The following is a 257,367-nucleotide window of genomic DNA, read 5'->3' as shown; positions in this document are numbered from 1 at the left end:
TGGACCCTAATCCCGGACTCTCTTTCACCCTCTAGACTGGGAGCCCGCTGTGGGCAGGGGTCGTCTCTCTTTATTTGCAGTACTGCCCTTTCCGAGCGCTTAGTACAGTGCTCTGCACTCAGTCAACGCGATTGAATCCCCCTCTCCATCCTCCCCATCATACCTCCTTCCCTTCCCCACAGCACCTGTATATATGTTTGTACATATTTATTACTCTATTTATTTTATTTGCGCATATCTATTCTATTGATTTTATTTTTTTAGTATGTTTGGTTTTGTTCTCTGTCTCCCCCTTTTAGACTGTGAGCCCACTGTTGGGTAGGGACTGTCTCTATATGTTGCCAACTTGTACTCCCAAGCGCTTAGTGCAGTGCTCTGCACACAGTAAGCACTCAATAAATACGATTGATTGATTGATTGATGAATAGATGAATGAACGAACCTAAGCACATTCGAGCCCCCCCCCCAAACTTTCTCACCCTTTTCCTCATTCCACCCCCCTCCTTCCCCCTCCCCTATTTCTGCCTCTTGGTCCATTTCCAGACCCGCACGGGTGGCAGAGGTGATAAGGGCTATATTTGCTCTGCTATTAAAAAAAAAACTGTTCACAACTGCTCAAAAATAATGCAAGTTAAAAATAAAACTTGCCCACCCATTTTGTGGCCCAGCCTTTTGTTGGTTTTTATTGTTATTATTATTATTATTATCTTTTGGCACAATGCTTCCCCCCCCCCCCCACACACACACACACCCAAAGACAGATGTGCACTGCTTAGACAGTAATCAAGCAGAGGAAGAATTGTTTCTGGAGAGAAGCTTCTTTGCTGCAAGATGGGGCTGTTGTTGTGCCTCATGTTCATTCATTCATTCAATGTTATTTATTGAGCGCTTACTGTGTGCACAGCACTGTACTAAGCGCTTGGAAAGTACAAGTTGGCAACAGATGGAGACGGTCCCTACCCAACAATGGGCTCACAGTCTAGAAGGGGAGACGGACAACAAAACAAAACAAGTAGACAGGCATCACTAGCGTCAATATAAATAAATGGAATTATAGATAAATACACATCATCTTTGCCTAGGCCTAGGCTACAAGAAACTGCCCAAAGCCCTCAAAGATGGAGTTCCAACTGGTTTCGAGGCCTACCCCGGCCACAGGTACTGTCAGGAGATTGCCAAAGTTAGGGGTGGTAGCCCAGCCAAGTTCCCACCCAGCGCAGCCCCAGGCACTGGAGAGGGCTCGAGAAAGTGCTTTGGATCTCACCAGGATGACTGATGATGAAGAAGAAAAAAGAGGGAAGTTTAGGAATAGTCAAAACCAGAATCCAAAGAAAGAAATTGGCCCTTCCACAAACCCAAGCCCCTGCTCTAATATACTGAAGGAATGATATTTAACTACAGGGAGGTCAGACCACACTCAAAGCAAGCAGCTTGGAGATCCTGCTGATAAAAGTGGTATTTATGGAGCCCTGTTTCTCAATTATCCTGGCTAATGAAAGGTAGCATTAGTGTTCATAACCGGAGCGATGGATAACCAGAATCAGGCAGCCACATGTTCTGATGGGCTCTCCTCTTCCAGCCAAGTGCACCAGCCGTCCCAGATTCGACTTGGTAGAGCGGCAATCCAGGCCAGGGAAATCGGGGCGAGAAAAAATTAGAACCAGAATGACAGAGCAGCCACCCAAGAAATAGTGCCCCTAGCCAGAGCTAGAGAGGGGTAAAATGACCCAGAAGGATGGAAGAGTTGTGTACCTGTGTGGAATCAGACAATCCACAATGATGAGGATCATATACAGGGTTTCAAATTGGTGGCAGGTGGGCTTGGATTACCACAACTAGGTTATCACTGTCAGTTCTCACAAAATCCCATCAGGGAGAGGGAAATGATGACATCGCAAGTTCCACTTTGAGAACTATGGCTGAACTTGCCCAATCCAAGAGCATTTCCCCAGGGTGATGGGGGCGGGAGGACGCAGGCCAACTCACTTCTTCCAGAGCCTTTGCGTTCTCATCCCATGTTCCCCTGGGTCATTCCTAGCTCTATGCAAAGGAAGAGGGCAGAAAAGCTGCTATACCTTTATAAAAAGGCTTACGGATCCAATAGCTGGGATTGAGAACTGTTGGGAGCCAGAGAGATGTTCCTCACTCTTCCCCAGCACTCAAACCCAGCTAGCAGGAGCTGTAGACAGAGAGCAAAGAGGAAATGAAGTTTGGAGGAAAAGTGTGGGCAAGATAGTAAAACTCCCCTTTTCTCTTTCTTTCCTTTCCCACCTCTTCACCTTCTACACTGCCAATCCCTCTTTTCCTCTTCAATCCCTCTTCCTTCCCCAACCCTTTTCCCTAACTCCTCAGCCCTCTGATAGGTATCTGACAAACTGGAAAAGAGCAACCTGACATCCACAGTTCCTGAACAGCAGGATACTCAGAGGGAGAGGATGGAGTGGGAAAAACTTTGGCTTTCTCTGTGTGTGTGTGTTTTCTAAATGTAAAGCTGATTCTTGGGGATTTTTTCCATGGAAACAAACACCCAAGAATTAAGTTTCAATTTAGAAAAAAAAGAAGAAAAAACTCCCCTCTTCCCTGCCTTCTCCCCTTAGTTCATTGCCCTTTGGATAATGAAATGGAGATTACTGCTCCCCTGGAGACAATCTGTTGCATTGTGTGAAAGCACCTTCTTTTTCCTGATCATTTCTGCTATCTTCCTCTATACCTTTTCTAGCACTTAGGTCCTTCCTTAGATGTTGGCAACCCGAACTGTGCCCCAAATTCCAAGTGTAGATAAACCATGGAATTGTTGATAGCCAAATCTCACAACACCAGGACAAGGGGAGGCCCAGTGGAGGTTGACCAACAAAAGAACACATTTGTTTCACATGAGCAAGTGATAAGCATTTGTGTGGGCACAGTTTCAATAAATTCATGAAAGGCTTGAATAAATTCATGATCAAAAGGTCCACAATAGTATTAACGGTATTTACTGCTACTGACTGCAATGTCCTGTAATAAAGCCCTTGGGAAAAACAACAATGACAAAAGGAGCTTACATTGCAACAGGGGAGATGACAGATATAAAAAGGACATACAGAGTAATCAGAATAAAGTATACACCTGAATAAACAAAAGTGCAGAAGTACAGAGGATGGGCATAAATAAATACATGGCTAGAGATGACTGGTGTCTTCATATGATTTGGGATGTTGAGAGTTAATTGGGGAAAGCTTTGCAGAGAAGGTGGGATTTTAGGAGGATTTGAACATGGAGAGAACTGTGATCTGTCAAATCTGGGAATGGGGAGAGGGAGTGACAAGCCAGAGGAATGGCATTATCGAAGGAAAGAGCCAGGAGAATTCAGAGTGAAGTACATTTAGAAGGTTGCCTGAAGAGAAACAAAGACAGATAGCTGGAGAGTAGCAGGTGAAAGGAGCAGATATGTAAGATGGGGAGAGCAAGTGGAGAACCAACAAGGCAACTGTGAGGAATTTTTGCTTGATGTGGGGGGTACAGGAAGCCAGTGGGGGGTTTTGAGGAGTGGGAGAACACTTTATGATGACGATCCATGCGGCAGCTTGTAGTGTAGATTGGAGAAGAGGCTGGAGGCAAGACTGGAGAGGAAGATGCTAAAATTGTCTAGTCCTGATATGACCAGAGCTTGGACCAGGGTGATTGCTGTTCCAGGGGAAAGGGAGGAGCTGATCTAGGAATATGTTATGTAAGAAGAACCGGCAAAATTTAATAAGAACATCACTAATTAAGCACTTGTGCTAAGCACTGGAGTAAATACAATAATACACTACAGCAGACAAATCAGAGGGGAAGCTAAATGCTCAGGAAAGACTACTATAATAGAGTTAGTAGACATGATCCCTGCCCAGAAGGAGCTTAGGGTCAACAGGAGAGAAAGACACTAAAATGAATTACGGATGGGAAAAACAGTAGCATATAGGGATATTTACGTAAGTGCTGTGGATTCCTTTCATTCATTCAGTCATATTTACTGAGCGCTTACTTTGCCCATTTTCTGGGCAAAGCTTGGGATAGTACAATACAACAACAAATGGGCAAATTCCTTGCCCACAATGAGCTTACAGTCTAGAGATCTAGTGGATCTAGTAGCAGTAGTAATCTTATTTATTAACTACACACTATAGCACTATAACTACAGCACTGTGCTATGTGCTGAGAAAACGTACATGGGAGAGAATCAAATATGACTCCTGGTCCCCAAGAGATTCACAGTATCAAAATAAGGGTTGAGAGGGGGGTGGTAAGGGGCAGACATACTAGGAAAGATGAAACAATCAAACTAGACAAAACACATAAGGAAGAGTAAAAATAAGTACACAAAATAAAAATGAAAAGAGCAGTTGGGTACCATGGCTAGAGGAGGAGAGTTTGGGACTCTTTCAAGCTCAAAGTCCAATAGTCACAACTGCAGCCAGAGTAACTGCCACAGCAAACTGACACAGCTTTCCCAAATGTCTAAATCTTGTGCGTGGCTCAGTGGAAAGAGCAAAGGCTTGGGAGTCAGAGGTCATGGGTTCAAATCCCGGCTCTGCCAATTGTCAGCTGTGTGACTTTGGGCAAGTCACTTAATTTCTCTGTGCCTCAGTGACTTCATCTGTAAAATGGAGGTTAAGACTGTGAGCCCCCTGTGGGAAAACCCAATCACCTTGTAACCTCCCCAGCGCTTAGAACAGTACTTTGTACATAGTAAGCACTACATATTAAGCGCTTAATAAATGTCATCATTATTATTGTGGAGGTCACCCGCTGCTGCCACTTGAGCCCTTGCCACAGGAGCAGGGAAGTCTGGGGCCTTGTTGTCACTGGGGAGGAGGTGGGGAAGTAGGGATTCCTAACAATGAAGCTCCGTGGTCCCGTGGGGCAGGAACTTGAGGTCACTAGTTGTGGCCTTTCCTCTGGAACAGGGAAAATTGGGAGCAAGGTGTACCTGTGATATGTATGACAAGAGTTTGAGTCAGGGTGAAAGCTGGAGAGAAAACAGGGGATCTGATAATGTTATGAAAGAAGAATTGAGCAGATTTAGGAGTTGACTGGATGTGAGGCCTGAAAACCATTGAGGAGTCACAGATCACACAGAGGTTGTGGGCTTGGGGAATAGGGAGGATAGTGGTATTATCGACAGAGATAGGAAAATAGGAGGACAGGGTTTGGGGAGGAAAGATAAGTCATTCTGTTTTGGACATGTTGAATTTGAGGTGTCAGAGGGACATCTAAGCAGATATATCCTGGAGGCAGGAGGAAATGTGGGATTGGAGATTAGGTGAGAGGCTGGGGCTGGAGAGGTAGATTTGGAAGTCATCCATAGAGAGGTGGCAGTTGAAGCCCATGCGAGTGGATAAGCTCCCCGAGAAAGTGAGCGGAGAGGGAGATGAAAGGGGATGAGAGGGGATGAAAGATGGAAGAGAAGTCAGCGAATGAAACTGAAGGAGCAGACAGGCAGGAAGAGAACCAGGCGAGCACCCCGTCAGCAAAGTGGTGATCTGGTAGCGTCTCAAGGAGAGGGGAGTAGCCAACAATGCGGAAGGAGGCTGAGAAGTCAAATTGGAACAGGGCATGGGATTTGGCTAGGAGGAGGGTCATCGGTGACTTGGTAGAGGGCAGCCTCGGTAGAGTGAAGGGGGACAAAACCCAACCGTAGTGGGTCAAGAAGGGAGTTGGTCTGGAGGAAATGAAGGCAGTGGGTTGATGCCATCCAATGATTTTTGAAGGGAGAATGAGCGATAGCTGGAGGGGTCGGTGAGATCCAGGGAAAGCCTTTTCAGTATAGGAGAAACCCAAGCATGCTCCAAGGCTGGGAGAGAGGAGCCATTTGAGGTTGAAGCAGTTGGAGAAAGGAATAAGGAAGGGGAGGGCAGGAGGGGCAAGTGTGTTATAAGAAGAAGACAGAAGCACAGAATGGAGGTGATAGATTTAGAGGTTAGGTGGGAGACCTCCACTTGAGAGGCAGCTGGGAAGGAGGAGGAAGGGGTTTTGTAGTGAGTCTGCTGTCGCCATACCTTCTACACCAACCCGCCAGCCCCCCACCCCCCAAGAAAAAGAATCAGAAATCAGATCCAATTAGGACGGATTTCATGGGGAAGAGTGGAAGCAATAATGCCTGATCTGCCTATTCCCAAATAAGGGCACACTTTCTGGGCAATTACTGGGGGTGATGAGGAGCAGAGCCACACCTGTTTTCCCAGGCTGAGCCCAAATTGCTGGGGTTCGCAAACAAACCAAACTGAAAGGATCGGGTCTGAGCTCCTGTGGGATTTCACTTGCAGAGGTGAGCCTTTCATCTTTTTCCAGTCACATTTAATTGGCTCTTGCAGGTTTCCCCTTGCTTTCTAAATGTTAAAATGTTTCACCCAGAAGCAGAACATACTTAACTCCCCAGCCACATCCACGTTTGTCTTCCACAAACTGAGAACGCCCAAGATGATTCAGGTAATTGAATTTACCCAGAGCGTCTTGGAAACTGTGCAGTCTCCATCCCTGAAGTGTGTAAATTGGGGTGGTAATTGAAAACCATCAGCAAGCAGCATGAAGCATTTTATCTTTTTTTCCAAGACGTGTTTGCCCTCTTTGTCTTTTCAGGAAGCAGAATAAATGTCATTATGTGCAAATCACATTTTTTTCCCCGGCAAGATTACTTGGCATACAGTTTCTGACATTTAGCATCACATAAAATATTAAACAGAACTTTGGGTCATTTCCAGCACATATATTTTAAAAGGCACTGCAAACATTGTCCTCGGCCCATCAAGATACATGAAATTCACCTCTGAGAAAGGCTCACTCACCCATTATTAATGTGACTCACATTTTATATAGTGCTTAGTGGAGGATAGCAATGCAGAAACATGTCAGAACACATTCTGTTCAGTGGCTCACATAGACTAAATACTAGCCTCCAGCCAATTTTAAATCAGTTTAATTAACAAGTGCTTTCTGGTTCTTCCAAAGCAGTAATGTTTCCTAGAGCAGAAGTAACAGCTAAGAAATGGTTGCTCCTCTTCAGTTGATTTCAAAAATGTCTCACTAATTATTTTGCTGTGACAAATGCTCTACTTGTCATCATTTACGCCACAAGGCAAATACCGCCACTTGAACTGTTTGCAGTGTTTTGGTTCCAGGTTCAAAAGATGCACTTCCACCCACTATCAAAGCAGCGTGGCCTAGGGGAAAGAGCGCTAGTCTGGGAGTCAGAGGACCTGGGTTCTAATCCTGACTCTGCCACACATCTGCTGTGTGAGACCTTGGGAAAGTCACTTAGCTTCTCTATGCCTTACTTTCCTCATCTGTAAAATGGGGATTCGATATCTGTTCTCCCTCCTACTTAGACCGTGAGCCCCATGTGGGACAGGGACTGTGTCCAACCTAATTATCTAAACAGCAAGTTCATCATGGGCAAGGAACGTTCTGACAACTCTGTTACCAACTCAGGAGTCTACCACCTCTGGTATAACTCTGTTATACCAACAGATACTCATGTATCTCTTATATCAAGTGCTTAGTAACAGTGCTCTGCACACAGTAATACATGCTGCTTAATAAACATGATTGATCTACACCAGCTCTTAATACAGTGCTTGGCACATAGTAAGTGCTTAAGAAATGCTATAATTTTTATTATTACCATGGAAAAATACATTAGCTAAGTACTAAACTTCCAGATAATGGAATAGGACCTTAATGGGGATACAAGATGGAAATCAGTGAAGAAAAACAGAGAACTGTCCAATCACAGTAATGGTCAGTTTTGTTTAGCTACTAAGTCCATCTAATTACCATCTGTTCTATTTATGTGTGTGAAATATGATTTTTGACATTTTTTTTCTATCACATTACTTCCTGAGTTCCACAATGTTCCCCTATGTCTTGGTTTTTGGAGTTCTTCTACAAACTCTCTTCTTGCATGTGTGACTTTGGGCCAGCCACTTAACTTCTCTGTGCCTCAGTTACCTCATCTGTAAAATGGGGATTAAAACTGTGAGCCCCCCGTGGGACAACCTGATCACCTTGTAACCTCCCCAGCGTTTAGAACAGTGCTTTGCACATAGTAAGCACTTAACAAATACCATCATTATTACCATCATTATTATGTAAATTTGTCCTGTGTTTCAAAGACAGCACATCTGATTACAAAATTACACCCAGGGGCTAAAGTGTCACAGACAGAACTGCTTGCACACTTCCGCATTTAATCCATGAAACTATACCTTTCCCGGTCCCCTCTAGAACTGTAAACTCCCTGTGGGCAGGAATCACCTCTCCCAACTCTCCCATGACGGCTCAGTCCAAAGAAAGCACTCAGTAAATACTGTTGATTGATTGCCCCCTTGCTTTGATTTACCATGCTTTAAGACACATGACATTTAGGTCAATTTCACATTGTAACCCCTGTTTGACTTTTTGCTCTCAGAGTGATATGTAGAACACTTACATTTAACTGTATTTTAGATTGCGTTTGCCCTTAGCAATAATTGATTCTTCATTCATTCAATCGTATTTATTGAGTGCTTACTGTGTGCAGAGCACTGTACTAAGCACTTGGGAAGTACAAGTTGGCAACATATAGAGATGGTCCCTACCCAACAATGGGCTCACAGTCTAGAAGGGGGAGACAGAGAACAAAACAAAACATATTAACAACATAAAATAGAGTAATAAATACATACAAACATATATACATATATACAGGAGCTGTGGGGAGGGGAAGGAGGTAAGGCGGGAGGGATGGAGAGGGGGAGAGGAAGGAGAGGGGTCAGTTTGGGAAGGCCTCCTGGAGGAGGTGAGCTCTCAGTAGGGCCTTGAAGGGAGGAAGAGAGCTAGCTTGGCGGATGTGCGGAGGGAGGGCATTTCAGGCCAGGGGGAGGACGTGGGCCGGGGGTCGACGGCGGGACAGGCGAGAACGAGGCACGTTGAGGAAATTAGCAGCAGAGGAGCGGAGGGTGTGGGCTGGGCTGTAGAAGGAGAGAAGCGAGGTGAGGTAGTAGGGGGCGAGGTGATGGAGAGCCTTGAAGCCGAGGATGAGGAGTTTCTGCCTGATGCGTAGGTTGATTGGTAGCCACTGGAGATTTTTGAGGAGGGGAGTAACATGCCCAGAGCGTTTCTGGACAAAGACAATCTGGGCAGCGGCGTGAAGTATGGATTGAAGAGGGGAGAGACAGGAGGATGGGAGATCGGAGAGGAGGCTGATACAGTAATCCAGACAGGATAGGATGAGAGCTTGAATGAGCAGGGTAGCGGTTTGGATGGAGAGGGAAGGGCGGATCTTGGCAATGTTCATGTACATACAGTAATAGGTTGATGGGTCAGGAATGTTACCTTAATTGATCACAATTGTTCTTATGGGAAAATGTGCTTCAACTGACTGAGGCTCGATTTAATTATGGCATTTAATCATTTATAGCATTTATTAAGTAGCTCTAAGGTTATGAGGCTGGACACAGACCCTGTCCCATATGGGAATCACAATTTTTATTAATCCCCATTTTAACAGATGAGGAAACTGAGGTTGAGAGCTTACCTGATTTGCCCAAGATCATACAGCAAGAGTGGTGGTTGTGGGAGTCAAACCCAGGTCTCCTCTGAATCATTTTGTAGACAGTAAGCACTCGATAACTACCACTGAGGATGATGAATAAATAAAGGACTATTGAATAAATTCAATAGTATTTATTGAGCACTCACTGTATACAAAGCACTGTACTATGAGAGTACACTATAACAGCAAACAGACACATTCCTGCCCGTGATGAGCTCACAGTCTAGAGGGGATAGGCATGCAGACTGCATATATTCTTATTTTTACTGAAGGAGATTTCGGTTTGGTTTCAGTACTGTCAGTCTGTTTCATTGGCGGAGCAAAGCAGAGGACCAAAGTAAAATCTAAACAATTCAGGCAAAAACCACATGTCTGCTTGAATTACCCATAGAAATGCACATTATAGCCCAGCCTTCATAGGTTTGTCTTAATAAAGCCCAACAGTATGTTACACATTAGCTAGGGAAGGCTAGGAATATTTGATTTTTTTTAATTGTAATTCAGCCCAGGAGAGGCCAAAACAAAGGAAACTGGAGCAGATTCAGAGAGGGTAATTTTGCTGTGAAATTGAGTCCATCCAATTTGTAGCTACTCCAGCTTGGGGTGCTTGTTGGCTTGGTAATAATAATAGTGGCATTTATTAAGCACTTACTATGTGCAAAGCACTGTTCTAAGCGCTGGAGTACCCACCCCCAACCCCTACCTCTCTCCCCCAAACCTCCATACTACCAGTGCCCGCCTAGACTCTGGCAACTGCCCTGAGGATTATTCAGATTAACAGCAGAGTGGGAGGCCAGGAATGGGGCTAGAAGAGTCGGAAATGCTTCCTTCCAGTGAGGCAGTACTACCGACATCAGAATGCCTGGGGCAAGCCCTCAAAGCAGATTTGGATCAGAAAATGTCTTTGAAAACAAACACCTGCCCTGACCAAACCTATCATTACCGTGGGTGATTATTATCGTGGATTGCCAGCGGAGGTAGCATTGAGAACTAAGAATCCCATGAAGTCTACAGTCTTTTCCTTTAATGGTGACCCCTGTCAGTTAGGGTGACCCTGCCGTTGAGTCTGGCCTGCCGGGTTTTTTCCGGGTTTTTTCCCCACCCAAGCAGACCACTGCCATTATTCCTTCTTTGCTCTTTTTCCCAGTTGACGGTGGAGGAGTCTGAGATCTGTGGGGACTGCAAGCCAGATGGAGGCTGAGTGTCAGTTCAAGTTCTTTTCCATGACCGATGGGAGGAAGTCACATTTTTGCCCCTCTAGGGATGCCAGGGCTGTCGTCAACCTGACGAGGGAAAGGGGAGAATTCAGGGTAACTTCCACTTTGGCTCCAACTGTCCAAGTAATATTGTCCTCCTTTCCACTTCCAGGTCTGGTGGCCTGACCTTCCTCCCTCAGGCAGACGTGGTTTGTAAAGCTCGAGAGGGGGCAGGGAGGAATCCTTGAATTGAAGGGAGAAGAGGTTTCCTTACTAAAGCCCCCAGAGAAAGGCAAGTATGACAGGAAATGTGGCAGGGGTTTGATTGGGGCAGAAGGGAAACATCTGTTTAACCCAGCACGTCGAGGGACAAAGTATACAGTTTAGAGTAAGAATGATTAACCTCCTATGTGCCACTTCCCCCGTTTGAAATTTTCAGATGTGTGGGTAGCTAGGAAAGAACTCTAAATGGTGAGGAAAGAACTGCAGCCCTGAATAGGGATATTTGGCAACCAGCAGCAGAGAAGAGGGGGGAGCCACTTGCAGTAAACTCTCAAATTTCCAACTAACATCCGGCACAGCCGACCCAGATAACCGAAAAAGGCAGATTATCATGAAACACAGATTCAGGCTATATTTGGGCCCCACCCAACTCAGTAGAGACTATTCATTTTAAAACTGGTGCTCTGTCATTTTCTGACACAAATGTGTTGATGTAGTCTCTCGAAGAGTAAAAAAAAATGCAATTTGATGGGCTAAAGTACAGCAATTTGAAACAATCAAAGATTGAAAAAAAAATACGCACGACTCGCTGTTTTTGCTGTCTTAGATTTTTGCCGAAACCTAGCTTCAGGGCTTTTAGATAAATGACACCACTCAACCTCGGTGGCTTAATAATAATAATCGTGGTATTTGTTAAGCACGTACTATGTAATAATAATTGTGGTATTTGTTAAGCGCTTACTACGTGCCAGGCACTGTACAAAGTGCCGGATGGTTACAAGCAAATCGGGTTGGACACAGTCCCTGTCCCATGTGGGGCTCACAGTTTCAATCCCCATCTGTAAAAGATGAGGTAACCGAGGTCCAGAGAAGTGAAGTGACTTGCCCAAGGTCACATAGCAGGCAGGTGGCAGAGCTGGGATTAGATCCCACTACCTTCTGATTCCCAGGTCCGTGCTCTATCCACTACACCACGCTACTACATGCCAGGCAGTGTTCTAAGCGCTGGGGTGGATACGAGCAGATCGGGGTGGACATGATCCCTGTCCCACATGGGGGTCACAGTCTTAATTGTCTCTGTCCCATAGTTTAGGTGAGCTCTCCACGTTGGCTCATTGCAAACCTTCCGCTTCACCTGAAAGGAGTTGGGTTCTCAAGCTGCAATTTCCCTTGTTGTCGACACCTTGCAACCATGACTGCCGTCATCCCCCTGCAGCCATTCAGGCATATTTCTCCGGCTGACAGCCTCGCCACCTTCAAACTGTTGAGATGTATCAGTGAAACCTTTGGCCCACTTCCTCCCCACTTCCTTGAGCAACGCTGGTTTCTTCCACAGACCTTGCATCACCATCTTCTTCAAGTGATCGGTTTGACTTTGTCCCACACCCTTCCGTGCACCAAGTTAGAAAAGTTTGGCAAGAAGGTCCTGAGGTCGGTATCGTCTTGGACGTTGCATTGCGACAGGGTCCTCCGATATAGCTCTTTGGGGGAATTAATCACATCTTGATTCATCGGCTGGCTCAAGGATGCGATACTGTACGGAATGTACTTCCATGACAATGCTTCCCCCCCACCCCCCGACAGATGTTAGCTCTTTGGGTTTGGGATGGAGCTTTGTCAAGACATAGTACAGCATGTTCCACACTATAACCTGTGGCCCAGATTTACGATGGAACCGATCTTTGAGAACTGCACGAGTCTTCCCTGCTCCTTTCTGATTGACCCAACTGACAGGTAAATCAGAGTTTCAAGCGCCCTCGGATGAGTCAGACTTGGTATCCTGGCCCACAACTTCCAGCTTCATCCTGTAAGACCTTGTTGCATTGCTGCAACAAAGGCATGTAATGTGGTCCTGTGATGCTTTTTAGCCAGGGGTTTGCTGTTCATTAACAAATACCAATGTTCTGCTTGGAAGATCCTTTCAATAAAGCCCAGTTTCATTTCCCCTTTACATTTGGTGTAATAACAATAATAGCAATAATAATAACAGTGTGCTTCAATCGCTGTATTAAGCACGGGGGTAGATATAGTATATGCAGATCAGACACAGTCCTTGTCCTCTAGACTAGGAGCTCCTTGTGGGTAGGGAATTTGTCTACCAACTCTATTGTACTGTACTCTCTGAAGTGTTCTGCATGCAGTAAGCACTCAATAAATACCACTGATTGATTGATGCAGAACAGATATTTAATCCCCCTTTTAAAAATAAAAGGCATAGAGAAGTTAAATGACTCACCCAAGGTCACCCAGCAGGTAAGTGGAAGAGCCAGGATTAGCACCAGGTCCTCTGACTCCCAGGACCACACTTTTCCCAGTAGGCCATGCTGCAGTTGAGAGTTTTTCTGTAATGAAAATTTTGAAAGCTTTTATTAAGGATCGCTGATGTTTCTTACTCAGCGCTCAGCTTCTCTTCCGTGATGTTCAGTTCTTAAATTACCTGTCTCAGCCCTAATTTCCCTCTCCCTTCTGAATTGCCTATGCACTTGGACCCGTTCCCTTAAATACTTGATACTCACCCTACCCTCAGCCCCACAACACTTATGTACTTATCCTTACACTCCTTGGTATCCTTGCCAAGGTAAGGTAAGGTAAGTTATCCTTGCCATTGCCCTATTTGTAATTTATCTTAATGTTTGTCTCCCCCTCTAGACTGTAAGTTCCTTGTCAGCAGGGATAATGCGTACCAACTCTATAGGTTTTTACTTTCCCAAGAGCTTAGTACAGTGCTCAGCACTCAATAAAAATCATTGATAGATTGATTGACGATGCTGTTTCCATCCAGAACTGTATCAAACTCTCGTTCTAACTCTAGGATGCAGAAACAATATTGGGCCTGTTTTATACTCTGGGCTCGATACAGAATCCATTCATTCATTCATTCAGTTGTATTTATTGAGCACTTACTGTGTGCAGAGCACTGTACTAAGCGCTTGGAAAGTACAATTCAGCAACAAATCCCTGTTTACTCAGATCTGGCAATATCACTCAACTATAGCCTAGCCAACTTCCAACTGTGTTGGTCTTTTCGTGACTTCATTTTATATAGTCCATGACAACTGTCTACACTGGGCAGATAGCGAGTGATTTCTCTAGACCCTAAACTCGTTGTAGGCAGGGAACAAGTCTACTGACTCTTTTGTATTGTACTCTCCCAAGCACTTAGTACAGTGCTCTGCACACCATAAGTGTTCAATAAATACCACTGATTGATGGATTGGCTTTGGCTTTGGAATGTAATGAACTTTCTGATACTCAAATCCTCCTCTATGGAAGTCACTGAGGCTCCTCTCTCAAAGTTATTTTTGACTTCTAGCTTTTGCTTCGTGCAATGGCAATGCATGCATTTTCATTTCTGCTTTTCATTCTCCTTGACATTTACAACACAAATAGGTTAGTTAAGTGACTAAATGATGCAGTTTGCCCACAGCTTTTATGCCACTCTGAACTGGCAACACGCACTAGTCAAGAGTAAAGATCCCTGCCTCCTGAGACCCTGAGTTGAAAAATTTGTCATTTTTCCATGAGAGTTTATGTGTGAAAACTGTAATACAGGGAACTTGAATCCCAAACCCTTCTTTCCGGTAATAATAACAGCAGTGGTATTTGTTAAGCGTTTATTATGCACCAAGCACTGGGGTAGACACAGGTTCATCAGATTGGATAGTCCCTGCCCCACAAGGGGCTAAGGGTGAGGGAGAAAAGGGCTTTAACCTCCATTTTACAGATGAGGAAACTGAGGCACAGAGAAGTTGACTTGCCCAAGGTCACACAGCAGGCAAGTGGCAGAACTGGGATCAGAGAAGCAGTATGGCCTAGTGGATAGAACAAGGGCCTGGGTGTCAGAAGGACCTGGGTTCTAAGTGCTAGGGAGATAAAAGCTTATCAGGTTGGACACCGTCCCTATCCCACATGAGGCTCACAGTCTTAATCCCCATTTTACAGATGAGGTAACTAAGGAACAGAGAAGTGAGGTGACTTGCCCAAGGTCACACGACAGACAAGTGGTGGAGCCGGGATTAGAACCCAGGTCCTTCTGACTCAGAGGCCCGTGCTCTACCCCCCTAGAATATCTCTGCTGCCTGGGGAGACCGATGCACTGCTAGGATGGGGGAGAGGGGTTGCTGAGAGCTGTGCAGATATGGCTCCTGTTGGGTAGGGACTGTCTCTATACGTTGCCAACTTGTACTTCCCAAGCACTTAGTACAGTGCTGTGCACACAGTAAGCGCTCAATAAATACGATTGATTGATTGATTGACTTGCCACCAATCCCCCTCCCTGCTTCAAGGATGCCTCGCCCTCACTCTAGAGCAATGTGTGGGAGCAGGGAGAAGTGGTGAGAAAAGGACAGTTCCCCTGGATCCACACTGGTGCATGGAGTTGGCATGTTTTGTGCACTCAAAAACACTCTCCGGTGGTTGCCCATCCATTTCTGCATCAAACTCTATCAGCATTAAAGCACTCAATCCTTTCTCCCCCTCCTACTTTACCTCTCTGATTTCCTACTACAGCCCAGCCTACACACGTCGCTCCTCAGCACCAGCCCTTATTGACATGGGCTGCTCCTACCCCCATTGAGTTGCTTCTGGTTGGAATCCTTACAGAAGTGAACCTCCTGTGGCCCTCGGCCCAAAGTAGAGCAGCAGCAGCCAAAGGAAACAGACGAGAAATTTCACTCTGCCGCTTCGGCAGCCACCACTGGCTCTCCAGAGCTAATGCTACTGCGATTCAGAAAAACAAAGATGTTTCAATGGAATACTTCATTTAGGGGTGTCTCGGAAATCAAAGCCCCACTCGGTGTCAGCTGTGCGATGGACACGTCTGCAGAATCCAAACTACCATAATGATCCAAGTGCCTGTCATATCCCGACTCACCTCCTGCATCAGCCTCCTCGCTGACCTCCTATCTCTCCCTACTCCAGTCCATACTTCATTTGGCCACCCGGATCATTTTTCTAAAAAAGTGTTCTGCGCACATCTTCCCACACCCCAAAATCTCCAATGGTTACCCATTCTTCTCCTAACAACTTGCTTTAATCAACCAATAGTATTTATTGAGCACTTACTGTGTGCAGAGCACTGTGATATGCACTTGGGAGAGCAATAATAATAAAATAATAACCGTGGTATTTTGTTAAGCTCTTACTAGGTGGCAGGCACCGTACTAAGTGCTGGAAGGATACAAGCAAATTGGGTTGGACACAGTCCCTGTTCCACATAGGGCTCGCAGTCTTAATCCCCATTTTAAAGATGAGGTAAGAGGCACAGAGCAATGAAGTGATTTGCCCAAGGCCACACAGCAGATAAGTGGCAGAGCCAGAATAACAGAGTTGGCAAACATGTTCCCTGTCCACAAGGAGCTTCAAGACATTCAATTAGCTCTCTCAGTCCGTACCTCGCTGATTTTCCACTATAATCCAATCCACACACTTTGCTCCTCTAAAGCCAACCTATTCACTGGGCCTAATTGTCCTCTCTCTCATCAATGCCCTCAGGCTAATGCCCCGCTCTCCTGTCTGGAACTTCCTCCCCCTTCACATCTGGCAGACTGTCCATTTTCAAAGCCCATTTAAAATCATATCACTTCCAGGAGGTTTCTCCTGATTATTCTCTCATCTCCCTACCCCATTTCCCCCCTACTGCCAGTTCAGCATTTCCAGTGTCACCTAAGTAGTTGGGTCCCCATTCCCCCCGCCTCTCCCCTCCCTAATAGTACCCTTCTTGCTTCCCCTCCCAGTGATTTTAGAATGGTCTCCCCATTAGATTGTAAACTCTTGAGGGAAGGAGTCATGTCTGTGCTATTCTGATGCTATTGATGCCTGTCTACTTGTTTTGTTGTCCGTCTCCCCCTTTCTAGACTGTGAACCCGTTGTTGGGTAGGGATTGTCTCTCTCTATTGCCAAATTGTACTTTCCAAGTGCTTAGTACAGAGCTCTGCAAACAGTAAGTGCTCAATAAGATTGAGTGAATGAAGTCTATTAACTATCTTTTTATGGTAGATACTTTTACTGTTCTGCACAGAGTAAGCACTAATTAAATACTATTAGTTGCTGGATTGCTCAATTGATTGACACTTACATGTGATGTTCATGCTATTTGATCACACCGGGAGAAAGTGAAATAATAAAATTTGTCCAGACCACCATTTTGCTTTAGGCTGGACCTACCACCACCTCTCAACACCTAGAGAAGCAGCGTGGCTCAGCGGAAAGAGCCTGGGCTTGGGAGTCAGAGGTCATGGATTCAAATCCCGGCTCCGCCAATTGTCAGCTGTGTGACTTTGGGCAAATCACTTCCCTTCTCTGTGCCTCAGTTACCTCATCTGTATAATGGGGATTAAGGGTGTGAACCCCCTCGTGGGATAACCTGATCACCTTGTATCCTCCCCAGCGCTTAGAACAGTGCTTTGCACATAGTAAGTGCTTAACAAATACCAAGATTAGTATTATTTTTATTTTCAGTGCTTAGAACAGTGCTTTGCACATAGTAAGCGCTTAATAAATGCCATTATTATTATTAGTGCCTTTCCTTACATATTCAGCTTCTACGTTAGATGGTGAGTGTGAGTGGGTTGAAAAGGTGATCCAGAGAAAAGAAAACTGATAATAGTAATCATTAGTTAAGCTCTTACTATGTGTCAAGCACCGTTCTAAGTGTTGGGATAGATACAAGTTAATTAGATCCGTCCCAGTTATTGTCCTACATGGGGCTCACCATCTAAGTAGGAGTGAGAACAGGTACTGAATCCCTGTTTTGCCAGTGAGGGCACAGAGAGGTTAAGTGACTTGTCCACGGTCATCCAGCAGACAAGCGGCAGAGCTGGAATTAGAACCCAAGTCCTCTGTCTCCCAGGGCTGAGCTTTTTCCACTAGGCCACATTGCATAATGAGACAAGTGGATTGTTCATCTCTTGCAAAAAGCATCACTCACCAAAGAGCTTGTATTTCCAAGAAGCTGCCTTTGGATGGGTTCTTGGAAAAGGAAGAATCACCTCATTTTACAATCGATTTCAGGCATTTGGTTGCTTGTAGCTTTATTATTTTTACAGGCGCCAGCAGTCAGAAAAACAGTAAATTGTGGGTGAGGACATTCAGACGGAGTCTTAGATTAAAACAGTTGCACGACAATGACATTTGGAGAGCGAGAAAAGGTCACTGGGATCCGAACGCTCTCAACTGCAATGCTGTGATCGAGTCAGAGAGACTCTGTGTTTCTGTCAGTACAATGGTGTGTACCGCTTAGCGGCACAGACGGATGGCCGGTAGCGTGAGGAGGCTCCAAGAGTCTCTCCTAGTAATCGTTTCTCTTTTAGAAGAGCACATAGAGTGGCTCTACAAACTTCTTCTGACCAATAACTATCCAGTCAGGGTTCATTCATTCATTCAGTCGTATTTATTGAGCACTCAGTGTGTGCCAAGTACTGTACTAAACGCTTGGAAGAGTACAATATAACAACAGACACATCCCCTGCTCACAACAAGCTCACAGTCTAGATGGGGAGACAGACATTAATAAACATACATAAATAATTACAGATATATACATACGTGCTGTGGGGAGGAGAGGGAGGATGAATGACGAGTGACTTCCATGCAGCGGGGAATTTAGAGTCGCCCACTTGTCTCTGTTGACCTCAAAAGTCAACCTAGAGATGGAGCCTTAATAATTATAGTATTCATTAAGTGCTTACTATGTGCCAAGCACTGGGGTAGATGCAAGGTAATCAGGTCCCATATGGAGATCACGGTCTTAATCCCCATGTTACAGCTGAGGTAAGTGAGGCCCAGAGAAGTTAAGCGACTTGCTCAAGGTCACACAGCAAACAAGTAGCAGAGCTGGGATTAGAACCCATGTCCTCTGATTCCCAAGCCCGTGCTCATGCCACTAGTCCATGCTGCTTCAGTGGACGGCTGAGCAACTGATACTCTGGTCCAACTATATTCCCCCTGAAGAGGATGCTCATGGGCTCTCAGACCTGAACCCCAAGTTTTCACTTTAACCCTGGGGGAAAGGCAGGCTCAGATTCGGGAGAGAGTGTACGCTTCATCAGCACTATGCCCCTGTCCCCTACCCCCAGTATCCAGGATGTTGTTTGACCCTCAGGTTACAGGGACAACAAGAATCATTCAACTAATAGTAATTGTAGTATTTGTTAAAGGTTTACTACGTGTCAAGCCCTGTTCAAAGCGCTGGGGTAGATACAATCAGGTCAGATGCAATCCTTGTTCCACATGGGGCTCACAGTCTAAGTAGGAGGGAGAACAGATATTGAATCTCCATTTTACAACTGAAGAAACCGAGGCACAGAGAACTTAAGTGACTTACCCAAGGTCACACGGCAGATACGTGGCAGAGCCGGGATTAGAACCCACGTTCTCTGACTCCCATCGGGTGTAGCCAACTCCCTCGAGAAGTTTGGGAAGGAATGGAAGGAGGGAGCTATGGGGTCAAGGGAGGGTACTTTGTTAGGACAGGGGATACGTACGCATATTTGAAAGCAGTAGGGAAGAAGCCATTGGAAAGTGAAGGGTGAAGATAGCAGTCAAGAAGGGAGGAAGCAAGTGTTTTGAGAAGGTACGAGGGATGGGGTCAGGTGGAAGAGGTAGATTTTGAGTGGAGGCAAGAGATTTCCTCTTGAGATACTGCTGGGAAGGATGGGAGAGTTGAAGGGGCCAGAGGAGGGTGGAGAACTGAAGAGGAGCAGGAGAGGTTTTAGGGAGATCACACCTGCTGGATCCAATTTCACTAGTAAAGCACGTGGCCTGGTCATTAGGGGAAACACATGATAGGGGTGGGAGGACAAGAGATTAGAGGAGGGAGTTATATGTCTGGAACAGCTGGTGGAGCAATGGGTGTGGGAGTGAATTAGGAAGGAGAAGTATTTTGTCAGGCAGAGAGGCCAGCAGATAACCATGACTTATAACTGGAATGGGTGGTAGAGGCAGATGACATAGGCTTCAAAAGAAGTGAAAGAGAGGGAGAGGGGAAGTGGTATGGTGTGAAAGTGGCATTGGGGAGTGAGAAGGAAGCTAATTCCTCCCTCTTTCCTAGTGGGCCTTGGGGACTGGATGAAGATGAACCCCACACCCCAGCAAGAGAGGCAGAGGAGACGATATCATCTGGGGAGAGCCAGGTTTCAGTAACCGTGGGCAGTACCTGGGTCAGGAATAGGCCAAAGATAAAGGGAAGCTTTCCCCTGATGGAGTGGGGTTCCACAGGTTTCACTTGTGGTAGGAAGGGGTTGGATGGGACTGAGCTGACGGTGCTGGATCAGGATAACAGGAATAGAGTCAGGGAGAGGAATTGGGTAGGGGTGGTCTGAGGAGGGTTGGCCTGTGGAGAGGGAAATGAGGATGGATTCTGTGCAGGGGGGGGTAGGGGCATATGGGGGGACTAAGACATAAGAGAAAATCCAAAGCTGTGGCATCTGATCTGGAATGCCCAGGGACCAATGCTTGTTCCTCTAATAATAATAATAATGATAGTATTTGTTAATGAGTGGGGACTCTGCACCTAGCTAGAGGGGTCCCCAAAGCGAATGGGTGAGCAAGTTGTTCTGATGACTTGAAACCTGTCCACATTCATTCATTCATTCAATTGTATTTATTGAGCGCTTACTGTGTGCAGAGCACTGTACTAAGCGCTCGGGAAGTTACAAGTTGGCAACACATAGAGACGGTCCCTACCCAACAGCAAGCTCACAGTCTAGAAGAGGGAGACAGACAACAAAACAAAACATATTAACAAAATAAAATAGAATAAATGTGCACAAGTAAAATAGAGTAATAAATATGTACAAACATATATACATATATACAGGTGCTGTGGGGAGGGGAAGGAGGTAAGGCAGGGGGATGGGGAGGGGAAGGCAGGGGGAGGGGGAGGCGGGGGAGAGGAAGGAGGGGCTCAGTCTGGGAAGGCCTCCTGGAGGAGGAAACATGTTTTGTTTTGTTGTTTGTCTCCCCCTTCTAGACTGTGAGCCCGTTGTTGGGTAGGGACCGTCTCTATATGTTGCCAACTTGTACTTTCCAAGTGCTTAGTACAGTGCTCTGCACACAGTAGGCACTCAATAAATACGATTGAATGAATGAACGAATGGGCAAATGTTAACAAGTCATTAGGTGCTAACGGGTGAATGTTAGCAATAATAACACTAATAACAATGGTAGCATTTATTAAGTGCTTACTATGTGCAAAGCACTGTTCTAGCGGGCTCACAGTCTTAATCTCCCTTTTACAGATGAGGTAACTGAGGCACAGGGAAGTTAAGTGACCTGCCTAAAGTCATACAGCTGGCAATTGGCAAAGCCCATGCTCTTTCCACTGAGCCACGCTGCTTCTCTAGCACCTGCTGTCTGTCCTTCTACTTCCCTTTCTGTTACATTGAGTTTTAAAATTGGGGCTCAATGGGAAAGGGGGAGAAGGATAGAAGATGCCAGGAGAGCAAGCTCTCTCTTCACTTTTGTAGTGTGGGAACCTGGGGGCTCAATTTGATGTCAAGCCAGGAGACCTCTCCAATTCCAGCGGTAGGCCAGCCGGCTACTTGATATGGTAGGGTCCAGTCTTCTCCTAGCCTAACTGTGAAGCCTGAGGTAAGAGGTGGGCAGGTACCACCAGAGATTAGACCCAGGACTTTAGAGCCTCAGACCTAATAAATTCAAAAGTTTGACTCACCATTTAGCCAGATATGATTGGAGTTCAGATGAGGAGGGAGATGGGAAAGTTCTTCAGCCTAGCAGGGCAAAGGACTCGTTCTGGGATGGAGCTGGTGGGGCAGCTTCAGCCAGGAACAAATACTAGTAATAACGGTGGTATTTGTTAAGCGTTTATTGTGTGCCAGGCACTGTACTAAGCGCTGGGGTGTGGATACAAGCAAATCGGGTTGGACACAGTCCCTGTCCCAGATGGAGCTCTGTCACCCGTCGTCCGGGGACGGGTTTGTTCAGTGATGAGAGAGAGAGAGACTGGGGACGGAAAGCTTGAGTTTTATATAAAACTTATTCCGCGAGGCGAATTGCATTTATGTAATTGCTTAGGCGCAATGGATTGAACTTCCCTTTTGGGAGGAATATATATTAATCAATCAATCATATTTATTGAGCGCTTACTGTGTGCAGAGCACCATACTAAGCGCTTGGGAAGTACAAGTTGGCAACATATAGAGACAGTCCTACCCAACAGTGGGCTCACAGTCTAGAAAAAGCACAATTAGCAATATTAGAGCTTCCCTACATGGGAGGAGTCCGCTTGAGTGCCCCCGCCACGTGGTTTCCCACCTGGGAAGAATTCACTTATATGCATTGCCCGTGCTCGAGGTGAGGCGGCTAGCTCTCACTACGTGTGCTCCCTGTATGGGAGGAACCCACTTCTGTACCCCGTCCACAGCGGGACATCTGGCTCCCACCCACGGATGTTCAGCAAGACACTCACCCGTCCTGCGGCCCTTCCCTCAGTGTGTTGGCCTGGTTGCAGAGCGGGCATCTGGCTTTCTGGGCAGAGAAAGACACGCGGGGGAGACACAACGATGGCTGCTGCTGCTGTTCTGACCCCAAAACGTCAGAGGCTACAGGTATTTATCACCTGTGCCCCTAGGCCATCCCACCTTCCGGCCTCAGTCTATCCAATCACTGCCCTCCCCCCTCCTCCATCCCTAATTGGATTGGCACGGGGGGGGGGGGGGTGAGGGACACCTTCTGTATTCAATCAAGCAATCAATCGTATTTATTGAGTGCTTACTGTGTGCAGAGCACTGTACTAAGCGCTTGGGGAGTACAAGTTGGCAACACATAGAGACAGTCCCTACCCAACAGTGGGCTCACAGTCTAAAAGGGGGAGACAGAACAAAACCAAACATACTAACAAAATAAAATAAATAGAATAGATATGTACAGGTAAAATAAATAGAGTAATAAATATGTACAAACATATATACATATATACAGGTGCTGTGGGGAAGGGAAGGAGGTAAGATGGGGGGACGGAGAGGGGGACGAGGGGGAGAGGAAGGAAGGGGCTGTCAATCTAGCAATCAATCAATCAATCAATCGTATTTATTGAGCGCTTACTGTGTGCAGAGCACTGTACTAAGCGCTTGGGAAGTACAAGTTGGCAACATATAGAGACAGTCCCTACCCAACAGTGGGCTCACAGCCTAAAAGGGGGAGACAGAGAACAGAACCAAACATATTAATAAAATAAATAGAATAGATATGTTGGTCGTGGGGGTAGTATCACACCCCCACTTCACGAGATAGCTTTGGACCTTGAGATGGCCGGTACCCCAGGGTCACCTCCCAGTCTCAATCCCCCTTTTACAGGTGAGGTAACTGAGACACAGTGAAGTGACTTGCCCAAGGTCACACAGCAGACAAGAGGAGGAGCTGGGATTAGAACCCACGACCTTCTGACTCCCAGGGCCATGCTTTGGAAGCATGCTACACTATGCTACACTACACTATGATCTGTGAGCCCACTCTTTTAGACTGTGAGCCCACTGTTGGGTAGGGACTGTCTCTATATGTTGCCAACTTGTACTTCCCAAGCGCTTAATACAGTGCTCTGCACACAGTAAGCGCTCAATAAATACGATTGATGATGATCTGCTACACTATGCTGCAGCGTACATGTGCAAAAAGTAGCCTTTTGCCAACACCACCATACTGACAAGCCTGCAGGGTTTATATGATTAAGGTCTCTACTGTGATGACACCAGTCACTACAGTCACCATGGCTGCAGTTTGTGACTGTTGGAGTCTCAGCTGCGAGATTTTAGACTGTGAGCCCACTGTTGGGTAGGGACTGTCTCTATATGTTGCCAATTTGTACTTCCCAAGCGCTTAGTACAGTGCTCTGCACATAGTAAGCGCTCAATAAATACGACTGATGATGATGATGATGATGAGATGGCTGAGATACTGCTCCCCTAGCCATGGCGTTTTACTGATTTGGAGGTTTTGTCTTTGCATTGTTTTAGTGTTTTGTTCCTTCCCTCCTTACGTGACTGTTGCCAGCCCCCTTTCCCATTTTTATTCTACGATTGCAAGCCCCCTCTGGGACAGGAACTGTGTCAGATAATCACATGTGTATCCTCTTCTGGTGCTTATTACAGTGTTCTCCAGACAGTAAATTCTTAATAAATACTACTAATCTACTAATTCTACTGCTGGAGAATCAGCAGGGCCTAATGGATAGAGCACAGGCCCGGGAGTCAGGAGGATCTGAGTTCTAATTCTGGCTCTGCCACATGTCTGCTGTGTGACCTTGGGCAAGTCACTTCACTTCTCTGTGCCTCAGTGACTTCACCTGTAAAACGAGGATTAAGAATATGAGCCCCATGTGGGACAGGGACTGTGTCCAACCCGATTTGCTTGTATCCACCCCGGTGCTTAGTACAGTGTCTGGCACATAGTAAACACTTAACAAATACCACAATTATGATTATTAATGAATTATTATTACAACTATTACTAGTAGAGTATGTTTGAAGTGAGGACATTTTCATAGTCCCAAACTCTGAAATATTGGCTGGCCCTAGGGAAATAGTATGCAGAGCACTGTCCTATCCCATATAAAGGGAGGATAGTCAAGATTTGGGGGGTTCCAACATCCCCCCCGAAAGGCTTCCATTGGACCCATTCAGATCTCACTCTGGGCAGGGGTGGTGGGGAAAGACGTAACACCAGTAGTAGGGAAATAGAGGAGTGAATAAGAGGTTGCCCTGCCTCCTTCTTCTCCCCCCTCCCCTCCTCTGCAGCAGCGGTTGCTACCACAACTTCCTGGGCATATCCTGGAGGTTTCCAGCGTAGCTACTATAATGTTTCCATATTTGCCAGCACCACCCAGCTTTCAGCCTATGCTGCCACGTAAACAGCTGTAGTAGGGGCCATGTTGATACCAGGGACTGGGTGAGTGTTGGGTGCTGGGTGGGTGTGTGTATTCAGGCGTGACTTGAGTGTTCCCCCCACTTTAAAATGCAAAATTGACTTTAAAATTGCAGGAAGCAAAAGGGAGGGGTTAGAATGCTCCAGGAAACTCAGCTTCCTTGGACACATTTCACGGATCTGCTCCGTCCCCTGTTCCCCCTGACATTCTCCCCTCCAACCCAAGCTTTAGCTGTGGGAGTGACAGCGGATCCTCAGAGCATTCAACCCAATCCCCAAGGATTGGCAGCCTTTCAACCAATTCTACAGACAGCCCAGTGGCCCCAAGAAGAGATCAACAGTTAAAACAAATCAAGTCAATGAAAACAACAGAGCAGAAGAGCCCACCCTAAAATCCCTGTTAAATTGATTTCTAGATCCTATTGTTCTTGCAAACGCTAATCAATCATCCAGGCCTCCGAGACAGAGACAGATTCATGATCGGAGCCCAGCAGTTCTAATTCCTAAATGGGCTCTATACCTGCCCGTGTCGTTTTTATCCATGAGAGATGCTATAGTAACTAGCTGCTTTTCATGGCCTGTGTCTAGGGGATTTAGTTGGTAGGGGCAGACACGATGGGTACCTCAACACGGATACTGATATTAGGCATCCACAAGCAATTGAGACAGTGTGACGTGGTGGAAAGAGCAAAGGACTAGCCGCCCGAGGACCTGGGTTCTAATCCCAGCTCTTTCAGTGATCTGCTGTGTGACCTTGGACAAGTCATGTATCCTCTCTGGGTCTCGGTTTCCTGTGGGGCTATGTTTCCCATCTCTTAGATTGTGAGCCCAATGTGGGACAAGAACTGGGTCTGATCTGATTAACAATAATAATAATAATAATAATAATAATAATAATAATAATGGTATTAAGCGCTTACTAGGTGCCAAGCACCGTTCTAAGCGCTGGAGTAGATACAGAGTAATCAGGTTGTCCCACGTGGAGCTCACACTTTTAATCCCCATTTTACAGATGAGGTAACTGAGGCCCAGAGAAGTGAAGTGACTTGCCCAAGGTCACACAGCAGACAAGTGGCAGAGCGGAGATTAGAGCCCATGACCTCTGACTCCCAAGCCCGGGCTCTTCCCACTGAGCCACGCTGTATCCAACCCAGCACTCGGTGTAGAGTAAGCACTTAAAATAAACAACAGAATGGAAATTCACCCTCACTCACTTTTACATGTTTTCCTTTTTGTCTTGAGATTTTTCTCATTGAGGAGCTCCGTATGGATTTGCCTGAGACACACAAACACAGTACTCCAACCACATTGTATGCTCTCCTTTCAGCTCTGCGAACACATTGTGTGCTGACTCTGTAGAGCACATGCTTTTAAAGGATAAATACTGCAAGTTGAATACACAGTTCCTGAAGTAGGTTTGAATATAACAATGAACCAGCTGCGAACACGGTGCCATTAACATGGGCCTGAAACTAATTGCCTACAACTGCTCTTGTGTCTGGAATTTGTGCCTTGTGTCCTTTCATGGGTAGGATACACGACGATTTCCACCTCCAGAATAATAACTGTAGCATCTGGAGGCCCCACACTTGAACTTTTCATTCGTCTACTCAATAGTATTGAGCACTTTTGTGTGCAGATACTGTATTAGGAGAGTAGATTAAAATAGAAGATCTGGCTCCTGCCCTTGAGGAGCTTATGAGCTGAATGGGTTTGGGGGGGATAGGCAGATGTGGATTTTGTGTGGTATGTGTATGTATTGTGTACATACTTAGTGGGAGCAAGAGGAAAATATCAATATAGCTGGTGTAAATGAACCAATAAATGGAGTGTGTGTGTCCCAACATATACATAGTAGTGGTAGAAGTAATGGTATTTATGAAGCTTTTACTGTGTGCAGAGCCCTGGGAAAGAGTATACAGATAGAAATTAGACACTGTCCTTGGCCTTCAAGGGGTTCAGAATCTGAGAATATGAAGGGGAAGAGGGAACCAGGTGGGAAACGTCTTCTGGAGGAGGTGGGTTTTCAGGAGGGCTTTGACAATGGTGTGGCAGGTGGCCTGGCTGATTTTCCTGGCTCGCCTCCTCCGCACTGCGTACGACTCAGCTGCTCAGCAAGAGACATAGACGTCGGTGTAAAATAACAAAATTTCAAAAGTCATACGTAGTCTAGAGAAAGCAGTTACATTTCAGGCTGGTATAAAAACAAACTGTTCACTGTTTTTTTTCTTACAAAAACAATAAGCATTTGAGCCTTCCCCATATGTGTGCTGTGAATGAATAATCTATGTCTATTGTATTTATTGAGCACTTACTCTGTGCAGAGCACTGTACTAGCACTTGGGAGAGTTAAGTGTAGCAGAATCGGTAGACATGTTCCCCAAGTGCCTAAGTGCTGTGGGGCTGATGGAGGGGTGTAAAAGGGTGCAAACTCAAATTCAAGGGTGACGCCGAAGGGAGTGGGAAAAGAAGAAATGCGGGTTGAGTTGGGATGGCCACTTGGAGGAGACGTGTTTTAAAAAATAAGGCAGCCTTCTCTAGCAGAAATGAACAAACTCTTCTGGAGAAAAAGCACTTTTGGAGAGATTTTGAGATTCAGTAGGCTGTTCTGTTAGGAATGTCCTGTCTTTTTGCCTCTCATGATAAAAAAAGGGAGTTTCCGTGTCTAGCTGGGGGTGAGGGGAGCGTGGAAGGCAGAACTGACCATTTGAATAAGGATGTTCTATTTCATTTCCTAAGATTTTAATTTTCTTTTTCATCCTCTACGTATTGCTTAAGTGGCCAATTTGTTAAACAGATCTGATTTACTAGGGAAAAGGGGAAGCTGAGAGGGCAGTTTCGTGTTGTTGGGAAGCTTGTTGAAGGTCATGTCATTCTTCACGTGAGGCAGCGTGGCCTCTTGGAAAGAGTCTGGGAGTCAGGTAGACCTGGGTCCCAATCCCAGCTCTGCCACTGGCCTGCTGTGTGACTTCGGACAAGTCACTGAACCTCACAGGGCCTCCATTTCCTCCATCTGTACATTGGAGATAAGATAGAGTGGTTCTCCTCCTCCTCAGACTGTGAGCATCCGCACAGAGCAGCAATGTCATGGACATTTTGCTGGTCTTGTCATTTTACAGTGATATAATCAGTGAGGGCCCAGGGAGAAGATCACATGAGGAAAGAGTCGACTGAAGAGCCGAAGAGTTACTTTGTTGAATGGGATGAAAAAATTGCAGTCCTAGTAGCATTTAGAGCTAGGAGATAAGATAGCTTTGGATGAAGTAGCTCTTTCTAAGAATAATGGTGGCATTTGTTAAGCGCTTACTACACTCCAAGCACCGCACTAAACTCTGGGGTTGATATAAGATAATCAGGTCAGACACAGTCCTCTCAAACGAGCGTCACGGTTTAAGTAGGAGGTATTTTACAGATGAGGAAACTGAGGCCCAGAGAAGTGAAGTAATTTGGCCAACAGCCCACAGCACATAAGTGGCAGAGCCGGTATTCTGAAGCAGATTGTTCACAATACGAGTAGAGTGTAGGGTAGTCTGCTCTTAGTCTTGGCAGATTCGTTGACTGAGGAAAGAAGCCATTATGGTAAATGCTCCTAAACTAATGATTCCTTTGTCACTGTGTAATGTGACAGTATCATTAAACAAAAGACATTTCTAGGTAATGAACCGATAACAATCGTGAACCAAAGTGGCACAACAGCAGGCTGACTAAAAATTCAAACTATTACTTATCCTAAAGAGTGGTCTTTAGGTTCAGTGATGATACTGTAGGCTTTGAGACTGCATCCGTGAGCGTGAATGTCTCTAGTGCGTTCTCACTTCTGGGGCCCCTTCTGGTATGGATGCCGGTGACTGCCACAATTACCTGTCCCACCCTGAAACTAAAATCGTTACTTTTTTCAAAGAATCTGTCAAAGTCTGGATGGTATTTGCTTATCTAATAGGGAATGCCTTTCCCTAGGTGGCATCTGGGCTTCTGCTGTTGCCATATTGGACTTGTATGAGCATATCTGAAGCAACTTGGCCTAGCAGAGACAGCACAGACTTGGGAGTCAGAAGACTTGGGTTCTAATCCCGGCTCTGCCACTTATCTGCTGCGTGACCTTCAGCAAGTCATTTAATTTCCCTGGGCCTCAGTTTCCCCATCTGTAAAATGGGGATTAAATACTTGTGTCCCCTCCTACTTACACTGTGAGCCCCATGTAAGACAGGGACTGTCTCCATCAGTGCTTAGAACAGTACTTGACACATAGTAGACAGTGCCACCATCCTTCCTGCCTCTCAAGTCCATAATCTTGGCGTTATCCTTAACTCCTGTCTCTCATTCAACCCACATATTCAATCCATCACTAAATCCTATTGGTTCCACCTTCCCAGTGCCGCTAAAATCTGCCCTTTCCTCTCCATCCAAACTGCTACCACGTTAATACAAGCATTTATCCTACCCCGCCCTGATTACTCTATCAGCCTCCTTGCTGACCTCCCAGCCTCCTGTCTCTCCCCACTCCACTCCATACTTCACTCTGCTGCCTGGATCGTTTTTCTACAAAAACGTTCAGAATGTTTCCTCATTCCTCAAGAAACTCCAGTGGTTGCCCATCCACCTCCGCATCAAACAAACACGCCTCACCGTTGACTTTAAAGCACTCAATCACCTTTCTCCCTCCTACCTCACTACCCTCCTACTACAACCCAGCTCGCACACTTCGCTCCTCTGGTGCTAACCTCCTCCTCCATCTTGTCTATCTCACCGCCGACCCCTCGCCCACATCCTCCGTCTGGCCTGGAACACCCTTCCTCCTCAAATCCGACAGACGATTACTCTCCCCGCAGCTTTAAGCCTTATTAAAGGCTCATCTCCTCCAAGAGGCCTTCCCTGACTAATCCCCGTTTCCTCTTCTCCCACTTCCTTCTGCGTCACCCTAACTTCCTGACTTGTTCCCTGTAATCAGCCCCCCATCCCAGCCCCACAGCACTTATGTACATCTCTGTAATTCATTTATATTAGTGTTTGTCTCCCCTTCTAGACTGTAAGCTCATTGTGGGCAGGGAATGTATCTGCTTATTGTTTTATCATACTCTCCCAAGCATTTAGTACAGTGCTCTGCACACACTAAGCGCTCGATAAATATGACTGAAAGAACATAGTAAGTGCTTAACAAATAGCATAATTACAATTACTATTATTACATTTAATACTGTAGCTAAATGAGTCAATAAGAATTTCTGCCAAGAACAGGGACTTTTATAATAGAGAGATAGAGGGAGAGAGAAAGAGAGAGGAGGACAATTGCATGATATTCACCTTCCTCCCTGGGAACATTCTTTAGAATCAATCAATCGTATTTATTGAGCGCTTACTGTGTGCAGAGCACTTTAGAACTACAGCTTTTCAGGTATGAACACTCTTTGAAAAGGCAATAGGCAAGGCTCAGCCAAACTGAAAAGGAACAGAATGTGTTTAGCAGAATTGCTTCATGTTTATAGAACATATTCATTGCTAAACATTTTCTGCTGATGCTACAAGTCATTGCAGTGGTCTGTGGCCATTCTTGCACCATATTGGCAATATAGTCGGATGGCTTTTCATACAGACGATTTGCTCTCAGGATAGAGGGACCTCATCTTCTATTTTCAGTTGGATTTATTGACTGCTTACTCATTCAATCATTCAATTATATTTATTGAGCGCTTACTATGTGCAGAGCACTATACTACTACTACTAATGTTCATATTTAAGCACTTGCTATGTGCCAAGCACTGTTCTAAGCGCTGGGGTAGATACAAGGTAATCAGGTGGTCCCACATAGGGCTCACAGTCTTCATCCCCATTTTACAGATCCGAGGTTCCTGAGGCCCAGAGAAGTTAAGTGATTTGCCCAAGGTCACACAGCTGACAAGCAGCGGAGCCGGGATTAGAACCCATGACCTCAGACTCCCCAGCCCGTGATCTTTCCACTAAGCCACGCTGCTTCCTAAGGACTTGGGAGAGTACAAAAGAACAATATAACATACACATTCCATAATGCACTTACAGTCTAGAGGGGGAGACCGATATTAATATAAATACGTAACTTACAGGTATCTACATAAGTGCTATGGAGCTGGGGTGGAGGTGGCGAATAAAAGGAGCAAGTCAGGGTGCTGCAAATAGAGTGGGAAAAGAGGAAATGAGGGCTTAGTCAGGGAAGGCCTCTTGGAGGAGATGTGCCTTCAATAAGTCTTGGAAGGTGGGGAGAGTCATTGTCAGGGCGTTCCAGGCCAGAGGCAGGACGTAGGTGAGATGTCAGCAGTGAGATCGATGAAACTGAGGTACAGGGAGTGGGTTGGTACTAAAGGAACTAAGTGTGCGGGTGTACTGTAGTAGGAAATCAGGGAGGCAAGGTAGGAGGGGGCAAGGTGAATAAGTGCTTTAAAGCTGACGGTAAGGAGTTTCTGTTTGATGTTGAGGTGGATGGGCAACGGCTGGAGGTTCTTGAAGAGTGAGAAAACATGGACTGAACGTTTTTGTAGAAAAATGATCCGGGTAGCAGAGTGAAATATGGACTGGAGTGGGGAGAGACAGGAGGCAGGGAGGTCAGCAAGGAGGCTGATACAGTAATCAAGGAGGGCTAGGAGAAATGCTTGGATTAACGTGGTAGCCGTTTGGAAGGAGAGGAAAGGGTGGATTTTTGCAATGTTGTCAAGGTGCAACCGACAGGATTTAGTGAGAGATCGAACATGTGGGTTGAATGAGAGAGAGGAGACGCGGATAAGGACAGAGTTGTGAACTTCCGAAACAGGAAGGATGGTGGTGCCATCTCTAGTGATGGGAAAGTCGGGGAGGAGAGGGTATGGGTGGGAAGATAAGGAGTTCTGTATTGGGCATGTCAAGTTTGAGGTGATGGGAGGACATAAGAGTAGTGATGTATTGAGGGCAGGAGGAAATGCAAGACTGCAGAGAGGGAGAGAGATCAGGGCTGGAGATGGAGATTTGGTTTGTCCTGATAACTGTTAAAAGGTGGGCAGTGTGGGGAGGGGTGTGGGTGGGAAAACAAGGCCAAAAGAGGCTTCTCTAGCAGTAATCTTTTCTTCATCTTAGATTATGAACTCCTCAAAGTCAGGGCCCACATCTCATCACACCCAGCTACCTTCTCAAACACAGCCGAGTCTGAGAATAGTTCTGTAACTGTTCTGAAGAGGACCCAAGTACAAAGGAGCAGTAAGGGTGTTTATTAGAGCTCACACACTCCTTGACCACATCCTGCCTCTGGCCTGGAATTCCTTCCCCCTTAACATGCAACAAACGATCCCTCTCCCCTCCTTCAAAACCTTATTAAAATCATCTGTTCCATGAGACCTTCCCCGACTAAGTCCTCATTTCCTCTACTCCCTCTCCCTTCTGTGTTGACCTTGCACTTGGATTTGCATCCTTTAATCACCACACTCCAATCCACCCCATAGGTACCATTATTATTATTATTATTATTATTGTTATTACACTCACTGTGGGCAGGGAACGTGTCTACCAACTCTGTTATACTGTCATATTGTTCTTTCCCAAGCACTAAGTACAGTGCTCTGCACTCAGTAAGTGCTCAATAATAAGGATGATATTTGTTAAGCGCTTTCTATGCGCCAAGCACTGTTCTAAGTGCTAGGGGGGGATACAAGGTCATCAGGTTGTCCCACATGGGGCTCACAGTCTTAATCCCCATTTTACAGATGAGTTAACTGAGGCCCAGAGAAGTGAAGTGACTTGCCCAAAGTCACATAGCTGAGAAGTGGATGAGCCGGGATTAGAACTCATGACCTCTTGACTCCCAAGCCCGTGTTCTTTCCACTAAGCCACGCTGCTTCATCAGGTTGCCCACATGGGATTCACAGTCTAAGATGGAGTAGAATAAATATGATTGATTGATTGATTGAAAGACTAGAGTGGGCATAATGAGGAGGGGGTATGGAAGTGGAGGTGAAGGACAACATAAATGGCTTAAAATAGTAGTTTTAAAATTAGTGAGCAAAAAATTGGGGCAGAAATTCCGAGCTTAAAACAAAAATATCAAAGGAGTGCTCTCCCTATCCCAGGTCTCCGTGTGATCTGTCAGAGAGGAACAGGGAAGCAGAGCATGAAGAATCCAGGAGAGCTGTCTTTCTCGCTCTGCTGCACAATGACATCATAAGCCATGTGACATCATGACATCAGACACTACGTGGTACATGTGTGGGAGTGGAGGGGGAGAGGGTCTTGCAAAATTGATCCAAAATTGGTTCTGGCGGGAGCTGATAAGATAATAATGATAGCATTTATTAAGCGCTTACTATGTGCAAAGCACTGTTCTAAGCGCCGGGGAGGTTACAAGGTGATCAGGTTGTCCCACGGGGGGCTCACAGTCTTCATCCCCATTTTACAGATGAGGGAACTGAGGCCCAGAGAAGTTAAGTGACTGCCCAAAGTCACACAGCTGACAAGTGGCGGAGCCAGGATTTGAATCAATCGATCGTATTTATTGAGCGCTTACTGTGTGCAGAGCACTGTACTAAGCGCTTGGGAAGTACAAGTTGGAACCCACGACCTCTGACTCCAAAGCCCGGGCTCTTTCCACTGAGCCATGCTGCTTCTCTGATCCGGCCCAGCCTATCTTTACAAACACTAATTCACTGCCAGCGCTACTGAGTATTATAAAAGGCGATCCAGAGGTAATCCTGGGAATGAAAGACTCTCCCTTCTATGCCTGGCAAGCTAGTCAAATCGATAATTAAGTCCAGGATCAGCGAGCACTTAGAAAAACACAACCTGCAGGGGCAAAGACAGCAGCGTGATCTGTGAAAGGGGAAATCGTGCCTCACTAACACGCTGGAGCTCTTGACAGCTCTATCAAGCATGTGGGTAGAGGGGGGCCAATATACATAACGACGGGCTTAGAGCTATCAGTCATGACTCAGGAAAGCGATCTCAGGGTCATCGTGGGCTGTTCTTTGCTCATCATCATCATCAATCGTATTTATTGAGCGCTTACTGTGTGCAGAGCACTGTACTAAGCGCTTGGGAAGTACAAGTTGCTCAGTGTGTGGCACAGCTGGGCATCATCAGGAAAGGGAGGAAAAGGCTCAGTCCTGCCCCTCGGCACACCTCTGGAATAATCTAGGCCGTTCTGGTAACTGCCTCTTGGGAAGAGCGGAATAAAGGTGGAGAAGGTTAGGATACAGTTTGCAGGGGGGGACGGACATTAGAACTATATGAAAATCAATTCATTACATTTGAGACATGAAAATATATGAATGACCAAGGCAGGCTGTTCAGCTTCTGGGGTTACCCTTTAGGCCACTCTTCACCCTTTGAAGTCTGATCCCCTTATAGACTAGCAGCTCACTGTGGGAAGGGGATGTGTCTAACAACTCTATTGTACTTTCCCAAGCATTTAGTACAGTATTTTGCACACAGGAAGTGCTTCATAAATAATAATAATTATGGTATTTAAGTGCTTACTATGTGCTAGGCACTGTACTAAGCCCTTGGGTGGATACAAGCAAATCGGGTTGGACACAGTCCCTGTCCCACACAGGACTCACAGTCTTCACCCCCACTGTACAGATGAGGTAACTGAGGCACAGAGAGGTGAAGTGGCTTGCCCAAGGTCACACAGCAGACAAGTGGTAGAGCTGGGATTAGAACCCATGAACTTCTATCTACTACGCCGTGCGTTCACTGATGAGTTTTAAAGGTCAGTCGGCAATAATTCATTCAATCGTATTTATTGAGCGCTTACTGTGTGCAGAGCACTGTAATGGCACTTTGAGAGGTGTGAATCCTAATTGAGGGTTCCAGAGGACTTGGATCGTAACGGCATTCCAATTTGGGCCTGTGACACCCCCATTACTTGAGGTTTGTCCAGCCACCATTCTTTTCTGGTAGAGGGAAGGTTGCAGTGCCCAACTTGTGGTTGGGAATCTCAATACACTTTATCGCAAGGAATACTGAGTTTGTTATTGCCACGTCACACCCATCCGTAATGGACCACAACCAGAAATCAAGACCAAAGGCCTCTAGTCTCCTGCTCTAATCATCAACAGGGCTATCCCTAGTAATACATAATTGCGGTATTTATTAAGCGCTTACTATGAGCCAAGTGCTGCACTGAGTGGGCTAGATACCAGTTAACCAGATCAGACATGGTCCCTATGCCACATGGGGCTCCCAGCCCAAATAAGAGGGAGAACAAGTATTGAACCCTCATTTTAGAGATGAATTAACTGAGGCACGGGGAAGTTAAGTGACTTGCCCAAGGTCCCACAGCAGGCAAGTGGTATGATTAGAATCCAAATCCTCTGACCCCTAGACCTGTTCTCTTTCCACTACGACATGCTGCTTCTCAGAGGAAGAGAGGCCAATGCACAGACCTTGTTCAGGTCTAACTCTGGTAAGTTTTTCTGCCCTTTTCCCCACTCCTTTTTCTTCTTCCCTTTCCCTACCTGCCCCAAGGTTTTGGGTCTGCCCCCTCATAAATCTCACACCCAAGCCACTTTGAGCTCACCACGAAACCTTAGTCCCAGGTAAAGCGTCCGCTCAACTGCGTGGGTCTTCCCGACCTCCAAGCTCACAGGTCAGCTGCACACCCCCAGTGCAGAGGACTGATTATAATAATTATAATAATGGTATTTGTTAAGCGCTTGCTATGTGCCAAGCACTGTTCTAAGCACTGGGGTACATAAAAGGCAATCGGGTTGTCCCACATAGGGCTCACAGTCTTAATTCCCATATTAAGGCACGGAGAAGTTAAGTGGCTTGCACAAAGTCGCACAGCTGATAAGTGAACAACTAGTGATCATCATCATCATCACCAATCGTATTTATTGAGCGCTTACTGGGTGCAGAGCACTTTACTAAGCCCTGCTTCCTTAATTAGCACTTTGTTCCCTGACTGCCCCCTTCTTCCCCTTCATGTAGCCCCAACCTTTGATAGAGACCATAGCTGGGGGAGGGGGCGGGAGAGAGGGGAGGGGGAGAGGGAAACTAGACCATTTCGGAAAGGAGCGAGAAAGGGAAAGTTATTTTCAACAGCAAGGAACTCTGCCCATATTTCTTATTTTAGCTGAAGTAAGAAGCAGGGTGGAATGAAAACTGTGAGAGCTGCCGCTCTGGCCATATTTTAATGTCCCAAATCCCTTACTTTGCCTCAGGGTAAATTCCCATTGCAATATTCCAGCTCAGCCATGGTGGCAAGGAAATCTATCAGATGGGTGCTTCCAATGCCTGCTGTACAGAGCTGGTTTCCCCACTTGGTCTTCCCTGTGGAGGAAAGAAAATCTCTGTCGAAATCCTGGAACTAACAGCTATTTAACGAACATGTAATGATGATAATGATGATGGCATTTGTTAAGCACTTACTATGTGCAAAGCACTGTTCTAAGCGCTGGGGGGATACAAGGTGATCAGGTTGTCCCATGTGGGGCTCAGTCATAATCCCCATTTTACAGATGAGGTAACTGAGGCTCAGAGAAGTTAAGTGACTTGCCCAAGGTCACACAGCAGACATGTGGCAGAGCTGGGATTAGAACCCATGACCTCTGGCTCCCGAGCCCGGGATCTTCCCACTGAGCCACGCTGCTTCTCTTGTAATGCCACGTAGGCTCCCCTTCTCCCTTCATGGATTGACTTTACAGTGACCCTAGGGATTTGAGTCACGCCGGCTAGAGAGAGCTAGCTCTCAACTACTCTATATTGTACTCTCCCAAGCTCTTAGTACCGTGCTCTGCATCCAGTAAACACTCAATAAATAGGACTGAATGAATCAATTAGGCTACTTGCTTGGGGAAACACTGAAATGGGGCAGATTCATTCAATTGTATTCATTAAGTGCTTACTGCGTACAGAGCACTGTACTAACCGCTTGGGAACGTACAACAATAACCAATGACATTCCCTGCCCACAATGAGCTCACAGCCTAGAGGCAGGGAGACAGACATCAGGAAGATTACAGTTATGCACGTAAGTGCTTTGGGGCTGGGAAAGGGGAAGAGCAAAGGTGTTGAGGTTCTATCCGACCCCCGAGATAGAGGGTTAAATCGTAATCCCCTCTCCTCAATGGGTCCTCCAGATCCAGACTGGCATGAGATCCAATTCGTGAGCCAAATCCAGCCCGGTCACTGCTGTCCAGCATGGGGCCCTGAACATGGCACCAAATTGACGTACCTCTCCCGAAACCCCCGTATGTATTGGATGAGAAGTGGAGATTCATCAATGGCATTTACTGAGCCTTAACTGTGTGCAACTGTACTAAAACAGGTAAGGTCCCCACCCACAGATTGAGTACCTATCTGTAATTTATTTATTTATATTAATGTCTGCTTCTCCATCCCTCCCGGCAGAGAATGTGTCTATTTATTGTTCTTCCCAAGCGCTTAGTACAGTGCTCTGCACATAGTAAGCGCTCAATAAATACGATTGATGATGATGATTTATTGTTGCACTGTACTCCCCCAAGCGTTTAGTACAATGCTCTGCACACAGTAAGCGTTCAATAAATAAGACTTGAGTGAATGATTGAGTTTGCTTTTACCTTAAAGGCTGCTGCACCTGGGGAGAAAAGGGTGGGAAGGATAAGGGCAGGAATTGCGTGACTCAAAGGAAAGAGTTGGGAGGGGCCTACTGGGGATGAGGGGATTGTGGCATCAAGTCCCTCCCGACTCCAGTCCACACTTCACTCTGCTGCCCAGATGATTATTTCAGTCCACATCTTCACCTCAAAAAACCTCCAGTGGTTGCCCATCCACCTCCACATCAGACAAGACACCCCTTACTGTCGACAATAAGGCCCTCAATCAGCTCTTCCCCTCCTCCCTTACCTCTCTGATCTCCTACTATATAGCACAGCCCACACACTTTGCTCCTCCGGCAAAATCTTACTCACTGTACCTCTATCTCACCGCCGACCCCTTTCCAACACCCTTCCCCTGGCCTGGAACTCCCTCCTCCTCCATATATACCAGACATGCATGGTGTTTGTGAAAATTTTCCTTGAGTGAGCCCCCCGTGGGACCACCTGATCACCCTGTAACCTCCCCAGCGCTTGGAACAGTGCTTTGCACATAGTAAGCGCTTAATAAAATGCCATTATTATTATTATTAATGAGGGTCCTCTCCTTTCTATATGTTCTAAAAATACTACGTTTAGATACCTCCAGGGGAAAAGTAGAAAATAAGACATCACTAGAGTTAATAAAGAGAAGGGGGCACCCAAAGCAACAGACAAGACCGCAAGAAAATTTAAGAGAGTACAGATGCAATGACATTTATTAAAAGGCATGCTACAACACTAGAGTTGTTAGGAAAAGAGTTAAGTATAGATATTCAAGTAATAATCAGCAGATACACAAATTTAAAAAGAAATGGAATATACTGCAGTGTACAGAAGCTTGAATTAACCATGCACTACACGGTTAGAAAATATTTTTCTTTAATAGTTCATCTTCTCTTTGCATCTATAACATAACACATCTGAACAGACAAGGAGACCTTTTTCCTCCAATGCCACAAACTGCTTTACAAATGAAAGCTGGTACTGTTGCTTATCAAAATATACAAGACAATTGAGGATTTTATATAAAACCACTTATACTTTAACTTGTTCCCAAAAACCTTTTTTTTTTTTGCCAGGTAAAAAAAGTTGTTACAAATATTTACAGCATGGTTGTGTGTGTTGGTCTCATCAACTGAAAAGGGGGATTTAATGAACAAACCACATAAAACAAAGGATGTCAGAAGACTCCTAGCCATCTTATTTTTTTTTAATACAGTACAAAAAATTGTCCATTACTCCCTTGGCCCATTCGAAGCCATTTCATTCCCATTACATGCCCATTTCTTCACAAAGCGGTCCATTGATCAACTGAAATACAAACAGGAAAAAAGGGCCACTTTGCATTGGGTCTTCTTTCAGTCAGGAGCATGACAAACAAAAAGAACAGAATGTCTCGGTGAAACCATGATAGACAGTCTTTGGTCAGAGCAATGAGGTGACATTCTGGTGCAAGGATTTGTTTGGTCAGCAGCCTCGGTGACTTGCGCTGCTATAGATTTGGGAGGAACCTTTGAAGGATCTGAGTACCAAGGTTAAAAAATATTGGCAAGAGATGTAAAGAAAATGGCAGTAAGCAGGAGGCTATTTAAATAATCCACTAATATCCCAAGTACTGCAGAGATCCGAGACCTGGCAACTATTTACAGTGTCGATCTTCTCTACCCAGTAGTAAACTTTCAATCATGACTAGGCTTACCGAGGTCACTGGACTGCTCTATTTTCTGGGCTTTTCATCTCAAATTCCAAGTTACCATGACCTCCCCAAAGACTGGAGGTCTGTTCTTGGTTTCCCACACGCTGCTAGACAATGAATTCTGCATGGGTAAAGGCGAGACAACAGAGACCCCATTTAAACGGTCCTAATTCTGTGCATGTATAGATAGCCAGTGGGACAACATTCTTTTCAAACTGCGTTTCGTTCATACTTACTGAAAAAGAGAATATTGACTCTAGGTACTACTGAAATAGGAACGTAAAAGGACAACTATCGCTGTTGAAGGCACATAAACTTTGGTCCTGTTTTGGTTTCTTCCTTCATAAAACCCTGATATTCAGTATTTTAGAAGTTGTCAATTTTTTCTTAAAGCAACTGAAAATTCCCAGATTTTAGGATTTGAAAAAAAAAAAAAGATTGAGAACAGTCTTGTATATGACAGATCATTTAAAAGACATTTAAATGTTACATGTTGTTCTTAGGAAAAAACCCTGTACAATCTGAATTGTATTTCTTTCAGCGCAACAGTAGAACATTTTTAGTCTGGCAGTTTCATTCTCATTAAACTAAGACAAAGAAGATGTGAACAAAAATGGTTGCTTCGAATATGCTCTCACACACTCATTCTAGTTTTAAAAATAGCAGTACACCGGAAGATAGGAGACTGGCTGAAATTTTGATAAATGAGGAGATCTGGACTTCTGAAGAAAAAGAAAGAGCTCCCGGACTTGTGTTTTTGCAATCTGTTGTCAAAGATGGGTGTGTGTATGTGAGTTGGGGGGGCTTCATAGGAAACGATAAGGAGACAAACTTAATTTGCAAACACAACACCAACACTCACTGTATGGTAGACAGTATTTTATGCACACACACACACACACACGGATACACCCAGTTCTAAAATTCAAGGGCTGTGTTCTCACGAAAACCGGCTCGTACTTCCGTGTCCATGGTGTTTCATGCTGCATACACGCACACGATGTTTCTCCCTTCACTAAAGTGCCCCGCATTCAAACAGGTTCGCACGGTCAAACATTCCAGTAATAATGTGTAGTGAAAACAGCGTTCTGGCAAAATTGGTTGTACTTTGATTTCTGCTTTGGAAACAGTCAAAACAATGAACAATGTATTGCTATACATTGCCTGCCTCTGAGAAATGTGGCCTTAGGGAATACAGATTCAGAAAGGGTCGCTATCGCTTTTCATTGCATGTAAATAATAGGTACAATATGGGCTTAATTTTACTAGTCATGGGAAAGTGTTATTTGTGGAAAAACTGTCAAATTGAAGCAACTCTCTTTGGCGTCCAGTTCTTAATTTCAGTTTTTACACGATTAAAGACACACAGAGAGATTCCCCAAGAGTCGTATTATAACTGTTCAGGGGATGGAGACTGTGATCCCTACGTGGGACGGGGACTGTGTTCAACCCAATTATCTGGTGTCTACCCCAGCACTACGTACAATGTCTGGCGCATAGTAAATGCTTAAGAAATATCAAAATGCACACTGAAAACAGACGTATGGCAGGACTGGGGGTTAAATTAGGGTTGCTTTTTTAGATTTCCGGAGGAAATTTCAGTCACTTTATTATGCTCCATATATTTTTTAAAATGGGAAACGGTAAGCTGAACCACAGTATTAATAAAAGCTGTAGCCGTTTAACTAATGCAACCTTTTATTAAACTCCAAATGCTATTTTTTTTTATAGAAAATAAGCACCAACAAAGGCATATTCATCCTAAATTAACTCTAAAGCCACTGGAGAAGAGGAGCTTAGTGAAACCTAGTCTTTATCCCGTCCCCCTCCCCCGAAATTAGGGCTGTTCAATCAAAGTCATGGGAAAATTATCTTCCGAAGGGGGAAACTTTTCATTTTGGATTGAAAAAGGCCACCATGTTGCAATAATCTCTCTCCATGTTAGTAAAGTCAAAGTGGAACTGAAACATTTGCTGGATGAAGACTTGAATGATTACAATCTGTTAGCATTCTTAGACCATTCTGCTCTTCTCCAGCAAGCTGCCAATCAAAGAATAATGAAAGCACGACTGTTCCGTTTTCTGTTTTTCATTTTCTCTTTTGAGTTTAAAAGATAATTACTTTACAAAGAGATGAGTTTATTTGAATTTTACTGTAATATAGATAGAATTGACTTAGAGGTGAAATTTGAAAGTACTGCTATTTTTGAAATTTCAGGTCTCTACATTTTAGGTAAAAGTAGGAGTCCTGGGAAAATGAGAGACCGTGTTCTTAAAATTTTAGTACACACAACTAAAATACCAATAGTGTAACACTACACAGATCACCAGGAAAAATGTATGAAAATACAGAATAAATTCCTGTCCAAACAATACTACATAAATCAAGAATTTCTACAACCCATTATTTTTCTTTAACAGAAACCTGTGTCAACATACTTAGAGACTGAAGACCTCTGTAAACCAAACAACAAAGAGTCTCAGAAGGACAACATCCACACGCTAGAGCTAGTTTTAGGTCATACTGAAATTTCCAAACACTCTACTGTTACACAAGAACACCCTACTTTTCCAAATCTTAATTTAGACTCACTTATCTTTTCTTTTCCAGAGTCAAAAACTTAAAATGTATGTCATGTGCATACATATGTACATCAGACTAGCGTATGAATATACACTATGTACGCACATACAGATATATATGGATTATATATATATACACACACACATACACACACACACAGCACACACACAAAATCCCTGATAAAAAGGATTTCAATGTTCTATCAGATTTAAAGGCTTCCATTCCTTCCTTCAGAATTACATTCAACTCCATGTTACTCTCCCTTTGCTAACAGTAAACTACCGCTACATTTACATACGTTAGGAGAACAATGTTTCCATAAATTACACAAGAAGTTACTAACCCGAGGAGTATGTCTTCCTGAAACATTGGTTCCTAAAACATTTGGATTTAAGACATAAAGTCGTATGTATTTATATTGATTCAGAGTTTCCACAATAGGGTAGTTGACTTTTATTTCACTGGAATTGAATGAAAGCCTCCCTGGTGATTCCAGTATCATTTGGATGGAACTATGATGCCATGTGGAACCAGAAAGGCTAGGCAAATTTGGGGGAATTTGATGGTTTATCTTTTCCACATCTTAGCAGTTGTTCCGAGAAAAGAATCTTCACGTATGGATGAAAGTAATCACTTAATTTAAACCTGCCATCTCCACAAAATGCTAAAATAATACATTTTCAATTTTTTTTGGTGTCAAGTGTGCTCTTTCCTAATCTTCCAGCTCTGTTTCAGAAATAGATTCTTTCTATCTTGCTCGTACTCAACCTCTGAATTTTTGCTCCAGGAACTACTGGGAGCATTTGATGAGATTCTCTGTGATTTCAAATCAGTGGTTGAGTTTATGGAAACAGAAATGTTTAGTGAAAAGTCCAGATGATCCTCATCCTGAGACTTGAAAACACTGTACCTTACTTTCAAAATCTAAAACAATGAAGAGGGTAGGGAAATGTGATACTTAAGTTTGAGAGAAATGCTACTTCTGAAATTCCAACAGCTATCAAAGGAAATACTTTAAAATAAGCTTCTTGATTAAAAGAAACAAATGTCATATTAAACAACCACAGAAGCAACATTAAAACACAGTCCTACATTCAATAGGAGGAGAGCAAAGGCTACACCTCCCCTTACGCTCTACACTTAGGTGGGCATTTGGGAATAAAGTTATAATAACCAAAAAAGCAAGGAATTCTGAGACAAACTCACACGGGGGACTTTTTAAAGGCCAGATGATCCAGAAATGAGGATCATGCCTTATACCAAGAAAAAAACAAACAAACCAAATAAAAAACCCAACAACACCCACAACCGAAAAAACAAAACCACCTAAACCAAACGCACCCCATTATTGGGCAACTGGCACTGAATGCTACCAGATAAAATATAAAGAGGCTGACAGGGTGTGTGCTGAGTTATTCCCAATCCCACTACCCGCTTTCCCCATTCCTGTCTCTGCACCAAAGCACCAAAAATTGGAATTCAGACTCTAATAGAAAATCATTTAAAAAAACAATGAAAACATTTTCAATCCTAAAGAAAAAAAACCCTCTCACCAAGCCAATACAGTTTTCAAGACACTTTAGATAAAACTCTAAGCTACTGTATCATTATAAGCACATAATAAGGCACATAATAAGAAATTAAGTAAATACACAGTAATTCTGATTTAAGTATTACAGATTATAGTGGTACAAAAAACCCTTGAGGTTTTAATTTGTTTTAAAGAAGACTTTACCAAAAATAACTTTTTAAAAATCTGTTAAACCAGGATAGACCTGAATATTTTTCTTAAGACTGTAAACTTTTTTTTTCTGAAAGCAAATGTAAAAAAGTAGTTTTTAAGCAGAACCATTTTTTCTTTCTCTATTTTTCCAAAGTCACATTACACATCATTTCACATGAAAATGCCAATATGAAAATCAGGTAAACTATGATTCCCCCAATTAATTACCTCAAACTTCAAAAAGATTTTGGTTCCCTCTCAATTCAGTTGAATTACTTTACCTGGGGACTAAAGAGGCACGGCATTTTCCTTAGACTTTTATTTTTATGAACCATTACACAAGATTAAAAAGACATAAGATTACTTTCAAAGGGTTGACAAAAAAAATGAGCATTACTTGATGGAAACTATTTTTCCTCAGACATGCATGCTGAAAAATTTGATTTGCCTAGAGCTAATTCTTTATTCCACTTTAGACTAGCAGTTGCTTCAGAGGTGGCAGCATCTGAAACTAAGATAAACTAAGATCTTGCACAGAAGCAAACTGAATTTTCTAATGATTTGGATATCCTAATGACTTTGACAGAGTAAAGACGTGTGAACTGTTTTTTATTATGTTGAGACATCTAAAAGTGGCTAAGGTTTTCAACTTAAATATATTTACCACCCCCCAAAATATTACGAAAACACCATCAGTTTTTGAACTACAATCTAACGAGGCTTAGAAATGTGTGTAAGGTTGATTTAGACCAAAAACTCAAACAAAATTCTTCCTAGGGAATTTGAAAAATATTTCTATTTTAAGGTCTAATTCCACCAAAACCATAGCGTGGAAAAATAATGAACCTTTGACTGCATGCTGACAGGGAAATAAAATGGAAAAAAATTATCCCTTTAATTCTTTACTGTGTGAATACACTTGAACATCAAACTCAGCATGAGTTGAGTTATTTTTTGTGAGAGAGGCAGAATTGGTCTTAAACTGCTTCAGTCTCTGTCTGAAGGTTTTACTGAAACTGTGGTCCAGTCTTAAAAGCAAAGTTCACAGAGAATTCAGATTGTAGATTTTGAAAAGGAGACTCTAAGGTGGTGATTTTCTCCAAGGTCATGATTGTGAAGCTCGATAAGGGCCTGGATTGCTTCTTCCACAGATCCCAGCTGGATGAGTGCCATTTTGCGATCTTTCCTGAAGTTGAATTCAATACAAAGGATTGTTACAAACAAGTCCACCTGGCAAATAACTTTAATTTAAAAAAGCAAAAGCTGACTAGCACGTATATTAAATCTGAAGGTTATGCACAGAACATTTTATTCTCAAGGTTTAAATGAAGCTACAGATACCATTCACTGACAATTTATTACTGAATTGTTAATAGAGTGCTAGGAAAGAAAGACTCACTGGAAAAATTTGAAGGCTTTCACTGTACATCCAGCATCTGCAAAAAGGTTCTTCAGATCATCGACAGTAACTGACGGTCTACGAAAACATGCATCAAGGTTATTATAATTATTTCATTTACCAGAGCCTAAACGTGGGATCAAGTAGAATATGAATTTACTTTAACATGTCTAATTTCAAAATGATTTAACAGTATTGACAAAGCGCAATACAAATCCATGCAAATGATTCTCCATATTTAAAAATGGACAAGCGCTTAGAAAATATTTTCTCCAAATCCAGTTTTGAAACAAATTAAACAGTAAAACAAATTATTCCTAAATTAGTTTAGGATTATAAAAGGACACCTTTACATTTGAAATCAGTTAGTCCTAATGCTGGTTTGAGACAAAGTCAAAAACGTATAAAAGGCTTTGCCAAATATTTTACTACCATAATGGGTCTGTCCAGATTCTTATAGAATCATTCTTTTTCTCCATCAGTAGTCAATACATTCATTCAATCATTCAATTCATTCAATTGTATTTATTGAGTGCTTACTGTGTGCAAAGCACTGTACTATGCTCTTGGGAGGTACAATTCAGCAACAAATAGAAACAATCCCTGCCCACAACGGGCTCACAGTCCAGAAGGGGGGAGACAGACATCAAAACAAGTAAAAAAGCATCAATAGCATCAATATAAATAAACTGAATTAGAGGTGTATATACAAATCCGAGCAATGCACTTACCTCTCCCTCTAGAGATCTTTCAGGTACTTTGCTCATAGCTCTGCAAGTTCGACCAGGGTTCCGGGAATCCTGAAACCTGGATTTTAAGTCTTAATTTTGTCTGTAACTGGCTAGTGTGGGTGACGACTGCCTGTGTTCTTTGCAATTGGCTTTACTCCTACTTGCTCACTGTACTTTGTGTCCCAGCAGGGACATGACTGTTCTGAACGCTGGGGTAGGTACAAGCTAATCAGGTTGGACACAGCCCCTGTCCCACATGGGGTTCCTACTCTCAATCCCCATTTTACAGATGAGGTAACTGAGGCGGAGGGAAGTTAAGTGACTTGCCTAAAATCACACAGCAGACATGTGGTGGAGCCGGGATTAGAACTCAGATCCTTCTGACCCCAAGGCCCATGCTCTGTCCACCACGCCAGGCTGCTTTCTCAACACAAGTTTTCCTTAGCATGGGACTTTGCAAGAACACAATTCCCACCTCTCCAACCTGATTAACTTGTATCTACCCCAGTGCTTAGAAGAGTGCTTGGCACATGGAAAGCGCTTTATCATTCGGACTGGCAAGGGACGAGAGAGTGAAAGGGGGACTGGGCAATTCCTCTGGGTGACAGCTCAGTCCCGAAGTCTCATTTGTCATTCCTGTCGGAAGGCTCTATCATTATCATCATCATCATTCAATTTCACTTAAACATCCTTGTCTCTTTTCTTCAGAAAATGATCAGTTTTGTGGTTAAATACAGTAATTTTGTTTTACTAGGTCAGGAATATTTTCAACTCATTAAAAAAATTAATACCCACAGTTACCATCTTCAGTGTGGAGAAGATGCAACATTTTGATTTTATTACAAGTACATATTTCAAACCATTCGGAATAAATACGGTTTGGAAATCTGAAAGGGTCTTTTGTTTTGGAGGAGGCGTCTAAGGGTATGATAGCACTGTAACATCGCACACAGAAAAACTTGGGGAAAACAAAATCAATTCTACCGGCCTGAGGTGCCTGTATCTGCCCAGTGTTGGTATGAGCAATTTTAAACTGATAAACAAATTGCATGCTGGTGTCAGGCAGAGAGAATTACATTTAACAGCATCTTTCACCTATCAGAGACTTGTGCTTGCTAAATTCTTCTGTTTGTACAATAATGGATATTGGGTGAATATGCAGATATTGAGCAAATAAATCGGTAACTTAATGCCCTTCAAAAGCAGCAAGATAACTAATTACCTGCCTCAGGTTCCAATAATTAAATCCCATGAAACGAAAATTACCATTAGCATCCTCAACAACTGGGGCTATTTTGGACATTAGGGCCTGTAAAGAAATCACTCACTAAACCATAAAAATCTCCCCAAAGTAAATTCAGAGCTCACCACCTATCTCCAAAGAAGACTTTTTTTCCATAAAAGTTTGGTCAAGATGATTTCCCAACAGAATAACAAATAATAACAGGTACTTACGGGATGTTGGAAAGATGCAGAGTAGCAGATGGAGGGAAGATATTCTGAAAGTTCTTAGAACCGGGCTTCTTAAAGCGATGCAAAGGACTATTGCTGTAATCCTTAGTCAGACCTTGGTCTTCTTGTCCCTCCCGAGGAAGCTGAACTGACTGATGCCTGGACAGAGTAGCACGAAGCACTTTTCCATAAAGCCTCTGCCCGCTTAGATGGTTCATGGCTAGGATGACAAAAATCAATCAATACAAATTCTGGGATGTGAGGTCAGAAAAAAGGCATTGCTCATTGCTTTTCTGAATGAACTTCTATAATATCAATGGAAAGCAATCAATCAATGGTGTTTACTGAGCGCTCACTGTGTGCAGAGCACTGTACTAAGCACTTGGAAGGGTACACAGAGTTGGTAGATAGGTTCCCTGTCCACAAGGAGCTTATAGTGTAGAGGGGGAAAGTCAAATCCCTTAGCAGCCAAATGTTCTACCAGCAATTATCCAATATTCTGTTCAACTGCTGTCAAAAAAGATCTTCTAGACTGTGAGCCCGTTGTTGGGTAGGGACCGTCTCTATATGTTGCCGATTTGTACTTCCCGAGCGCTTAGTACAGTGCTCTGCACACAGTAAGCGCTCAATAAATACGATTGAATGAATGAATCAGCACCCATGTCAATCCTCAATTCTGACTTTAAATCTTTCACCCAAGTCCTAACCTTTAAGGAACATGGGTGCTTTGACATGACTAGGTAAATACTACTACGCATTTGAGATAAACTATTGGTTTAGGTGGCACCACGCTTAATAAAGGTGAAACATATACATTGGCCCTAACATATTACTGTTCTGACAGCATTCAAAAATAACATTCAAATTCTGCTTTAAAACTCCTCATTCCTCAAGCCAACACTTTTTATTTTTATACCGAGCTTTGGCAATACTGCAGCTTTCTAGCACAAGCAGTCAGTTCTCTACAGCATGTTTTCTCACGATGTATTCTGAAGAGACTGCTGTTCCGGAATTAGGGGGCATTCTTCTGACAACTCATTTCTGTCTGGATAGAACACCATGGGCTGTCAGAAGAAACAGATGTGTGCGACAATGTTGACATTCTCTTCCATTAAAAATGTCAATAGCGATTAGTAATGTTTACTGCTATGTAACTGCTACATTAAGTTATGTTACATGTAACTATGTAACACAAGGAACTACACAATGATCTCTGTCTCTCTCGCCAATAACAGACATCAGTTATTAGTACCTAGTTGAGCTTGATTTGCATCCGCCATTTGAACCAAGGCGTTTTCTTTCTTGTTGAACATGATCTTCACCCGGTGTACGTCACCGTATACCCCTGCAAAAAGTCAAAATCCATCAGTTTTCGTTGGTACCTGTGTCCAATTCCATTGCCTTTTTTGGGTTCTACAGCAAATCTGAAAGGTCAAACCGGTAATTTGTAGCTTCCTAGCTTCTGATTTAAAGCAGAACAGTCAAATGTATTCTATGCACCGGGACTGTTTTCTAAAAATAATGATTTTGAATGCTCATTCTTCTTTCCGGAATGAATTTACTGAAACTTACTGTCACAAAGAGCGCTTTGGCCACGTCATGAAATGAAAATTCAGAAACTAAAAACAACTCACCAATCTAACTAGTCCCCTGCATCTATTTCAGCTTTGAAAAGAAACACAATTTTGCCATGTCAACTTCCTGCCTCCTCTATAGCATTCTACCCCAGAAATGCCTGCTCTGGGGGTGGAAGAGGGTGGAAATGGCCCTCACTGAAATGAGACCGTGAGGGTAAAGCCATTCAATTTGTATCCACATCTTTTAGGGGCACCTCTCCCACCCCACCCACTGAAAAGTGGGTCTGAGATAAGTAGGAGTTTTATCAGTCCTCCTGGGACATGCACTGTTCTTTCCCAACCCCGGCTTCAGGCAGAACAGGTGAACTCAGCCCAGCTCCTGGCCTTCCTAGCTTCAGCAGGGTATTATGTTCAATGGTGGTAAACCTGTTACTATCTAAGTTTTGGGTTCTCTAATCCCGTGTCTCGAGGAAGACGCAGACCAGCAGCTAGAAGGACAGAGACCATAACAACGATAACGGAAGAACCGTTAGAAGGGTTGCGGATTACGGCAGAGGACAGGACGTTCTGGAGAAAGTATATCCAAGGAGTCGATATGAATTGGAAACGAGTCGACGGCACTTAATAATAATACTACCAATAATAATCCCGTGCCGGATTCCCTTCCCCACCCAATTTGCTTGTATCCAGCCCAACGCTTAGTAGAGTGCCTGGTGCAAAGTAAGCGCTTAACAAATACCTGACGGTTATCCTGTGCCTGTGTGTCCATTACTTTGCCCCTACGTGTATGAGGCTGCGTGTATCCACCTCCCTAGTCTCGAATATCCACGCCACTGAAAAGATCTGTCTGGCCACCTCCCTGACCCTATGTATGTGCACGTGTGTGTCTATCCTTCTGATCATGTGGGTACACTTTTGTGACCACCACGACAGTCCCATGTTTGTTTCTGCAAGTGATCTGAATTCAGTACCATTTACAGAATGAAGCTAGATGACTTTAAAATTGGCACCAGACCCTCAATGTGGAGACAGCTCTTCTCTTTCCTCTGTCTTGGAACAAGGGAAGTAGAAACAAATGCCTGCATACAGACTGAGGGTTTATGGGCTGGACCATGCTGCCCTAAAGCCAAGATTCTTCAACAATCCCTGCCAATCTGAAGTGCCTATTCAGATAGGGTGGAGGAGCAACTAAGGGAATAGGTGAGGATTTAAAGAATACTTTGAGGGAAAGAGAACAGGGGCTGAAAGACATTTTGGAGTAAGAGAAAGTGTTTGAAAAAGCAGGAGTCTATTAATATTGTGACAGTAAAGAGAGAATGGCTGTGGGATATGAAGGGAGGAGGATACTATCAAAATTTAGCCAAACATCAAAGGACTCCGTGGCAATAAGAACGGTAACCTTTCATTTAGGCTATCCTACTTACACAAGCCACATTTATTTGTTTCCTTTCCCTCCAGATTAAAACAGTTAGAAAAAAATATTGTATAAGATACATTAAAAATGAAATGTCACAAAATGGCTAAATAACAACTCCATTAATGTAATTAGTTATAAAATCCACCAGACCAGACTACAGCTGGTAAGGTTCCTGGGAGCATTTAAATAAAGTCCAATGGTGGTAAGCCTGTTATTATCTAAGTTATCTTCTTTACATCAGCAAATTATTTTAGGATTTGTCCATCCCCAAAACTAGAGAAGCACCTTTTTCCTAAAAGATTATGCTTTCTGGAATCTGAACCAAAAATCTCATGGTTATTAAGTCAGTTGACTATGAATGGGTTAATGACAAAAGTCTTGCAAATTTCTTCCTGTTGGAAGCAAGGTAAAAAGCGTTGTTTCAAGAAATGACAACTAACTTACCAAACAGGATAAAAAGTCCTTGTGGGGTGATAGCCTGTGTAAAAAGGAACACACATTTTAATTTTCACTCAAACAAAAATCGTTCCAAAAGATGTTAAAACTATATCTTGAATTTTATTTTAGCTATACTTCAGGTCCCCTAATTAAATGATAGCTCCTCAATGGGTCTTGAAGTTTCTTAGGGAAAAGTTCTACTCTCTTTACAACAAGAAAATGATCTTGATGCTACAGTTGCTACTCTTTTGTTACCCAAAATTAACATTTTCACTTCAGCTATCTGAGCATCCAAATCATTCTAACCTGCCCGTGTGGATTTTACGATTCTTGTAAATTGGTAACTTTTACACAGCCTCGGGCAACTTTCGACAGCAAAATTGTAACCAATCAGTTATAAATGAAAACCTATAAATGACTCTTCTCTTTCGTTCATCACCCCTTACATCCAATCCGCCACCAAAAACAGTCGCTCTCACCTCTGCAACATCACCAAGATCTGCCCTTTCCTCTCCATCCAAACCGCTACCCTGCTGGTTCAATCTCTCATCCTATCCCGACTGGATTACTGCATCAGCCTCCTCTCTGATCTCCCATCCTCCTGTCTCTCCCCACTTCAATCTATACTTCATGCTGCTGCCCGGATCATCTTTGTGCAGAAACGCTCTGGGCATGTTACTCCCCTCCTCAAAAATCTCCAGTGGCTACCAGTCAACCTACGCATCAGGCAAAAACTCCTCTCGGCTTCAAGGCTCTCCATCACCTCGCCCCCTCCTACCTCACCTCCCTTCTTTCCTTCTCCAGCCCAGCCCGCACCCTCCGCTCCTCTGCCGCTAACCTCCTCACTGTGCCTCGTTCTCGCTTGTCCCGCCGGTGACCCCCGGCCCACGTCCTCCCCATGGCCTGGAATGCCCTCCCTCTGCACATCCGCCAAGCTAGCTCTCTTCCTCCCTTTCAAAGCCCTACTGAGAGCTCACCTCCTCCAGGAGGCCTTCCCAGACTGAGCCCCCTCTTTCCTCTCCCCCTCCCCATCCCCCCGCCCTACCTCCTTCCCCTCCCCACAGCACCTGTATATATGTTTGTACAGATTTATTACTCTATTTATTTTACTTGTACATATTTACTATTCTATTCATTTTATTTTGTTAGTATGTTTTGTTTTGTTGTGTGTCTCCCCCTTCTAGACTGTGAGCCCATTGTTGGGTAGGGACCGTCTCTATATGTTGCCACCTTGTACTTCCCAAGCGCTTAGTACAGTGTTCTGCACACAGTAAGCGCTCAATAAATACAATTGAATGAATGAATGAATTCTTCTTGGAGTTACCATTCTCCCCCAGGTACAGAATGGTACCCTCAGCTCTCCCTGTCTTCAAAGCCCTTCTGAAATTACATCTTCTCTACGAGTCCTTCCCTGAATAATTTCTTATCTCCCATCTTATATCCCCCAACTGCCACTGAGGCACCACCTGAGCATTTCGCTACTGATCCTCCCCTTCAAAACACTTATGTATGTATCTTTAAACTCTACTAGTTTAAACTCCCAGACAGAGCCCCTTCCTTCCTCTCCCCCTTGCCCCCCTCTCCATCCCCCCTTCTTACCTCCTTCCCTTCCCCACAGCACCTGTATATATGTTGGTACATATTTATTACTCTATTTATTTATTTTACTTGTACATATCTATTCTATTTATTTTATTTTGTTAGTATGTTTGGTTTTGTTCTCTGTCTTCCCCTTTTAGACTGTGAGCCCACTGTTGGGTAGGGACTGTCTCTATATGTTGCCAATTTGTACTTCCCAAGCGCTCAGTACAGTGCTCTGCACATAGTAAGCGCTCAATAAATACGATTGATGATGATGATGATAGTACTTCCTCCAGTTTGTAATTTATTTTATGCCTCTCTCTCCCTTTAGATTGTAAGCTCCTTGAGGGCAAGGATCATGTATACTGACTCTATTGTACTCTCCCAAATGCTTAGTACAGTGTTCTGCATACAGAAGGCAATCAATCAATCAATTGTATTTATTGAGCGCTTACTGTGTGCAGAGCACCGTACTAAGCGCTTGGGAAGTACAAGTTGGCAACACATAGAGACGGTCCCTACCCAACAGTGGGCTCACAGTCTAGATGGGTTGAACCCAATATTTGCTTAAAGGTTCATCATTTAAAAAACAGCCTTATTCTTCCTTTTCTGATTTTACTTTACCAAAAACTTGTCTCTTCTCTGCTTTTAACACCTATGCGATCATGAACAAAACAGCACATCTGTAATTTGGATCCACTTGCTAAATACTATCCAAAAACATATACAGATTAAGGAGAAGTAGCATGGCTTAGTGGATAGAGGACAGGCCCGGGAGTCAGAAGGACCTAGGTTTTCATTCCGGCTCTGCCACATGGATGCTGTATGACCTTAGGCAAGTCACTTCACTTCCCTGTGCCTCAGTTACTTCACCTGTAAAAGGGGGTTAAGAGTGTGAACCCCATGTGGGACTGAGCGAAAACAACTGACATGATAATGGAAACTTTCTTAACTCTCTTCATCATCTGGCTTCCAATCATTCTTGAAATTAGAAATTAGAAGCAGCGTGGCTTGGTGGAAAGAGCACAGGCTTAGGAGTCAGAGGACGCGGGTTCTAATCCCGGCTCCGCCACTTGTGAGCTGTGTGACCTTGGGCAAGCCACTTAACTTCTCTGTGCCTCAGTTACCACATCTGTAAAAGGGGGATTAAGAGTGTGAGCCCCACGTGGGGCCACCTGATGACCTTGTATTTATCCCAGCGCTTAGAACAGTGCTTGACACATGGTAAGCACTTAAGAAATATTATTGTTATTATTGTTATTATTATTAAATTCATGAACTGAAACTGGGCATTCGGTAAGGTAATGTCTGACATTCAAGTTTTTAAAAAGTACATGTTCTTGTTTGCTTTTTCTATAAAAAATAGTTTCATCTGGGCTCCAGGAAAACCTTAAATGGGCATTTTACTTTACCACCCCTCCCCACTGAACTCACTTCAGGATTGAGGTTGCTAACCAGCAGGACGGAATTTCCTGGTACTCCAGCAACTCCAGGAATGGCCATTCGTCCAGTGACAGCAGAAGTGGTGATTGTAAGAGGACCGAGGGCTCCAGGAACAGCAGGTACAGTAAGACCTTAAATTGTAAAATGAAAAAAAAAAAAAGATTTTTTTTTTCATTTCTTGAGACAATAGAGGAAATACAGTTTTGGAACATGTATTTTTTTGAGGAAAAAAACTAAACTTGAAAGCAAAGTAAGATAGTACACGTCAAAACGATGTAAAAATGGAACAGTTTGGCCTAGTGGATAGAGCACAGGCCTGGGAGTTAGAAGGACCTGGGTTCTAATCCTGGCTCAGCTGCTTTTCTGCTGGGTGACCCAGGCCAAGTCACTTAGTTTCTCTGTGTCTCTGTTACCTCACCTATAAAATGGGGATTAAGGCTTTGAGCCCCATGTGGGATGTGGGCTGTGTCCAACTTGATTATCTTATATCTACCCGAGTGCTCAGTCCAATGTCTGGCATATAGTAAGTGCTTAACAAATGCCCTAAAAAAAGAGAAATTAACGTCACTTGCTATTTTTTAAGCTACAGGAAATGCCTGCCAGCAAAGCTTTACACTTGTTCATGGATGTTCAGAGACATGACGCTTCTACAGTAATGAAAACTTTTATAACACAGGTTTTGGGGAACACAGTTGCCCCCTCCCCACCACTGCGTGAAAGCTTAAAAATATAATACTCTTCACTTCAGCTTATATTAGATTCTGCTGCCCAGTCCATGGCTTTATTCTCCCAGAATCTGACATTCAGCTGCCCTGGGTAATTTGGTTGTCACTCTGAGATCAGTCAGCCAAGAGCATTTTTTGAGTACCTGTCTGCAGGGTACTGTAGTAAGTACGATATACTGGCTTCATTGTTAGTGTAAGTTCGAAACACATCAGGTGATAAACTGTTTGGCAGTACCGATGTCTGATATGTTTCAAACTTGCACTAAATACTAATACTACATCTAAAATACCAGGAGAACCCCATCAGATGAGGAAATCGAAGCAAAGAAATGAAGTGACTTGCCCTAGGTGATGCAGGAGCCAAGTGACAGAGCCGCGATTAGAACCCAGGTCCTCTGACTTCCAGGCAGGTGCTCTTTCCACTAGGCCATGCTGCTTTAGAGGTCCTGCTGTTTTATCCATTCATTCAATGTATTTATTGAGCGCTTACTCTGTGCAGAGCACTGTACTAAGCGCTTGGAAAGAACAATTCGGCAACATATTGAGACAGTCCCGACCCAACAACGGGCTCACGGTCTAGAAGACTGAACGTATATAAACCTGAACGTATGGTCAATTTGTTGCAAAGGGCAGGGCAGATTAGGCAGGGAAACAGGGCAGATTAGGAATACATGAAATAAGTGACTCTTTGATTACGAAGCCCGGACCATACTGGCATTGGCTTGTTGTGGTCGGGGAATGCATCTACCAACTCTGTTGGTCCAGTGCTCTGCCTACAGTAAGCGCTCAATAAATACCATTAATTGATTGGTTGATTGAGGGAGGGGGAGAGTGGAGCAGGTGGCCTGGAACAATGAATGTCTGCCCAATTTGCTCCACGGAGGTAGTCTGATTCTGTCCTAGATGGCCACTAACATGTTAATAGAAGACAATCCTATATCCCTCTCTTCCTCTCCTCTCCTCAACCTACTCAAATCAGGAATCTTCCCTAGATTCTGATGCTTTCTCTTCAGAACCAAAAGAGGTTACTTAAATCACTTGACTGTGGTGGGCCTTATTTCTTTTTATTTGACAACCCGTAGAAAGTGCAGTGCTCTGTCTCAAAACAAACTTCATACTCAATTTGAGAACAAGACTTACCTGCAGCTTGAGGAAAGCCAATGGCTGGGGCGAATCCAGCAGCTCCTGCATAGGGCGAAGAAATTATACCTGGTGCACCTAACGGAGAAAATATAAGATGACTACTTGTGACAGTATCAGTAAACAAGGAAATTACTGTGCAGTGGGGTTTATGAGCTTCTACTTCATTACTACATATTTATTACACAAAACCTGGCACTTGAGGCTCCTATCTTCTCCTGTGAAATAATAGCATAATTTACTTTGCAAACTTAGGATGCCTCTATAAGAAATTTTTTACCAAAATGTATATGCAAAGGCCCTTAGCTGTTGTTCTAGGAAACAATCCAAACTAAGTTAATTGAGCAACATTGTTCTTTAGGATGTAAACAGACAGCATTTTTCTCAAGAATTTCCCAAATGGCAAATCCTCAGAAAACATGCAGTTTTTCTTTACCAGCAACTTTCTTTTCAGTTAGATCCCTAGATCTAGAGAAGTGAGAAATATTTGCAAAACACCCACAATTAAGAGTCAAGGGGTTATGATTAGCCAGAATGAAAATTGAAGTTTAGCAAATATTTTCTCTCTTCTCAATTATCCTCCAAATCAAAAAGATGCAGCAGTGACAAATTTTAGCTGCACAGCTCACAGAAATACAGTAGTTAGAAGAAATAGCCTTTGATCAAATTTGGAAATCACATCATCTCACAGATGCAAAAAAAAATGCTTGGGACAGGCTTAAAATGAGCAAAATCATCTCTGAAATTATTATGTGAGTCACTGAGTAGGAAGGTAACCAATACTTCAAAGATAAAATGATTTGGCTACACGAATGCCATGAAATTACTGGTATATAACTACCTGGATTAAGTGTACCTCAGATACTTCTCCATGATTTAATTTTTGTTGAAAACTAGGAAGTTTATTATATGGAAGCTGGACTAAATGTACCTTTCCTACCTCATGTACTTGGGTACGCAAAAAGGGTCCACTTTAAATAATTTGCATTTTAGATGAAAACCTCTATAAATAAATGTTCACCATATTTTGAACATCCTATTAAGAGGATGAATTCTAAATAGCTACTTGGTGACTTATCTGTCTCTATATAGAGCATTTAGGATGGCATAAACAATTACTTGGAAGGCAACCAGCTGTACACCTGAAATGCAAGACTAATTGAATTTACTGTTCACAGAGGCCCTGGCGATACAGTCATTGCCCCGGTTTATGCAGGACTGAGAATCTGCATGAATAATAATAGTAATAATAATAACGGTATTTGTTAAGCACTTGCTACGTGCCAGGCACTGTACTAAGTGCTGGGGTGGATACAAGCAAATTAGGTTGGATAGAGTCCCTGTCGTAGGTGGGGCTCACAGTCTCAATCCCCATTTAATTGATGAGGTAACTGAGGCCCAGAGAAGTGAAGTGACTTGCCTACGGTCACAGAGCAGACAGGTGATGGAGCCAGGATTAGAACCCATGACCTTCTGACTCCCAAACCTGTGCTCCATCCACAAAACCATGCTACTTCTCTATGAAGGAACTGATTATAGTGTCAGTGCCACTAGCAACCTCTTGTTTCTATCAACAGGGCCTGGGGCTAATCAATATTGTGAAGCCCCTATGTGATGCAGGACTGTCTCTCTTTATTGCTGCATCGTCCTTTCCCAAGCGCTTAGTACTGTGTTCTGCACACAGTAAGTGCTCAATAAATACGACTGATTGAATGAATGAATCATCACGCCATGCAGCACATGATGTCACTGGGCAATCCAGCCTTCTGTAGGGCCCCACTCATCATCATCAATCGTATTTATTGAGCGCTTACTATGTGCAGAGCACTGTACTAAGCGCTTGGGAAGTACAAATTGGCAACATATAGAGACAATCCCTACCCAAAAGTGGGCTCACAGGCTCCATGCCTGGCCAGGAAGACCTCGCTGGTGGCAGCTGCTTCCCACAGAACTGCTCTGAATCTGGACTTGAGGAAAAAGGAAAATTTCTTTCCCAGGTTTCTCTGGTTCACTTTCTCCCCTGAGTTACGAGTTTTGAGATGCTCGCTGGGAAGAAGGGAGAGAGGAGGAAGAGGAGATGAGCAGGCAGAGAGGAGAGGGAATGGGGAGAGGGAGAGAGAGATAAGGAGAAAGAGAAAAAATTCTGGCTGGGCTCAGGACCAGGGGGCAGAACTGGGTGTCCCACTCGTTATTTTTTTTAAATGGTATCTGTTACGTGCTTATTATATGCCAGGCGCTGGGGTAGATACAAAATAATCGGGTTGGAAATAGTCCATGTCCCACATGGGGCTCACAGCCTTAACTCCCATTTTCCAGATGAGGTAACTAAGGCCCAGAGAAGTGAAATGACTTGCCTAAGGTCGCACAACAGACGAGCGGCGGAACTGGGATTAGAACCAGGTTCCTCCGATTCTCAGGCCCACACTCTATCCACTAGACCTCGTTGTTTCCCTTGGGCTGCATCTGAGCAGCCAATCCATGGAATCCACTGTCTTCATCCCTAAAGATTCCAACGCCTGCTCTGGCCACCGTCCCAAGCCTTCTGGTGCAGTCTTCCCACTGCTCCATCCTGCCCCTGTCCCTCATCCCTTGGTCCCAAAACAGGCCACCCCGACTGCCAATAACATGCCAGAAATGTCTCAGGCATCAGGTCAGAGCTGCAGAAAGGGGAGGAAATTCCGCCCTCCAACTTCCTTTTAGTACGGCATAGTGGCTAGAGCATGGGCCCGGGACTCAGAAGGTCATGAGTTCTAATCCCGGCTCTGTCACTTGTCTGTTGTGTGACCCTGGGCAAGCCGCTTAATTTCTCTATGCCTCAGTTACCTCATCTGCAAAATGGGGATCAAGACCGTGAGCTCCACGTGGGATGACCTGATTACCTTGTATCTATCCCAGAGCTTAGCATAATGCTTAAGCATTATGTTATACTATGTTAAGCACATAGTAAGCGCTTAACAAATACCATAAATGTTATTATTATTAACTGATCTCCTACTCCAGTTCAGTCCACACACTTTTCTCCTCTGTTGCCAACCTACTCACTGTACCTCAATTTCATCTATTTTGCTATTGGCCCCCTTGCCCATGTCCTCCTTCTGGCCTAGAATTCCCTACCCCTCTTTGACACTCCACCATTCCCTCCATCTTCAAAACTCTCTTCAAAATCCCATCTTTTCCAAGAGGCTTTCCCCGCCTAAGCCCTCACTTCCCCTCTACCTTGCCTTTGCGCTCACAGCCGTACCCCTTAAGCACTTAATATTCCCCTCACCAACAGCACCTATGTACATATCCTTACACTCTGCCATCCCTGATGAACTTGTATCTACCCCAGCACTTAGAACAGTGCTTGGCACACAGTAAGCACTTAACAAATACCATTATTATTATATTATCCCTCTAGACTGTAAGCTCGTTATGGGCAAGGAACACGTCTCCAAATTCAGCCTGTTTCTAGACTGTGACCCCATTGTTGGGTAGGGACTGTCTCTATATGTTGCCGACTTGTACTTCCCAATAATAATAATAATGACAGTATTTGTTAAGCGCTTACTATGTGCAATGCACTGTTCTAAGCGCTGGGGGGATACAAGGTGATCAGGTTGTCCCACGAGGGGCTCACAGTCTTAATCCCCATTTTACAGATGAGGGAACTGAGGCACAGAGAAGTGACTTGCCCAACGTCACAGCACTTAGTATAGTGTTCTGCATACAGTAAGCGCTCAATACATACGACTGAATGAATGTTGTAGTCTCCCAAGCACTCAACACAGTGTTCTGCACATAGGAAGCACTCAATAAATACCACTGATTGGCTGATTTCACCTACTTGCAATTTATTTTAACGTCTGCCTCCGCCTCTAGACCGCATGCTCCTGGAGGACAGGGATCATGTCGTCTAACTCTACTGTACGCTCCCAAGAGCTCAGTACAGTGTTTTGCACACAGCAAACACTCAATAAATACCACTGAATGATGGATTGTGAGTGTTTAATGTGCTACAGGGAGGCTTTTGGAGGAGGGTTAGGATGGTAGCTGAGGTCCCATGGTGCGGATATTCAGTGGGGTACCTCGACTACATGAGCCCCTACTTTAATCCAGCCCTTCCTGCCAACCGGATTCCTGTTGGGTCAAGTGCAACAAGCGCATAAACAGGCAGGGGTGCAGCCTACTGCAAAGCAGACGAATGCTCTTCACCCAAGTTAGCCAGCTTCAGGCGGCCTCAGAACTAGAACCCAGATCCCCTGATTCTCAGTGCAATGTTCTTTTCACTGGACCAATAGCAGGGTGATAAGAAAAGAACCACAAAAATCTCCATCGGGAGTGAGCCAAATCCACAGATGAAACGGTTGTGAGCAGTCACCGCCTCTCCCTAGTAATTCCCTTACACAACGGTCTAGCGTTTTACCTGGGGAATGAGGACAGCAAATTGAACCCAGTTCAAATTCTCCTTAAACAAATTTTTTTATTCCGGCTAACCAAAGTCTTTTTGGTGATAGACGAGCGCGCATGGCCTGTAAATTTTGCTCTGGTGTATCTGTTACACTAAGGGATTAAAAAATTAGGGAGATTCTGGTGTGGGACCTTATTGTTTACATGTGCAATTTGTATTTCCCAAGCACTTAGTACAGTGCTCTGCACATAGTAAGTGCTCAATAAATACGATTGATGATGATGATGATGTGTAAATTTTGAGCCATTCATGTCAGCCGAGCTATTATAAACTCATTCTTTATGATGACGATACTCTCTACATCCTCTTAAAAATATTATCATCAGTTAAGAGAAATAATTTCATATCTTTAAGGAAAAACAAGTTTAACCAGTTTTTTGTAAACACACATATATGCTTCTCAAGAATTCTTTCAAATAAATAAACAAACCATATTAAAACCTCAAGCAGTAAAGTGTATTTCCGGTTACACTCTAAGCTATGAGGTCCTTTTGTGAGAGAATAAAGATTATTGTACTATGGTCACAGGCAGCCAAACAGGAAAATAAAAAAGTGACATAGGATATGATTATCATGTGAATTCACATTAATATGAAATTGCATTACTGCCAAAACAACAGTCCTTTGTTTTGAGAGGCTTAATATAATTTGTGGTATTTGTTAGGCATTTATTAATTGCCAAACACTATTCAAGGACGGGGTAGATCCAAGATAATCAGGACCCTTGAACAACATGGGGTGGACAGCCTAAGGGGGAGGGAGAACAGGTAATTCATCCCCATTATACAGATGAGGAAATTGAGGAACAGAGAAGTGACTTGCCCAAGGTCACATGGCAGGCGAGTGGTGGAGCCGGGCCTAGAACCCTGGCCCTACGCTCTTTCCGGTAGGCTACGTGGCTGCTCAATATCTCTAAGAATACGTGATAAAGAATACTGCAACTAGACCCCTAAAAACAAAACACATTTGACAACTTCCAACAAAACAATGAGGACAAGGAAAACAACAGAGTTCAAGTCTCCCAGTGCCTAAATTTACTTCCTGGTAAACAAGGGGATTGGTTGGTACATTTCTGCAGTGGAAGCAGTCATTATCTGGTTTCCTAGTTGTCTGTAAGAATGAATGTTCCTTCCCAGGTGGCTAATTCGCTACAAAGGATTAAATTTAGGCATTGAGAGAATTGGGTTCATTGTGCTGTCACCCTGAAAACATATACACGTATACTGTTGTAATTAAAAGCAAAGTCAGATATCTCCCCCTTCCCACCATTCCCCACCTCATTTTTCAATACCATATTCTAGTTATTTACTGTAGGACAAATGCAGATTATGGCATTAGGGATTCTACTAACCAATTTTAGGGTTGGAGCAATCAATCCAAAAAAGAATTTACTGACCACTTACTGTGCGGAGCACTGGACTAAGTGTACAAGAGTACAATGTAACAGAGTTGGAAGACATGTTTCCTGCCCACAGCAAGCTCATAGTCTAGAGGGGGAGGCAGATATTAAAATCAATTATGGCTCTGTGCTGTGGGGCTGAGGGTGGGGTGAATAAATGGTACAAATCCAAGTGCAAGGGTGATATAAAAGGGAGAGGGAGTAAGGGAAATGACGGCTTAATCGGAGGAGGCCTCTCGGAGGAGGTGTGATTTTACTAAGCCTTTGAAAGTGGAATGAGTGAAGCTCTGTTGGCCATGAAAGGGGAGGGAGTTCTGGGCTAGAGGCAGGGCAAGCGTGAGGGGTCGGTGGTGAAATAGACGAGATCGAGGTACAGTGATAGGATTAGGTGCAAGAGGAGCCAAGTGAGCCTGCTGGTTTGTACTAGGAAGCCAGTGATGTAAGATAGGAGGCGATTGAGTGCTTTAACGCCGATGATAAGGAATTTCTATTTGATGCAAAGGTGGACGGGCAACAACTGGAGGTTCTTGACGGGGGCACCAGACTGAAGTACAGATTAGGATGGGGAGAGACAGGAGGCAGGAAAGATAGCAAAGGAGGCTGATGCAGTAGTCAAGGCGGGATAGGATAAGTGCTCGGATCAACAGGGTACCAGTTTGGATGGAGACGAAAGGGAGGATTTTAGCGAGGTCGGATCATGGGCAGGCAAAGATGATGGGCTACAATAGTGAAGTATAGTGACTGCAGAAAGAACGGGGATGGGAAGGAATTCGTCAGACAGGAAAAGGCTGGAGTTGGGTGGAAACGGTGGAAGAAACAGTTGGGTGAATGGTGTGCTATTCCACCGGGACCATCTGGCTAGTTATACTACATACAACTAGTACGTAGTATAAGTACAAACATATGCATATGGCCCAGTGGAACTAGTTGTATGTAGTATAAGTCCAAACACTAAGTAAATAAGAGCGGGACAAAATTAATGTGGGAAACTAGTTGAGGATATTCTATGGTAAAGGGTATTTACGTTTTAACTCTAAAACTGTTAACACAAATATAAGGTTCCCCTTCTTCCTTACAGAGCAAATAATTAAGGACAAGTACCTTATGATTTCGGCTGGTCTGTGAAGCCACCTTCATTCTATAGCTTCCTATGTGCTGTTATAGATAAGTAATTATGCAAATCACACATTTCAAGCCTTCATTCATTCATTCGACTGTATTTACTGAGCGCTTACTGTGTGCAGAGTACTGTACTAAGTACTTGGGAAGTACAATTCAGCAACAGAGACAATCCCTACCCAACAATGGGCTCACAGTCTAGAAATGCCCAACAAGAAGCAACTACCCTATTTGCTCTCACAAGAGGTCTGGATTTCTTGATCTCATAAAATGACAGTATTTATCATGCACTTAGAATATAGATTATATTATATTACATTATATATTATATTTATATAGAATATAAATCAATGCCTTATCATGGCAGGAGAGCTTGCAAACACCAATGAAGACACCAATGAAGCTTAGAGGTATGCCACTGAGAGATATTCTCTCACCAGGGTTACCCATAATGGAAAGGTCTAAGCCAGAGCATCAAAGTTGATTCACCGGTGCTGGGCAGCAGCGGCATGGGAAAGAGTCAAAGGCGGATGATGATGATGATGATGATGTTGGTATTGGTATTTGCTAGGCACTTACTATGTGCCAAACACTGTTCTAAGTGCTGGGGGTGATACCAGGCTATCTGGTTGTCCCTTGTGGGGCTCACAGTCTTAATCCCCATTTTACAGATAACTGAGGCACAGAGAAGTTAAGGTACTTGCCCAAAGTCACACAGCTGACAAGCTGTTGATAAAAGACAACGGCAGAAACTTCAGTTTTTACTGTGCAGAAGGCGGCAATGGTACACCACTTCCGAATATTTTACCAAGAAAGCTCTACGGATACAGTGCATAAAGTCGCTATGGATCGGAAACGACTCGACGGCATTTGGTGACGATGAGAATGTGAAATGCCCGAACAAGCCTCAGTTTCTTATGGTGTCCTGTCTCTAATCCCTTGTTCATGCTCTTTCCCACTGCCTGGAACTCCCTCCCCAACTTCAACTCCACCTGAACGCAGCTATCCCATCTTCAAAGCCCTTCCAAAACCCCATCTTCTCCAGGAGACTTTCTCCAACTAACTGCCACCATTTTAGGATGTATCAATCCAACAGCTACCGTGAGAACGCATGTTAACACAGGCTGCTTTAGCCCTTATGTACACAGGGATTTACATAAATTCCTTGTGTTTTTCCACTTTTGTATCATCTCTTAATAATAATAATAATGGCATTTATTAAGCACTTACTATGTGCAAAGCACTGTTCTAAGTGCTGGAGAGGTTACAAGGTGATCAGGTTGTCCCACATGGGGCTCACAGTCTTAATCCCCATTATACAGATGAGGTAACTGAGGCACAGAGAAGTTAAGTGACTTGCCCAAAGTCACACAGCTGACAATTGGCAGAACCAGAATTTGAACCCATGACCTCTGACTCCAAAGCCCGTGCTCTTTCCACCGAGCCACGCTGCTTCATATGCTTAATATTTCCATTTGCCTGCTGCTGCCATTTCTAACATTTCTCAGGAGCCTGCCATCATTATTGGTAAATCATTTGTGCTTGCCTGCCTCCCCATTAGACTGGAAGCCCTGCTCGGCACACAGGTGATGAATAAATACCGCTGAGGATGAGGATAAAAAACAAATAGCTACTCTCTCAAAGCTCATCTCTACACAACTTGAATGGGATTGTGTGCCACAGGTATGGATGGGGAGGGACTAGGGATGATGAATGTGAGAGGCTCCCCTCAAGAATGAGAGGATGAAAGATGAAACCTGGATCGGGACCTGCTGATCAACTATGTCTCCTGATGAGGAAATCCCCTTCTCCGGGAGGCCAGGAGTTCAATCATTTTTTTTTTTTTCCAAGGCTTAAAGGGATCCTGTTATTGACTGGCTCAGACTTTAATGCAGCCATTTACTTCTGTAACATGGGGCATAAAGAGGGCTTGATTCTCAGAGAACCCATTATGAGGGAAGAAATTTTGGAAGCAGTGGCACAACCATGGGTCTGTGACAAAATATGTGTAGCGATTCCGGCTCGGTCCGAAATTCCAGACAGGCCAACTGAACCATTAGTGGGTTTAGTCTCAACCTCCAGTTGAATCGAAACCAAGCCAAGTATGTGGACATCCTTATCTTCCAGTTTTGACATGGTTTGACACATGGAAGTCCAATTTGAGGCTGACAAGGCACTGCTACAGTTCAGCGTCGGATCTCAACTCCCGAAGGGGTATGTTAAATCAACAGTGAAACGCCAAGCATTTTAGCACATCCATTACACTTTAGAAAACAGATTATTTTAAATTATTCCAAAAGGCAAGAACGTGAGAGGTCAAGGAGGATCTGCCCACAAACACCTCACCCAGACAGCATATGTACTGAGAGGAAAGAGCATTCCTCTATGCAGGGGTGGGCGGGGGAGAGAACACACACACACAGAATTTTAGTGATTCGGTTACAGGGTTTTAAAATACTGTAATGTCTCCCCCCCCCCACACACACATCATCCGTAAAATCTGCACAATTAAGAATAGTGTTCTGCAAAGTGATTTTCTAAATATAAAATAATCAAAATATTACAGAGGATACATGCTACGGAGGGGCCTCCTTCACCTCATAAAAGCTCTCCTGCTCCCATGTTCCCACTGTCCTACTTCCCAGCTGACTCTCCAAAGAAAGTTTCCCCACCTACTTTTAAAATCTAGTCTCTCCTTCTACCTGTGCTTTGGACATCAACCCCTCTCACCTCTTTAGAACATTTGCTCCCACAATCTTCCCCTCTCACATTACTATCTGTAGCTCCTCATTCTCCTGAGCTCCTTCCCTTCTGCCTTCAGAAAAGTCCAAGTCTACCCCCAAACTGAAAAATCCGGCTTTCAACCCACCGCATCTGGCTGTTGTCCCCAGAAACTGCACCCATTCCTGTCTGAACTCCTTGACTTGGCTCAGTACAGCTGCTGCCTCCACTTCCTCTCTACCAATGCTCTTCTAGACTACTGCAATCTGGATTTTACCCTCTTCACTCTAGTGATGTTTTTCTCACAAAGGCCTCCAATGCCATCCCATCCTGACTCTATTCTGCCCCCAAATAATAATAATAATAATGATGGTTTTTGTTAAGCACTTACTATGTGTGAAGCACTGTTCTAAGCGCTGCGATACATACAAGGTGATCAGGTTGTCCCACGTGGGGACAGTCTTAATCCCCATTTTACAGATGAGGTAACTGAAGCACAGAGAAGTTAAGTGACTTGCCCGAAGTCACACAGCTGACAAGTGGCAGAGCAGGGATTAGAACCCATGACCTCTGACTCCCAAGCCCGGGCTCTTTCCACTGAGCCACGCTGCTTCTCTCTTTCTCTACCTCTTGTTTGCCTTCGATTCTGGTGACCACCCCTTCCTCAGCCTTGATTTTACCATCCCAATTTTCTTCCTACCTCGGTTTCCTTTGCTGGCTCCATCTTCTTCTCACCCTTAAGTTGTGGGCACTCCGTAAGACTCAGTTCTGCATCCTCTACTTTTTCCATTCTATGCTTTCTCTTGGGGAAGTCTGCTGAAGTATTTTCAACTGCCACCTCTATATGGATGACTCCCCAAACTCCCAGCCCTGAACTCTCTCTTGATTTCTAAACTCCCATATCCACAACACCCCTACCTGGGAGAGTCACTGGCAGAAACTGAACTTCCTATCTTTGTTTTTGAACCGCTTTCTCACTTTCCTAACACTACTGTGATAACACCACCCTCCTCCCTATGGCAAAAGCTTGCAATCCCTCTGCCAATGACTGCCAACATCCACTCTGTTTCTGTATCCTGCTGGCTTTTGCTTTCCATTTTGTGGATGTTATTTCAAAAAGCATTTAAATCACAAGGGACCCTTAAATATCAGCACAGTTGTTTTGACTTTCTAAATGATGGGCTTTGGTAATAAAGTTTGAGAGCCTGAGTTCCAAAAAGCAATACGGAGCCGAAGCCGCATACTGACAAATGTCAATAAGATCCATATTTCTTCTTTTAATAACACAAGAGGAGCAAGATCCTAAGCTCAAATATACACTACTTTATATATTTGATGAAAATGTGACTGTTGGAAAGAGAGATATGATTTGGAGTAAGAGCTCCTTGTAGGCAAGGAATGAGTTGCTTTTTTCTGTGGTACTTTACCAAGAGCTCAGTACAGTGCATGGCACCCAGTGGGCACTAGATAAAAACCATAAGTACTAGTCAAGGTATACAACAAGGTAATCTCTCTAGATTTTGCAAAGGCTTTTGAATCTATCCGTGATCTTGGAACATGTGGTTTTGGCTTAAAGAAAAAGTAGTTATCTATGACAGTGCCATGCTGGGTGGGTAAAATATCCCTAAAGAATCCATCAAGAGCTGGACTTAATCAACTTCATTATCAGAAACCTGGACAAAGGAATTTGAAAAAATGCCGTCAAATGGGGTGGGGCGTCCAACATAGAAGACAGGACTACAGAGCTGCCTTCACACTTGAAGATGACCCTAAAGATGAGATTTTATCAGTGTGGCTGGTAAGACCAATCAATCAATCGTATTTATTGAGCGCTTACCAATGCACGATGACAATCACTCGCACAGTTGCAGGGTGTATCTGCAAACATCGCCCCTTGCCATCCTGCTGTATTTGCAGCCTGCAGTTCTTGGTGCCGTTTTTATTTCTCCCTCTGTGGTGCAATATCATCAAGCAATGGTATTTACTGAGTGCCTAGAGTGTGTGGAGCACTTAGAACAGTTCCAGGGTTGCTGCCTTCTCCCAATCCACCACAGTTATGCCACACTGAGGCTTCACTTTGTATTTTTATATGGTTTATTCTGCTTTTTTTGTTTAAAGTTTCCACGCTCAACTCTTCATGTCTCACCCCAAAAAGGTGAGGTATTTTGATGCTGGTGGATTGGCTGTTACAAGACCTCATTTGTTTGTGATCCTATCCTGCCACTTGATGTTTAAGTATAATAATAACTGTGGTATTTGTTAAGCGCTTACCCACGTGCTAGACACTGTACTAAGCGCTGGGGTGGACACAAGCAAATCGGATTGGACACAGTCCCTGCCCTACCTGGGGCTCACAGTCTTAATCCCCATTTGACAGATGAGGTAACTGAGGCACAGAGAAGTGAAGTGTCTTGCCCAAGGTCACACAGCGAACAAGTGGCAGAGCCAGGATTAGAAACCAGGTCCTTCTTACTCCAAGGCCCGTGCTCTAGCCACTAGGCCAGGCTGTCTCTCTGTATGATCCACAGGTGGCTGCAGAATCTAAATGTGGTGGCCCCCAGTATAGCCAAGTCTCACAGGAGGACAACCAACAGGGTAAGCTCTCTTTACCCATCACGTTTTCTCCAATCTCCATGTCTGTCCACTATCTTGGACTGTCTTGGAAAGAGTGACTACTGGGGAAATGTGGTTACCTTGTCCTGAGCCCCCTGGATACAGCACCCTGCCCCCAATTATTAATATTATTATTTGTAATTTTTCTTTCCCATTCCTACACCTTTAATAATTGGTATTTCCAAAATGAAACTCTTTCTCAGCTCCAATATTTCATACAGTGGAAGCGAGCGCCTTACTCGACAATGGTGAACAAACTGGATGAGGGCACAGCAAGGTCTAATGCTGACGTGACAGCACGTAGAGAGTCTGTCCCCAGCCACAGACTGCACTTGGTTTCTCACTGGATGTGAGTGTCCAGTGGATTTGAGTGTCCACTGAACGAAGCTGTACATATCAATCTATCAAATGTATTTTTTAAGTGCCCATTATGCGCAGAAGACTGTTAAGAGTGTAACTCTTTGAGGGCAGGAAATGTGTCATCATGCCTTTATCTCGCACCTCCCAAGTGCTTACCACAGTGCATGTTTTTGAGGAGGGGAGACATTACTATTGAATGATGTTTTAGAAATAAGATACTGGAAGCTAAGTGTCAGACACACTGAAAAGAAGAGACACTAGAGGCAAGGAGGCCTATGAGGTGGCTGAGGATTAGAACCCACGACCTCTGACTCCCAAGCCCCTGCTCTTTCCACTAAGCCACGCTGCTTCTCCATATCCCTTCTCTTCTATCCCACTTCAAATACTGCATCAGCCTTCTCGCTGACCTCCCTCCCTCTAGCCTCTCCCCGCCCCCCCAGTCCATAATCACCCTGCTGCCTAGATCACTTTTCTTAAAAATCATTCGTCACTTGGCCCCACTCCTCACAAACCTCCAAGGGTTGCCCATCCAACTTTGCATTAAACAAAAACTCACCCTCTACCTACTCTTGCTCATCACCCACTACCGCCCAGCCCACACACTCTCTTCTCTAAAATCAACCTACTTCTTCACATCCTCTATCCTTCCTGCCTGCTTCATATCCAACAGACCGTCACTCTTCCCCTCTTCAGAACCCTACTAAAATCATCTCTCCTCCAGGAAGTCATCCTAACCACTGTTCTTTGCAGTTTTCTCCCTGCATTCTGCCTCATCCATGCACTTAGGTCTATACCCCCTCTGATGCCCCACCTCCAGAGCATATAATCTGATGCTTCCCTGAACCGTAATTTAATTTAATCCCTGTCTCCCACAGATTGTAAACTCCTTGAGGGCAGGGAACAGGTCTACAAACTCTATTGTAATTGCACACTCCTAAAAGTATAGCACAGTACTCTACTTGCAGTCAAGGCTCAATAAATACTACTATTTAATCAACCGGATCCAGAACAGAACCTCATGGGGCACCCATATTTAGAGGATAAGAAGAGCTAGAAAAGGCAGCAATATAACTGAGAAGGATGCCCAGAGAGGTAAGAGAATTAGGTGAATACCATGTTGGTGAAAAACAAAGAGAAGGGAATGGTCAACAATGTCAAAAGTAGCTGACAGGTCACGGAAGGTTAGGATCATACAGCCCATTAGACTCAACTAAGAGATTATGAGAGACCTTGGTAAGCATAGTCTCAATAGAGTGCAGGGAAAGAAAACCAGATTGCAGTGGGGCAAGAAGGTACTTGACAGAGAAGAAGTGAAGGCAGAAGTGGTATATAACCTATTCAAGGAGTTTGGACAGGAAGGGGAGAGAAAGGGTCAGAGTTAAAGGGTGCAGTGGAATCCAGAAAAGGCTATTTAAGTACAGGAGAGACATGGGCATGTTCGAAGGCAGAGAGAAAGGAGTCATTGGAGAGTGAGAAGTTGAAGGTGGCAATAAGGAAAGGTGCAAGTATTTTTAAGAGGTGAGATGAAATGAGGTCCTAGTCAGAGAGAATGGAGGTGAACTCTAAGGGCAGGTGGGAGATTCCCTTTTGAGAGACAGCTGGGAAGAAGACAACCTGAAGGTAAAAGAGCAATGATAGGGAGGGGATGAGCTTGGGGAAGATCACATCAGATGATTTCTATCTCTCCAATGAAGGGACTCAAGAAGGGCACTGGGAACTTCAGGAGAAATTTAAAGGTCTGAAATAGTTGATGAGGGCTGCAGGGGTGGGAGTCGATGAAGAAGGTATATTAATGCTGTTGAGCATAGAAGAAGGTACATTTAACAGGTGAGGGTAAATTTGAAGTGGCAGAATTAGGCCTGAATTGTAAATTTCCAACATCAACACACTCATCTGCACATGTGGGGAATGGCAGCGCGAGATCTGAGGCGGCACAGAGTTGAGTTCAAAAGGAGTAGCAGCATTTATTGTACTAAATGCTAGGGAAGAGAAGAATAAAGTAGCACGTCCTCTGCCCACAAGGAGCTTATGCTATCATGGAGAGGAAAGCATGACAATATTTGCAAGTAGAGAGGTCAAAAATGTATAAAGCCTATACAAATGCATGTTAAGAAGGACATATAGAGATGGCTGAAAGGATATGGTTCAGAGGGCTGAGAAACTAATCAGAGAATTTTAGGAGGGGTTTGAATGTGGAGAGGAAGGGAGTTCCTAGCTAGGAGACAGAGTGAGAAAGGGAAAAGAGGCGGGAGAATGGAGAGCAAGAGAAGGTTGTCTTGGGTGGAATAAAGACAGTGGGTTGGGAGATAGCGGGTGCAGTACAGCAGGCCAAAGAGGGAGGGAAGCTACATAATGCATCAGCTGCCTAGCAATAACCAGGAGTATTTTTATTATAGAGATTGTGCCTGGGCAATCTTTGCAGTTTTTGCATTTTGTACAGCAATGGAGGTTCAGTGTAATTAAGGTTGGATTGTTTACTTGGGAGAAGTTTCTATGAAAACTGGGAGAGAACGAGAGGAGCCCAAAAAGGGAAAATATGAGTTGCACTGAATGTTTTCTCTTGCAAATGCAAGAGAGCCCTGTGACATGGACTTTAATCAGAATTATTGGCAGCCCCATGTCTCCCTTATTTCAGCATTGCAAGGTATCACTACAATGAGTGGTGCCTTCTTGGGGTGCAGAAGGCAATATAAGGTCATATATATGTATACATATATTTATATATACATATATACAAACAGGAGAATTTATACTTTCTCTATAGACCTTAAGTTTGGTCAGAATCTTGTTACCATATTGGTCTACACAGTCTCCCAAAGGACATACTCACCTCTTGATTTGGTTTTCTATCTCTGTCTATTCTTGAATCATTGGAGAGTGTACTGCCTAGGTAGCAAAATTCAGAGTCAGCATTCAACTCTGTTGCGGATGGAGATCCTTGGCTGGGTATAGAGTTGGTCAACTGTGGGCTGGCGGTCAGGTTGTCAGTTCATAGCACGTTGCTGATTCTGAAAAGGAGTTCATAATATCTACATTTTCGTGTGTGAGTATATGTGTGTGCATGTGCATGTGTGTGTATATACATATACATCATTATCAAAGAAAATGCTACTAATGAGGATTTCATCATGTGCTCAAGTATACTCTTTTCCTCCTTGGATGCAATGTAATTAGTTCCACGCTGTGCTAACGTGATTGTGTCATACATAGCCTTTTGACACCTCCAGGTATCGCAATCTTCCAGATGACTTTGCTCGAGAACAGCAACACCTCTCGCAATCTCCCATTTGCCTCCAGCCCCGTTGGTCCGTATGGTGCAGTGGTCTCCCACTCAGCTCAAAACCATCACGCACTGTCTTCCTGGCTTGTATGTGCCCTTTGTCAGTTCAAGCAGTGGCTGACTGGGTATCCTGATATCAACTATTCTCATATTCCATCGTCAGGAAAGCTGCGTCCTTGTGCACGTCGCTCCAGTGCTGGAGGCCGGACTGCATTCCACGATCTCATTGTTGGCAATCTTGTCCCGTCATTTGATGTCGGGTATGGACTTTGGTGATACTGATGACAGTACTCAAGAAGCAGGATCTATCTTTGATTGTAGGTCCAGATTCCACAGGCTTATAGAAGACTAGATACTATAATAAATAGAAGTTCAACTTGGTATACACCTCGATGCCCCATGGTCGCCCCTCTTGGTCAGTTTGCCGCAAGATGTGTTGACCTTCTGTTTTGTTTTCTACTTCTTTGTTAATCTTTGCATCTATGGATAGTATTCTGCCTAGGCAGCAGAATTTGGTGACCGCGTCAAATTCTGGGCTGCCAATGAAAATGGGTTCCTCGAAGGATTTCTCGGGTGTAGGCTCGTAAATAACTTAGATGTTTTTTAGATTTATTGACAGCCCGCAGAGCTGTGCCAAATATACAACGAGATTCACAACCATTTACGGGTCTTCTTGTGGATTTGCTTCAGGAGGGCAGTTGATTATACTGGCATCTTTGAAATCTCATAGTACCGAACAAAGCCCTGCTTTACTTTTACTACGTTAGGGAATGGGGAAAGGGTGAGATACAGCCTCTCCCATTTTCACATAGCAAGTAATCTTAGGGTCCAATTAAACTTCTCATTTCAGTAGCTGACAGAGTTCAGATCTGCAGATGGTATACAACTGTTTGTAAGGTCTTCAGACACAATAGAAAGGTCTTGATCTTGTCCCCTGCACTGTAATTCTCGGGGGGGGGGGGGGGGGGTTAACGTTGCTCTTCTGTACTCGGTCTAAGAGAACTCTGGCTAGCTTCTACCCCCAGAGCAGAGCAGCAAGATCTCACGTTTCCAGTCGGCATTCTTGCTTTTCTTCACATCAACAATGATGATGACGGTGGTGATGACGACCGCCAATTGCCATACGCTGGGGAAGAGCCTGTGAAGTTGTAGGAGCAGAATTATCCCCTTCTCTGCTTGTACACCTCAGATGATGTAGAAGTTCTTGTGTCCTCCGTGGGTCTAACTGCAATGGTGATTTCATCAAGTGTTGGGGTGAAAGCCATGTTTGTGTACACTGGCAGGTAAATTCTTTTTCCCAGAGTGTCTTCCTCAGTGGTGGAAGCTGTGTTAAGGTGATCACTGAAGTACTGTCGCTGTCTCTTTGATCAGTATCAAAGAGTATTTATTCAGTACCTATTGTGGGCAGACCACTGTACCTGGAGCTTGGGGAACATACAAAAGAAGTAAAAGACACAGTCCCTGCCATTGAGGAGCTTAAAATATAATGGGGGAGACAGTACACATAAAATGATGAATATACAATAGTCAAGAGGGACAAAATAGTTATCAATAATTAACAAATAAATACATGAGTGATGAGGGGCATGATTGGGTGCCATGACCTGGAAATTGGGAGATTAATTTGGGAATGCCTCCTGGAGGAGGTGACCTTTTAGGAAGACTTTGAAAGGGGAAGGATGTGATTTGGAAAAGAGGTGGAAGGGCTCTCCAAATAAGGAAAAAAGATGATCAACGGGTTGGAGGCAGAAGAGTCGAGAACGCGGAATAAAAGATTCATTTTGGAGGAGCAAAAAGCAGGAGCTGGTTGTAGTAGAAGAGGAGAGCAGACAGGTAAAAGGGAGCCAGCTAACGGAGAACCCTGAAGACAATAATTTAGAGTTTTCATTTTTTATGATAAGTAATGGGAAGTCACTGGCAATTTTTTGGAAGGACATCCAATTCTTTTTGAGCAGAAGCTTCGTGAGAACTGTGAGGCAGAGAGGCAAAAAAGGAAGTAGCACCAGGTGCTGCAAACATATTAGCACGAGGACCACTTTTTTGGGTATATTATATATATATATTACACAGTGTGGTCTGGACTCTCAGACATGCATTAGCTTGCATGCCAGTCCCACTGTTAGGTAAAATTCACTGTCAGTGGTGTCATCTTTGAATACAAAGGTCAGCAAGGCCAAGGGGTTTATGCATTAAAGGACATTAAGGATTGCTGGGCTTCTATCACACTGGGTGAAAATTAAGGTTTGTGAAAAACCAACCAACCAAAAAAAAAAAAAAAAAGCCATTTTAAGCCAAGTCCAAGCTGACTACACTGAATCTGTGTTTCTCCTTACCGGTACCAATAGTTTGTTAGCATTCTATTAGTACAGTGCTAAGCGCTTAGTACAGTGCTCTGCACATAGTAAGCGCTCAATAAATACGATTGATTGATTGATTGATTCTATAGTGAACTTAATTAAAACTAATTGGAGTAATCAGATGTGGTACCAAGGAACTTGAAACTACAACTGAGTTATCCGTGTAATGCTAATGAACAATGGATTCCATGTTAGCAGGAGGTTGTAAAAATGACAGCTATCATCCCTGGTCATGGAAATCTTTAGCTACTGAAAAATGTATACCCTGGTAGCAAGGATGACACACAGAAAATTGAGTGTGTGGTTTTTTTTTTCAAAATTAGAGTTGAAAAACCTAGATGGCAAGGAAAACGTGTAGTATTGTCCAGTGTGTCTACAGGAAGAATTCTGGGTGGTTTTGTAGTTTTCCCATGCCTAGTAAAGATTTTCAGGTCTGAGAGTCTTTGGCCGTTCTCTTATGTTCACAGAAGTTGGTCGTTCCTTAGTATTTATCAGATTATTCTTCCTGAGTTGTTTTTTATCAATGTTATGGTTGTATCCCTTTGAGGTCGATCTAGTGTCCCATTTCATCTATTGAGATATATTGTTTTTACCAACATAGTTCTTTCCTGGTTCTCCTCATCTCTCTGACCATTCCTCAGTCTCTTTCTCTGGTTCTTCCGCCTCTCACCACCTTAATGTGTCTCCTCCTCTTATCACTTTGAACTCATTCCCTTGGGCAGTTCATCCAGTCCCATGGCTTCAGCTATCAGTTTGATGTGGATGACTCCTAAATTTGTCTTTCTAGCCCCAGTCTCTCACCTCCTCTGCAATCACACACTTCCTCTGGCTTCCAGGACATCTCCACATGAATATCCTACTGGCATCTTAGGCTCAATATGTTTAAAACTGAATTCCTCATCTTCTCCCCCAAGTCCTCTAACCTAACTTTCCCATGACACTGGACAACACCACCATCCTCCCTATCTCTGAGGTGCGTGATGCAATAACCAAGGTATTGCCCTTGACTCTTCCCTCTCTTTCAATTTCCACATTCAGTCACTGAATCCTGTCAGTTTTTCCTCCACAACTCTTCCTAGATTCGCTCCTTCCTCTCCATCCGAACAGCCACCACCTTGATCCAAGTCCTCAATATATCTGAACTAGACTGCTTTATCGGCCTCCTCACTCCAGTACATAATCTCCTCTGCTACCCAGATCGTTTTTCTAAAATGCTGTTCTATACGCATCTCCTTACTCCTCAAAAACCATCAATGGTTACTCACTTTTCTCTACATCAAGTAGCAAACTCCTGGCCACTGCCTTTAAAGCACCCCATCAGCTCTTTCTTCCTTATCCACTCTCCTTTCCCACTATATCCCAGCTTACACTCTTAATTCCTCAAGTTCACCTACCACTGTGTCTGGCTCTCATTTCTCCTGTCTCTGAGCTTTTGCTGATGCCTTTCCTCTTGCCCAGAACTCCTTCCTCCTTCAAATCTCCCAGACCTCAGCCTTCCTCCATCTTCAAAGCTTTACTGAAGGTATATCTCCCCCTAGAATCAATCAATCGTATTTATTGAGCGCTTACTATGTGCAGAGCACTGTACTAAGCGCTTGGCACTGTACTAAGCCCTAGAAGCTTTCCACAATTAAATTTTTCTTCTCTCTAGACTTTACCATCGACTACCACCTCAGGACTTCCAGCTCCTCACTTATGCACTCAAAACCACTGGTAGCCTTTCTTTTCATATCAATTTACATATCTCTATTTAAGCATTTACTCATCCACATATCCATCTTTCTACTTCTTCTTCCCTCCTATCTGTAGTTTCTTGTGTCTGTCTCCCCTGCTATAATTGTAAGTGTCTTGAGAGCAGGGATCCTGTCTTATTATACTCTCCCAGGTGACAAGAACAAAGCTCTGACCACAGTAGGTACTCAATAAATACTATTGATTGATTGATATTGGGTGACCCAGAGCTGATGCTAATACGCTGATTGCCTTTTCCACTGTAGAAATGTAGTCCAGCCTTTGGAAGGGAATATCTCAACATATCTGTCTCACATATGCTTGGATACCTATTACCACATAGTATGTCAGAGAGCTTCTAAGTAAAGGGTGAGTAAGGTCCAACCTATGGGATGAATCTAGTCCTCAAAGTGATTTATTCTGACCTCAGTGACTGCCTTGATTGGAGGAAGCATCGTCACAGCCCCAAGAACAGCACTTTGTGAAGGTTTCTGGAAGTATTAGTGGCAGGTTTGATGGTAGTTAGGAGCTGCTTGGGTAGCAACTATGTTGGCCACTGACTGAATCTGGCCAGTTAGATTTTGAGATTTAGCATTTAGTTTTCTGGTAAATTTTCTGCAGACCTTGTGGCTCAGGGAGATGTTCTGATTCCTATTTATCAGGACTGCCTGGAGAATGTCTTGTCAAGTCTGAATAAATTAGCTATCACAGCAGCTCAACAAAGAAAGACCTATACATATCCACCAAGCTAGCTCTCTTCCTCCCTTCAAAGCCCTACTGAGAGCTCACCTCCTCCAAGAGGCCTTCCCAGACTGAGTCCCCTTTTTCCTCTCCTCTTCCCCATCCCCTGCGCCCTACCTCCTTCCCCTCCCCACACTTGTATATATATTTGTAGATTTATTACTCTATTTTACTTGTACATATTTACTATTCTATTTATTTTGTTAATGATGTGCATATAGCTTTAATTCTATTTGTTCTGACGACTTTGACACCTGTCTACATGTTTTGTTTTGTTGTCTGTCTCCCCCTTCTAGACTGTGAGCCCATTGCTGGATAGGGACCGTCTTTATATGTTGCCAACTTGTACTTCCCAAGCGCTTAGTACAGTACTCTGCACACAGTAAGCGCTCAATAAATACGATTAAGTGAATATATATGGCACACATTGAAAAGAGAAAGCTTCTATCTATATAGGTAGATATACGCATACATCTACACACACACACACACACACACACTTGATAACGTTAAAAAACTTCTCCTGACTTCCTAGAATCTTTCCTAATAGTCTCCTGGGAATAACTTTACTGTCCCAGACATCTGTGCTGTGAAGTACATAAATGTATAAATGGAATGGCTGCAAGTGTTCTTCTAAAACAGGCACTTAAATAACTCATTCCTATGGATATACTGCTTATTATGTTCATACACTCGAAGTGGGCCAGGCATAAGAAAAAGGCACAGATTACTAATAAAATATCTGTAAAACGGTTTGCAACCAAATATGCTATTTTCAAAAACAGCGAGGGAAAGAAACTGGAGAATACATAGCTATCCTTCGTACCAAAAAGACGACACCACTGATGGTGAAAGATCTATCTGTGGGTGTGTATGCAGGCGAAAAGGCACATGCGGAACCCGCAGCCCTGAACACAAAAACAAACCTTTGATGGGCTACTCTGTGTGTTTGCAGCATCTGACCTGGTTTTCACCTTTTAGCCTCTATCTCCCAATTCTCTCAAAAGTATCTACTCAAAAAAGCCACTCCTTTCTGGATCACGGTGCACAGCAGTCTCAGCTTTAGGCCGTGATTCCACACTGCTGGAGGCTTTTTATTTTTCCTGCCTTCTTAAAACATTTCTTCGGCCTTCTGGTTTTCAGTTATCCAATTTCATCTCATACAGGAGGTCTCTGGGGTAGTCTACGGTCTTCAATCCTCCTCGCTTTCCACTCAAAGAACCTGTATCCAAGTAAGCATAGCTTCAATTCTAGGAGTCTGAATTGAGGAGCAGCGTGGGTTAATGGAAAGAGCACGGGGCTTGGGAGTTAGAGGTCGTGGGTTCTAATCCCAGCTACGTCACTTGTTTGCTGAGGGGTGACCTTGGGCAAACTGCTTAAGTTCTCTGGGCCTCAGTTACCTCATTTGTAAAATGGGGATTAAAACTGTAAGCCCCCCCCGGGACAACCTGATTATCTTGTATCTACCTCAGCGCTTAGAACAGTGCTCAGCACATAGGAAGCGCTTAACAAATACCATAATTATTAATTATTGTTACTCTAGAAGCTTGATGTGGCATCTGCGGAAGAAAATCCCAGTCTCACTGCAGTACAGAAAGTTGGCCAGGATTACACCTCTGAGGCCCTCAAAGATCTGCTCACTTTCTTGATTCTATTTTTGCCTTGTCTCTCATTTTTTCTTTGGCTAATGTCCAGGAAAAGCAATTTGTCTATAGCATTTTTCTCCATGTTGCCAATGAAGATTTTTGGCTGCGTGCAGGGTTTCCCTGGTGCAGGCTGAAACACTGCTTCAGGTTTCCTCAATACTATCTTCGGTCCCCAGTTGACTGAAACACTGATTCGGTCCAAGTGTTTTACAATCGCTTCCGTGTCTTTGTGGGCATGTTCCTGTTCTCCTTCCTGCTTAGACTGAGCCCCACGCGGGACAGGGGCTGTGACTGACCTGATTAACTCACCTCTACCCCACTGTCAGAACAGCGCCTGACACGTTGTAAATGCTTAACAAAGGCAATGACAATGGTAATGATATACGTCTCTAAGGAGCAGTCATCTACAGAGACAAATTTTGGAATGATCACCCGAGGGCTTTGGATGATGCTTAGAGCTTACATCCAGGTCCCTTTCTGTATTTTCCAGCGTAACTGTTTTGAAAAAACTGAAAAGGCCAGGGCCTACTCTGCCTCCCCGCTAGACCCTACCAGTGATGGGGAAGAGATTATAAAAGGCATCCCCAACTCTGACCTAATCCGCCAGGCTCAGAATCTTAAAGAACTTCTCAGGTGGGTCAAATGTACTAAACAATGCACAGACTCCAGATCTACTGATGGTGTCAAGTGCTTTTGTAAGATCTACGAAAACTGTATAAGAATCATATCGTCAGTTTTGTACAGCGTTTTACTTCCTCAAAAGTCCTCTCATGTCAACTGTGTCAGTTTATCCTCAAAATAGCCCTGTGAGGAAGGGATCATCGCCTCTCGTTTGCATCCGCAAAAGTGGGATGCCTTGATAGTTTGAGCAATCTGAGCTTTCGCCTTTGTTCTTGAAAATGGTGATGAGACTGATTGACTATTTCACCTTTAAGGTCCTGTAGCATTGCCTCAGTGTTCCACATGTTGAAAAAAAGATGGTCTAAGTGTTTAAGCAGTGTCTCCCCTTCTTGCTTGGAGACCTCTGCGAGAGACTGTAAGCTCGTTGTGGGCGAGGAATGTGCCTGCTTATTGTTGTGCTGTACTCTCTCAGGCTTTGCACACTGTAAGGTCTCAATAAATACAACTGCATGAATGAATGCTTTGTGGTCCAGATGCTCTGCCATTTTCATAGCTCTGTTGGCCAGGGCGTCTTCCTAGATAGTTGGGACAGGTACCACATATTCACACATTGGTATATTTTCTACGTTTTGCAGGATCTCATCGTCAGTAACAGACGGTGACTTTAGGAAAACACTGAAGCGCTGCTGTCGTCTCTTCAGGGTGCCGGCCTTGCCCGTGATGAGGATGAAGACATTTTAGCTCTTCAGATGTGCTGGGATAATATGCTAGGGGGCAATTAAACATTTAGTACAGTGCTCTGCACACAGTAAGTGCTCAATGAATACGAATGAATGAATGTAACTTCTTTAATGATGTTTAGAAGTTCTTGTTTAGTGATGGGCCGCAGAGCCGTAGATGTCTTCCGCTCTGGCATCCCCTCACGCATCAAGCATGTATGCTCCTTAACTTGATTTGCAAATCTCAACATGATTTCTGTAAACCTCTCTTTTCTCTAAATCCTGAGATTTAGATGTATGGTAAAGTATCTACTTGGCTGCAGTAAGTCTTTTCATCTGAGTCATTTGATCAACCAATCTTTTCCATCAAACTAATCTTGATGAATTTGCCTGGTAGACAATGTCAAGGAGAAATGCCCAATTTTTGTTTGCAATGGATATTGTGGTAGTGATTCCCCATTCCAGCAGGGCTGCTGTAACTTGCTGGGGTGCTCCTCATTTTCCTTTTTTTGCAAGAGTATACCGTTCAGCTGCTTTGGTAGTCTCTAGGGTGTTTTTTGATCCAATGGTTGTAAAGTTGGTGTAAGCTCAGAGGGTATCACACAGTGCTTTGGACACACGGCTGCTTTGAGCCATACTTCCTTGAGATATCACCGTAGCATTATGATGTGGTCGATGAGATGCCACTGTTAAGATAGTGGGTACATCCAGGATGTTTTCTGTTTGGCAGACGGAAGATGTTATAGGTCATCACTGGATGGTGTCTGGCACGTTCCCAGAGTAAAAATAGACCACTGCTGGTTGGTTTGAAAATCCCCAGTATGATACTGACTTTCTTCCAGTTGAGATATTTGTCCTCCTGCGATGAGTCTGTCTAAACCTTAACGGATTCACATTTCTTCAGTGCGGTTCGTGAGCGGGGAAGGAGGGATCTGTGATGATGATGGCGACAAAATCATCTTGTTTCAGGGGTAGGTGTAGCATCGTCAGAAGGCCACTTATACCTCTGGGCAGATGTGGAAGGCCCGATATCAGTGATTATCTGACTGCAAAACCAACCCCTGACAGCTGCTGTTCTGAAGAGAGAAGACTTCTCCAAAATTAGGCGCATCCAGCACCTGTGGCAGTGAGCTGTTCTTCGTCCGGGAGTCGAGTTTCGCTTAGTGCTGTGATGTCGACTCCGTATCTGGACAGTTCACGTGCTACAACTGCTGTCCTTCTTTCTTGGCAACGCTTGTTTTCCTCATGTACCATCCTGATACTCCACAACGCAATGGTCACTTTCTTAAGGTTATTTCGGTTGCAGGCTTTGGAACCGTGAGTGTGAGTCCAGACTCCAGATTAGGATCCATTGCCTAGTCTCCTTCCCCATTTGGGGGTAGCGGTGCATTCCTAAACAAGGCTGCCGAATGGCTTCTTCAGCAACCAATATCCCAAAGTAGTAATCACAGCACATTCTCTGAGAAGGTTGGTTGGGGTAAGGGTGCATTGGAGTCTTCACTGGGGAACCTGGCACAGTCTGTGGCCCTGGAAAAGGATACCTCTGTATCCTCTCTGACAGACCCTGGATGGGTCCTTATCCCGTCCTTATACCGTGAGTGAATGAAGCACTTCCACTTATAGAATACTGGAGATTAAAAGGGCTTCAACACAGAAGTGTAAGGTGTAGAGAGTGAAGGAATGGGAAAGAAAGAAAAAAAAGCAAAATATGTGAGCTGTAGACTCCTTGTTAGGCAAGAGGTTAGCCAAGGGCAGGGCAACCACGCTTCCCTAGAAGCCCTCCTTTTCTACGGTAAGCCACTGGAAGTTCATGGCATTCCAAAAAAAAACCACCCCACAAAATAAACACAAAGACAGAGGTGGCTTACCTTGCTTGCTGCCCTCCAGCGACCTGGAACTGGATCTGGATCTGGGTCTGGGTCTGGGTCCAAAGTGGGCTCCTTGTCCCTTTTGGATCCAAACCCACCCCTCAATCCCACATTCCCCTCTCTGGTGAGAACTGGAGAATAGAGATAGCTCTATTAATTTCTTGTAGTAGGTGGGGCTTCCATGGGAGTGGTGGCAGAGACTCAAGATTAGGAGGGAGAAATAGGCAAGAGAAGAACAGAGATAGAAAGAGACAGACTCATATACACCCATGCTCTCACTTGCCTACGCAAAGCCCCTCAACCTCCTCCCACCCGCAACCTCACTCCACCCGACGTATACAACCACACTCCCTCATATATACACACCCACTCCACCCGCCCGTCGCAACCGTAAGGTCTCTCCCGTAATCACTTACAAGCTGCCTCCCCACAGTCATTTGCACCCTCCCATATACAGTCCTTGCCGCACCTTAGGAGCATCATTTTGACCGCTGGAGCGAATGTGGGGACAAAGCCTTGAGAAACAAGAAAGGAAGAAGTTGGGGAGAGGAGGGAAGGAGGAAGGAAACGGAGGAAAACTGAGGGGAAGGAAGAGGAAGTGAAAAGTACAAAAAGAATGCCACCTCCTCCCCTGAGACCCCTGTGGTCCTCACAGGGCTACGGCACTGGGTGCGAGAGGCTCCCCTCACCCCGGCTCTGGAGCCCACTTGCCGTTCCCCTGCCCGGTTTGCTGCTAGGCTGCATATTCCCTGGTGTGCCATCATTCTGGGGCCAGGATCTACCGGCTTTGTTTCCCTTAAAACACTAAATCACGTTGCCCCCTCCCACCTCACCTCGCTCCTCTCCCACTCCAACCCAGCCCACACACCCCGCTCCTCTAATGCCAACTTACTGCACCTCGATCTCGTCTATCTCGCCACCGACCTCTCGCCCACATCCTGGAACGCCCTCCCTCTTCATATCCGACAGACAATTACTCTCTCCAACTTCAAAGCCTTATCGAAGAAACATTTCCTCTAAGAGGCCTTCCCTGACTAAACCCTCATTTCCCACTCCTTTTACTCACACCTCCCTCAGCCCCACTGCACTTATGCTCATATCAGTAATTTACTTATTTATATTAATGTCTTTCTCCCCCTCTAGACTGTTGAGCTCGTTGTGGGCAGGGGATGTGCCTACCAACTCGGTTGTATTGTACTCTCCCAAGCACTCAGTACAGTGCTCTGCACGCACTAAGCGCTCAGTAAATATGATTGATTGATTGTCCGCAGCGTGGCTGTTGCCACTGCTGCGGAACTTGATCTAACAGTGGTAGTAGCTGCACAATCCCGCAGCGTGTGTGCAGTTGCTACGGCTCCATTATTCTGACCCCCGTCTTGTTTCCAAAAGACCTCCATCCACGCCTGGACCCCTGCACATGCACCAGGCCCCTGGTCCTCTGTGAGAAGTAGATATGCAGTCAAGCCATTCTTCTCATCTTCCTCCTCCTGCTGACAGGTGACAAGAGGCAGAGCCGCTCTATTACCTCCACCTCTACTACTGTGCCAACTCCAAAGAATGAGATTGGCTAGCTACAGCTGTCTTCACTCCCCCACATCCCACCCTCGGCCCAGCGAGCTGTGGGGCGAAGCAAATAGTGTCACCCCGTGATGCCGGATTCATGGAGGCCATCGTCCCCAATGAAATGGGGGTCTACACTCCCTCCCACATTCACAAACACTCCTTCCAAATGTACACTCCCTCCCAAGCACTTGGACAGCCATGTGAATGGCCACTTCATGGCTAATTTAGGAATCTGATACTAAAAAATGTGTTTCTAGCCACATGGCCCACATTTGTTTGAAATGATTATGTTGATGGATTTAGTCTCCTCAAAGGTTTCCTGGGGTGTAGACAAGGGTTTTGCTTAGCCGAAAAAATGTACTGACAATTGGCCTGTATAGTAGCACCTCACCCCGGCGACATTTCCTGTGATCAACACCTCTCATTTTAAAAGGGGGGCGGGGAGGAAATCGATGTAATTGTATTCATCTAAGGCAAGTACTATATAAACTCAACATGGAAAAAAACAAAAGAAAATCACATACCTGGATGGTTGGGAAATAAAACAAGAACAGTTGTGCCCAAATCTCTAAAAATACCCAACCAATTGCCATGCTTGGCAAACAAAAAAAAAAATTAATGAGGAGTTGAAACAAAGGAAACGAACATAGCTATGATAGGGATTATTTCCAAAATGGCCTGTATTAAATTTAGAAAGAATAAATGTGATAAGGAAGATAATCACAAATACAAAATGGAATAGAAACAGTAGAATGGGAGGGAAAAACAGACTGAGTCTGGAGTTTGGCTGGCATTTGCAAACTCAACATGAGTCACAGAAGCAGGGAGGCTGAAGAAAACGACAATAAATTTTAGGATGGAACATCCTATGAAGTTATCCTGCTCTGTTCCTCACTGGTGAGACCCTCAACTCACTAAACAGATTGTTAGGAAATACAGACTGGAAATCACCATTTGCTTTATCATGACTACTGATTTATTCACGAAAGGAATCTGGGTTAAAATTAGTGAAGAGATAATACTTTAGTTAAAACCTTCAAAAGTTTCTCTAAGGTGGTTTCAGAACCTCCTTTAATTAAAGGTTTAAAGGATGGGTTGATAAATCATTTGAAGTGATTATATGAGGCCACACTTTTTAAAAACGATCTCTTCTCCTACTATAGCTGAGCTTTCATTCTCCGCTTCTCCCAAGATCCTGACTCTCCTGCCTCCGATCTCTGGCTCAGGCGTTTCCTCCAGCCTGGAACTCCCTTCTGCTTCACATCCACCAGACCTCAGCTCTTCCTATCCAAAAAGCCTTTCTGAAACTCCATCTCCATCAAGAGGCTTTGTCTGATTAATTTGTCTTTGTCTCGGTTTCCATCTCCACAACTACCTCTATCTCTCAGCGCTTGTGCCCATAACCTCCTATCGTCCTTTTGTACTTGTTAATTTACAGACTCTGCTACTTTGGCATTTCTTCCTCTCACCTGTAAATCACAGGTCTTCGTTTCCCCAGCTAAATTGTATACTCCTTGTTCCCGTGTGCTAAGTACAGTGCTCTGCACACAGTAGGTAGTCAATAAACACTACTGATTAATTCTTAAATTGAATATAAGGCATTGACATTGATGACTACAGTATCACTACTGTTTTCTGGCAGAGAGAATATTAGTGGATGGAGCCTTAGAGTGGTCAAAGAATACTGGGGAGAAGGTGACAGGAAAGGGACAGGTGATGATGAGAACACAAGCCCTCTATTCAACTTTGGTATTTTCTGCTGCTACTCTTTCCAATGTATATAAGTGATTAAATTGCAACTTTGGCCATTATCCTATATGGGATAATGGGATATCCTATATGGGAACCCTGATTTATTTATAATTACCGGGGCCTTCACAGAGCTATCATCTGGAACACGGCTGGAATTTCTAATTCCGCATTTTCTTTGGATTTTTCAAAATTTGGGAAGGCGCTAAATGGCCCTAGTCTCAGTGTTCTGAAGCCAACGCAACAGAGTCTGACAATTCAGGGTCCCTGGGTGTCCCCGATTGCTGTGGTCTCAAGGAAAATACACCAGATGTAGAGAATTTTAAGAAATATCTGAAGATTGAGTTTCACAACATGGAAAGACTGCAAGAATCTGCTTCAAGAGCAGAGGCTTGCTTAGTTCTGAAGGTAACCAGTTGCCAGGTGGGGAAATTTCGATATCTTCTTATTACTGTTTTACCTTTTCCTCAGGGGTCTAACGCCAAACCCAACTCTAGTATTCTTAGACTGTGAGCCCCTGAGGGCTAGAGACCAAGTCTAATTCTCATCTGGGTACTTTTGCCCAGTGTCTAGTAGAGTGCTTTGTGTGCAACAAGCATTTAGTAAATACTATTAATACCATGTCCCGCCCACATTCCAAGCCCTTAAATTCCCACCTTTTCTGGTCATAACACCCCATCAGCCAATTTACCACTCACAGGAATATACATTTATCATTCTTTTAATTGCTTACTTTTGTTGCTATTTATCTATGCTCTTACTCTTTATATCCACTTCCCTGCCCACTAGATTTCAACCTCCTAGGGGAGGAACTGTGCCTTTTACTTCTACTGCATATAATCAAACACTTGGTACAGTGCTCAGCACACAGTAGATGCTCATGCTGAAGATGACGCTACACTGAAGAGGGGAAAGGAATACTCTTTGTTTGGTCTTACATTCCCCTAGATAACAGGTTTAATTGGGAAAATTTTTTCAACCGTGAAGATCTGAATTCCTTAGCTGTTATGAATTTCTGGCAGACTTTTAATTAAGTTGTTAGCAATTTAACTTCCTAAACTTTACTTTCTTAATATAGCAGATTGGAAATGAATCAATCCTTCAAAACATCTTTTCCAATAGGCTCACAATTCCAAGCTACTTGCAGACAGACTTGTCCTTCAAATATATAATCTCTGTTGAATACTCACTTTATTGTTCAACTGTGAAAAGGCAAATGTTCTTGCTACAGAGTACATACCATCACAAAGCAATATGTTATTACCACTGTCGGGAAATGAATAGGTAATGGAATTTCAATTGCAGTAGAAAATTGATTATCAGATAGTCAACAGTTATCCAACTGAGCTTACTGTGGATAACCCACAGGATTGAATTGAATGAACAACCCAAAATATTTGGATAACCAAAGAGTATTTGAGACAAATCTGTCTGAAAAAGCTCAACCCAGTTTGTTTGAGACTCCATCTTTTGGTGACTTGACCTAGCTTTAGTCCCAATTACCTCTGATGATTGAGGTTTCACTATAAAAATCTCTAGTCATCAACTCTTTAATAAGTACCTATATTTTTGGTCCGGAACGCTTGTTCTGCTTTAAGAATCTTGGAAAAATCTAGAGTGTAAAGTCTGTAAACCTCCCAACATCGATATCCAAGGACAGCTAATTTATTTGACCCAAAGGCAGAGCTTACTTACCAAAAGCAGCAGCCATGGCAGGGTCAAGGGTTGGCTGGCCATCACCAGAAGGAAGGTCAAGGCGAGTGAAGTCTCTGCTTTTGTCATTGTTATACTTCACATTAAGGCTAGTTAACTTGGAAAAGTCAATTCTCAGAGTGCAACATGCATTGTAAATATTCTGCCCATCCAGAGCCTATTAAAAAAAAACAAACAAACAAGAATAAGTTTTCCAAAATGTATATTAACGTACTGAATTAGCTTTAGTATTCACCATAAAACTAATGTTTAGGACGACCGTTCAAATTTAAGTATGTTCTCCCCTTCCTGTGCAATATACTCTCTCAATCTTAAGGTGGCTATACATTTCTTATTTATATATTTTGCCAGCTCAGGAAACAACAGCATTGTATAAACCGAACCGTCGAATGAAACCGCCAGGATCACCTGCTGTCTTCCCGTCATGCCACCCGGCTAGGGCCCTCAATCCTAACATACCATGTACATGTGGTATAGAGAAGCAGCATGGCATAGTGGTTAGAGCTTGAGCCTGGGAGTCGGAAGGCCTTGGGTTCTAATCCCATCCCTGCCACGTCTGCTGTGTGACCTTGGGCAAATCACTTCACTTCACTGTGCCTCAGTTACCTCATCTGTAAAATTGGGAATACGACTGAGAGCCCCACATGGGACAGGGACTGTGTCCAACTCAATTTGCTTGTATCCACCCCAGCACCTAGTACAGTGCCTGGCACATAGTAAGCGCTTAAATACCATTATTATTATCATTATTATTATTATTATTATTAACAGTTGGGGATTTAAGCTGCGTCGGCTCAAGGCCAGTCCCCTTTCTCGTCAGACAGAGGAACCTCTGAACTCTGTCTTTTTTATGTTGCTTATAGTTATGTTATTTCATCTTTCCTTTTGTGTCTGTCACAAATGCTTCCCCAAATGCTTCCTCTTAGATTGCAGGTCCAGGGACCGTGTCTAATTCTCACCTATGGTCCATCCGCATACCCCGCCCCCGCTCCGTGGTGCTTAGTACAGTCCTCTGCACACATCAGGTGCTTAATAAATATTAATATTACACACTCAACAGCGACCTATGATCTACAGTGTAAAATCACCCCCAATTCCCAGGGGAAGTAAAATTACATTCCTATTTCCCATCTGAATTTGAGAAATTTTGATTTCTGAAGAACATTTCATAGGATAAAATCCTAATGAGAACTGAGAGAAAACTCAATACAACGGTCAACTGGTCACCAAACTTCCAGCTATAAGTTCAGATTAATTTTTTATACCACACCAGCAGAAAAACCCAAACCTCATACAGATTCAGATGAATACCATACTTGTCTTTCCCTGTTCTCTTTCAAATTCCTTTCCTCTTGCAGTAATTCTCTCCTTATCAATCGATTTATCACCCTCATGTCCTTCAACTCTTCTGTTATTCTATTCACTTATTTCCCTATCATCCATTAGGGAGCAATGGATAGTGGGAAGAGCATGGGACTGGAAGTCAGGAGATGCAGCTTTGCCCCTGGCCTACTGTGTGACCTTGGGCAAGTCACATAAGTCCTTTGGGCCTCGGTTTCCTCACTTGTAAATGGGGACTAAAGTAGACTGTGGGCCCCATGAAGGACAGGGACTGTGTGCTATCTCATAAGCAAGTGTCTAGCCCAGTGCTTAGGACATCCCCGGCTATCTTAGACAAATAAGACAAATCAAAGCAAGCTTCTTTTCAGAAGCCAAGAGCATTGTACTTTGTCTAAATTCTTTCAGAAGAGACATTTTTCCACCACGAGCTCAATACCTCATTCTATCTGCATTCCCTACCACAAAGTGAGGCATACAAATCTAGTATTAGGAAACACTGCTTCTCTTATTTCTAAGCAGAAAAATCGATGACTGAAATTGAGATTTTTCTAAGAAGTCTAGCATGAGAGAACACAGAGCTGGAAAATGAGGCATTAGATGGACTCACTCTCTCATGTTGCAGTGCCCTTTGGAAACCAGTGCACTATCTTAATAATAATAATTATGGTATTTGTTAAGCACTTACTATGTGCAGGGCACTGTACTAAGTGATGGGGTGAATATAAGCAAATGAGGTTGGACACAGTCCCTGACCTGTGTGGGGCTCACAGTCTTAATCCCCATTTTACAGATGAGGTCACTGAGGCCCAGAGAAATAAAGTGACTTGCCCAACAAGGTCACACAGCAGACAAGTGGCAGAACTGGGATTAGAACCCAGGACCTTCTGATTCCCAGGCCTGTGTTTTATCCACTAAGCCATGCTGTTTCCCTTGACGAAGAGGCTAGAATTTTTTTTTTTTTTTTGGTCTTACCACTGGTGCTGGAAAAAAGGAGAATGAAAAGGGGGGAGGAAAAGAGTAACTAGTGTGAAAGAAGAGGGATAGAAATGCAGAGAGGGAAGATTAAATCCTCAGGAACATAGCCACTGTTTCTGTAGCATCCAAAAGACTGTGTGGTGACTTGCTGGCCAGACACAAAGGTAGAACTCTGCCCTTCTTTCTGCACAGCAACACGACTTCTCTCTCATTTATTCCTCTGCCCAGCGTGGCCTAGTTGATAGAGCGTGAGTCCAGGAGGCAGAAGGACCTGGGTTCTAACCCCAACTCTGCCACATGCTGCTGTGTCACATAACTTCTTTGGGACTCAGTTACCTCATTTGTGAAACGGGGATTCAGAGTGTGACCCCCATGAGGGACAAGGACTGTGTCCAATCTGATTATCTTGTACCTACCCAGTGCTTAACGCATAGTAAGCACTTGACAAGTACCATAATTATTATTATTATCACCTATTATTCCAGTATGTTACCTTCCTTCTCAAGTCCCCAGTCCCCCCTGCTCTGTCTTTGTACCTATCCACTCTCTTCCCCTACCACACCCAAGCTCCCATACCCACAAGTTCATCTTCACAAAATGCAAAAGTTCAGAAAGGGGGAAAAGGGGGAATAAATGGGCCCAAGATTTACTGTTTCTGAGGGACAATCTAAGAGTCTGCTAAGCAGGAGAGACATAGAAAAGGCTGATTAAGGCTCTCCAAGATTTTTTTATTTTCCATACCAGTTCTTCCTTCCATTGTGACAGCTTCCAGAGCCAAGAGAATACAGAAAACTATTGACATAAACCACTTTTAGACTGTAGTGTCCTACAGGGCAGGTGTTGTATTTGTTTACAGTTTATGAAATGGCACAATACCATGCATGTGTACATGCTGAAATAAGTGCATTTGAGCATTATGGTAATTATTTATTGTATCAATTTGAATGCGAGGAAAGATTCCTTTATTACGTGCTTAAACTCACCTGGCAATCAAAACTCAACCTAAGCCTGTAGTCACAGAAACACCTAGCTTTCTATTGTTAGAACAGAGAATAAAAGAGCCAAGTGAATCTTAAATCCTGTACCAGCTGGATTGTTCTTGAAAATTTAGCAAACATACTTTAGAAATTACGATGACTGTAAACATGATACTTGACAAGCAGCGTGGCCTAGTGGAAATTGCTTACATAACATACACTGGACATTCAGAAGACAAAATAAAAAGAAACAAACTACAGCAAAGATCATTTCTATCCTTAATCGTAGGTTATGTAAGAAGGAGCTGATAGATAGCAAGACAGATGAGAAAAGTGTTAGCTACAAAATAATAAAACTAAATAGTTGCTCTTCTATGCCTTTCATCTAACTGAGGGAATACACTCAAAAAAGTGTCACATTCCTTCGCAGGAAGTTTGAAATAACAAATCAGTCATCTTTACGTCATCATACTGGGAACTTTACAGAAGGTCTAAACCTTCTATATTAGCAGGTTGACTTGTCCTTTATTCATGTTTTTAGGGACACCTATCTTAGTCCACTTATTCAAGCTGACCAGTACATTCCTAAAGCAGCGCTGCTGAAATTTCCAGGATCTTGACAAATCATGTTGTTGCTTATTCAACAACCAATCGATCCACCAATCAATTCCATTGATTGATTGCAGTGGTTAGGAGGAGTGGACTCAAGTGCATAGGTAATGCAGAAGGAAGAGAAAATTGCATGGGGAGATGAGATATTCGTCAGGGCAGGCTTCCTGGCGGAGATGTGTCTTCAGTAGTGCTTTGAAGATGGAGAGAGTGGTAGTTTTGTCAAGTATGAAGGTGCGGGGACGGGGAGCGCAGTGGGAGATCCATGCAGGAGGGATACAGTGAGCAAGAGAAATGAGTGAGATGAGAGTGAAGTACAATGAAGAGATCGGTATTAGAGGAGCCAGACGTAGTGTACCTTAAAGCCGATGGTAAGAAGTTTCTGTTTGATGAAGAGAAGGATGGGCAAGCATTGGAGGTTTTTGAGGAGTGGTGAGGTGTGCACAGAACATTGTTTTTTTTTAGAAAAACCATCAGAGAAGCAGAGTGGAGTGTGGACTGGGGAGAGGGAGGCTGGAGGCAGGGAGGTCAGAGAGGAGGCTGATGCTTTAATCAACATGAGATATGCCTGGACCAGCCTGGGCGCAATCTGGCAGGACAGAAGGGGCAGATTCAGCAGGATTTGGCGACTGAGTGAATACGCGGGTTGAGAGAGAGATATATATATATATATCAAGGATAATGCCAAGGTTGCGGGCTCGTGAATCAGGGAGGATGATGATGTTGTCAAAGGTGATGGGAAAGTTAGGGACAGGAGAGAGTTTGGGTAGGAAAGTGAAGAATTTTGTTTTCGACAGGTTAGATTTGAGGTGTCGCCAAGACAGCCAAATAGAGAGGATGGTGATAATGATTATTATTGTGATTACTATGTGACAAGCACTAAGTACCGGTTTAGAGACAAAATAATCAGGTTAGACACAGGCCCTGTACCACATGGGGCTCATGGTGTAAGTAAGAGGGAGTAGGATTCAATCCCCATTTCACAGATGAGGAAACTGAGGCACAGAGCAGTCACGTGACTTGCCCAAGATGGCACAGCAGGCAAGTGGCAAAACTGTGAAGAAAAAAAATGAAGGCAGGAGGCAATGCAAGACTACAGAGAAGGAGAGAGGATGGGGCTGGAGAGGTAGATTTGGAAACCATCCCTGTAGAGGTGGTACTGGAGCCGAGGGCGAGGACGAGCTCCCCAAGGGGGTGAGTGTAAATGGAGACTAGAACTGAACTTTGAGGGATCCCAATGGTTAGAGGCTGGTACATTCTTGGCCTTGTAATCCTCTTCCTGGTGTAAACATAGGAATTATGTTCGCCATCCCCCCTGTCCATGTCCTGAGTTGAGGGGGGAAAAAAAGCTTCACCTTCTGGATGCAGATTTCCTGCAACCCATTCTCTGGCTACCTTGGCCTCAGTCTGATCATCATCATCATCAATCGTATTTATTGAGCGCTTACTATGTGCAGAGCACTGCACTAAGCGCTTGGGAAGTACAAATTGGCAACACAGTCTGATGGTCAGCCCTTCTCTAAACTGCAAGCTCCTTGCGGGCAGGGAACATGCCTACCAACTCTCTTGCATTGGACTCTCCCAAGTGCTTAGTACAGTGCTTTGCACACTGTAACTGCTCAATAAATACGAATGATTGATTTAAGGAAGGAAATTTACCTTCCCTAACAAACATTCACAGTGCATCTGGTCTCCTTGTTGGCAAAGCAAGTACAAGATTGGAGATTACTAAAACAGGAATTATGAATGACCTTTATACTTTTAGATCACATTGCCAATTGTAGAGGGTTCGAAGTTTTGGCACGAGAAATGAAAAGTCAAGATTTGGGTTTCTAAGCACATGTTGTTGGAATGCAAAAGTATTTTTTTATTGTTTGTCCAAATAGCACTTTAATGTGGTCATTAAAGTACAACTTTTGAAAAGTAGGCCACCTATTGATTTATCCCAAATCTAAAGCATGCTTGCACTATTGCTACCTTAACTTTATCTAGCTTATAAAACATGCATCTACTGAACGTTTTCAGAAAGTTTCACAGCATTGGGAGCTAATTTAAGAGAAAGAAAACATGAAACAGAATTTCATCAATTCCAATGGCTCATCTTGAAAGAAAAGGAACGATTTCTTTTTTAAAAGAGTAGATACAACTACTTTTATCAATTAACAGTAGGAATTTGCAATACACCCTAATTTACAGCTTTGAATAAAAATCTGCCATCAAAAGCAATATCTCTGACAAAATGAAAATGCAATTAACTCGATTAACCTACATTTCTTGCACTGTATAAGTATGTGGGAATTAGAAACAATTTCAAAGTTACCCCATGTACCTTATTCACACTGAAAATTTCCCATTTAGGATGCTTAAATCCAAGCCTCCCTGCCCTCCCTCCCAAAATAAAACCACTTAAAAAACTCTTATAGCTTCCACCATGACTTCAAAAACCAAACCAGTTGAGTCGAAAATGTCCACCTGGGACACCTCCGCCTGGATTTCCCGCTGGCATTTTAAATCCACCTAGGCAAAAATTGAATTCATCATCAATCGTATTTATTGAGCGCTTACTAAGTGCAGAGCACTGTACTAAGCACTTGGGAAGTACAAGTTGGCAACATTCCCCATCTTATCTCTCAAACTCACCCCTCCTCTGAACTTTTCCATCACAGTTGATAAAAATCACCTTCCTCCCTGTCTCGGAAGTTCACAAATCTTGGTGTCATGTTTGATCCCACTTGGTCCGTGGCTAAACTCCGCCCGTTTTCCTCCAAAATGTTGCCAAGATTTGCACCTTTCCCTTCATCCAAACGGCTCCCAACCTGGTCCAAGCTCTCTTCATCATCAGATCAGACTGGTGTATCAGCCTCCTCATTGGTCTCCCTGCCTCAAATTTCTCCACTCTTCAGTCTGCTCTGTGGCCCGGATAACTCCACTAAATCGAAAACCTTCGAAGACAATCCACAGTCCCCCAGATCATTAACTCCAAGGTTCCCTCCTTCTTCCACATTGTCTCTGTTCAATCGTTATACCCAGTTTGCATTCCTCATTTGTTCCAAGCTAACTCTCATACTTCATTTTGCTCTTAATGCACCGCACAAAACACTTTGCTCCTCCTCCTGTACGCAGTCCCCAACTAATTTCCACCACCCTGATCAGCCCATCCCAACAGTCACCCTTAGCACTTAAACTGCAGCATGGCCTCGTGGCTAGGGCACAAGCTTGGAAGTCAGAAGGACCTGGGTTCTAATCCCGGCTCCACCACGTGTCGGCTGTGTGACCCTGGGCAAGTCACTTCGCTTCTCTGGGCCCCAGTTACCTCATCAGCAAAACGGGGATTAAGACTGTTAGCCCCATGTGGGACATGGACTGTGTCCAAACTGATTAGTTTGTAACTACCCCAGTGCTTAGAGCCCCGCCACATGTCTGCTGTGTGACCTTGGGCAAGTCACTTCACTTCTCTGTGCCTCCGTTCCCTCATCTTTAAAATGGAGATGAAATGGAATTGGAATTAAGACTGTGAGCCCCACGTGGGACAACCTGATTACCTTGTAACTACCCCAGTGCTTAGAACAGTGCTTGGTGCATAGTAAGTGCTTAGCAAATACTATTATTATTACTAATAATAATAGTGCCTGGCACATAAGTGCTTTAAAAATACCATAAAACAGTTACTTTATTATTCATGCATTCATTTTTCCATACTCTTGCTATTTCCAGTTGTATCTATGGTTTTCCTCCATTTTCCCCCATTATAACATGAGGGATATAACATTATAGCTTTTCAAGGGCAGGGATCATGTCTTTAACTCTACTGTATTTTGTTAAGCATCTGCTACAGTACTGTACATATGGTTCACATAATAAATATTGCTGAATGCCAACATAAGCCTGTTTCTATGAAGATGTACAGTAACCCACAGAAAGACTACATTACCTAAAGCAGCTTTACGCACTGACAATTGCAACATCATGAAGTAGTTCTAATACGCATTATAGAAGTACAAACGTGCTTTAAAAGTGAATACATTTTATTTTTAAGACAATCATGAGTATAATTACCATTTTGGCATAATGTGCATTCATCGGATCAGCGAACTGAAGCAGAGCCTGAAACTGATTGTTCTTTGTGAAGGTGATAATCTTCAAGACAGTTCCAAACTTGGAGAATATCTGCAAGAAATAGTTGACATGGTAAATCAGGAATGACTGTTTACTTCAGAACGAGGTGGCAATTTTTCTTTTAATTACCCGCAAGGGCCCCTTGCGTCAGTCTTCCTTCATTTATACTGTCGAACTCATGCTGCTCAGACTGCTCACCCTGCTCCATTTGGACCAAAGGATCCTTGCCCCAGTCCACCCAGGAAAGGAGCAGGTCTTAGGTAGCCACCACCCAGCCCCAGGAAGCCCTCCCCTAGCCACCGTGCCAGAGCAGCATGGCCAAAACTTGACACAGGTCATGGGACAGGGAGGAGAGAGGAAATGGAAGAGGGAAGAGACAAAAGATTAAATTCTACCACTGCCTTCCACTCAGGCAGCTCTCAGATTTCCCTTCCCCTCCCTTACTTCCCTCCCCCGGGGAAGCAGCAGCTGTTGCTATGAAGCAGACACACGATGCAATGATACCATCACATATATCGTGCGCAAACATGACAATGTCACATGTCACAAGGAGGGGGGCATAAAACTGAGTAGCCCAAGACCTCCCACCCCGAAGGCAGAGTTGGGGCCAAGTGGGCTTTACGCAGAGAGGGATGAAGTATTTCAAGCCATTAGATTCACAGTGAAGGAAACTGCATTGGTGTGTGTTCAAAATTGATTTATCGGCTCTTTGTGCACTCACTGCTCAAAGGTTTCATTGTGTTTGGTCCCTCTGCACAAAAAAGTTGCCGATCCCTGGTCTCTACAGACCTTGTTTCTTGGAATCCACCTCATTTCTTCAACAGATTTACAAAAAGGAAAGCAAACTTTAGACAGGCTTTTGAAGAAAAACACCTAGATGTTGGCTGGCACCTTGAACATTCAACTATACAATCTGCTTTTGAACCAAGCAACTTCCCCACAAGAATATTTTTCCTATGCCATTTAAAAGACGGAACTTCCCCGAAGAACTCACAAGAAGAATTTTACATTCAGACATTCAAGCTGGGAGTAAAAGTGGTGATGAAAGTAGGGTGGCATGAGGCAGAGGACCATCCCGTTTCATTTCAGGAGGCCCTGACTTCCACCCACAAGCTTTTAGGGGGTCCAATATGTTACTGAGCATAAACACCACCACGTAATTTCACAGAGTGCTCTGATTCGCACACTGTCCCACTTTCTTCTCTTTTCCCCTTTCCATTCACACACTGGTACAACCATCACCTCTCCCAGTGAGCCTCCAATTTCATATTTTTCATTCACCGTGCAGTCACCATTTATTTAGGGGAAATGAAGAAAAATAATTTGATTTTAATTTTGCATTGCAAGTAGTGAGTTTACCACTTCTTTCCCAGGGGCATAGCATGCTTCCCCAGAGTGATTTTTTAAAGTTCAGGTTTCTGACTTTAAAAATAATTTTATTAGCTCTACAGATTTCTACTCGGATTGCACCATCATATACATTTTGATGGGTCGCTGGAAGCTTATCGAGAGTTTTCAAAAATAAACAAGAAAATTCTCCATCTGCCTGCTCACAGGGGAATTTTAAAACCCCAAAAGTCTTTTGAGTATTCTAACCTTGTTTTTTCGAACAGTAAAAAGGATTAACTGTGCATTAAAATCAAACTCATGGTAAAAGTAATCACTGAAAGCTAATTTTTTTTTTAGTTAGAACTTGGCAAAAATAGATGTAAAGATTATAACTACTGGCATTCACTCAACAAAAGGCTTACCAGATTAAAAGTTTTTGTAATAAACAGAAAGAATCCTGGCAACAGCTAACGTTTTAGCTGAGATTACGAAGACCTAAATCCCAAGAGTTCTAATATTAACGCTATTGATCCCTTTATTTACTGCTACTCTATTAACTATATCCTCATACTCAAAAGTCGATCAGGTCTAACCAGAACCTCATATACGGCAAGATTTGGGAATCATACACAGCTGTTACCCAGATGTTGCAGGATTTGTTTATTTGTTATATTCGTTACTTTGGTGCAAAACATTAAAGAGATTTCAATATCAGACAAAAAGTTGTAATGCATAAATTGTAGTTTTTTGATCTCTCAACGTACTCTCTTAGGGAATTTAAATCACGTGGTCAATGACTAAATTTCCAAGTCGTCACGATTTTCTGCAGTCCTAAAAGTTTTATCTTTACTCCAAACTGCCAACTGGAATCAGCCATCCCCATTCCAAAGCTAATTCTCCTGTGATTATCTGAAATGACACAGTAAATTCTCCAAATACGACAAATGACATTTTTCTAGACTATCCTATTATCCTCTCTCTGGAAAGTCTCTTTCTTTGAAAGTTAAGCCTATGTATTCACCTCATGGTTGCCTAGGATATCGAAGTCTTTTTACGCTTTCTGAGCAGCCTTATCTTTAAGGGTTATCTTCGTGTTGATAACCCTGCTCAATTTGCAAATGTGATGAGCATGTTAGATATCTTCATCCATATTATGACTATGTTAAACTGATCCTCTCAGACACCCTCTCAAAATGTTCCCCGAGGCTGACATCAAGCCATTAGTTCTCTGTACACCAACCTGACAAACTCTATGGTTAAGACCATATTTTCCCAGGCTATCAATGAGAATGCCATGTGGAAATGAATCAAAAGCCATAATGAGTTTCAGGAATAGATTATATCTTTCATGGACTCTTTCAATTGTTAAAATTCTTTCCATTGAGTCTTTCCTTCATGTGTCCCAGAATTGATACATTTTGTCTTTCCCAAGTACAGCTTCTGTATCTTGCTGACTTCTCTCCTTTTACTTAGAATAATGAATATAATCATTGTAATTGCCTCCCCCAAGCCCTCCATCCATATTTTCATTCTCACCTCTTTCCTTTAAGTAAGAATCTAGTCTGCCTTGGTTGAGTCTTTTAGTTTCTGACATTCTGTCCTGCCCTTAACACAATCCAAAAAGCTTTCATGACCATCTGTGGGCCTGTTGAATTGCTCTTCTAAATGAATAATAATGATGACAAGCATAATGATACTATTTGTTAAGTGCTTACTATATGCGAAGCGCTGTACTAAGCACTGGGATAGATACAAGATAATCAGATCGAGACACATGGGGCTCACAGTCTAAGAGGAAGGGAGAACAGGTATTTTATCCCCATTTTACAGATGAGGAAACTGAAGCACAGAGAAGTGAAGTGACTTGTCCAAGGTCACACAGCAGGCAACCGGCAGAGCCGGAATTAGAACGCTTTTCCTCTAACTCCCCAGCCTGTGCTCTTTTCACTATAGCTTCTCTTGTTCTGGAGGTCTATGATGTACTTAATTCTACCACAGTTTTCCCTTTATTCTTTTCAACTTCCACTTAAATCTAAATACTCGCCACCTGTTGGTCTCCTGTTTCCTGGGCCTCTGAAAAGGAGTAGTTACCCTTGATGAGCAAAGATGTACCCTTTTCCTTTTCCCTACCGCCTAATTACCTAATTACCTTGTCATCTAACTAGAATTTTCCAAGACTCCTATGTTTCCCCCGATCCCAGATCGCTGCAACTTTCACCTACTTTTGGCTTTAGTGGATACATTTTTGCCAATTCTAGTTTTAAGCCCTCCTCACTAAAATATTCAGCCTGCTCCTGAAGATGCTCTTTTTTTTCTCTATGTAAGACATCCTGTCCTAGCTCAGGATGGCCTCGTCCCTGAAAAAAAAAAAAAAATCACAGGCCTCATGTATTCTATTCAATGCTAATGGAATAACCAGGCATCCGTTTCCAGGATGTGTTCGTCCCTGTGGGAGTCTTTCCCCACCAACTGGAAGGGTTCCCTGGAACACCCCTGGAGACCCTCACCTCCTCCACCCTTATTCCCAGAACCCTGTAAAAATAATAATAATGATGGTATTTGTTAAGGGCTCACTACATGCCAGGCACTGTACTAAGCGCTGGGGTGGATACAAGCAAACAGGGCTGGACACAGTCCCCGTTCTATGTGGGGCTCACAATCTCAATCCTCATTTTCCAGATGAGGTAACCGAAACACACAGAAGTAAAGTGACTTGTCCAAGGTCACACAGCAGACAAGTGGCGAGGCTGGGATTAGAACCCATGACCTTCTGACTCCCAAGCCCGTGCTCTTGCAGTCACTCTTGCTCTACCACTCCATCCTTCGGGGATAAGGAGCCTGGAACAGTAGTTCTCAGATCCAGGAACAGCGTGGCTCCGTGGAAAGAGCACGGGCTTGGGAGTCCGAGGTCATGGGTTCTAATCCAGGCTCCGCCACTTGTCAGCTGTGTGACTTTGGGCAAGTCATTTAGCTTCTCTGAGTCTCGGTTATCTCATCTGTAAAATGGGGATTGAGACTGTGAGCCCCACGCGGGACAACCTGATCACCTTGTATCCCCCACAGCGCTTCACACATAGTAAGCGCTTAACAAATGCCATTATCATTATTATTATTATCCAGGGAATCTAGCCAATAGCTTGAATGGCTCAGAGCAGCAATCTCTTATTTCTCTGAGCTTGAATGCCTTTGTCTCCTAAAAGTGGAGGCACTCCACTTCTTCCACGAGGCCGTGACTCATGCGTGAATTCACTGTTTATGAAATAAATTACATAAAATTGCATCCGGTGCTACTCAGAGGAGGGCTTTGTTTCAAGGCATCTGAAGCATTTCTGATGGTGATCGCAGATAGATCTTTCGCTACAAGAGAGGCCCTGTACATACTGCCTTATATTTCGGGTTGGACGCCAACAACTATGTACATGTCAAGACCTGGATACCCTTCCCTTCCCTTCCGCGTTGCTTTTTCACAGTTTGGAGGTTTCAGCAAAATCCAGCGACAAGAGACAGAATCCACGGAGGCGAGTTAACAGTCTGTATTGGTGTTTCCCCACCACCTCACTAGCAATTACTTCCTTGGCACAAGTCATTTCCCGGGATTTACAGTTTTTCAGCTTCATCTCCTCTTTATTAATCCCCTGAAAGTACATTTCTCAGTATTTATTGTCATTATTTAGTTACCAAAACTTTAATCTCATAGACCTCATAATAGGATTAAAAACTGTACTAACAAAAGACGAGAGGGGCAGTATACAAAGCGTTGACTTGTTGGCGATGTTGATTAATGACACCGCTAAACCAAAGAGCAAATCTGAAAAATCTTAAATCCTCAGAAGTTTACCAAAGCCAGCTTTTTCATCCTCCAACGTTTCAGAATGAGAAATACAGGAACGTGTCGCTTACTGACATTGCAATTTCTATCATTCTATTTATTTATATTGATGCTATTGATGCCTGTCTACTTGTTTGGTTTTGTTGTCTGTCTCCCCACTTGTAGACCATGAGCCCGTTGTTGGGTAGGGAACATCTCGATTTGTTGCCAAATTGTACTTTCCAAGCGCTTAGTACAGTGCTCTGCACACAGTAAGCACTCAATAAATACGACTGAATGAATGAATGAATTGTAACCTCCTGCCTTACCTGATACAGCACTTCCAAAGTGACAGGATAGAAGAGGTTTTCAACAATTATTCGGAGAACAGAGCTCTGCCCCGGAAGTAATCCACTATCTCCAGCAGGAGTTGCATTGAGGGTGGCGAGACTTCCAGATTGCACAGCATTCACCGCTTGCAGAGCAGCCTGGGCCCGCTAAGGAACAATAACCAAAAATCAGACTTACTCGACAACCCGTACTGCACCAATTTAGTGAACAGATAATAAAACATTACCTTCACCTTGATTTTTTTTTTATGGTGTTAATCTTAGCGGTATCCTCGAATCATCTCGCTCATTCAACTCACATATTTGATCTGTCGCCAAATCCTGTTGGCTCTATCTTCACAACGCTGCTAAAATCCACCCTTTCCTCTCCACCCAAACTACTGCCATAGCACTTATGCTATGCCGCCTTCCTATCCTATCCTACCTTCACTACTGCCTCAGTTTCCTTGCTGACCTCCCTGCCTCCTGTCTCTCGCCACCCCAGGTTGTAACTTCACTCCGTCGCCTGGATCAGTTCACTCCACTCCTCAAGAACCTCCAGTGGTTGCCCATCCACCTCTGCGTCAAACAGAAACTCCTTACCATTGGCTTCAGAGCACTCAATCACCTTGCCCCCTCCGATCTTACCTCACTGATTTCGTACCACAAGCCAGCACGTTCACTTTGCTCCTCTAACGCCAACCTATTCACTGTATCTTGATGTCGTCTATCTCGCCACCGCCGCTTTGCCCAAATCCTGCCTCTCTGGCCTGGATTTCCCTCCCTCTTCATATCCGAAAGATATCCGTTCATATTCATATCCGTTCTCCCAACCTTCAAAGACTTATTGAATCAATTCTCCTCCAGGAAGCCTTCCTCGGCTAAGCCCTCATTTCCTCTACTCCTTCTCCCTTCTGAGTCGCCACTGCACTTGGATTTGCACCTTTTATTCACCCCACCCTCAGCCCTCATGCAGATATCGTTAACTTATTTGAACATCTGTCCGTCCCCCCTGCCCCAGACTGTGAGCTCCTGGTGGGCAGGGAGCGGTGCCTACCAACTCTGTTATAATGTACTTTCCCAGGTGCTTAGTACAGTAATCTGCCATGGTGAACACTCAATAAATGACTGATCAATTGATTGTTCCACAGCACTGGCATTTTATTCATTCATTCATTCAATCATATTTATTGAGTGCTTACTGTGTGCAAAGCACCGTACTACGTGCTTGGGAGAGTACAATATAATAACAGACAGACACATTCCTGCCCCAAACAAGCCCACAGTCTAGAAGGGAAGGCAGATATTAATATAAATAAATAAAATACAGATGTATACATATATACATACATTATGGGCACCTGATCTTAAATGGCAAAAATACTTTAGGTATGGCTCTGCCTACAATCAACAAACAGGCGAAAGGAATTTTCGTGACCTAAAACAATACAAATGATAATGATAATACGTTGACTGGTATGAGCAAATGTGGCGATATTAGAGGATATTCAGTTTTTAAAGGCTACTTGTTATAAATATGTCTAAGTATTTATACAATGAAAATGTGTCTGCGTGTGTATACGTGTCACCCAAGAAGCAGCAGCTATAATGACTAACCCCTGTAGGCTATTTGGAAATACTTAGAGAACTTGTAACCTTGGGTGAAAACATACGGTGTAGCAGAACGAGCCTGGGATTAGTTCTTGGGCAAACTGAGTCCAGATCCTACACTGTGTAACTTTGGGTGAGTTTCTGAGTGGAGATCTAAATTTCAGTTTCAACATCTTTAAAACAGTGACTTTTAAAGGGGGTTAAGACCACCTCCTCATTGTCCTCATCACAAAAATATCGTGAGGAAAGGTGAAAAGAATAGATGTGAAGTGTTTCCTATCAATGGAGCACACTAAGCACTTTCTGTGTGCAGAGCATTCGCTATACCATGCACTTTGGGAGAGTCCAAAAAACGTAAGAGACACGCTCCCTGCCTTGGGAGGGATTTATTGAGTGCTTATTACATGCAGAGCACTGAATGAAGTGCTTGGGTGGGCCTAACAAGCAGTGTGGCCTAGTGGACAGAGCACGTGCCTGGGAGTCAGAGGATCTGGGCTGTAATCCAGCTTTGCCACTTGTCCGCTGTGTGACCTTGGGTACGTCACTTAACCTCTCTGAGCCTCAGTTTCCTCATCTGTAAATTGGGGATTAAGACTGTGAGCCCTATGTGGGACAGGGACTATGTCCAATACGAATATCTTGTATCTACCCCAGCGCTTTGTACAGTACCACAATTATTATTACAAGTATATCCTGATAGACAAATCAATCAATCTAACGCATTTGAGTGTCCACTGTGGATAGAGCACTATACTAAGCACTCAGGGGAGTACAAAAGAATTAGAAATCCTCCCTCAAGGAGTTTACAATCTGGTGGAGGAGACAGACACTAAGTTATAGACAAGAGGAAATCATGAAGACTATAAGATATGCATATACTCTGGGGGATTGTGAATCCTTAAGTGTTTAGAAGCAGCAGCAGTAGTGGAGTGTAAAATGGGCCTCCCTGAGGAGATACAATTTCAGAAGGGCTTTGAAGATAAGGAGAGCAGTGGACCATCTGAAATGAAAGGGAAGGGAGTTCTAAACAGTGGGGAGGATGTGAGCAAGAGGTTGGTGGTGGGAGAGATGAGAAGAAGGCACAGTGAGTAGGCTAGCTTAATAGGAACAAAGAGCACAAGTAAGGGGAATAGTGGCAGAAGACAGTGGATAACAAGAGGGGTGGGAGAGACACTAGACTGTGTAAGCTCCTTTTGGGTAGGGTATGCGCCTACCAACTCTGTTACACTGTACTCTCCCAAGCAGTTAATACAGTGCTCTGCACACATAGTAAGAGCTCCATAAATGTGACCGATTGATTTTTTTTTAAAGGCATTCTTCTGAAATCTGTTGGAGAAGGTTTTTGGGAATACGCTGGAGACAAACAAATGGATTTTAGAGCAAATTAAACCAAAGTGGTATTTTTAGACTGTGAGCCCACTGTTGGGAAGGGACTGTCTCTATATGTTGCCAATTTGTACTTCCCAAGCGCTTAGTACAGTGCTCTGCACATAGTAAGCGCTCAATAAATACGATTGATGATTTGGAAGGCCAAATGGCTCGACTTAGATTAGCATATTCTGGGCACATAATCAGGAGGACTAATTATCCGGAGAAGACGCTAGCGCTAGGAAATGTCCAGGTAAAACATGGAAGAGGCAGACCGGCAGCTAGATGGAAAGAGACCATAACAATGATAATGGAAGAACCATTAGAAAGTGCGTGGATTATGGCAGAGGACAGGTCATTCTGGAGACAGTATACCCATGGAGTCGCTATGAATCGAAAACGACTCGAAGGCACTTAATATTGATAATTTGTTAAGCACTTACTGTGTGTGGAGCACTGTTCTAAGCATTGGAGTAGATACAAGTTTTATCAGGTCGGACACAGTCCGTTCCACAAAGGGCTCACAGTCTAGGGAGGAGGGATTGATTGACTGATTGACAAGAGATGATTTAATATCAGAGAAGAGAAACGGACTCAGAAAAGCATTCCGAGGGACACCCAAGGTTAGGGGATGGGGAAGAGAGGAAGAGCTGCCAAAAGAGGCAGAGAAGGATTAGGCAGAGAGGTAAGAGGAGCATCAGAAGAAGACTGTGTCAGAAAAACCGAGGTTAGATCGTGTTTTCAGGAGAAGGGGGTGATCTATAGTGTCGAAGACAGTTGTGAGGTTAAGGACGAACAGGACAGAGTCTGCTAGATTTGGCAAGAAGGAGGTCATTGAAAGCCTTAGAGAGTCATTAAGGAGGAGAGGAGGTGGAAGCAGAGAGTGTACAAATCCTGTTTGAAGAGTTTAGACAGACTTGTACTTCCCGAGTGCTTAGTCCAGTGCTCTGCACACAGTAAGCGCTCAATAAGTATGACTGAATGAATGAAACAGGAAGTGGAAGCTCTCAACTGCACAATCATTCAATCGATAGGATTTATTGATGGCTTACTACATACAGAGCACAAGGGAAAGTAAAATATAATAGATTTAACAGCACAAGTTCATGAGTGGAGGAATCATTCTCTGGAGGTGATTCAGGGCTGGGTGTTCTTTTGATGTTGTTGTTTTTAATGGTATTTGTTAAACACTCACTATGTGTCAAATGTTGTTCTAAGCACTGGGGTAACTACAAGTTGAATAGGACGGACACAGTTCTTGTCCTGCACAGAGCTCACAGTCTACGTAGGAGGGAGAACAGGTACTGAATTCCCATTTTACAACTGAGGAAACTGAGGCACAGATAAGTTGAGACTTGCCCAAGGTCACACAGTAAGCAACTGACAGAGCCGGGATTAGGCTTGTGCTCTTTCCACTAGACCACATGCAAGATGGACAGAGAGAAGGGGGAGTGGGGGATGAGGGAATGGATTTTTGTGTCAAGAGGGGAAGTTGGGTACGGAGTCCAAACGGGGCAGGATGGCCTGGGGAAAGTGGAGGGAGTGGGGAGAGAACAGTGTGGGGAGAAAACAGCCTTGAGGGGGTTATAGGGATGCGGGAAAGAAGGCAGGTTGGGAGAATGTGGCCGGAGAGTGGTCTTCGGAGCTGTTGAGGTTGAAAATGGTACAAGAGCTTGGGATGATAAGATCCAACATGTGTGAGTAGCCGAGGTGGAGCAAGAGGCCAGGGGAGATTAAGAGTGAGAGAAAGCCGGCAGCGGGGGGAACAATCAGAAACATTCACATGGATAACGACATTCCCGAAAAGCCACGAAGGGGAGAAGGAAAGAAGGAAGCTGCGAACGGCATCAAAATCACTCAGAAAATTGGAGGTGAACTCAAGGGGCAGTAAATGACTGCAACTAATTGTAGTGAGTGGCATAGGTGGACAGTGGTCCCTGTAGACTGTAAGCTCACTGTGGGCAGGCACTGAGTTGGTTTACTGCTATACTGTACTCTCCCAAGCGCTTAATACACACAGCGCTCTGCACACAGTTAGCACTCAATAAATGCCACTGAATGAATGATGTGAGCTTCCTAAAGAAGGCAACTGATTGATGATGGAGTTTGTTAAGCGCCTACTATGTGTCAAGCACTGTTCTAAGCGCTGGGGTAGATAAAAGACTAATCAGGTTGGACACAGTCCCTGTCGCACGCGGAGCTCACAGTCTTAATCCCCATTTTACAGATGAGAAGTCTGAGGCACAGAATAATGAAGTGACCTGCCAAGGTCACAAAGCAGACAAGTGGCAGAGCCAGGATTGGAACCCAAGTCCTTCTGACTCCCGGGCCATGCTGTTTCTCTAGGCGAAGGAGGGAGGGGGTTTGGCTATTTGAAAGTTGCATTTGGTGGGGGGGTGGGGGGAAGTAGCAGACCAAGTCCTCACCTTTGAGTGTGAGTTGAGGGGAGGTGGAGGTGGTGAGGCCCCCTTGGGAAAAAAGTGGCAGGGGAGATGGTATTCCAGGATTATCAGCTTGCTGCCGGGTATTTTCTAATTCCCTACTAGTGTTCTATCCAAAAGGGGTACTGAACTGAGGGTAACCACAGATAGATAAATCTAATTTAGGTCTGAGATAAAGTTTAAGCATTTTCGTCAGCAAAATGTGAAACTGAAAAATTAACATCTGAGAAGGGAGAAGTGGTAATAATGAAATCTACTTTTCCAATTATCTTCTGAATTTCCGTAAGTAATCAAATTATCGTTTGACAACAGCATTCACTACCTGCAAATATAAGACGAAAAATAACGAGATTTCTCATTGGTTTGTCTCTTCAGGAAATTGCACTATATACAATAACTGGATTCAGTTCTTAGATCCAGGGTCCGTAAGATATTGCTTTCCAAATTGCCTTGGGTTTAAATTACCTCAATATAAATCCACCTGAATGATGTTTTAGTACATTAAAATACTGGTAAAGAACCTAATGAAGAAACTGTTTTGTTCAGGGCTCCAGGTTTTAGAAACTGCATGAAAGAACTGGGTGGGGGGAAGCGGGTTACCTCATCTGTAAAATGGTGATTAAGACTGTGAGTCCCATGTGGGACAAGAACTGTATCTTGTATCTGCCCCAGTGACTGGCCCATAGTAAGTGCTTAACAAATACAATTTAAAAAAATGATAAGAATGACAAAAGGGCTGGAATTTAGAACCGATGAAGAAAGGCTGAAATGCTAAGGGTCGCTTAGTTAAAAGAAAGGAAGACACAGTGCTGACTTCACATACATGAAGATGGTGAACCAGTGAGGGTAATCAATTGTATTTATTGAGAGCTTACTATGTGCAGAGCACTGTACTAAGCACTTGGGAGAGTACAATACAATGGAATTAGCAGACACATTCCCTGCCCATAGCGAGCTTACAGTCTAGAGGGGGAAATAGACTTTAATATGAATAAATAAGTTATAATATATAATTTAGAGATATGTACATAATTGCTGTGGTGTTGGGGACAGGGGTGAATATCAAGTGCCCAAAGGTCACAGATTGAAGTGTGTAGACGGTTAGGCTTTAGAACATAATAACGTACCCAATTCCATTAATTGAAGTGCAGAGATGATAATGCTTCAGAACATAAGAATGTAAGCAATGCCATTACAAGGACAGGCCCATGGACGTGGGTGCTGATAAGTCACAGCACACTTCCCTGGAGGACACCACTATTTCTATTTCTCCATCCTGAAAAGTGGCCCTCTGTTTCTTTTCTTTCAGTCTTTTTCCACCCATGACAGAACATTCCCTCTAATTCCAGGGGTTATTCAGGTTATTTTAAAACCTTCTGGAGTGGAATTCAGTGAAAATAAATTTGAAAATCTAAATACATTGTGTAAACTGGCTACCCTTGATGCACATGTTCGATGACCCCTTCAAAGCACCAGTGTGGCACAATTTCCCTTAACACAAATCATGCTGTCTTTTCCCCCAAAGGTTGTATTCTGCTAAGTGCTCGCTGATCCTAGACTTAATTATGGATTCGGCCAGTTTGCCAGGCAGAGAAGGGAGAGATTTGCCAGTCTGTAATTCCCAGGATTACCTCTGGAATGCTTTTCATAGGTGGGAGTTGCACTGGCAATAAGCCAGTGCTCCGGCACAGTGCTGTAAAGATCGGACGCACACTCTACCCAAAAGTTCTGTAGCTTTCCCTCCAGCTTCCTTCATTCAGTCGTATTTACTGAGCGCTTACTGTGTGCAGAGCACTGTACTAAGGGCTTGGGAAGTACAATTCAGCAATAGAGACAATTCCTGCCCACAATGGGCTCAGAGTCTAGAATAATGTGATGAAGATGAAGAGTTCTTCAGAACTCTTGAGTGGACGCCATCTGGTCTCACTGCCTTGTAGGTTAACATCTAGTTTGTCAATCTGGCCTAAGACATCCTCTGGCTTGTTTAAGACAAAAAAAAAAAAAAAATTAGGGGTGGGAAACTCTCCAACATTTTTCTTTCCCGATAAAGACCGAACTAAAGAATTCACTGAGCCTCTCAGCTATCTTCTTTCCATCTCTGAGGGTACTTTTACCTCATGATCACCCAGTGGCCTCAGAGATTTCTTAACTGGCTTCCTGCTTTTGATATATTTAAAGAACCTCTTGTTATTGTCTTTGGCACTGCTTTTAAGGTGCTCTTCAAACTCCATTTGGGCCTGCCTAATTTCCTGTTTGTACCTGATCTGTCATTCTTTTATGGACTTTCCAGCACTCCTCATTCATTGGGCAAGCGGCTCATTTTTGAAAAGATAACTTCCCTTAAGTGCATCACTGGATGGCATACTGCTTAGACAGCAGATTGTTTGATGCCCTTCAACTCCACGTTGCCAATGAAGCTCTTCAGAAATGTCCAGTATAGGGTTTCCCTGGTGAACGCCAGCATGTAAACTTAGCTTCATTTGGATTTAAAGTCAGTCTGTTGCATTGACCAAACTCCATATACCATTTCACAGTCACCTACATGTCTTCTTGTGTTTGCCTCAAATAATTACCCACGTATAGCAATTCCTGAAGGGCTGGCTGTCTCTAGGATTTCCTATGATGCTTGCGGTCTGCTGGGTTGGAAGAGTTTCCTAGAGGATCAGAAATGGATTCTAACAAATGACCCCCTCGCTTGTTGCACCGTTCAGCATGGCTGCCTAGAATGAGTTGAATAAGACCAGGCTACGACATAATCCTGAGATGAACAATGTAGCCTCCTGAAGTAACCTCAGGATTGTGATTAATTTCTTGGGTCAGGCAAATTTACTTACTTCAGAGCGTCAACTTACATTATTATGATTGTTATTAATAATAATATATGTTAAGCACTTACTACATTCCAGGCACTGTATTAAGTGCCGGAGTGAACAGAAGCAAATCGGGTTGGAGGCAGTCCCTGTCCCAGGTGGGGCTCGCAGTCTCTTTCCCCCTTTTACAGGTGAAGTGAATGAGGCACTGAGACGTTAAGTGACTTGCCCAAGGTCACACAGCAGACAAGTGGCAGAGCCGGGATTAGAACCCATGAAGTCCTGACTCTCGAGCCCGGGCTCTGTCCACTACACCATGCTGCTCCTTGATGGTGTCAAGCCTTCTTGTATGGTCTCAGAAAACAACAGAAAGGTCATGTGGGTGCTTTCTGCCCCTCTTTCATAACTGTAGCACAGATAATGTCTGCTAGGGCTGGCTATGATCTAAAGCCACACCACAGTTCTGGGAGCACACCTGTAATGAAGTTCTTCAGTAGCCAGTCCAGAAGGACTCCTGCTTAGATCTTGCCAACAATAGCTAAGAGTGAGATGCAGTGACAATTACAAATCTGCTCTCTCTTCATACTTCTTGGGATGATGGGGAGGGCACTGCCTGAGAACTGGGAGTCAGGAGACCTGGGTTAAATAAGGATAATTGTGGTATTTCATCATCATCATCATCAATCGTATTTATTGAGCGCTTACTGTGTGCAGAGCACTGTACTAAGTGCTTGGGAAGTACAAGTTGGCAACATATAGAGACAGTCCCTACCCAACAGTGGGCTCACAGTCTAAAAGGGGGAGACAGAGAACAAAACCAAACATACTAACAAAATAAAATAAATAGAATAGATATGTACAAGTAAAATAGAGTAACAAATCTGTACAAACATATATACATATATACAGGTGCTGTGGGGAAGGGAAGGAGGTAAGATGTGGGGGATGGAGAGGGGGACGAGGGGGAGAGGAAGGAAGGGGCTCAGTCTGGGAAGGCTTCCTGGAGGAGGTGAGCTCTCAGTAGGGCCTTGTCGGGGGGTCGCGTAACTAGTTAAGAGCTTATTTGTTAAGAGCTTACTATGTGCCAGGCACTGTACAAAGCATACAAGCAAATCGGGTTGGACACGGTCACTGTCCCATGTGGGCCTCACAGTCTCAATCCCCATTTGACAGAAGAGGGAACTGAGGGACAGAGAAGTGAAATGACTTGCCCACGGTCACACAGCAGGCAGGTGGTGAAGCAGGGATTAGGACCCATGACCTCCTTACTCCCAGGTCCGTGCTCTGTGCACTAGGCCACACTGGGTTCTAATACCAGCTCTGCCACTGACCTGCCGAGTGGCCGTGACTAGGTCCCTTATCTTCTCTGAGCACCAGTTTCTGGACCTGGAAAATAATGGAGACAAAACACTCTTCTCCCTCCACCCCCTTACACTGTGTGAGTTCCATGAGGGAAGGAGACTGTGTCTGATCTGACTGCACTGTGCTTAGCATAGTGCTTGGCAAATAGTGAGTGCTTAACAAATACCCCCAGTGCACTTTTCACTAAGCCACGCTGTTTCTCCAAGTTAATCGGGGTGGACACAGTCCCTGTCTCACTTGGGGCTCACGGTCTAAATAAGAAGGAGTAAGATTTAACCCCCATTTTACCAATGAGGTAACTGAGGCACAGAGAAGATAAGTGACTTGCCCAAGGTCACAAAGCAGACACATGGCAGATCCGGCACTAGAGCCCTTGTCCTCTGATTCCCAGGCCCATTTCCACTAAGCCATGCTGCTTCTCCTAGATAATTCTTAAATAAATGACTATTCCAAGTACACGGATATCATCTTCAGATGACCTAAAACCCAACACGACGCAACGGCATTGTCACTAAAGGAAAACAGGAAAAGGAGGTAACTGAATCTGCTCTGTGACCTCCAACCCCCACGAAACATGAATCGACAGCAGAATTTAATATTCAGTTCTGCACAAGCTACTAGTAGGAAGGCAGAGATAATACCATAACTGATCTCCAAAATGCTTAAATGTGTGTTTACAGGTTTTGAATATCACTCCCTCTAACTTGGAACACAACCACTCCAATGCAAGAGCCCTCATGTGCAAATGTACACATATTCATATCCAAACGTAGGAACCATTAATGACCTTGTAACCTATTTAACCAAGAAGACCGAGGCCCGACATGGGCTCCCACCAGTTCCTATTTGTCGACTTTGATGTCTAGACCTTGGTGTCTGGATGCCCTCTGACATCTACCAGATTCTCCTCTTTCCCAGCTGTCAGTTAGGAGATGTTCCTCCTGTTAGGGAGAGCAAACCCTTTCATCTGTATTTTAGATCCCATTTCCTCAGCTCATTAAAACCTCACCCACATTCTTCTTTCTCTCTCTCTCTTACTATCATCAATCTCTCCCTCTTCTCTGGCTCCTTCCCCTCTTCCCAATAAATAGGATCTTATCTCCCTTCTTCTGAAAAAGTCATCTTAGGACCCTACGATTTCCCCAGATATCATCCCGGGCCCCTTTCAAGTCCAAGAACTCCTCTGGAATTACTTTCTACACCACCTGCATCCATTTCCTCTTGACCACCCCTCTCTTCTAAGCCCTCTTGCATTTCAATTTCACCCTCTTCAATCACCTGAAAGCACTATGACAAAGGCCTTCATACTTATTTTGGGCTAAACCTCTTCTCGGCTGCAGTCTTTCCTTGACTTCGATGCTGTCTCTGGTGACCAAGAGGAAAACCGACAGAATCAAAGTCCGCCCAATCTTAGTTTCAAGGACATGATTCTATCTTTGTTTTGCTCCTTCCCGTACTGACTAATCTTCCCTGATTTCCTTGGTTGGCTCCACTTCCTCTTTTCGTCTGTTAACTGAAGCCACCCCACAAGTCTCAGTTCTAGATCTTTCCCATGTTACATGCCCATGACCTCTCACATACTTTTCTAGTCTCATATACCATTTTCATATCCTATTTCCTCCGTCCCCCGCCATATTTAACAGGGTCAAAAACTGAACTCTCCTGAATCCTCTACTCCTCCTCAATTATCGACACCCCCACTATCCGACCTTGGGACACCTCTGAACCCTCTCTTGCTACCCCTTCCAACATCAATTCTGTCCCCAAAAACAGCTTCTTCCTCCATAGCATTTCACGTATCTACCCATTCCCTTCGATATTTACGAGCACAACGTCAGTACACAAGCATTCCCCTTCAAAGTTCCACTCACACCTAACCACGCTGCAGAAGCAAAATGGCCAGAAGTAGGGGAATGCCTACTGGAGCTATACTATCGGTGGTAAAGGTTGCTGGCCAAAGAACCACGAGTGGTGGACGGACTCAGCAGGAATCCAATCCATCGATCAATGGCTGAGCGCTTACTATATGCAGAGCACTGTATTAAGCACTTCGGAGCATACGATGCAATAGAGTTCCTGAAAGTAGCCAACTGACATGGACGACAAAGAACACACCTGCTGTTCTAAGGTGTTACGGCACAGAATCGCCACCATGCTGGGATCCCTGGTGCATAAATGGCCTTTGTATATACATTTCATGTGTACACTTCATATTGTGTCGCACCCCGGCTCTTGCTTCACCCGATGCCCCAGCAGGAATGTGCAAGTGGCACTGGGAACACACCATCAACTCCTTCTCTCGGGTCCTTGATCCCGAAGTCTTCATGCCTGGACTAAGGCTTGCTCATCATTTACAATGGGAGACTCCATCACACTCCTCATCTTAGAACTCAATTACTGGAACGACTTTTTGGTTTTGCTCCTTGCCTTTAGCCTATTCTCATTCCTGGGCATTCCACAAACAGCAGTGAGAATCATTTTGTTAGGTGTTGATCTGATTATGGGCTCCCTTCCTCAAAAACTTTCAGTGGTTCTGGTCTTGTAAGTTTCCAAATGAAGCGCCCCACCATAGGCTTCAACTGACACCTCTCCAACTGCTCACTGTACTTTCCAAATGCTTAGTATAGTGCTCTGCACACAGTAAGCGCTCAATAAATACGACTGAATGAACGATTGAATGACTGCTCTTCTCACCCGCTAAGACCCATCTTGAGTTCTCTACTCTCTCACAGAAAACCTGTCCTCTCCCTCCTACATTACTTGGCTGAACTCCTACTGCAACCCAACCCTCACACGTCACTCCTCCCAAGCCAATCTGCTCACTGTACCTCAATCTCGCCTATCCCATCACCAAGCCCTTGTCCACATTCTCCCTCGGGCCTGAAACTCCCTCTCGCTTCATATCCGACAGACCACCATTCTCCCCACCTTCAAAACGCTCCTAAGATCACATCAGCCAGAAGAGGCCTACCCAGACTAAACTCATTTCCCCAATGGCCCTTCCCTCACTGTCAACTATGCTTATGGTAATCTACCCCTTAAGCACTGTGATGCCCCCCCCACCCCCGCCACGGTACATTTTATACTTTTAAATATTTTTACACTCTATTTCTTCTATCCCGAATCTATTTCAAAGTCTGTCTCCCCCTGTAGACAGTAAGCTCCTTGTAGACAGGAAATGTAAGTCAGTCTCTGAATTGTATTTATTGAGCGCTTACTGTGTACACAGCACTGCACTAAGTGCTTGGGGGAGTACAATATAACAATGAACAGACACATTCCCTACCCACAGTGAGCTCACAGTCTGGGGCAGGTGGCGGGTGAACATGTCTACCAAGCACTCAGTACAGTGCTCCGTGCACAGAAAGCACTCAGTAAATATCACTGATTGATTGACTCCCCCAATCTCTGTCTACTCCGTAGACTGTAAACTTCTATTCATTCACTCAATCGTATTTATTGAGCACTTACTGTGTGCAGAACGCTGTACTAAGCACTTGGGAAGTACAAATCGGCAACATATAGAGACGGTCCCTACCCAACAAAAGGCTCACAGTCTAGAAACTGCGGGCAGGGTTCATGTCTACCCACTCTGTTGTATTGTGCATTCCAAAACATCTAGGACAGTGCTCTGCACACAGTAAGCGCTCAATGCATATCACTGACTGATTAAAGTATGACTCCCGTGCTTCTGAGATTATCCCACTTGCCACTCCAGCGTGGCTTAGTGAAAAGAGCACGGGCTTGGGAGTCAGAAGACATGGGTTCTAATCCTGGCTCTGACATTTGTCTGCTATGTGCCCTTGGGCAAATCACTTTGTGCTTCAGTTACCTCATCTGTAAAATCAGGATTAAGACTGTGAGCCCCACATGGGACAACCTGATTACCTTATATCTACCCCGGCACTTAGAACAGTGCTTGGAACATAGTGCTTAACAAATGTTATTATTATTATTCCACCTGGAATGTCTGCTACTTCTCACCTTGGACAAATCCCACTCCTTCCCACCTTCCGAGTTCTACTGAAGACTTACAACATCCTGTATGAAGCCTTGTCATTTTACCCCTCCCCAACCTGTATTTATCAAGTGCCCTCTGGGTACAGTGCACTGTATGCAACTCTCGGGAAAGCCCACCAGAAGGCTGCCAACTTGTACTTCCTAAGCGCTTAGTACAGTAAGTGCTCAATAAATACAATTGAATGAATGAATGAATGAATGAGATATGCTCTCCGCCCACAAAGAACTACTTGCATCCTAGCGGGGGAGAGACAGACATAAAAATATTCACAAACAGAGTACTCACAATAAAAAGTTGAGTGAACGATTGAATTCCAGGCCTGGGGAACAGCGCGAGTGAGAGGGTGGAGGTGAGAGTCAAGGGCGAATACAGTTAGGAGATGAGTTTGGGAAGATAAAACAGAGCGAGCTGGGGAGTACTAAGGTGAAAGAGCCGATTCATGGGTCAGGGAGAGAGGTGATTGATAAATGCTGCTTGATGATGACAGATGAAGCTTACACTGGATCTTGAAAATCTGAATTTTAGATTAGCATTCATTACATAATGCATTCTTATGAACAATTTTTAGATACTTACAGCTTGATTAGGTAGATTGTCAGTCTTAAGTTCTCTGTGATTGGAATACTGAATAAAAACAGGTTGACTGCGGAGGTGAGGAGTCACAGGAGTGTAGTAGTTCACCATAGTAACAGCAGCTTCCTCAGAAGCCATTTCCAAGAAAGCCTGTAATGAACACACGGTGACTTGAAACTCATTTGTGCATAAGAAATTAAAATGATATTTCCCCTATCGGCCTTCCCCTCACCATCAACTATGCACTTAGTTGTGTATCCGCTAAGCGCTCTGATACGCTCCTCAGTCCTACAGTATTTATGCAAATATTTTTTTATACTGCATATCCCCTATCCCCAATTTGTAGACTGCAGGCTTACTGTGGGCAGGGAATGTGTTTAATTCCCTCATTCTCCTTTGAGTAAACTCATCTGGACTCAACAGTTCTTAGCCATAACTCTGCTTCAGGGTTTCACTGAAAATTGCAAGGGGGCCAGGGTGTGTGTGTGTGTGTGTGTGTGTGTGTGTGTGTGTGTCTGTCTGTCTGTCTGTCTGTCTGTCTCTCTGGCAAAGTGGGATCAGGAATGCCTAATATTAGGACTATCACACTGGAATGGAGGATTGTTTTAAACCAGACTGCACACTGCACCACTTGGTACACAGTTACACATTCATTTGGAAAGAGAGGTGATAAAGTGCTCTGAATGCTGGACTGGGAATCTGAAACTCTTCTGTGACCGTGGGTAATATCTCTAATTCAGTTTCTTCATTTGGAAATTATGATAACATTTTTATTAGGCTACAAGATGAACCATTCCATAAGAAGAAATGGGTCCCCAAATCTTCCTGTTACTTTCATCTTGGAGTCAGCAATTGAGACCCACTGGAAAGGATGGATATGAAAAGGGAAGGGGCAATAGGGAGGGGCAGGGGAAGGAGATGTAAACAGTAACGGGGATGTAAAACAGACACAAGTGGCTCTGATTCTGAGGCAGAAGTAGAAGAAAACCACCTGCATATCCAGGACATTTCATAATCCAATACATACAAAATCTCTCTTACCTCTCTCTGAGACATACTCAGCTCTCTGACTGTGAAAACTGCATTATATGCATGCAACTAAATGATAGTAAATTATACAAAACCACAATATCTTTACACATCAAATGAATGCATCCTCTGAGCCCGTTGTTGGGTAGGGATTGTCTCTGTTGCCAAATTGTGCTTGGAGCACTTACTACAGTACTCTGCACACAGTAAGTGCTCAATAAATACGACTGAATGAATGATGAGGTGGAGGGGAAATGCCAGTACCCCAAACAAACTAGAACTTGAAAATACTTCAACAAAAACAAAATCATTTTCTTCAACAAAGAAGCTCCCGGAATGTTTAACGCTTACATACCTGGCTTTTTCCTTTCAGCATCAAAAGATTAGTGACTTTGCCAAACGGTAAACCTAGTGAAATGACCTCGGTTTCAGTGACATCATTTGGAATTTTGCGAAGATGAAGAACACGAGAAGGTGAGCAGGGAGTTCTATCTCCTTTAAATTTCTTGTTGTCATTCCCATTAGCTAAAAAAGAGAAGTTTTACTTTGAATTTCCAATTTTAGCAAGAGTTTATTTTACTAGCATTGAATTTACAGCAACATGGAAATCAACCATCAACTTTAAAGTATGAGCCCTCTCACAAACACACCTGACAGTATCGATCTTCATAATGCATTTTTGGCATATTTTGGGTGTCTTTTTCATTTTTTTACTTCAAGATAAAAGGAATGAATGGAGAAATGATTTACTACAGGCAGCTTGCTCCCACTGTCCTCAGGCTAGCATAAAACTGATTAGCAACTTGTCTCTCCTCCAGACTCAGGTGACAGCGACGAAGGAGGGGAGACACAGAGAGCAGGGAGTGCTGATGGGGAATCTGCATCCCCATATTTTCAGTGAAAAATTGGGAGCTAAGATGAGAAAGGCAAACTCCTTAACACTGGTATCACAGGGAGCCTGTGACTATATCCGTCTTTTTTCCATATGGCTACCACAAACCAAAGGGATCTTCCTGAGCAAAGTAGAAAGGTCCTTGCTTCTCAAAATCAGCTAATCTGCAAAGGTTACAGTCTTTACTAAACAAAGAAATGAAAAAGAAATGGGCTTTACGGTCAAGCTGTGGTTACACTTGGCTACCGCTGTGTACTTTTAATGTTGAATAAAGATATCCATTCTGTAGCTCGGTATGGACTTAAGTTTCATGTGAATCCTACAATTAAAATTCAGTAGTTTCCCTCGGTTATACAATAGTAGTTCAGAATAAATCGGCCGGGGGGGGCACGTTTATAGGATAATCTGTGGAGCAAGACATACCCAACCTTTACACAGGTGTTCTAACTGTAGAGTCTAATAGCTACTTAAAGAGAATTCTAATGTGAAGCGCTTGCTTCCCCTCAATTCTGAATCAAATAAGAGATTCGGATGAGAAGTAATTTACAATGAATCACCTCTGCATTATGGATTTGCCAGCTTGAACACACACAGCAGATGGTCTCCTCTCTCTCTCTCTCTCAGCTCAGTACTCCTATAGAATATCCAGCAGCATTACTGCTGCCAGACCCCGACTGAGCCCCAGAGATAGCCTTCTGAAGCACACACAGAGAAAGAGGCTCCAAATCAGTACACGGGAGTGTCTCAAAGTTGCATTTCATTTGTAAAAAAAAAAAAAAAAAAAAAAAAAAGGGCTGAGGTATGACCATTCCTGCAAGATACATACAAGTCCAGACTGAGTTTCGAAATACACATCATTTGGAAATCTGAATCTGAAAATTTAGCAACACCACCTTTAGGTGGGCAACTGACTTTTCAACACCTTTGTAAATGGCAATTCACTGCTTAGCAGTGATAATGATAACTATGATATTTATTAAGTATTTACTCTGTGCAGGGCACTGTAATAATCATAATAATAATTGTGGTATTTGTTAAGCGCTTACTATGTGCCAGGCACTGTATTAAGAGCTGGGGTGGATACAAGCAAATCAGGTTGGATGGACATAGTCCCTGTCCCATATGGAGCTCACAGTCTCAATCCCCATTTTACAGACGAGGTAACTGAGGCACAGAGAAGTGAAGTGGCTTGCCCAAGGTCACACAGCAGACAAGTGGCGGAGCTGAGATTAGAACCCATTACCTTCTCACTCCTGTGCCCGTGCTCCATCCACTGATGGTATGAGTAGTCTGACATGCATGCAGAACTCCAGAAGATTTCAGGTCAGGTCTAGTAAACCTAACAAATCCCAAATCCAACCCACTGCTTCAGGAATGTGGCTTCTGGAAAGAGTATACCACTTGTATTAAAAAAAAAAAAGGAGGGGGGCAGGGGAGATTGACAGAGAGCAACATCCAGCTCTGGAAAAAGAGAACTGGGTTCATGGAATATTACAGTGAATAGATGAGGTTTGAAGAACTGTTTTGGTTTTTTTTTTTTGAAATGGTATTTTTTAAGTGCTATGTGTCAGGCACTGTTCTAAGCACTGGGGTAGACATAAGGTAATCAGGTTGGACACAGTCCTTGTCCCATGTGGGGCTCACTGTCTTAATCCCCATTTTCCGATGAGATTTCTAGACTGTGAGCCCACTGTTGGGTAGGGACCGTCTCTATATGTTGCCAACTTGTACTTCCCAAGCGCTTAGTACAGTGCTCTGCACACAGTAAGCGCTCAATAAATATGACTGAATGAATGAATAACTGAGGCACAGAGAAGTTAAGTGACTTGCCCAAGGTCACACAGCAGACAGGTGGCAGAGCTGGGATTAGAACCCGGGTCCTTCTGACGCCCAGGCCTGTGCTCTCTTCACTAGGCCACTCTTGGAGTAGAACACAGTGGTGACACTGGCCAATATGAAGAAAAATGGTTAAGTCGGGCTTGGACTTGACTGCTCCAAGATTTCACTTTTGGAGACTCTCATGAATCCTCAACCAACCAGATTTTTCATTTGTTAAAATGTGAATACTGCTTGCAAATAATTCATAGCTTTTGTAAGGACACTTTCAACATTCTACACTATAAAACCTAATCCAGATTTTACGACCAAATGCCTTTTTTGTTTTCAAACCTACCCTTAGAACAAAACAAAAACACACCACCCACAAACACACAACATGAGGCTCACAATTAGGATCAGCTCTTACTGAGACTAGTCTTCAAGTACCAGGATGCTTTTATTTTTGTGAGGTGGTTTTTAGCCAGGAAATATCTTGCCAGTTTTGCCACCTCCTACCCCAAACATCCTTTTTTAAAATGACTTTTTCTTTTCCGTCATGTTGACTTTCAACTGTCAAGGGGATTTATCCAAATGGCAACAGAATTCATGACTGAAATGATGATGAAACCTCATCAGCACTTCAACAACCTTCCTTTAATCCCCCTAAAAGAGACACCAAATATATTTTGCAGGGTGAAGGATACGATTTTTTGGCTCCAACACAATCATCACTTGAAGCCAGCCTTTCACACAATTACAAAATACCCACTAGCCTCAATACCTTTTTTTGAACCAACCTGCCTCAAAGCCTATTTCTGGTCTCTTAGGTCCAAAGATGACATTATGGATGGTGAGATGACCAGTATGCCTAGGTGTGGCTGTGGAGACCCAGGCGCAATTGACAATTTCTTCCACACACTTGCGTGTGAAAATCACCCTCTGCTGCACTGCTGGTTCCATTCCTCCCTCTTGGTGCCACCATTTTCCGTTAGCTCTAAGATGGTTCACCCCCCTCCCTGCCTCCAGCCTCTCCCTCCTCCTATACCTATTTTACCCTGTTTCCAATACCATTTTTCTTAACGTCTCTCCATTCCTCCAAAACTGTCGATGGTTACTCATTCCTCTCGGCAACAAGCAGGTACTCCTGATCACCGGCTTGAAGACACTCCATCACCTCTCCCTCTTACACCCTCACTTGATTCCTCACAAGCTAACCTTCTGGCTGTACCTCGTTCTCATCTCTACCACCCCCGACCCTTTGCTAAGACCCATCCTCCTGCCTGGAACCCTTTCCCCCTTCAAAATGTTTATTGTTGCATGGTACTCTCCCAAGCGCTTAGTACAGTGCTCGGCACACAGTAAGCGCTCAATAAATACGCTTGAATGAACCTGCTAAACCTCTCTCCTCTCCCCATCTTCAAAGCACTTTTGAAATTCCACCTCTTCCATGAGGCATTCCCCGATGAATCTTTCTTCTCCCAAAGTCATTTCCTCCCAACAACCACATCAGCACTCCCAACTACCCACCCCACAGAAGTTTTGACCGATCAATTTCCACACTCACCTATGGGCACACTCTAGGATATGTAAGTAACGCGTTCCTCGAAAATGGGAGGGTATTGTGAGCCATCACAGAGTAGGATACGTTTTCCCAAAGACTTCACAGTAATTTGTTCATTTCCTCTTTTGGAACCAGCCCCGTATTGACAACTGAGCCCTTTCATGCCATTTACACCCTACCTACCTAGAGATCCGTGCTGCCGCCGCCAAAGGAAAAAGTTCTTGGGTCCCAACCTGAGTCTAGGCCCCTTCCCCTGGCCCCACACAGCAGGAAGCCAGTTCGGTTTGAACGGGCCAAGTTCCCTCTGGCCATTAAACTGCCATCCGGCTTCGGTCGCCATGGAGACCAGACTTTGCTTTAGCCCAGTTGCACTTCTAGCTGCGATCACAGATAGTGATTCCCCACTAAACCCTTGCTTCCCCCACCTCCCTTGCCCCACTGATGGCCGCACAGAACCAGGGCGCAAGAGAAGGCCTCGAGAGCCCGGCTGCAGTTAACGGACACGAAGCCCGCGGGAGGAAGGCAGCTGAGAAGTGCGTTTTTCCTGCTTCCGTCCAAGGCAGAGTAGAACCGGGGCTGGAAGGATCTCTGCCCCTTCCATTTCCACCCTATCCCTACTGCCTCCTTAATGAGCCACTGACCAGGCCTGACATTGGGAAGCAACACGCTAGGAGGTGGGAGAAAGGGATGGAGGAAACGGTCTTTTCTGGAATGTGCCCGCAATGCCAGGAGGAGGTGCAAATCCTGAGCAACAGCAACAATTAGGGCATGAAGTATCTCCCCATTTTATATATCATGGTCGCTCAGAACTGGAGGCATGCCTACGTTTGAGCACTTGCTTTTCCTCACATCCATCTATTCAGCCTCTAGCCCGTAAGTTCCTTGTGGGCAGGGGACATGTCTATCAACTCTGTTGTCTGAGTACAGTGCTCTCCACACAGTAAGAGCTTAATAAATACCACTGACTGCTTGATCGATTCTTCCTATCTGTGGATTATTTCCCCCCGTTAAACTGTGAGCTCCTTGACGGTCAGGATCTGACTACCTCTCTTCTACTCTCCCGAGCACTTTGACCAGTGCACAACCAACATTACTGATCAATTTCTGATTGCTGGAGATCAAGCGAACTTGTTTCTGTGGCTGTGTTCCAACTGTCTACTGCAAACCCAAATGGAGGTTTTGCCTGAGTTAAAAGGTGTATATCCAAAATTACGAAAGCCCAGAGGGGGTTCTTTGAACTCCCGATGAGGGATGCCAAAGCCAGTATGAAAAAGATCCCTCAAATACATCAAAAGCAGGCAGCAGGTTAGAGAATCAGTGGAGCATTTGAAGATCGTGGTGCAAAACGTGCACTCGGGGATGGAAAGAAGATAGCCAAGAGGATCGATGAAGTCTTTAACCTGGTCAAAACTGAGTAAGATGTTAGGAGACATCTTATTCAGACAACCAAATTGCTCTTTGGAACAGATAGGTCAGAGGTACTTCATCTACCTGCAATAAAGACACAGGAAATTTTAGACCACATTGATGAAATAGTCTATTAACTGATCATCATGATCAGCTGGCATCTATTCAAAAAAAATTCTGAAGAAACTTGGAAGGAAAGTTGCACGAATCCTTGCAAGAATGTGTACTCTATTGCTATAATCAATTAATGGTATTCATTGAGCGCTTACTGTGTGCACAATACTGTAATAAGCCCTTGAGAGAGTACAACAGCGTTGGAAGACACGTTCCCTGGCCATAAGGAGCTCAGTCTAGAATGACTTGCCCAAGGTCAAACAGCACAGGATTAGAACTCAGGTCTCTTGGCTTTCCACCAGGTGACTACTGCCTTCTATCTAAGTCTTCGAGAAATGATTTGGGTAGAAAGTATTATCAAGTTAGGTCCAATCACCTCAAAGATTAACAAAACCTGTTAAGAAAAATAAATCATCTTAAAAGACAATATGGCTTCTGTTTGAGGAATTCATGCCTCTCTCACCTGCTGGGGGTTTTTTATTTTACCGTTTTTTAAAAAACAGGGAGCCAAACTTTAGCTTTCCCATTTCCAGATAGTCCAATAACTTTTCTGTGTTTCATTTCTGCTAGCAGCCCATGGGTTAAGGATAATAATAATAATAATAATAATAATAATAATAATAATAATAATAATAACATTTGTTAAGTGCTTACTATGTGCAAAGCACTGTTCTAAGCGCTGGGGGGGATACAAGGTGATCAGGTTGTCCCACATGGGGCTCTTTCCACTGAGCCACACTGCTTCTCTAAGCAGTGTGGATGTGGAAAGGTCATGGCTGGAGGTTATAATTGGGGAGGAAAGTAGGTGGCAGATTTTGGCATCACTTCAATGTCTAGATTTTTATGAAATTCTTTTTTCCTCTTTGCTCTCATTATCGACTCTGCAAAATACTAATGAGACGCTTTTTAGGTTTTTAGAGGCAAGTGTAGGGTTAGGGTTAGGGTCATCAGTCGGTCACTTGTGCCTCTGGATAGACTTGGGAGGTCTGAGATAAAGTACTGTACTTCAGATACGAGAGGACGGAGAAAGTATTTCCAAGATGTCTTCAATTCTGATTTTGAACATGCAAAACAAATAGAGCACCTTGGGAGACTTCGGCTCCAGATCACTCCACGAGGAGGAGGGACTGAAAAGCAGGGAGCACTGCCCTCTCTTTGAAGCCTTAGGTCGAGGGAGACAGAAGAAAGTGGCAGAAGTGACGGACTCGGAAAACCTGACCCGCCTACTGATGCCTGCCCAAGGTGAGCATATCTTACCAGTCGTCAAACCAGGCTTATCACCCCTCCACAAACATGCACAAACGAGGGAGGTGAGCCTCCCTCTGAGACTTCAGGCCTGAGAACCTGCACAGCAGAAGCGACGGAAGTGATAGTGGCGTGCGTGACACCCTTCACGCTCTCTCATTCCTGCCAGTCATGTTCCCGCTGAAGCTGGGAGAAGAGAACATGTGAGTAGGCAGACAAGGGCGCAGCACGTTGCAAAATACACGAGGAGGTTGTTGTGTATGCTGGACCTGTTTATAGTCAAATTGCCTGCAGCTGCTGCAGTCTGTCACTCACATTCACCAGAGATTTTTCAGGATTCCCACTGGGCCTGTCTACTCCACGGGGATGCTCTAATAGTAGCAGTAGCGGTGGGAAGCGACGTGGCCTAGTGGAAAAAGCCCGGGCCTGGGTTCTAATCCCGGCTCCACCACTTGTCTGCTGTGTGACCTTGGGCAAGTCACTTCACTTCTCTGGACCTCAGTTTCCTCACCTGTAAAATGGGGATTAAATCCTACTCCCTTATTCTTAGACCGTGAGTCCTACGTAGGACCTGATTATCGGCGATCTACCCCAGTGCTTCGTTACCGGTAGTAATAAAATGTACTAAGAACTTATTGTGTTGTGTGTAGAGCAGTGTCCTAAGCAGGTGGAAAAGAGTACTCAGGTAGGAATCAGACATGGTCCTTGTCCCTCAGGGATGTTCCCAATCTAAGAAAGGCTTTAGGTGGTTCCTTGGTCAAAAACTTCCCCATTAATGGCATAATCCCAGCAGGCAATCTCTTACTTGTTCAGCCAGGACTTGGAACCCAGGTCTTCTGATTCCTGGAGCAAGGCTTTTTCCACAGTGCACGCGCGCGCGCGCACACACACACTCATCCCCCGCCACCCTCTACATGGAAAGAAAAGTCATTTCTGTTCACAAGAGAATGCTGCAGCTGCTGACGTTGGGATGAAATGGCCCCAAATTTAATATTAGGAAAATGGGCTTGAAAACCCACAACTACAAAAAAACGGCCAAACACAATTAAAGAACATTTGGAATACCACATAATATTAAAATCCCCACAACATTATAAAGGAGAAACTATTCCGATTCCTCTTTCTTAGACAGAACAAAGAGGACTCCAGCCCAAATACAATCAATTCTTACTGCCTCCAATGGACGAAAATAAATCTGGGTCCCAGGCATTCCTAACTTGCGGCCGGGCAAGGAAACCTACATTAGAAAAGAACTTAAGGACAAGGTAGAAGTTAAAGGCTTTACAACTTCCAGAACACTACAAAGGCTATGACAGTCTGTGGCAGAGCTGCTTCGGTGCCAGGGAAGACCCAGGAATGGACTTTACTCACTGTATCTCCTATTTGCATCCCATTCCCGGAAACATTCCCAGCCTGCCACCTACTTTCCTCCCCAATTATAACCTCCAGCCATGACCTTTCCACATCCACACTGCTTAGAGAAGCAGCGTGGCTCAGTGGAAAGAGCCCCATGTGGGACAACCTGATCACCTTGTATCCCCCCAGCACTTAGAACAGTGCTTTGCACATAGTAAGCACTTAACAAATGCTAGTATTATTATTATTATTATTATTATTATTATTATTATCATTATTATTATCCACCAAGTCCAGGAGTAGCCTGGGACTCCTGGATCTTGGACTCCACCTCTCCCATCCTCCCCCCCGGCCCCCACTCAGTATTCCCCAACAATAAAAGTCATGGTGGTATTTGTTAAGTGCTTGCTCTGTGCTAAGCACTGAACTGAGCACTGGGTAGATACAAGTTGATCACAGTCTAAGCAGGGGGAAGAACGGGGACTGAATCCCCATTTTACGGAGGAGGAAACCGAGGCACGGAAAAGTGACGTGACTTGCCCAAGGTCACACAGCAGGCATTTGTACTTCCCAAGCGCTTAGTACAGTGCTCTGCACACAGTAAGCGCTCAATAAATACGATTGATGATGATGATGATGAAGCTTCATTTCATTTGTACATATTTATTACTCTATTTATTTTACTTGTACATATCTATTCTATTTATTTTATTACTATGTTTGGTTTTGTTCTCTGTCTTCCCCTTTTAGACTGTGAGCCCACTGTTGGGTAGGGACTGTCTCTATGTGTTGCCGATTTGTAGTTCCCAAGCGCTTAGTACAGTGCTCTGCACACAGTAAGCGCTCAATAAATACGATTGATGATGATGATTTGGCAGAGCCAGGCTTCGCGTCCTCTGTCTCCCAGGCCCGGGGTCTTTCCACTAGGCCAGGCTGCTTCTCAACCTCTCACTCCCCAAAATGCCCATGTTGGCTGGGTTGTAGGGCTAAGAACCCCCAGAAATACCACACCCCTCTTAGTTCCACCTATGCATTTATGAGTCATTTTGATGCCTTTCTTTCCTTCCTCCATCCATTCCATGGGCTGATCCTTGGGGACATCAACACCCACCTTGATCCCCTGGCCGCGTGCTCTACAAATTCCTCAACTACTGCTGACCTATTGCTCCCCCCTACACCAGGGAAACCCGGATTTGACATACACTAGACCTCATCACTAAACACTACCCATTTTTAACTTTTTAACTCTAAGGTTCTCTGACCATAATTTCCTAACCTGCTATCTCCTCCATGCATCCTCCCACTGTGAGACTTCCAAAGCGTGGCCCATCTCCACCTGTCCCGAGCTATCGTGTTCTTTCTGGACTCCCTTACCAACACAGCCCTCCTTTGGTGTAAAATCCATACCCTTCGCTACTGAATTCAACTCTCTGGCTCTCCTGTCATTCTGTCACTCATACATCACCCTGGCTCACCCCCAAAGTCTGCTTCCTCCACCCCTGTAGTCACACAACAGAGTTTGGCTGGTGGCCATCCAGAAAACTGACTGCTATAACTCCACACGCTTTTATTCAGCAACGATACTCTACCCCCATCTCTGACTACCTCACCCAAATAGGATGGGCCATTAACTCCTTCTGAAGACTCCAGTGGCTCAACCTCCTCCATCTCTATCCCCTGACAACCTCCTCCCTGTTGGAAAAACTGAAACCACCAGTCAGGAACTCACCCCATCCGCTACACTGTAAATTCCTTGAGGGCAGGGATCATGTCTACTAGATGCACCCAAACACTCAGTACAGGCTCTGCACACAATGGTCGCGCAATACATACTACGCATTGATTCTCCTCTTTTATCTCACCTGTTCTTCAAATCCAACCCCTCAGCTGGGTCTCCTATCCCCATCCCCTCTCACCTTTTGAAAACACTTGCTCCCATTCTCTTTCACTCCCTTACTGCCATCCTCAACATCTCCCTCTCTCCCCGCTGACTCGTCTGTTTTCAAAACTGTTCAAGTCTCTCCTATTTTAAAAAAAGCAAACCCACACCCTATTCTGGATCTCACTGTACCTTCCAGTTATCACCCCATCCATCTGTTTCAATTCCTGCTCCAACTCCTTGAAGATAGCAGGGGGATACAGCTTGTTCACCATTTCTCCACCAACTCACCTTGATCCGGTCACTCACTGTTCTCACCGAGGTCTCTGATGATCTCCTCTTTGCCAAGCCTAGTGGGCTAATCTTCGTTCTCTGACATTCAGCTGCCTTTGAGGCTGTTGTCAAACACTGTTGCCTCAAGACTGTGAGCTCCTTGTGGGCGGGGAACGTCCCTGTTTATTGTTGTATTGTACTTTCCCAAGCGCTTAGTACAGTGCTCTGCACACAGTAAGCGCTCAATAAATATGAGTGAATAAATGAATCGATCGAGACTGTGAGCTCCTCATGGGCAGGGGATATCACTGTTTATTGTTGTATTGTACTTTCCCAGGTGCTTAGTACAGTGCTCTGCACATAGTAAGCACTTAATAAATATGACTGAATGAATGAATCGATCGAGACTGTGAGATCCTTGCAGGCAGGGAACATGTCTACCATCTCCGTTGTACTGTACTCTTCCAAACGCTTATAACAGTGCTCTGCACACAGTAAGCACTCAATAAACAGCACTGACTGACTGATCCTTTGCTCAACGTATGCACCCAACCATATCTTCCAAGGCCATATTGTGCTGTATCAGAAACCATTCTGAGCTGACAGAAGAACAATTCCTCCCTCTCGCCAAAACACTCGAGCCGAAACGCAGAAGGTAAACACGTGTTTTGGCAGATATGCGTACACGTCATGCACTCTGCTCCCCGGATCATCTTTTGAAAATGCCATTCGGCCCAAGTTCCTCCTCTTCTCAAAAACCTCCGGTATAACGCTACCCATTTAGCTCTACTTCAAGCAGAAGCTCCTGGGGACATCACGGGGATGTTAAGGGGGGCGTCCCTAGCTCTCTCTCTTTCTTAAAGATCTGCTCTCTTCACCTGTTATTCCCCATCTAGGCTCTTTGTTCCTCACAAGCTCATCTTTTTACTGTCTCCCACATCCGACCCCTTCCTTGTGCCTTACTTCCAGTCTGGAACACCCTTTCCTTTCAAACCTGCTGGTCCACAGCCCTCTCCATCTGCAAAACCTCCTGAATATCCTGCCCTTCCAGGAGGCGCTGCCCTACTAATTTCCCCAATAATAATAATAACAATAATAATAATAATAGCGGCATTTGTTGAGCACTTACTCTGTTCCAGGCACCGTACTAAGCGCTGGGGTGGATACAAGCAAATCAACTTGGACACAGTCCCTGTCCCATGTGGGGCTCACAATCTCAATCCCCATTTTACAGATGAGGTAACTGAGGCCCAGGGAAGTGAAGTGACTTGCCTAAAGTCATGCAGCAGAGTGGTGGAGCCGGGATTAGAACCCATGACCATCTGACTCCCAGGCACGTGTTCTAACCACTACACCACACTGCTTCTCAGACACCATAATGCTTCTCGGGTTGTGACATCCCAATAATTTTTCTTGGCATTTAAGTATATTTCATTTCACATATTCCACTTATTTATTCACTTATTCATTTACACTACATTATATCACATTTTTACATTATTACATTATGGAAGAAGTCCACTTTGCAATACAAGTGCCTTGACTAACAGTGCTCCAACCTTTTCTTACGCTAGTCCACCATCTTTCTATGCATATAGACATGTCAATAAAAATAATAATTATAATAGCAATTGTGGTATATAGACATGTCAATAAAAATAATAATTATAATAGTAAGTACTAAGCACTGGAATAGATCCAAGATAATCAGGTCCCACTTGGGGCTCACAGTCTAAGTAGGAGGGAGCATGGCACTGTGGCTTAGTGGATATGGCTTGGGCCTGGGACTCAAAAGGACCTGGGTTCTAATCGCAGCCCCGTCCCAAGTCTGTTGTGTGACCTTGGGCCAATCACTTCACTTCTCTGGGCCTCAGTTGCCTCATCTGCAAAATGGGGATTAAGAGTTTGAGCCCCAAGTGGGACAGGGACTGGGTCCAACCTGATTAACTTGCATCTCCCCCAGCACTTAGCAGAGTGCTTGGCACATAATAAGCGCTTAGCAAGTACCACAATTAAGTACTGGATCCCGACTTTGTGGACGAGGGAACTGAGGCACAGACAAGTTGAGTGACTTGCTCAAGGTCACGCAGCAGGAAAGCGGCAGAGCTGGGATCGGAACCCAGGTCCTCTGCTTCCCAGGCCCACGCTCTTTCCGCTAGGCCACGTTGCTTCACACTTCAAATGTTCCCCCACTCCCTAACAGCATTCCACCCGAAATGTGTAGCGAAGATATGCCCCGTGGAAAGACTGAGGGCTCGTTTTTACATTATCTTGTTATCACCAGTTGTACCATACGATTTTCCTCCTGCTCTCGCTACCAGTAAACGATTTACGTGTGCCTGTTTTCCCGGCTGGAAAATAAATCCCCCAAGGGCTGGTGCTGTACCTGTAATTCTAGTGTAGTCTACCAACTATCTGGTTCTGTGCTCTGCACACAGTAGATTCTCAAATACCTGTCTTGTCTTATGCTGCCGAGTCGATTCCGACTCGTAGCGACTCGGTGGACACATCTCTTCCAGAATGCCCCACCTCCATTTGCAATCCCTCTGGTAGTGTATCCATAATCCAGAAGTGCTTTACCATCGCCTTCTTCCGCACTGTAAACTCGAGTCTCCACCCTTGACTCTGCTGCCCAGCACAGGGGAGTTTTGACTTGTAGCAGACTGTCTTCCCCTCGCTTAGAACAGTGCTTTGCACACAGTAAGCGCTTAATAAATGCCATCATTATTATTAGTCACTGCCCAAGCTAGGAATGGAACAGGTATCAATCGATTGTATTTACTGAGCGCTTACTGTGTGCAGAGCACTGTACTAAGCGCTCTGCTTGACTCTCCCTCCCATAGTTTAGACTGGTAGAGTACTGGAAACTCTCCAGGTGCGATTCTGAAAGGGGTCCTCAAGTATTGCTGATTGATTAATAGTGCTTCTTCCTGAAATCACATTCCCCAGTAATGTCCTCAGCTGCCAAGTGTCTGTGGGTGGCCATGCACAAATTCTCATTCCCTCACTTGCAAATCACTTTAGCTAGCAGCTGCCCTGTGGGCAAATGATCGTCTGACAATTGTCTCTGCCACCTGTCTGCTGTGTGACCTTGGGTAAGTCACTTAAATTCTCTGGGCCTCATTTACCTCATCTGTAAAATGGGGATTAAGACTGTGAGCCTCACATGGGACACACTGATTACCTTGTACCTACCAGCACTTAGAACAGTGCTTGGCACATAGCAAATGCTTAACGAATACCATAATTATTATCATCATCATATTTTACATCCCCTCTCATAGGGAAAGGCCCATCAGCAATTGAAAAGAGGGTCTTTCCATAAATTGGGAAAGAAAGAGTCATGGGGGGGGGGGCCTTAAAATTTCACCCAACACATAGTCTATTTTGTTCAGCAAACTTTTCTTTCCTATTAAAGAAGGAAGCTAAAAGAAACCAAACAACTTGTTAATATTATGCTACATAAGCCAGGAGTTAAGAAATTTTACCACCGACACCAAGAAGTGCAAATTACATGTTATGCTTAATTTCCCAGGAAATGGATGGCTTATTAAATCAATAAGTGAAATCTTGATACAGTAGAAGCAGTGTTATCTGGCAGCCTAGCAACAGGAAAGCTCTAACAACCAGGACTTCAGATTAGATAATAAATAATAGACACAAGTGAATAGACATTAATAAACATATAAATACATGAACATTGAAGAGGCTAATGGGGTGGCATAACCAGGAAGGTAGGGGATTTTTTTTAATAGTATTTATTTATTATGTGTTTACTGTGTGCTTACCGGACTAAGCACTGGGGTAAATACAAGCTAATCAGGTTGGACACAGTCCAATTTCCACCTGGGGCTCAGTGCTCGGTCTTAATCCCCATTTTACAGATGAGGTAACTGAGGACCAGAGAAGTAAAGTGACTTGCCCAGCGTCACACAGCAGACTCTATCCACTAATGCCAAATTGCTTCTGCAGAGACCATCTCTCCTACTGCAGGGAGCATTGTCTGGGGTCGCGTAGAAGCTGAGGTATAGTTGAGACCCCACCTCAACATACTATGGCTTTAATAGCACTCCTTGAACCCCCACACATCTGGATCGTTCCCGGAGGGCCCCGTCTTCACCTTCAGAGTGCCTGTCTGGCTCTCTGTGTATACATATCTGTGTACATATATAGTGTATATCAAAACCCAAGTAGCCTGCCCCTTTCTATCTCAGCGGATATGTGCCAACGTGGTTCCCTGAGTTATCTGTGTACGTACGTGTGTGGATTCCCTTGTATGTGTGAAACGTGCCTTGGAAATGGAGATCTGTCCCCTCTATCCATCATTTATTTTAATGTCTGTCTCCCCGTGTAGACTCTAAGCTCCCTGTAGGCAGAGACTAGGTCTGCCAACTCTGTTGTAGGGTTCGATATGGTGCACCGCACACAGTAAGCACTCGATAAATACCACTGATTGACTGCTCTCAAGGTTTGAGAGCAAGCCTGTTTCTTTGGATCCGTGAGTATGGAAGGTAACACGGCTCATCGGTCTTGCGGGGGGCAGTCTTTAAAACCGGCAGAGCCGGTGGCAGGGCGGAAGAAGTCCGAAGTCTCGGATCTCCCCCGGTCACAAACAGCAATCGCCGTGTCAGAGGGGGTCTGCTCCTTCTATCTTTCCCAACCAGTAGCAGGATGTCGCTGAGGGGTCCTAGCATTCAGAATCCCTCCACCCCCTCAGCACAGCCGCGCCAAGGAGCGCTCCTTTCACTCATTCCTTCCCCAACCAAGTGAGAATCAGAAACCTTAGCACATCCATTTTCACTTCTCTGCTTCTTCTCCGATCTCTCCCATCCACTCCATTTCATTCAGGGCCTCACCTTCTTTTCTCTTCTCCTATTCCCATTTTTCCTACCCTTGTCCCCCAACTGATTTCTATTCCCCTCCCAGTTTGCCTACTTCGTTTTTAATCCCTTGCGTCTCCACTGTACATCTCACCTCAAATGTATGTTGTTAGATTACAGAAGACGGAGTGAATGGGATTTCTGCAGTTGCCATCCCAACCGATAGGTTTTGTTGACTGATTCCATCATGTAAGGTTCTCTTTGGTGGAAAAAAAAATTGACAACTATCATGTTCAGTTTCTAGATGATAAAATTTCTATACAAATGAAAAGTAAGAGACCTATAATAATTCTTACTTTTTCAAATATTTTAACCATTATAAGACAAGAAAATATAGTCAAATTGATAAAAAAAGAGAATATCCTGAAAATCATTAAACTACCCGCTGTTATGACATCTCTGCAGGGAGAAGATGAGAGAATAAATATTCCCATTCTATAGCAGAAATTGGAAAATACCTCTGGCCCTAACCCAACTGATCAAGAAACTGAACAAGAGCCTGAATTCCTTCAGAAACCAAAGAACGAGGTCACCATCCATCCTTCAGTAAAATATCAGCAATGATTTCCAAAATTGTTATAAAGCCTATTTTCCACCATCGGACTGTAATTTCTGGTTAAGCTCTGAAAGGAGGAATAACAAAGCATTACTATGAAGGCATTTCTAGACTGTGAGCCCACTGTTGGGTAGGGACTGCCTCTATATGTTGCTAGCTTGTACTTCCCAAGCGCTTAGTACAGTGCTCTGCACACAGTAAGTGCTCAATAAATATGATTGATTGATTGATTGACTGATTAAGCAGTAATACCTACGCGCTAAGTGCTGAAGTAGTCGCAAGTAATAACAAAATAACCTAAACTTAAAACTTTACCCTTTAAATTGTTCATAATTTCGACTTTTTCAAAACTACAGATTCAGTAACACGTCACCGATCAAATTTCAACAGGTACTCTCGGTTTTCATTTTGACATTTCCTGATTAGATTTCTACACATCGTGATGATAAGTTACTGAGTAACATCTATGTCAATTTTGATTGGCGTCATCTATACCCCCTGGTAAGGGCAGTTCAGTAAAAGAATGCAATTGGTAAAAGGGAATGCCATAATCTCATAATATTTTTTTAATAAGTAAATATTACTCTTTACTGAGCCCTCAATGGGCGCAAGGCACTGCTAAACTTGGGAAAGTGCAACACAAAGAAATGACATGTTCCCTGTACTATGCTTTTCTGTGGGAGACAGACAGAAAATAACCATCTCTCTACCTCTGGGTGAGCCATTAAGTACAGAAAACACCATTCGAACAATCTTCATGATTTGGTCAGAATACAATGATGAGCCACGGGAGATTATTTACCAGCCTGCTCTGGGATCAACGGACAAAGCTCGATCCTGAGACTGAGACCTTGGGAGTAGGACACAGTCATATTCCCCATTTTACAGATGAGGTAACTGAGGCACAGAGAAGTGAAGTGCCTTGCCCAAGGTCACACAGCATACAAGTGGCGGAGCTGGGATTAGAACCCACGACCTTCTGATTTCCAGGCCCGGGCTTTAGACACTAAGCCATCCTCTCATACTCTACTACTCTAAAGCACTTTTCTATACAAAAACCACCAGGAGCCATCCCACCATGATCTCCTTCTGAAATGTACTATGCGTCCCAGGGCTTGAAGGCTTTCATGAGAAAACTGTTTTCCTGGGCCGTTGGCCACGTTTAATCTTCACGGTCTGATGTTCAAAGAGATTCTGCTTCCGTCATTCCTGAAAGCTTGGCGATTCAAAGAGGCCGAAACAAGGGAAGTCGCTTCCACCCTAAATCCAGGCCTAGGTCGTCTGTCTGGGTCAACCTATGGCTCAGTGATTTTTGCTGGAATATAATGTTTGAGTTGTGCTTCACCAGCCTGAACACAGTTGGTTGTGAATAAGGCAAGGAAAGCAGTTGGGCAGTAAATCAGTAGGATGTCGGGGTGGGGGCTGTGAGCCCACTGTTGGGTAGGGACCGTCTCTATATGTTGCCAACTTGTACTTCCCAAGCGCTTAGTACAGTGCTCTGCACACAGTAAGCGCTCGATAAATACGATTGATTGATTGGGGGCTTTGCTGTTGATCAGAGACGCTTAAGACTGTGATGGAAACACGGAAGCATTTGAGGCCCTCTAGAATTTCTCGCTCCTTTCGAGGGCAGTTCCCCCACTTTTGCTGACTGAGCTGTGGCAAGCCCTTTCGGGAGCCCCAGGATGTCCCAGAGCCAGGCTTGCACTGGTGTGTGCCCCGTGGCTCAGGGTTTCATCAATGTATAATAATGTTGGCATTTGTTAAGCGCTTACTACGTGCAAAGCACTGTTCTAAGCGCTGGGACGGATACAAGGTGATCAGGTTGTCCCACATGAGGCTCACAGAATTAATCCCCATTTTACAGATGAGGTAACTGAGGCACAGAGAAGTTAAGTGACTTGTCCAAGGTCACACAGCTGACAATTGGCAGAGCTGGGATAACACAACGGACACATGCTGAGGCATTCTTTTAGACTGTGAGCCCACTGTTGGGTAGGGACTGTCTCTATATGTTGCCAATTTGTACTTCCCAAGCGCTTAGTACAGTGCTCTGCACATAGTAAGCGCTCAATAAATACGATTGATGATGATGATGATGATGATGATTCTGGTACACCCGGTAGCGATGTTGATACACTAAAGGAAGGCAGCGTGGCCTAGTGGATAAAGCACCGGCCCGGGAATCAGAATTACCTGGGCTCTAAGCCTCGCTCTGCCACTTGTCTGCTGTGTGACCTTGGGCAAGTCATTTCACTTCTCCGGGCCTCAATTGCCTCATCTGTAAAATGGGGATTAAGACTCTGAGCCCTATGTGGGAGAGAGACCGTGTCCAACCCAATTACCTTGTATCTGTCCCAGCGCTTAATACAGTTCTTGGCACATAGTAAGCGCTTAACAAATACCACAATTATAATTGCTATTATTATTGTCATTATTATTATTAATGACAAAGCTAGGGTTCTCGCTAAGATAAAATGTTTCCTTGCAAGTACTACGTAGACTGTAATAGGCACTTTTACAACCCCCAATGAATTCAGTCTCTTTCAATTTTAAAAGTGATCATTCAGAAATCTGCTAGAGACTTGTCCAAAAAATAAAAAAAAAAGAAAGCCTAATGGGTTAGGTAATTTTGTGTTAAAGGCTTTATTCTATTCAAAAATCATGAACATTAACTTGGAACTTTTAAAGATTAGGGGCTAGGGCTAAAGATTACACGGAATGTCTGATGAATGAGTTCAGACTGAGTGACCTCTTTTCCTTGGTTAATTATTTACTAGGAGGCACTTTGGTGTTCCGGATCACAAACTACTAAAGCATTATATTATGTCTACTTGTCTACAGTTGAAAACTTCAAAACGAACATGCCTTCATAATGTACATGAAGTTCTTCTTAAAAGCAGGGTTTTACTTCCCGTTTTGGATAGAATGCTGCTAGGGAACTAGGAAACAATCTCCTAACTTCCATCCTCATTCTCTACCTGGATATCCCACCGTCGCCTCCAACTCAACATGCCCAAAACTGAACTTTTCATCATCTGCACACAACAAGCTTACAGTCTAGTATCGATTCTATCTCCGCATCTCCAGAACTCCATCCAAACTGCTACCACACTGGTTCAAACACTTGTCTCATCCCGTCTAGACTACCGCATCAGCCTCCTCGCCGGCCTCCCTGCCTCCAGCCTCTCTCCTCTCTACTCCATACTTCACTCTGCTGCCCAGATCATCTTCCCAAAAAAATCATTCTGCACACATCTCTCCCCTCAAGTACCTCAACACCTCACTCACCATTCACCCCTTGCTCTCGACCTCCCTCCTCCTACTGCCCTCTAGAAGGAATTAGTGTGGCCTAGTGGAAAGAGCATGGGCCTGGTTCTAATCCCGGCTCCGCCGTCTGCTTGCTGTGTGACCTTGGGTGAGTCGTTTAACTCCACGGCCCCGTTTCCTTTATTTATAAGTTGGGGATTCAATTCCTTTCTCCATCCTACTTGGACCGTGAGCCCCGTCTGGGACACAGACTGAGTCTGGCCTTATGGACCCAAGTTAAAGCGCTCGGCACATCATCGCCATGGCCAACAGACCAGGGATCTCTCAGTTGCTAAGTGAATTCAGTTGTCCTGTCAAATTCAAAACTACACTTAGGCTACTTCATGATTGTACGGTCAGGCGACTCAAAGTTGAGGCTGCAACAAGGAATCTGGAAGCAGAGCCCAGAATTTGGAGAATTTTGACTTCAGAGTCACCGAGAAACTCTTCCAGTTCAACAGCAACAAACATCAGTCACCTAAGAACTACTGCAGGAAGATGACTATGCTCTTGAGATACAGGTACAGGGAAACCCGCGGCCTAAATACCAACCGAAGATATTCATTGGCAACACAGAACTAAATGCCGTCACTGTATTCCGACAGAGAGAAAGGAGTACCAAACAGCATTAAAAAGGTTGGCAGACTGACAGAGAATGTGGTGATCACAAGGCATCAGGCTTCCATACCAAGTTTAAACCCTAAAGAGCAAACCTACGTGGCCGTGAAACCGGGACCAACTACGGTAGACACATCCAGCTTCTTGAGCGATTTCACTAGCTTCACCTACAAACTATCCTCAATCAGTCACAGGTATTTATTGGGTGCTTACTATGTGCGGAGCACTGTACTAAGCACCTGGGAGAGTACAATACATGGTATCAAACGGCCGAACGAGATTACCAATGAGGTCCTAGAATACGATTAGCTCACCAGTACCCAGGCAATGCTCATGGCAACACCGCCTCAGCTCATTGTGGGCAGGAAATATGTCTGTTTATGGTTATTATTATTTTTATTATTATTAATCACATTTATTGAGCGCTTACTATGTGCAAAGCACTCGACTAAGCGCTTGGGACAGTACACTATAATATCAACCATATTCCCTCTCCACAACGAGCTCACAGTCTAGAGGGGGAGATAGTGTACTCTCCAAAGCGCTTAGTACAATGCTCTGCACATAGGAGGTGCTCAATAAATATATCTGAATGAGTGGGACGTGCGAAGAGAACAGATGACGACAGGACTCCTAAGCAGCTGCTCTACGATGAAATGAAAAATGATGCATCCAAGCAAGGAGGGTATAGAGGATAGAGCCCGGGCCTGGGATGCGGAGGGTCAAGGGTTCTAATCCCGGCTCCCCCAATTGTCAGCTGTGTGACTTTGGGCAAGTCACTTCACTTCTCTGGGCCTCAGTTACCTCATCTGGAAAATGGGGATGAAGACTGAGAGCCCCCAGTGGGGCAACCTGATCACCTTGTAACCACCCCCCCCAGCGCTTAGAACAGCGCTTTGCACATAGTAAGCGCTTAGTAAATGCCGTCATTATTATTATTATTAAGACAATGCTCTGCACACAGTAACCGCTAAGCAGCGCGGCTCAGTGGAAAGAGCCCGGGCTTCGGAGTCCGAAGTCATGGGTTCAAATCAATCAATCAGTCGTATTTATTGAGCACTTACTGTGTGCAGAGCACTGTACTAAGCGGTTGGCAACATATAGAGACGGTCCCTACCCAACAGTGGGCTCACAGTCTTCCCAGCTCCGCCACTTGTCTGCTGTGTGACTTTGGGCAAGTCACTTCACTCCTCTTGCCCTCAGTGACCTCATCTGTCAAATGGGGATGAAGACCGTGAGCCCCCCTTCCCCACAGCACCTGTATATATGTAGATATGTTTGTACAGATTTATTACTCTATTTATTGATTGATTTTACTTGTCCATATCTATTCTATTTATTTTATTTTGTTAGTATGTTTGGTTTTGTTCCCTGTCTCCCCCTCCTAGACTGTGAGCCCACTGTTGGGTAGGGACTGTCTCTCTATGTTGCCACCTTGTACTTCCCAAGCGCTTAGTACAGTGCTCTGCACACAGTACGCGCTCAATAAATATGATTGATTGATTGATTGATAGAATCAGTGAAGCTTAAGTAGGCCTCAAAAAATATGATGCAACAGCGGATGATTGAGAAACCGCTAGAACTAGGAGATCAGCCTGGCAGACAGCAATAAGGAGAGCCCAAAGGCGCTCCTCGGCCAAAGGTCTCGCGAAGATCGGAATACCAAGAGGTGAGGAGGCGTTGTATGGGACAAATGCATTGGGGAAGCAAGAAACACTTAGATGCACACGCTGCCGAAGGGAGCGTGGGTCCCAAATCAAGTTTTTTCCACCGCACTGGCAAGAGGGACAGGCCTCGCCACTGTGAGCACTGTCTGTGAAGATGAAAAACTGCTCTCGACTGTAGATGCACTACACAGACTTATTCCACCGTGTCAGTGGCACGTCAGTACTCTCCAAATTAGGAAAATGACGAAGTTAAATTCACTTCCCTAAATTATCAATGAGCCTTCCCCACCTGATTCCCTCCACCTCGTCTACCTTGCCACCGACCTATCGCCCACATCCTACCTCTGGCCTGGAACGCCCTCCCCCCTCATATAATAATAATAGTAATAATGGTATTTGTTAGGTGCTTACTATGTGCCAGGCACTGTTCTAAGCGCTGGGGTAGATGCAAGGTCATCAGGTTGTCCCACATGGGGCTCACAGTCTTCATCCCCATTTTACAGATGAGGGAACTGAGGCCCAGAGAAGTGAAGTGACTTGCCCAAGGTCACACAGCAGGCAAGTGGCGGAGCCGGGATTAGAACCCACGGCCTCTGACTCCCAAGCCCGTGATCTTACCACTAAGCTACGCTGCGTCTCTCATATCAGACAGATAATTGTTCACCCCCGCTGCAAAGCCTTATTGAAGGCCCATCTCCTCCAAGAAGCCTTCCCTGATTAAGTCCTCCTCTCCTTTTCTCCCACTCCCTTCTGCGCCGCTCTTACTTGCTCCTTCATTCATCCTCCCTCCCATCCCCACAGCACATATGTATATATCTGTGATTCATTTCTTTTTCTATTCCTTTATTTCTATGAATGTCTGTCTTCCCCTCTAGACTCTGATCTCATTGTGGGCAGGAATGTGTCTGTTTGTTGTTATAGTGTACTCTCCCAAGCTCTTAGTACATTGCTTTGCACACAGTAAGTACTCAATAAATACGACTGAATGAATGAATTCTTAACTACTCTTGAGCCCCCTCTTGCCCTGATTTTTTACATCCATCCTCTGTCTGCATTTGGGTACAAATACACACATATTCAGTATTCTATGTCTGTTTCCCCAGTTAGCGTGTAAGCTCCTCGTATTCTGGAAATAGGTGTTGTGCTTCTGTTGTACCGCCACAGTGCTCAGTACAGTACGGAGCACTCAGCAAAGTCAATAAATACCATTACTACTACTACACCACACTGTTTTACAGTACAACTATGTCATAGCACGTGTTTTCATTATATGGACAGAATGTGATGGAAGAATTAGAGAATGCTATTCAGTAAGAGTAATAATGGTGGTAGTTGTTAAGCACTATGTGCCAGGGACTGCACTATGCAAATCGGGTTCAACACAGTCCCTGTCCCACCAGGGGTTCAGTCTCAATCCCCAGTTTACAGATGAGGTAACAGGCTCAGAGAAGTGACGTGACTTACCCAAGGTCACACAGCAGTCAAGTGGCGGAACTGGGATTAGAACCCATGACGTTCTGATTTTCAGGCCCAGGCTCTATCCACTACACCATGCTGCTTCTCATTCCCACAATAACTTTCTGTTCTGGTAAAACACAGTCCACAAGGAGATGTGGACTAGAAAGAAAAAGACGGGCGCATGCAGATGGTATCACTTAAGGTGAGATGCTGTCCTGCTTCCTTGCCTCTGCCTCACCGTATAGTACTATTATTTTCATTCTTGCAATTGTTAAGCATTTACTATGCATCAAGCACTGTCCTAAGCGCTAGGGTAGAAACAAGGTAATCAAGTTGGGCACCGTTCCCATCTCACATGGGGCTCACAGTCCAAGTAGACCATAATTTGTGTTTCTTTGTCATCACATTTCATAATGTAAAATCACAATGCGTGCAAGGCATTCTGAAGGTGGTGGACATAACTAAACAGACATACGTCTCGTTGGTATCTTTGATCTATCCCCTAACCCATTAATTCTCACTGAATCACCGATGACGATAATGTGATTTTCCTAAAACGCAGGGTTCTTCAGCAACACACTCCTACTTGCAGAAGGACACACTGCACAAAGAAAATGTGCTAGATTTAGAAAAGAAACCTCTCGCCATACCTGTAGCTGGAGTAGAATTGCTCATGGTAAAGGGCCCGTTAGTGATACCAGAAGAAAGAAGCTCCTCAGATCGCCTCTGAAAGACAAAAGGGAAGTAGCATTAATAAAAACAAGATTTGGAAAAGGGCCCATACATAATTCCAAAATTACTGAAGCTTGTATTGTGCGAGTCTGATATATTGCTATTTTGCATTCATTAACTGCCAAGAAAATTTATGTCACACATTTCTGAGCAAGACTTTGCCCTAACATTTTACTAGGCAAGAAATCAAACAAAAATCCTGTACTGGTAGTCATTTCACATTCCTGAATGTCCATTATATTTCCAGGTGCATAGGCAGTATTTCCTGAATAGGAGTTTTGTTATTCCAAACAATTAATCAATTTGCTTATTTTAACAGATAGTTGTTTCAACAAGATTTCAGTACCTAGAAACCCAACAACATGATTGCAATTAAAATGAGTAGAAAACCATGATCTTTTATTTAAGAAGTCTGGAAAAGTAACACTGAAATGTTATAAGAACAGTAATAAGGAGATCCTTAAAAATGTTCCAGAATCAATATATTAGATCTGATTAAGTCTAAAGTTTTACAGGTCACAATTCAATCATATTAAAGGAAGGCTAAGGAGGCATATTCTGAACTGCTTTAATACACATGTTTCAAAACATTACATTTTCACTACTACCTCTTCAAAATTTGCTTCATTATATTAAAATACCTTTGAAAAGGTATGAGTAGAGTGGCTAAATAGCCTGCAAATTTTTTTTTTAAGTTTAGACTTGGGAGAAGTGATTAGATTGAGGTAAGCATTCATGAGAGAATAAAAGTCTGGTGAAACCTTCCAAAAATTCTTCCCCTCAAATATCTTTACTTGTCTAAAAAAAAATGTAATTCAAAAATTAAAGAAAATTATTTTGAGTCACAACCAGAAACAGTTATTCTATGAACATAAGCCAGGTTTCATTCTAAAATATATTTCACTTTCTTATTTACTATACTTGCTAAAGAAGTCATTATGTGGGAAGTGTGAGGTAACAAAGAAAGCTATGCACTTCGCATTTTAGGAAAGGTGTGCCAAAAATACAAAAAGTCAACAAAAGTCTGTCTGTTCCCAAGAAACAAAGGCAAGATGTTCTATAGAAACAACTATAAGCACTAAATGAAATGGCCAAAAGAAAACTCGAATAATCTTACAAGCACTGCTTTACTACCACATTTGTTTACTAGTTTTCCTAAGAAAAGTTGCTCCAGCCTAAACCTATAGGATGAATTCTAATTAATTCTCACTATGCCTCTAAGACTGTAAATTCGTTGTGGGCAGGGAATGTGTCTGTTATATTGTCGTGCTGTACTCTCCCAAGGGCTAAGTACACTGCCCTGCACCCAGAAAATGCTAAAAAAAATGTGATTGATTGATTGATTAGACCTTTTGGCCGGAACACTGTTTAGGGAATTAGGAAATATTGCATGAGCCTGATTTGGATACAGGTTGTTGAGGTGACAGAAAAAAGTGAATGACATCAGACACGGGTGAGTACTTACAGTACAAGTCTTCGAGAACGTGGGGCTTTCAAAAACACAAACCCTGCATTTCAGGAGGCCTAGGTGTACTTCCCCTCCCAGGGTCACACCTGGAGAGTTCCCAGCACTCTTCCAGTCTCGGCTATTTATTTTATTTTATTTTATTATTTTTTATTTTATTATTCTATTTATTTTATTTTGTTAGTATGTTTGGTTTTGTTCTCTGTCTCCCCCTTTTAGAGTGTGAGCCCACTGTTGGGTAGGGACTGTCTCTGTATGTTGCCAATTTGTACTTCCCAAGCGCTTAGTACAGTGCTCTGCACATAGTAAGCGCTCAATAAATACGATTGATGATGATGATGACTACAGGAGGGCAAATCAGGCAGAGGCATACCCAACTTGTACTTCCCAAGTGCTTAGTACAGTGCTCTGCACACAGTAAGCGCTCAATAAATATGATTGATTGATTGATTGATTGATTGATTGATACCCATTCCATTCCTAGCTTGGCTCGCAAGTGGAAGGCAATCTGCTACAAGTTAAAACTCATCTGTGCCGGGCAGCAGCAGTTTGGGAGAGAATCAAGGGCGAAGACTCCAGTTTACTGTGCAGAAGGAGGCAATGGCAAACTAATTCCGTATTTTTACCAAGAAAACTCTACAGATCCACTACCAGAACGACTACAGATGGAAGTGGGGCGCTCTGGGGGAGATGTGTCCGTGGTGTCGCTATGGGTCGAAGATGACTCGACGGCATAAGACAAGGTGTACTTCCTAATTCTCTGCCCAGTGAAACGGGAAATTTGCTTTGCCAAAATTTTTTAGGACCCAAGACAGTTTTCTAAAATGTATCATTCCTATATCCAGGGAACTTTGGGTCACTCTTTAGTTTTTAATTTTCCTCTTCTATTAATGTCAGCAAATCGGCTTTATCATTTTTCATTATACTCTCTAGGGAAAGGTGTTTGCTTATAAAGATGATCAATCAAGGATATTTATTGATTGAGAAGCAGCATGGTCTAATGGAAAGAGGACAGGCCTGGGAGTCGGAGGACAAGGGTTCTAATCCTGGCTCCGTCATTTGTCTGCTGTGTGACCTGAGGCAAGTCACTTCACTTATCTGTGCTGCAGTTCCCTCATCTGTAAAATCAGCATTCAATACTTGTTCACCCTCCTACTCAAACTGAGCCCCGTGTGGGAACTGATAGCGTGGCTCAGTGGAGAGAGTCCGGGCTTTGGAGTCAGAGGTCATGGGTTCAAATCCCACCTGCAAAAACAGAAACAGTGTGGCGCAGTGGAAAGAGCACGGGCTTTGGAGTCAGAGGTCATGGGTTCAAATCCCGGCTCCACCAATTGTCAGCTGTGTGACTTTGGGCAAGTCACTTCACTTCTCTGGGCCTCAGTTACCTCATCTGTAAAATGGGGATTAAGACTGTGAGCTCCCCCATGGGACAACCTGATCACTTTGTAACCTCCCCAGTGCTTAGTACAGTGATTTGCACATAGTAAGCGCTTAATAAATGCTATTATTATTATTATATTATTACTGTATAATAACTATATATTACTATATATGTTATTACTGTTAATATTATCTTTTAGACTGTGAGCCCACTGTTGGGTAGGGACTGTCTCTATATGTTGCCAATTTGTACTTCCCAAGCACTTAGTACAGTGCTCTGCACACAGTAAGTGCTCAATAAATACGATTGATTATGATTATTACTATTAAAATGGGGATGGAGACTGTGAGCCCCCCATGGGACAACCTGATCACCCTGTAACCTCCCCAGTGCTTAGAACAGTGCTTTGCACATAGCAAGTGCTTAATAAATGCTATTATTATTATTATTATTATGATTATTATGATTTACCTACCCCAGTGCTTATTAGTGCTTGGCACATAGCACTTAACAAAAACCACAATCCTCATTATTATTATTATTATTATCCAGTATGCAGAGACCACAAGAAGCAGCTGAAGAGCTCTAGATACCTAGACCATCTTCGGTGCAAATTAATTCATATATGAGGTTGTATTGTACAAGTGCAGAGATAAAGGAAAACACACTCAGCAGAAAGGTCACTGAATGATACACAGAACCCACAAGCCTGAGGAATACAATTTGCTAAATAAGTTTGTAGTATGACCAAAGGCAACTATCAATGGTCAGGTTGTAGAACTAAATCAACAATAGAGCAAGTGGCTTTAACAATCTTTAGTCTTTAGAGAAAAGATTAAAGTCTTTCACAGTTGTCCGGAGGTACAATGTATCACCCTTGAACTTGGATCCCTTTAAATACTTAATAGTCACCCCACCCTCAACCCTCCCAGCACTTATGCACATAGGGAAGCAGCGTGGACTAGTGGAAAAAGCACGGGCAGATGAAAAGTCAGATGAACTGGGTTCTAATCCCAGCTCTGCCACCTGTCTGCTGTGTGACCTTGGGCAAGTCACTTCACTCCTCTGGCCTCAGTTACCTCACTGTAAAATGGGGATTAAGACTGGGAGACATGGGACATGGACTGTGTCCAACCTGATTTCCTTGTATCTACCCTAGCGCTGAGTACAGTGCCTCGCACTGTAAATACATTTGACTGGCTGTGACTGGCACATTGTAAGCACTTAATACCATAAAAACATCATCATAATAATGACACTATCCATAATTTATTTAAATGCCTGTCTCCCCCTCTAGACTGTAAGCTCCTTGTAAGGCAGGAAACGTGTCTACCATTGAACAATGCTCTACACCAACTAAGCACTCAAATACCATTGACTGATTGATTACAATGGAGTCTTCAGTTTAAAAGACAAAAAAGCAACACTCCTTAGGGTTAGAAGTACAAATCAGCAACAAGGCATACAAGAACATAAAAACCAAAATAAAATAGATGTCCTTAAAATTCCTACAATGGTCACAAAGATTACAATTTAATCTTGCTTTCAATGAAAACACTTTCCATACAAAAGCCCATTTCTGGGTACACTCTGTCCACTATCAACTCAGCTCAGCTGTCGCTTGCTCAATCTTTGAAGAACGCACACTTGCTTAGCTGACATGTACAAAGTACACGTTTTGTTTTGTTGTCTGTCTCCCCCTTCTAGACTGTGAGCCCATTGTCGGGTAGGGACCGTCTCTATATGTTGCCGACTTGTACTTCCCAAGCGCTTAGTACAGTGCTCTGCACACAGTAAGCGCTCAATAAATACGATTGAATGAATGAATTCTGAATCACTTGCATTTTATAGCCTAATACAAGAATCAATGGTATTTATTGAGTGCTTACTATGTGCAGAGCACTGTACTAAACCCTTTGAGAGAGTACAAGATAACAGATTTGGTAGACATGTTCCCTGCCCACAAGGAGCTTACAGTCTAGAGAGGAAGAATATAAATAAGAAGCACCTGAGAAGCACTATGATTTAGTGGAAAGAGCACAGGCCTGGGAATCAAAGGACCTGGGTTCTAAGACTGACTCTTCTACCTGTCTGCTGTTTTACTTGGGCATGTCGCTTAACTTCTCTGTGCCCCAACTGTAAAATGGGATTAAGACTGTGAGCCCCACTTGAGAGATGAACTGTGAATCCCATTTGGGACATGAACTGTGTCCAATCTGATTACCTTGTATCTACCCCGGCACTTAGTACAGTCCCTGGCACATAGCAAGTGCTAAACGTAAGAACAGGGTGCTTGGAGGAATGGTAAGGTGGCTGATTGCCCTTCTCACCATTCATGCGCCATCCTTAATTCGTCCCTCTATATTCTTCTTCCTCTAGGAACTCATTATAGCCCCTTCTTGAACCTACTGAATTCTATTTGGCCTTCTAAGGTAAATTCTATACCCTGACCACGGAGTAAAAAAGTGAGCCTGGGAGTCGGAGGACCTGGGTTCTAATCCCGGCTCCTCCACTTGTCTGCTATGTAACCTTGGGCAAGTCACTTCACTTCTCTGTGCCTCAGTTACCTCATCTGAGTATGACCAAAATGGGGATTCAATATCTGTTCTCCCTCATGTGGGACCTGATTATCTTGTGGGCCCTACGTGAGACAAGGACTGTATCCAACCTGGTTATCTTCTATCTGCACAAACGCTTCATACAATGTCTGGTGTACAGTAAGCACTTAACGAATGCCATTTTTAAAAAAGTCATTCCTTCCTTTAAAACCTGTCACCTTCAAACGGTGATGGGGACCCCCCCCCCCCCCCAATCTGTTTTATGGAATTTGGGAAACATCATATTAAGTGCATTCCTTGTCCACACCCATCATGATTTTAAAAATATCTCGGCCTTCATCGTTCCAGACGGAGGAGTGCTAATGCCCAGAATGGCAGAGATTTTATAGCCCTGGTTTGGCTGTGGGAAAATCCATGCCATATTTAGAGGTGCCAGTGTTCCAAAAATGGCTTCTGAGTGGCAAGGGGAAAGTTTCATCAGAGCTGTTTATTTCTTCGACAAAGTTCCTGCCCGTTTGGGAATTATCCTCTACGATGGGGACTGCTACATGGTACGGTGGCTCGTTCAACAGGAATCCCTGCTGAGAAAAGCATCCTTGGAACAGCTGTCTTACCTTCCAGGTTTTCACTACCGCCTTCCCAACAAGGGTCCCTGTTCCCAACGTGTTCTGCTCCTGTACGCTACTGGATTGATGCGGAGAAAAGCGACATGGTAACTACTGCCTTCCTTGTGTCACCGAGGGTCCCAGCATATCCTGTGCCCGCCAGGCCAGGAATAAAAGCTGTTCCCATGCATACTGACAGCACGAGGCCGTCACAAAACTCTCAGAAGATCGACAGATGTGGAACCACCACTATTTCTACTACTACAATCCTTTTGGAACACCAGGGAGGTCTTCTGGTAGCAAGGAGAAGTTAGGTTTTCGCAGGGTGGGATGGCTTCTCAGAGGCATGGTGATATTGAGATGGAAAATGCTCCTGGATCAGGAGGAACCGCACAGTGGCTATGGAGGTCTGAGAAAATCAGAGAGGTTTAACTATGTCCCACAGTATTTTCCTTTTATAGTTACAGAGTCTGGTACTTTCAACAGAGCAGTAAGGAGTAAATATATTGCTACTTTTGGCTCTACTCTGAGTTCAAAAGATGAGTTCTGCCCGAGGAATTGCCTTGCTCCATTTTCTTACCATGCTACCTCTTTCAGCTCCTGTTTGATTCAAATGTACCCAACGCTCTAAAACGCGTTGGGTAGAGCAGGTACTATAATCGGCACCAGAGTAAAATACAAAACCAAATGAAGTAACCTCCTTTGGATTGACTTAACTTTCTTGGTAGGGTCCTGATTCCATAGTTCAGGTGTAGGGAATAGCAAGTGCTACGGCATGGTCCCACTGTATTTCAATTATTCACACAATGGCTTCCTCATTAGCAGAGATAATTGAAAATCATAATACCTGAAAGCAAATAATAAGGCTCCAAGAGACTAAATATCAGAAAGGGGGCGGGGGTGTGTGTGTGTGCTAATGATTTCTAGCAAGTGTTTCCCAATCTGAAAATCACAAAAAAATAGTAATTTCTCATATATTTAAGTAGTTTTTAGCCAAAACCATCATTAGACAAAAACATCGCAACAGTAAATGCTTCAATTTGTACTTCCCAAGCGCTTAGTACAGTGCTCTGCGCATAGTAAGCGCTCAATAAATACGATTGATGATGATGATGATGCTTCTTCCCTCCAAAATGAAATTCTTTGCCATAGTACATGAGACTGTCTATCTTGTGACTTTTTCAGTGGATTTTAATTGTTTTATTTCCTTCAAGGAAAGCGAATCTGACTTTTATATTTCATTAACCTTCAGTGTGCTTTACCTCATTTCTCAAAACTGCTTTAGGTTAACTAGCTTCTTCAATATTCGATTGATTAATGGACTCTGGCAAAATTCCCGTTAAAGTCACAGAGCATGTCCACACTGCAAGTGCTTTAGCGATGTCCAGGTTACTTTGTTGTGGTAATTTTTTTTTTAACGCTACCTTAACCTTCTCCGAAAAGGCAGTAAATAATTTTCTACTGGCTTCCAAGCATTCCGCAGAGGATTGCTTGACTCAGTCTGCGGACACAGTTTAATGCTTGACTGACCGCTTGACTACATGGAAAATTTCACGCGGTTTAGACCATGAGGCAATTTCATAGGGGAAAGGGAATGAGGGCCCCCATGAGAGTGACAGTGAGGCACCACAACCAACAGCACCTGCCACCATTTCCACAGGAGTGGAAATTCCAAGCACCATTTCCACAACCGGCTGGAAGCCGCACGGAGGTGCAACCCTACAGGTTTGGGGGGAGCGTGGCGGGGGTTAGGGGGGGCTCCCAGATGCCTGGATGGACTGGACAGGGGCGGGATGGGCAGATGAGTCACCTTCACGGGACTGGAGAGCCTGGTTGAGATGAGGAAAACCACAGTAGCCAGGGTGAGAACCTTGCTCTTCATTTCCCTTCTCCCACACTTTGAATCTCCACCCCACGCCCAACCACTGCCATTGGCTTTGATGTAACCCTCCTACCTGACCTCACTACTCTCCTAATACAACCCAGCCTGCAAACTTCGCTCCTCTAATGCCAACCATCATCATCATCATCAATCGTATTTATTGAGCGCTTACTGTGTGCAGAGCACTGTACTGAGCGCTTGGGAAGTACAAGTTGGCAACATATAGAGACAGTCCCTACCCAACAGTGGGCTCACAGTCTAAAAGGGGGAGACAGAGAACAAAACCAAACCTACTCACTGTACCTCTATCTCGTCTAGCTCACCGCCGACCCCTCGTTCACGTCCTGCCTCTGGCCTGGAACTCGCTCCCTCTTCATATCCAACAGACGATCACTTCCCCTGCCTTCAAAGCCTTATTGAAGGAACATCACCAAGAGGCCTTCCCTGACTAAGCCCTCATTTCTTCTCCCATTCACTTGTTTCCCTTGAACTTGGATTTGCACGCTTCATTCACTTCTCTCTCAGCCCCACGGCACGTATGCACATATCCATAATGTATTTATTTATATTAATGTCTGTCTCCCCCTCTAGACGGTAATTCACCGTGGGCAGGGAATGTGTCCACCAACACTGTAACGTTGTACTTTCCCAGGCTCTTCATATAGTGTTCTGCACTCAGTAAGCACTCAATAAGTATTGCTGATTGAATGCCTGTCTCCCTCATTGTTCTGCCTCTGGCACCCCACCAAATGTTTGTCCCCACACTCAGAACTGAAAAGTGGCCAACACTGGTTTACTCCCACTTTACAAATCTAGGCTCCAATATGAGGGGAAAATGTTTTCAGGATTACCTAAAAAGTGGCATTATAGGACTGATTTTTTCCTCCTCTACTCCCGCTGTCTAGAACAAAGTATCAGCAGCAACTTTTTTAAAATATGAAACAACATTCTTTATTAATCCAAGTCATTTAGAGTATACCTATTGTGAGGACTATTATCGAAAATCAAAAAAATGGCAAATTCCTGTAGTCATGGATAATCAAGCAAATACATCTTCAATCAAATGCATGTGCATGCATAGGATGAATGCAAAAATTAAGATTTCGGGAAAAATCCAACAACAAAGTCATTGTACAAGTCCTATCGTACCATCAAGCAACACACAGTGAGACAAGGCAAGAGGAAAAGCAATTCCATTGGAATTGCAGAGAGAATATAGTATATCTACTTTGAATCACGGCTATAGAGCATTTCAATAACCTGATTGATCATCATTCTCCAGGCAAAAAAATTTAGCAAGATACCACTCAACGTAGAAGCCCAAATTTGACTCAACACCCAGTTCTCCAGAAAGGGCTTGGGCCTGGGAATCAGAGGACCTGGGTTCTAATCCCAGCTCTACATTTGCCTGCTGTGTGATCTTGGGCAAGTCGCTTAATGTCTCAGTGCCTTAGTTTCCTCATCAAAAATGGGGATTCAATACTTGGTCTTCCTCCTACTTAATCTGAGTGCCCCAAGTGGAGCGGGGTCTGTGTCTGACCTGATTATCTTGTATCTATCTATCCCAGCACTTAGGACAGTGCTTGGCACTTTGTAAGCACATAACAAATACCACAATGATTATTAATTATTATTATAATGCAGTACTTGAATTCTTGCAAAACCACATGTTAAGGAAACACGTTAAGGAGAAAGTAAAATAATGATATTTTACTTTTCTCTGATAATACTTTTTAGCTAAATTACTATTATTATTATTATTATTATTATTATGGTATTTGTTAAGTGCTTACTGTGTGCCAAGCACTGGAGTAGATACAAGGTAATCAGGTTGTCCCACATGGGGCTCACAGTCTTAATCCCCATTTTACAGATGAGGTAACTGAGGCACAGAGAAGTTAAGTGACTTGCCCAAAGTCACACAGCTGACAAGTGGCAGAGCCGGGATTAGAACCCACGACCTCTGACTCCTAATCCCGTACTCTTTCCACTGGGCCCCGCTGCTTCTCAGCTAAATGACTGCTCTTCTGAACTGATCATTCAAAATTTTAAAAATTTTAAAGAATCTGTGACCTATTCATAATAGCTGGTAACCTTGGTTGATAAGTATCCTTTAAGGCTGACTTCAGCATTTTCCATTAGGGTCCAATTTTTCCTCAAATTAAAAAAAAAATCCAATCTCATTCAAATACTTCATATAAGTGGCCAGACTTTAGGCAGGTGCATACTTCAGCCTTAAAGAACATTATGATCAATCGATCAATCGTACCTATTGAGCGCTCATTGTGTGCTGAGCACTGTAATAAACTCTTAGGAGACTACAATATAAGAGTTGGTATGATGTTTTTGTTCTCCACCCAAGAGCTCAGGAAGGGATCCAGACTGAGATCCCACGAGAACACGATAATTACTTCCCACACTAGAGTAAATTCAGGAAAACTGTGCAAAAATTTATCAATTATAAATTGTCTTGCAGTAGGCCCTTGAAGATAACTGAAATGTGTGATTTATTGCATAGTATATTTGAAGCAAGCACTGAATCACCAAATCAAAAAAAAATATGAAACGTCCACTACCATTTTAAGAACTCATATGTGTTTACCTTTAATAAAATCAAATTCTAAGGCAATGTGCCAGAGAAAATTGTCCCTTCCCAAAGAAGCAATTTAACTACCCACTTTGAGAGACCCTCCTGTTAATGTAGCATGGATCAAGTATATATGAATATGCTTTCAAATGAGCATTTCAATTTTTAAAAAGTGGAGCTTTCCTGTCTCTACTGAGGCTTGTGATATTGTATAATGAAATTACCTTCATTAAAAAAACTCGGAATTAGAGTTAATAGGCAGTCAGCTACATTTTGTTCCATTTTACTCCAACTACATTTCACTACAAAGAAAAAAAATCAAGGGCTACTTCCCCTTTAGATGTACACAATAGATTTTATTTGAATGTCTGTAACATTTAAACCACAATGTTCACTGTCTGCCTTTATAAAGGTTAAAAAAGGCACACAGAGAATTTCCCAGAATAAATGATTAACCTTCACAATTCCATCACTCTTCAATATTATGATTGAAAGAATAAAGCATTCCCAAGAAAATGCAATGATTAAGCACATTACACAAGTAGCAATGTTAGACTACCTAACTGCTTTCCATTTTTTTTCTTTAATTTGTTTCAAGTCAAAAATTATAACTAAATTTGAGAATGGCTTCTTAATTTCTTATCAGGAAAGGGGCTTATTTCTCCTTGTCAAAGAATATGTAGCACCAATGAATTATTACCCAGGTACAAAATAAGGCTATTCAGGTTTTTGGTGGGTTTTTAAAGAATTACACAAACGAAAAATGCTTACTATGATATGAGCTGGAAAGAGCAGAAAAAAGTACAATTGCAAATGTGATTATGGTACAAATTTTAAGAACACAAGTCCCTAACCAATATTGTCTTGGGGAAAGTAAGCATGATTCTCACAGAGTAAGTTATAATCCAAAGCATCAGAATTGTTTTAGTTTATAGACAGTGACTGCCTATCAGTGGCCATATTTTTGCAGGAATGACAATTAAGAACAAATCACTCTATTTTAAGAATTAAAAGCTGGATTTTTTTTCATTTTCAATTCAAGACAGTTCAAGCAGTACCTTTGGAAGTTAAGAACAGACTACTGCATGGGCATCATTCTTATTCAGGGTTTAACAAAACTCAAGAATAGGTAGCTATATATGTATATAGATAGAGATACAAATGTATATACACTACATATATATGTGAATATAGAAGTACCACAATTTATATATGAATAAGGCCAAAATGGAAACATTAAATAGGTGGCAAAAGAGCTTTTTTATTATTATTGATGCATTAAGGCCTTATTTTCTTAAAATTAGCTAACATTTTATGGTTAAAAATCAAGTAAAAAAATTTGAAAACAAAAACAAAATGCTTTTTCCTTATAAAATGTCTTTCGGTCCCAGTCTCAAGCCCCATTTGCTCTACACACATATACACACACACACACACACACAGACTCTCTCTCTCCCTCTCTTCCCCCCCTTATAGTTACAGGTCACTTCTTGAATTTTAAAGTATTTCTGGCAGCTAAAATCTACGATTTAAAGTTGAATGATGTAAACATCTCAATTCAAGACTAAATAATTTTCTCTTACTGTCAAAGAAAAAACTCATTAACGATATGAGATAAAATGAGGCACGGAATTCTAAAAATAATTATTCTCTAACATAATGATAGAACAGGATGAACAAGAGCCTATGGCATTCACCTTTATTCAAGAGTCCTAACTCTAAATTAAATACCTTACACATCTCCTTAAACTCTCAAGCTGCCAAGTCTTCAGCAAGCACAGTCAATATAAAGAGTAGCAGAAAAAACAAATCGTATCTCAAAGGGAATTCTACAAGTAGTGAAAAAGAAGACTTTTCGGAGAAAATAAAGGAGAGCTGCAATAAGGCTGAAGGTAGGTTGACAAAGGAGCAAGGGAGGAGGGGAACTTGTAGAGAAGAAAACCATAAAAAAAAGTTTTGTTTGGGGATAAACAAATTAACCTTATACAAAGAAGGCTGTCACTTCAACACACCATCAAACAAACTAAATGAATGGAGGCAGGCATCTTGATAGAGCAAAGAAAAAACAACAACAACACAGGATCAACAAGTTGATCAGCAATCTCCCTAGAAACATGGCTGAAGTTTGACACAGGCAGCAGCTGTACTATATGCCTGTTAACTCATTGGCTAAGTTAAAATACATCCAGCACCATTGTCTCATGTATCAATTATTGAAACACTTGTCCAGCTCTGTAATGAAATACTGTCGACCAGATAAAAGCAATACACCATTGTAATTAAGGAGCCCAAGAGGAAACGTTTTTAATAGTAAATGTGGGGAGAAATGATTTTATTCAGCCGTCAAGCAAGAATTAGACACAAGATTAAGGTAGCCACCAGCTAAGAAAATCTGGTCTGGTGAACAATGTGCAATTAGATACACCTCTTTAAGCCATTGTGCCACGAAATGAGGTAAAGACAATGGTTTAATTTATAATGCACATAAAACATCATCGAGTATGTATATATGTATATATGGTTGTACATATTTCTCTATTTATTTATTATTTATTTATTTTACTTGTACATATCTACCCTATTTATTTTATTTTGTTAGTATGTTTGGTTTTGTTCTCTGTCTCCCCCTTTTAGACTGTGAGCCCACTGTTGGGTAGGGACAGTCTCTATATGTTGCCAATTTTTACTTCCCAAGCGCTTAGTACAGTGCTCTGCACATAGTAAGCGCTCAATAAATACGATTGATGATGATGATGATGATGAGTAACTTGATATAATAATAATAATAATAATGTTGGCATTTGTTACGTGTTTACTATGTGCCAAGCACTGTTCTACGCACTGGGATAGATACGAGGTTCTTAGGTTGTCCCACTTGGGGCTCACAGTCTTGATCCCCATTTTACAGACGAGGGAACTGAGGCACAGAGAAGTTAAGTGACTTGTCCAAAGTCACACAGCTGACAGGTGGCAGGGTGGGGATTAGAACCCATGACCTCTGACTCCCAAACCCATGCTCTTCCCACTAAGCCAGGCTGCTTCTCACCTTCTGCAACTCAAGACTCAGGAATGCAGCTGACTTTGTAAAACCATCACCAGCTAAATCTGTGTATCTGAGGGGAATATTTGGACAAACATCTCCGAACAAGTTTCAAAACTGAATCTACACGGATGTATATAAACACACCTGGGGTGTTTTAAGCAGCAGTTTCATTGGCAAAGGAATGCAATATCAGACATTGCATGGCGCTCGTTAAAAATGGGGGGGGGGGGGGCAATATATGACTGCTTTACAAAAGGCCAAGTTGCAGGGTAAGGCCCCGCTATTTTGCTTGTACATATCTCTTCTATTTATTTTATTTTGTTAGTATGTTTGGTTTTGTTCTCTGTCTCCCCCTTTTAGGCTGTGAGCCCACTTGGGTAGGGACTGTCTCTATATGTTGCCAATTTGTACTTCCCAAGCGCTTAGTGCAGTGCTCTGCACACAGTAAGCGCTCAATAAATACGATTGATGATGATAATGTGAATTGGATTCTTTCAAATTGACTTCTAGTTTTTGATAGCAAATTAATATATCGCCCCCTCTAGTGGCTAAAGATCCCAGAAACAATTATTAACTCCACAATTCCAGGACTCTATGCACAGTACAATATCAGCTCTGGCACATCTAAAACACTAATTAACTCCCCTGACCAACCCTGTTTAGAAATTTATACCAAGGGGCACTCGTTCAAACCCACAGAAAACATCAATGATGAGCATTTTCCTCATCAAAAAACATCAAAAGGAAAATCAGAAATTTCTGGTTTGTCGGTTTTTGTTTCCTGCAAATGGACTTGGTCGTGAGTAAGGTAAGGAGTGAAGGATAAAGACAAGACAGAGGCACTAAATGGCAATATGGAACAAGAAAAGGGCCACATATGGCTGAGGGCCTCTGGTTACTTGTGCAAATAATTAGGACTGAAAATAACTTTTACCTACCATCGAGAAATAAAATTTAGAAAGGTATTTGTTAATTAGAAGAAAAAGATATATTTGGTCAAATGAAAAGGAAATTCCTAATTTTTTTCATTGATTCCCAGTTCATTCTCACACAAAGGCAAGTGGGGACAGATACTAGAGTGAACATCTGGCATGGATAATTATCTACTTTTTGCAGAATCTTTTTTTCCCCCTCTTCAAAATCACGCGCTGGATTTTTTTTCCTTCTCACTCCAAAAGTATTCTAACAAGTTCAAAATTCCAGGGTCACAAAAAGGTAGAGCATAACAAGTACCAGCAGCTTTCAGTTCTAAATGTTCTAGAGAAGCAGCGTGGCTTGGTGGAAAGAGCACAGGCTTAGGAGTCAGAGGATGTGGGTTCTAATCCTGACTCCATCACTTGTCTGCTGTGTGACCTTGGGCAAGCTACTTAACTTCTCTGTGCCTCAGTTCCCTCATCTGTAAAATGGGGATTAGGACTGTGAGCCCCATGTGGGACAACCTGATTACCTTGTATCTTCCCCAGTGCTTAGAACAGTGCTTGGCACATAATAAGCGCTTAACGAATACCATAATTATTATCATTACTATTATCATTATTAACAGAGTAATGGCAGCAATGGTCTCACTCGAGAATGGCATAATCCATTTCCAAATGTGGGGTTAAAAACCCCCACCCAATCCTGATGAAAATCTACAATAAATTGTCTATCTTCTACAATTCCTCAAATACCTTATCAAATTAACTTCAAATTCTCAAGGAGCATTTCTCCTCTGCCCCTGGATTAACGAAAAGAACGGTGAAGGTCGATGCGACTCATTCACAAAAGGAAAAAGATCAGAAACTATGAATGAATTGAATCCAATACGAAGAATTCTCTGCCACTTGAAAAAATAGTAGCCGAACTTAAATTATTCCACTATGACAGCTATTGAGATGAGGTAGTAAATAAAAGTCCCCTCTTTAAATACTTACTAATGTTCCCTGTTTGCCTAAAAGAGTTACTTCAGCTTCTAAAAATGCATAACTTTTTCCCATTGTATAAGCTTTGGATTGGGAGTAAGTGTATCATTAAATGGAGCAATGTATGGAACAACACTAAATCACTATCACTGTAGTACCCTGACTATCCCCCTCGATTAGAAGAAAGTGGCTTTAACTGAAATCAAGAAGAATCATTAGCACTGCCTAAGAAAATGTCACCCTGAAGGAAAGGTGTATAGGAACTAAAAATAAAACAACCTAATTCTACCTGAAGAGCTCTTGGCACTCTACATCGTCATCAATAGTATTTACGGAGGGCTAACTGTGAAAACTCTATGGATCCACTATCAGAACGACTGCAGATGGAGAACATGGAGAGATGTGTCCGTGGTGTCGCTTTGGGGCGGAAACAACTCGACGGCATAAGACAAGACAAGACCTGTGTGTAGGGCACTGTACTAAGTGCTTGTATAAATTCTTCTATGGCTCCTAGCTCTAAAAAAAGCTCACATCTTTTACTTGGAACATCTCAATGAGGAGACGTAGGAGACATACTTTAATCCCTATTTTCTCATGGATCAATCCACGGTATTTAATGAGCGCTTACTGTGTGCAGAGCACGGTACTAAGGGCTTGGGAGAGTACAATACAACAGAGTTGGTAGGCAATGGCCCACAAGGAGCTTACAGTTTAGAGGGGGGAAAATAAAATGACTATAGATCTCGAACCTTCAATCTCCTGATTAGATGATCCTCCCAAGGGCACAGAGCTAGCAAATTGTGAAGAGAATAATCAGTCAGGGCTTCTTAACTCCTAGTCCTGGGCATCATCCACTCTGCATATATACATCAGTTTCCCCACCCTTCCAATACTGGTTGGGGGAGAAGGGAGGGGAGAGGGAAAATAAAAAAAGAGAAATTTAAAATGAGAAGGAATCTCTGACATTCACAAGCTGCCTTATGTGCCCCTGGTTACAATACTGCCTCTCATGTCGCCCATGCTTTTCAAACAGATCTCAAAAAATAAAAAGTATACTGGCAGCATTAAAAGTTTGTGTACCCATGATGTACTATCACTACAGAGAACATACAAATAGCAATCTCTACTTATATTTTAAGACATTACACATATGACCATTCTAAGGTACAAATCATCGCTTAGCCCATCTTTTCTGAGAATGCTTCCTAGATATAGAGGATTCAAGGAGGATTTTGATAAAGGAACGGTTGTGGCTTGAAATAGGACGGGGGGGGAGAGGGAAGTTGCCCATAGAATAATACTAATAATAATAATTGTGGTATTAAGTGCTTACTAAGAACCAAGTATTGTACTAAACACTGGGGTAGATACAAGATAATCCGGGCAGGTGTAGAGCCTGTCTCTCATAGGGCTGAACGTATTCCCTTGCCCCCTCCCCTGTTTTCCCAGTTCTGATCCCACCTAGGTCCACCCCCAGCTCACTGGATTTACAGCCCAGAAAGTGGGGACCCCAAGCCATGGAAATGGTGTCAGGAGCAGCGGAACTCGGCATTGTCAGAGCTGTTAAAAAAAAGAAATCAGACAAAAAAAAAAATAGGTGTACAATAGAGGGAGGTTGCACGGGGGCTGGGGGGCGGGGATTGGAAAGATGGGGGTATGAGTTAACCGAGGGGGCACGGGAAAGTTGGAATCCGGGAAATGGGGAAGACTGGGCAGGAGCAGGGAGATGGTATGGATCACTGCATGGCAAATCTGCATAACTGGAAATCCAGGCAGCAATCACTGCAGAGAAGCAGCATGGCCTAGTAGCAAGAGCACGGGCTTGGGAGTCAGAGGTCACGGGTTCTAATCCCGCCTCCGCCACTTGCCTGCTGTGTGACCTTAGGCAAGTCACCTAACTTCTCTGTGCCTCAGTAACCTCATCTGTAAAATGGGGGTTGAGACTGTGAGCCCCAACTGGTACAATCTGTTCACCTTGTATCTACCCCAGTGCTTAGCACAGTGCCTGGCACATAGTAAGTGCTTAACAAATACCACAATTATTACTATTATTATTATTATTAAGGGGATGTGACTTCCACAGGGTTGATGAGGTGCCCTCCTTCCCCAACTTGATTTGTCCAAACCAAGTCCCTCCCTACCTTAAAAGCACTCCCAAAAAGCCACCTCTTCAAAGAGGCATTCCCCATTACTTGACAACCCCATCAGCCACTTTAGCACTCACATCTATTTCCTTTAATTGCCTCCTTTTGTTTTATTTGTATCTACCTCTTCATTTTTTCCTTTATTATATGTTTTCAGTTTATGTGCACTCTCCCTCATTATATTTCAAATTCACTAGCTTACATTTCACTAGCTTTAGCATTCCAGACTGTCACTTTCCCAGCCCAGAAGGTAATGGATGATATTATTTGGGGGGGGGGGGGCAAGGAGAGTGGAGAGAAGACAATCGGTGTTATTTTAAGAGTCTGTAAAAGCATCAATGATTCCATCTTTGTTTTCCAAAAAGCCACCCATTGTGAATCACAACTCAGTTTTTTCTTCCTCAATTCAGAAATGAGAGCAAAGCCCTTTTTAAAGAATTCCACAAACCCTGATATTTTCATTCCACCTTTTCAATTGGTCAAAAATAGCTGCTATAGTATTCCAAGGGATTAAGTGCTCTCACATGATAAACCACGGTGTAATATCTTCTGTTTCTTATAGAAATATGAAAAGGCTGTTCATTCAGTTCCAATACAAGGTCTGAGGAGAGACGATCAAGGGCTTGGTGTGGTGGGGGGGCGGGGGGGGGGGGTACGCTTCTGGTTTTGCAGCCACAGGTGCAGACAGTTTTGCCCTGCAGCATCCTGGAAGAGGAGTCCCCTTCCATGCCCTTTTAGACTGTGAGCCCACTGTTGGGTAGGGACTGTCTCTATGTGATGCCAATTTGTACTTCCCAAGCGCTTAGTACAGTGCTCTGCACATAGTAAGCGCTCAATAAATACGATTGATTGATTGATTGAACCCATGACTGAGCAGCTAGGCACTCCCTCTCACCACCAAGAGTCAGGACCCTGCCTAGCATAAAAGGCAGCCAGCTAGAAGCCCAACAAACATTTGCCTTCCTGAAAACAACAGCTAAGTCTGAAAAAAAAAAAATTAAAGGGAAAGCCCATCGGGCTGAGCAAGAGCAGGAGGGCTAGGCCCTGGTTGGGTACCTTAGGGAAGGAGAAAACTCTGCCTTATGCTGTCCAGTCGTCTCCAAGACATAGCGACGTCTCTCAGAATACCCCATCTCCATCTGCAATTGTTCTGGTAGTGTGTCCATACAGTTTTCTTGGTAAAAATACGGAAGTGGTTTACCATTGCCACCTTCTGCGCAGTGAACTTGGGTCTCCGCCCTTGACTCTCTTCCATGCCGCTGCTGCCCGGCACAGGTGAATTTTGACTTGTAGCAGATTGCCTTCCACTCACTAGCCAACTGCCCAAGCTAGGAATGGAATGGGAATGCCTCTGCTTGACTCTCCCTCTCGTAGTCATGACTGGTAGAGTACTCGAAACTCTCCAGGTGCAACCCTAAGAGGGGAGGGAGAAAATACTCCCCTCTCATTTACTTCAGACCAAGCTGCCCCTGGGGAAAATTTGGTGGGACGGGAGGGAGAGACAGATATCCATCCACTCCCCTGAGCCCCCATCCTGGATCATGAGTCTCGGTAAACACCTGCTGGCTGAACTGTTTCACAGGACTTACTCATAAATCAATAATGTGATTTATATTACTTATTCATAAATCTAACCCTTGTGTCTGGGAAATCTACTGATATAAAAAGGTAAGACTGAGGATTGAACTATACTAAATCATCCACCAACCAAATTGCTAAGGATAAAATTAACTGAGCTTGCAAAAAACTCTTTTAATGGCACTTGTTAAGCACTTATATGCCAAGCACTGTATTAAGCACTGGGGTAAATACAACATAATCAAGTTGAACACAGTCCCCGGCCCCCACTTGTTTTGTTCAGTTAAAGAATATACTAAATCCAAAAGATAAACTAAAATGAAAAGACCACCTAACCAGACAACCTTCTCACTACTCCTGTAAAAAAGGTAAGTCTTCAACCTACAATCAAAAGTCAAACAGCAATTTTAACTGCCACTCTGAGTACTGGGATATATCACCTGCCAATATAAGCTATGTGAAACATCAATAGGAAAAATTACAATGTTGTACAGTGTAATTACAACCCTGACTTCAAATAATGCAATAAAAATTCAGGTTGATTTTCAATCATTCAATCGTATTTATTGAGTGCTTATTGTGTGCAGAGCACTATAGTAAAGTTTTGGGACAGTACAACAGAATGCAATATAAAGGAGTTGGAAGACACATTCCCTGCCCACAATGAGCTTATAGTTTGGAAGATGAGACAGATATGGGGCTAAAGGAGTGGTGAATATAGGGTGCAAATCCAAGTGCTAGGGCAATACAGAAAGGAGTGGGAAAAGAGGAAATAAGGGCTTAGTCGGGGAAGGCCTCTTGGAAGGCGATGTACCTTTAATAAGGCTTTGAAGGTGGGAAAAGTGATCAGATGTGAAGAAGGAGGACATTCCAGGCCAGAGGCAGGATGTGGGCCAGTGGTCGGTGGCGAGATACGTGAGATTAAGGTAGAGTAAGTAGATTGGCATTAGAGAAGTGACGTGTAAAGGCTGGGTTGTAGTAGGAAATCAGGGAGGTAAGGTAGGAGGGGGCAAGGTGATTAAATGTTTTAAAGCTGATGGTAAGGAGTTTCTGTTTGATGTGAAGGTGGATGGGCAACCACAGGAGGTTCTTGAGGAGTGGGAAAACACGGACTGAATGGGTTTTTTTAGAAAAATGATCCAGGCAGCAGAGTGAAGTATGGTCTGGAGTGGGGAGCCACAGGAGAGAGGGAGGTCAGCGAGGAGGCTGAGGCAATTATCAAGGTGGGATAGGTTAAGTGCTTGGACTAACCAGGTAGCGGCTTGGATGGAGGGGAAAGTGCAGATTTTAGGCATGTTGTGAAGGCTGAACGGACAGGATTTGGTGCCAGGCTGAATATGTGAGTTGTATGAGAGAGAGGAGTTGCGGATAATGCCAAAGGTACGGGTCTGTGAGACAGGGAAGATGGTGGTGTTGTCTACAGTGATTGGAAAATCAAGAGGAGGGCAGGGTTTGGGTGGTAAGGAAATGAGTTATGTTATGGACATGTTAAGTTTGAGGGGTCCGCGGGTCATCCCAGTAGAGATGTCCTGAGGGCAGGAGGAAATGCAAGACTGTAGAGGAGAGAGATCAAGGCTGGAGATGTACATGTGGCAATTATCCACATAGAGATAGTAATTAAATCCATGGCGGCAACTGAGCCTTGAGAGACTTCCACAGTTAAGGGGAGGGAGGCAGAGGAGGAGCTCGCAAAAGGGATCGAGAAGGAGTAGCCACAGAGACAAGAGGAGAACCAGGAGAGGACAGTATCAGTGAAGCAAAGGTTGAAAAATGTTTCCAGGAGAAGGGGGTGGTCAACAGTGTCAAAGGCAGCTGAGAGGTAGATGAGGATTAAGATGGAGTAGAGGCCATTATATTTGGCAAGGAGAAAAGGCAGTTTCTGTGAAGTGATGGGGACGGAAGCCAGATCAGAGGGGGTCAAGGAAAGAATTGGAGGGGAGGAAGCTGAAACTGACCAGATATCTGAAAACATGCAACTTTACCTTAAAGGTGGATTTATGTATGAAAAATAAATAAAAACATTTCAACCGTGGACAGCTTATTTCATAAATCCCAGTTTTGCCCTGAAAAATGGATTATGATGAGAAATTACTCTATTTGTTAATAGAAAAAGTTATACACTGCCATTTTTAGCATAGATCTCAAGTGCAATGAGCTAGCAAAATGTCAAAAGAAATATCTATTTCCGAACAAAGTTTATGAAGATAATATTAGATTTTGGAGTAGAACAAACCCAGACGTTCAGAGCTTACATTTGAACATACTCCTGAACAAACTGATTCCTTAGTTCTTAGTTCTCCAGAAATGCGTAGATTAGTTTGATCGTGACAGCTGCTGACATTGCCACTCATATGTAATTCTGCACTTGCAAGGGCTTTACAGCAACACAAAAATTGTTTCAAAGGAAATTTGAGGGGTCATTTGCGGCACACCAAGTTACAGATTAAGACACAAAAGAAAAAAAAAAAGACTGCACACTTTGCTCAACACTAAACAGTAATCAGCAACTAAAATGGAATCTCAAGCCTTGAGATTCCCACTGTGCCTCAGTTATCTCATCTGTAAAATGGGGATTAAGGCTACAAGCTTATGTGGAACAGGGACTGTGTCCAACCTGATTAACTTGTTTCTCCCCCAGTGCTCAGTACAGTGCTTGGCACATAGTAAGCACTTAACAAGGACTATAAAAAAGGAGCTTACGTTCTAGATAGGGAAACAAACATTAAAATAAATTACGGATATGCCCATATGTGCTGCGGAGCTGAAGGTGGGGTGAATAAAAGCTGCAAATCCAAGTGTAAGGGCAACGCAGTAGGGGAAATGAACAGAGGAAATAGGGGTTTAATCGGAGAAGGCCTCCTGGAGGAGATGTGATTTTAATAAGGCTTTGAAGGTGGGGAGAGTGGTGGCCTGTCAGTCATGAAGAGGGAGTGAATCAGCGTGGCTCAGTGGAAAAAGCACGGGCTTTGGAGTCAGAGGTCATGGGTTCAAATCCCGGCTCCACCACTTGTCAGCTGTGTGACTTAGGGCAAGTCACTTAACTTCTCTGGGCCTCAGTTCCCTCATGTGTAAAATGGGGATGAAGACTGTGAGCCCCACGTGGGACAACCTGATCACCTTGTAAATTCCCCAGCGCTTAGAAAAGTGCTCTGCACATAGTAAGCGCTTAATAAATGCCATTATTATTATTATAATTCCAGGCCAGAGACAGGAAATGGGCGAGAGGTCGCGGCAAGATAAACGAGATCAAGGTACAGTGAATAAGCCGGCGTTCAAGGAGCAAAGTGAGCACGCTGGGTTGTAGTAGGAAATCAGCAAGGTAAGGTAGGAGGGGGCAAGGTTATTGAATGCTTTAAAGCAAGATGGTAAGGAGTTTCTCTTTGATGTAGAGGTGGATGGGCAACCACTGGGGATTCTTGAGGAAGGGGGAAACATGGACCGAATTTGTTTTAGAAAAATGATCTGGGTAGCAAAGTGAAGTATGGAGTGGAGTGGGGAGAGACAGGAGCTAGGGAGGTCAGAGAGGAGACTGATGTTTTAGTCAAGGTGAGATAGGTAAGTGGTACAACATGGTAGCAGTTTGGATGGAGAGGAGAGGGCAGATTTTAGCGATGAAGTGAAGGTGGATTAATAGGTAGATCATCACGTCACTTATCTGTGCCTCAGTTTCTGCAACTGTAAAATGGGGATTCCATACCCCTTCTCCCTTCTACTTAAACTGGGAGCCCCATGTGGGACAGGGACTGTGTCCGACCTGATTGTCTCGTATCTGCCTGGGTGCTTGACACACAATAAGCCCTTAACAAATACCACTAAAAAATAATAATAACAAAATAAAAAAGGTGGAATGGACAGGATTTGGTTATATTTTGAATATAATAATAGTCATGGCATTTATTAAGCGCTTCCTATATGCAAAGGACTGTTCTAAGCACTGGGGAGGATACAAGGTGATCAGGTTGTCCCACGTGGAGCTCACAATCTTAATCCCCATTTTACAGACGAGGTGACTGAGGCACCAAGAAGGGAAGTGACTTGCCCAAAGTCACACAGCTGACAATTGGCGGAGCCGGGATTTGAACCCAGGACCTCTGACTCCCAAGCCCATGCTCTTTCCATTGAGCCACGCTGCTTCTCTATGTAGGCTGAGAGAGATGAGCAGAGGATAATACCCAGGGCTCATGAGACAGGGAGGATGGTGGTGCTGTCTACAGTGAGGGGAAAGTCAAAGGGATGGCAGGGTTTGGGTAGGAAGATGAGGTGTTCTGTTTTGGACATGTTATGTTTGAACAAGGAAAAAAAGGAAGTTAGTATGACTTGAAAAATACAGGAAATAATTTTGAGAGTAAAAAATGCGAAGAAGATAGAAAAGGGTTGGAAATGGTACAGTCCAATGTTAAGTTAACTACAGTCAAATGCGAAACTAATGACAATGGTTCTAGAATAAAGCAGCTATGTTGAGCTTTGGCAGATTTTTGGCTACGTCTTTTTTTCTCTCAAGTTAATAGCATACTTCTAGATGTTATTGTCCTAGTAAGACATACATACATAATCAAAATCATTATTAACCTACCATTTTTTTTTCTAAGGACAGTAATCACCATACAGATGCCAGCTCTTATCAACCCAGGGCCGGGAGGGGGAGAAGGGAAGGAAGTAATAAACTAATAACTGTGTGAGGTTCACCCCGGGCTGTTTTTTTAGGTCCACTACGTAAATCCCATTTTCCTTATTACTGAATTACTTAGGCCAGACCAACAGGCAAGTCGGTTGTTACACAGAGGATGGAGCTCAACCATTCTTCCTCTTCCCTAATAATAGTTGTCATTCATTCAATCGGATTTATCGAGCACTTACTGTGTGCAGAGCACTCAGTCAGAGGGATTACTCATGTCCTTTGGTCACTTCATTGACCACCTTCACACTCTCCCCTACCTATTCTATACCCACTTTCTCCCATCCACCTACTCTATGTCCTACTTACACTTTATGTACCACCTCCAAACCTTTTCTATTTTCTTGACATTTTTACTCTCAAATTTTCTTCCCTTTTTCCCCCGACCCGCAACTTCTCTCATCATCTACGGGTGTCTTTGTGGGCTGCTTCTTCATCTCTCCAGAGAAGGGGGTGGCGCGGCCTGAGAGCCAAGATCCTTGAGCAGCAGAATAAGTTGAGACTTCAGGGGTAGACTGTGGCTTGGAGTCTCTTCTTGGGAGGGAGGGAGGGGGACTGCAGCTGGAGTTGGCAGATATTAGGAGATGAGCAGGAGGAGTCAGTAGAGGGGTCATTAATGGCTGGAGAAAGCAGTAGGCCAATGTCTCATATGAACAGAAAAGGAGGAGGATAATCACCACCCTTGGTGCCAGCGTTGGTTACCCATTACTGTCATCTTTACTGGGAAGAAACATGGCCCAGTGGAAAGCAAGCAGGCCTGGGAATCAAAGGACCTGGGTTCTAATCCCGGCTCTCCCACTTGCCTGTTGAGTGTCCTGGGACAAGTCGCTTAACTTCTCTATACCTCTGTTTCCTCACCTGCAAAATGGGGATTCAATATCTGTTCTCCCTTTTCCTTAGACTGGGAGCCCCATGTGGGACAGGGACTGTGTCATCATCATCATCATCATCAATCATATTTATTGAGCGCTTACAGTGTGCAGAGCACTGTACTAAGCGCTTGGGAAGTACAAGTTGGCAACATATAGAGACAGTCCCTACCCAACAGTGGGCTCTGAATATCTTGTATCTGCCCCAGTGCTTAGTACAGTGTTGGGTGCCTTAACAAATGCTATTATTATTAGCATTATCTAATGGGCCACGCATGCAGGAGCGCAAGAATTAGCAGAGCAATGGAGATGAAGAGAAGCGTGATCATGGAGGAGTTGGAATGAAATTAAAAGAGGGAAATTGAAGGACTGGTTGGGATACTTTTCCCCAGACAATTGAATAATGTTAAATAATGCTTTAGTAAATAGTAGTGGTTAAGGGGAGGAAAGGAGAAGGACCTGTGACCTTGAAAACATCAGACTGGGGAAACAGTGATGGCTGAGGAGTCTGCGGTGAAATTTTAGTCACCAGAGTGGATTTTTCCATCCCTGATAATAATCTTAATCACCATTACAGGGCCAGAGCACTGTTCCGGGGCTAGCAGGCAAATTCTTCCAATAATAGCCAAGGTATAAAACAGATGATACTCATGTTTACATTTTCAGTTAAGAAAACTGCCAAAAGACTCTCTACTTACTCACTGCATTTTGAGGTGGGGGGGGGGAGGGGGAGAGAGAGAGAGAGAGAGAGGGAAGTGAAGCTTGATCACTTCTACCTACATAAAGCAAAAGACTTCACATTCCTACTTTTTCCACTCATCTTGATTGTTTCCCTCTGACACTAACATAAACCCAGAAACACAAGCAGAGAGTGTATTTGGGGCAATAGTTTCACGGCTCTCTCCATCTTACACTTACATCTTACATAATAATAATAATGATGGTATTTGTTAAGCGCTTACTATGTGTAAAGCACTGTTCTAAGCGCCAGGGGGGATACAAGGTGATCAGGTTGTCCCACGTGGGGCTCACCGTCTTAATCCCCAGTTTACAGATGAGGTAACTGAGGCCCAGAGAAGTTAATTGACTTGCCCAAGGTTACACAGCTGACAAGTGGCAGAGCCGGGATTAGAACCCATGACCTCCGACTCCCAAGCCCGGGCTCTTGCCACTACGCCACGCTGCTTCTCACTTCTTCTTCTTCTTCTCTGCTTCTCTTACATCAGAGAAGCAGCGTGGCTCAGTGGAAAGAGCCCGGGCTTGGGAGTCAGAGGTCACGGGTTCTAATCCCGGCTCCGCCACTTGTCAGCTGTGGGACCTTGGGCAAGTCACTTCACTTCTCTGGGCCTCAGTTACCTCATCTGTAAACTGGGGATTAAGACTGTGAGCCCCACATGGGACAACCTGATCACCTCGTATCCCCCCTGGCGCTTAGAACAGTGCTTCGCACATTGTAAGCGCTTAACAAAATGCCATCATTTATTTTTATTTTATTTGGGCTGTCTTCACCCATTTTGTCCCAGCTCACCTCCTAATTTTACTTCACTCTCAACTTTCCTAACTTCCATCCCCTCACTCAAACTGTTCCCCGAGTCTGAGACTCCCTCCCCACCCCAAATCCACCAGACAACAGCTCTTTCATCTCCAAAGCCCTCCCTCGCAAAATCACACCTCTTCCAAAGATTCACAACACCCCAGTTGTCAGTCCGACACCCACCCTTAGCACTTAGGTACCTTATTCCTTTCCTCAGCACTCATGTACATAGTATATTTTTATTTATTTATATATTTAACTGCACATTGCTATTTGTTCAGCTGTTTCATCCTCCTGGGACTGTACTGCTTTCTGCTTTATCCCTGTTCATCCTTAGGCTTCCACCATTGGTAAATCTGAAAATTCTGCTCCTCTAGCTTCAACACCCTAAAAAGCCTTTTTGGGTTTCACTTTCCATATCTGCCCTTGTCTTTTATGTTGTTTTAGTGTTTTTGCTTCATCTCTCGTTTCTCATCCATCCACTCTCCTTGAGGGCCAGAGACTGTGTCTAATCCCCACCTCTGTAGTCCTTCCCCGTGTTTAGTACAGAGCTGTGCAAACAGGAAGCACTTAGAAAATACTATTATTAATCAATAAATTTTTTTTTGCATTTCCCATATGAAATAGTAAGCTCCCTGATGGAAGGGAACATCTATCTGCTACTACTGTAGAGAAGCAGCGTGGCTCAGTGGAAAGAGCCTGGGCTTAGTCAGAGATCATGGGTTCAAATCCCGGCTCTGCCAACTGTCAGCTGTGTGACTTTGGGCAAGTCACGTAACTTCTCTGTGCCTCAGTTACCTCATCAGTAAAATGGGGATTAAGACTGTGAGCCCCCTGTGGGACAACCTGATTGCCTTGTGACCTTCCCAGTGCTTAGAACAGTGCTTTGCACATAGTAAGCGCTTAATAAATGCCATCATCATCATTATTATTATTGTACTTTCCCAAGTGCTTAATACAAAGCCTAGCACTCAGTAAGTGCTCGATAAATACCACTGATTTGTTTTGATTAACTGTTTTTTATTTAAAGACGCACGTTATTCAGAGGTAATTATCAGGATTTTTTTTCCCCAAGATTGAGGTAAAATGTGCTTTAAACGTCAAGCAATTTCAAAAATTTCCAGGTTTTTTACTTTAATGATTCATTGACAACAGCTGTCTGGTTTTTCTTCAGTAACATTATCCATTTGCACTTGCAAAGAGCAATAATGACTAAATGAATGCTCAGGATAACAGCAACCTGTTGTCGTGTGTACCAACATACGGGACTTGTGTCAAACCAAAAAGCTTAACAATAACCACATCTGTTTCTGAGGTGCTGGCTCTTAAGTGCTCAATAATGCTACTGACTGGTGACACAGTTCAGTTGGAGCTGATCCAAAACAAAGACCATTTAAATATACATTTGGCTCCCTTTCTTTTCCTTCTTCCTTCCTACTTAGCAACAGCAAATGTACCTCCATAACCCTGACCTCTCTCCTTCTCAGCAATCTTGCCTCCAAGACAACTCTGCGTGGATGCCTCACCAGCACCTCAAGCTCAACAGGTCCAAAACTGCACTCACCTTCCTTCCCAAATCCTCTCCTCTACCTTACTTTTCCATCACAATGGATGATACTGCCACCAACCACCCCATCTCGCAAGTCTATGACCTTGGCATTATCCTCAATTCCTCCCTCTCTTTCAACCCCCACATCAAGTCTTTGGCCAAATTCTGTTAGTTCTTCCTCCACCACACTTCCAGCATCTTTCCTTCCTCCGAATGGCCACTATGCTGATCCAAGCATTTGTCATATCCCACCCTGATTACTGCATTAGCCTCCCTCTGCTGCCCGGAACGTTTTTCAAAAACATCAGTCTGCATGCATCTCTCCACTCCCCCAGAGCCGTTCCTCTCCACATGGGCACTCAATCATCTCTCTCCCTCCTACTTAACCACTTCTCCCACTATCCCCCAATTTGGACTTGCTGTTCCTCTCAAGCTAACCTAAGCACTGTGCCTCAATTTCATCTCTCCCACCTCCAATTCCATGCTCGCTCTCTTCCTCCTGCCTAGAAAAATCAAATCTCCGCTGAAATCCACCACAAATCTCCCCCATTTTCAAACCCCAGCTGAAGACTCCTCCGGGGTAATAATAATAATAATAATATTTAAATGCTTGCTACATCAGAGAAGCAGCGTGGCCTAGTGGAAAGAGCCTGGGCTTGGCAGTCAGAGGATGTGGGTTCTAATCCCGGCTCCCCCACTTGTCCGCTGTGTGACCTGGGGCAAGTCACTTAACTTCTCTGTGCCTCCGTTAATCTCATCTGTAAAATGGGGATTAAGACTGTGAGCCCCATATGGGACAAGCTGATTACCTTGTATCTACCCCAGCGCTTAGAACAGTGCTAGCACATAGTAAGCGCTTAATAAATACCATTATTATTATTATGTCAAGTGCTGTTCTAAGTGCTAAGAAAGATACATGATAATCAGGTCCCACATGGGGCTCACAAAGTAGGAGGGAGAACATGTATTAAATCCCCATTACGCAGATGAAGGAACTGAGGCTGTTGTGACTTGCCCAAGGTCACAAAGCAGACAAGTGGCAGAGCTGGAAACAGAAACCAGGTATTCTGATTCCCTGGCCTGTGGTCTTTCCACTAGTGGGGTCTCCTCTGAGTCAGTCAGTCATTTTTATTGAGAATTTCCTTGGGAAAGTGCCTAGAAAAGTCCTTTGCATAAATTGGGTCCACAGTAAATACTATTACTACTCACAATATAGCCCTCAAGGAGCTTACCGTCTAGCAGGGGAGAGAGACCCTGAAATAATTTACTGGTCAGAGGAAGGAAATTGGAATTTCCCCAATTAATTTCTAACCTCCCCAGATTTATATCCCCCCACAACCTCAGTGCCACATTCTGTAGCACTTATGAACACGTCTTACATTCCCTGCTCCTCAAGCACTAACTCATGAACTTTTCTTCCCAGCCTCTGGCTCAGCCCCATGACATCATTATATTATGCCTGATGGGTTCAAAGGGTTTAGGATCCATGCATTCTCTTACAGGAATGTGAGGATGGAGGGTGGGAGGGGGTGAGGAGGGGGCGTGCATTCTCTAACAGGGATGTATAGGTGTGTGTATACACGCACACAATCCAAAATTCCCAATTGGCCGGATCCAAATTAATATTATTACATAGTTTTTCCTTTACCACTCAGGAAGTATAGTTTCGGGAAACAGTCTGTGACTGGCAAAACTGTGGTTGGTACGACAGACCCATGGGTCATGGAGGGTTAGGGATTTCATGATTTGGGTCACCCTCGGGTGGCGGTCAAAAAGTCTCCACCAACTATGACAAATATGATGATGGAAAATAACGTGGAAAGTAATTTTCACCTACCTTTACAGTACCGTGGTTACAATGCTATACAAGAGTATGTATGACTCCAAATGGCAGTGTGAGAGAGACACAGAAAACTGTGCTTTCTATAAACCGTTGGAGATGGAAATCTGTATTTAAAAATTAAATTTGCCCCTGAAAGTGTTTATTTTCCTTTCATTTGAGAATTAAACTAAAAATGTTACTTAAGCAACGATAGCGTAAATATTGCATTCACAAAACAGTCACCAAATTATAAAACATTTAACCAAAAGGCTTCCCTCAAAATTAGCATTATTTTGAAGCAGAACTTTGGAAAAAAAAGTGGCTATAGGGGATTACTACAACTCTCATTAAACTTTTATATAATGACGGCATTTGTTAAGCGCTTACTCTGTGCCAAGCACTGTTCTAAGTGTTGAGGTAGATACAAAGTAATCAGGTTGCGCCACGTGGGGCTCACAGTCTTCATCCCCATTTTACAGATGAGGTAACAGGCACAGAGAAGTTAAGCAACTTGCCCAGGGTCACACAGCAGACAAGTGGCAGAGCCGGTATTAGAACCCATGACCTCTGACTCCCAAGCCCGGGCTCTTTCCACTAAGCCACGCTGCTTTGAAAAACTCTGTTTTCCGATTTTAACAATCAGTAAGTCAATGGTATTTACTGAGCACTTATCGTGTGCAGAGCACCGTACTAAGCACTAGGCAGGGTAATAATAATAATAATGATGCCATTTATTAAGCGCTTACTATGTGCAACGCACTGTTCTAAGCGCTGGGGAGGTTACAAGGTGATCAGGTTGTCCCAAGGGGGGCTCACAGTTTTAATCCCCATTTTACAGATGAGGTAACTGAGGCACAAAGAAGTTAAGTGACTTGCCCTAAGTCACACAGCTGACAATTGGCAGAGCCGGGATTTGAACCCATGACCTCTGACTATTCTATTTATTTTATTTTGTTAATATGTTTTGTTTTGTTGCCTGTCTCCCCCTTCTAGACTGTGAGCCCGCTGTTGGGCAGAGACCGTCTCTATATGTTGCCAACTTATACTTCCCAAGCTCTTAGTACAGTGCTCTGCACACAGTAAGTGCTCAATAAATACGACTGAATGAATGAATGACTCCAAAGCCCGTGCTCTTTCCACTGAGCCACGCTACGGAGTTGGTAGATACATTCCCTGCCCATGACAAGCTTACAGTCTAGAAGGCATGATGAGTTGAATTGAACTGTCACTGCAACCACCAGAAACATGAAATCCTGCTGCTCAAAAATGCAGTTTAAACTCTTTCAAAATAAATACAAAACAAAGAAAGGGGATCCATCTGTTATGTGAGATAGATACCCTGATGTATAATGCACACTTGGATCTGGCTTCTACTTTCCTTTGACCTACTTATTGGGGTTGAAGAAAAGTAGTTGTTAAAACACAAATTCATTCAATCACATTTATTGAGCACTTACCATATGCAGAGCACTGTACTAAGCGCTTGGGAAATAATAATAATAATGGCATTTATCATGTGCTTATTATGTGCAAAGCACTGTTCTAAGCACTGGGGAGGTTACGAGGTGATCAGGTTGTCCCACGGGAGGCTCACAGTCTTAATCCCCATTTTACAGATGAGGTAACTGAGGCACAGAGAAGTTAAGTGACTTGCCCAAAGTCTCCCAGCTGACAATCGGCAGAGTCGGCATTTGAACCCATGACCTCTGACTCCAGAGCCCGAGCTCTTTCCACTGAGCCACGCTGCTTCTAAATACAACAATAAACAGTGATATCCCCTGCCCACAACGAGCTTACAGTCGAATCACACTGAAGAGGTATTATTTCTATTATTGTTCTTCAAGAGTCCAGAATAAGAAAAACAACTGAAAGAGGCTAATTTGTGTGTGTGGGGGGGGGGGGGGAGGGACGGGAGGGGCGATGCTCTGAATGGGGAGATGTTCTGAATGGGTCAGAGTCTACCCAATTAAAATTTTAATTAGCCCACTTTAAATTCTTTTAATGACCAGAGTATTCCAGGACATCACCACATGGATGATCAACTGGCACACATGTACAAAGCTGAACTCCTCATCTTCCCTTCTAAACCTATTCCTTCTCCTTTTCCCCTCATGACTGACGCCACCATCGCCCCTGTTCCAGACGCCTGCAACCTGTATCATCTATGACTCTTCTGCCTTTCATTTTCCACATTCAGCCCAACTCTAAATCCTGCCATTTTTTCCTCCCTCACATTTCCTAGACCTGGTTTAAACCTGCATCACCTCCGGGCTGAACTATTGCAGCCTCCTTAGCAACTTCCCTGTCTCCAGCATCTCTCCAATTCAGTCTATCCCACACTCTGCTCCAGGGATCATCTTCCTAAAATTCCATTCAGAATGCATTATCTCCCTCCTCAAAAACCTGCAAATACAATCACAGTATCTCTCCACGCCAGACAGCTCCAATTTCATTAAAGAATCATCATCATCATTAAATATTTATTGAGTATCTTCTCAATAAGAGGACTGAAGGAAAATGGGGGTAATGTTTATAAAACATTTCACTGCTCAATGAGCCTTAAGAGAGCAAAATACCGCTACAGTTGCTAAGTGCCACTGTTATGTAAATTATTTGGGTTTTTTAAACATTTTTATAAAAATCTGTAGATAGTGGCAAGAGAGCATAAACAGGAAATGGAGATCCTAGTAGACCTGTGGATCCAATAAAAACATATTACACCTTCAAAAGAAAATTGCTTTTCCATCTCATGTGCTGCTTTTGACAAGGATACTCAGATTAAAAAATAGTAAAATATATTTTTTCCCTCACACAACTTTAAAATACATTAATCAAGTGCCAGCAAAATGATATTAAAGTCATTTTACAATAAAGAAGATACCAAGTGACCTTTTTCTTCCCTCGGAAAGATGGCTTTAGAACCAATAACCAAACCCAGAAAGTAGGAATTACATACAATTGGTAACTAGTCTGAATATACACAATTGAAAAAAAGGGTTGCAATATTGCCCATTTAAACTATCATAGGAACAGCAAACACAGTTGATTTTCAAGGTTTCAAAATCTTGCTCCTTGTCAAAGTTTTCATATTTCATATGTTATATAATCTTGGGGAAAGCTACAGATTTACGATCAGTTTCATCAGCCCACCCTGACCGATAATTTTCTTCAGCTCTTTCAACTGCTACACGTCTTAGGCACCAAAATTTATAGCAGCATACAGACACCCTGGAAAGTTGAAACAAACATAAAACTCCATGAAACCTTTAAAAAAAGGTAACAGAAAGAGCCACAGAATGGCGTCTGCCTTTTAGGCTATGTTAATTTGCAAAGATATTCACACTAACTACAACTTTCTAGCACTGTTTTCCTATTTCCACTAGATTTTAGTAATAATTGTGGTATTTGTTAAGTGCTTACTATATGTCAAGCACTGGGGTTGATACAATATAGTCAGGCCCCACACGGGGCTCACAGCTTAAGAAGGAGGGAGAACGGGTACTGAATCCCTATTTTGCAGATAAGGGAACTGAGGCCCAGAAGCTACATGGCACAGTGAACAGAGCATGGGCCTGGGAATCAGGAGGTCATGGGTTCTAATCCACCACTTGTCTGCTGTGTGACGTTGGGCAAGTCATTTTACTTCTCTGGGCCTCCATTACATCACCTGTAAAATGGGGATTGGGACTGTGAGCCCCATGTGGGACAGGGACCGTGTCCAAACTCATTTGCTTGTAGCCACCCCAGTGCTTAGTACAGTGCCTGGCATACAGTAAGAACTTAATGAATACCATGATATATATATATATATATGTAATATAAACTTACCCACGGTCACACAGCAGACAAGGGGTGGAACCAGAATTAGAACCCAAGTCTTTCAGACTTCCCAGGCCCATGCTCTTTCCACTAGGCTAACACTGATTCTCTTTTTAAGTTCGCTGAGGGCAGGGATTGTGTGACTACTTATGCTCTTGTACTCTCTCTAGTGCTTATTACAGTCCTCTACACACAGTAAGTGCTCAGTAAATACCACTGTTTGATTATTTCCGATACATCTAACAAGAAGCAAATACAGATGATGTCCCTTAATTTATTACTGCGCAAAAGGAGGCAATGGTAAACCACTTCCATATTTTTACCAAGAAGACTCTATGGATCCAATACCAGAACGACTGCAGATGTGCCCATGACGTCGCTATGGGTCGGACCCGACCCGACGTAATAAGACGACAACAACCCTTAATTTAACCTCATCTTCTGTCCCTTTAACCAGCCCCCAGACAGATGCCTGTTTATAAACTCATGTACATAATATCCAAATTCCCAAATCTTCACAGTGGACAAGTCTGTCCTATTTGCAACTGGTAGAAAGCTATTTTGAAGACAAGCAGTAATTTCTTTGAAATTCTCGAAAGGGAAAAGAGTCTACTACATGTAATTCTCCAACTGGCACAACCTATTCAACTCAGAGGCGACCACTAGATTCCAAAATATTGGGCACCAATGGCTTTGAGTGCAACGCAAGAATTAGGCCATGCTGAAAACATACCCCAAAACACAGTCACGTTTTTTAGGAACACAGTCCGGCTATATCATAAGGAACGTCTGTACTTCCTTTCACGCTCATATCTTTCACCTCTGAAAACGAAGGTGAGAGTCAAGGAATTGTGAAGAGACATGAGCTAATGTCTTCTCAAAAAGTCTTCATCCATTCGGTTTTCAAAGTTCACATTTTTAATGCTCCATAGTCACATTAAAAGGTTGCTTTTCTCATTATGTTTTAAGGATCACCACCTTTTATTCCATAAAAGCCAGAACTAATTAATGGACTATTTAACTTGAAAGCCAATATTCTTTATGCATCATGCAGGGCTCATTTGATTCCTCTCAGCATTTAGCCCCAAAACAATGAAGATATTAATAAAGGTAATGAAAAATTATGCTGCAAGTTTCTTTGAAGGAAATTAGAAAAAATGCAAGTGCTAAATGAAGCTACCTTAAATATTTAAAACTGTTAAAACCAAAAAAGATTAATGGTGTTCTATGTACAAGATCCTATCTTGACCTCACTCCATCTCCACGCTCACATTTTCTCCTGCCTTCAGGATATCTCGACTTGATTGCCTCACAGCCATCTCAGATTTAACATTTCCAAAACAGGACTCCTCATCTTCCCACCCAAACCTTGTCCCCGTCCTGACTTTTCCATGACTGTAGACAACACCACCATCCTCTCAACCTTGGGATTATTCTAGACTCATCTCCCTCATTCAACCCACATATTTAATCTGTCACCAAATCCTGTTGTTTCTACCTTCACGACATTGCTAAGATCTACCCTTTCCTCTCCATCCACCTTCTACTATGTTGATCCAGGCACTTATCACATCCCACTTTGACTACCACCACATCCGCCTCCTTTCTGACCACCCTGCTTCCTATCTCTCCCCACGCCAGTCCATACTTCACTCTGCTCCCCAGATCATTTAAAAAAACAAACAACAAACCCAAAAAATGCTTTTTTCCCCCATGCTTCCCCGCTCCTCAAAAGTCTTCCATGGTTGCCCATCCACTTCCACATCACACAGAAATTTCTTGCCATTGGCTATAAAGCAATCAGTCACCTTGCCCCTTCCTACTGATCTCTGATGCCCTACTACAATCCATCTCGCTCACTTTGCTTCTCTAACACCAACCTGCTCACCATATCTTGATCTCGTCTACCTTGCTGCTGCCTCCAGCCTAGAATTCCTTCCACCTTCATATCAGACTGTCCACCACCGTCCCCCGCCACTTCAAATGCTTATAGAAGGCATATCTTCTCCTAGAGGCCTACCCCAACTCATCCCTCATTTCCCCTACTCCCTCTCCCTTCTGTGTAACCCTTCCACTTCATTCAATCGTATTTATTGAGCGCTTACTGTGTGCAGAGCACTGAACTAAGCGCTTGGGAAGTGCACTTGGATTTGTACCCTTTAACATTGATATCCACCCCACCCTCAGCCCCACAGCACTTACAGTAATGCTAATTATGATTATGATGGCATTTGTTAAGCGCTTACTATGTGCCAGGCACTGTACTAAGCGCTGGGGTGGAGACGAGCAAATCGGGTTGGACACAGTCCCTGTCCCACATGGGGCTCACAGTCACATTCCCCATTTACAGATGAGGTAACTGAGGGACAGAGAAGTGAAGTGACTTGCCCAAGGCCACACAGCAGGCAAGTGGCAGAGCCGGGATTAGAACCCATGACCTTCTGATTCCCAGACCCGTGCTCTATCCAATATGCCACGCTGCTTCCTTTATGTGGACAGTCCGATATGAAGGGGGAAGGAATTCTAGGCTGGAGGCAGGATGTGGGTGAGGGATCTCTTCATTTATGTACCTATCCATAATTTATTTTAATGTCCGTCTCCCCCTCTGGACCGTAAGCTCTTTGTGGGCAGGGAACACGTCTACTACATTGCATTATACTCTCCCAAGCTCTTAGTCCAGTGTTCCGCACACAGTAAGCGCTCAGTACATCCCACTGACCTATTGATTGATTGATCACGGCATTCGTATTTTAAACTCCGAGTTCCCCCCCTCTCCATCGACCAACCCACCCCTCCCCAAGTCCAGAGGGTGCGAAAGTCCGAAGTGGAGGTAGGCCAGCCTACAGTGCTAACATTTTCTGGCCAGAGAACTGCCGAGGGCATCCTGCAAGGTGGACTGACCCATCAGGAATCCTGAAAAACTAGTGGATGCGGATGGCTAGCACTGAGGCGCCGGACGGGATTAATGGTTTCAAATGCCTCAAAATATGAGCTCCCAGTCTCATGACTGGCCACTGTGGCCCGTGCCGAAAAAGCAGATAAGTACGCTCAGCTAGAGCATGCTTTTTCCCCTCCAACTATTTCCCCTCGGGCAGGGGCAGTTCTTCCACTTCCTGCAGCTTCGGAGTGCTAAATGGGACAATCCCGGAAAGTGAATGGCAGACAGATTCCCAGACTGCTTTTTCTCTTTCTGTTGGCACCTCCCAGAGATGGGGTGGGGGGCCACCCCAAACCCATCAGCCCAGGGTGCCAATAGGGGGTTGATCCAACTCTGCCAAAGCAGCTACTCAGGCTTACGGAGTGCTGACAGCCTCAGCACTAGGCTCTAAGTCAATTCGACCTTAAATGGGTTGTGTGTGCAATTAAAAACCTTGGCATGCACTCTCCAAAGTATTTCACCCCTCCCCGCCTACTCACTCACTGTGGCCACTGCTCCAGCAGGGACAGATTTGGCGGGGATAAACGAGCGTGGGGGACATGGTGCAAACCACTAAGCACTATAATAAATTCCTTTGTATACGTTCTCCGCCTGAGGTTTTAGGACTAAGGCTTATCCATCGTTTACAACAGGAGATTCCATCACAAGATCACATTATTACAGTCAAAATCAACCAACTGGCCCACCTTAATCCTCAAGTTCACATTGTTTTTTCCACCTTTTGAATGCATTTATACTCTTAAAAATAATGAAATCATCCAAAAAGGAATGTAAAATAGTATCTTTAGGGAGTTAATGAGGCTCCAGTTCCTCTTTTGTTTTTTAAGTTAATCGATCAATCAATCAATCGCATTTATTGAGGGCTTACTGTGTGCAGAGCACTGTACTAAGTACTTGGGAGAGTACGCTCTAACAGAGTCGGTAGACACATTCCCTGTCCAGAATGAGCTTACAGTCTAGAGGGGGAGACAGATATTAACATAAATTTAAAAATTACAGATATGTACATAAGTGCTGTGGGGCTAAGGGAGGACTGAATAAAGGAGGCAAATCCAAGTGTGACACAGAACGGAGTGAGAGAAAAGGAAATGACGGCCTAGTCGGGGAAGGCCTCTTGGAGATGTGCTTTTAATAAGCCTTTGAAGGTGGGAAGCGTTATCGTCTGTAGAATATGAAGAGGGAAGGGATTCCAGGCCAGAGGGAGGACGTGGGAGAGAGGTAGCGGTGAGATAGAAAAGATCTAGGTAAAATGAGTCCGTTGGCTTTAGAGGAGTGAAGTTAGTGGGCTGGTTGTAGTAGGCAGTCTGGGAGGTAAGGTAGGAGGGGGCAAGGTGATTGAGTACTTTAAAGTCAATGGTAAGGAACTTCTGGATGTCCACGGCTACAAAAGTAGTTTTGGAAAAACCTGGTATTTTTGACAAATATATGTGAAGACTGTTAAATTGATTATTCCAATTTACATCAGTTCTCTAAATAGCTAATAAGCAACCTGTAAGCTGCAAAATGCATAAAATGAGGCCAAAAGCATAGTATCACATGCCTGCATTTACTCGATCACTGATAGTAGGTGAAATTCTTGAGTAAATTCCATCCCCACAACTGGATAGCCCATTTGCTAAATAAGGCTAAATAAGGCTAAATCTAATCTTTAGGCTGACAGATATCAGTTAGAAAAGATTTAAAAATTACCATGAAATGGTTAAATTTTTACTAGATTACTCAATCTAAAGGGTCAGGGCATTTTCTGTGATTGTATTGCCTAAATAAAGTAAGCATTACTATTCCAGTGAGTAATCTATTTGTATTACAACTTCCATTTGTCAAAGATTTACAGATCACCCTAACTCCATCAGAAATAAGAGCTCCAGCAACAAGAAAATATTTGCCAAGCCCTAAGGTGTTGTAAGACCTCAGAATGGACAAGGATTTGGATGCGGAGTGCTACAGGCTTGAGTAAACATTCATTTCTGGGTAAAATCAGCTCAACAGCAAAGAGGAAATGAAAATCACTGCTTATTATGTTCCCCAAATAGATCAGCAAGTAAACCAAGGCTGCAATTTTCCTGAATTTTGTCTGTTGGGGTTTTTTTTTTTTTTTGCTAACTTTAGGATAAAAAAAGACTAAGATATTTGTAGACTTTCCCAGATAGTTTAAAATTGAAGATTTTGCCCATTAAAATTTGGCACAAATGAGAAAATATTTTGCATCATTATACTGCATGTTTGCAGGGACTTTCTAGAGTGCTCTCTGAATTAGCTTTCTTACCATTCTTCTACCAGGACCTTTCAGAGCTTTTCTGCTTCCTCTGGAAGCTCATGCACCAAGGCCTTTCTGGAAATGAATCGGTCATTAGTATTTATTACTTACTCTGCGCAGAGCACTTTACTCAGCGTTTGGCAGAGTATAATAACAAAAGAGTTGATAGAGACATGATTCCTGCCCTTGAGGAGCTTTCAATCTAGTAGAGGAGACAGGCCCTCAATGGTATTTACTGAGTGCTTACTGTGTGTGGAGCAATGTACTAATTGCTTGGGAAAGTGCCACCGGATCCAGAGGGAGCTTAGAGTCTACAGGGAGAGACCGACATTAAAATAAACTACAGATAAGGGAAATAGTAAAGGATAAGGATTTTGACATAAGTGTGTGCTTAAGGGTTACAGAGTCAAAAATGCATAAGCAACACAGAGGGGAGGGCACGGAGGGGAAATGAGTTCTTGGGGAAGGCCTCTTGGAGAAGATGTGATTTTAGGAGGGCTTGGAAGGTGGAGAGAGTGGTGTTGTGTAAAAAATAAAAGGGGTGGGAGTTCCAGGCTAGAGAGAGGATGTGGGAAAGGGTTCGCAAGTGAAATAAAGGAGATGGAAGTACAGCGAGTAGGTTGAAGTAGGAAATCAGTGAGGTCAGGTAGGAAGGAGAGAGCTGATTGATTGTCTTAAAGCCAATGTTAAGGAGTTTCTGCTTGATGGAAAGGTGGATGGGCAACCACTGGAGGTTTTTGAAGAGTGGGGAGATATGGACTGAATGTTTTTTCCCAAAAAAATGATCCAGACAGCGAAGTGAAGCACAGACTAGAGTTGGGAGAGAGAGTTAGGAGGCAGGGAGGTCAGCGAGGAGGCTGATAAAAGTCAAGGAGGAATATGGTAAGTGGATGGATCAGCACAGCAACAATTTGGATGGAGGTGAAAGGAAGGATTCTCAAGATGTTGTGAAGGTAAATTTGATATTCACCCCACCACGGACCCCACAACACTTATGTACATATCTTTAAATTATTCGTACATATACATATAAATTATTCATTCATATTAATGTCTGTCTCCCCCTCTAGACTGTAAGCTCATTACGGTCAGGGAATGTGTCTGCTAATTCTGCTGTACTGTACTTTCCCAAGTGCAGAGCTCTGCAAATAGTACACGCTCAATAAATGTGGTTGATTGATAAGGTAGAACCAGGATTTTGTGAGAGACAAAATCTGTCTTCCCCTTTTAGACTGTGAACCCACTGTTGGGTAGGGACTGTCTCTATATGTTGCCAACTTGTACTTCCCAAGAGCTTAGTACAGTGCTCTGCACACAGTAAGCGCTCAATAAATACGATTGATGATGATGATGATGATGATGACAATGTGTGGGTTGAATGAGAGAGCTAAGTTGAGAACAATAGCTTTCCAGCTCTCCGACCCAAATCAGTTACCATTAAGGCCTTTCTGAACCTGACAAAACCTTCTGAGACCTCTCCCCTAAGTGAAATGTCCCCTCTGGAGTTTCCCTGCCTAGAGTTTTGTTGCGGAAAGTCACATCTTGAGAACCTAGATCAGAGCTGTTCTGGAGGCAGATGAAGAAGGCAGTCCTGTGGTAATTGTGCAGTGTGGCCTAGTGGAAAGAGCACAAGCCTGCTAATCAGTGTAACTGGGTTTTCACTCCAGCTATGCCACTTGCCTGCTGTGCGACTTTGGACAAGTTATTTACCTTCCCTGTGCCTCAGTTTCCTCATCACAATGCAGATTCAATACCTGTTCTCCCTCTTACTTAGACTATGAGCTCAATGAAGCACAGGTACAGGATCTAACCTGATTATCTTCTATGTACCCCAGTGCTTAATGCAGTGCTAGGCACACAGTAAGCACCTAACAAATCATCATTTTTATCATTTTCTTTTAAATCTAGAGTGCTAGACAGGTCTCTATAGGAATTTTTGGAGGCCATATCTGGAGAAAAAAATACTGGGGGTAGGCTTTGATTAAGTAATTTACCCCAAAATGAAAATCTGAAGCAGCAACTACCAAGGTATCACACTGCTTTCCATTGATGGCAAGATCACTGTCACTCTGGAACTTGAGTGACTACTGCACAAAATTTTCCACCCATGGCTCCTCAGAAATACAATTTGACTTCAAGCCATAATGCAGTATTACATTCAGGATATTTGTTCAATGTTCACGTCATAGGGAAAAGAAAAAAAAACCACTGGAGAAGCATTAATGTAAGTCACTGGATATCGGTAAGTCAAACAACTCCTACTGCTGCTTCCAGTCACCAAAATAATGAATCACAATCCAGTTCTGTCTGGGGAGCATATTCATACTTGCAAATGAGTAACTTACTTTGGGGCTAGGGCCTAGAAGCCAATAGTTCTACTGGTTCAAATTAATCTTTAAAAGTTGCACAAAACAAACACTTCTCATGGATACTGTACGTGAATTATTTCCACCAAAATTAGTTTAATGTGGCGTGCTTTTATGCACACAAGCAGTTTCCCCCCTTAACAGAGCAGGCCGAACAGCCAAACAGGTTCACGGTGTTGGAAGAATGTTCCCTAGCTGCCCAAAAGGGTTTTAGCCAAAGCGCGCGGTAAAATCATGCATCGCAGCAGAACCAAGTGTACGCTCATTTCTAAGCATGATAGTAGCTCCCTAAAAAACTGCATACGAGAAAAGTTACGTCAATCTAAATGATCACAGTACTTAAGAAAATTATTTTAAGATATAATTTTGCAGCCTTGAAATGGAAGCTAAAAGATCATCAACTGAGGACTTAACAGTCGGAAAGAAAATAATTGTCCGAGCCCCACAAGTGCTTAAATATCATCTCAGCCCAAGTTAGTCAATATTTCACATTTGTTCCCATTATTTCATTTTTATTAAAAATGAACTGTATGTAGAAACAGAACGAAATCGAACACAACTGAATCCATGCACGGCAATCCCACCATCGACACATTCTGACAAATTCTGAACAAAAAACAGACCTTGAATTTGCTTAGACAAACTCACTAGCAAAAAATCAGTACCTGTCCAAGTACAGAAAACTCATTTTTAACAAACTTCATCCAAAACTGAATCATGCTGAATATGGCTTTGCTTAATTAGAAGCATTTATAACAAACACAGTTCTTGAAATGCCCTTAAAAATGAAGGATTTTGTGATATGAAGGATGACACTATGGTGTTGATCTTCATTAGGCGCTGCCAGTCTGAATTTCCTTTTCAGGGTTGGCTTGAATGTGCACATAATTAAACTACCAAGTGGCAGGGAGTGACTCTCACACCACTAAACGTTAATAACATTTCCCACATCTGCCCATTCTTCTGCTCCACCCAGATTGCTATCATCTTGGTCCATGCCCCTGTGGTAATGCTAGACTTATTTTATCAACCTCCTTGATCTCCCTGCCTCCACTCTAGGCAGCAATCCCTCCAACAAAGCTATGGCCCACGGGGGTTGGTGGGGGGCAACAGCAGCAGTGGCAGGAGAGACACTGAGCAGCAAAAGTGAAACAGGAAAATGGCAGGGAGTCTGGGGGGGTTGTAATATGAGATTTACAAACCTCCTGGGATAAACCTGAAAAGGAGTGAAAATTCAGAGATATCATTTAGTGCCATTTGTTGTAACTCACGGTTGTAGGTCATGTTTGCGATGTGAGTGTTTATTGCAACAAATATACTTGGATCAGAATCTTTGTGTATTTCCTTGTGCATTCAAATTAGCTAATTTATAGCCTCTGCATGACACCTAAGAACTCATTATCACTCTGCTTGACAAATAATTTACAGGAGAGCCTCTGCTTATATACAGCATTAAGAACCTTGGTTGGAGCAATGGCAAAATGCTTGTTCTATTGTCTAAACTCTCCCACAAAATCTGACCAGTGCCAGTAGGGGTGAAGGAGCCTGAAGTAGAAGAAAGTCTGGTGGGGTCATGTCATCACCGTCGTAGGCAGGGAATGCGTTTGTTTATTGTTATAGTGTACTCTCCTGAGCGCTTAGTACAGTGCCCTGCACATCATCATCATCAATCGTATTTATTGAGCGCTTACTGTGTGCAGAGCACTGTACTAAGCGCTTGGGAAGTACAAGTTGGCAACATATATAGTAAGCACTCAAAAAATACCAATGATTGATTGATCAGCACTAGAATCAATTCCATTAAGCACGTTCTCGGCCCTGAGATCTTCCTGGCTGGACTGGGGCTTATCCGTTATTTATGATGGGAGACTCCACTGTAATGTCTAAAATGGCATGATACAAATATATCTGGTGATGTAATTTCAATGTAGCCATTGACCATGCTATTACTTTACAAAAGCTGCTTTGATATAAAAGATGTTACGATATTCAGTGCAATCTGCTATCAAAAGATGGCACAGATACATAGATTTTAGTATCCTCAATGGACATGTTAACTTCTCTGGTACACTTTAGTAGAAGTCCTTCTGATTGATTATATTTTAGAAAGCTACGTTCATATTCTTGAACACTTCTCAGGAAGAAATTAACTTGAAAAAAATCCACTTTAAAATCTTGAAATTAATTCCACTTTGTAGAATGCTAAGATTTCCAACTCACTCTTGCTCATTTCCTAATCCATGTCCCCCACTACCATAAACTTGACTTCTCTATTCTTGGTGAGAGTCAATTCTGACCTTGAAGATAGCTACAATGTTTGAGAGATTGCTATATAACTTGTTAAAACCTCCACTGCTTACCCATTCCTGTCCTCATCGAACCACAAACTCTTCACTAATCGCCTTGGGGACTCCCTAAGTTCTCTCCTTCAACCAGCCATCCTTCTCTTCTCCTACTACACCCCATCTGGCACGCTCCATTCCTTCCAAGCTCACCTTCTCACTGTGCCTCACGTCCCATTCCCCAGCCTCTGACCCATGGCTCACACCCTTCCTCCTGCCTGGAACTCCCTCTCCCTTCCAATCCACCAGACCACAGCTCTCCCCATTTTCAAGACTCTTCTGAAATCCCACCTATTCCGGGAGGCTTTCCCAGATTATGTTTTCTCCTTCCCAGGTCACATGCTCCTTACTATTTCTCACTGTGCTTTTGCACTAATAGTTTTGCCTACTATCCGTATTAGAGCACTTCTTATCCTTACATCTTATTCTATTTGAGAACTTCCAGCGATTGCCCATCCAGCTCGGCATGAAACAGAACCTCCTTACCACTGGCTATAAAGTCACTTGGCTTTATTTCACTGATTTCCTACTACAATCCAGCCTGCATAATTCAGTCCTCCAACGCCAACCTACTCACTGTACCTCGATCTCATGTGTCTCACCACCAATCCTGGGCCCACATCCTCCCTCTAGCCTGGAACTCCCTCCCCCTTCATCCCTCTCCCCACCTTCAAAGCCTTATTAAAAGCCCATCTCCTCCAGGAAACCTTCCCCAACTAAGCTCTCATTTTCCTTAGTACCTCTCTATGCACTTGAATCTGCATCCTTGAAGCAGTTGATATTCACCCCACCCTCAGCCCCACAGCACTTATGTACATACCTATAATTTATTTATTTTAATGTCTGTCTCCCCCCCAGACTGTAAGCTCCCGTGGGCAGGGAGCATGTCTAACCAACTTTACTATAGTGTACTGAGGAAGCAGCATGGTTTAGTGGAAAGAGCACGGGCTTGGGAGTTAGAGGTTGTGGGTTCTAATCCCGCCTCTGCCACTTGTCAGCTGTGTGACTTTGGGCAAGTCACTTAACTTCTCTGTGCCTCAGATACCTCATCTGTAGCCTATGAACCCCACGTGGGACAACCTGATTACTGTCTATATATCCCAGCGCTTAGAACAGTGCTTGGCACATAGTAAGCGCTTAACAAATACCATCATTATTACCCTCCCAAGCACTTAGTACAGTGCTCTGCACACAGTAATTGCTCAATAAATATGACAATAAATACCATTGATTGATTTCCTTCTTCTTACTTGTAAATTATTTTATGTCCACCTTCCCAACTAAACTATAGGTGCTTTGTGGGCAGAAATTGTCCTCTGTTGTACTCCCCCAGGCCCTTAGTAGAGTGATTGTTTAATTCTATAGCAAAGAGATCAAAAAAGTCACTCCCTCATTTATGTCCAGGACAGCAGAGCAGTTAACAAGTCTGCTTCTTCCAAGTTAACTTCTTGAATAGAACTAATTACTCATCGATAGAAAGACATCAAGAAAAGGTTACTCTGTAGATTTATTTTATTTATAATCATGTCCATTCCTTGAGTTGGCAGCTTTTTTCTGCAACTGACTTCAAGAACTACTTACGGGAAAGTAAGAATTGCACGGTCAACACCTTGCAGCTCCTCAGACCATGGCAACAGGGAAATAAAAACGACATGCAGAACAAGTTATGAAACATGCTTAACCAGTGCTGGGAATCCATGGTTTAAAAGTATATGTTCACTGGCATCGAATCAAGGACATGAATCAGAATTTGGAAAAGTGTGTGTGTGTGTGTGTGTGTGTGTGTGTGTGTGTGTGTGTGTGTGTGTGTGTGTGAGAGAGAGAGAGAGAGACAGAGAGAGAGAGGGAGAGAGACAGAGAGAGAGAGGGAGAGAGAGAGAGAGAAATTCATTTTGCTACCCATGCATGCATGTGTGCGCTCGTGGCTGAAAAGATCAAGTCATTACTGACATTCCCTTCTCTGTTGGGTGCATAGAGAGTTTCTTAATGAACAAATGCATCTGACCCATACAGGATCCTGTCTGTCTTTAGAGAAGCAGCATGGCCTAGTGGCAAGAGCATGGGCTTGGGGGTCAGAGGACATCATCATCATCATCATCATCAATCGCATTTATTGAGCGCTTACTATGTGCAGAGCACTGTACTAAGCGCTTGGGAAGTACAAATTGGCAACATATAGAGACAGTCCCTACCCAACAGTGGGCTCACAGTCTAAAAGGGGAAGACAGAGAACAAACCAAACATACTAACAAAATAAAATAAATAGAATAGATATGTACAAGTAAAATAAATAAATAGAGTAATAAATATGTACAAACATATATACATATATACAGGTGCTGTGGAGAAGGGAAGGAGGTAAGAAGGGGGGGATGGAGGGGGGGCGAGGGGGAGAGGAAGGAAGGGGCTCAGTCTGGGAAGGCCTCCTGGAGGAGGTGAGCTCTCAATAGGGCCTTGAAGGGAGGAAATTTACTGAGCACTTACTGTGTGCAGAGCACTGTACTAAGCGCTTCGGAAGTACAAGTTGGCAACATCTAGAGACAGTCCCTACCCAACAGTGGGCTCACAGTCTAAAAGACCACTTCGTTCTGACAGTGATTCCCACGAGGAAGCCAGATGAGCCGAATAAGCTGGAGGCCATTGCTAGAAACACTGGGTTGGAGTGGTGGCTCTGGCTTGCCCCGGGCCACCTTTCGGACTCAGTTGTGTGGCTCTGGAGATCAAAGGCATTTATTGAATGCTTACTGTGTGCACAGCACTCGACTAGATGCTTGGGAGAGTCCAATACCTACAGCTATCAATAGAAAACAAGCGGTCTGCAGAGTTGAAAGCCTTGTTCCTTCCTTATCAGAGGCCAACATGCTATCCAATTCTTCTGCCTCATCTCTGGCCTCAAAATCAACTGTTTCTCAGCAAAGACATCGTATATTTTGGCAGGGAGTGAAATCTCTGCTAACTCCAGGCCAGCACAATCTACCACTTCCAAAACGTATTACTTTTTTTAACTCGTCACCCAGCTGCCATGCTCCTCATTTGACAGAGAAGCAGCGTGGCTCAGTGGAAGGAGCCCGGGCTTTGGAGTCGGAGGTCCTGGGTTCAAATCCCGGCTCCACCAATTGTCAGCTGTGTGAAGTCACTTAACTTCTCTGTGCTTCAAGTTACCTCATCTTGGTATGGACATGGATTTCTAATACCATGGACATGGATTTCTAATACCAGCTCTGCCACTTGTCTGCTGTGTGACCCTGAGCAAGTCACTTCACTTCTCTGTGCCTCAGTTACTTCATCTGTAAAATGGGGATTAAGACTGTGAGACCCACGTGGGACAACCTGATTACCTTGTATCTACCCCAGCGCTTAGAACAGTGCTGGGCATGTAGTAATCGCTTAATACAATAATTTTCTTCTTCTTATTATTATTATTCAAACTCACCTCTTGAAAGCCTCACCTCCCCAAGGTCTTTGCTGAAGGAGAGCAATCCCTTCTTCCACTTGCTGCCCATCAGGCTGATCTACTATTTGAGACTGTGCTTCACTAAGTCTTTAAATCACCTATTCTCCCCTCCGTACTTGAAAGGGGCCCCTTTCAGTTCCCCATACGGCAGCAGCTTGGGTATCCCGTGGTTGTCACCCTCAGACACCCCAACCCGGCAAAGCTGGGTTTCCGGTCCTCAGTGTTAATACTGTCTTGCCATTTAATGTTGTTTGTGACTCACAGGTGATGTCTTCTATGGTAGGTCCAAGTGCCATAACTTCACTAATCCCTCTCTTCTCACCTCTATCCAGAGTACCTCCTTGCCGTTTTTTGTTGTTCTTTTTCCTGTGTATATTTTAGTGTTTCGACTATGTCATTAGCTTTCTAGGTCTCTCCCCTCCCTGCCTTTTCTTCTTAGATTGCGAGCCCCTTGGGGATCAGGGATCGAGTCTGATTTTCACTCGCGTATTCCTTCCCACCCCGTCTCAGGATCGCCCCGGGAGAGTTTCCAGTCCTCTACCAGTCTCGGCTATGGGAGGGAGAGTCAAGCAGAGGCCTACCCACTCCATTCCTAGCTTGGGCAGTGGCTAGCGAGGGGAGGGAAATCTGCTTCAAGTCAAAAACTCACCCGTGCTGGGCAGCAGCGGCATGGGAGGGAGTCGAGGGCGGAGACTCGAGTTTACCGGGTGGAAGAAGGCAATGGTAAACCACTTCCAAGAAAACCATCAGCACTTAGAACAGTGCTTCGCACATAGTAAGCTCTTAACAAATGCCATCATTATTATTACACTACCCGAACGATTGCAGGTGGAGGTGAGGCATTTTGGAAGAAATGTGTCCAAGGAGGCACTATGGGTGGAAAACGACTCGACAGCATAAGACAAGATTCTTTCCCAGCACTTAGAAAGTGCTCTGCACCCAGTAAGTGTTAATAAATACTACTATCAATCAATCAATCAATCGTATTTATTGAGCGCTTACTATGTGCAGAGCACTGTACTAAGCGCTTGGGAAGTACAAATTGGCATCACACAGAGACAGTCCCTACCCAACAGTGGGCTCACAGTCTAAAAGGGGGAGACAGAGAACAGAACCAAACATACCAACATAATAAAATAAGTAGGATAGAAATGTACAAGTAAAATAAATAAATAAATAAATAAATAGAGTGATAAATATGTACAACCATATATACATATATACAGGTGCTGTGGGGAAGGGAAGGAGGTAAGACGGGGGGATGGAGAGGGGGACGAGGGGGAGAGGAAAGAAGGGGCTCAGTCTGGGAAGGCCTCCTGGAGGAGGTGAGCTCTCAGCAGGGCCTTGAAGGGAGGAAGAGAGCTACTCTTCTACTACTTCTACTACTACTAATAATGATGGTATTTGTTAAGCGCTGTTACTTCTAATACAGAAGGTTAAGGCACTGCTATGATTGAGTTCATTGAACTGTTTCCTCTGATATCAAAGAATTGCTGTCAGTTTACCACTTGGCACAGTGTGTCAAAGGCATCATATTTTCATTTTGAGAGCGGGCAGGAACTTGGTGGTGGAAAGGGAGGAAGCAGGGCAAAGGAAAAAAAAGGGGTAGGGAAGAGAGGAACAGGGAGGAAGAGGAAGAAAAAGGTCTTCTTTCACCACTTCAGGGGGCCTTGCTGGGCACTGTGAATGGACAGCTCAGGGGAAGCCCTTTTGCCCTCCTTGCCCTCTCTGAGATGGCTTGGGGATGCAACAGGGACAACGCGGCAGTAACAGTAGTATTTACTGAGCACCTTCTGGGAGCAATGCAGGGTACTGCATGGGAAGCAGCATGGTTTAGTGGATAAAGCAGCACAGGCCTGGGAATCAGAAAGTCATGGGTTCTAATCCCGGCTCCACCACTTGCCTGCTGTGTGACCTGGGGCAAGTCACTTCACTTCTCTGGGCCTCAGTTACCTCATTTGGAAAATGGAGATCTAGACTGAGCCTCACACGGAACAGGGACTGTGTCCAACTCAATCTGCTTGTGCCCACTCCAGGGCTTAGTACAGTGCCTGGCACAAAGTAAGCGCTTAACAAATACCATTATTATTATTATTATTATTATGGCATTTATTAAGTGCTTACTATGTGCAAAGCACTGTTCTAAGTGCTGGGGAGGTTACAAGCTGATCAGGTTGTCCCACGGGGGGCTCACAGTCTTAATCCCCATTTTACAGATGAGGTAACTGAGGCACAGAGAAGTTAAGTGACTTGCCCAAAGTCACACAGCTGACAATTGGCAGAGCCGGGATTTGAACCCCTGACCTCTGACTCTAAAGCCCGTGCTCTTTCCACTGAGCCACGTTATTATTATTATTACTAAATGCTTGAGAGGTACGAAACAAGCGCCACACACCCTACTCACAAGGAGCTGAAACTAATGGGGAAGACAGACATAAAAGAATTTACAGAGAAGTCCAAATGGATAATTGAAAGTACACCTGAACAAACGGATACACACAGGCGCGGCGCGTGAGTGTACGAAGGTTCAGAAGTGATGGAGATGGCGCTCCCAAGTTCATTCATTCGATCGTATTTACTGAGTGCTTACTGTGTGCACAGCACTGTACTAAGCGCTTGGGAAGTACAAATCGGCAACATATAGAGACGGCCCCTACCCAACAACTGGTTCATAGTCTAGAAGGGGGAGTTGCCAGAGTTTCCACGGAGCAGACGCCCGATGGGACCACACAAGTACACAGGACTAGGAGTCACGAGAGTACACGCGACTAGGAGTCACGAGACCCAGGTTCTAGTCCCCCCCATTTGCCTGCTGTGTGACCTTGGGCAAATCCCTGTACTTCTCTGTGCCTCACCATCCTCCCTCTTCTTAGGCCGTGTACGACCACCAGAGTAGCGTCACGCAAAATGCAGCGGAGCAGACGTGACCTCTGCATCACGGCAGATATAAAAGTAGTGCATGGGCTAGTCTTAGAACTTCTATATTTCATCCATAGTCCTTTACTGAAACTTTTAACATCACCTACTAAGCTACCCTGAAAAAATGACCCAAGATCAAATGGTCTCTTCCCCAGTGGTAAGGCCAACTGAATAAATTATAGGTGCCTTAACTGGCTCTTTCCCATCAAAGTGAATCAAAACAGGGCTGTGTAGTAGATGCCATTTTGTTCAATCTAACCTGTGCTTCCATTCTTGAGGGCGCACCAGGGGAGCAGTTAGCTGACAGCCGATGCTCTCCCAATCTACCAGCAAATTCTTCCAATCGATCATTCAATAGCATTTATTGGGCAGATACTGTGTGTCGGGCACATGCTCAGCAACGGGGAGAGTACACTGCAATGGAGTAGGAGTTCACAGATAAGACTCCATGAGCATCATCACAGTCATCCCAGAATCTCTGTAGGATTTTGGCTTTGCTCCGGAGGGTCATACACGAGAGGCTACCCTAATGATTATGAACTGTTTGGTGGAGACTCTACAGTTTAATAGAATAATTAGAAGAAGAATAATGGTATTTGTTAAGCACTCGGTGTCAAGCACTGTTCTACTCCCTGGGGTGGATACAAGTTAATTGGTTTGGACAAGGTCTAAGAGGCTCACATGGGACTCACAGTCTAAGTAAGAGGGAGAACAGGAATTGAATCCCCATTTAACAATTGCGGAAAATGAGGCACAAAGAAGTGAAGTGACTTGCTCAGGGTCACACAGCAGACAAAATGGCAGAGCCTGAATTAGAACCCAAGAGCTCTGTCTCCCAGGCCTGAGCTCTTTCCACTAGACCACACTGCTTCCCATAGAATGACTAACTTTGAAGACCAAGATTATGGTCTCACCAGCAACACTATATATACAACCAAGGATTTACAGTTTAGTTCTCTCCCTTCATTCTGCTATCTAAGCAAAAGCACAATCTGGGTCCAAAGGCACAAATAAAGATAAAAAATTGAAACAAGGACAGCGGCGGGGGGGGCCTCTGACCTCCAAAGGATATGAAGTTTAAGTTTTCCAACCTTTTCTATGGTCACAGGGCTCTGATCCCAGCACCGCCACTTACGTGATGTGCGACCTTGTGTAAGTTACTTTCACTTCTCTATGCCTCGGTTCCCTCAACTGCGAAATGGGGACTCAATCCGGTTGGGTAGGGAATGTGTCCACTAATTCTGTTGTATTGTACCCTCCCAAGCGCTTAGCACAATGCTCTGCACATAGTAAGCATTCAGTAAATACTACTGATGGATTGTTCTCCCTATTTCAACTGGGAGCCATAGGTGGGACCTGATTATCTTGAAACTACCCCAGTGCTTAGCAGAGTGCTTGGCACATAGTAAGTGCTTAACAAATACCACAACTATTCTTATCCAGTTTCTTGAATAATAATAATGATAATGTTGGTATTTGTTAAGCGCTTACTACGTGCCAAGCACGGTTCTAAGCACTGGGGTAGATACAAGGTAATCAGGTTGTCCCACGAGGGGCTCACAGTCTTCATCCCCATTTTACAGATGAGGTAACTGAGACCCAGAGAAGTTAAGTGACTTGCCCAAGGTCACACAGCTGACAAGTGGCGGAGCCGGGATTAGAACCCATGACCACTTTCCTCAACATTACCTACAAGCCAGATTTAACATAAAATGGTTTTTTGGAAAGTAGTTCGCCAGAATCAAAACACTATTCACCGCCTATATTCTGCTTTCTTTGTTGGAGCATGTGAGGAGAATGAACGCTATTCAAGCCGCTGGTTTGTGGCAAGCTGAAATGGGGCATAAACCCACAGCAGAACAGAACAGAACATTGAGGGTCAAAAAAGAGAGCAGAGCTTTAAGCAATGTTGTGTAGTAATGGACTCTTAGTCCCCAGACAGACCGGTATCGCAGGCGGCAATCAAGGGAAAAAGGCTACTCCTTGACCCTAACTTTTATAAAGATTTAAATGCCAATAGGCAGAGTTAAGACCAGCACCAGGCATTGCTTAGAGAAAACACATTAGGATAACACAGAACAAGCTCTGCATCGAGTCTTTTTAATCATACCCACACAAGTCATCTTTGAACCCAAAGAACAGTGCATGCACACTCTCATAGATCATGTTTGTTGTTCATCTGCTGCCTAAAAGCCTAGTTTCCACAATGAAGCACAGATTTTCCACACGAGGAATTCAACCATTACTGTCTAGGTGGGTGAAGAATGACTGACATGTAGAAATTTTGAATTGACAGATATCAAATCAATATGATTTCACTGATTATGGAATTTTTTACCTCTAGTTTCTTCCCAGGGTAGTCATGGATTACTATACTCCAGAAATGGATACATCCCTTTATTCAGGTAGGTGTGCCTTACAGGATTCAGTTACGAAATCTAAATTCTCAACAGTTCCAGAATTACCCTTCGATGACTGCCATTAGCAGAACTTAAACTCCAATTGAAAAGACAGAATAAAATATCCACATTACAAAATTCAGCTGCCTCCATTTCTTTCATACAGGAAAATTTGGCAGATATCAATTCCAAAAAAAATTTGAAAGTCAAATCCCGACCAATTTAACAAGTCAAATTTGTGTTTAAGTTTACTCTTTAGCCATAAAGAACCGTTCATGTTTCTCCTTATATGGTCAATTTTCTTGAACGCAGGGATTAGGTTCTTGACAAACCCCACATTATAACAATAATAATAATAATAGCATTTATTAAGGGCTTACTATGTGCAAAGCACTGTTCTAAGCGTTGGGGAGGTTACAAGGTGATCTATCAGATTGTCCCACGGCAGGCTCACAGTCCTAATCCTCATTTTACAGATGAGGTAACAGGCCCAGAGAAGTTAAGTGACTTGCCCAAAGTTACACAGCTGACAATTGGCAGAACTGGAATTCGAACCCATGACCTCTGACTCCAAAGCCTATGCTCTTTTCACTGAGCCACGCTGCTTCTCCTGCCACACTGCTTCTCCTTTCACAGCCAGGATTTCATTATTACCTCTCTACCAACTCCACAGCCCAGGGCTTTTACCTTGTCACACAATCCCAAATAGCTATCAGTCACTACTTTTCTACTTCAATGCCTCCCACAATCTCCAATCTAGAGCAGCTTCTTCCCACCCCTCCACTTCCCTCTCTAGGTGTAAATATTTGTCTCTCCCTTTAGAATGCAAATTCCTTATGGACAGTGCTCTGCACATAGTAAGCGCTCAATAAATACGATTGATGATGATGACAGGGAAAGTGTCACTCCGTAACTCTATCCTTCCCAAGCATACCTAGTACAGTGCACCACATCCAGTGAGTGCTCAGTAAATGCTAATATTACCCCCAGCATCCAGTTCTTAATCTCTTCTCTTCGGGACACATTTTGGGGTCTCTCTCTCCCATGGGAAATCCCAGAAGGATCCAAGACTTCCTTTGGGAAAAGCTGTTTTAGAAAACATGGCCCCAGAAAACAGAAGGCAAATTATCTGGTTGTCCGCTTCCCCTCAAGGAATTAAACTTAGGTATTGTGGCTCGGTGATGCAACCTGTCTTCTCTACCATTTATGGATAACTGGCATTGTGATACTCACATGCATAGAACCGTTTCTTACCACACTGCATCTCATTGTATCCAGGCAGATCCACATCGTCAGAAGAAGGTTTTCTGATTCTACCACTGTATTCTATTTAAAACGTGGTGTAGTGAACTGACGCTATTCTAGATAGAATCCTTGAAATTCAGAAGGATCTAGATCTAGAATACTTAAAAATCACAAGGTGGTTTCAGCACTAAAAATAAAAGCGTAGCGAGCAACATCTAGATCTCTAAACAATTACACAGAAATGCAGTGTGGCCTAGTGGAAAGAGCCTGGGTCAGAGATTCTGGATTCTAATCCCGGCTCTGCCACCTGACTGCCATGTGACTTTGGGGAATTCACTTAACTTCTCTGTTCCTCAGTTCCCTCTTAATACCTGTTTTCCCTCCCACCCCGTCTGTGAGCCCCAAGTGGGACCTGATTATCTTGTATCTACCCCAGTGCTTAGTACAGTGCTTGGTATATAGTAAGCGCTTAACAAATCCCAAACACTATCCTTGAAGTATTTGACCCCCACCAACAGACCAGGACTCCGGAAATTGCTAAGAAAATTTGGCTCTTAAGAAATTCACCAAGATCTTTAGGCTACTCCGTTGGAGGATGGTTAATCAAATCAGAGTCGAAGTTGAAGGTGATCAGTCTTGACATTCCCCACCACTGTTGGACTGAAAACTCGTTGTGGGCAGGGAATGTGTCTGCTATACTGTACTCTCCCAAGCTCTTAGTAAAGTGCTTTGCCCACATTAAGCGCTCAATAAATATGATTGACTGAGTGTAGCAGCACTGTGTGATAAGTCCAGGTCTGTTTAAACCTACTCTATGCTACAATGTGTCAAGATGCAACAACTGATCTGCAAGCCAGCCATCGGAATATACTTCCATTCCACTGGGAACCTGCCAGCTCAACAACTACAAGCATCATCCAAAATCTTTGAGACGGCAGTTTCGGGAACTGTTATTTGCCGATGACTGTGCTCTAGAGGCACGTACAGAGACGTGCAAATGGCCATGAATCATTTGACAGACTCTGCGCAGCACAACAGACTGAAAATAAGTCTGAAGAAGGCCTGCCTACCAGCCTACACGTAACCTAAGATTTCCCTGACAACAGAGAACTTGAAGCACCCACGAAATTCTGTGACCTAGGCAGTACACTGCCAAACAACACACGAACAAAGTCAAAGAAAACAGAAGGACAAAAATGACAGCGTGATCCCCAGCAGACAACAAGAGAGCGTGTGGTGTCCAAAGGATCATCAAGCTCTGTCCACAAAGCCATTATGGTGCCTAATGATATGGCTGCGAGACATGGATATGCTACCGAAGCTACTTCCAGCTCCTGGAGCAGTTTCACCAGTGTCATTTATTCAACCACGCAATCAGTCGATCGATTGTATTTATCGAGCGCTTACTGCGTGCACAGCACAGTACTAAGCGCTTGGGAGAGTACAATACAACACAGTTGGCGGACACACTCTGTACCCACAAAGTACCCTACTTGAAACCAAATAGCAAGACGAGATTGCTGATGGTGAAGTTCTGGCATCCAGTCGGCTCATGAGCATTAAGATGTAAGGAAAATGGATGATCCTAGACCACCCAAGCAGCTGCTGCAAGAGGAACTGAATGGGGACACGGGAATACAAGGAGGACAGAATAAACAGTTTAAAGACAAAGTGAAACACAGGCCTAAACAATGTAAACTGCAATGGACTGTTAGGAAGGCATTGCAACAGACCAACAATACAACAATAAACGCTGCAAACAATGGAGGGAGGGTGTGTTGGTCTCTGCAAGACTGAACAGAGCTCTAGACTGTGAGCTCCTTGGGGGCAGGGAACGTGTCTGTTCATCGTTGCATTGGACTCTCCCCAGTGCTTAGTACAGTGCTCTGCACACTGTAAGCGCTCAATAAATAGGACTGAATGAATTGAATGAATAAACACAGGTCTTTTGAGCCACACTCACGTTCATGAATAAGACCGCATGGTCAGTAGCATCATCTCCGAAAATGAAAGTCGGTCTTATATGTTTGCCTACACCTATGTATGGATGATTTGCATACACACGCACACACAATAAACAATAACGACCAGCTCCCTGTGTAAGGGGAGTGAACTGTAGCACAGTAATGAATTGTACGCTTGACTTAGATCGCTTTCTCGTTTGCCTTCCGTTCACCTTCTTCGCAGAAAGGGCATAGTGACTCACCCCCTTCGTTCCCTAAGCTTTGGGCATGGTCAACTGCAGATACTTTCAGGAGTTTAATATGTTTTCTATGCATAGAAAGAGAGAGCAGGAGTGCGACTGTCCTTTCTTTCCAAAGATGACACTACTGAGAGTGTGGGAGGGTGTGGCTGAAAAGACAGATGGGCAACCGATGATCCATCTGATGCACTGGCTGCTAGCAGAGCCTGTTTCTGTTTATGAGCCTGCCTGGGCATCGTGATCTTTGCACAGCCTCCACTCAAAGGGCGCAACCCTCTTCCAATTGCTACCTGTCAGGCGGGTCTGTCCATTGCTAAGCTGCTTGAGATTGTGCTTCATTGCGTCTCTGTGTCTTCTTTTCTGCTGTCCCTTTGTTCCTGTGAGCGCCGCTTCAATACAGCTTTTGTTTTTTAATGGTATTTGTTAAGCGCTTACTAAGCGCCAGGCACAGTTCTAAGCACTAGGACAGATACAATTAATCAGGTTGAACACAGTCCCTTTCCCACAGGGGGTTCGCAGTCTAATTAGGAGGTAGAATGGCTGAGGAAACTGAGGCACAGAGAAATGAATTGATTTGTCCAAAGTCACCCAGCAAGCAACGGGCAGCGCCGGAATTAGAACCCAGGTCCTGTGACTCCCGGGCCTGTGCTCTTTCCACTAGGCCATGCTGCTTAGCACGGTGAGCTGACTGTGCTCCAGAACCTTGGTTGTAATCTGCTCCTACCATTGGGAAGGAAGGTCCAAGATGTCACAATACAGAAGATTAGGAACCACTGCGGTCATGTTCACTGAACTGATCCCCTGATCAGTGCTTGGCACATACTGAGTGTTTACCAAATACCATCATTACAATTACACAGGGGCACTGTAGTTGGTAGTTTACCCTGGGCGTGGAAGTCAGATGAGCAAAAGCATGACAGAGCACGGGCCTAGGAACCAGAAGGTCATGGGGTTCTAATCCCGGCTCCTCCACTTATCTGCTGCGTGACCTTGAGCAAGTCACTGCACTTCTCTGTAACTCAGTTACTCCTCTGCAAAATGGGGGTCGAAACTGGGAGCTCTATGTGGGATGGGGACTGTGCCCAACCCGATTTGCTTGCAACCATCCCAGCGCTTAGTATAGTGCCTAGCACATAGTAAGCGCTTAATTATCAATTATCATTATTATTATTATGAAGCCAACTGGACAAGTAGTGCAGTAGGCTGTTTGGGGTCTCTTTGGACTGGGTGGGCAATTCATTCATTCAATCATATTTCCTGAGCGCTTACTGGGTGCAGAGCACTGTACTAAGCACTTATTTTTGCAGCCTCCAGCCAGCACAGCAAGTACAGGCCATCAGACAGGCAGAAGGACAGCAAGGTGCAGGGGCAGAGGTTCCTGTGTCCTCCTTGAAATGAGGAGCGAAGTCGGGCCCGCTTGGTTCCAGGCCAGTTTCGGGGCCGCACTTCTGTGTTTTTGACTCAGCAGGGCTTGGCCTAGATTTGTGGCCTCTGCAGGGTTCTATCTCGGTAGGCTTCTCCTCAAGGAGAGAGCACATTTTAAATAGAATGAAAAATTGAAAGGGCCTATTTTTTAAAGGACTACAAAGAGAAGAACGTGTAGACAAGGGGAAAGCAAAAAAGTTAAAATGATTTCAATTTTACCCTCAAGGAATATAAAAGCCACCCTCTCTTTCGGCAATAAGGAGAGGAGAGGGGAGGGGCAGGTGGGAACAAACCATAAAGAAACATATTTATATGTTTGGCCTGAAACCTTGGAGGGGTCGGGGGGACAGGGGATAAGGGTTTGGAAGGTGCATGAAAAAAGCTGAGGCAGGAAACAAAGAGAGTTGCAACTGAGTACATGTACATACTTTTTAAAAAATGGATAATTATACAAGGGGTTGCAGGACCCCCTCAATACCAGTATTCCCTGTTTGACGCAGTAACGATATTCAAGAACCTACTAGGTACAATTCACTGTACTAAGCACTTGGGAAAGAACGACAGAAGCCTGAGGCATAGTCCCTGCCTTTGGGTGACTTATACCAGAGCAGGGGGTGACAGACATAAAAAATACTTACCAGTCGACTTAGAGTAAAAAGGGTTTTTTTTTTTTTTTTTTAGGGGGGAAATGTAAGGGGGAATCAATACTCCAAAGCTGGTTCTATCTCTAGTCCTGTAGTTGGTGAAAAATATTATTATTAAGTGACGTTGAGTCGTTTCTGATTCATAGTGACTCTGGGCTGGTGAAAAAGGGTGCCCCAAAGTGTAAGTTATGACACCGTAAAGGGGGGGGGGGGTTGGAGGGGGGGCTTAAGGAAGGGAGGGGAAATAGGAGGAGGGACTAAAAGAGGGCCAAATTCCTTGGCGTGCAAATCATCAAAAAACTAGGTGGGGAAAGAGGTTGCCCTGTTGAGATCCCTAGGGAGAAGTCACACACCCAAATGATCATCTGGCATGACCCCTTATTCACCCTCAATACGGTGAATAAGAGCCAACATACATAATGGGATGTGTCAATCTTCTAGGCCCAAAGAACTATTTAATGATAATGCAATAATCCCATGACCTAACTCAACTCGGGATGAAAAATATAAAGGCAAATTTTGTTCAACTTGATCACTAAGCAACTCCATATTAACCCTTTGGAAATTCAAGGGGAGGGAGATGTTTGCTGGGAGTAAAGCTATTGCAATGTTCCTCTCTAAAGAAGGAAAATACCGGTTAATTACAACGGTTAGTCAATCTTACATAGCCTGCACTCAATGATCCTTCTGAATCAGGGTTCCACAAATACTCCCTCAGTAAATAGTCAAGGTTGAGGAGTAAGTAGTCCTATTGTGTAATTAGCAAATATTGCTACAGGAGCCAAAGAGTTATTGAGATAAGACAACAAACTAAATAGATAAGCATAGGGATAGGCCCAAAAAAGGTACACATAGTCAGAGAGCATCTGACAAGTAGCATTATTGGTTTGATAAACTATGCCCAATACTTGTTGAACCCAGTTCAGAATTATTTTTTTGCAATCATCAAATGCTATTTGCAGCTGTTGTCATGCTATTTACCAGAAGGAAAGTCCTCACATGTCCATTATAAGGCAAAATAAGAAAGAGTGCACTGAATTACTAAACATCTGCCCTATATAAAAATATCACCAAAGACAATGCCACGGTAAAGACTACCTACGAGAGTATGTGTGGCTGAACAGACCAATTTACAGTTCTGTACGTGGAAAAAAACGTCCTTTGTGCTAATCTGCTTGCTGTCTGAAGCACCTGACGATGTTTTTATTTCCGCATCCCAGTCCCACGATGGTCTATTCACAAGAAGTCACTCCTTCCTTGAATGCAGCACTTGAGGCTGGCCTATTTGCCACGGCTGTTTCCTAAGTCGTCTGAGGCCGTGCTTCATTACAATCTTCAAGTGTTTCCTCAGCCCCCTTGCTTTCTTGTCTTATGCCGTCGGGTCGTCTCCGACCCATAGCGACGCCGTGGATGTATCTCTCCCAGAACGCCCCACCTCCATCTGCAATCGTTCCAGTAGGGTATCCGTCGAGTTTTCTTGGTAAAAATCCGGAAGTGGTTTACCATCGCCTCCTTCCGCGCGGTAGACTCGAGTCTCCACCCTCGACTCTCTCCTGTGCCGCTGCTGCCCGGCACAGGGGAGTTTTGACTTGTAGCGGATTGCCTTCCACTCGCTAGCCACCGCCCCAGCTAGGGATGGAATGGAATGGATATCATCATCAATCGTATTTGCTTCTGCTTGACTCTCCCTCCCATAGTCAAGACCGGTGGAGTACTGGAAACTCTCCAGGTGTGACCCTGAGAGGGGCCCCTTACTTCCAGTCCCCGCTTTTTAGCTCACCACGTAGCTAAACAGTAGGACCTCCATTTATCCCCCATCCGGGCAATCTACGCTGAGATGAGCCTAGTATCAGTGCTAGTCGGTGTACCTTTTTGTCTGGCTCTTGATGCAGAATAGGGTCCAGACCTGAGCTCTAGGCAATTACTTAACAAATTTAACTGTCCCGACAACTTCTTTGTGATTCTGAAATCGCTCCACAAAAGCCCAGCAAGGAACTCCGGGCCACAGCCTAGAAAGGCAATTTTGGTGTGGCTGGGCAGCCGTGATTGCCACTGCCCACCCTGCCAAAACTTCTGGGGCCACGCAGCAAAGGACGAAAAACCAGCAGTGGAGGAAAAAACCTCTCCCCCACTCAAACTCTACTTCCCTCTCCGCTCCTATTTTTCCCATGATCCCCTCTTTCCCTTTCTCTGCCACCTTCCTCATTTCTGCCCACCCCTAAGATACATTCGTGGATCACTTGCTCGTAATTTTTTGAGGGTTTTTTAATGGTATTTGTTAAGCACTTACTATGTGCCAGGCACTGTACTAAGCGCTAGAGGAAAATGTAGGGATGTTGCGGGGAAAATTCAGCATGGTAGGTGAAACATCTCTAACCACAAAGATAGACTCCTGACTCTCCCTCGACTTCCAAATAACTAGACTAAAATCTCCCCTCCCCTCAAATGATTGCCCCATCTCTCTCGTTCCCTTCACTGCTCCCACAGCAGGCTAGCTTGACTCGATATTTCTGCTTTCTTTCAGATTTACTTCCCAGCCCTCTTCAGTAAAGCTTCATTAGCCTTCTCCCTATGCAGTCCATACTCAAGATGTTTCTATGTGGAAAAGGTCTACTTCTGGTTTACACTGTCATGCCCCCTAGAATGTAAGTTGACGGTGGCACCAAAGCCATATTTTGTGGGTTCTAAATAGCACCTAACAGACTCTGAACAACATTTTTGCACTTCCATGCTGTGCACACTAAAAGAGGATCTGAGAAAGTAATGGGGTCTTGTCTGCCTCCTGTGACCAGATTAGACCCAAGCCAGGATTTGCTTTTCAAGAATTTGAACGACGGCCTGTGTCGCCGTCGTTGGCTGTAGCCCATGGAGCAGTTTGAGCCCTTAAAGTGGGAGAAGAGAGCGGATAAGGAGGAGGGAGAGGGCTCACTGAGAGGCTTAAAACCAATGGTCAGGAGTTTCTGCTGGATGCAGGGAGGAATGAACAACAACTTTCAGTTGATAGTAAGAGCCCAGGGATTGGCTGTGAACATATACATGTACAGATATATTTGAAAGAGTATATTTAGACAGACACACAATTACGGTTAACGCACTGTGGTGGCAAATTTTCAAGGCGCACAACGCAATCTTTGCCACCACTTCCCCCCTCGCTGATATACCTCCCACCCTCATTTCAGTGTGTTCTCAGTTTTTCTCTTTAGTTTTCTGAAAGGTGACAAATGAAAATATGAAATGTTTCATTTTGTGGTTAAGAGCAGAGAAAGTCGTGGGAGCTTGGCAGAGATTAGCTACGCATACGTGCATACATGTGGCTCAATCATGCCAGTTCTTTAAAGATGTTGTGTCTAAATACTTTCATAAATGAATGTGCAGATCGTGAATGTCTAATTCCTGGTTAATGATCATAGCCACTGTAGGTTAGGTCTATGTGAATAATTGTGCAAGTTTTATCATGTTAGAGTACAGGAATAAACTGCAAGTTTAAATGTGAAGCCACAGGGTATCTTGCCTTATGTTGGGTAAAGAACGAAACTTATGTGCTTTTCCACATATCCTACTGCAGCAACTGAAGAAGATAGGAAATTAAATATGTAGTGTCAATACAGCCTAGGCCTATAAAAAATTAAGCCAATTTGATTACTGCATTATATACGAATAGACTTGTAATTAAATTTGTGGGTCATGAAATATTTAGCCGCACATTTAAAGAACTAAGTAAATAGTGCAGAATAAACTGTACATATTTGAACAAATTATGTGACTAATTATAAAAGTATATTCAAAATTTTGTAGATTAAGCATGCAGATTATGTGCTGTTTAACCCTCTGGCTGATTGGGAAGCAGCGTGGCTCAGTGGAAAGAGCCTGGGCTTTGGAGTCAGAGTTCATGGGTTCAAATCCCAGCTCTGCCAATTGTCAGCTGTGTGACTTTGGGCAAGTCACTTAACTTCTCTGTGCCTCAGTTCCCTCATCTGTAAAATGGGGATTAAGACTGTAAGCCCCCTGTGGGACAACCTGATCACCTTGTAACCTCCCTAGCGCTTAGAACAGTGCTTTACACATAGTAAGAGCTTAATAAATGCCATTATTGTTATTATTATTAATAATAATAATAATAAAGTACCTACAGTATTGTAAGCTCTGCGCCCTTCTAAGGAACGAGTAATTATTTGGTCTAGACTCAGACTCTCTACTGTTGTTTGAGGAATCGCACCCTGTGGTGTTGTATGTTATAGTTATGTGTGAAGAAATTAAGCACATTGGATAGGCAGAGCCTGGAATAATTAACTTTGAGGTTAATGAAGTACATAGATACGCAAGTATGTGTTATGCACATCCGACTGGATCGCGAGAATTTTAATGCTGTACACGTAGTGATCACTTCAGCTATGCGATGAGCTGAGCGCCTGACATGATCCGTTCCCGTCCTCCAAATCTGTTATCAACTGATGAGATGAAAAGCAACAATCCTAATGACGAAGAAGGTCGAACACCAAGTTCCTGGGGGAATAAAGAGAATCCAAGGCTCTCTGTAACAACATCACCACAGCCCTGAAATGAGAAACCCCAGATACAAGTAACGACGTGAACGGCAAATGGGTCAGACACCATCCGGCAGCAATCAAGGCGGTAAGTGACACCATCAACACTCGTTCGCTGAAAGCTCGGGATAGAAAAATGCTTGCAGCAAAACAAGAAATGCATCAACACCTCGCCCCTCATGATAACCAACGGAAGTCTACAAAAACGTGCGACAGGGTGTAGAGATCAAACCAGGAAACAGATGTGACGAAAGCTGATGGGATCCGGGGTCGCCCCAGCCACCAAACCAAAGTCTTTTACACGACATTAAAGATGCCCTATCGCCCCTCGTCCGCCTTAGGGCACCGCTGAAGAGTACACGCAAACCACCCTCATCACGAGGAGGGCATCGTCTACAAATGGCAAAAGCACTATAATGACTTCCTGAACGTGCCTTAGCTATGCAGGGCCAAGGATATTTGACCTTGAGGGTAATGAATTACTTTAATATGCAAATATATGGAACTCGTGTTTGTCTGGATCGTGAGAATTTTACCTAAATGTTGTAGATTAACAGATCCCAGTGGCCACGTGGAGGCAAGTGTGGGCTAGTAGAAAGAGCACAGGAGTCCAGGAGACCCAGCTCTACTGCTAGCTGCTGTGGGACTTCAGGCAAGTCACTTAACCGCTCTGTGCCTCAGTTTCCTCATCTGTAAAAATAGGGATAAAATACTTACTCTCCTTCCCTCTTGTAACCATGAGTCCTACAAGGGACAGGAACTGTTTGTTCAACCTAATTATCTTCTATCTAAGCCAATGTTTGGCACATACTAAGCACGATTACTATCATCATCATCATCAATCGTATTTATTGAGCGCTTACTGTGTGCAGAGCACTGTACTAAGCGCTTGGGAAGTACAAATTGGCAACATATAGAGACAGTCCCTACCCAACAGTGGGCTCACAGTCTACTATCCCCTTCTCCATCACGGTGGAAGCTGTTAATAATAACAGTGATAATGATAATACTGATATCTGTTAAGCACTTACTTCGTGCCAAGCACTGTTCTAAGCACCTGCATGGAAACCAGTTGACTCAGTCACAGCCACGAAAAATGGTAAAGCGCTCAGATCTGACAGAATGCAAGAAAGGACCCTGCCGTCCTTTCACCTGCAGCTGCCAAGCTTCTTTTTCTCAACTCATGGAAATCGGAAGAAGTAAGTCTCCGACGATACCACCCTTGAAAAAAAGGCAGAGAACAGACTGTGAAAGCCCCCAGGGCTTCTTACTTCTTTCCACTACCGGAAAAATTTTGGTCAAAATCCTGATGATGGAGTCTCCCATTAGGAATGACAGAGAATTCTCAGTCCTGAGATTTCATAATCACACAACATGTGCAGAGGAATCGACTAGTCTCATCTATCCCTGCCAGTCTTGTTCCCTGTGGGGCAGGGAATTCAGCAAGCACGTAGGAAGGCATCAGTGTAGCCCACGGTGAGGTGCATGTACGGTGTTTGTCCATAGGCAAAACTGGAACTAGAACCCAGGCCTCCTAATTCCCAGAGCTCTTTCCCCTTGACCAACAGCATAGTCAGCCGGGCATTCCCGAAATCACAATCTGGCATGGGACCAAAACGCAGCACAGAAGATCTGATCTTTCCAGTGCCCATCCAATCGATCGAAGGTATTTATATTAAGTGCTTACTGCACACAGAGCGCTATACTAAGCACTTGGGAGAGTACAACAGAATCGGTGGACTTGAACCCTGCCCTCAGGAAGCGCCCTATCTAGTCGGGGACACAGACAAAACAAATTACAGCAAGGAGAAGCAGCATGAGATGCAGAAAAAGTGCAGCAGAAAGCAACCCCTAGACCTATTTTTAAAATTTTTATATTAATGTCTGTCTCCTCCTCTAGACTGTAAGCCCGTTATGGGGAGGGAGCGTGCCTGTTAATTCTACTGTATTGTAACAACAGCAATAACAATAACTGTGGTATTTGTTAAGTGCTTAATTACGTGCCAGGCACTGTACTAAGTGCTGGGGTGAATACAAGTAAATAGGGTTGGACACAGCCCCTATCCCACATGGGGCTCACAGTCTCTAATCCCCATTTTACAGATGAGTGAACTGAGGCCCAGAGAAGTGAAGCGACTTGCCCAGGGTCATATAGCAGACAAATGGCAGAGGAAAGATTAGAATTCATAATAATAATAATAATAATATTTTTTAAGGGCTTACTATGTGCCAACCACTGTTCTAAGTGCTGAGATAGATACAGGGTTATCAAGTTGTCCCACGTGGGGCTCACAGTCTTAATTCTCACTTTACAGATGAGGTAACTGAGGCACAGAGAAGTTAAGTGACTTGCCCCAAGTCCCACAGCTGACAAGTAGTGGAGCCGGGATTAGAACCCATGACCTCTGACTCCCAAGCCCTTTCCACAAAGCCACGCTGCTTCTCATGACCTTCGTACTCTCCCAAGCGCTTAGTACCGTGCTCTGCACATAGCAAGTGCTCGATAAATACAAATGACTGATTGACTGGCCTCTATAGTATTTTCATAGGCCGTAGAAAAGCACTGACACCATCAACAGACCAGGGCTCCGGAAATTGCTATGCAAATTTGAGCGCCCAGAGAAACGCACCGAGACCCTTAGGCTGCTCCACAACGGAATAATTGGAATAATTGGTCACGTCAGAGTGGAAGGTACCCCATCTGACCCTATCCCCATCACTTCCTCAGTGAAGCAAATTTATGTGGTTGACGCAATCCTTTTTAAACTATCCCACTAACAGAGTTGTCCTCTGGTTTGAAAATGACTCTGCCAATGGTGAGACGGAATCCACGAGTGTGCATATGTTTTAAGAGACTCTCTTGCACCCGTGGCTAATGAAAACGCTGTCAGGCACTTGTCCTGGTCCCTTGTCATTCGGGGGCACATTACTCATTATTGGGAAAGGGATGCCCAACACCCAACGGGTAATCTGGGCCGGAGTGTTTAAAAGCGCAATGAGAAAGCTAGAAACTGGAGTCAGAATAGGCTTCTGATGCATAAGAAAACTCCTCCGGTTCAACGGGCTATGAGGAGCTTTAAAAATCTTTGAGACGGTCATTTAGGAACTGCTACATAAAGACAACCGTCCTCAAGGCGCTTAAAGGCAAATAAATAACCGCTCTGCACGCTCCACCACTTGCCCGCTGGGCGACTTGTGGCAAATCACTTCACTTTTCTTTGCCTCAGTTCCCTCATCTGTAGAATGGGGATGGAATACCTGTTCTCCCTCCTACTTAGAGCGTGAGCCCCACGTGAGTCAGGGACTGTGTACCTACCCCGGTGCTCAGTACAGTGTTTGGGAACCCATCGATTCATAAATTCCATTAAAAAAAGAAAATTGGACAGCCAGGGCAATATTAACACAGGACTAACGTCCAGGGGTGCAAACTTCCCCTCCCCTCAGCCATCCAAGCTGCAGTCCATACCTACACCCATTCCGAAAGCAGGCCTCATGCACGCCTGGATGGAACAGGCTTTCCCTCTGAGATCACTTCCCCTCCCACATTGCAACTCCCTCCTGTCCCGAAGCTCTGGCCTGTCCGGGCATGTGATTAGCAGACAAGTGGCCCGGGCTTGGGTGGAAGGAAATGGGGGTGGGAGCAACAGGAAGATCAGGCTGCAGGAAACTGGATTGTTACGGCAGGAGAAGGCAATGGAGCCTAAAGGTCAGCCTCTCCTGCCCAGCTCAAAGGACCACGGCACCCGGCAGAAGGGGCACGACGTAGCGGAGAGAGCTGGAGCCTGGGAGTCAGAAGGTCATGGGTTCTAATCCCGGCTCCGCCACTTTTCTGCTGTGTGACCTTGGGCAAGTCACTTTGCTTCTCTGGGCCTATTACCACATCTGTAAAATGAGGACTGTGTCCAATTCGATTTGCTTGTATCAGGCAGAAACTCCTCACCCTGGGCTTCAAGGCAGTCCATCACCTCGCCCGCTCCTACCTCACCTCCCTTCTCTCCTTCTACAGCCCAGCCCGCACCCTCCGCTCCTCTGCCGCTAATCTCCTCACCGTACCTCGTTCTCGCCTGTCCCGCCATCGACCCCCGGCCCACGTCATCCCCCGGGCCTGGAATGCCCTCCCTCTGCCCATCCGCCAAGCTAGCTCTCTTCCTCCCTTCAAGGCCCTACTGAGAGCTCACCTCCTCCAGGAGGCCTTCCCAGACTCAGCCCCTTCCTTCCTCTCCCCCTCGCCCCCCTCTCCATCCCCCCGTCTTACCTCCTTCCCTTCCCCACAGCACCTGTATATATGTATATATGTTTGTACATATTTATTACTTTATTTATTTATTTATTTTACTTGTACATATCTATTCTATTTATTTTATTTTGTTAGTATGTTTGGTTTTGTTCTCTGTCTCCCCCTTTTAGACTGTGAGCCCACTGTTGGGTAGGGGCTGTCTCTACATGTTGCCAACTTGTACTTCCCAAGCGCTTAGTACAGTGCTTTGCACACAGTAAGCGCTCAATAAATACGATTGATTGATTGATTGTAACCACCCCAGTGCTTAGTACAGTGCCTGGCATTATCATCATGATGTCTGACTGCATCTCCCTACCCTCTGGAAGCTCCTGCTGTCCTGGCACAATCCCCCTTCTAGACTGTGAGCCCATTGTTGGGTAGGGACTGTCTCTGTTGCCAAACTGTACTTTCCAAGCGCTTAGTACAGTGCTCTGCACACAGTGAGCACTCAATAAATACGACTGAATGAATGAATGACTTGGGGAAAAAAAACCACACAGAGCGAGCTGGAACAGAAACTTTTGCTATTCCTGAATCAGGAATTTAATGAAAATCTGGGCAGGTCTGGAGAGCCGCACCTCCACCCGCCCCGCCCAAAGGTGTAATCTATCAGAAAGGGGCAGGGAAGGAAGTCCTGGAGATTCCAGGGGAACCATCCCTCTCTTTCTACAACTGCTGCCCAATGACATCATATGCTGTGTGATATGATGACTTTATATATAATGTTTGCGGCGGGGGCGGGGGGGGGGGGGTGCGTCTCACAAACTTGATTGGCCCCTAACACTGGGGGAAGTTGATCTGGCCCAAGATACAACCCTAAAACACTTCCCAAAAGTCTGTAGTTCCTGAATCCTGGAAACCCTACGCACAAACAGAAGACTTTCATCACTGACACAGCACTTAATGTTGTCACCAAATATCGCTGTCCAGGCAGCAGACTGGCCAGAGCCAACAGACAAAGGAGTACAAAATGGAAATGCCACAGTCCGCCATCGCTCTTGCCAGAACGACTGAGCGCTGGGACAACACAGTACCAAGCTCCGTATTCAAGCTGAGGTCCCTTGGATCTGTCCGGTGTCCAACCTTCCACATGGCTACAAGGCCATACTGGACTTCAGAAGAGGAGACCGACTTCTTGGGTCCTCTAAGGACCACTGTCACCGCTGTCTACTCAGCACCGAAAGACAGCGCAAACTTAGTCCCAATAAGGTCAGGGAAGCGATACTCACGGCAACACCGCTTCGCTGAGTCGGGCATGGAAAAAGAAACTGGAGCAGGATACTAAACAGCTGCTCCATAGTGAACTGAAAGGGGCAGGGACGGCAGAATAAACAATGGAAAGATAAAGCTGAAGCAGAACTTCAACAGGAAATAGCAGCCAGCAGTTGGAAGATCACCGGAACCGACAGACCAGCCCTGAGGGGAGTGATCAGAAAAGGGGGTCGATCTCCTTGAACAAAGAGTCCTTGAACAAGATGCAGGCTCAGAAACAGGGACAACTCCTGGATGGACCAAACAGATTAATGCAACAGGGAGCTATCCTAATGCGTACATAATGCAAAAGGGAATGTTAGTCACACATTCTTTCCAGTCTCACTTGCAACGCGTGGATAGGATCTCACGGTCAGGAGAGTCGTCTTTGAAAATGAAGGACGGCCACGTAATCAATCAATCGTATTTACTGAGCGCTTACTGTGTGCAGAGCCCTGTACTAAGCGCTTGGGAAGTACAAGTTGGCACATAATAATAATAATGCAATAACATAATAATAACGTAATAACATAATAATAACGTAAGAATAAATTTCACGATTTAGGCTACTGAGCATGAATACCTAACCTTTTGTTAATAGCTATGTAAAGCATGCACTCATAATTTATGACTAAAGGGTTGTTTAAAAAGAATGACTTCCCAGATACAAAAGCAGACTACAATGTACTACTTAGTCCAGCTAGAAGCCATATGGCCTAGTGGAAAGAGCGCGGGCCCGGTTGTCAAGAGGGCCTGGGTTCTAATCCCAGCTCCACCGCTTGTCTGCTTTGTGACCCTGGGCAAGTCACTTGATTTCTTTGGGCCTCAGTTACCTCATCTGTAAAATGGGGATTAAGACCGTGAGCTCTGTGTGGGTCAGGGACTGTGTCCAACCTGATTATCTTGTATCTACCTCAGCGTTTAGTACAGTGCCTGGCACATAGTAAATGTTTAACAAATACCACAAAAAAATGTATTATGTGCTTACGGGTTTACCTGCATAAATTAAACCCCCAAGAAATACCAAAGTGCGTGCCTGCAAGGATAAAATACGTATAACTTATCCTACCTTGGTTTAGAGTGAATTGGGGAGAAAATATACTAGCCAAGAAATAGGCACTTTGAGGACAATGCTATAATTCGTCAACTAGGACTCTATATGTGTGAATAAATTATGCTCATTTCTATTGCTGGATCTGTTTTTGTTTTTATGTTGGTTAAAAGTATCACCTGGGGGCAATGTTCCCTCACAGCCTGAAAAGTGGAGGCTGAGATGTGTCCTTTCCCGGTCTCCATTTCCTTTCTACTATAGCTGGGATTCCTTCCCAACCTGCCCCGGCAACAACCGGAACCCATCTCAAATGGGAGAAAGAATTTAGATGGAATGCTGGCAGTCATGGGAGGGTGAGAGTTGGAATCAAGTGGGTTGGATTCTCCCTCCTTAAACTAGGCGACTCCCTGGTTTCACACCCTTAACACACTGGAGATACATTTTCCCGGGAGGGCGTTGGGGAGAGGGGCAGGGAAGCAATGTGGGGGGAGGAAGGGAATTGTGCCATGAGACACGTTAGGTACGATGTGGTTTCACCTCCGCCATCTCAGCCTTAGAACCTCACTGGCGCAGTGGTTCCTAAAACAGACACTGGGATCCCATGTGGTTACCTGACGATTTCAGCAGTCTCATCCACAGCAGCTGCTGGGAAAGGCCCATGATACACATTTGTAAAGGGCAGAACTCTACGACCGCTCAATGATCCGACTTGCACTTCCCAAGCGCCTAGTACAGTGCTCTGCACACAGTAAGTGCTCAATAAATACAATTGAATGAATGAATGAAACACTGCAAGTAGGGGACAAAGACCCAATCCCGGCAAACATCCCACTGTTGGGAGAATTGGGATAATTTACTTAATCCTAGAAAAGAGATTTCAAAAGCAATAAAGATGATAGGACTTTCGAGGGCCTTAAACCAAATATAAATATCGTTCTAAGGATACTGAACAGCTTTGAAATTGACATCCACTCCCTCTGGGCACTTAAAAAATGTGGTCAGGTTGGTAAATAAATACCAGTAGTTGGTAGCAAGATGGTAAAAATTATGCTGAATTTACCACTAAATGGCTTCTGAGGATCTGTTTCCTTCATAATCCTATTTTGCCGTTATTTGTATAAACAGACAATGCAGCATTCTTTCAATTTCACGAGGTTTAGGGTGGGGAGTGAAGGGGGTTGGGTTGGCATATACTTGTGCTGTACGCCATCACTATTCCTTTCCATCACTTCTAACAAAACCAACATAAGCGTAAAAAAAGGCAAACAGGCATCAGTTTTTGGGACAACACTCAACTAAATAAGTGATTTAAGAGAATTAAAAAAAATTAATAAAAATAATACTGATATTTGTTAAGCGCCAAGTGCCAGGCACCATACTAAGCACTGGGGTGGATACAAACGAATCGAGTTGGACACAGTTCCTGTCCCTTGTGGGGCTCACAGTCTCAATCCCCATTTTCCAGATGAAGTAACTGAGGCACTGAGAAGTGAAGTGACTTGCCCAAGGTCACACAGCATTATTCTCCTGGGAGTGCAAACTGTCCTATTTTGATCCTCCTCACTATTGGCTGCCCAACTGCTGTATCCACTTGAGCAGCAAATGGTCAGAAATCTCTGACCTTGCTCCCCATTCTCCCATCCAAACCTAGCCCTAGATAGGAGAAGCAGCGTGGCACAGTGGAAAGAACATAGGCTTGGGAATCAGAAAACATGGGTTCTGATCCCACCTCTGCCACTTGTCTGCTGTGTGACCTTGGGCAAGCCACTTCACTTCTCTGTGCCTCAGTTACCTCAACTGCAAAATGGGGATGAAGACTGTGAGCCCCACGTGGGACAACCTGATTACCTTGTATATATCACTTAGTAAGTGCTTAACAAATACCATCACCATTATTACTATTATTGTTATTATTAAAGGGACCACCAGAGAACCTAACTGCTTCCCCATACGTCAGCAGAGGGGTCAGGTAGAGAAAGATTTTCCACAACTCCAGCTCCAGCAGATCACTTGCCAGATGATTCTGCATCGCCTTGACTTGCTCCCTTCATTCATCCTCCCTCCAATCTCCACTTATTCATTTATCTTATATTAATGTCTGTCTCCCCCTCTAGGTTATGGGCTCATTGTGGACAGGGAACGCGTCTGTTTGTTGTTGTATCGTACTCTCCCAAGCGCTCAGTACACTGCCTTGCACACAGTAAGTGCTCAATAAATAAGACTGGATGAACAAAAGAATGAATACGGGGAGCCGATTAGTCCAACTTTTGATTAACCGTAGTCCCCGGGCTGCGTGATGACCGATTCCACCGGACCTCACGCGTAGGAGTGGGAGGAAGTGAGGAGAGTCACTCCTTGGTTCCCGTCCCTGAAGCGTAAGCCAAATCAATCGGATAGAAGGATTGGGGAGGAAGTAGAGGGACGGGCTGGGAGGGAGGTGATGTTCAGCCATCTTGAGGCAAAAGAAGGTGAGCTGTGGTCCTGGGAGAGCAAGACACAGGGAGATCCCATGTGGTGGACTCCGGATGGGCATAGGAAGGGATTGGAGAATATCCCTGGAGGCTCGGAGTCCAGAAGCCAGGAGAGAGCTCCTGTCCCTGAGAGGGGGAAGAACTTGAGCCCCAGGACGCCAACGGGCAGGTACAGAGGGTTCCGGAAGGCCAACGGTATTAGATCCAGGGAAAAGCCGTTGAACCTAGCTTGGTTTTGATTGTTACCTTATTAACAATAGGTATAACACTGTAGCGATCCCAGATTTTTTTTTTAATAGTATTCGTTAAAGGTTTAGCATGTGCCAAGCACTGTAATAAGGCCTTCCTCCAGGAGGCCTTCCCAGACTGAGCCCCTTCCTTCCTCTCCCCCTCGTCCCCCTCTCCATCCCCCCCATCTTACCTCCTTCCCTTCCCCACAGCACCTGTATATATGTATATATGTTTGTACATATTTATTACTCTATTTATTTTACTTGTACATATCTATTCTATTTATTTTATTTTGTTAGTATGTTTGGTTTTGTTCTCTGTCTCCCCCTTTTAGACTGTGAGCCCACTGTTGGGTAGGGACTGTCTCTATATGTTGCCAATTTGTACTTCCCAAGTGCTTAGTACAGTGCTCTGCACATAGTAAGCGCTCAATAAATACGATTGATGATGATGATGTAATAGGGGCTGGGATAGATACAAGCTCATCAGGCTGGAAATAGTATTCGTTAAAGGTTTAGCATGTGCCAAGCACTGTAATAGGGGCTGAGATAGATACAAGCTCATCAGGCTGGACAAAGTCCCTGTCCCACTTGGGACTCACAGTCTTAATCCCCACTTTACAGATGAGGGAAATGAGGCACAGGAAAGTCAAGTGACCTGTCCAAGGTCACAGAGCAGATCTAGGTGTCTGTCTGCGGTAGGGGTTGGGGGAGAAACTCCAGGTGCGGGGAGACATTTGACCCGGGAAGTCACGGGCAGGAGCACTTTGTCCGCAAGCTTCCTGCAGCCAGCCGTAATAATAATAATTGCAGTATCTGGTAAGCGTTTATTGTGTGCCAGGCACTGTACTAAGCGCTGGGGTGGATACAAGTAAATCAGGTTGGACACAGTCCCTATCCCGCAAAGGGCTCAGTCTTAATCCCCATTTTACAGATGAGGTAACTGAGGCCCAGAGAAGGGAAGTGACTTGCCCATGGCCACACAGCAGACAAGTGGAGGAGCCGGGATTAGAACCCATGACCTTCTGACTCCCGGGCCTGTGCTCTATCCACTATGCCATGCTGCTTCTGGTGGCGGCAAGAGAGGTGCGGGGACTTGGGGGGCAGTGAGTAGGATGCCCCAAAACTTGCGGTAAAAGAATGAAAAAAACTGGAGGCCTTTAGGATCCAATGGAGGCTGACTGGGTTCCAGGGGCTCCTACAGTGACTGGGGGGCTTGGGGTGATGGGAGGATTTATTGCCTGGGATTTAGGGGTGAAGACCCCTGTTAACATCATAAGTTCCAATTCAGATAGTCAACATATTCCGGCTCTGCCAATTGTCAGCTGTGTGACTTTGGGCAAGTCACTTAACTTCTCTGTGCCTCAGTTCCATCTGTAAAATGGGGGTTAAGACTGTGAGCCCCCCGTGGGACAACCTGATCACCTTGTAACCTCCCAAGCGCTTAGAACAGTGCATTGCACATAGTAAGCACTTAATAAATGCCATCATTATTATTATCCTTATTATTATTCATTTCGGTAAGATTTAAGTATAAAAAAATCCAGTTTAGTGGACCCATGTGAAAAACGGTCGTCTGACACATGGTGTGCCCAACTTTTTTGATTAATTTAGCCAGACGAATTAATGGCCGTACATCCGACAACCATCTTCCACATCTAGGTCATGTAAACATTTTCTACAATTCCTAGTAGACAATTAGTCAGTTCTGTTATCTGAAAGGTATGTCATATAAAGGTATGTCATCTAAATATAAAGTCTCTAGACTGTAAGGTCATTATGAGCAGGAAACATGTCTACCAACAATGTTGTACTGTCCCAAGTGCCTAGTACAGTGCTCTGCACACAGTTAAGCGCTCAATAAATACCACCCCTCCAGACTGTAAGCTCATTACAGGCAGGGAATGTGTCAGCTCATTCTGTTGTGCCTTACTCTCCCAAGCAGTTAGTACACTGCTCTGCACATAGTAAGTGCTCAATAAGTACCACCGACTGATTAATATGCCTGAACGATGCTCTAAAAAACCAAAATCCAAGTACGTAGGAAAAAACTGGCTATGTGGAGAAATAAGATAAATATTCTGAAACCCCAAGATTATGTTCTATATATAAGACCGGAAAATTGACATCCTAGTTACAGTATGTGAGCTGCCCGGGAAAGCTGATCCTACCCCAGTCCATACGAACTTCCCCCAATTTTGTGAAACTGTAATTTGCCTTCCTCCACTTTCATTCTTTTGCCCTAGCTTTTCCGCAACTGATCGAAGAGCCTATAAACCAATCAATGGTCTTTACTGAGCGCTTACTGTGTGCAGAGCACTGGGCTACGCATTTGGGGCAGTACGATAGAACAGTCAGGGCACGTTCCCTGCCCACAAGGAGATCACAATCTAGAGGTGGGGAGACGGACATGAAAAAAAATAAATTAGGGACAGCGTGGCTTACTGGAAAGAGCCCTGGCTCCGGGAGTCAGAAGTCATGGGTTCTAATCCAGGCTCTGCCACCTGTCTGCTGGGCAAGTCACTGAACTTCTCTGTGCCTCAGTTCCCTCATCTGTAAAATGGGGGTTAAGACTGTGAGCCCCATGTGGGACAACCTGATTACCTTGTATCTGTCTACCCTAGCACTTAGAACAGTGCTTGGCACATACTAAGTGCTTAACAAATACCATCATTATTACTATTATACGTATTGTATGTAAATAAATGCAGTGGGGCTGAGGGTGGGGTGAATATCCAGTGCCTAAAGGGTGCAGATGCAGGTGCATAGGTGAAGCGCTTAGTACAGTGCTCTGCACACAGTAAGCGCTCAATAAATATGATTGAATGAATGAATGAAGCAGAATGAAGCAGCCAACTGGACTGTGAGCTCGTTGTGGGCAGCGACTGTCTCTCTTTACTGCTGTATTGTGCTTTCCCAAGTGCTTAGTACAGTGCTCTGCACATGGTAAGTGCTTAATAAATACGACTGAATGAACGAATGAAGGGAGACAGAACAGAGGAAATGAGGACTTAGTTGGGGAAGGCCTCTTAAGCTGCTGCGGCTCAGTGGAAACAGCCCGGGCTTTGGAGTCAGAGGTCATGGGTTCAAATCCCAGCTCTGGCAACTGTCAGCTGTGTGACTTTGGGCAAGTCACTTAACTTCTCTGTGCCTCAGTTACCTCATCTGGAAAATGGGGATTAAAATTGTGAGCCCCCCACGGGGCAACCTGATCACCTTGTAACCTCTCCAGCGCTTTGCACATACTAAGCGCTTAACAAATACCACCATTATTATTATTAGATGTGATCTTAATAAGGCTTCGAAGTGAAGGGGACAGGGGGAGTCCATCATATACGGAAGGGGACGGGGCTCCAGGTCAAAGGGGGGCGCGGCAAGGAATCGTGGGGGACGCGGATGAGATCGAGACACGGTGAGCAAGCCAGCACCAGAGGAGCGAAGTGTGCAGGCTGGACCCTAATCCATGAGGTAGGAGGGGACCAGCTAATCTAAGTGTTCCCAAGCAGATGGCAAATGCTTCTCCTCTACTCTCTCCCCCACGGCAGCTGAAGTGCCACTCAATCAGTCAACGATATTTATTGAGCGCTTACTGTATGCGGAGCAATGTATGAAACGCTCAGGACAGTAAAATGCAGCAGAGTCGGTAGACACGTCTAGTGGGGGAGACAGACATGAAAACAAATCACAGAAAGCCTCATGAGATACAGGAAAAGTCCAGAGCCAACACCAAGACCTCTATGTCATTTGCACAGTCCTTAGAAAAAACATTTGACTCGAATGCCAGAGGGTAGAAGTAGTTTATTTTTACCACTCGCTAATGAATTTCCATTTACGCTTAAATACACCGTAAGTCTTCAACGGTTTGGTCTATAAATTCACAATTCTGGTATTAGGGCCTTTTTCCACAGACCACGATAAGGATCTCGTAAAACATGCCGTTTTACATCCTTTCAATAGTCATTCACAATATCATAAGCTCGAAAGGCTCACAAAACATCTGGAAAGGAAATGTCAGCCTGACATTTGTCAATCTGCATTACTTGAAACAATAGCACACTTACAATGAATTAAAATTTTTTCCACAACGGAATGCTAAAAAAAAAAAAAGGTTTTCAGAGAGAGTTAGCAATATTCAGTTGTGATTTTCAACCAAGTAGAAATGGAAAGATCCAACTCTATTCTAATAAACTGACATGATGAGGATTGTTTAATCAAATACATGAAGCAAGAGTCCTACAAGTTAGCTTTTTATTGAAAGTTCTAAATGGCTAAAAATGACTTACAGGGTATACAAACTACCTTGGAAGACTCAATTATCCTGTTGATGGATTCCCCTATCCCCTTGGTCACCCTCTCTCCTACTACTCACCCTTTAATCATATCACTACTCATTAGTCCATCCAGGAGAGAAGGCTGAAGGAAAGAGAATAGGAACCGGTTTTAGAAGTACTTGTAAAAGAGGTTATGTTAACTAGGGGAAGTTGACATAAGTGGTTCAAAGCGAGGTTTCGGATTACTGGAGGATTTGATTCATCTACCTTTTGGCTCTCCTCCACCAGCGTTTATATTCATGAGACGGCAGTCTGTATATTCAAATAATAATGATCGTGGTATTTCTTAAGTGTTTACTAAGTGCCAGGCACTGTACTGAGTGCTGGGGTAGATACAGGATACGCAGACTGGATACGCTCCCTTTTCCCTACAGGGCTCACAGTCTAGGAAGTAGGGAAAACAGGTACTGATACTGCTGACACACACACAAATAGACAATGAATATGAACATCAAGTGATAGGGTTTCACCATAGGAAAGCCTGTCATTAAGAGGATACCAAAGTTCATACGGAAGGATTGAAAAAGATTCCTACCTTTAAACCGACTGTTATAAGATCTGTAACAACACTGTATGGAAAAAAAAATGAAGAGAGAAAATGGAAAACAAAGTTAGAGAGCAAGTTATTGCAGAGACAGAGGTAAATAAGGTTAAAAGAAAGAAAAAGCATTGTTATAGTAATGGAAATAATAAGAGTGAGAATGTGATGAGTTGTGGGATAGCAATGCAAAGGAAATAGGACTGAACGTTTTAGTAAACATACACTACGCAAAAGAAGCAAGGCCTTAACGGCTAAAGAAGTCAAATTCCCTTCAACTGAGCACCTGGATTACAAAAATTGTGCTCCAGCAGAAATACTGGGTTGGTTAAATTGACTCTTGTTTCTCCACACAAAATAAAAATGAAAAACTGATCAGCAAAATTTATCTCCTGCGAATTACAGAGGTGAGGTGGTCTCTTTAAAATTTCAATCAAAACCAACTCCTTAGGCTTGAATTTCACAGAAATACAGGCTGCCTCTTGAATGCCACTTTTTGTCCCAAACCTCAAGAGAAAAATAACATTGGAATCATTATTACAGGATTGGAAATCAACTTTAAAGACACGCTGTGAGCATCTTCAGTCAAATACAGACATAGAACCAAATTTGGGGGGAGATTAACAAGGATTTAAGCAAGGATCTTTTTCAGGCTGTGGGAAAATACAGATGTTTAATTAGGCCCCTAAGGGCAAAATCTCACTGTGGCCAGAACCACACCTTGAGGGTGGGGTGAATCCATTTTAATTAAAATTATATGACATTCAAAATCCATCTGTTGAACCATAAGAGAATACTGCCACCAGACCCTTTAGAGGTAAATTACGCACAGATTAGGGGTTCCACAGATCAATTTACTCTATGTATTTTAAACACGAGAAGTTTATAATCGTCCTAAATAGGCAAATAGTGATTACTCTGATAAAAAAACCCTATAAAGGCCTTTGAACCTTGATACTGATATCCCATCTGTGACAAAAAAAAATTTGGCATATAAATTTTACTACCTCCAAAGATTTCATTTCTCATAAAAACAGTAAAAGACAAGAGTTTGGGGGTTAAAAAAAAACAATGAAAATTGCTTTTTAAAAAAAATTAAAGGTCATCCCATAATTACTTTCGCTCAATAAAATAAAATAAAAGATTCACACAACACAGAGAGCCCTGTTGAGCATCCACATCCCAACGTAATGTGTGACACCAGCATATTACACTGGTCTCCTAATCAATTAATGGCATTTACTGACTCTTACTGCATACAGAACACTGTACTAAGCAGTTGGGAGAGTACAATGGAGTTGGATTGACAACATCCCCGCCCACAAGGAGCTTACAGTCTTCGAGGGGGAATCAGACATTGAAATAAATAAATGAAAGACCAGAACCCTGAAAAAAAAAAACCGAATCCTATTTGCACTGATTACACGTATTACAAATTTAAACTGGTAATGAACCTTTCCTGATTGATCTCTTACCAGAATCTGTAATATTTCCCTATCAAATATTTATTTTTTTTACATCACAGGGCAGTCATTTCTAACAACTTTAACCTAATTCCTAAAATAGTGCTTATGCCGACCACTTCGGGATAGCAAAATTAGACATTTCAAACTCAATCACCAAAACTGGGGTCCTCCCTAAAAAGCAGTAGTGAAAGTAAAAAAAAAAAAATTCTAACCAAATTCTAACCAAAAAACAAATGCCACCCCCACTTTCGAGAGGGTGGAGAGGGCCGCCCATGGTGATAAATGTGCGGGCTTTTTTTCTTCGATCGGAATCAAATTCCACCCGATCCCGACTTACTTTCAGCATGTTAAAATGCAGCCTCGGGAAAAAAAAACCACCCAAAACCCTCCAATTGTCACAGCTGCACAAGATCGTTGTGCGAATTCTCTAGTCAAATAAATGAAAGCTAAGATCGCGAAAGATAAAGCTACACTTTCGAGGGGTGTATTTGCTTATATGTGCAAGGATTTCGCTTTTTATCCAATGCCAGGAGTCACATTTGTAGAACAAGGTGAACATGAAGTTTAATCAGCCGTGGACACGGGTGGTTTGCTCTTTTTTTTTTTCTTTTTCACACTAATCACAGGGGCTGTTCTTCTGCCCGGCCCAAAATTCCGGTTTTTGGACATTTTTGCCATCCTCCTCTCAAAAGGGAGAAGAGTCCACCTGTGGCACCGTACCCGGCCAACCTCAACACCCAAGGCCGGTGGAGTTGGGGGGATTTAATACGATCTGTAGCCCCCCAGAAAAGTTGTCCCAAGTTACCACTGCACTCCAGAAAAGTCTTCACGTAGGTGTGCATTACTCAGATGCACCGATCCTTACACCTAAGGGCAAGGATCCTAAATCCATTTCCTGGTTCTTCCCGCATCATCATCATCAATCGTATTTATTGAGCGCTTACTATGTGCAGAGCACTGTACTAAGCGCTTGGGAAGTACAAATCGGCAACATATAGAGACAGTCCCTACCCAACAGTGGGCTCACAGTCTAAAAGGGGGTGACAGAGAACAAAACCAAACATACTAACAAAATAAAATAAATAGAAGAGATATGTACAAGCAAAATAGAGTAATAAATACGTACAAATGAAATGAAGCATCATCATCATCAATCGTATTTATTGAGCGCTTACTGTGTGCGGAGCACTGTACTAAGCGCTTGGGAAGTACAAATCGGCAACACATAGAGACAGTCCCTACCCAACAGTGGGCTCACTAAAAGGGGGAGACAGAGAACAAAACCAAACACAGTAACAAAATAAAATAAATAGAATAGATATGTACAAGTAAAATAAGTAGAGTAATAAATACGTACAAATGAAATGAAGCATCATCATCATCAATCGTATTTATTGAGCGCTTACTGTGTGCGGAGCACTGTACTAAGCGCTTGGGAAGTACAAATCGGCAACACATAGAGACAGTCCCTACCCAACAGTGGGCTCACTAAAAGGGGGAGACAGAGAACAAAACCAAACACAGTAACAAAATAAAATAAATAGAATAGATATGTACAAGTAAAATAAGTAGAGTAATAAATACGTACAAATGAAATGAAGCATCATCATCATCAATCGTATTTATTGAGCGCTTACTGTGTGCAGAGCACTGTACTAAGCGCTTGGGAAGTACAAATCGGCAACACATAGAGACAGTCCCTACCCAACAGTGGGCTCACTAAAAGGGGGAGACAGAGAACAAAACCAAACACAGTAACAAAATAAAATAAATAGAATAGATATGTACAAGCAAAATAGAGTAATAAATACGTACAAATGAAATGAAGCATCATCATCAATCGTATTTATTGAGCGCTTACTGTGTGCAGAGCACTGTACTAAGCGCTTGGGAAGTACAAATCGGCAACATATAGAGACAGTCCCTACCCAACAGTGGGCTCACTAAAAGGGGGAGCCAGAGAACAAAACCAAACACAGTAACAAAATAAAATAAATAGAAGAGATATGTACAAGTAAAATAGAGTAATCATCATCATCATCAATCGTATTTATTGAGCGCTTACTGTGTGCAGAGCACCGTACTAAGCGCCTGGGAAGTACAAACTGGCAACATATAGAGACAGTCCCTACCCAACAGTGGGCTCACTAAAAGGGGGAGCCAGAGAACAAAACCAAAACACAGTAACAAAATAAAATAAATAGAAGAGATATGTACAAGTAAAATAGAGTAATCATCATCATCATCATCAATCGTATTTATTGAGCGCTCACTGTGTGCAGAGCACCGTACTAAGCGCCTGGGAAGTACAAACTGGCAACATATAGAGACAGTCCCTACCCAAGTGGGCTCACAGTCTAAAAGGGGGAGCCAGAGAACAAAACCAAACACAGTAACAAAATAAAATAAATAAAAGAGATATGTACAAGTAAAATAGAGTAATCATCATCATCAATCGTACTTATTGAGCGCTTACTGTGTGCAGAGCACCGTACTAAGCGCCCGGGAAGTACAAACTGGCAACATATAGAGCCAGTCCCTACCCAAGTGGGCTCACAGTCTAAAAGGGGGGGGACAGAGAACAAAACCAAACATAGTAACAAAATAGATAGAATAGATATGTACAAGTAAAAGAAATCCGTGCAAATGAAATGAAGCATCAAATGAAGCCTCCGATGCAATGCCCGGGTTTCCCCGCCCCGACCCCCCGAGGCAGCGTGCAAAGCGGGCTGAATCCCAGGGCCCATTTGGGGCGGGTTCTTTTTTTTCCTTTCCAAATCGGTTCATCATCACCAATCGTATTTACTGAGCGCTTACGACGTACAGAGGACTGTACTAGGCACTTGGGAAGTCCAAATCGGCAACATCTAGAGATGGTCCCTACCCAACAGTGGGCTCGCGGTCTAAAAGGGGAGGCAGAGAACAAACCCGACCTTTCCCCCCTTTTTAATCCCCGTGGCGTGGTGTTAGGCGTCTACTACGGGCCCAAACACACCTCCAGAGCTCTCATTCGCCCCCTTTTCCCTGCCACTCGGATCGCTTTCGGCTCCAAGGAACTTCCTCGGTTTTCCCACCCCGGAAACAGCAACTTCTTAGCGTAAAAAGAAACCCGCACCCAAGGCGGCGGGGACTCCTCCTCCCGATCCCTCCAAACACACCCCGCGGATTTTCCAAGGGGAAGCGATGGGGAGGGGACCAACCTGCCCCCCCGGTCCCGTCGGAAACGAAGGGGGGGCGTCTACACCGAGCCCGGGGGCGCAGTTGAACGGCGGGCGCGGTTCTTCCGCCTTTGGGACTTACCGGCTTTTCCACTCCGCTCGCCGCCCGGGAGCCGGGCCAAACCTACCTCCCGGGAGCAGCAGCAGCTCCTTCCTCGCTGGCGCACTCATTCCCTTCCCGCCCCCTCCCGCTCCCGGGAAGCGAGGCTGGGAAGGGATCGCCGCCCACCGAGCCCAGCAGACGGAGCGGTGCAGGGGCGGGGAAGACCCGAAGGAAAGGTGCAGACCCCCCGAGCGGGGGAGGCTGCCGATCCCCCTTCCCCGCCCCCGGAGCGAAAAGGGAACGCTCAGCACAGCGCCCCGCACGCGGTCGGCGCTCAATAAAGACGATCGACCAAAGGGAGCGGACGGGCGGCCAAGGTGAGTACTCACCCATCCATGGCCCAGGGAGGGGGAAGGAGCGGAGGGGCGTCTCGTGGGATCCCCCGCCGGTGGCCTCACAGCGAAGCCGGGGGAGCGAAGGGGACTGTGCGATCGGTGGCGGTCCGAGGCATGGAGCCCCCCCCCTTCCCTCCGAGCCAGCTGGGGACGGGCAGAGGGAGGGAAGGGGAGGCGGGGACGGGAAGCGGCTCGGGAGGAGGGAAGGGGAGGAGGGAAGAGGGAGCGCTCGCCCCCGCGTGGGGATGGGGGAGCGCGCGCGCGCGCGCGCTCCCGCCCGTCCCGCCGGCGGCCCCCTTCGCGCACGCGCGCCGCCGGCTTCGGCCGCTCGGGGGCGCGCGCGCGCGAGGGAAGGGGAGGAGGGAAGAGGGAGCGCTCGCCCCCGCGTGGGGAGGGGCGCGCGCACGCGCGCCGCCGCCCGCTCGTCCCCGCGGCCCCGACCCTTCCCCCCCTTTTTAATCCCCGTGGCGTGGTGGTAGGCGTCTACTACGGGCCCGAGCGCTGGCGGGAGGCAGGAATGATGGCGTTTGCTCGGCGCTTACTACGTGCCGGGTGATCCGGCCGGCCCGCGTGGGGCTCCCGCTCTTCGTCCCCGTTTGGCGGGGGAGGGAACGGAGGGAGGCCCGGAGAAGTCAAGCGACTGGCCCGAAGTCGCGCAGCTGGCAGGTGGAGCCCACTTTTTGCTACTACTAATAATGGTGATGGCATTTGCCCACTTTTTAATAATAATAATAACAATAATAATAATAATGATGATGATGGCATTTGTTAAGCGCTTACTATGTGCAAAGCACTGTTCTAAGAGCGGGGGGGGGATGCAAGGTGATCAGGTTGGCCCACGTAGGGCGCACAGTCGTAATTCCCATTTGACAGATGAGGTAACTGAGGCTCAGAGAAGTTAAGTGACTTGCCCAAGGTCACGCAGCAGGCGTGTGATTTGAACCCAGGACCTCTGACTCCAGAGCCCGTGCTTCTTCCACTGAGCCACGCTGTGAGCCCACTGATGGGTAGGGACTGTATATGTTGCCAACTTGTACTTCCCAAGCGCTTAGCACAGTGCTCTGCACACAGTAAGCGCTCAATAAATACGATTGATGATGATGATGAAGTGGAGGACTCCCAAGCCTGGACTCTCGCCACTCAGCCAGGCTGCTTCCCGTCGCGCGTGCAGCTCCTAGTCTTCATCCCCATTTTGCAGAGGAGGGAACTGAGGCCCAGAGAAGTCAAGTGACTTGCCCAAAGTCGCGCAGTTGGCAAGTGGAGCCCACTTTTTAATAATAATAATAATAATGATGATGATGATGGCATTTGTTAAGCGCTTACTATGTGCAAAGCACTGTTCTAAGCGCTGGGGGGGGATACAAGGTGATCAGGTTGGCCCACGTAGGGCTCACAGTCGTAATTCCCATTTGACAGATGAGGTAACTGAGGCTCAGAGAAGTTAAGTGACTTGCCCAAGGTCACGCAGCAGGCATGTGATTTGAACCCAGGACCTCTGACTCCAGAGCCCGTGCTTCTTCCACTGAGCCACGCTGTGAGCCCACTGATGGGTAGGGACTGTATATGTTGCCAACTTGTACTTCCCAAGCGCTTAGTACAGTGCTCTGCACACAGTAAGCGCTCAATAAATACGATTGATGATGATGATGAAGTGGAGGACTCCCAAGCCTGGACTCTCGCCACTCAGCCAGGCTGCTTCCCGTCGCGCGTGCAGCTCCTAGTCTTCATCCCCATTTTGCAGAGGAGGGAACTGAGGCCCAGAGAAGTCAAGTGACTTGCCCAAAGTCGCGCAGTTGGCAAGTGGAGCCCACTTTTTAATAATAATAATAATAATGATGATGATGATGGCATTTGTTAAGCGCTTACTATGTGCAAAGCACTGTTCTAAGCGCTGGGGGGGGATACAAGGTGATCAGGTTGGCCCACGTAGGGCTCACAGTCGTAATTCCCATTTGACAGATGAGGTAACTGAGGCTCAGAGAAGTTAAGTGACTTGCCCAAGGTCACGCAGCAGGCGTGTGATTTGAACCCAGGACCTCTGACTCCAAAACCCGGGCTTTTTCCACTGAGCCACGCTGTGAGCCCACTGATGGGTAGGGACTGTATATGTTGCCAACTTGTACTTCCCAAGCGCTTAGTACAGTGCTCTGCACACAGTAAGCGCTCAATAAATACGATTGATGATGATGATGAAGTGGAGGACTCCCAAGCCCGGACTCTCACCACTCAGCCAGGCAGCTTCCCGTCGCGCGTGCAGCTCCTAGTCTTCATCCCCATTTTGCAGAGGAGGGAACTGAGGCCCAGAGAAGTCAAGTGACTTGCCCAAAGTCACGCAGCTGGCAAGTGGAGACCACTTTTTAATAATAATAATAATATGATGATGATGATGATGGCATTTGTTAAGCGCTTACTATGTGCAAAGCACTGTTCTAAGCGTTGGGGGGGATACAAGGTGATCAGGTTGGCCCACGTAGGGCTCACAGTCGTAATTCCCATTTGACAGATGAGGTAACTGAGGCTCAGAGAAGTTAAGTGACTTGCCCAAGGTCACGCAGCAGGCGTGTGATTTGAACCCAGGACCTCTGACTCCAGAGCCCGTGCTTTTTCCACTGAGCCACGCTGTGAGCCCACTGTTGGGTAGGGACTGGCTCTATATGTTGCCAACTTGTACTTCCCAAGCGCTTAGTACAGCGCTCTGCACACAGTAAGCGCTCAATAAATACGATTGATGATGAAGTGGAGGACTCCCAAGCCCGGACTCTCGCCACTCAGCCAGGCTGCTTCCTGTTGCGCGTGGGGCTCCTAGTCTTCATCCCCATTTTGCAGAGGAGGGAACTGAGGCCCAGAGAAGTCAAGTGACTTGCCCAAAGTCACGCAGCTGGCAAGTGGAGCCCACTTTTTAATAATAATAATAATAATAATAATGATGGAATTTGTTAAGCACTTACTATGTGCAAAGCACTGTTCTAAGCGCTGGGGGGGGATACAAGGTGATCAGGTTGGCCCACATAGGGCTCACAGTCGTAATTCCCATTTGACAGATGAGGTAACTGAGGCTCAGAGAAGTTAAGTGACTTGCCCAAGGTCACGCAGCAGGCATGTGATTTGAACCCAGGACCTCTGACTCCAAAGCCCAGGCTTTTTCCACTGAGCCACGCTGTGAGCCCACTGATGGGTAGGGACTGTATATGTTGCCAACTTGTACTTCCCAAGTGCTTAGTACAGTGCTCTGCACACAGTAAGCGCTCAGTAAATATGATTGATGATGATGATGAAGTGGAGGACTCCCAAGCCCGGACTGTCGCCACTCAGCCACGCTGCTTCCAGTCGCGCGTGGGGCTCCTAGTCTTCATCCCCATTTTCCAGATGAGGGAACTGAGGCCCAGAGAAGTCAAGTGACCTGCCCAAGGTCACACAGCAGACGCGTGGCGGCGTCGGGATTAGAACCCGTGACCTTCCGACTCCCAGGCCTGTGCTCTATCCGGGCTCCTTTTCGCCTGGCCGATCACAGGGAAGGAGAGGACTGGGGAGTCAGAGGTCATGGGTTCTAATCCCAGCTCCGCCGCTTGTCAGCTGTGTGACTTTGGGCAAGTCACTTAACTTCTCTGGGCCTCAGTTACCTTATCTGGAAAATGGGGATTAAAACTGAGAGCCCCATGTGGGACAACCTGATCACCTTGTATCCCCCCCTGCGCTTAGAACAGTGCTTCGCACATAGTAAGTACGCTTAGCAAATACCGTCATTATTATTATTATTATTATTTCCTCTGCCATCGGCCTGTTCCTGATGGACCAGGAAATCCACCCCATCCCCAAGAGAAAGACAGGCTGAGTGCGAGGTGATTTCACCCCGACTTGTAACAGCAGGGACTGTGTCTCTTTATTGCTGGGCTGTATGTTCCCCAGCGCTTAGTACAGCACTCTGCACACGGTAAGCGCTCAATAAATACGATCAGATGAATGAGAGTTCCCATCAACTGGGTCACGGAGATTCCCCACCCAAAAGCTGCATTCCAGACCAGAATGGGAACGGGAAATAATAATAATGGTATTTGTTAAGCACTTACTGTGTGTCAAGCACTGTTCTAAGCGCTGGGTTAGATACAGGGTAATCAGGTTGTCCCACGTGGGGCTCAAAGTCTTAATCCCCATTTTATAAATGAGGTAACTGAGGCCCAGAGAAGTTAAGTGACTTGCCCAAGATCACACAGCAGGCACTTGGCAGAGCCGCGATTCGAACCCACGTCCTCTGACTCCCAGACCCCTGCTCTTTCCACTTAGCCACGCTGCTTCTCTGACTATATGTTGCCTCTGATCCCTGAGGAACGTGCTCATTCATTCATTCGTTCCTTAATCGTACTTACGGGGCGCTTACTGTGTGCAGAGCACTGCACTAAGCACCTGGGAAAGTACAATACAGCACTATCATTCATTCATCCAATCGTATTTATTGAGCGCTTACTGTGTGCAGAGCACTGTACTGTATCATCTCAGTTTGTTCAGAGAAACACGACAAAATCTTTTGGGGACGGGTGGAGTACAGTGCTCAGCGCTTAGAACAGTGCTTCGCACAGAGTAAGCACTTAACAAATACCATCATTATTATTATTACTGTGTCCAACCCAATTTGCTTATATCTACCCCAGCGTTTAGTACAGTGACTGGCACACAGCTTCGCACAGAGTAAGCACTTAACAAATACCGTCATTATTATTACTGTGTCCAACCCAATTTGCTTATATCCACCCCAGCGTTTAGTACAGTGACTGGCACACAGCTTCGCACAGAATAAGCACTTAACAAATACCATCATTATTATTATTACTGTGTCCAACCCAATTTGCTTATATCCACCCCAGCGTTTAGAACAGTGACTGGCACACAGCAAGCGCGTAACAAATGTCATAATTATTATTATTACGTTCTCCGATCACAATCGAGGGTGAAATCGAGGGCCACGGTCTGCGTTGTTAGGTAGAAAGTGCCCAAAAGAAGGGCACGAAGCAGTCGGTTGAAACTTAAAATTCAGTTTAGGAAACCTATCTTCCCTTTCCGCCTGACGGGGTCTTGAAAATAGTGAGTGAGATGAGAGAAACTTGGGGTACGGTTTTAGGAACCTTTGAGATTTAAATGCGGTATTTAAATGTGACTGACTGTGTACATATAAACGATGTATGCACATCGATTTGTCCTTTGCACTTGGAGATGCCACCGAGGCTGAAGATCACGTGTGGGTCTACACTGCAGGATCCAACCACGCATTGTCCACACAAACACAAAGATCGTCCCTAGTCGCGGGGCTGCACGTTTGTGGTTTCCAGTGCCTCATTATGTTTTTGCTCTTCCCTCCTTGTTTCACGATGTTCCCAAACCTTCGGCTTCAAAATAAAACCTGAAAACGTTTCCCCCCTTCGCCTTTGTTTGCAGTTTCGCAATTGCAGCTGACTCAGGTCACCCATTCTCCACTTGCCCCTCTTTGCCCCCAGGGAAGCCCTTTTGAGTTGCGCATAGTTTCAATGCTTGGAAACCACCTTTTTGCAGTACTTCATTGTCTGTAATCCTCCCCGGCCACTTCTGTTGACTAAAGAAGTCAGAAGGAGCATCTGGGAGTTGTTCCGATCTCCCAGCCCTGGAGAAGGTGGCACAGCACTCCAGTAAGCCTCCACTTGGGAATGAAGCCTGAGGCCAACGCTCCTGCCACGCTCTGACCACTTCCAAAAGGATGGGCTGGCCTTTTTAATTATCAATTGAGAGTAGTTATTGAGAACTGATTGTGTGCAGAGCATGGAACTAAAATGCTTGGGAGAGTAAAATACAGCAGAGTTGGTAGACACATTCCCTGTCTGCAGGGAGTTTCCCATTTAGCGGGGGAGGCGGATGGTAAAATAAATTAATAATAACAGCAGAGTTGGTAGACACATTCCCTGTCTGCAGGGAGTTTCCCATTTAGCGGGGGAGGCGGGTGGTAAAATAAGTTAATAATAACAGCAGAGTTGGTAGACACATTCCCTGTCTGCAGGGAGTTTTCCATTTAGCGGGGGAGGCGGACGGTAAAATAAATTAATAATAACTGTGGTATTTGTTAAGTGCTTATTGTGTGCCAGGCACTGTACTAAGCACTGGGGTGGATACAAGCAAATCGGGTTGGACAAGTTCCCTGCCCCACGTAGGGCTCCCAGTCTCAGTCCCTGTTTTACAGATGAGGTAACTGAGGCCCAGAGAAGTGAAGTGACTTGCCCAAAGTCGCACAGATATGTACATAAGTGCTGTGGGTATTTATTGAGCACTTACTGTGTGTGGAGCACTAAACTAAGCCCTTGGGAGAGTATGATACAACAGCAAAGGTAGACGCGATCCCTCCCCGCAAGGAGAAGCAGCGTGGTATAGTGGATAGAGCACGGGACTGGGAATCAGAAGGTCATGGGTTCTAATCCCGGCTCCGCCACTTGTCTGCTGTGACCTTGGGCAAGTCACTTCACTTCTCTGGGCCTCAGTTACCTCATCAGTAAAATGGGGATTAAGACTGAGGCCCATGCGGGACGGGGACTGTGTCCAACCTGATTAGCTTGTGTCTACCCCAGCGCTTAGAACAGTGTTTGACACACAGTAAGCACTTAACAAATATCATCATCCTTAGGGGGAGACAGACATTACTATAAATAAATTACGTATAAGTACATAAGTGCTGTGGGGCTGAGGGAGGGGTGAATAAAGGGTGCAAATGCAAGTGGGAGAAGAGGAAAGGAGGGCTTAGTTGGGGAAGGCCTGTTGGAGGAGCTGTGCTTTTAATAAGGTTTTGAAGATGGGGAGAGTGATTGTCTTTAGGATATGAAGGGGAGGAAGTTACAAGACAGAGGCAGGATGTGGACGTGAGGTACAGTGAGTAGGTTGGCATTAGATGTGCATCTCAATAATAATAATAATAATGGCATTTATTAAGCACTTACTATGTGCAAAGCACTGTTCTAAGTTCTGGAGAGGTTACAAGGTGATCAGGTTGTCCCACGGGGGGCTCCCAGTCTTAATCCCCATTTTCTAGATGAGGTAACTGAGGCACAGAGAAGTTAAGTGACTTGCCCAAAGTCACACAGCTGCCAATTGGTGGAGCTGGGATTTGAACCCGTGACCTCTGACTCCAAAGCCCGGGCTCTTTCCACTGAGCCACGCTGCTTCATGCCATGCTGCTTCATACCTCCAGTGGGTTCACAGTTCTTTTTTTCGTTCTTTTTTATGGTATATGTTAAGCGCTTACTATGTGTCAAGCACTGTTCTAAGCGCTGTGGTAGATACAAGATAATCTGGTTGGACACAGTCCCGGTCCCATACGGCTCACAGGCTTAATCCCCGTTTTACGGATGAGGAAGCTGAAGCACAGAGGAAGTTAGATGATTTGACCAAGATCACGCAGTAGTCAAGTGGCCAAGCGCTTAGTACAGTGCTCTGCACATAGTAAGCGCTCAATAAATACGATTGATGATGAAGTGGCCAAGCTGAGATTAAAACCCAGGTCCCCTGACCCCCAGACCCATATTTTTTCCACTTGGCCACGCTGCTTCTCGCAGTTGTGACTTCTTGCAGTTTGGAAATATCTATGTATAAGCAATACGATGTTCACTATTCCGGTGCAGCAAGGATACTGGTTGGTGATCAAAACTCCTACACACTCCTCCTCACCTCAGAAGGGCCAGGGAGATGTTAGCCTTGGGGTGCTCCAGGAATGAGTGGTAAAGGAGGATGAGGAGGAACCAGAATTCCCTCGCCCTCCTTGTCACTGCAGCTGGACAAAGAAAAGGATCAGGGGGCATAGGCACAGATTGGGATCACAAATGGCCCTGCCATTCTAATTGAAGAGCAACGTAGCCTAGTTGAAAGAGCAGGGTCCTGGGAGTCAGAGAACCTGGATTCTATTCCCAGCTCCACCACTTGTCTGCTGTGTGACCTTGGGTAAGTCACTTTATTTATCTGTGCCTCAATTACCTCATCTGTAAAATGGGGATTAAATCCTCCGCCCTCTGACAGACTGTGAGCCCTATGTGGGACAGGGACCGTGTCCGACCTTGTATCTTGTATCTACCCACTGCTTAAAACAGTTCTCGGCACAAAGTGCTTACAGATACCATTTTTAAAACATTTGCGTATCCTTTATGCTACCCGTTACCCATTATTATCGGGCACGTATGCGTAATCGATAGATCCCACCTCAACTCTTTCTTCAATATTCTAAACCACGCTGCTGCCAGTTTTGGGTTTTTTTTTTAATCGTCAACTCAGGACCAAATCATCCTCTCAGAACAACCTCAATCAGACCTCTCAAGAATATCCAAACGGATCGAGCCTTGCCTGCATTCTAATCCGTAGGCAATCAGTGGCATTTTTTGAGCATGTACTGTGTGCAGAACGCTGTACTACGAGTTTGGAAGAATGCAGTGGAGCAAGTAGACATGATCCCTGCCCTCAAGGATATTACAATTTATTGCATGCATCTCACTAGCCAGAATCCCCAAAAAGTCCTCCTGCCGCCCTGACATCAAACAACCCCGTCAAAGTGCAATGAACTTTCTCCCGGTTATCTGACAGCCAGAGAGATCCCATACTCCCAAGCGCTTAGTACAGTGCTCTGCACACAGTAAGCACTCAATAAATATGATCGATTGATAGTCTGAACAGAGCTGAGGTTATCGCCTAAGCCACAGTCTCCAGAGCTTAGTACAGTGCCTGGCACACAGTAAATTCGTAACAAATACCATCATCATCATTACTGTGCAGGCAGGCTTGCACTTGGAAGTTACTTACACTTGGCTTGACCATGCGAAGGAGTGTCTTGTGACATAAAAATCATCATCTTTGCCTCTGGGCACTTTAGTTCAACTGGTCAACAGATGGTAAGTTTCTGTGGTTTCTCAGGCTCCACCTCAATCTCCCTGCCTTGTCTCAGGGGACCCTTAGCTTTGTACACAATAGGCTTTACTGCCTTTATCTTGGGGAGCTGGTTACCTTAGGAATGCATACTTCTCCACCCGGGGAGCCTCAGTGTTAACACTTTCATTCCCCAACAGGGAGCACTGAGCTAAGAAACTAAGGCAAATACAGTAGAGTAGATGAAAACCCGCAAGGAGCTTACAATCCACTGATTCCTGCCAACCCTTGCCAATGGCTAAAACCAGGCCACGCTTATCAGGTCTCAGTTCCTGGATCTCCTCTCTTCTCTTGATACCCTAAAGCGGCTACAGCCCCTGAAAATCACTCGTTGTAAACTGTATCCGTTCATCATCATCATCAATCGTATTTATTGAGCGCTTACTATGTGCAGAGCACTGTACTAAGCGCTTGGGAAGTACAAATTGGCAACATGTAGAGACAGTCCCTACCCAACAGTGGGCTCACAGTCTAAAAGGGGGAGACAGAGAACAAAACCAAACATACTAACAAAATAAAATAAATAGAATAGATATGTACAAATAAAATAAATAATTAAATAAATAGAGTAATAAATATGTACAAACATATATACATATATACAGGTGCTGTGGGGAAGGGAAGGAGGTAAGATGGGGGGATGGAGAGGGGGTCGAGGGGGAGAGGAAGGGGCTCAGTCTGGGAAGGCCTCTTGGAGGAGGTGAGCTCTCAGTAGGGCCTTGAAGGGAGGAAGAGAACTAGCTTGGCGGATGGGCAGAGGGAGGGCATTCCAGGCCCGGGGGATGACGTGGGCCGGGGGATTCAATCATATTTATTTATCGCTTACTGTGTGCGGAGCGCTGTACTAAGCGCTTGGGAGAGTACAATACAAAAAACAGATACATTCCCTGCCCACAATGAGCTTACACTCTAGATGGGGGGAGACAGACATCAATACAAATAAATAAATTACAGATATGTACATCAGTTCCGAGGGGCTGGGAGGGCGAAGAACAGAGGGTGAAAGGGTGATGCAGAAGGGAGGGGGCGGGGGGGGGGCTTAATCTGGAAGGCCTCTTGGAGGAGATGCGCCCTCAATAATAAGGCTTTGAAGCCAGGGAGAGTGATTGTCTGTCGGATTTGAGGAGGGAGGGCATTCCAGCCCAGAGGCGGGACGTGGTCCAGGGGTCCGCGTCGAGCTAGGCGAGATCGAGGCACATTGAGAAGGGTGGCATTAGTGGAGCGAAATGTGGGTTGAGCTGGGTTGGAGAAGGAGGGTAGCAAGGTGAGGTAGGAGGAATCCTGTGCTTCCTCCTCTTCCCCCCCTTGTTTCTTAGGACACTGCCCTTGTCATGGAGGAGGAATAGAGGATGCTGACCATAGAAGGGGTCTGCTCCCCTGTTGCCATGTGCTTCCACTCCCCCCCTCCAATAATAATAGTGATGGCATTTATTAAGCGCTTACTATGTGAGCCCACTGTTGGGTAGGGACTGTCTCTATATGTTGCCAATTTGTACTTCCCAAGCGCTTAGTACAGTGCTCTGCACATAGTAAGCGCTCAATAAATATGATTGATGATGATGATAAAGCACTGTTCTAAGCACTGGGGAGGTTACAACATGTTCAGGTTGCCCCACGGGGGGCTCACAGTCTTAATCCCCATTTTGCAGATGAGGTAACTGAGAGAAGTTAAGTGGCTTGCCCAAAGTCACACAGCTGACAATTGGCAGAGCCAGGATTTGACCCCATGACCTCTGATTCCAAAGCCTGTGCTCTTTCCATTGAGCCACGCTGCTTCTCTAGACAGTAAGCTCGTTGTAGGCAGGGAATGTGTCTACCAACTCAGTTATATTGTACTCTCCCAACAATAAATACCATTGATAGATTGATTGATGGATGAGTATGAGTTTTCCCACCTCAAAAGCAGCAAGGGAGTGGGCCCCCCCTTAACTCCCGAGATGTTGGGGCTCTGTCTGCTGGTACAATTTCTCTCCTCACCCCTTGTCATCTGTAGCCACCTAGGGCTGATACTGATGGCTAAAGCAGCGTGGCTCAGTGGAAAGAGCCCGGGCTTTGGAGTCAGAGGTCATGGGTTCAAATCCCGGCTCCGCCACTTGTCAGCTGTGTGACTTTGGGCAAGTCACTTAACTTCACTGCGCCTCAGTTCCCTCATCTGTAAAATGGGGATTAAGACTGTGAGCCTCCTGTGGGACAACCTGATCACCTTGTAACCTCCCCAGCGCTTAGAACAGTGCTTTGCACATAGTAAGCGCTTAATAAATGTCATTATTATTATTATTATTCTCATTCTGTGATGGGCAGAAGGCAATAGAGGAGGAGCTAGCTCCCATGAAGACAGTCCACCGTGGGAAAGAGAAGTGCTCAGAGTGGCGTCAGTGCCACAGGCCCAAAACAATTTTTGTTAAGCACAGCCCCGAGTATATTATTCTCATTTGCAGAAAATCTGGATCATAATAGTAATAATGGCATTTATTAAGCATTTACTATTGTGCCAAGCACTGGGGTAGACACAAAATAACCAGGTCCCATATGGGGCTCACAGTCTAAGAAGGAAGAATAACAGGTATCAAATCCCCATTTTGCAGATGAGGGAACTGAGGCACAGAGCAGTTAAGTGACTTGCCCAAGGTCACCCAGCTGGTAAGTGGCAGATCCAGGAATCGAACCCAGGTCCTCTGACTCCCATCGCGTGCTCTTTCCACTAAACCAAGCTGCTTATGTTTGGAGATAATGAGAAACCATGCCCCTCTTTCACACAGTCTGTCTACACGGGCAAAGTGAACAAGAAAGTTTAACCCTCAAATCCAGATACTTTGTCAAATCCAGATACAGTCGGTCTTGCTAATTAAGAGCCCCAGTAAACTCTCTTCTTCAAAGATAATTTCTCTGTGAGAATAATCTGGATAATTATCCAATTGCTTCAACTTTCACTCTGCCTGTGTAGGCACAATCGCCGTTTGAATAGGCTTTCTGAAAGAGGTGGAATTTAGGGGGCCTCTGAAGGAAAAAAGCCTCTCTCCACACTGCTTCCCTATTATTTGTTATGATTATTTATGGTAACATTGGGCAGTATTGGGCATGTGTATATATCTCCAAGTAGAGACCAAATAAAGTTAAAATATAATGAACTTGTTTCCATATAAACCTAAACAGTTCATGCCCATCTTGCTTTCACAACTGTCACTTTACATTCATTATTAAGAATGTTTTACACATTGTGAAGTTCCTTGCAGTGGTGACTCAGCCAATTAATGTGTAGGCTAATATTTTATCGTGATTATTCTCCAGGAAGGAGAAGATTTAATGACTAAGGATACCTTAAGACACTGAATAAATCCCTTTAATATCAGGAAATTATGAGAAAACAGGATTAAGGTAGAAAGCATAATTCACATGCAGCTTGGTAGCAACTAGCGGTTGCTACATAGTAAGATGCATCTCCTTTTTCTTTTTATTTGATCTAACGTTTTATGTGACAAACAGTATAGTCACTTGGTATACTCTACCCTCTTCATTTTTGTTAAATCATTCCTGCAAAGAGAACTGAGTGTAGGGACCGGCTCCTTAGGGGTGAAGTTGGATATCACCGCCATGGGATTGGCATGGCGCAGTGGATAGAGCACTGTCCTGGGAGTCAGAAGGTCATGGGTTCTAATCCCGGCTCCACCACCTGTCTGCTAGGTGACCTTGGGCAAGTCACTTCACTTCTCTGGCCCTCACTTACCTCAACTGTAAGATGGGGATTGAGACTGTGAGCCCCATGGGGGACAGGGACTGTGTCCAAGAGATTTGCTTCCACTCCAACGCTTAGTACAGTGCCTGGTACATAGTAAGTGCTTAACAAATACCATAATAATGATAATAATTGACACTCTAGGAGACAAAGCCATTGAGCCATTGGCTTTTTCTACAAAGATTTCCCCACTGCCTTTGATCCAGAAGAAGATATCGAGCTATCAGGTCTACCCTTTACCTTCGGCCGGCAAGAGGGAGACTTCCCAGCTTCCACCCATCTCTTTCTTCCTGGGATGCCAGGGTCAGGCCCTTTTGCTACCAGACACCCCAAAGAAGACACGCTGGACTCCCGCCATCCCCCCCTCCCACCTCACTCCACCCAGGCAGCCTGGGGGAACCCCCGGGGATGAAGTGGGAGTTGTAGCGATAGCGGCAGCAGTGCAAGGAAAAAATGGAAAAGGAGGAGAAAGACCCCAGATCCAGCTGGGAGTTTTAGGATCCACCATTCCTTTCACTCCTGGAAGTCAATCCCAGAGACACTTCCCCTGCCTCCCCCAACTCAAACATTTTCCCCCGCTGTTGCCCCCATCGAAATGAAAATTTGGCCTCCATCTTGTCAGCACTTGCTGCTTTTCGTTCATTCATTCAGTCGGATTTATTGAGCGCTTACTGTGTGCAGAGCACTGTACTAAGTGCTTGGGAAGTACAAGTTGGCAACATATAGAGACGGTCCCTACCCAACAGTGGGCTCACAGTGTAGGAGGGGGAGACAGCCAACAAAATAAAACATGTGAACAGGAGTCATCAGAAGAAATAGAATTAAAGCTAGATGCATATCATTAACAAAATAAATAGAATAGTAAATACGTACAAGTAAAATAGAGTAATAAATCTGTACAAACATATATACAGGTGCTGTGGGGAGGGGAAGGAGGTGGGGATGGGGAGGAGGAGAGGAAAAAGGGGGCTCAGTTTCAGCCTCATGAAGGACACGCTGCCTTCTTGATTCAATTTGCTACCTCTTTGCCCCTCCCGAGCGCTTAGTTCGGTGCTCTGCACACAGTAAGCGCTCAATAAATACAAATGATTTGATTGATTACTACGACTACTGCTGTTGCTACACAGTGACAACATTCAACTCTGGGTCACCTATTTAGACCTTTGGTTACACTTAAACCTTTACGGGGACAACCTGGTACCTTGTGTTTTTCAGGCAGATACATTCCAATCTGGCACTGGTTCATTGGGTGACCAGTAGGGGTGAGGAGTGAAATCCCGGGAATATGCTGGAATATTGAAATATGATAATCCCAAAGGCCAGGGAAAGCCCAAGACATCACTGGGGCTGAAAATTGTTTTGGAAAGACTTTTTTTTGTCCTAAATTATATTAAGGTAACAGGCAATAAGAGTCTCTTTAGGAAAATGCAACCCCTGGTAGGCTATGAGTTTCTATTACACTTCAGGCTAATTGTCAGTTCAGGGTGAATGATTGAAGGACTTTCAAAGATACTCTTGAGTTAGATGTGCTTACGAAAGGATCATAATTGGATTCTGACACCAGCTTCCAGATTTCGGTAGTCCTCGGGAATAACTGCAAAGAATAGATTAGACAAGATTGGACCTATTACACAGCCCTGCTCTTCTCCACTGCTGATGGGACAAAAAAAATCGGATGAAATCCTTTCAATTCCGATTCAACCAGCCATGTTATTGTGGGGAAAAAAAGTGAGATTAGCAAAGCCCAGGCCTGCCTTTGTATATAGGTTTTAATAATAACAATAATGGCGTTTGTTAAGCGCTTACTATGTGCAAAGCACTGTTCTAAGCATCATCATCATCATCATCAATCGTATTTATTGAGCGCTTACTATGTGCAGAGCACTGTACTAAGCGCTTGGGAAGTACAAATTGGCAGCATATAGAGACAGTCCCTACCCAACAGTGGGCTCACACTGGGGTGGATACAAGGTGATCAGGTTGTCCCACATAGGGCTCACAGTCTTAATCCCCATTTTACAGATGAGGTCACTGAGGCCCGGAGAAGTGAAGTGACTTGCCCAAAATCACACAGCCGATCAGTGGCGGAGCTGGGATTAGAACCCATGACCTCTGACTCCCAAGCCCGGGCTCTTTCCACTGAGCCACACTGCAGTGTTTCCTGAGCTCTGCGTTTCTCCTGTATTCGTTCATTCGTTCAATCGTATTTATTGAGCACTTACTGTGTGCAGAGCGTTGGGGTGGATGCCCACTGTTGGGTAGGGACTGTCTCTATATGTTGCCAATTTGTACTTCCCAAGCGCTTAGTACAGTGCTCTGCACATAGTAAGCGCTCAATAAATACGATTGATGGTGATGATGGAAGCAAATCGTGCTGAACACAGCCCCTGGCCCCCGTGGGGCTCACAGTCTTAATCCCCGTTCTACAGATGAGGGAACTGAGGCCCAGAGAAGTGAAGTGACTTGCCCAAGGTCACACAGCAGACAAGTGGCAGAGGCGGGATTAGAACCCATGACTTGTACATATCTATTCTATTTATTTTATTTTGTTACTATGTTTGGTTTTGTTCCCTGTCTCCCCCTTTTAGACTGTGAGCCCACTGTTGGGTAGGGACTGTCTCTATATGTTGCCAATTTGTACTTCCCAAGCGCTTAGTACAGTGCTCTGCACACAGTAAGTGCTCAATAAATACGATTGACGATGATGATGATGACCTTCTAAATCCCAGGCCCGTGCTCTATCCACTACGCCGTGCTGTAAAATGGGGATTAAGACTGTGAGTCCCATGTGGGACAGGGACCATGTCCAGCCTGATTAGCTTGTATCTGCCCCAGTGCTTAGAACAGTGTTTGACGCATAGTAAGCGCTTAACAAATACCATCATTAGTATTATCAGTATTACGGACCCGACATGGCTTGGCTCGGGGTAGGAAATAGCACTATGGTCCTGTTTTTGGATTTGGATTTGGCTTCAGCTGGGAACAAGCGCACTGCCAGGCCACAACTGCTTTTCCTGAGTGCCCTCCTCACCTGGTGTGTGTCCGTACTTCTCTGCCCGCTCTATTTCTGTGTCAGGGAATCCACTTCCCTGCCTCTGTGTGTGTGTGTGTGTGTGTGTTTGTGCATGTTCACCTCCCTGGTTTCCGCTCATTCATTCAATCGAGTTTATTGAGCACATACTCTGTGCAGAGCACTGTACTAAGCACTTGGAAAGCACAATTCGGCAACAAATAGAGACAATCCCTACCCAACAACGGGCTCGCATCTAGAAGGGGGAAGTCAGACAACAAAACAAAACAAGTAGACAGGCATCAATAGCATCAATATAAATAAATAGAATTACAGATATACACACATCATTAATAAAATAAATAGAATAATAAATATCTACATATATACACAAGTCAGTCAGTCGGTCCATCGTATTTATGGAGCATTTATTGAGCATCATATTTATTTCAGAGAAGCGGTGTGGCTCCGTGGAAAGAGCACGGGCTTTGGAATCAGAGGTCACGGGTTCAAATGCCGGCTCCGCCAATTGTCAGCTGTGTGACTTTGGGCAAATCACTTCACTTCTCTGGGCCTCAGTTCCCTCATCTGTAAAATGGGGATTAAGACTGTGAGCCCTCCGTGGGACAACCTGATCACTTTGTAATCTCCCCAGCACTTAGAACAGTGCTTTGCACATAGTAAGCGCTCAATAAATGCCATTATTATTATTAAAGGGGGAGACAGGCATTATTATAATCAATAGAATTAGGTTGCATCAAACACACACAGAAGCACACACACGCACACTCCATATATGAGTGTGCGGATATATCTTTGTACTTTTCCTCACCACTTATTCACATGCTCTACACAAAATAAGCATTTAACCTGTGTCATCAAGTATAATTATAATAACTCTTCATCTAAATTATCCAAGCTAGATGGGTGCTGATCCAATTCATAAGAATTTCCAAAGATGGAGTTTCCTCAACCTCCCTTGTTTTCTTGAACCAATGTTTAAGCACTCTCATTGTTCAGTAGTTCTTGTGTGTAATCTAAATCATAATAATAGCTCTTCATTACTTAAAGATGGTTATTAAATCACCCTTTAGCCTTCTATTTTCTAGACCAAATAATTCCGCCGCTTTAACTTTTCCTCATCTCCCTATTTTCCAACTCTTTCATTATTTTGAATACTCTTTCTGTACTCTCTTCGATTCTTAATATCCACTTTCCAAGTTGGCAACCAAACCTCAATACTAATTAGAGGCTGATCAATGCCAAACATAATAGAAGGATTATTTCATGGAGCTTCCACATCACCTTCCTGTTAACTCGTCGTGGTATCATGATAGCTTTTGAAAATCTCACAGCAAAGTGGAAAGAATCACTGGCCTGGTATTTCCTGGAAACAATCCCAATGATCAGAGCCAGATTAAAGAGCAAGTGAAAGCGATTTTTCACACCCATCAATGGGATGGCACAGCTGCTCCCAAAATTTGTTTTGGACAAAAAGGCTGAAGGCCTCTGTGCCAGTGCCAAGTTCATAAAAATGATTTTGCTCTCTTAATTTGTGGGTGTCTTTCAGTTTGATGGATGATCCTTGGAACGAGAAATGAGAAAAGTATGGAATCGTTGTGGGTGGAATCATCAGAGGCATGGCCTAGCTAAATGCTCTGCATTTGGCCAGCCTAGAATTTAAGGTCAGATCTATGCCAGCAATTTATTTGGATGATTTTAGCCCCCACCAAATACTTTAGCAAGACTTATCTGATCTTTTCTCCCTCCTCAAACGCCTTGTCCCCCCACTCCCTCGCCATCTCTTGCCGCTGATGACCTGGCCATGTGCTTTGTTTTTACTACTTTTTGCTACTACTACCACTATTACAACTACTACTACTAATAATGATAATAATTGTGGCATTTTTTAAGCGCTTACTATGTGTCAAGCACTGAGCTAGATCCAAGGTAATCATGTCAGCCACAATCCCTGGCCCACCCGGGGCTCACAGTCTAAGTAGGAAGAAGAAAGGAGACTGGATCCCTGTTTTACAGATGAGGAAATCAAGGCACAGAGAAGTTAAGTGACTTGCCCAAGTGGTGGAGCCCAAATTAAAACCCAGGTAATCCGACTTCAGGCCTGTTCTCTGTGAACTAGGCCACAGTGAAACCAACAGGTGTGATCTCCCTAAAATCTCCCCTGTTCGTCTCCAGGTCCTCCCTTCCTCCTCCTCCTTCTTTGACACTCCCATCTTTCCCAGCAATCATCAGCCTCCCCGCTGACCTCTCTGCCTCATTCATTCATTCATTCAGTCGTATTTATTGAGCGCTTACTGTATGCAGAGCACTGTACTAAGCACTGGGAAGTACAAGTTGGCAACATATAGAGACAGTCCCTACCCAACAGTGGGCTCACAGTCTAGAAGGGGGAGACAGAGAACAAAACAAAACATATTAACAAAATAAATTAAATAGAATAAATATGTACAAGTAAAATAAGTAAATAAATAGAGTAATAAATATGTACAAACATATATACATATATACAGGTGCTGTGGGGAAGGGAAGGAGGTAAGGTGGGGGGATGGAGAGGGGGAGGAGGAGGAAAAGAAGGAGGGGGCTCAGTCTGGGAAGGCCTCCTGGAGGAGGTGAGCTCTCAGTAGTGCCTTGAAGGGAGGAAGAGAGCTAGCTTGGCGGATGGGCAGAGGGAGGGCATTCCAGGCCAGGGGGATGACGTGGGCCGGGGGTCGACGGCGGGACAGGCAAGAACGAGGCACGGTGAGGAGATTAGCGGCAGAGGAGTAGAGGGTGCGGGCTGGGCTGTAGAAGGAAAGAAGGGAGGTGAGGTAGGAGGGGGCGAGGTGATGGACAGCCTTGAAGCCCAGGGTGAGGAGTTTCTGCCTGATGCGTAGGTTGATTGGTAGCCACTGGAGATTTTTGAGGAGGGGAGTAACATGCCCAGAGTGTTTCCGGACAAAGACAATCCGGGCAGCGGCGTGAAGTATGGCCTCCTGTCTCTCCCCTCTCTAGCCCATACTTCACACTGCTGCCCGGATCACCTTTCAAAAAAAAAAAGTTCAGTCCGTGTTTCCCCACTCCTCAAGAACCTCCAGTGATTGCCCATCCACCTCCACATCTAACAGAAACTCCTTATCATTGTCTTTAAGGCACTCAATCACCTTGCCCCCTCCTACCCTACCTCTCTGATTTCCTACTAACAATCCAGCCCGCACACTTCGCTGCTCTAATGCCAACATACCCGCTGAACCGCAATCTCGTCTATCTCGCTACCGACCCTCGCCCACGTCCTGCCTCTGGCCTGGAACTCCCTCCTTTCCATATCCAACAGACAATCACTCTCCCGGTCTTCAAAGCCTTATTAAAATCACATCTCCTCCAAGAGGCCTTCCCCAACTAAACCCTCATTTCCCCTACTTCCTCTCCCGTCTGCATCACCCTTGCACTTGGATTTGTATCCTTCAACTATTTGATATTCATCCCATCTTCAGTCCCATAGCACTTACATACGTAGCTGTAATTTATTTTAATGTCTCTCTCCCCCTCTAGACTGTAAGGTCCTTGTGGCCAGGGAACAGGTTTACCAACTCTGTTGCATTGTACTCTCCCAAGCGCTTAGTACAGTGCTTGGCACACAGTAAGCACTCAAATACCACTGATTGATTGATTGATCGATTAACTAGGTATTTCTTGTTTCGAACTAAGTAATTCAAGTCAAAGCAGTTTTTGACCTGAACTGGATTAGTCATTGGCTACTTTTGCCTGGTCTACTCGACTGGTCTACAGGCCTGTTTTATAATGGGGCAAATCCATGATGCTTTCCTTGGCGTTAGAGTAAAAAGGAGGTGAGTAGCCTTTAGGAAGTGTGGTCACAAGGTCTCTAATTGGCCCAAAGCTGGACAAAGACATTTAGCATACGTCAGGCCAAGAAAGAGCAAAGGCCAGAAATCCAGAAGGAATTTTAGGCCTTGAGAAAACAGCACTTCACTGAAATCACAAGAACTCAGAAGGACAAAGAATATGAAAGTTGAGCAATTGATTGCTGTGCATGCCAAACATAAAGGAGATACTTTGGAACCGAGGGAAAACAAGATAACTGGCGAAAACAAGGGGCTATTCGCCTCGAATGCAGCTTTAATTGGTAATAAATAATCGCTATTCATTAATAGAATCTCGGAAACTTTTATAGTCTAAGAAGAGGGATTTGATTATTCCTTTTTTACGGCGACACGTGCCTTTCACATTTCTGTTTTTTTATCATTTCATTCATATCCATCATTATATCGAACTCCTCACAGTATGAAAAGTTCCAAGAACAGTGATGACTGCACATACTGTCTTTTGGAATCACTGAAGTATTGTTCTGCTGCACACTTGTGCAAGAGAAGCATAGACGTTTATCTGTAATTAAAGCAGTCACACATTGGACTCATCTGTGAGATCATGTCTGGCCCGTGTTTGAAGAAATGCAGTAAATTCTCATTTGTCTTGCTTAATTTGTGCACAGTACACAACCAATTGTGGGTTAGTTTCAGAATTATGTTACACTTAGCATTTCAAAGTTGGTAGCCGACACGGGAATTTGTCCTGCAGAAATTTCTCTCCCTCTGCTACTTTATTTTTCAAGTTGGCAACCCATTTTACCTTTTCTTTTGTGCTTTGTCAGCAGCCCTGAATGCCCAGCATGAGTATATCCTACCTCACAGATTTGGGAGGGAGATAAAGTCAGTGTCTGCCTGCTGGCACTTCACGCCACTTAGAAGATCTGCATTTTATTCTCAGTCAAGGGTTCTTCCTCTGGACAAAGATTTGGCTTCAGTTCCCTTCCAAGGCATCTCAATTTTTGTCACCAGCATTTCGGTTTCCCATTCTCCCTCCCGTTTTCCATCTTTCCTATCTTTCTGGAGCATCGCCCTAAAAGTCAGGGAAGAGCCTGATTTTTTAAAATTGGAATAATAATGTGCATAAAACTTTTGTAGAATTCTCACCTGACACAAAAGAGTTAGCTCTTAGTGGACAGGGAACATGTCTGATGTCTGCCTCCCCACTTCTAGACTGTAAGCTCCTTGTGAGCCGGAGTTGTCACTGTTTATTGTTGTATTGTACTTTCCCAAGCACTTAGTACAGTGCTCTGCACACAGTAAGTGCTTAATAAATATGGTTGAATGAATGAATGTTCTCTCAAGTGCTTAGCACACTGCTCTGCACACAGTAAGTGCTCAATAAATACCACCGACGGATCGATTGGTTGATTGAAAAGACCGAAAAACTGAAACTGTGAAAACCGTTATTTGAGAATTCAAACATGAAGGTTACAGAAGTGGTTCAGTGTTGCAGTTTAGGTCTGACTTCACCAGTCTGCAACAGTTGGTTTCCAGTCCGAAATGTGAACATTCTTTATTTTTTCATGAGGTAACTGAGGCACAGAGAAGTTAAGCGGCTTGCCCAAGGTCACTCAGCAGACAAGTGGCGGAGCCAGGATTAGAACCCACGTCCTCTGACTCCCAAACCATGCTCTTTCCACTAAGATGCACTACTTCCTTCTAAGGAAGGAAGACAGCCTAAACTCTGGCGAGGAGGCTGGTTGAAACTTAAATTCATTCATTCATTCAGTCGTATCTCTTGAGCGCTTACTGTGTACAGAGCATTTCATTCATTCATTCAATCATATTTATTGAGCGCTTACTGGATGCAGAGCACTGTACTAAGCACTTGGGAAGTACAAGTCGGCAACATACAGAGACAGTCCTTACCCAACAACGGGCTCACAGTCTGGAAGGGGGAGACAGACAACAAAACAAAACATGTAGACAGCATTTGGGAAAGTACAGCACAACAATAAACAGTGACATTCTCTGCCCAAAAAGAGCTCACTTCTAGACTGTGAGCCCGTTGTTGAGTAGGGATTGTCTCTATTTGTTGCTGAATTATACTTTCCAAGCACTTAGTACAGGGCTGAGCACACAGTAAGAACTCAATAAGTAAAATTAAATGAATGAGTGAATGAATTCACGGCCTAGAGAGGGTGAAACAGAGGTTGTGGCCTTTGAAAACATCAGAATGTTGAGGATTTTTCTATTACTGGAGTGGGGACGGAGAGTGGAGGAGAGACAGGGGCCCAAAGACATCAAGATGCTCTTCTGTTATATGTTATTTCAGATGTTAACATGGTTAGTTGTTTCTGCATTTGTCATTCCCGTGGATTAGGTTAGCCACTTTCGACATTAGAGGTTACCATTCATTCATTCAATCACTCATTCATTCATTCAGACACCGCTTTGCTAGCCCAGAAGCAGCAAACAGACATTGCACGATGCAAAGTAACCTAATGGCGTCAAGAAGACTCAGGAACAGGTTTTGGGGGGAAATCTTTGGTATGTCTCTGAGTGGACCCCAGCCCCCACGCCACCATCCCACCTTGCTCCGGAGCCATTTCTTTCCCCTCCCAAATCCCCGTGAACACAGGTGCTGCTTCCGAGCCTTGGGACTCAGCGGTAGGATCTGATGCAGGCAGAAGCTGGGTGCTTAAAATAAAAATACTGGACATAAAGACACCTGGTAGAAGACAGACCAGCACAGATCCAAGCTGTCTGGTAGAAAACAGGATGAATAGCTACCCTAACGGTAAGCTCCTTGTGAGCAGCGACAAGCTTCCATTTGTCGTTTTTTTGCGTATCCCCAATTATCTTGTACAGTGGCCACACAAAAGTAGATCCACAATAAATGTTAGTAATAAATATTAATGAATGATAGTGCTTTACCAAGCACTTAGGACAGTATAAGCTTTGGCACGACTCCAGAGGAAAGCATGACTTAGTTCACCGCCTAGGATGAGAGGAAAGGAAGATTCCCAAACCCAGTGGAAAGTCGGGACTGTTTCATGAGGTGAGGTTTCCATTCAGATTTTCTTTAATAAAAACTCCATTTCGCTTGCCAGCCATAAGGTTGTAGATTTAGCCTTTTCTGAATTGCGATTATCGTATATTATGAAATTCAAGCTTAAAATTGTGGTAAAGCCAAAAGCCACTATTAATACGAGCAGAGCTTCACCACCATTCGTTCTGTCGGGGCTGGCTTTTGCCTGGGCAAAGTCAGGTTGTTAAGGGATACAGGGGATTGAGGAGAGGATATGAACCAGGGGTGGAGGCAACAGAATAAGGCCTAAAAGGCAAGGCCGTCTTCTCCTGAACCACTAGGACTCATGTTTTATCTGCCCCAGTAGCCTCTTCAAGTAAAGAAGAGATTCAGCAGACGTGAGGGTTTTGGGGGAATGCACCACAAAGAAATGAAGGTCAGGGACAAGCAGCGCTTACGGCATGAAGTTTCGACTTTTACAGATAAACTAGTAACACGGTCCGCGTGTGGTGGAGCCGGGACTAGTGAGTCATTTTCGAGAAGCGAGGGGACGGGAACAGTCAAGGAGAGACAGACAGAGATACGAGCTGGAAAATCTTTTTACCCGGGCTCTGATTATTAAAATGCAGGCGTTCCAAGGTAACGCAAGCAGTTGGTGAATTTGCACGTCTTACGCTTACGGGTGTCGATCCCGGCGGCCTCCCGAGCCTCGAGCTCCTCTAGGTATCACGGCGCGGGAGTCCTCGTCACTCTGGGCAGATGTGCGGGTCCTAGAGCCGGAGCAGCAGCAGCCCCGAGCCTCCAGCCGGCCGTCCCTCTCACCCGTCACTGATTGCGGAAGTGCTGCGGGCTGCCATTTTGAATCGATGCCCGTCGGCCCCCCCGAAATTGGTTGTCAGCTTCCCATTGGGCTCCGCGGGAATCCGGGTGGCAGCTTCTGATTGGGATGTTATTATCCCCAGTCCTGGGCCACGAGAGAGAGAAGTGCTCCCGCGCCATCTTGCACGCGGGGACTTTTTATCCGTGATAGGCCGGACCTGGTCGAGATCGCCCAACGCGGGGACCTCCTTCCACTTGGCCTGCTTTCCGTGTTTGGACTGGTCACCTTACCGGAGTTTGGGGTGTCGGGGGGGAGGAGGGAAAAGATTGTGCAGGTGGGCACAACTAGGAATATATATTTAAAAAACCCTAAAGGAGCGAGTACTGTTGGATAGCCAACCTGTGAAAATATCTTGCAGGAGAAGTGCTATAGAAGGACCCAGGTTAATACCACAATCTAAGTAGAGTACCCCAATCCCAGAGTTTCTTTGGGAAGACAAACAATGGATTTTTCAGGAAACTTCTAAAGAAGGTGTGCTCACAGCAGGGGAGAGAGAGAGAGAGAGCACCTCTCCTCTTAACCTTTTAAAGGTTCCCACCCCAGAGTCCCTGGGAATGCAGGTCTTTGACCTTCTGGGAGGTATAGTTCCCTAGAGATGTTATAATAACAATAATAATAATAATAGTAATAATAATAATAATGGTATTAAGTGCTTACTATGTGCCAGGCACTGTACTACTACTAATAATATTGATATTTGTTAAGCGCTTACTATGTGCCAAATGCTGTTCTAAGCACGATGGATACAAGCAAATCTAGTTGGACACAGTCCATGTCCCATGTGGGGCTCACGGTATCAATCCCCATTTTTACAGATGAGGTAACTGAGGCACAAAGAATAATAATTATGGTATTTGTTGGTATGGTATGAGAAGCAGTGTGGCTCGGTGGAACGAGCCCGGGCTTTGGAGCCAGAGGTCATGGGTTCAAATCCCAGCTCCGTCAGTTGTCAGCTGTGTGACTTTGGGCAAGTCACTTAACTTCTCTGTGCCTCAGCTACCTCATCTGTAAAATGGGGATTAAGACTGTGAGCCCCCCATGGGACAACCTGATTACCTTGTAACCTCCCCAGCACTTAGAACAGTGCTTTGCACATAGTAAGTGCTTAATAAATGCCATCATTGTTTTATTGTTTGTTAAGCACTTACTATGTATCAGGCACTGTACTAAGAAGTGAAGTGACTTGCTGAAGGTCACATGACAGACAAGCAGCGGGGCCGGGATTAGAACCCATGACCTCTGATTCCCAGGCCCTTGCTCTTTCCACTAGGCCACGCTGCTTCTCTTCCTATTTTCCATCGGTCCCTTAGTTCTGCCTCCCAAATAAGACTGAGTGGTTTTAACAATCAGCACTACCAACAGGTATCTGTATCCACAGCATTTGGATACAGCACGGTAGTAGGCACCAGGAAACATACAAAAGATGTAAAAGCCTTCAAAGAATTTAATGAAAGAGACAGGAATTTAATCGAAGAGAATCTAATGGACGAGACAGGAGCTGTAAATCGATGGCTAGGCCATAGTAATGTGTGAATAGAGATAAAGAAAAGTCACAAGTGAGTGAATAAGTAAATGACTCAACAAAGAATTCCCTCCTAATTGAGGGGGAGGGGGGGAATCAATCAGGGAATGCCTCCTGCAGGAAGTATCCTTTTAGAAGTGTTTGGAAGAAACGTAGTTTGGCAAAGATGAGGGCATTCCATCATCATCATCATCATCATCAATTATTGAGCGCTTACTGTGTGCAGAGCACTGTACTAAGCGCTTGGGAAGTACAAATTGGCAACATATAGAGACAGTCCCTACCCAACAGTGGGCTCGCAGTCTAAAAGGGGGAGACAAAACCAAACATACTACAAAATAAAATAGAATAGATATGTACAAGTAAAATAAATAAATATGTACAAACATATATACATTCCAGGATTCGGGGGGCCGGTGCAGGGGCGGAGGGAGAAAGGCTTGGGCAATGAATGGGTTAGAAGTGGGAGGGTTGAGATCAAAGGAGGTTAGCACAAGCTAGGGTGTCATTTCCCCATCGCCCTGTACCCGGGCAGGCAGGTTAAACACTTGTGCCAGCCCGGGCATGCCTCCGAGGGTGAGGGGAAGGTTGGAAGGGCTGTGAGGGAAAGGTGGGAAGGGCGAGGCAGACAGAGCAGTGAAGCGAGGAGGCTCCTTGAGCCTGAGTGGGTCTAAAGACTGGGCCGATTTGGAGGTGAGAGCCCAGAAGGTCCTATGGCGGTGTAGGCTGACGCAGCTTGGCGCAACCCACGGGAAAGGTGGCTGAGCGAGTTGGAGCCGGGCTTGGCATACAGAGGAGTTAGGCAGGCTGCAGCCTGGATCACAGAGAGTACCGGAGAAGCAAGCAGCAGAGCCTACGGACAGGCAATCAGGGCGGGGTGGTGGGGCTGCCCAGCAGGAGGAAGGCGAGGAGAACTGGAAGGAGGGAATAACAATAATAATAATAATGGTATTTCTTAAGTACTTACTATGTGCCAAGCACTGTTCTACGCATTGGGGTAGATACACGGTAATCAGGTTGTCCCACGTGGGGCTCCCAGTCCCCATTTTACAGATAACTGGGGCACAGAGAAGTTAAGCGCCTTGCCCAAGGTCACACAGCAGACAAGCGGTGGAGCTGGGATTAGAACCCAAGACCGCTGACTCCCAAGCCCGTGCTCTTTCCACTAAGCCACCTTAAATCCGTTATTTATCCCACAATCCTCTGTGTGAGAACGGTCTTCATATTATTATTGTTACCATTAGTAGTAGTCGTAACAATAATAATTGTTAAGGGTTTGCTACGTGCCAAGCATCGTACTAAGCTCTGGGGCAGATAGGAGATAATCAGGTTGGACACGGTCCCTGTCCCACAAGACGCTCAGAAAGTCCAAGTAGAAGGGAGAACAGGTATTGAATCCCCATTTTGCAAAGGAGGAAACTGAGGCACAGAGAACTTAAGTGACTTGCCCAAGGTGACAGCAGATAAGTGGCAGAACCCGTGACCTCCTACTCCCAGGCCTGTGCTCTTTCCACAAGGCCGCACTTTTCAGAGTTTGAGTTCAGCCAATCGTTGGTATTTATTTGGTGCCTACTGACTGCTAAGCACTATATTAGATGTTTGTGAAAGGACATTAAAAGCCTGCCCCCAAGCTTACAGCATCATGGGGGAGACAGGCAAAAAATATTTATATACAGTAAAAGCTGGAAGGAAAATCAACCCATCAATGGTATTTATTGAGCAGTTACTATGTGTAGAGCACTGCACTAAGCCCTTGGGAGAACCTAATACAACAGAGTTGGTAGGCACGTTTCCTGCCCGCAGCGAGCTTACAGTCTAGGTGGCGAGACCAAGTATAAGCAGGAAGCAAATACAAACAGAACAGGTGAAAAAATAATTGAACGTAGAGATAACAGTGCTCTGCACACAGTAAGCGCTCAATAAATACAATTGATTGATTAATAGATCAACGAATAAAAATGCAAGATGAGTGCGGAAGGTCGCAAACTCCCTCACGACTGTAAACTCCTTGTGGTCAGGGAAAGCGTCTGCCAACTCTGTCATATCATACTCTCCCAAGCACTTATCACAGTGTTCTGAACACAGTAAGTGCTTAGTAAATACGATGGATTGATTGATTTGAAGCGGTAGAGAAATCGAGGAGGAAAGCAGCATGGTGTAGTGGATAGGGCACCGGCCTGGGAGTCAGAAGGTCAAGAGATCGAATCCTGGCTCCGCCACTTGTCTGCTGTGTCACCTTGGGCAAGTCACTTCACTTCTCCGGCCCTCAGTTATCGCATCTGTAAAATGGAGATTGAGACTGTGAGCCCCACATGGGACAGGGACTGTGTCCAACCCGATTTCCTTGTATCCATCCCAGAAGTTAGTACGGTTCCTGGCACATAGTAAGCACCTAATACCACAATCATTGTTATTATTATTAGAACCCCTCAGATTTGGCAAGGAGGTCATTGGTGACTTAGAGCTTAGTGGAGTGAAGGGGTCAAAATCCTGAATGTAGTCCATTAAGGAGAGAAGAGGTGGAAGTGAAAACAGCAGTTATATTCAATCAATCAATCAATCGTATTTATTGAGCACTTACTATGTGCAGAGCACTGTACTAAGCGCTTGGGAAGTACAAATTGGCAACATATAGAGACAGTCCCTACCCAACAGTGGGCTCACAGTCTAAAAGTAGACTTTTAGAAATAAGACTTTTAAAATATATAACCCAATTCAAGGAGTTTGGACAGGAGTGAGAGCAGATTAGATTGTCTCCCTTTAAACTTTCCAAACAATTTCCTCAAGGCTACTCCTTTCGACCACCCCTTTGTTTCCTGTATTAAAGTTTGTGACAGCTACTAAATAGCCACTCCTTTAGTTCTCTCTCTAAAAGTATAGGTCCACGCAGTAAAGTAGCCTCTTCTATCATTCCCACTGCATCCACTATTCTGAAATACAAGATATGACTCCAGACATAACCATGGCTAGCTAATCCTTTTTTTAACTGTGATATAAATCCACTGAACTTTCCTCTCATGTTTGATACTTCAGCCGTTGAACATTCTTCCCAGGTTTTTCAGAGAAACGCGATTTAATCTGAGAACATCTGCAACGGTCTGGAAAGGATTTTTCTCATATCAGATGTTCTCTCAGGGACTCGGTGTCATATTTTAGTATGCTGAACACACATCAGTGTTCATCTCAATTTAAATTGGGACAGTTTTATTAATATCATTACTTAGGCTTCTTAATTAAACTTCTGTCAATAGCATAGGTCACTGTTATTTTAGAAATGAATTGAACATTCATTTCATCCTCCTCCATTTATTAAAATTTGCCTTAGCTTATTTGGAATCAAGATGTTTTTTGAGCATGGCATCGTACTGTCCTCAGATGAACAGGAATTTTAAAAACACCCAATGCTGTCTATTTGTTTACATCCTTTCCTGACCTTTCCGGTAATCACCGAAGAACTTTAAATGCATCACAAACTGGTCTGTATTGTCATAATAATAATAAATAATAATTATGGTATTTGTTAAGCGCTTACTATGTGCAAAGCACTGTTCTAAGCACTGGGGGGGGGGATACAAGGTGATGAGGTTGTCCCGCGTGGGGCTCTCAGTCTTAATCCCCATTTTGCAGATGAGGTAATTGAGCCACAGAGAAGTTAAGTGACTTGCCCAAAGCCACACAGCTAAGTGGCGGAGCTGGGATTAGAACCCATGACTTCCCACGCCCGTGCTCTTTCCACTGAACCATGCTGCTTCTCTTAAGAGTCTTCTCTTGGGAGTCAGAGGATGTGAGTTGTAATCCTGGTTCTGCCACTTGTCTGTTGTGTGACCTTGGGCAAGTCACTTTCCTTCTTTGGGCCTCGGTTCCCTCATCTCTAAAATGGGGATTAAGACTGTGAGCCTCATGTGGGGCAGGGACTGCGTCCAACGTGATTACCTTGTATCTACCCCAGTGCTTAGAACAACGCTTGGCACGTAGTAAGCACTTAAATACCACAATTATTATTATCATTATTATTATTAATAATGTACAGAGCACCATGGAAAGGTGCAAACATAGTCCTTTGCCTACACAGGGATGAGAATCTGCGTGGCTCAGTGGAAAAAGCAAAGGCTTGGGAGTCAGAGATCATGGTTTCTAATCCTGGCTCTGCCAAAGTTGTGTGACTTTGGGCAAGTGACTTAACTTCTCTGTGCCTCAGTTACCTCATCTGAAAAATGGGGATTGAGACTGTGAGCCCCATGTGGGACAACCTGATCACCTTGTATGTATCCCAGTGCTTAGAACAGTGCTTGGCACATAGTACGTGCTTACCAAATACCATTATTATCATTATTATTTCATAGAGCCATGCAATCACTGGTCACCTTGATAGAGACAGATGGGTTTCTTGCTGAAACAGGGCTACTTCGAACTCAGTGCAGAGTTCTTTGCACGTGTCTTCATCGTCTGGGATTCAGACCATCAGCTACCTGGCTGGCTAGGCTGCCATTTGCCATTTCCCCCTTTTAGACTGTGAGCCCACTGTTGGGTAGGGACTGTCTCTATATGTTGCCAACTTGTACTTCCCAAGCGCTTAGTACAGTGCTCTGCACTCAGTAAGCACTCAATAAATACGATTGATGATGATGATGATGATCTAAGCCCTTATTCTATCCTGCCTTGATTACTGCATCAGCCTCCTTGCTGACCTCCCTGCCTCTCGTCTCTTCCCCACTCCAGTCCATACTTGGTTCTGCCGCCCGGGTCATTTTTCCAAAAAAGCATTCAGTCCATGTTTCCCCACTCCTCAAGAACCTCCAGTGTTTGCCCCTCCACCTCCATATCAAACAGAAGATTAAAACTGTGAGCCCCACGTGGGACAATAATAATAAATGCTGCTTTGGTGAATAATAATAATAATAATGGGGGTATTTGTTAAGTGCTTACTATGTGCCAGGCACTATTCTAAGCGCTGGAGTGGATACAAGCAAATCAGGTAGGACGTAGTCCCTGTCCCACATTCATTCATTCCTTCAATCATATTTATTGAGCACTTACTGTGTGTACAGCACTGTACTAAGTGCTTGGGAGAGTACAATACGGGGCTCATGGTCTCAGTCCCCATTTTCCAGATGAGGTAACTGAAGCACAGAGAAGTGAAGTGACTTGCCCAAGGTCACACAGCAGACAAGGGGTGGAATCAGGATCAGAACTCATGACCTTCTGACACCCAGACCCTTGCTCTCTCCACCACGCCATGCCTGTTCTATTCCCGGCTCTGCGACTTGTCTGCTGTGTCACCTTGGGCAAGTCACTTCACTTCTCTGGACCTCAGTTACCTCACCTGTAAAATGGGGATGAAGATGGTGAGCCCCATGGGGGACAGGGACCGTGTCCAACCCGATTCATAGTAGAGCACCTGGCACATAGTGTGCTTAACAAATACCATCATTATTATTATTATTAAGGCAGGGAACGTGTCTGATATATTGTTGTGTTGTACTCTCCCAAGCGCTTAATACAGTGCCCTGAACACAGTAAGCGCTCACTAAATACGATCGATCGATTGATCGATTTCTCGTCTTCATCATCCTCTGCAGACCCTGACATAATTGCCCAAGGTCACACAGCAGACAAGCGGCGAAGCCAGGATTAGAACCCACATCCTCTTTCTCCCCAGCCTATGCTCTTTCCACTGAGCCACGCTGCTTCTCTCCGACCTGCAGCCCCGTCCAAACTTCTAGAGGCAGTCACTTAAAAACTATTACACGCGTGACAAAGAAGTCGGGCAACTGATTGTAAAGCGCTTCGCCAAATATTCCAGGTGCCATGAGTTGCCTGGGCAACAGACCGGGATCGACAGCTAGTCCAGTTGCCATAGATATAGCCATAGTTATAACCGGGAAGGGAATCAATCAATCAATCGTATTTATTGAGCGCTTACTATGTGCAGAGCACTGTACTAAGCGCTTGAAGGGAACGGTCCAAGGTAGTTGAAATAGCAGAGCTGGCCTGTTAGCCGCAGATAAGATTTAACGAACCAGTCAGTAAAGGGCTAACTGGGGGTTCGTCTACCAGCCGAGGCCGGTCGCCCGAAAGATCTGGGCAGAAGACTGAAAGAGGCAGCAGAGTCTATATTTCGCCAAACTAGCTCTCTTCCCCCCCTTCAAAGCCCTACTGAGAGCTCACCTCCTCCAGGAGGCCTTCCCAGACTGAGCCCCCCTTTTCCTCTGCTCCTCCCCGGCTCCCCATCGCCCCTCCTCCCTCCCTCTGCTCTGCCCCCTTCCCCATCCCACAGCACTTGTACATATTTATTGTTCTATTCATTTTATTAATGATGTCTATAATTCTATTTATCTATGTGGATCATCATCATCAATCATATTTATTGAGCGCTTACTGTGTGCAGAGCACTGTACTAAGCGCTTGGGAAGTACAAGTTGGCAACATATAGAGACAGTCCCTACCCAACAGTGGGCTCACAGTCTAAAAGGGGGAGACAGAGAACAAAACCAAACATACTAACAAAATAAAATAAATAGAATAGATATGTACAAGTAAAATAAATAAATAAATAGAGTAACAAATATGTACAAACATATATACATATATACAGGTGCTGTGGGGAAGGGAAGGAGGTAAGATGGGGGGATGGAGAGGGGGACGAGGGGGAGAGGAAGGAAGGGGCTCAGTCTGGGAAGGCCTCCTGGAGTAGGTGAGCTCTCAGTAGGGCCTTGTCGGGGGGTCGCGTAACTAGTTAAGAGCTTATTTGTTAAGAGCTTACTATGTGCCAGGCACTGTACTAAGCATACAAGCAAATCGGGTTGGACACAGTCACTGTCCCATGTGGGATGCTATTGATGCCTGTCTACTTGTTTTGTACAGCTCTTGCAGTAATCATAATGGTATTTGTTAAGTGCTTACTATACGCCAAACACTGTTCTAAGCGCTGGGGGGGATACAAGGTAGTCAGGTTGTCCCGCATGAGGCTCACAGTCTTAATCCCCGTTTTACAGATGAGGTAACTGAGGCCCAGAGAAGCGCAGTGACTTGCCCAAAGTCACACAGCCGGGATTGGAACCTCTGCCTCCCAAACCCGCGCTCTTTCCACTGAGCCACGCTGCTCGGTGTGTGGTAAGAGCTTAACAGGTACTATTATTATTACTATCAGTTGATCACACATACGTGTACACAGTTGTCCTTCACACTCAACGAAGGGTGGGGATGTAAAGGCCTTGGCCGGATCACTGGGCAGTGGAAATCGAATAATATTGTCAGTTGAAATGTGGCTGACATCTGGTGGCTACTCCATCTAGCAGAAAGGGTTCAGGAGAAGGAAAGGAGAGGCTCGGAGTTGGCCAAGTTGGCCGTCGGTGTTGCTGAACAACCTTGCCCTTGACCTTACTTCAAGAACCGCCCGATGTCTGGGATTATCAATCAATCAATCAATCAATCAATCGCATTTATTGAGCGCTTACTATGTGCAGAGCACTGGACTGAGCGCTTGGGAAGTCCAAATTGGCAACACACGGAGACAGTCCCTACCCAACAGTGGGCTCACAGTCTAAAAGGGGGAGACGGAGAACAGAACTAAACATACCAACAAAATAAAATAAATAGGATAGAAATGTACAAGTAAAATAAATAAATAAATAGAGTAATAAATATGTACAACCATCTATACAGGTGCTGTGGGGAAGGGAAGGAGGTAAGACGGGGGGAAGGAGAGGGGGACGAGGGGGAGAGGAAGGAAGGGGCTCATCCCCTTTTCACTGGAAGCTTTCTCTGAAGGGGATTCATAAGCGGGGGGAAAGGGGGGAACTGAGCAGCGTTGGTGGCGGTGGAAGTGGCTACAACTACTCATTACCTGTTTACTTGTTTTGATGTCTGCCTCCCCGCTTCGAGACTTGTGGGCAGGGATTGGCTCTACTTGTCGCTGAATTGTACTTTCCAAGCGCTTAGTACAGTGCTCTGCACACAGTAAGCACTCAGTAAATACGATTAAATGAATGAATGGTCTCCGACCTATAGCGAACGCCACGGATACATCTCTCCCGGAATGCCCCACTCTCCATTTGCAGTCGTTCTGGTAGTGGATCCATAGAGTTTTCTCGGTAAAAATCCAGAAGTGGTTTACCATTGCCGCCTTCAGAGCGGTAAACTCGAGTCTCCGCCCTCGACTCGCTCCCATGCCGCTGCTGCCCGGCATGGGTGAGTTTTGACTTGTAGCATCATCAGTCGTATTTATTGGGCGCTTACTGCGTGCAGAGCACTGTACTAAGCGCTTGGGAAGTACAAGTTGGTAACGTATAGAGACAGTCCCTACCCAGCAGTGGGCTCACAGTCTAAAAGCAGATTGCCTTCCACTCGCTAGCCACTTGCCAAGCTAGGAATTGAATGGCTAGGCCTCTGCTTGACTCTCCCTCCTGTAGCCGAGACTGGTAGAGGACTGGAAACTCTCCAGGTGTGACCCTGAGAGGGCATTATGCTCTCCTCAACTGATTTAAATTACCTGTGACTGCTGCTATGCGCCTGTTGCCCTAATCAAAAGAGGGACTTTTGATAAGTTCCTTGTGGGCAGGAAAACGTGCCTACCAACTCTGTTAAATGGCACTCTCCCAAGTGCTTAGTACAATGCTCTGCACATAGTAAGCGCTCAATAAATACCACTGATTGATTGGTCCTGTGTCACAATCCTATTCAATCTGTTGTAGATATTCGTAACATTCGTTGTGGCAGGGAATGTGTCTGCTATATTGTTCTGTTGTACTCTCCCAGGCGCTTAGTACAGTGCTCTGCACCCAGTAAGTGCTCAATAAATATTCTATTTATTTTATTTTGTTAGTATGTTTGGTTTTGTCTCCCCCTTTTAGACTGTGAGCCCACTGTTGGGTAGGGACTGTCTCTATATGTTGCCAATTTGTACTTCCCAAGCGCTTAGTACAGTGCTCTGCACACAGTAAGCGCTCAATAAATACGATTGATGATGATGAATAAATACGATTGACTGACTGACTGTTTCTTCTTTGCCCCTAGCTATCTTTGAAAGGTCCCTTCACGAGACCCCTTTCCCCACAAATTCATATACAAACTAAGATATGCTACCTTTCCCACCCCCATTTCCTATTCATTCTTTCATTCAATCCTATTTATTGAGCGCTTACTGTGTGCAGAGCATTGTACTGAGCATTTGGAAAGTACAATACAGTAATAAAGAGAGACAGTCCCTGCCCACAACGGGCTTATGGTCGACAGCGGGGGAGACAGACATCAAAACAAGTAAACAGGCATCAATGTAAATAAATAAATAGAATTATAGATATATACCAGTATATATCTTGTGCTGTGCTGTGGGGTGGGGAGATGGGGGGGAGAGCAAAGGGAGAAAGTCGAAGTGATGCGAAAGGCATAATGGACTCATGCCTCTGTTCATTGTAATGAAAACGATGATGAAGAGGAGGGTAATAATAGTGGTATTTGTTAAGCATTTACTATGTGCCAAGCACTATACTAAGCACTGGGATAGAGACAAGATAGGTTGGACTCAGTCCCTGTCCCACATGGGGCTCACAATCTTAAAGGTCTGACCCAATTCGATCAAATAATCAATTACATTTATTCAATCAATCCTATTTATTGAGCACTTACTGTGTGCAGAGCACTGTACTAAGCACTTGGGAGAGTACAATGCAACAGAATCGGTAGACACGTTCCCTGCCTACAAGGAGTTTATGTCTAGAGGGAGAGACAGACATTAATATAAATAAATAAATGATGACTATGCACATAACTTGTACTTCCCAAGCGCTTAGTACAGTGCTCTGCACACAGTAAGTGCTCAATAAGTACGATTGAATGAATGAATAAGTGCTGTGGGGCTGAGGGTGGGGTGAGTACATATGGAATGAAGTGAATAAATCAATTAATCAGTGGTATTTATTGAGCACTTACTATGTGCAGAGCACTGTGCTAAGTGCTGGAAGAGTACAATGCAATAGAATTAGCATACACATTCCCTGCTTATAAAGTGAAGGATTCTAAGTCTCAGTCTATCCTTACTTTGTTATAATAATAATTATTATTGTTATGGCATTTGTTAAGCACTTAATATGTGTCAGGCACTATTCTAAGTGCTGGAATAGGTACAAGATAATCGGGTTTGGGCAGAGTCTCTGTCCCACATAGGGCTCACAGTCTTAATCCCCATTTTACAGATGAGGGAACTGAGGCATGGAGATGTGAAGTGACTTACCCAAGGTCACACAGCAGACAAGTGGTGGACCTGGGATTAGAACCCATGACCTTCTGACTCCCACGCCTGGGCTTTATCCACTAGGCCACACTGCTTCTTATTTATTCTAGCAGTGGTTCGATAATGCTTTGTATGTGGGCGGGGAACATGTCTACCATTTTTGTTATATTGTACACTCCCAAGCACTTAGTACAGTGCTCAGTACACAGTAAGCACTCAGTAAATATGATTGATTGATCTGATGTTCAATTTGTTTTTAAGGATGGTGAATTTCAGTTTGTTAGCCAAGGGCATTTATCTTTTTCTCAACTCAGCCATATCAGAACAAAAAAAAATTCTGTCATTTCTGAGGTAAAATGAAATCCCACTAGATTTAAACCCTGCAATAATAATAATAATAATCGCATTTATTAAGCGCTTACTATGTGTAAAGCACTGTTCTAAGCGCTGGGGAGGGTACAAGGTGATCAGGTTGTCCCACGGGGGGCTCACAGTCTTAACCCCCATTTTTCAGATGAGGGAGCTGAGGCCCAGAGAAGTGAAGTGACTTGCCCAAAGTCACACAGCTGACAGTTGGCGGAGCCGGGATTTGAACCCATGACCTCTGACTCCAAAGCCCGGGCTCTTACCACTGAGCCACGCTGCTTCTCTTGTCAATAGCAGGATTAGTTAATTCAATGATATAATTTAATATGATTAATAATATAATATTGTGAATTCAATGGGATGGAAAGTGATGGTTTGTGGAGTAAGCGCTTGAAATGCACACCTACCGAACAAGTTGAGTATGGTGCGAAAGGGTTTTCCGAATTGTGACTGTGTTCAGTGGATGGTAAAAATCATTCCACACCACGCTCTTTGGACACAAAGAGCCCAGCGTTTTTTAAATGATCTAGACACACAAACTACCTCAGATGTAAAATATCTTTTAAAGAAAATTGCAACCCATTTTGAAATTTTAAAAAAGGTAGGAAATACTATAATTTTACAACTTTTCACAGGTTAGATCCAGCACAGTCAGACGAATACATGGACAGGCCTAGAAAATGATGATTCCAGGGTCACCGTCTTCCTTACTACCTAGCCCAAATAACACAGTCAGCTCCCTAGCATTGATACAACGGGTGGGGAGAAAGGGCAATAACAGGAAATTTAAACAGCTGCTGTATGGTGCTTACACAAGCGGAGAAGGAGAAAGAAATGTTTTAAGGACACAGTCTCAAATATGTGCTATAGCAGCAGACTGTCGGAAGGCAAATGGCACACGGACCAGCTTGGTACGTGGCAATCAGGAGAGAAAGGAATAAATCTACCGACGTCCAAACCAGGTTCGACCCAACGTGGCAGTAGGAAACCCAAACAGCTAGCCGCGTCATTGGGAGCTGACGCTAGGCAACTGAAAACATGGGGTCAGAGGCAACATTTGAAGGATTCAGTTGCCAATTTGTACTTCCCAAGCGCTTAGTACAGTGCTCTGCTCGTAGTAAGTGCTCAATAAATACGATTGATTGATTCAGTGAAGCTCAGCCTCAGACAGCTAAACGCTGAGGGGTAACCACAGCTGACAGGAGAAAGGGGTGGCTGTTTTGAAGCTGCTGCTTTAAAAGGATCGTGACACTTAAGAGCCCAAACTGAAAATATTTATTGCCTGATTCTGCGGGCAGCAAACACATCACCGAGGATGGATGGACTTTTTTTGGGCTGTACACAGTCAAGTACTGTGTAGGGTAGGGACCGTCTCGATATGTTGCCAACTTGTACTTCCCAAGCGCTTAGTACAGTGCTCTGCACACAGTAAGCGCTCAATAAATACGATTGAATGAATGAATGAAAGTACAGCCTACCAGTCCGGTATTGGCCTTTCCAACCAAATTTGTACCAACCTATAAGAAAATCATTCTCCCTCTCTTTCTCTCTCTTTCTAATAATATTAATAACTGTGGTATTTGTTCAGCATTTTTTAAGTGCTAGGGTAAATATGGGCTAATTGGACTGGATTCAGTCCCTGTCCCACAGGAGGCTCACGGTTTTATGGGGAGAGAGAATAGGGATCTGATCCCTATTTTTTAGAGATGGGGAAACTGAGGTGCTGAGAAATTAAGTGGCTTGCCCAAGGTCAAACAGCAGGTAAGTGACAGAGACAGAATTAGATCCCAGGTTTCCTGAATCTGGGTCTATCCACTAACCATACTATTTTCTCTCTCTCTTTCTCCCTCTCAACCAAGAAGCAAGTACAAGCAAAATGGCAGACCCTACATATCTCTCTCTTTCTCTACTCTATCCACTAGACCATACTATAGTACAGTGCTCTGCACATAGTAAGTGCTCAATAAATACGATTGATGATGATTTTTTTTTCTCTCTCTCTCTCTCTCT

General features: G+C 44.3%; 1 protein-coding gene and 3 non-coding genes across 6 annotated transcripts; 1 reads left to right on the top strand and 3 right to left on the bottom strand.

Annotated features, from left to right (window-relative positions):
- Positions 1-38,102: 38,102 nt before the first annotated feature.
- Positions 38,103-220,024, bottom strand: PTBP3 (polypyrimidine tract binding protein 3). 3 transcript variants are annotated; one of them, XM_038770374.1, is made up of 14 exons: positions 219,839-220,024; positions 138,342-138,417; positions 115,014-115,183; positions 113,633-113,779; positions 99,444-99,611; positions 93,918-94,028; positions 85,942-86,116; positions 55,310-55,387; positions 53,436-53,575; positions 50,427-50,460; positions 48,241-48,333; positions 46,992-47,208; positions 44,806-44,883; positions 38,103-44,592 (listed from the first exon to the last, which is right to left on the bottom strand). In XM_038770374.1, the coding sequence occupies exons 2-14, from the start codon at positions 138,364-138,366 to the stop codon at positions 44,460-44,462; spliced, it is 1,569 nt and encodes a 522-aa protein (XP_038626302.1). In that variant the 5' UTR covers positions 138,367-138,417; positions 219,839-220,024; the 3' UTR covers positions 38,103-44,459. The 3 variants fall into 3 exon arrangements, with proteins under 3 accessions (XP_038626302.1, XP_038626301.1, XP_038626303.1); XM_038770373.1 differs by lacking the exon at positions 219,839-220,024 and adding an exon at positions 219,489-219,562; XM_038770375.1 differs by lacking the exons at positions 138,342-138,417; positions 219,839-220,024 and adding an exon at positions 119,113-119,204.
- LOC119949041 lies at positions 157,275-157,413 on the bottom strand. Its single transcript, XR_005457138.1, has one exon. It is a non-coding gene; the product is annotated as a small nucleolar RNA SNORA7 (small nucleolar RNA).
- LOC119949018 lies at positions 185,693-185,830 on the top strand. The gene has a single exon (XR_005457116.1). It is a non-coding gene; the product is annotated as a small nucleolar RNA SNORA7 (small nucleolar RNA).
- Positions 220,025-253,083: 33,059 nt separating the features above from the next.
- LOC119949014 lies at positions 253,084-253,221 on the bottom strand. The gene has a single exon (XR_005457112.1). It is a non-coding gene; the product is annotated as a small nucleolar RNA SNORA7 (small nucleolar RNA).
- Between the last annotated feature and the right edge of the window lie 4,146 nt (positions 253,222-257,367).

This window comes from Tachyglossus aculeatus, chromosome X3 (assembly GCF_015852505.1).
Source record: "Tachyglossus aculeatus isolate mTacAcu1 chromosome X3, mTacAcu1.pri, whole genome shotgun sequence".
NCBI classification, from domain to species: Eukaryota; Metazoa; Chordata; class Mammalia; order Monotremata; family Tachyglossidae; genus Tachyglossus; species Tachyglossus aculeatus.
Note: the sequence above shows the minus strand (reverse complement) of the source record. Positions and strands in the feature narration are given on the sequence as shown.

What these genes read in the sequence shown, in the direction of transcription:
- PTBP3 (XM_038770374.1), bottom strand. Translation starts at nt 138,366, where the DNA reads ATGAGCAATTCTACTCCAGCTACAG. An exon ending in ACAATCTACCTAATCAAGCT is followed by an intron (nt 99,612 to 113,632) that starts GTAAGTATCTAA and finishes ATTGTTCCTTAG; the next exon opens with CGGGCCCAGGCTGCTCTGCA. An exon ending in TGGCTTTCCTCAAGCTGCAG is followed by an intron (nt 53,576 to 55,309) that starts GTAAGTCTTGTT and finishes TTACAATTTAAG; the next exon opens with GTCTTACTGTACCTGCTGTT.